The sequence below is a fragment of the Neovison vison genome, chromosome 4 (assembly GCF_020171115.1).
Source record: "Neovison vison isolate M4711 chromosome 4, ASM_NN_V1, whole genome shotgun sequence".
NCBI lineage: Eukaryota > Metazoa > Chordata > Mammalia > Carnivora > Mustelidae > Neogale > Neogale vison.
Window position 1 is genome coordinate 145678735 of NC_058094.1, and position 288358 is coordinate 145967092.

Below are 288358 nucleotides of genomic sequence, written 5' to 3' on the forward strand. Positions count from 1 at the left end.
ATTGAAGGGACTATCTTTTCCTCATTGCATACTTTTGCCTCCTTTGTCAAAGATTGACCATATAATTGTGTATTTATTTCTGGTCTTTCTATCTGTTTATTTTTGTGCTAGTACCATACTGTTCTGATTACTGCAGCTTTGTAAAATAATTTGAAATCTGGAATTCTGATACATCCAGTTTTGTTTTTCTTTTTCAAGACTGCTTTGGCTATTCAGCGTCTACTTTGGTTCAATACAAATTTTAGGATTGTTTATTCTATGAAAAAAATATTTTTAGGATTGCTTGTTCTGTGAAAAATGCTGTTGGTCCTTATCTCTTAAGTGAAATTAGTCACTGTCTTCTTGTATCCCACAAATTTGAAGTAAGGATAAACTCAAGGTAAAGAATATGAGTAATTTTGAAAAGTTTAAAATGGGCTACACAAGGTATTGTTATAAGGTTTTCTGTATTAGACAAATGCTTTTAATAATTCTCCCCCTTTAAGGTTGATTTTGAAAGAGTTTTTAAATAAGGTAGTATTACTTAGCTGTAGAATGGTTCCTAGAACCATAGAAGTGGACAGCAGAGGAATCAGCTGAGTAGGAAATTTTCAGACCTGAGCCAAGGAACTTAAGATGGCTTAACAGGGTAATTTTTAACTAAATCTAGAGATTTCTGGCAGCTGCAGAAAAACTGGCTTCTGATCCTAAGTGTTTCAAGCACACAACTGGAGAGATCTATAAAAGAGACAACTGCTTTCTAAAGGAATAAAACCTACTTGGGGAAGACCAAGGGTAAGGAGAAAGATACCCTATTATGTTCCCTAGAAACCAAGCAGGGTGTTTAGTATTTAACTGTCAAAGCTTGCTCCAAAACTCTTTTGAGAAAGATCCTCTTTTAAACAAAAACAGGAGCATATTTGTTCTTTATGAAAAGACAAATTTTATAACCATAAAAATGAAAGAAAAGGGGTAGATGTTAGAAAAGGTGAGCTAAAAGGTTACCAAGAAGCAGAATGAACATGTGGAGAAATCTTCAAGTTCTCAGGGCAAAGCACTCAAAACATCCAAAATATTACTTAGGTCTTCAGCTCTTAAGCATTTGCTATCCATGGGTGAGTATTCGAGAAACTAAAATATGGCAGCTTATCCTTTCTGTTTGGACTTGACTATGTGATTCAAATATGTACAATTCTTTTAATAGTTTTAAATACAATTTACAGCTGTTCTGCTCATGACTTTTCTGGCTGTTGTTGACTTATTTCATAAACTTTATTTTTAGTCATGAAAATAAATATTTATATAATTGCATGAGGGTGAAAAAGATTATAAAAACTGCCTCATTGCCTTACAGTTTCCTCTACTTAATAATTTAGCACACATACACTATAACCACATCAAACATACTAACATGAATATTGTCCCAACTTCTATAAATTCTGATTTCATGAAGATTGAACTAAAGGAGACTTTGAGATATTCCACAAAGTTCACTTTTTGTTTTGTAACTATAAAGTTAAAAATAGAGCTCTAAATAAAATATTAACAAAGAGATTATTATAAATCATCATGTTTGAGAAGGTTTATTAGAAAGCACTGTTTAAGAACTGATTTATCCTTATCATTAAAGACATAATCCAAAAGATAGGACTATTCAGTCTTATATAAGTTAAATGTCCCAGAAGTAGACAAGTAAGGTTTGAAAGAGAATTCAGGAAATAACTTTATACAGTACACTTGTTAAAGTGAAAATCAATCTTCATTGTGAAAAATCACTGAATGTTTCTCCTCTTCCCAATGCATTATATCTTAAATTACACCAAAAAAAAAAAAAAAAGAAAAGAAAGAAATCAGTAGCAAATGCATCACATTTTAGATTTTTTTTTTAAAGATTTTATTTAGTTATTTGACAGACAGAGATCACAAGTAGGCAGAGAGGCAGGCAGAGAGAGGAGGAAGCAGGCTCCCCGCTGAGCAGAGAGCCCGATGTGGGGCTTGATCCCAGGATCCTGGGATCATGACCTGAGCTGAAGGCAGAGGCTTTAACCCACTGAGCCACCCAGGTGCCCCCATTTTAGATGTTTTTATTCACAGCTTAAATTTATGCTGTCATAAGAGGCCCTAAGTAGCAAACATGTTACGAGAGCTGTGGTGCAAGACATTTTAAGACAACTTCTCCCCATTACCTATGCCTTTGTATAATCTCTTTCTCCTGAGTGTAAACAGAAATTATAAATATGAGGAGATAGCACTCCCATGATTATGTTACATTATACAGCAAAACAAAGATTATTCTGGGCAGGCTTGATCAAATCAAGTTAAGACCTTTAAAAACAGTTTCTCCAGCTGGCTGCAGAAGAGGTCAGACATACAAAGTACCAGAAACATCCGAATGCATCACTGCTGGCTTAAAGATGGAGAGGGCCACATGAGATGGGATGCAAATGGCCTGTACAAGCTTAGAGAGATCACTAACGGACAGCTAGAAAACAGAGACCTCAGTAGTAGTCAGAGGGAACTGGATCTTGCCAATATAAACAGACTTGAAAGTAGACTTCCCCACCCAGAGCATCTAGATGAGAACACAGCCTGGGTAATGCCGAGTCCAGCCCTGTCCACCCTGAGCATGCAGGTCTCTTGACCTACACAACTGTGAGCTAAAAGTAAGTGTGACTTTAAGACGGTAAGTTTGTGGTAATTTCATTACAGAGCAATAGGAAACAAATATAATAGCTAAATACAAATTTTGAAAAGGCTCCCACAAGACAATTCACCAGTATTCATTCCGGTTTGTTGTTTTCAGCATTTATATGAACTGTGGTGTTTGCATTTTTGTAGTCACAGATCTGCTAATCATTGCTCAAAATTATAAATACAATTCAAATCATTCTCAGTCCTGCAGTTTTAGGGACTGAAACCAGCTTTGACTTCTAAGATTTACAGTGCCTTCTGGGGCATCAGCCTTAATCCATTTTTCATGTTTGCTTGCTTGATTCATGAGCCCTGAAACACAGAATTACATAGTTACATCTTCATTGACAAGAGCAGTATTTGACTACATAGATCCTAACCACACATTTCTGAAACTGAAAAATACTTTGTAACCACAAAAGTCTTAAAAAAGAATATGAGTTGGGAGAGTTGCAAAGGGGTTACCTGGGCTTGTTCCTTCTTTTCATTCTCTCAGAACAACTGAAAGGGAAGCGACTCTTTGTTTTTGGATTTTTGTGGGTCTTTTTGAAATGCTGGCTTTAAAGAGGTTTAAGTACAACTGACAAACTCTAAGTGCTTAACATATGCAATACAATAAGGTCTGACATATGTAAAACTCTGTGAAACCATCGCTTCAATCAAAATAATGACCATCACTCCTACAAGTTGCCTCATACTCCTTTGTCATCTCTTCCTCCTGTCCCTTCCCTACCTGTCACCTCCAGTCCCCCCCAACATCCTAAACACTGATCTACTTTGTGTCACTACAGATTAGTTGCATTTTCTAAAATTTTAATGAATGGAATAAAACCATATATATGTGTGTATGTATATATATGTATATGTATGTGTGTATATATCTGTATGTGTACATACACACACACACACACACACACAACCATATACATCTATACATGTATGTATATATATATAAAGTCTAGGTGCTTTCACTCAGCATAATCATTTTGAGGTTCATTCACACTCTGGCAGGTATCAGATAGTTTCCTGACACACATGCTGATCAGTACTTTGCTGAATGCTCTCAGGCACCATGTGCAGCTCCCTCCTCTCTTGAATTCTCTCTTGGGAAATCTAGCAGTCCTGGTCTCCCCAGATACTTAGTCTCTTCCTTGTCAGGAGTCTGTTGGGCTCTGTCTGTATTACCCCTTCCTGCCCTGCACCATGGAAACTCCCTCCGGGTAATATGTTGTAGCAGGCATAGAGCTCACCTGGTTCATTTCCCATCTCTCTTCTAGTTCCATGTTTTTTTCTTTCGATCAAGGTAATTAAGGTGTTATATGTCCTCTTAAGCTCCATTGCCATTCTGGATTTAAGAGACCAGTCAAATCTGAACTGAAAAGACTTGTGAATACACTGTCTCAATTCTTCATACACATTTTCTTTGCTGACTCCAAGCACAAAAATCAGGAAACAATTCTTTTCTTTAGTATAGCTTTTTCCTTTGTTAGTACCATGTGATGTTCCTAGCTGATGAAAAGGTGCTTTGTACCATCCAGTCTTCCTGTCAAGTGCTTCTTTGAGACAAATTCTTCTTTGAGTTCTTGCCTCTCCTTTCATCTGAGACATAATCTCGTCTATCTATGTTTTAGAGTTAACTGCATCTTTCAAGTATCCAATGACTTCCTCTGGAGTTTTTCTTTCCACTTTTCTTGCTATATTTCAATGTATTGGAATTATTTATGTATTCTCTACTTTAGAATTATTACTCTGTATTATCTACTTCTCAGTAAACTAGTTAAATCTCATTCCTTTTTGGTAAATCCATGTATTAGAAATGTAAAACAAACAAACAAAAAAACCCGAAAAAACAACAACAACAAAAAAAACAAACCACACACACACACACACACACACACCCCAAAACCCCCCAAAATAAAAAAACCATCCCAAGCCCAAATGGTGTCACTTAGGCCAAGCTCCCAAACAGGTGTGTAATACAAAATCTAATTGCAGTTTCAAACTCCCCCAGAAATGTAGTCTTAGCTGGTCGATCAGGAATTTTTCAGTCAGTGCCAATGAGTTTGCCACAAGGGTCCTCTCCATCCCTCCATCCCAGAGGAAGACGAGGTCATTTGAATTATAAGACCACTTTGCTTTTTCAACCTAGAAAGGGCCTAGCATGGAACAATCTTTTTCTTTCGCTAATAACTTTCTTACCCCCATTCTCCTCTGGAAAAACCTTCCATTTTGTACAACTCCTTGGTGTGCCTCTCTACTCACTAGGTGAGGTGCTGCCCAATTCATAAATTGCTTAATAAAGCCACTTAGATTTTCAAATTTACCTAGCTGAATTTTGTTATTTCATGGGAGCTTCTTTTTTTCTTCCAACTCTTCATTATTAAGGGGTTCAGCTTTGTCAATTTAAATGTCCTTTTTGTGCCTGTGCTGCATTTGGTAGGTCACAATTTCGAGGTACCTGCACCCAAGAGTCTTTCTATAACACAGAATTTTTTCCCTAGTAATTCAAATAAATGTAGAGGAAAGAACTGGAAATCCTAAGTGTTGGTTGCTCTAACTTTATTATTACTATTATTATTTTTTAAAAATGTTTATTTATTTGAGAGAGAGAGAGCGCGTACAAGTAGGCAGATCAGCAGGCAAAGGGAGAAGGAGAAGCAGGCTCTCTGCTGAGCAGGGAGTCTGATGGGAGGCTTGATACCAACCCTGAAATCATGACCTGGGCTGAAGGCAGCCGCTTAACTGACTGAGCCACCCAGGCACCCCACCTTTATTATTTTTTCACACCATCTGGCATCAATAGCAAAGTATAAATAACAGTAAGGCTTTCCCAACTATCTAAGATTTTTTTTCTTTAATATTCATTGCGTCCGCAGTCATGCTTTTCTTGCTTATGGAAAGAGAAACCAATCTACTCATTTCCTTTTGGAGCGTTAGAGGCTACTATAAGGGTGGAAGACCTTCCCCTGCCCTAGGGTTCTTCTAGCTGGAATTAGAACCAAACTCATATGAGACAGATTTACAGGAAAATATCAAATTTAATAGGTGTACACGAGGAATCCACAGACATGAAATCCCAAAGACAATGAGGCAATATGAAGTTTATATAAGCTAAGGAGAGGGATCGGCCTGATACAAAGGGGAGAAGACCATTAGCAGGAAAGTGAAAAGAGATGTTTTGAGAAACAAAAGTTGCCCCATTATGCAGATAAGTTTCTTAGGTAAAGGGGAGTCTCTGTTAATAGCTCTCTTGCTGGCTCAGACTCTCCTTTCCAATGTAAATTTATGCAGCTGAGGAGGAGGCAGACAGCTTTACCTGCATTTTGCTAGGTTTTGATTACTTTTGACTTGAAATAATCTTGATCCCAAAGTAGTCCATCTTAGGACAGCCTGCCCTTGGCCCTTATATTGCACATAATGCTACTGCTACTAACAAAATGAACACACAGCAATTTTAGCCTAAAAACAATACTCAAAAAGAAAGACAGTTTAAACAATTCCATTTAGGTTGCTTGAAAATAGCTTTCCCTATTTTGCCTATAAGTAATTTACCCAAAGATCTTCATACTTTGGTTGGCCTGAATCTGTGGAGACTCTACTTCTAATTCGTAAAGTTTATAAATTCCCTCCTACAAAAATCTTGCAACACATATTGGAACTTGCAGTTGCAGAAAACAACAAAACAAATTAAGTAAATTTAATTCCCTTTGCCAAGGATAATGTTTTATTTGGCAAAAATGGGAAATGACTACCTTATCTCTATATAGTTTGGCTTCCATTAAGTGGGAGGAAAAGTTTGTTTTCAGGACATGGTTTTGGGTGTCTTTAAAATTAATTAATTAATTAATTTAAGAGACCCATGCACGAGCAGTATGGGTAGAGGAAGAGGGAGAGAGAGAATCTGAAGCAGACCCTGTGCTGAGCACAGAGCCTGATGTGGGGCTCAATCTTAGGACCCTGAGATCATAACCTGAACTGAAACCAAGAGCTGGACACTTAATTGACGGTGCCACCCAGGTACCCCTCAGAACACATTTCTAAACTCCAGTGTTTGCTCTCTAAGTCTACCCTGTCCAAATCCAACCATATAAATATATGAATTTCCAAGTTCTTTTATTTATTTTCCCCCAAATACCTAGTTGAGAAGCATTAATCATTATTTAACCCCAAATATACCTGATCTAATCAGCACTAGCTGTGCACAAAGATTAAGTAATACTTTGCAAAATTAAATTCTCTGGTTTAAAAATAGGCTTAAAAAGCTTCTTGGCAAAGGTGAGCTTCTCCTTTCTCCTCCCTTGTTCTGAAACTCCACCTCCCTCTCCCAACCCTTATAACAGACTTTATTTAAACATTTGGTTCAGAAGATAATTTCCGTGCTGCCTTATTAGCAGCATATTTAACTTCAATGTTCACGGTTGGAGGATTCCCTCTTTTACACTTTTATACACTACTGACCACCCACTATTGGGAAGCACCATGCTAACGTAGTTTATATCTTTACACTCAAAAGATGTATAAAGACATGCTAATATCCTCAAAAAGTTTACCAAATGGCTAGGAAAGTAAAGCAGACACCTATGAAACATGAAATTTTATTATTTTAATGCATACTTTTCACAAATAAAACCTCTAGCCACACACAATTCTATAACCAAATGTTTTAATGTTGTCAACATTCAATAACTGTTTACAGTCTCCCCTTGACAAAAATGTAACTCCAGGCATCTTAACAAGTCATTACCGATAAGAAAATATTTTTGAGCTAGTTTTAATGGTTCCCATCATTTATATTTTCTCTCAATTACCTGGACTAATAACAAAGTCAACAGTACTCTAGGTTTTGAGCAAGTAGCCAATCCGTTTTGCCCAAGAAATTCTCAGAAAGACTGTTCCTCAAATCTTTTGTTTAATCCTATCCACTGTATTTTTCAGTTCAGACATTGCAGTTTCCATTTCTAGAAATCCAATTTTGATCTTTTTTACATCTTTCATGTCTTCATCTTTAGTTAACTTTATGCTATATTTGAACAGGTAGAATACAGTTATAATAACTCTCTTATTTTCCTTCTCTGCTAATTCAGACATCTGTATCTGTTCTAGATGGATTTCAACTGATATTCCCTTTATTATGGGTTATATTTTCTTGCCTTTTTGCATGTTTGATCATCTTTGAATGCCAGATATTGTAAATCTTGAGCTTGGTTCAGGGATGCAGTTACGTTACTTGGAAACAGTTTAAGCCTTTTATCTCTTGCTTTAGTGATTTGTTAGGCAGTTCTAGAAGAATGTTCAGTCTAGGGACAACTGTTTCTAACAACTAAGTGTTCTACCCAATGCCCTGTAAGTTGTGTTTTTTTCCAGTCTCGCAGTGTTCTTGCACTGGTGCAAACACCAAGGTTCTTTTTCCTCTGGTACTTTGTCCTATGAACTCTCACCGTCTTGGTCTGGACTCTCATCATGGTCTCCTCAACTCTGGGAGTCTGCTGGGTTCCACAGTGGTTCCCTCTCCCTGTGTACCACAACTTGGAGACTCTCGAGGGACTAGGCAGGGGCTCATTTTGTTTATTTCCCATCCCTCAGTGATCACTTTCTCTCCTTACCTGATATATAATGTCTTAGAAACTGTTTCCTCGTGCTATTTTTCTGTTTACAAAATTTTGTTGTTGTTGTTGTTTTAGATAAAAGGGTAAATCAGTCCACTGATTTGTATTTTTTACCAGTTTTATTCCATTTCTTGACTGGAAACTTCTATTGTTTCTTTCTCCCTCTCCCCATTGTCTTCCTCTCTCTCATTCCCTCTATTACACTAACTTCTTTTTTTGAAATAATAAAGACTCATAACAAGTTGCAAAAATAGTTCACAGAGGTCCTGGGCACCCATTAACCCAGTTCTCCCAATGGTCTCATAAACATAATGTATTACCAAAACCAAGTAATTGGTTGGCAAAGTACAATTAATCAGACTACAGACCTTACTCAGATTTCATCATTTTTTGCATACACTTTTTGTGTTTACTGTTATGACATTTTACCACATGTATAGATTTATGACATCATTATAATCAAGATATAGAACTGTTCTATCACCACAAAGCAAGTTTCCTTTGTGACGTCTCTTTATAGTCTTATCCTCTGTCTCCTTCCCTAACCTTCAGAAGCTACTTGTCTAGTCTCAATTTCTATAATACTGTCACTCTAAAAATGTCATATAAATGGAATCATACAGTGTATGACATTTTGAGACTGGCTTTTTTCACTCAGCATGCTGCCCTTTAGTTCCATCTAAGTTATATAAGATATTTATCAATAGATCATTCTTTTTTTTTTATGATTTTATTTATTTATTTATTTGACAGAGAGCGAGAAAGTGAACACAAGCAGGGGGAGCAGCAGGCAGAGGGAAAGGGAAAAGTAGGCTCCTCACAGAGCAGAAGGTGGGTGTGGGGCCAAATCCCAGGACCCTGGGATCATGACCTGACCTGAAGGCAGATGCTTAACTGACTGAGCCACCCAGGTACACTTGTATCATTCCTTTTTATTGTTGAATAGTATTCCATTATATAGACATACTACAGTCTGTGTAACCATTTACTAACAGAAGGGTATTCTCAACATTTTTTGCTTTGGGTATTACAAATAAAGCTATAAATATTTGTGTACAGGGGGAGGAGTCAAGATGGCGGAGAAGTAGCAGGCTGAGACTACTTCAGCTAGCAGGAGATCAGCTAGAGAGCTTATCTAAAGATTGCAAACACCTGCAAATCCAACAGCAGATCGAAGAGAAGAAGAACAGCAATTCTAGAAACAGAAAAACAACCACTTTCTGAAAGGTAGGACTGGCGGAGAAGTGAATCCAAAGTGACAGGAAGATAGACCCCGGGGGGAGGGGCCGGCTCCCGGCAAGCGGCGGAGCAACGGAGCACAAAATCAGGACTTTTAAAAGTCTGTTCTGCTGAGGGACATCACTCCAGAGGCTAAACCGGGGCGAAGCCCACGCGGGGTCAACGTGGCCTTAGGTCCCGCAGGGTCACAGAAGGATCGGGGGTGTCTGAGTGTCGCAGAGTTTGCGGGTATTGGAACGGGAAAGCCGGCTGCGGACACAGAGCCGACAGTAAGCTCGCAGCCTGGTGTTGCCTTGAACCGGTCGCAGGCTTGGTGAGCTCGGAGCGCGGCCGGAGGTCAGGCAGTCAGGAGTTACTGGGCGCTGTTTTCTGAGGGCGCACTTAGGAGTTGGGCCCCGGGCTCTCGGCTCCTCCAGGCCAGAGACCAGGAGGCTGCCATTTGTATTCCCGTCCTCCGGAACTCTACGGAAAGCACTCAGGGAACAAAAGCTCCTGAAAGCAAAGCCGAGCGGATTACTCAGCCCGGCCCCTGGTAAGGGCGGTGGAATTCCACCTGGGGCAAAGACACTTTAGAACCACTACACCAGGCCCCTCCCCCAGAAGATCAACAAAAAATCAAGCCAAGACCAAGTTCACCTACCAAGGAGTGCGATTTCAATACCAAGGAGAGCAGCAGAATTCCAGAGGAGGACAAAGCAAAGCACGGAACTCATGGCTTTCTCCCTGTGACTTCTTAGTCTTGCAGTTAAAGTAATTTTTTTCTTTTTCATTTTTTTTTCTTCTTTTGCTAAAATTTTTTTTTAACTTTTAACCTTTTCCTTTTTAACGTTTTTTAACTAGTTTATCTAATATAAATATTTTTCTTTTTTATACTTTTCTTTATTCGCTCTCTTTTTTTAATTCTTTTTTTTTTTTCTTCCTTTTTGAACCTCTTTTTATCCCCTTTCTCCCCCCTCACGATTTGGGATCTCTTCTGATTTGGTTAAAGCATAATTTCCAGGGGTTGTTGCCACCCTTTTAGTATTTTACTTGCTCCTTCATATACTCTCATCTGGACAAAATGACAAGGTGGAAAATTCACCACAAAAAAAAAGAACAAGAGGCAGTACCAAAGGCTAGGGACCTAATCAATACAGACATTGGTAATATGTCAGATCTAGAGTTCAAAATGACAATTCTCAAGGTTCTAGCCGGGCTCGAAAAAGGCATGGAAGATATTAGAGAAACCCTCTCGGGAGATATCCCTATCTGGAGAAATAAAAGAACTAAAATCTAACCAAGTTGAAATCAAAAAAGCTATTAATGAGGTGCAATCAAAAATGGAGGCTCTCACTGCTAGGATAAATGAGGCAGAAGAAAGAATTAGCGATATAGAAGACCAAATGACAGAGAATAAAGAAGCTGAGTAAAAGAGGGACAAACAGCTACTGGACCACGAGGGAAGAATTCGAGAGATAAGTGACACCATAAGACGAAACAACATTAGAATAATTGGGATTCCAGAAGAAGAAGAAAGAGAGAGGGGAGCAGAAGGTATACCGGAGAGAATTATTGGGGAGAATTTCCCTAATATGGCAAAGGGAACGAGCATCAAAATTCAGGAGGTTCAGAGAACGCCCCTCAAAATCAATAAGAATAGGCCCACACCCTGTCATCTAATAGTAAAATTTACAAGCCTTAGTGACAAAGAGAAAATCCTGAAAGCAGCCCGGGAAAAGAAGTCTGTAACATACAATGGTAAAATATTAGATTGGCAGCTGACTTATCCACAGAGACCTGGCAGGCCAGAAAGAGCTGGCATGATATTTTCAGAGCACTAAATGAGAAAAACATGCAGCCAAGAATACTATTCCAGCTAGGCTATCATTGAAAATAGAAGGAGAGATTAAAAGCTTCTAGGACAAACAAAAACTGAAAGAATTTGCAAACACCAAACCAGCTCTACGGGAAATATTGAAAGGGGTCCTCTAAGCAAAGAGAGAACCTATGAGTGGTAGATCAGAAAGGAACAGAGACAATATACAGTAACAGTCACCTTACAGGCAATACAATGGCACTAAATTCATATCTCTCAATAGTTACCCTGAATGTTAATGGGCTAAATGTCCCAATCAAAAGACACAGGGTATCAGAATGGATAAAAAAACAAAACCCATCTATATGTTGCCTCCAAGAAACTCATTTTAAGCCTGAAGACACCTCCAGATTTAAAGTGAGGGGGTGGAAAAGAATTTACCATGCTACTGGACATCAGAAGAAAGCAGGAGTGGCAATCCTTATATCAGATCAATTAGATTTTAAGCCAAAGACTATAATAAGAGATGAGGAAGGACACTATATCATACTCAAAGGGTCTGTCCAACAAGAAGATCTAACAATTTTAAATGTCTATGCCCCCAACGTGGGAGCAGCCAACTATATAAACCAATTAATAACAAAATCAAAGAAACACATCAACAATAATACAATAATAGTAGGGGACTTTAACACTCCCCTCACTGAAATGGACAGATCCTCTAAGCAAAAGATCAACAAGGAAATAAAGGCCTTAAACGACACACTGGACCAGATGGACATCACAGATATATTCAGAACATTTCATCCCAAAGCAACAGAATATACATTCTTCTCTAGTGCACATGGAACATTCTCCAGAATAGATCACATCCTCGGTCCTAAATCAGGACTCAACCGGTATCAAAAGATTGGGATCATTGCCTGCATATTTTCAGACCACAATGCTCTGAAGCTAGAACTCAACTACAAGAGGAAGTTTGGAAAGAACACAAATACATGGAGACTAAACAGCATCCTTCTAAAGAATGAATGGGTCAACCAGGAAATTAAAGAAGAATTGAAAAAAATCATGGAAACAAATGATAATGAAAACACAACGGTTCAAAATCTGTGGACACAACAAAAGCAGTCCTGAGAGGAAAATATATAGCCGTACAAGCCTTTCTCAAGAAACAAGAAAGGTCTAAGGTTCATAACCTAACCCTACACCTAAAGAAGCTGGAGAAAGAACAAGAAAGAAACCCTAAGCCCAGCAGGAGAAGAGAAATCATAAAGATCAGAGCAGAAATCAATGAAATAGAAACCAAAAAAACAATAGAACAAATCAACCAAACTAGGAGCTGGTTCTTTGAAAGAATTAGTAAAATTGATAAACCCCTGGCCAGACTTATCAAAAAGAAAAGAGAAAGGACCCAAATAAATAAAATCATGAATGAAAGCGGAAAGATCACACCTAACACCAAAGAAATACAAACCATTATAAGAACATACTATGAGCAACTCTACGCCAACGAATTTGACAATCTGGAAGAAATGGATGCATTCCTAGAAACATATAAACTACCACAACTGAACCTGGAAGAAATAGAAAGCATGAACAGACCCATAACCAGTAAGGAGATTGAAACAGTCATTAAAAATCTCCAAACAAACAAAAGCCCAGGGCCAGACGGCTTCCCGGGGGAATTCTACCAAACATTTAAAGAAGAACTAATTCCTATTCTCCTGAAACTGTTCCAAAAAATAGAAATGGAAGGAAAACTCCCAAACTCATTTTATGAGGCCAGCATCACCTTGATCCCAAAACCAGACAAGGATCCCATCAAAAAAGAGAACTATAGACCAATATCCTTGATGAACACAGATGCGAAAATTCTCACCAAAATACTAGCCAATAGGATTCAACAGTACATTAAAAGGATTATTCACCACGACCAAGTGGGATTTATTCCAGGGCTGCAAGGTTGGTTCAACATCCGCAAATCAGTCAACGTGATACAACACATCAATAAAAGAAAGAACAAGAACCATATGATACTCTCAATAGATGCTGAAAAAGCATTTGACAAAGTACAGCATCCCTTCCTGATCAAAACTCTTCAAAGTGTAGGGATAGAGGGCGCATACCTCAATATCATCAAAGTCATCTATGAAAAACCCACCGGAAATATCATTCTCAATGGAGAAAAACTGAAAGCTTTTCCGCTAAGGTCAGGAACACGGCAGGGATGTCCATTATCACCACTGCTATTCAACATAGTACTAGAAGTCCTATCCTCAGCAATCAGACAACAAAAGGAAATTAAAGGCAACCAAATCGGCCAAGAAGAAGTCAAACTATCACTCTCTGCAGATGATATGATACTATATGTGGAAAACCCAAAAGACTCCACTCCAAAACTGCTAGAACTTGTACAGGAATTCAGTAAAGTGTCAGGATATAAAATCAATGCACAGAAATCAGTTGCATTTCTCTACACCAACAACAAGACAGAAGAAAGAGAAATTAAGGAGTCAATCCCATTTACAATTGCACCCAAAACCATAAGATACCTAGGAATAAACCTAACCAAAGAGGCTAAGAATCTATACTCAGAAAACTATAAAGTACTCATGAAAGAAATTGAGGAAGACACAAAGAAATGGAAAAATGTTCCATGCTCCTGGATTGGAAGAATAAATATTGTGAAAATGTCTATGCTACCTAAAGCAATCTACACATTTAATGCAATTCCTATTAAAGTACCATCCATCTTTTTCAAAGAAATGGTACAAATAATCCTAAAATTTATATGGAATCAGAAAAGACCTCGAATCGCCAAAGGGTTATTGAAAAAGAAAGCCAAAGTTGGTGGCATCACAATTCCGGACTTCAAGCTCTATTACAAAGCTGTCATCATCAAGACAGCATGGTATTGGCACAAAAACAGACACATAGATCAATGGAACAGAATAGAGAGCCCAGAAATAGACCCTCAACTCTATGGTCAACTAATCTTCGACAAAGCAGGAAAGAATGTCCAATGGAAAAAAGACAACCTCTTCAATAAATGGTGCTGGGAAAATTGGACAGCCACATGCAGAAAAATGAAATTGGACCATTTCCTTATACCACACACAAAAATAGACTCAAAATGGATGAAGGACCTCAATGTGAGAAAGGAATCCATCAAAATCCTTGAGGAGAACACAGGCAGCAACCTCTTCGACCTCAGCCGCAGCAACATCTTCCTAGGAACATCGCCAAAGGCAAGGGAAACAAGGGCAAAAATGAACTATTGGGATTTCATCAAGATCAAAAGCTTTTGCACAGCAAAGGAAACAGTTAACAAAATCAAAAGACAACTGACAGAATGGGAGAAGATATTTGCAAACGACATATCAGATAAAGGACTAGTGTCCAAAATCTATAAAGAACTTAGCAAACTCAACACCCAAAGGACAAACAATCCAATCAAGAAATGGGCAGAGGACATGAACAGACATTTCTGCAAAGAAGACATCCAGATGGCCAACAGACACATGAAAAAGTGCTCCATATCACTCGGCATCAGGGAAATACAAATCAAAACCACAATGAGATATCACCTCACACCAGTCAGAATGGCTAAAATGAACAAGTCAGGAAATGACAGATGCTGGCGAGGATGCGGAGAAAGGGGAACCCTCCTACACTGTTGGTGGGAATGCAAGCTGGTGCAACCACTCTGGAAAACAGCATGGAGGTTCCTCAAAATGTTGAAAATAGAACTGCCCTATGACCCAGCAATTGCACTACTGGGTATTTACCCTAAAGATACAAACGTAGTGATTCGAAGGGGCACGTGCACCCGAATGTTTATAGCAGCAATGTCCACAATAGCCAAACTATGGAAAGAACCTAGATGTCCATCAACAGATGAATGGATCAAGAAGATGTGGTATATATACACAATGGAATACTATACAGCCATCAAAAGAAATGAAATCTTGCCATTTGCGACAACATGGATGGAACCAGAGCGTATCATGCTTAGTGAAATAAATCAAGCAGAGAAAGACAACTATCATATGATCTCCCTGATATGAGGAAGTGGTGATGCAACATGGGGGCTTAAGTGGGTAGGAGAAGAATAAATGAAACAAGATGGGATTGGGAGGGAGACAAACCATAAATGACTCTTAATCTCACAAAACAAACTGAGGGTTGCTGGAGGGAGGGGGGTTGGGAGAAGGGGGGTGGGGTTATGGGCATTGGGGAGGGTATGTGCTTTGGTGAGTGCTGTGAAGTGTGTAAACCTGGCGATTCACAGACCTGTACCCCTGGGGATAAAAATATATGTTTATAAAAAATAAAAAAAATTATTTAAAAAAATATTTGTGTACAGGTTTTTATGTGAAACTTTAAGTTTCATTTGTCCAAGACAAATGTCTAGGAGTGTAATTGTTGGGTCATATGGTAGTTTTAAGTTTATTTTTTCAAAAAACTGCTAGACTGAATTTTAGAGTAGGTATATCATTTTACATTCCTAACAGCAATGTAGGAGAAATCCAATCTTTCCACATATTTGCCAGCATTTGGTATTATCAGTATTTTTTATTTTACCCACTCTAATAGGTAGTATATCATTCTGATTTTAATTTGCACTTCACTAATGGCTAGTGATGCTGAACATTTTGTGTTTTTATTTGCCACAGTATATATATTCTATGGTTGCACTGTTTTTTAAATCTTATATAATCACAATTTTATGGGCATAATCATTTTTTCCTCATTCCTGGAGAGAGATCATTCAGGATAAGATTTGGCTATGGTTCGGTATTTCTTAAATGACTACAATAAATACAAAAACAAAAACAAACAAAATTCCCAGGCATTACAAACAGAATTCATATGCTCTAAGATTAGGGCCTGCACTTTAATCTCTAGTCTAGATGGTAAAAAATTATAGCCCCAGGCTGAATCTGGCCTGAGGCCTGCTTTTATGGCCTAAGAGCTAAGAATAACTTTTACATTTTTAAAGGGTTATTAAAAAAACATATATTTTTTTTATATGTAGCCTGCAACGTCTAACATATTTACCGTCTAGCCTTACAGGTAACGTTTGCAGATGAAAAGAAACAAAACCTGGTCTTTTTGGTAAACATTAACAAAGTTGATGTCTAATTATCTATGACATTCTCAGTATCTTACACTTTAAAAAATGATGGGGAAACAAAAACACATTAAAAGCACAAACAATCTGAAGACAGTTTTTCCACATTAGCTCCCTGTCAAAGTATTTTTAAACAGACAGCCATAAGCCTATAGCACTCTTCATTCTCTTACTGAATTTCTTCCATGTCATCTTAAAGCACATTTACGTAACTGACAAATCCATGCGCTATAAGCTTGGAGAAAACTCAAGTGTGCTCACTTCAGTGTGCTCTAGAAAAAGAATTATTTCTATGAGTCATATCAAAAAACTAGGTATTTTTCCCCCTTTGGAGGGAAAACACCATCACTAGATTTTAAAAGTGGCATTCTGGAGGCTTAGTACCATTTCATCCTCTTTTCCAACCCATGCACCAGTTTTCCATTGTAAAATCACAATACCCTTAACTGTATAACTCTCTGGCTTAAAAGCACAGAACTCTCTTTTGACTTGGTTGTCTAATTCCAAATGAATTCATTTTTTTATATGCTTTACATTTCCAGTCTGACTAAAATAAAGAGAACACAGTAGTATCACCTCCTCTACTAAGCAGACAAGGGCAAACATCATTTGGCTGGTGACATGCTTCATCTCTAATACTCTCTACCATCTAAACTGGGGGCTTTAAGACAAAAGGATTTTGTACCGCATGCAGTTTTGGGCTCACAGAATGTCTTGATATACACAGTGAGGTTTCATATCTAAGTTGATAAACCAAGACTAAAACCTAACAGAGAAGTCAATTTCTTCTAAGAAATATGTTACCTAAACACTCACCACTCATTAAATTTGCCATAAATGGGTAGAGCACAAAACTTGGAATCAAGGATCTTATAAGGATTAAAAAATGCACCCCAAAGGATATACACTGTGCACAGCTTTTAAAGTACATAAATGTTTCAGCCTGAGAGTCCTGGGCTTTCTTTTGACCTCCGAATAGCATAATACTTATAAATCACTTTAAGAATTGTACAAGGTACAGTTATTAGTGACAGCAAAAACGAGGGAAACCATGAAGCAGGAAATCAAATAAAATTACAGGGCTGACACATCAAACCCTGTGGGAAGCCTGAGCCCTAGGGACTAATTTTTATGGGCCTGGTTTCTTGCAGAATCATGCAAAAGTCATGCTACAGATATAATCCAGACTTTTTAGCAGTGAGGGTATTTCTGTTCCTATGCCTCATAGGCTCTGTAAGGAAGGCCCAGATGAGCTGAGCTCAGCTGCCTATAATAACAACTCACACATAAAGCTGCTCATTATTTCCAAAATTGGGTTTCATGTTGGAAATCTCCACAGAAAAAGCAATTTGCCCTGATTTTCTTGAAAAAGGCCTCTCAAATTATTCCATCCAGGGGCGCCTGGGTGGCTCAGTAGGTTAGGCCTCTGCCTTCGGCTCAGGTCATGGTCTCGAGGTCCTGGGATCCCGCCCTGCATCGGGCTCTCCTCAGCGGGGAGCATGCTTCCCCCTCTCTCTCTTTGCCTGCCTCTCTGCCTACTTGTGATCTCTGTCAAATAAACTTTGAAAAAAATTTTTCCATCCATTTGATAAATAAGGTCTGTGGTCTTCTGGGCACCAAACAGTTTTAGAATTAAAATGAAATATGAAAGCTTCTATAAGCTCAGTCACTTGTTCACACAGCTCTCTCCAAAGGAATGCTCTGTTTTTATCTGAGATCCCTCTGCACAATTACTCTAATAGATTTAAACTAATAATGAGAGACAATCTATAGATACAACTGGGGCTAATACAGTGGTACTCTACAAAAAAATTCTGATGATTAGTTCCTAGATTCTTACACTGTGGGCAGGAAATAAACTTCATTCTGCAATTTGGGCCTTCCTGGTTTAGGAAGGAAGGAGGGACTAGAAAACAAATACTTTGAGAAGCCTCATAATAACCAATAAAGTAAGCATCTATCTTTCTCACAGCATCCAATTACCTATTTCCTCAACCAAAATTTATTGAAGGCTTATATGTTTGCTTGTTGATTTTAAGATAGCTTGCAGCGGAGTCCAGGCCACTGACCTCTTTCTCCTGACTTACTGCAGTAACATGCTAATTAGATTTTCCTTTACTCACCATTGTCCCTTACCATCTTTCTCCACTCAAAATTTAGTGCACATTTGTAATGCACCGATTTGGTTGTATAAACCCAGATGAAACCCTTTTGGTGTCTTTGCAATGCACTTAGTATAAAATCCAAATCAGTTTTATATGATCTGACCCCTCCCAAAGTTTCCAGCCTTCCTTTATGCCACTTTCCCTACTCTCTGTACTCCAGCTATGCTGCACTTCTCTCACTTATTCAAACTCACAATGCTAGTCTAATTTAGATGTGTCATGTGCTTTCACTCCACTGTATACATACATTTAATACATTCATTCCACTTTACTATGTTCACTGATTTGTCTTGCCTTACTAGGATGTAACCTTCTCAGAGGATACCTTTCATTCCTAGTTTCTAGCAGTGTTTGGCTCAATAATCAATACAAGTTTGTTGAGTGATTGACCAAATAAAGGAAAATAGAGAAGACAGAAGCAGGGGCAATGCAAAGGAAAGATGATGTTTGTTTTTAAATAGATTATGCTTGAGGTGGTACTGGCTGTGTGGAATAAGAATGGGTAAGAAAAAAAGAGATCAGGTCTGCAGGTACTGACTTTATCCAGTGACAGGACTAGTAAGTATTCTTAAAGGATTTAATAAGGTTTTTTTTTCTTAATGGCTGAAATGTTGAAAATAGGGCTTTAAAAGGAATTAAAACTAAATGTAAATTTCAGGAAGGCACAAGATTCTACGAGTAACAAGAAAAAAATGACAAAGTAACTTAAATTTCTAATTCAAAAATTCTTAATATACACAAAATGATTTGATTATGCTATCATTCAGAACATTATTAAACAAATTTATATTATTGCTTTAGATTATGGGGACCAAAAAAGGTAACTCTATTGCCTCCTTACTAAAATCAAGAGATAAGATCACAAGAAGTTGATTCTTACTACATTTAATACAGTTACATTTTCATCAAATTTTCACTATGTCACTAAGAGTCTACCTATCAGCCACTGAGTTACATTTGAGGGTGGGTATGTGTATAGGTCTTATTTTTGCTACTTGTTATGCTTTTTGTTAAGATTCTATGATTTTTAACAAGTTTTTAGACTTTTATGACACACAAAATGAATAAAGGCATACCTTGCTTTATTGCACTTTGCTCTCTCGTGCTTTGTAGACACTGCATTTTTCACAAACTGAAGATCTGTGGCAACCCTGCAGTGGCTCACTTTGTGTCTGTGTGTCCCATTTTGGTAATTCTCACCATATTTTAAACTTTTTTATTATTATTACATGTATTATGATGATCTGTGATCAGTGGTCTTTGATTTTACTAAAGTGACTGATTTGAAGCACCATAAATGGCACTAATACAAGATGGCAAACTTAATTGAAAAATGTGGTCAGTCCCCCATCTCTCTCTCTCTCTCTCTACTTAGACCTCCCTATTTCCTGAGACACAACAATATTGTGCAACAATATTAGGCCAATTAATAATCCTACAATAATAATCCTACAATAGTCTCCAAGTATTTAAGTAAAAATAAGAGTCACATACCTCTTACTTTAAATCAAAAGCTAAAAATGATTAAGCTTAGTGAGGAAGCCTTGTCCAAAGCCAAGATAGGCAGAAAGCTAGGTGTCCTGTGCCAAAATGTTAGCTAAGTTGTGAATGCAAAAGAAAAGTTCTTGAGGAAAAATTGAAAGTATGACCAGTGAACACACAAATGGTAAGAAAGTGAAACAGCCTTATTACTGATATGGATGGAGAAAGTTTTAACAGTCTGTATAGAAGATCCAACCAACCACAACACTCCTGTAACCCAAAGCCTAATCCAGAGCAAAGCCCTAACACACTTCAAATCTATGAACACTGAAGTGAGAAAGCTGAATGAAAAAGGTTTGATGCTAGCAGAGGCTGGTTCATGACGTTTAAGGAAAGAAGCGGTCTCCATAAAATAAGAGTGCAGGGTGAGGCACAAGGGGCTAATGTAGAAGCTGCAGCAAATTATCCAGAAGATCTATGTAAGATCATTAATGAAGTGATACAGTAAACAACCAATTTTCAATGTATACAATCGCCTTATATTGGAGGGAAATGCCACCTAGGAATTTCCTAGCTAGAGAGGAGAAGTCCACGCCTGGCTTCAAAACTTCAAAGGACAGGCTGACTCTCCTGAGAGAGGTTAATCCAGCTGGTAACTTTAAGTTGAAGCCAATGCTGATTTACCACTCTGGAAATCCTAGGGCTCTTAAAAATTATGCTAAACCTACTCTGACTGGGCTCAATCAATGGAACAGCAAAACCTGGATGATAGCTCATCTGTTTACAACATGGTTTACTAAATATTTTAAGCCCACTGTTGAGACCTATTGTTCAAAAAAAAGATTCCTTTCAAAATATGACTGCTCATTGATAATGCAGCGGTCACCCAAGAGCTCTGATGAGATGTACAATGAGATTAACGTTCTCGTGCCTGCTAACACAACATCCATCCTGCAGTGTATGGATCAAGGAGTCATTTCAACTTTCTAGTCTTATTATTTAAGAAATACATTTCATAAAGCTATAGCTGCAATAGAAAGTGATTTCTCTGATGCATCTGGGCAAAATAAATTAAAAACCTTCTGAAAAGGATTAATTACCCTAGCTGCCATTAAGGACATTCATGATTCATGGGGAAGAGTTAAAGTATCAATATTAGCAGGAGTTTGGAAGAAGCTGATTCATGAATGACTTTGAAGGGTTCAAGACTTTAGTGGGGGAAGTAAATGCAAATGTAGTAGAAAGAGGAAAAGAAACAGAAGCAGAAGTAGAGTCCGAAGCTGTGACTGAACTGCTGCAATCTCAAGAGATAAAATTTTAATCGATGAAGAGCTGCTTTTTATGGACAAATAAAGTGGTTTCTCAAGACAGAATCCATTCCTGGCGAAGATGTTATAAAGACTGTGGGAATGGCAACAAAGAATTTAGAATATTACACAAACTTACTGATAAAGCAGCAGCAGAATTTGAGAGGATTGATGCCTGTATTTGAAAATGAAACTGATCTATGAAGACACTTCATTGGCACCACCACTACCACCACACACTTTTTCAATGTCCTTCTCAATGCCATTCTGGTAAGATCTGAAGGAAAACTTCACCAGCCATTAATTCCCCCCACCTTTTTTTTTTTTTTTGTATTGTGTACATGTATTTAGTATGTATATGTATACAATAAATAAAAGTAGTATCAGCCAACAGTGCAGCCAGAGGTAATCAGAAAAAATGTGCAAAAGCCGTATTTCTGGGACTGAGAATTTGTTGTCTTAAAAAAGCAAGTTTATAATGTGCATAATACCAAACCAAAATTGTGTTTATTCCAATCACACAAAGTTAACTCTGAGTCTTGTTATACATGTATATTTAGATGATATTTAAGGCCAAGAGTTAGAAAGCAGCTATACCACGAAAAAAAAATTGTCTTAAAAATTTTTTAATTATAGTAAAAAATGCATAAAACGTACCATCTCAATCATTTTTAAGTTATAGTTCAGTAGTGTTAAGTATACTCACATCACTGTACAACAGATCTCCAGAACTTTTTCATCTTGCAAAACTAAAGTGCTATATATGTTCTTTGAATAGCTTCCCATTCTCCCCTTCCCCTGCTTTCTGTTTCTATAAATTTGACTACTTTAGATATCACATATAAGAGGAATCATACAGTATTTGTCTTTTTGTGACTGGTTTATTTCACTTAGCATGATGTCCTGAAGATTCATCCATGTTTCATCATGTGACAAGATTTCCTTCCTTTTTAAGGCCAAGTAATATTCCACTTTATGTATATACCACATTTCACTTACCCATTCATCTATCAATAGACATTTGGGTTGCTTTTACCTTTTTGCTACTGTGAGTAATGCTGCTGTGAACATGGATGTGCAAACATCTCCCGGAGATAGAAAATTTTTTAAACTGATTTTATCCAATGTCATCTAGGGAGTGTTTCAAACTAAATGCCTGCATTGTGCTACTTACTGATATGCAGCTGGAAGAAAAGTGTCAAACACCAAAATGTGACAATGGAAAGGAATAAAAGAGTAAAACTGCAGTAAAGCATACCATATTTCTACCTATGTATGGATGATGACTATTCATCTCACATAGTAAAATGTGTTATCCTTACCAGTAATTATTATAGCATCGTCTTTATGAACTTCAGTCATTTCTTGAACATGGACTTCTGAGTTCACATCAACCTCCCTTCCTGATAACTGTAAATGAGCTTGAAGAGAAGATGCGACCTTGACAAGAATAGAGCCTATAATAAATTTTAAAAAGTTTATTAATGCAAGAAAATGAAAAGTACCAGGGGCTATTTGAAATATGACTGAAAGAGTAGCAATGCTCCTGGAACACTGTCTTTAACTCCTTAGCACACTTTATTTACCCAGCAGTGCAGGGCGCCTGAATGGCTCAGTCAGTTAAGCATCTGCCTTCAGCTCAGGTCATGATACTGGGGTCCTGGGATTGAGCCCCATATCAGATTCCCTGCTCAGGTGGGAATCTGCTTCTTCCCTCTCCCTCTGACCCTACCCCCGATTGTGCTTGCTTTCAGTCTTTAATGAAACAAACAAACAAACAAACAAAAAAACCCAACAAATTTAAAAGAATATAAACAGCAGTGCCTTTTCCTTACTAACAAGGCATTCACATTAACTTCTGCCAAGGGCATGAGAATATTATGAACTTGTTCGGCAAATAGCCCTAGTCAGCTTATCCAGTATCAGAAAAATGAGTAGTAAACTTTGTAGACAATGTTCACCATTAATTGAGCATTTACTGAGAGCAAGACAGCTGAGATGATCCCTTAATCTACATATCAACTTTATGAGGTATTATCAGAACTCCAATTTTAAAATTTTGCTCAAGTAATCACTAGCACTAGTGTTGGAATCGAGCTTCACTTCAGTGATAAGAGCCCATGCTCTTAACCACTGGTATTTCACACACTGCTCCCTCATCATATTATAGGAGTTGTGATTTCCCTCATCACTGTGACAAAACTAGAATCCTACTAAGCTCTTGTGCTTTCAGTTGTACCTTGTATGTGTGCTGGGGAAGGAGGGGTGGTGGTGGAAAAGAACGGTAATAAAAAAAGGGAACATTTGAATTTCAACTAATGTTTCTTTTCAATGGAATAGTCTTTTAGGTGACTGAGACCAGACATTCAAGTTTATTTCCACTACAATCTTGTAGAAATTTAAGCTTTTAAAGGAGGAAATAAGAAAAAGTACTCCATTAGCAAATAAATAATTTTCTAAAACAACTACATAGGTTGCAGGGCAAACTCACCAACACACTCCTGTTTCACTCTGCTTCTCATATATCAAATCAAGTAAGAGGCTCTGGCATAGAGCATTAAGCCCACTTCCTCTGCAGACAAAGGTGGTCAGGACGACTTTCATTGTGAATGTTGTAAAGATTCCTTTTAAAATGGACTTATGTATGGGTCATTGTTTGTCTCTTAGTTTGGTTAACATCAGCCTAAATTTCTCTAATTTCTTATCTTCTCCATCTTTCTACCTGGAGCCAGAAGTCTGGGGTAAAACTGATAAACTCTCGTAATTAACCCCCAAAAAGGTGGGGTGGGAAACAAAGTGTATCATTGCAACTGCGTTATTTTATTTATAAAACAAACTGCTTTTCAGATTTTAAATGTAAACTACTGACAGGAGAGAGTCCCTATAACAACAGGTTTGAGGGACTAAGGGGGAAAAAAAAACCTAGAAAAATTCAGAATGAATAGAAGATGCATGCTTTTCTACCAAACATACTTTTAAAAGTAGAAAAAAATAGATTATTAAAACTTTTCTGTAGCACTTTTTACCTCTAAATACATCAAATGTGGTAATTTTATGAATACTTTTTTCTGTTATTAAATGAAAAAGAGATGTTAAATCTATGAGAGCTTTAAAATGTTAAGCATTGTAACTACTTCTTCCCTCATCTCTCTCTACATTCTTGAAAAACAAGTCATCACTATCAAAACTCCATTATTATCTGTGAAAGAAGAATTCCCATGATTTGAAAACTTTCCCAAATGTCCCATCTTTATCTTTTTTAGAAAGGAGAGCTCTTACTACATTTTCAACCTCTTTCACTTCATAAACTATTTTGACGGTTACTGACACCAATACCATTTTTTTAAAATTAAAACGTGAACTAATACTAACCATACCATTTACTGAAGGCATACTATATTAAGATCATTGGTTTCATCACAGACAAATTTTAAAAGGAACAGTCAGTACTCAGATGCAGGTCTTACTTTTAAGCCTAAACACAGCCTTTTTGAAAGAATTAATAAGGTTAACTCATAAGAAGAGAGAAAACAAGCATGCAACATTCTTTTTCACATGGCAAAATAGAGAACATCTAAGAGACGCAAGTGGTTGGCTCCCAAACCCTACAGCAAGACAGGGGCAGAGCTGGAAAGGATTCTAGATGTCTTTACAACCGTTAAGCAACAGAATACTGAACAATTTTCCATTACTCTTTAAAAAAGTTACTATTCCTAAGTATAGTTAGAATTAAAAGACCTGAAGTAAGATAGAAATTTTTGTTTTCAGTTATCTTTAAGCTTCATGCCAGCCCAAATAGGAAAAACCACAAAATTATAAACTTAATCAACTCTTGCAGCATCACATCCTATTTCAATAGATTACTAGAACAAGATCCCAAATAATGCTCAAAAATATTTTAAGTTGATGAAGATTAACAATGATTTTTGTCTTATTTTACTTTTTTGTCCATCCATACAAAACAGGAAATAACTTTCATGTAAGAGCTACTTATTGAAAAGTTTGTACTCTGTTACTAGTTATAGTAAATTAGTAATGGTTTACATTTTTTCTGTTAGGGCCTTCATAATAAGAGAATATATGATTTTTATGGCACTTACAAAATACCCTGAATGGCATTACTGAAGCTCTTAGGAATTCAGTGAGAACACAATATTATCCTATTTTAAAAGAAAAAAATGCAATCTTGAGAAATCAAATCACATCTGTGTGTCAGCAAAAAAACTTCTGTTTAAGGCCTCTGTGTTTGTAGTTTCATTTTGACACTGACAAGAGAGCCGTTGGACAAAAAAGTATTAAACCAACATAACCAACAAATTGCCAACAGCAGGTTTCTGTAAGGAAGTATTCCTTGTTATACATACATAGTCCTGTTCTGGCCAATATGCAGATCTAGATTTTATTTAAAACTTTTTAAAAAATAGCTACATTTCTTAGCTTTCTGCACCCAGGTCACTTCAGCCCCTAACGCCAAGCTACTCCAAGTATCCAAGCCACTTGCCACCATGTACACACAGACAAATATTTAGTCTTCATATGACTAAAAAGTGTATTAGTTTTTTTTTTTTAAGATTTTATTTATTTATCAAAGAGAGAGAGGGAGAGAGAGCGAGCACAGGCAGACAGAATAGCAGGCAGAGGCAGAGGTTCTGAGAAGCAGGTTCCCCGCCGAGCAAGGAGCCCGATGTGGGACTCGATCCCAGGACGCTGGGATCATGACCTGAGCGGAAGGCAGTCACTTAACCAACTGAGCCACCCAGGCGTCCCAAAAGTGTATTAGTTTTAATGAAATACTTGAATTATTAGAATAAATTATTTGTAACAGAAATAAATTTTAGAAGAAATACGTCATAATAAGACTTAATACTTTAAGAGATTAAGTCAACAATGACTTTAGAGGACCTTCCTGATGACACCTTTTTTCAGGATCATACATACATTGCAAAGAATTACTCTAGTGTGATGGCTCAAGAAGATCTGATTACAGGATGGTAGAAAGCCTCCAAAAGAATGTACGGGAGCATTTTCCCTCCAAAGAATATTCTATTTCAGACATAAAACCAAACTGAAAAGCCCAAACAGTAACACTAAATAATTCCACAGTAACAGTCAATATTTTCTAACATTTTTGTTTGAACTACAAAGGGAACAATAGTCTTTATGGCCATCTGTTCCAAAAGTTTCAAAAATCATTGGTCTAGAGGGCCAGTATTCCAGTCAGTCTTTATTATTCTTTTCTTTTTCTCTTTTTAAAGAATTTATTTTTAAGCAATCTCTACACCCAATGTGGGGCTCAAATTCACAACCCCAAGATCAAGAGTTGCATGTTCCACCAACTGAGCCTGCCAGGTGCCGTTCTGGTCAGTCTTTGTTTCATTTTATTTTTTAAAAGATTTTATTTATTCATTTGAGAAAGAGAGAATGTGGTGGTGATGGGACAGAGAGTAACAGAGAAACAGATACACCACTGAGCAAGGAGCCTAATGCAGGGCTCTGTCCCCCAGGATCATGACCTGAGCTGAAGGCCAGTTACTTAACCGGCTGAGCCTACCACCATTAGTCTTTAAATCAAGTTTTATCAGAAGAAAATTTTCTTGAACTCATGATGTAAGTATAGATAAAACAACCTGACCATCTCTTTCCTGGATGTTATTACATAAACCTTCCGTAGACCATACATCAAAACATTCCACTTGGCTAACCTTCATGGGATTTCAACTCCACTTTCCCTAGTTGGCTGACATAAACATCTATTGCACCCTGATGAGTTGAGGCCTGTAGACATCCAGAGGATGAATCTAGGAAAAAAAGAAAAACTGTAAGTATAATCATTCTTATTGTAGTAACTGGAATGATAAACTTGAAATAAAGGACTCTACTTCGGCAGTAGGATAAGGCACTAAGAGTCTTGCAAGGCTTTGTATTTTCCCCATGGTTATGCCATCTTTCACTTTAAAAAGAAAACAGAATCAGTAATCTACACCTAGATAACAAAAAATCCCTATATCTATAGTCACCTACATAACTTATTGATAAACATGCTACTATGCAACCTAATATATAGGAAGGACAGTACACAAGCTGTGGATCCTTCAGAGCCAAGATTATTAAGTACCATTGATATAATTAGTTTATTATCAACTTTCAATATTTACGAAAGAATTTTCTCTCATGTACAGATACACAGAAGTAGTAACAAAGTTAACAAAAATCAGAACTTCTTATATTTTTTCCTTTCAGCAAATCTGCTAGTCCTAAAAAATTCTGCTAATAATGAAAACTTACTCTAGATAAGATTTTGTTGCATTTCTTAAACAGAAATGGAGAAAAGGGAGTCACTTAAAGAGTGAGTAAAGCTTGTTTCTTTTCAAATTTCTGGAATTGAACATATATCTTTCAGTCAAGAGAAGAAAACCATAATTAAAGTGGTGTTGATTTGAAACTCAAGTATTGTTGTCACTGACCCCAGTTTTCAAAAAGTCAGCATTTCAAGTTCAAGGGAAAGCTGACCAAGTTAGAGACAAAGAAGTAAGAGAATGATGTTGAAGAGTCAGCACTAAGTAGCTCCTTCTTCCTCAACCATGACAAGTGAACCTTTGATCTAATATTCTGTCTGACTGCCCTGGGAAGACCAAAGTGTATTTTTTTTAGAAAGGCCTCTTAAAAAGCATATTTTATCAAGAATTTTACTACTTCAAAGTGGAAACAAATCAGGGAGTGTGGTGAAAATATTGCCAAAAATTATATTAAACTTTTAGTAAAATGTGAAGAAAAAAAAAAACATCTGTATACTATACATTTTTCTTCAAATTTTTACATGACCCTAAACAAAGCTACTTGGGAATAAACTGGTTAAAATCTGACCCCATGATAATTCATAATAATTATCTGTAATCTATACTGAAAAATGGCCTTTATTGGACCCACTTTCTTTAAATCCTAAGTTCAAAAGTTAACACTGATGGTGGGAAATTAAGCCATTTCTGATAAATGACACAGAATAGTTGGGCAAAGAATATCTTTCTCCTCAGTTACCAACAGTAACTCCTTTTAAATAACTTCTTAATGCATCCTAAAAGAAGTCAAGTAAAAATATATTATGATTAAAAAATGTGGACTACACAATGTGTGTATTATCCCAGGTTGAACAAAGTAAAATATCTGAAACATTAGTTTGCTTTCTTACTTTCTCTAGGGGGAAAAAAACACAAGATGTTCATGAGGCTAATAAACAGTACTTTTTCATTTCTCCCTCCAAACCCATGGGAAATAACAGCTAAATCATTTTATCACAAGCCACTGAGTAATTACATCCTCATGTTATCGGTCTTGAGCTCTGATAATGGCCAATGCCTTAGAGATAGTCCAAAAAAAAAAAAAAAATCAAAACTCAAGATGTTTTCAAAAGAGAAAGCAAAAGTGATATTGGAAAAGCTATGCAGCAAAACAAACAATAATTTTCTTTTGTTTTGTGTAATACAAATGATTGGAAGAAAGAATTAATTATCAAGAGTCAAACTAAGACTTTCTCTACAAAGTTTCATTTTTTGGAAATTCACCTAATGGAGAAATTCTATAGCTCTCAGAAGAAGCCTTAAGGGAAATATGCATTTGACGGTGAGTAAGAAGTAAACAGAAATTATTAGTGCAGTTAGTGTTTGAAATAAGTGGGCTCTCACCGAAAGCTAGCTATCATCACAATTTTGGACAAGGATCTGGTTGGTCTCATAGAGACCACTGAGTTTTCCTGGAAAATTACACATACAAAACTGATGTTAACTACTGGTTAATCACTACATACAACCAAAAAATCCAACTACATACAACCAAAAAACCCAGATATTTACAATATACATTTAACTAATAGCAGAGAAAAACAACTAGTTGAAAGGCTAAAATTCCAAACTTTCAGATAAAGGAAAAATTCTTTTCAATCAGTCAAGCAAGTTCAGAAAGTTCTTCTGAATATTTACCATTTTACTTCAAGTTTCAACATATACATACTAAGGAACAGCAACACAACAGATATTTCTTCATTTCTGCAACTTGATTCCTACATTTCCAAACCTACACTAATTGCCAAGAACAAGGAACAAATTTCACATACAGGATGTAAAGGATTTGCAAAGGCAGAACTGTAAGGTCATTTTAAGTAAGGATTTTTAGGTATCTTGCCTTGGTATTCTGTATTAGAGAGGAGGCATTAGGAGGCTGGGCTTACGAGGGGCACACAAGGCAATCACCCCACCTCCTGCTCCAAACGTGAAGATATTCTTTTTTTTAAAGATAAAATTACCAGTACATGGCTTCTGGCAGTGCCTTCCAAAAGAGACAACATAGGATAGAGAAAGTAAAGCTAGGTGAGCAACTCTATTAGCACTCCAATCCTACTATTACCTATTACCAAGCTTTGCTTTCTATTGTTGACTCATTATAATTTTTTTTTTTAAGATTTTAAAATTTATTTATTTGACAGATCACAAGCAGGCAGAGAGGCAGGCAGAGAGAGAGAGGAGGAAGCAGGCTCCCTGCTGAGCAGACAGCCAGATGTGGGGCTCGATCCCACCCTGAAATCATGACCTGAGCTGAAGGCAGAGGCTTTAACCCTCTGAGCCACCCAGGTGTCCCTCATTTTACTTTATTTTTAAAGATTTATTTATTTATTGGGGAGGGAGAGAGAGAGCGCGCATGCTGGCAGAGGTAGAGAATCTTCAAGCACTGAGGGCAGAGTCCAACAGAGGCCTCTATCGCATGACCCAGGAGATCATGACCTAAACTAAAACCCAGAGTCAGATGCCCAACTGAGCCACACAGGTGCTCCAGTTAACTCATTTTAAATGGATGATCTGGTATTCCAGAAAAACATTATTTTTTAAAATATGAGTCCAAGGAAAATCATGGTTTTGATATACACAATCAAACATTTTATAGCACTACAACTTCTGAGAGAGCTTAGTGTTATGGAAATTAGGAAGAAAAGGGTTTAGGGAAATAAAGTATAATGTGTATACAAAATCTGAATTACTGATGAGATTACTTAAGAACCTGACCAATTATATTATCTATACTCCTTTTACCTGAATTATAAATACTGTTCTTCATAAAAGAATCATGGGAAAAATACATCTGTTTTCCTGAAATAAGAGAGAATAATATCTAAATCATCTCAAGTCTCCTAATATTCTAAACTTGATAATAACTTTTTCTCAACACCCCTTCCAATATTTTAAAGCCTCTGCTATTCTAATACATTTCCCTCTCAAGTTCCTACAAATCACTTATTTCTTTTTAACTAATTTGCTTTTACTAATCTCAATTCCTCAAAAATCCAGTAGACTTTAACTAGGTTATCATGATTTGTAGAGTAGCCTTCAACTTTCTCCAGCAAACCTTTTATGAAAAACACAAGTCAACCACTTAAGAAACTTCAAATAAACATTACACTTGTCACCTTTGGGATTAAGGCATCATATTCAAAATTTCAGCAGACTCATGACAACAATGGTTTTTAAACTCTATAGCAGGGATGGCAAACTACAGCCCTCCTCCTTTTTCTCCTGTTTTTTTTTTTTTTTTTTTTTAAGATTTTATTTATTTATCAGAGAGAGAGGGGGGGGGGGAGAGAGCGAGCACAGGCAGACAGAATGGCAGGCAGAGGCAGAGGGAGAAGCAGGCTCCCTGCCGAGCAAGGAGCCCAATGAGGGACTCGATCCCAGGATGCTGGGATCATGACCTGAGCCAAAGGCAGCTGCTTAACTAACTGAGCCACCCAGGTGTCCCTCTCCTGTTTTTATTAATGAAGTTTTATTGGAACATAGACACATCCATTTGTGTGTATACTGTCAATGTGCTTTGTGTTAAAATGAGAGAGTCACATAGTACAGACAGACTGTGTGGCCTACAGGGCCAAAAATATTTAATATCTGGCCCTTTACAAAGTATGCAGACTCTTAGAGGAAATAAGCTATTTATTTTTTAAGTAAAATTTAAGTCTATGTAAGACAAAGAGATTTACCAATGTACTGAAATCAGTTCTTTTCCTAAGGCCTCACTTACTTAGTCTCCGACTCTCCCCAAGTTCTCTTTCTTTACCTTGAAAATGACAGGCTCATTCCATTTTCAGGGCTTATACTGGCTTTTCCTCTATCTGGAAAGCTCTGCCTCCAGAATTTTATGAGCCTCTTTCCCATTATTCTGGCTTTAGTTCAAATGTCCCTTCTTCAGACCCTCCCTGATTGCTAAATGCTGTAGCTTTCTTTTCCCCACTCTTTATCCCATTACCCTCTCTTATTTATTCATTGTATGATCTCAAGTTATCTTTGGTTATTTATTGTCTTTCTTCTCAGGCCAAATGTGAGCATAGAGACTATGTCTTGTTGACCATAATATTCTCTAGTACCTTAAAGAGTTCCTGGTATAAAGCAGGTAATCAATAAAATAGATGTTGACTAGTTACTGCAATACTCAAGATTGTCTTCAAACATTAACACAATGTTAAAATAATAGATACATAATTTATATCTTTCTTCCAAAGTCCACACTATGACAGATCAAAATATGATAACTTAACAGATAAATACGTTTTCTCTTATTTTAAGATTCTTCCAAAATAAACCCCCAAATTTATCAACCACATTTACAAAATAAGAATTCAACCTTGAAGTATCTTTACATATTTGTGGATTTTTAAGAACCTAAAACTACAGACACAACTTATGTTTTGCTAAAGAAAATTATGAAGGGTCTATAACTACTGCTATTATTGTGGTCAATCATATTTCTTTTCTTTTTTTTTTTAAGATTTGTTTATTCATTTGAAAGAGAGAGCCAGAAAGAGCACACATATATGCAAGTGAGGGGAGAGGCAGAGGGAAAAGTGTCTCCAAGCAGATTCCCTGCCAACCAGAGTCCCCAATTCAGGGCTCTATTTCAGGACCCCAAGGATCACCACCCACACCAAAACCAAGAGTCAGATGTTCAATCAACTGAGCCACCCAGGCACCCCTATACTTCTTCACACTGGAGTCAGGTAATTTTCTTTGTGTGGAAAGAGATTTATCTAAGAAAAATAAAACATTTTGTCTGAAAATCCGTCTAGCATGTAATAGTGGGAAGAAGAAAAAGTTCATACGGAAAATTAAAAAGAATTTATAATGTTAATCATTTATACAGAATTTGAAACCATCTTCAAATATGTACATTACTTCTCATTTCATACTTGGTTATTACAATTCTTTTCCAGTATGGATAAATAACCATTTATTTCCAATTTTTGAGAGAATGGTTTTCCATTTATGTTCCCATATTTCCATTCAAGAATAACACTAGCATTATATCATATTATAAGTATTCCTCAGATTCCTATCTGCCTAATGGGCCTTCTAGTTGGTAGTTCAATTCCCTATGCCTCCCAATTTGCAACATTCTCCTCCTTTTCCTCCCTTGCCTTATTGCTGCAAACTCTGCCCATGTCTCGCATTTTCCTTTTTCAGCTAGTTCAGCAACCCCCCCATATACTTTTTGTTCACACTAGAAATTTCCCTTACCATCTCTAGATGTGTCCTCTGATGAAATGGCCTGAAGAGTCAACAATAAATCTTGATTTCTGACCAGAAACAGCTAAATCCTTCTGTCATGTATTAGTTAAAATGATTTATAACTATCACTTAAGAAGCCATCATTTTCAACTTAATCACTCACTGAACACTAAAGTTTCAATCTCTTGAAAATTCTTAAAAAGATATGTACTTTAAGCCAGAAAATTCAAGAGTGATAGTGGAAATGACCATTAAAGATGTTCACTCTTTCAATCAGTACAAAGGAAAGATAAATGTAAAATGTCAAAAAGGACAAAACCCAGAGGCCCTGGGCATTCGTACTGGCCATACGCCACAGATTCCCCACAAAGGTCTTAGTTTCCCATCCCTACACTCAACCCTCTAAGGTCTAAAAACAACCAGCACTCTTGAGGGTGCACCTTTGCCTAAGAGGTAAGCAGGTGCTACTTGGGACAGAGAAAATCTCTATCTAAACTATCTGGAAATCTAGGGGCGCCTGGGTGGCTCAGTGGTTTAAAGCCTCTGCCTTCGGCTCAGGTCATGATCTCGGGGTCCTGGGATTGAGTTCCACATCAGGCTCTCTGCTCGGTGGGGAGCCTGCTTCCCCCTCTCTCTCTGTCTGCCTCTCTGCCTACTTGTGATCTCTGTCTGTCAAATAAATAAGTAAATAAATAAACAAACAAACAAACTATCTGGGAATCTGAACTTTTTCTTCCACAGGCACAGCATTACATGTAGTCATGAGGTCTAAGGTGCCATTAGCCATTATTAGTCCTGGCTTAGGATTAGAACAACAATAAAAATGACTATCATTTATTGAATTTTTACCATATATCAGACACTGTGCTAAAATATTTTATATATTTGATCTCACTTCTTACAGTAACCCTATATGATAGCTACTTAACTATTATTTCTATTTCTTTCAGATACAGAAATTGAAGCACAGAGAAATCAGGTAATTAGCCCATGTATAGAAAGTGGTGAAATCAGAATTCTAACTTTATTCTTACTGATACCAAATCTATAATTATACATTATTTATAAGATGATGAGTCAATGAATTTCCAGAAATAATTTGGGTCTGCCTATATTTGAATTGTATATCAGGATCCTATCAGGTTCATCAGTTAAACCCCAGATTTTATTTACCCTAATAAACTATCACAAATATAGCTATTTTTTATTTTTTTATTTTATTTTTTTTTAAGATTTTTATTTATTTATTTGACAGACAGATCACAAGTAGGCAGAGAGGCAGGCAGAAAGAGAGGAGGAAGCAGGCTCCCCACTGAGCAGAGAGCCTGATGCGGGACTCGATCCCAGGACCCTGGGATCATGACTTGAGACGAAGGCAGAGGCTTTAACACACTGAGCCACCCAGGTATCCCACAAATATAGCTATTTTTTAAAAGAGCAAAATTTACCAACCAGCAGGTTAGTACATACCTATTGTGATATTACCCATCTTGCTTTGTAATGTTATATTACCTGTAAAAGAAAAAAAAAAGATAATTTTATATATTAGGTATAATCTAGAAAGAAACTAATATAGTATTCTAAAACATGGTAGGACATCCATAATATTATTTAATAAGATTGTTATTGTTGTAGGCAAATTTTCTCGGTATTAAAAATCTAGTAAGAGATTTAGCTGCAACTCTGAAATAACTAGCTTTAGTCATCTATACAAACTCTCTTCCTCTATTCCACCTTAAGCTTCTTTAGCATAACTACAAAACAAACCACCATACTTTTTGGGAAACACACACAAAAAAATAATGATACTTCTATAAACCATAAATAAAAAGTTACTTTAATGTACTCACTATGTATTTTCAAGATAAACTTCACTATATTTACCAGATCACTCAAAACCAAGTTTTGATGGGACGCCTGGGTGGCGCAGTTGGTTGGACGACTGCCTCCGGCTCAGGGCGTGATCCTGGAGTCCCGGGATCGAGTCCCACATCAGGCTCCCAGTTCCATGGGGAGTCTGCTTCGCTCTCTGACCTTCTCCTCGCTCATGCTCTCTCACTGTCTCTCTCTCTCAAATAAATAAATAAAATCTTTAAAAAAAAAAAAAAAAACCAAGTTTTGAGCCAACTAACACTAAAATAACGTAGGGAAAAAAAATTACTACTGTTATTTTTCAGGTCACTCTGCTATGTCTATTAAAGTAGTTTCTATGCCAAGAGTTACAGAGTTTGGGGCAGGAATAATGAACACACTGATCTATGACTAGCAAAGAAAAAGGCTTCACAGGTTCTTGTCTTTTGATGAAAATATATTTGCCAAGGCAACCATTCTTCTCAGCCCCCTTTCCTCTAATACCAAAATTAGTAAGATTTTTCTTCATATGTGTGTTTGTAGAATTACTCCCAGACCCACACTACTTATGTTTACTGCACTGAAAATATAAGCAACATTACTCTTCTACCATCGTTCCAAAACTACATTAAAAAGTAAAGGAATAGGGACGCCTGGGTGGCTCAGTTGGTTAAGCAGCTGCCTTCGGCTCAGGTCATGATCCCAGCGTCCTGGGATCGAGTCCCACATCGGGCTCCTTGCTCGGCAGGGAGCCTGCTTCTCCCTCTGCCTCTGCCTGCCATTCTGTCTGCCTGTGCTCGCTCTCCCTCTCTCTCTCTGATAAATAAATAAATAAAATCTTTAAAAAAAAAAAAGTAAAGGAATAGCGCTTTTTTTTTTTTTAAAGATTTTATTTATTTATTTGAGAGAGAGAGACAGTGAGAGAGAGCATGAGCGAGGAGAAGGTCAGAGAGCGAAGCAGACTCCCCATGGAGCTGGGAGCCTGATGTGGGACTCGATCCCAGGACTCCAGGATCACGCCCTGAGCCGAAGGCAGTCGTCCAACCAACTGAGCCACCCAGGCGTCCCAGGAATAGCGCTTTTTATCTCAGAAATAATCTAGGGTAAATGGACTCATTTACTTTATTTCTTGCATCCTGTAAATACTGCCATGTATCAGGACCTGAGAAAAAGCAAACAAAACACTTGATTCATTTGTCCAATAGTCAGACATACTTTGATTGCAAAAATCTCTCTAAAAGTGTTATATTTCATCATACTTCATGTGAGGATATGAACAAGGGGTACATTTGTGTAGGAATAAAACTTGCTTTGTATGGAGAAATTAAGCTCCTAAAATTATTTTTCAGGTCTCCAGAAGTACAAGGTTGTAAAGATTCTTTTAAATGTGTTATGTACATATTATTTCATTGGTTTTAGACACTCTCTTCAAATTTTCAAATCCAGGAAATGCAGATTCACAACCACATGTGATTAGTGGCCAAAGATCACACAGCTTCTAAGATGGCTTTCAGTGATCCCTGCCTCTTGGTATTCATGCCCTTGTATAATCTCCTCCACTCATGGATAGGCTGTACCTAATAATTCGCTTTTAACACAGAGAATAAGGTGAAAGTAATGGGAAGTTGCTTCCAAGATTAGGTTATAAAAAAATCTGGGGGGCGCCTGGGTGACTCAGTGGGTTAAAGCCCTTGCCTTCAGCTCAGGTTGTGGTCTCAGGGTCCTGGGATCGAGCCCCACATCAGGCTCTCTGCTCAGCAGGGAGCCTGCTTCCTTCCCCCTCTCTCTGCCTGCCTCTCTGCCTACTTGTGATCTGTCTGTCAAGAAATTAATTAATTAATTAAAAGATCTGGTTTCGGGGCACCTGTGTGGCTCAGTGATTTAAAGCCTCTGCCTTCAGCTCAGGTCATGATCTCAGGGTCCTGGGATCAAGCCCCACATCAGGCTCTCTGCTCAGTGGGGAGCCTGCTTCCCTTCCTCTCTCTCTGCCTGCCTCTCTGCCTACTTGTGATCTCTGTCAAATAAATAAAATCTTTAAAATAAAAAAAAAGATCTGGTTTCTTTCTTGCTAGCCCTCTTCTGCTCTGAGGAAGGCAGCTAGCCATGTTGTCAAGTGCCCTATGAAAGAAGCCCACTATGGAGGAACTAAAAAAGGCCTGCCGCCAAAAGGTTCTGATCTGAATTCTGCCAACAATCACATGAATGAGCTAGGAAGCAGACTTTCCTTTGGTGGAACCTTCAAATGGACCCCCATAACCTTGGGTGATACATTCATAACAACCTCATAAGAGGTCTTAAGGCAGAAGATCCAGTTAAGCCACACCAAGATTCCTGATGCATTCAAAGTATGAGTCAATAAATGTTTGTTGCTTTTAGGTGCTAAGCTCTGAGATAATTTGTTATACAGTAAGAGGTAACTAGTATACATGTTGAAAGGTGAAAGTGGGGTGCTGCCATAATAAATACTTAAAAATGTAGGTATAGCTTTGGAACTTGGCAGTGGGCAGAGGTTGGAAAGATTTTGAGGAACATGGTAAATAAAAAAAGCCTAGATTGCCTTGAACAGACTGTTAGCAGAAAGCTGGACTTTGAGTATTCTTCCTACAAAGGCTCAAAAGGAAGTGAGGAAAATGTTTTTGGAAATTAGAGAAAGGAGAATTCTTGTTAAGCAGTTCGAGAAACTTAACACCATTATCTTCAGTAATGTGGAAACTAGGATTAATGAACAGAGTGATTTAACTAAGATACCCAAGCTAGGTTAAAGTGTTATAAGTGCTACTTTTTCTTTTTTTTGGCCACTTACTATAAAATGCAAGGGAAGAAAGATAAACTAATCTAAAGAAAGGAGTATTAATCAAACAAACAAAAACAGGACACATATGGTTTTGAAAATTCTCAGCCTCTCAAGAAGGCAAAAGATGTTAAAGTTAGAAATAGCTTTCCAACAAAGTTTGAATCCAGGGCACTGGCAAGTACACAGTCTAAAAACAAAGCTGAGGGGTGACAGCAAAACCTCCTCCTAAGACACCAGAAAGATCAAGAGTGGTACTTCACAGTACTAATCAATTATACAAAAAGTCCTTTACAGAGATTAGAGGTGTATTATAAAGATCTCAATCAAACAACAGACACCCTAGAAAGCTTGAGTACATTTTACCTCAGTATCTCTGCAGAAGTGCATTTTTTTTTTTTTAAGATTTGTATTTGACAGAGAGAGAGGGATCACAAGTAGGCAGAAAGGCAGGCAGAGATAAAGAGGGAAGCAGGTTCCCCGCTGAGCAGAGAGCCCAATGTGGGGCTCAATCCCAGGACCCTGGGATCATGACCTGAGCTGAAGACAGAGGCTTTAACCCACTGAGCCACCCAGGCACCCCAGAAGTGCACTTTTGAAAGAGATTCTTAGATGTGGCTTTTATTTTATGGAATAAACCCCACATGATTCAGAGGAGGCTGACAAAATTTTTGAGAGAATAACAACAGCAAACTCACTGCTAAACTGAACTGAAAGGAAGAGTGACAATAGAAAGTAAAAAGAGACCACTGGATCTCCAAAATTCTACTGTCAGGAAGCAGACTGAGAAAACCACTCAGATTCAAACATGTGATGTATTTCATGAAAAAGGAAGGATGACTCAAAGGGAGGAACAAAAGCTCAGAGGGCAAAGCCTGAAACCCTACAGAATTATTTCCAGGTCTTCTATGATATATATATAAATATATCTAATGTTTGCCCACCCAAATTTCAAAATCACTAGGTACCAGTGATGCCTTTTTGCCTTTCATTTTCCCAATTTTGAACAGGAAAATCTATAGCAATTATCCTATACCTGTCCCATCAGTGTGTGTTGGGTGTGTAGGCAGTGTGCATGGGGGTGGAAAGGGCAAGGGAACTTGTCTCTTTAGGTCACAGGTCTTCAGATTCAGAGAAACTGTTCTTGAGGAGTTACACTTAAGCAGCTATACTTGAGGGGCCTCATACACCTTGATCTGATTTTGATAAAGAGATTCTGGACTCTGATGTGGTACATAATTAGATGAGACTTTTATGAAATGTGGAAGGAAGGGAGTGTATTCTGCATGTGGGAGGGACATGAATCATTTGGGGGGTGGGCAGAGTACAGCCTGGCCATCCAAAGTCTTATAGGATATCTGGGGAGATACACACATGGAAAGCTAAAAATTAGTATTTATAAATAATTGTAAGTGAAACTCATAAGCGAACAATATGTATTAGGTCCCATAGCCATTCAGCAGAGACTAAACTGACCTGATATAGACAAGGAGAATAGTCATAGTGGAGATATCACCAGAGTTGAGATTTGAAACATGAATAAAATTTAAATACATTGAAGGGAAAGGATTTTCTGCAAAAAAGAATTATATAAACAAAGGTAAACAGGCAGACCTATACATGCTATGTTCAAATCATTCAAATCAGTTAAGCTGAAACCATTAGGCAAGTCTGTGAGGATGGGGATCATGTCTTTCTTATTTAGCATTATATCCTGAAAGCACAGTACAGTATCCAGTTCAGAGTCAACAGTATTATATTTTAAATGATTTTTTTACTGATTTGATTTTTAAATATTCACATTTAGTTAGGAAACACAAGTGAAGAGAAACCTGTAGAAGAACCATGAGGTACTAGTCTATTGACTTTATTCTAAATTGAGTCAGTGAAAAATTTTAACATGGATAACAAGAAAACCATGTTTTAGATAGATTAACCTAGTGTAAGACAGTGAAGACTTCCACTCAGAATTCTCTTTGTTGCTTCCACCTCCTGAACACTTAAAAAATGATTTTTGTGATGTTTTAACTATTAATAAAGAATTATGACAGTTAGTCAGTCACTTAGCTAGTGAGTCCCGTCACCCACTCAGCAAGGCAAAAGCTTTATTACCTATACTAATTACCTATATTAGTATTAGCTATACTAATTATTACCTATACTATATTACCTATACTAGTCTCAAAGAATAAGTTATGGTTCTTATATCCATGGACAGAAGCTTCAGATCTATTAAAGAAAAAGGACTAGTTCATATTATAACATCACCTAGAGTTTCAGACTACATCTCTCTTGAATGTTGAGAATTCTATATAGTAAAAGCATAGTGGAACAAGAAAAACTATGAAAATAAGGAACATTGGGGTGCCTGGAGGGCTCAGTCGGTTAAGCGGCTGCCTTTGGCTCAGGCATGATCTCAGGGTCTGGGATCAAGCCCCATGTCAGGCTCCCTGCTCAGTGGAGAGCCTGCTTCTCCCTCTCCCTCTGCCTGCTGCTCTGTCTTCTTGTGCTCTCTCTCAATCTTTCTGTCAAACAAATAAATAAAATCTTTAGAAAAGAAAATAAGGAACACCCATAAATATAAAGAATGTTTCAAAATGTTTTTATCAATGCGAAAGAACTTTTTTTGTATTTATTTTTTTTTAATTTTTTTAATGCTAAAGAACTTTTAAAGCAATAAACAAAACATGTATTTTCAACACAAATCAAAATATTTAGAAAACTCTACCCTAAATAGAAATATTCCAAAGTCGTTAGAGTATACAAAATGGACCTCTTACTTCAAATACTTTGTGGAATAAGGCAAAATATTTAAAAGGACTTAATTCAACCAGAGGGGCATTACTAGCACAGTCTTCTACATTTTGGTTCTACCTATTTCATCTCCAATCACGAAAAATAATAAGCAAATCAACTATTTGAGAGGAGTAGATCTTTGTAAAAGCCTTTTCTGCAATAAAGTGGACACCATACGGTCTGGAATAACTATGTGTGCTAACTCCCAAGGTAAGCAACTTCTCTACAAACTCCAATGTTATTTAAAAAAAAATTTTTTTTTTAATTTATTTGACAGAGAGAGACCCAGTGAGAGAGGGAACACAAGCAGGGGGAGAGGGAGAGGGAGAGGGAGAAGCAGGCTTCTCACTGAGCAGGGAGCCCAATGAGGGGCTAAATCCCAGGGCCCTGGGATCATGACCTGAGCCAAAGGCAGACACTTAACCAAATGAGCCATCCAGGCACCCCCAAACTCCCATGTTTGAGAAAATATACTGTTTTTCTTAGCTAGTAATTCTTCATTCTAGTATGGTCAGAAGAAAAAATAAGCCATCAATTACTGATGAACATTAGTTTATTTTTCTTCACTAAAAGAAATGTGATTATGGTTTTAAAAGTACTGTAAAAATCCAAACAGAGCAAATATCCTTAAAGGTTAAATTCTTTTTGTATTTGGCGAGGGGGAGGCACTTGTTATCTCTAAGCCACAGTGCTAAATGCTAATATAGAGATGAATTAAACATGATCCTTGTTCTTGAGTTTATAATTAGGCAAGAATGTACAGGTCAATGGAAGGCCAGAGATGAGGAGAAGATGCTTTAGCTGAATATCAAAAAATTACTAAAAGTCAATGAGGTAAAGAAAGGTTAAGGACAGCGTTTTAAGAAAATTATCAACAGAATGATCAGTATAGTCAAAGGCTATGATCAAGGACTTGAAAGTATAAAACAGGTAAGAATATACATGGAAAAGTAAGAGATTATGTAATTCCAGAAGGCAAACCTTAGGGTCCAAAGAGGGAGATGGAAAGGCAGGTCATTCATGCATTTGGAAAGGTTTACGTAAGAGAATGCCATGTTCAATGTGTATTTCTCATAAAACTATCATAGGATATAGTAAGGAGGATGGATCTGAAGAAAGCAAGACTAGAAGCAATGTTATTGCCAGAGTTGAAGAAGCAAGAGATGACAAGAATCTAAAATAGAATAGTAGAAATTAGAAAGAAAAAGATGGGATAGATTGAAGAAATATTTAGGTGATAAAACCTACTTAAACTTGGTGATTAATTAGATGAGTGGAAGTGAGAGAGAAGAATCTAGGTTTATTTCAAGATTTCTAGCTTGGGGAGTTTCTGGCAATATCAGAACTGCAAATGTAAATAAAGGAGGAGGAACACATTAGGGATGAGGTTTGGGGGAGAGGGCAAAAGTAAGAGGAAAAAAGCTAGAAATGTTGAGTTTGAGATGCCTATAAAGATCCCATTAGTTATACCTATCAAGCAGATGGATGTATAAGTCAGAAGTCAGGGCTAGAGATACAAATTTGAATTATCAGAATTTAGAATACTGCTAAATTCTCAATCTCAGCCTCTTAGAGTTTGATAACATCATTTAAAATGCTAAGGTGGCTAAGGACACCTGGGTGGAGCAATTGGTTGGGCATCCAACTCTTGCTTTCGTCTTAGGTGGTGATCTCAGGGTTGTGAGATCAACCCTACCTCAGGCTCTGTGCCCACTGGGGAATCTGCCTGAGACTCTCTTTCCCTCTCCCTCTGCTCCTTGCCCCCTACCCTGTGTGCACACATGTGCTCTCTCTCTCCTGATTAAACAAATATAAAATAAAATAAAATATTCTGGCTAAAAATATATGGCAGAATCAGCTTAGTTTTTGAAATTTTTCCTATCAACCTATGATCTCTCTTCCTCTGGTGGAAGCTTAGAAGTCACACAATGAAGATGGCAGCATCACCTTTACGGAGAGAGCTAAGTCCGTCTAAGGAGCTGAGTCCAAATATTGCATTATTGCATGTCTAAATCCTGAAAAAAAAATTTATGCTGTCTGTATCACAAAGTAAGCAGTAATTCCTTTCTAGTTATTTACATAAAAAAGTTTTAAGTGTCCAGAGTCAACATTATCATATGTCAAAATGATGATCAAACTGAAACTTTACATCAGACTTAACAATATACCTTAGAATTAGAACAAAGCATTTTCATGAACTTCATGAAAAGTTCCATTTAATCTAATAAAAGCTTTTCTTTTGAAATTTTTACATTATTTTTGACTTTTGCACAAATTCACCAGTGACTACACGTCATTTCTTAAAGCAAAATGGGACATTATTTATAAAATTCTGATATCAAAGTCATCAACTGTGCTTATACAGCTAATGGAACTTTTATTTCTGAGAGTTTCTAAAATTCAAAGTAGTTAAGCACAGAGAAAATGAGAGAACTAACACTCAGCAATTTATTTATCAATGTATAATCCTGACCTTAAAATAAGACCCTAAGTTACATGGGGAATCTAAATATTTAAAGTATACTTTTATTAATAAAGCACTTATTCCAAATAATAACATAAGTTAAATATAAAATGCTAAAACAATGATCATAAGTATGCCTATATATTAAAAACTCATTAATTGTTTACATTATGTTATAGGAGTTCCACCAAGGTGGCAGAGGAGTGGGGGACTCCTTTTCAACTGGTCCCCTGAATTTAGCTAGAAATCTACCAAGCCACTCTGAGCACCCATGAAATCAGCCCGAGATATAAGATTATACATGTCTAGATCTGTATGGGGACAGAGAATCAACAGTCCATAGGTGCACCTGCTTTCAACCCACCCACCCACCGACACCAAAACCCCCAAACTCATATACTCAGTAAATCTAACAAAAAAGACAGGTATTGCCATCACATTTATGGTTAAAAAGAAAACAGCTTTTTACAACATCTGTATGTTAGGTTAAAAAAAAATCTACTTGGAAAAAAAAATCAGCTTAAGCCTTGCTTAAGGAAAAGGAAGCCAAACTAAATAAATCCTGGACTGGGAGGTCTTAGAATACATATATTTCCCAAATGTGTTTTCTCTAAGTCAAATATTTATAGGTAGTGACACATATCCTCATAAAACAAGTTTCAAGATTCCCAAGCCAGCTTGTTTAAATACAGCCAAAATATAATTTACGTTAGATGACCATCACCATTTAGAACAAAAGAATTCACTGCAATATATATTCAGAGTTCCAGCTTGGGATGATCCCTGGAAGACATCTCTCCCTACTGAAATTCTTATAGCTAGAACATAGGGACTTCCCTTCATTAGCCATGACTCTGATCTTCTCACCTACAAGACTGTAGGGCTAGAACACTACCTGTTTGTCTGTACCCATCCCACCTCCAAACTCCAGTAGCATGTTCATACAATGACAAGGACATCATCAAGGATGGAAATAGGAGTGGTTACGGTTGAGGCAAGAAACTTAGGCTTGTCTGAAGGGTTATTGAAAAGTAGGCAGTCACTGGCATGACTAAGAAATGAGGAGGGTTTCTTTCTTATCTGACCTCTCTTTTACAAACTTACTACCACTGAAAAATCCAAGTGGAGTGTGGGCCAAGGTCCATATGGAGAAAGCAGGGTTGAATAAGAAGGAAAATTTTCAACAGTGGCAACAGGATCAAATTTTCCCTTCCCTTACTTCTTCTCATTGCTGTACCAGTGTTACAGATAATGAAGACCACGAGTTCTTTAAGGATAGGGATCATCTCCTGCCCAACTATGTATCCTCGGTGTCCGAAAATCTGGCACACAGTCAATATATGTGTTGAATGAATCAATAAATGTAACTGCAGTGAATGCTGTGATTCATCACCTAGAATTCCTCATACCTGAGGGCTTATTTTCCTAGCTGAAGGGAGTACTACTGGCAGACAGCCCTCAGCTGTCAGCCCTCTTAGGGAATTGCTTCAGCTAAAAAGAGTCATTTTGGCCCAAGACCATACCCCTTCCTGGGGCACCTTACATCTAATGGTTGGGGATATAAAGGTCCAGTTTTCCTCACCTCGACTTGAGACAATTCTGAGGATGATCCCAGCTTTAGAGCTCTCCCCTTGGAATCACTGAGGCTGCATTACAGTCCAACTTCTCCAGGGGAAATTGGGCTTCCTTCCTTTGCATGGCTGTGGTTCCAAGACACCTCCCTTAGCAAATGTGCTGCACTCTAATTTCCATTTTAGAGTCTGCTTTCAAGAAACCCAACCTGAGACTACAGCCCAAAGAGGATCCAGGTCTGACCCAAATTTAAACCGCCCAAGGAAAGGTATCTGACTTCATATTAAAGGTCAGTAAATACAAAAGGCTTTACAAAGGCTAAGGAATGAATTCTTCTGTCCCTAGCAATTTATTTACATTTCAGCACTTTAAGTAAACAAAATCAAAAGACCTAGAGTTTTTTGAGGATTACCTCAAAAAGGTACATCTATTTACTATCACGTAAGCTATTAACAGCAAACTGTATCAAATTCAATTCTTACCTAACTTAAAAGAAAGCAACAGAAGTTAAACATTAATAGACTTAGTATAAATATGGTATAAAACACTGCAAAGAATAGTGCTGTTCTTATCATAGGTGTTAATTAACATCTGACTTGGTAAGGAATTGCCTTTCTACATAAAAATTACTCAATATATTAAGTACAGTACTTTTCACCATCATTAACAGAAACGCAATGCTAGATAAAAGTCATTATTAAAATATGAAGAGTTACAAATTACCAGAACTATTCAAGACATAGCTGAGCAATACATAAATAAAAAATAACAAAAGGAAATGCATTAAAAATCAGAATTACTATTATCTTTAAGTTTAACAGCATAATATTTAATTTCTTGCCAAAGTAAAATTAAATAGCTACGAGTCACTTTACGTTTTTTTAAAAAGATGATTAGTCTGCCATTAATTATCTAGAGGGCGAGCTTCCTAATGGCAGATCCTTCTTCGAAAACAGAAATGAGAGTTACGTCTTAAAATTTATGTTATATGGAAAACCAAGACAAGTGACAGAATGGAAGACGATATTCACAAATGACATAGCAGATAAAGGGCTAGTATCCAAAAATCTGTAAAGAACTTATCAAACTCAACATCCAAAGAACAAATAATCCAATCAAGAAATAGGCAGAAGACATGAACAGACATTTCTGCAAAGATGACACCCAGATGGCCAACAGACACATGAAAAGTGCTCCACATCACTTGGCATCAGGGAAATACAAATCAAAATCACAATGAGATACCACCTCACACCAGTCAGAATGGCTAAAATTAACAAGTCAGGAAATGACAGATGTTGGTGAGGATGCAGAGAAAGGGAACCCTCCGACACTGTTGGTGGGAATGTAAGGTGGTATAGCCACTCTGGAAAAGAACATGGAGGTTCCTCAAAAAGTTGAAAATAGAACTACCCTATGACCCAGCTATCACACTACTGGGTATTTACCGTAAAGATACAAATGTAGTGATCCAAAGGGGCACGTGCACCCGAATGTTTATAGCAGCAATGTCCACAACAGCCAAACTATGAAAAGAACCTAGATGTCCCTCAACAGATGAATGGATAAAGAAGATGTGGTATATATACACAATGGAATACTATGCAGCCATCAAAAGAAATGAAATCTTGCTATTTCCAGCGACGTGGATGGAACTAGAGGGTATTATGCTGAGCAAAATAAGTCAGAGAAAGACAATTATCATACGATCTCTCTGATTTGAGGAATTTGAGAGGCAGGGCGGGGGGACTGTAAGAGGTAGGGAAGGAAGAAATGAAACAAGATGGGATTGGGAGGGAGACAAACCATAAGAGACTCATAATTTCACAAAACAAACAGGGTTGCTGGTGGTTAGGGGGGTAGGGTTAGGGTGGTTGGGTTATGGACATTGGGGAGGGCATGTGCTATGGTAAATGCTGTGAAATGTGTAGGCCTGATGATTCACAGACCTGTACCCCTGAGGCAAATAATACATTATATGTTAATAAAAATAATTTTTAAAAATTTATGTTATATGGAGTGCAGATGTTTTAAGCTTCTCTTATCTTACCATGAATACTTCCTAATGTAATATCTCCAGCAACAGAAGATAGAAATGATGATTCTGTATAAAGATACTTGGCTTCCAGCAAACCATGTTCAGTAGATATATTAACAGTACTTCCTTGCAGTTTATCTATGGTCACAGTCTATTAAGAGAAAAACTCAAAATCAGTTCATTATAAAAGAAAGACTGGTAAAAAGCCAAAATGATACCTACAGATTTAGTGCGCAAATTATATAAAAAGTTACTATCCAGTATGCAATCACTTAACTGATTATAATTCACAGGCTCTAATTATAATACTGTGAGCCAACAGTGTATTCTCTGTGGAATGTGGAATGGACCCATTAAATTCAATTATTTAGAGCTTCTTTAATTTCTCTTAATAATGTCTTATATTTTCTATATAGAGTTCTTCAGCTTTTGTTACATTTATTCCTATTTGGTATTTTCTAAACGCTATTATAAAAGAACTCTTTTTTTAAACTTCATTTTGTCTTAACTGGCGTTAGTATTTGTTCTTAAATCCAAGAACTTTAGTAAACTCACTAATTTTAATAATTTACCTGAATTTAAGAAAGTTTTTCTACATGTATAACTTGTATTGCCTACAAGTGACAGTTTCATTATTGCCTTTCCAATCCTTATATTAATACTGTTTTTCCTGCTCTGTCCTGCTTAACTATTTGGCTCAGGCCTCCAATTCAACAGTGAACAAAAGCAATGAGATAGTAAGCAACCTAATCTTATTCCTATTCTCAGAGGGAAAACTTAAAATATAGCATCATCATTGAGTAAGATGTTTGCTAGAGATATCCTTTAGATCCTTAATATCATATCCTTTCTATTTCAAATATATTTTGTTGTTGCTACTGAAATTATAAATGGGTTTTAATTTTAGCACATATTTTATCTTTTTTTTTTTTGCCTATCATGATTTTCTCTTGTCATCAGTTACTGTAGTGAATACACTGTTATTGCTACAATTTTTCCACTTTAAATCTAATAACAGGGTGCCTGGATGGCTCAGTGGGTTAAACCTCTGCCTTCGGCTCAGGTCATGATCTCAGGGTCCTGCGATTGAGTCCCGCATCAGGCTCTCTGCTTGGCAGGGAGACTGCTTCCTCCTCTCTCTTTCTGCCTGTCTCTCTGCCTACTTGTGATCTCTCTCTGTCAAATAAATAAAATCTTAAAAAAAAAAAAAATCTTATAACAAAATTGGTTTCTATTGAACAAAATGAAAAGAATTTTGTATTTGTCCCTAAGCTTCCCTAACAATGAATTTAGGATGAATTTGTTTCAAATATTGAGCACAATGTAAAATGAAGATACCTAGTTAAGGATTCCAAATTATCTCTATCAAATTTTAAACATGTTTTATAAGCATCGAGTGAGTGTTAATATAAAACAGTTGACAAAAAAATCCAATCACCAGGAAGGCATGCTACAGTTTTGCCCAGGATAAAGAAAGATCATTGCCCACCTTTAAAGAAAGATCATTGTTTTTCAAAACATCATCAGTACACCAGTATCATTCATTCCTACCTAATATGTGCTTCAGAAACTGTTAAAAATTCAAAATACTATTTAATAAGAACTGAGTTTCAAGAATACTAAAATTTAGAAGTATAAAAAAGAGAAAAAAAAGCACTCAGAGGTTCCACTGGGAAGCAAGTTAGAATGACTTGCCCCCTGGATTTGAAGTATGTAACTTTAGTTTTAAACTTTTATTAAGCACTTAATATATACCTAGATGCTTCTTATCTACAGTTTCTTTTAAGCTGATTATGGATTCATAGGAATTTTTACTTTAAATTTAGTTTCAATAAATCAGTCAAAAAAAGGATATTTTACCTACATTCATTCAGATTTGTGAGAATGCAAATGTTCTGCATTGCCTGGGTTACAGTACAGATGTAAAATTCCTGAAAAAATTTGTCCTTTACCTACAAAGGTTTGTCATGAAAAGTTGCTTTATGCATGGTTTCAAACTCACCAAGCATTTTCATTAAGCAGACAACAGCTCTAGCTTTTTATAGATAATGAGGCCGGTTTTGGGGATAAAAAAAAAAGATATTGAAAGAGTATTTGAAAGTTAATTAAACTGGCAAAAGGGCACTTTTGATTAGATTCTTCCCACAACCAAATAAAGCCTTTAAGAGGCTTCTTATGAATATCTGGAAATGGTCAAGGGTTTACTTTGTTCTTTAAACACTAAATATTTTACCTTGTAAAAAATTAGAAAATATCCTCCCCTGCTGCACCAAAGCAAATGGAAGCAAGTGAAGGTACAACACCTTCCCCACTACAATAATATAGGTATTTTAGCCAATCACTCCATAAAACTAATTTCAAAGAAATTAAAAATTCACTGAGGACCACACATAATGTATTGTATCAGATACTAACATAACAATTAAAGCTAGGACACCATAGTTTATGGCAAAATGCTGAGGCTCTTGCTTACAGTTATTAATGCTAATGGAGCAAATAGTCATAAACAGACTCTTTGGATTAAACTGTCTGGCTTGCTTATTAATAGAAATAACTACTAAAAGATCAAAAAGTAGATCCAAAAATTAATACCTTCTTTTTTTTTTTTTAAATATTCTATTTATTTATTTGACAGAGAGAAATCACAAGTAGACGGAGAGGCAGGCAGAGAGAGAGAGAGGGAAGCAGGCTCCCTGCCGAGCAGAGAGCCTTATCGGGACTCAATCCCAGGACCCTGAGATCATGACCTGAGCCGAAGGCAGCAGCTTAACCCACTGAGCCACCCAGGCTCCCCAAATTAATACCTTCTTGACAGAGATATTACTATAAATTAATTTTCTTTTCTACACAAGGAAAATTTTTTGTAAGTTTAGTTATTATAAGTCAACATTATATATAATGAAAATCACACTTTAAGGAAGCACTGTAGCTTTGTAACCCAAACTAAAAGAGGTCAACTGAAACTATGTCACCAATTCATCCGACCATAAGAGTAAATTAATTTCTATCTTCTCTGTACCAAACTTAAGATACTAAAATTAATGATACTATCTAAAACAGCTGCTCCATTTAAAATGACACATTAAAAATGCTGTTAAATGTTTATAATACTCATTTGATTCTCATAATCTTGTTAAGTAGGAAAAGCAAAATCATCTCTATTTTACAAATAACAGAATGAGTCTCAGTAAAGTTAACTGGCAGATCTAGGACTAGTCAAGTTTGCTTTCCCATGTTTCATTTACCTTTATCATCATCATAATAAACACTGGATTAGAGTTAACTAAGTGCCAGACTTTAGGTACTTAATCTGTATTAAGTGATTTAATCCTCACAACTCTCTGAGTTAAGTCCATTACTATTATTCCATTTTCCAGAAAACTAAGACACATAGAGGTTAAGTAACTTGTCTGAAGTTAAAAAGCTTAAGTGAGGGGTGCCTGGGTAGCTCATTTGGTTAAGCAACTGCCTTTGCCTTGGGCTCAGGTCATGATCCCAGAGTCCTGGGGTGGAGCCCAGCAATGGGCTCCCTGCTCAGTAGGGAGTCTGCTTCTCCCTCTCTTCCCAGTGTATACTCTCTCTCACCATCTCTGTCAGTCTCTCTCTCTCCCTCTCTCAAAGGAATAATAAATAAAATCTTTTTTAAAAAAAAGATTAAAATAATAAATAAAGGAATATATTTAGGAATTTGTTAAATTTATAAAGGAATTTATTAAATAAAGGAATAAAATACTTAAGTAGCTAAGACCTGTATTTGAACCCAGGTAATGTGATTCTCAATTCTGTGCTCTTAACCAAGTCACTATGCCACCTATCAATTATCTATAGCACACCTCTGTGAAAGTTGTATATTAAGAGTTAACATATATCATAAGCATTTATTTTATACAAAGCCCCACAAACTTAGAAATAAATTTTAAATATTAACATTACATATAATACAAATAGAAATAAATATCTAGACTAATTCTTTAATACAACAAAACTAAATTAGGCAAGAAACAAAACAGTATAATAGAAAGGAAGAATAAATGAATATTCAATAAACCATGTAAGTTGGAACAAATAAATAATTTAATGAGTGGAAACAGCAGCCAAAATGTTCAAAATAGCAAATAATTAAGAGATGATTTAAATTTTCCTTTGAAATGTTTGTAACGTGGATCATTTCAATTAACATAAGCCATCATTTAAAGGACAGACCTTGAAGGAACTACAAAGTTGTCCAATTTCCCTTTTGCACTTCTAAGCCCACAATAAGCAGAGGGGTAAAACTAAATGCCATCTCAAAAGAGCTGCCACATAGGCCAGGCAGTATCTTTCAATACTTTCCTAGCCTAATACTTTATAAAGGATAAATTTAAATGTTTGGGCTTAAAAATCTCCCAAGGTGATAGAAAATAAAAGTGACAATAGTAGAAACAATTACTGTTATAATCTACCTTGTTTAATTATGCCAACAATAATCTACCTACAAGATATACTTATAACTCATCCTCACCAATTACCTGAGGATAAAGCTTAGTAAAGAATTTAAATTTATAATGAAAGATTTTGCAAATTGCACAAGTGTAAAATAAAAGATGAACTAGCTCTTTCTCAAAGATTTAAACATTATTCATAATGATAACAAATTGTAACAATTTATACTTCAAAATTATTAACTATATTCTTAATACTATGCTAAATCACAGAGAGCAACAAAAGTTAATTAAAAAAAACAAACTATCTCATAGCAACCAAAATCCCTATGGATAATAAAAGCTTTTGGAGAGTAGTGATGCTATCCAATAGTGCCACCTTGTGGAAAATACTGAAGAGAGTTGAGTTTTGAAATTCAACCTTCCAACTGGCTAAAAGGTAAAGTAAACAGGTCTTAGAAAAATGCTCAAATAAATCTAACACATAAAAAAATTTAATCCTAACCACGGCAGTAATACCTAATGATCAATTTTAATCCATGATCATAAACATCCCTTCTGAACTGAACTAAAATTTAATATTTAAAGATGTTATCAATTCCAAATAAATCATTACCTGTCAAAAGTATTATATCACAAACTAAAATTTAAGTTGGATAATATTTAACCACTTCAAATTCGAATTTACTAATGAACTAAGGTGCATTAAAAAGGAGAGAATGTTACGCTACGAATTTTACAGAAACTACCTATAAGCTGTGTGAGCCACCTTGAAGCAAAATTATAACTGCTAACAAAAAAGTTTCAATCTTACACTTTTATCTGACACATGAATATCTGTATTTCCATAAACTGTTCCCAGGCAGATTACTTTGCCTCCTTTTGTCTGAACATGTAATTTCTGACTCTGAAAGACAAATACAAAAATAAAGAGAAAAAGAATAAATTTGATTTAGACTTAAAAAAACCCAGCATTTTATACATTTTTAAAAAAAAAATAATAATAAAGCAGCAAAAGAATCCATCGCTTCTTGGCCTTTTGGCTAAGATCAAGTGTAGAAATGCACTATTTGGAATAATAACATCAACTGGTGGTAGGGGCACCTGGGTGGCTCAGATGGCTAAGCATCTGCCTTCAGGTCAGGTCATGATCTCCAGGTCCTGGGATGGAGCCCCACGTCTGGCTCCCAGCTCAGTGGGGAGTCTGCTTTTCCCTCTCCTTCTGCCTCTCCTCCTGCATGTGCTTTCTCTGTCTCTTTCAAATGAATAAATAAAATCTTAAAAAAAAAAAAAAGAACATCAACTGGGAAAGAATATCAACTGCTGTTAAAGGATTAAATAGTCATCTGTACTCATTATAGGAAAAAGAAGAGATACTTGGGTGTTCCAGGAGCTTCACTGAAGACGGGCTTGGGAATATAAGATCACTCTGACTAGCTAACTAAACAAAAATGTTGCGGAAGATGACAATAATTACTATTACTGTTCATCATTATTAATAATTATCATTGTTTTTTGTTTTTAAGGATTTTATTTATTTGACAGAGAGGGATCACAAGTAGGCAGAGAGGAGGAAACAGGCTCCCTGCAGAGCAAAGAGCCCATCGTAGGACCCTGGGATCATGACCTGAGCCAAAGGCAGAGGCTTTAATCCAGAGCCACCCAGGTGCCCCAATTATCACTGTTAATAACAATAATAGTTACCATTACTTGGCATTTTCTTTGACCAAATATAGTGTTCACTACTTTACATGACCGAATCTTCACAACAACTCAGAAAGAGGTGTCATATTTTTCCAATTTACAGAGGAAGAAATTCAAGAATCAGAAAGGTTATATAACTTTAACAGGTGAGAGAAAACAACAAAATATAAACTAACAGAATCAAGGTCTGTATGATTTCAAAACCCACATCTATGGTTGGAGTCTTCTGCAGGATATATTCATACTTAACGGTAACAGCACACTGATTATTAAACTTTCTAGCATATCACACCCCAGAAAATGGAACTCTGGATAAAAATGTCTCAAGCACAAATAAAACAGCAGTCACTGTTAGCCTCCTCTGTCAAAAAAAAATTTATAAAGTATGTGTGGAGTGGTGAGGGATCATGGGAATAGGGGGAGAGGATTTGATTTCACACTTGGTAACTGTTGAAAAAACTACCATAAGTCTACAAAAATCTGCACCCCCCCCCCAAGTAACAGCAATGTATCTGGGCCCAGCTTCTGTTACCACTAAGTGGTTGCTAAGTTCTTGCCAACAGAGTGTTAAATGGAAATGCTCTGTGCAATTTCAAGGCTGTTGCTTTTAAGAAGAGTTAGTGTGCCTTCTTTGTGCTCTGCCCCTTCTACCAGATGAGTGCAGATTACAGTAAGATTACATGTAAGAGATGACAAAGCCAGAAGATGGAAAGAACCTAGAATCATAGAAGAGCCACGTACACACTTGTAACCACATACACACGTGGTTATAGAGAGCCACGTACACACTTTCTTACCACAAGTAAGAAATAAACTATAGTTGTACATGAGCCACTTTGTTTAATCTATTTTGTAGAGTAGATTGGTTTACTTTAACCACTACATACGTCTTCAGTTCTGCCATAATCATAAAAAAAAGAAAAGGTAAATAGCAAAGAAAGAAAAATACCAAAAGCACACTAACCAACATCATGATCAGCAATAGCACAGAAGTGTCTAAACCGTAGGGAAAAATTAAATTCAAAACAACCATATACCCTTTGGTTGCTTTACTCAAGGGAAAAAATAGAAAAAACTTAGGCAAAAAAGCTCAGGAATGAACTTCAAAAAATTTAGTGAAAAGGACAAAATGAATCATTATTAAAAAGTTTATCTATCACCCGGGTGGCTGAGTTGTTAAGTGTCTGCCTTCAGCTAAGCTCATGATCCCAGGGTCCTGGGATCGAGCCCCACTTCGGGCTCCCTGCTCAGCAAGAAGCCTGCTTCTCCCTCTCCCACACCCCCTTTTTGTGTCCCCTTTATCATTGTGTCTCTCCCTGTCAAGTAAATAAATAAAATCTTAAAAAAAAAAAAGTTTATCTATATTACAGTGGTAGACTACTTTATGCCCAGAGACAGGAGTCTGAAGTCAAACTGCGTTTTATATGTAGTATTCATCAAGCAGACAAGTAATTGATAAATTTTTGAAAAGAGTACCTCCAAAACAAACATTACTTCAAATCGAGCTTACATAAATTTCAAACTTACATGAGTTCCTATGACACTTCAGAAATTGTAAACAAAATTCATGTATGTGTGAATTTTTTCCCAAGGAGATAGTCATCATTTTCAAAGAGGGCTAAGGCTCAAAGATATTAAAAGCTAGTGTTATAATTTAAAACTAATCTAATTCCAAAAAATTAGATTATAAAGTTTTAAAAACTGTATAAAACAAAATAATATCAGAACCGAATGAATATAAACTACTGTATTGCATTTTTAAAAACTGCAAATGTGTGGCCTTCCACGAGTTATGTATGTTGCCTAAAATATTTATTTACTTATTCTCTAAGAGTGCACAATAAATGTAGTATTGCCATGTATTTTACTCAACAGTAAAGAAAGGTAGAGAGGCCATCCAAAAAGAGAAAAAAGAAATCTTGCCATTTGCAATGACATGGGTGGAACGAGAGGGTATTATGCTGAGCGAAACAAGTCAATCAGAGAAAGACAACTATTATATGATCTCATTGATATGCAGAATTTAAGAAAACAAAACAGAGGATCAGAAAGGAAGAGAGGAAAAAACAAAAGATGAAACCAGAGAGGGAGACAAACTATTAGAAGACTCTTAATCATAGGAAACAAACTGAGGGTTGCTGGAGGTGAGGGGAGTGGAGAGATGGGGTAACTGGATAATGGACATTAAGGAGGTTATGTGATGTAATGAGTGTCTGGGTATTATAAAAGACTGATGAATCACAGGCTTGTACCTCTGAAACCAATAATACATATGCTAATTGAATTAAAATTTTTAAAAAATTATCCATGAAAAAATGAAATATATATATGTTTTACATATGAATAAGTACATACATAAACGATTATAAAAATATATAAACAGAGGCTGTGTTTCCAGATGTTTTCAGGTCTTTTAAGCAACATAGCCTCATGGGTTTAGCACATGAGTTCTAGACAGACTTAGGTTCAAGTCTTGGCTCTGTCATTCATTAACTAGTAACCTCAGCAAGAAACATCTCCTGGCCTCAGCTTCCTCATCTGTCAAATAAGGAAGCGCATAGCTCCCAGGGCTGCTCTGCTAATTAAACGGAATGATAAATGCAAATCTCTTAGCAAGGTCTCCGGTGTGCAGTAAATAAAGCCACTTGTGAGTGTTTGGGGAAAAAAAAAAAAGGTGGAAGAAGCATGAACTTGGATTTTAGAAAAGACACAAGTTCAAACCTCAGCTTCATTTATTAGCTATGTGAACCTAAATGAGCTCCTCAATCTCTTGGTGCTTGAGTTTCATTCTTGATTAAAGATAGAGATAATTCAAAGATTAAATGAAGGCTTAGCTAAGTTTCCTGGTACAAAAAAGACCCAATAAACAACAGCTATTATTATTGCTATAAATATTTTATCAAACAGATCAAATATATATATGCCCTCAAAATGAGTGGAAGAGAAATCTATATTAACTGACATCATTAATTCAAGATCATATTATACATTTAAAAATTAAACACAATCTTTCAACAAGTGCTCCCATTTATGAATATCTTAAGAACAATTTTCTAGCTCCTTGGTATACCATTAGGATCCACTGGACCCAATATTAGCTCCTTTTTTTTTTTAAAAGATTTATTTATTTATTTATTTGACAGAGAGAGATCACAAGTAGGCAGAGAGGCAGGCAGAGAGAGAGGAGGAAGCAGGCTCCCTGCCGAGCAGAGAGCCCGATGCAGGACTCGATCCCAGGACCCTGAGATCATGACCTGAGCCGAAGGCAGCGGCTTAACCCACTGAGCCACCCAGGCGCCCCCAATATTAGCTCTTAAATGTTTTTAAAACTATTCTATTTGTAAGGGCTGATATTTCATGATTTTTATTTTCTTAGAGTGCTTCCATAGAACATATAGAAAATTTACTCTTTTAAAAAATAAAACACATTCTATCTTAAAATTACTATATCCATCTACTGGACTCATAAATCTAAAATACGTTATGGGCTCTTAGTGTTCTTATTTTTCACATCTTATAATATTCCGCTATTTCACGATCCTAGGAATTATTTCATCATTATTCATCAATTATTGTCAACCATGCTTTTAAAAAAAAATAATAAGACAACAGAAAAATTGAAGGACTTGCCTAGAATGGTAGTTCTCAACTAAAGGTGATTTTGCCCCCCAGAGAACATTTGGCAATGTTCATATTTTCCATTATCATAACCAAGCAGTTTCCTACTTGAATTTAGTAGGTAGGGGCCAGCAATGCCACTAAACATCCTAGAGGGCATAGGTCAGGCTCTGACAACAAAGAATTACCTGGTCTAAAATACCAATAGTGCCAAAGTTGAGAAGCCATTTTTTCTTTTATGCCATAATGGCAGAAGGAAGAAAAGTGACCAAAAAAGATCTCTCAGAATCATCACATGAATCAAAAGATAAAAGCAAAGAGATCAACTGTAGGATAGTAGCTTCTGATTTTTTTGATTTTTTTAAAATCTGCACTCTTTAATTGCGATTATTTTGAATACATTTATATTTGAACTGTGCCCACAGAACTATCAATTTTTTAATGGTAACATATTTTTTATTAAGTTTTCAATTTTAATTCCACAATAACATACAATGTATTACTTTCAGGTATAGTGTAGTGATTCAACAATTCTCTGCATTACTCAGTGCTCATTATGGTAAATGTACTCTAATCTCCATCACCTATTCCACCCCCTCCCTTCCCTACCTATTTCCCAACTGGTAACCATCAGTTTGTTCTCTTTAGTTAACTGTTTGTTTCTTGATTTCTCTTTGTTTCCATTTGTTGTTTGTTTTGTTTCTTAAATTCCACATATGAGTAAAATCATATAGCATTTGTCTTTCTCTGACTTATTTTGCTTAGCATAACACCCTCTAGTCTAGGTCCATTCATGTTTTCACAAATGGCAGGATCTCATTCTTTTTTATGTCTGAGTAATATCCCAGTTTGTGTGTTTATACACACACCACATCTTAATTATCCATGCATCTGTGGATGGACACTTGGGTTACTTCCATAGCTTGGCTATTATAAACAATGCTGCAATAAACACAGTGGTCCATACATCTTTCTGAATTAGTGTTTTTGCTTTCTTTGGTTAAATATCTAGTAAAGCAGTTACTGGATCATATGGTATTTCTATTCTTCATTTTCTGAGAAATGTCCATACTGTTTTCCATAGTGGTTGCACCAATTTACACTCCCAAGTGCACAAAGGTTTTCTTTTTTCCACATCCTCACCTACATGTACTATTTCTTGTCTTTTTGATACTAGCCATTCTGACTAGTGTGAAGTGATATCTAATTATGGTTTTGATTTGCATTTCCCTGATAATTAGTGATGTTGAGCAACTGTTCATGTACCTGTTGGCTATCTGTATGTTTTCTTTGGAAAAGTGTCTATTCAGGTCCTCTGCCCATTTTTCCATTGGATTTTTTGGGTTTTAGGTGTTGAGTTGTGTAAGTTCTTTTTTTTTTTTTTAAGATTTTGTTTATGTATTTGACAGAGAGAGAGAGAGATCACAAGTAGGCAGAGACGCAGGCAGAGAGAGAAGAAGGGAAGCAGGCTCCCCGCTGAGCAGAGCCCAATGTGGGGCTCAATCCCAGGACCCTGAGACCATGACCTGAGCCGAAGGCAGAGGCTTTAACCCACTGAGCCACCCAGGCATCCTAATATATATAAATACATAAGTTCTTTATATATTTTGGGTATTAACCCCTTAGCAAGAATATCATTCACAAATATCTTCTCCCATTCACTAAAACAGTACATGGATGAGAAGCAACTTCCAGTTCTGGACAAACCCAAGTTCCCTGTACCTGATCATATCAACATGAGTGAGCTCATTAAGATGATTAGAAAGTGCTTACAGCTCAACACTAATCAAGCCTTCTTCCTGTTAGTGAACAAACACAGTATGGAGAGTGTGTCCATGCTGATTTCTGAAGTGTATCAAAGTAAGAAGGATAAAAATGGATTCCTGTATATAGTATGTGCCTCTCAGGAGACATTGGGAATGAAATTGTGTGTTAAGACTAAAAAACGCCATCTATTCAAAAGTGTTTTAACCCTTACCAAAAAAGAAAAAAAGGGATGTTATCAACTGAGACTGATCAGTTCATTCAATCACAGATTATTACAACAGTAGTGTTCCTGCCTATGAATTTTAGAAAGTTGTTTTTGTACTGCAAGCAGAAAAGCTGAGCTCCAAATGAGCACATTCAACTTTGGAAAATATCACTTAACCTAGGCTGTTTTATTTTTAAATTTAGAAGTTTAAAAATAATATACTTTGCATTCTAAAAAAAAAAAGAGAGAGAGAGAGTTTAAGTCATGGTTTCCTTTGCTGTACAAAACCCTTTTTATTTTGGTGTAGTCCCAATAGTTTTTTGTTTTGCTTTTGCTTTTGTTTCCTTTGTCTGAGGAAACATATCCATAAATATATTGCTAATGCGATGTCCAAGAGATTACTTCTTATGTTTTCTTCTAAGAGTTTATGGTTTCACATTTAGGTCTTTAATCCATTTTGAGTTTATTTTTGTGTATGATGCAAGAAAGTTGTCCAGTTTTATTCTCTTACAAGTAACTGTCCAATCTTCCTAGCACACCTTATTGACAAAACTCTCTTTTCTCCATTGTACATTATTGCCTCCTTTGTCATAGACTGACCATACATGGTCAATGAATGATGTGGGTTTATTTCTGAGTTCTCTATTCTGTCCCATTGATCTATGTATCTATTTTTGTGCCAGTTTTGTGCCTGTTTTGCTTACTATAGCTCTGTAGTGTATCTTGAAATCTGGGACAGTGATACCTCCAGCTTTGTGCTTTCTCAAGATTACTTTGGCTATTCAAGGTCTTCTGTGGTTCCATACAAATTTTAGGATTATTTGTTTTGGTTCTGTGAAAAATGCTATTGGCACTTTGATAGAGATAGCACTGAATCTGTGGAGTGCTTTGAGTAGCAAGGATATTTTAACAATATTAATTCTTCCAATCCCAAATATATCTTTCCATTTGTTTATATCACCTAGCTTCTAATTTTGATTGTGAAACTGAAAATATAAGATACTGAGTTTTCAGAAGGCGATATTCTAGATGAGTTTTCTGAAGGTTAAGCATTAATGAGTGAACAATATATCCTAAAGTAAAAAAGGAACTATGAATATTCTTATCCAGTTAGTCATTCAACATGAAGACTTCATTGTGTATCTTTTATAAGAACCTGAACCATCTCATTTTGCTAAAAGAACATAGAATAGTATTCTTTAATCTTTTGTGATATTTGTGCAATTACATTTATTTGAAATAGTTTACATATGAACAGATACTAAAGGCAAGTATGCAAATAAAAGTGACCAAAACAAAACAAATGATGTAAAACTTTTTAAATGCATCAAATTAATCATTCTAATAAGTGTTTATGAATCTAAAAATCGTGACCTTCGGCTCAGGTCACTATCCTGGGGTCCTAGGACAGAGTCCTACATCAGGTTCCCTGCTCAGTGGGGAGCATGGTTCTCCCTCTCCCACTATTTCCCCTCTCCCTCTGCCTGCCACTCTGCCTGCTTATGCTTTCTCTGTCGAGTAAATAAAATCATTAAAAAAAAACCCACTAAAATTTCTTTAATAAGATCTTAGAATACCAAGAATGTATTATTAGTTTCACTGTACACTTTGAAATCTAAAGGAAACATATAAATGAGGAAAACCTTCAAAGTTGCTACAACCTCTTTACTTTCAAAACAGAACTGATTTCAAGGCAAATTTTTTGCGAGAAATGTCTGAGAGATAAATAAATAATACTCAATATTCTCAACACATGATATTCAGAATAGTGTTAGTTTAACACTGCAGCTCAAAGTTTAAGGTTTTTTAAAAACAATAATATTGAAATACAATTAGAAAAATGTTTATACCTTAACAGACTGTAAGATGCCAGTCCCCTGCTCAGTTTCAATTTTGCAATTATCACACTCAATATTTTGGACTTTTACACAGCCAGGCCCTGATGACTTGATATCCAAATCTAGAAATGAAAAAAAAAAAAAAGTTAGTACTATGGCTAATGAGCTCCAAAGCATTTTAGCGCCCTCTAAGAAATCCAGCTCCTCAGTTATGTTCATAAAATTACTGAACCCTGGAGAGAGCATGGTTGTCAGCACCTAACGTGTCTATAGCAACAGGAAAATGTAGTGCCCTTTTCTGCTAACTTTTAGAAATAAAACAGTTATTTCTATTGACCTATATCATCTAAAGAAAGAAAGTGATGTAGGAGAAAAGTAAAAGAGGGCAGATACTCCAATTAATACACATTCCCGGGAAAGACAGGAAACACACACATACACACACACACACACACACACAGCTTAAATAAAACTACAGCTAGTTAACAAGTCATTATGGTAAACTGAATAAGCCAGTTAGCCTCTTCTCTCTTATATTCACAAATATTTATAGATTTGTTCCCAAACCTCATATAAATTAAAAGCATATCATAGGAATAGTACAGATCTGTGTTTGTTGCCCCCCACAAAAAACACTGGGGCTTAACACAATTTAATCATTATGGCATAAAAATAAATTTCTGCAATTCTGTATATGGCAGTCTCTATAAAATCTTTTAAAACAGCAATATTTTGTTTGTAATAATCTAAAAATATATAAACCAATAATTTTACCCCAGATGGAAGCAAATGTAAGTAACCAATTTTTACTAAGTTGAGTAGTGTTATAACATAGCCTTCATGTAAGGCAGCGCTCATAGTATGTAGAGAAGGACATCAATGTCCTTTACCCACACACCCCCAACAGGTAGAAAAGCCCATTTAGTGGCAGTAACCCTACTCTTACTCACAGAAACAGGTATAAACAAACTGGAAGAACAAGTACATAAGAAGAAAATTGAATTATGTTGATTTGAGAAGCCCGTGAAATAGACACCTAGAAATGGTAAACTGAAAATGGGATTCTGGCTCTACAAATAATGAGGTTTGAGGTGACCAGCACAGAGAGTTCCACTTTTGTCTGTGTTCCCATAAAATTTCGCTTACTCTATTTCAATACTCAATCCCTTTTTTACTATGATAATATATTGACAAATCTTCCTCCCCACCCCAGATTGTCATATTTTGAGGTCAGGGTCTTTTATTCATCTAGGCTAGTTTAAAGAAGTTGAGAAGCAGTAAACCATCATGGTTGAGCAGACTCCAGTCAGTTCACATTTCAGCTCCACCACTTTATATCTGAGAGAGAACATAGTTTTTTAATATACTCCCATTAGAATATGTTTCATGAAGGCATGGATTTTTCACCCACAATAAATACTTCATGAACCCTGCTGTATCTCAGTTTCCTTATATGAAACAGTGCCAATAACTGTATCTACTTTATGGTACGATTTTAAGGATTAGAAAAGATTATCTTGGAGGTATTGGCTGCTGTGATGATCATTAGTATCATCCTTCTGTCCCAGGAAGGAGAGCCTGGGGACACTTTACTAAAAATGCTGTGTACACATTGGCTTGCATTTGATAAATATTATGGACCCCAAATACCTAGAACACTGCAGGCATTGTCAAACGGTCCACCGTGCGGTTTTACTATGTGATTGTGTTTGTATTTTTTTCAAGACTGCTACTCATGGATAATTTACGATGGAGATATATCAGTAGGAAGCCAGATGCCTACGTGAGACCCAACACTTGGTCCAGGTTAGATATGGAACATCCTACAGACAGAGCTGATTTGGAACAGACCCCAGGCTGTGTATACACAAGGGGAAATGTGAATGGATTATCAAGAAAGTTCAATCCTGAAATACAAACCACTTTGCTATTGACAAAGTGCGGTGAAATAGAGAAATAGGAACCACGTGCCAAAGGAGAACATAAGGGTTCCACAAATAATAGTTGATTTAGATTATTCCAAACGATGTTTTCATTGGATTTATAAAATTCCTATCTTTGGGAACCTGATGTCTACCTTTCACTAGGAAGCTCAAAGTAGAACAGAAAAGGAGGCAGGTTCCGAGGGGGGCAACTATATTAGGTTACAAAGATCCAAGGGGACCCATTAAAAGTGCACATCTACTTAATTTCAGAAGTTCGCCGTCTGTGCCCTGGGACCCAAACCCTTTTTCACTTCACTTCACTTGCCAAACTTCAGGGGCGCGTTCACCTCCACGGACGCCTGAGGGTCGATGGTGTCAGACACGATGGCTACCTCCTTCAGCGCCTCGTTGTACTTCACCAGCAGGCCGGCCAGGTCCCGCGCCCCGCCCTCCGCTGCTCTCACCGCAACCAACACGCGGTCGCCGTCCGGGTAGGTAAGGGGGTCCAGGGGCCTCACGGCCAAATGGCACGGAAGCCGCGCCCGCAGCCGACCGAACGGGCTCACCAGCAGCGCCCACTCCTTCAAAGTGTGGCATGCGAGGCCTGGCGGGGAAACCGCGGGCTCCGACCCGGGCTGGCGCTCGCCCCCACCAGAGCTGTACCGCCGGGCCGGGCCAGCCTGACAAGCCCAGCGCCCCGCAACTCTGCGGGCCCCAACTCGGAGCTGGCTGATCCAGAAGCAGCCAAATCCCCAGCTCGAGCCGGGGGCAAACATGGCGCACCCCTCTTGCGCTCCCTCAAATCACCTCAGCCGTAGGCCAGTCTCGCCACGGCCAGTCTACTTGACCACTGACCCGGCTCAAGTCAAAAGGGAGACATCTGCAAAGATTTGCTGAAGCAAAACTGTTCACTTTCTTTGGCAATTTAAACCTCAGCCGCACACGCCTCCCCAGCAGGTTGGAATTTCAAAGCTGTAAACTACCCACTCTTGACCCGCACTCCTTGCCCGCGCCCTCCTCTTTCGCAAAGGCGCATGGGATACGTAGTTCTAAAGGGGACGAGAGGACATGGGGCTCCAGGAAGCTTGGAAACTACATATCCCAAGAGGCAATGCGCAGGGTATGGGAGTAAGAGCAGGTGTTACCCGAACTCAGAAGGTGCGCGCTCTTGCCTGAAGCCCATTAGCCATTGGAGGAACTGGAGGGGAGAGGGTGGAATCTATTTGGGAATCCAACGGGCCAATGGAAAGCGCGGAAGGAGCAATGTGGGCAGGACTGCATGGTTTCCTTGGATACCGAGGACGCGACTTCTTTGGAGGGGGTGGAGCTTCGGAGTGAGACCTTGGAGGTCCTAATCTACCAAGAAAAATAGGAACTTAAATAAGGATCAGGACCAAGTCAAGGGGTAAGAAACTGCGCTTTTAAAAGGTGAGAACTAGGGGCGCCTGGTTGGCTCAGTTGGTTAAGCGTCTGCCTTCCACTCAGGTCATAATCCAAGGATCCTGGGATTGAGTCCTACCTCCGATTCCCTCCTCAAACGGGAATCTCTTTCTCCAGCTGCTCCTTCCCATGCGCGTGCTCTCTCTCAGAATAAATAAAATCTTTAAAAAAAAGGGGAGGGGGGTGAGAACTAGATGCAAACTACAGTGGGAGATTAGATCCAAACTTCACTAAAATAGTGCAGGGTACCCTTATATGGAAAATCCCTCAGCAGGAAAATAAAGAGCCAGATTGGCGGGGTTTTTATTAAATTCTTTTTAATAAAGGCAGAAGGAGAAGCAGTGGGACTCGATTGCAGGATGCTGGGATCTTGACCAGAGCCCAAGACCAACGCTTAAGGGACTGAGCCAGCCAGGCGCCCCAGGCTGGTGTTTTTTGGTGGATCCCTCTTTGATACCAAGTATAGGAATAGCATTAGAGTCCTCCCTCCTTCCTGATCCTAAGAAATCCTAAGCCAGTCGTTGGACAGGGTTTTAACTGCTTTCCCTTAAAATGAGATCAGTATTACTTTCCTTATTTTGCCTCAAAGAGTTTTTGCAAGGATCAGATCAGCTCTTTCTCTCTTTCTCTCTCTCTCTCTCATATAAATCTTGAAAAAAAAAAAAAAAAACAACACCTGAAGCTCCTGGCAAAAATGCAATAATTGGATTTACTGGGAGGTAGTGATAGAGAGATGGACTCGTGGGCCCAAGTCACAGAGTTTTCCACTAGCCATTATCTTTTTTATAAAATTCAGTGTTTTCATAAGCTATCCTTTCCTCTTTTCTGTCCTCCTAGTTCTTTCTCCCTCCTTATTCTCCTTCCTGGTTAGTGAAGTCTTATGATAAGTGCTAGCTTTTAGGTCCACCAAATTCCCACTGAATACTAGCTCTGTCCTTGACTTTGTGTTTCATTTGGTCATAATTATTCAGACTGATCTTCAAAGTGTCTTTTTAATGAAAACCCATGGGGATAACTTTGAAAATTTTTGAAAAAGACATTTGTTTAAGCAAATTGAGAATGCACTCACATTTGTTGTACACATGCCAAATATTTTTAGATTAAATAGGAATAAATACCTAGAAGATTATTTTGTTTCTGTGGTGAGATTTCCTTTTCTGAGACAAACCAGAATTGAATTGGCAAGTGAGCCATAATTGTCTCTGTGGCAAAATCTTTGTTTGATTATTTTCAAACAAAACTAAAGAAAATTGACTGAAATGCTACTTTTCTGATTACATTAATTGAAACTGGAGAAAATGATATAAGATTAATATAGGATATTAAAAAGTTGTTGATACTTTAAAAATTCTTTTTTATTGATATATTACTTTTGTATCAAATCTGTCCACATGTCAATGATGACTAATAAAAATACTGCCTTCCATCTGTGTGACATTATAGTTTTCAAAGCATGTTCACATGTGTCATCTTGTAGCATCCTCATAAAACACTCAGTTTAGAAGAGCAAGTATTATTATCCTGACATTATAGATGAGGAAACAAATTCAGAAAGATTAAAATTAAACAATTAGAGAGTCTGGCCCTCTTACCACTCTACTAAAAGGTCCTCTATCCTTCTGACTCCTTTGAAGAAAAGTAATTATTCATCAAATGAATGAAGAATCATAAATAACTTTTCATTCCTATGTTGTTCTTTTTTTTTTCAGCTGAAGTTGTAAAAATACCTTATAAGTAAACTCTTAAGGGGGAAAAGTTTATAGTAACTGACATACCCACCAGCAGTATATGTTCATGATGTATACATAGACATGCTGCTGGTGGGCGCGTAAGTTGTTAAAAACTTTCCAGAGTTCATTTCAGCAGTATGCATAAATCACTTGAAAAATATGTGTATCCATGACTTGGAAATTGTACTTTTGGGGATTTAATGTAAGCATAAAATTAGGGACATTCAAAAAAAACTTACATTCAAGGAATTTTGTCCTATAGAGTTATTTATGATACTAAAATAATGAAGTAACTTAAATGTCCAAAAATAGTAGGGTGTTGTGTAAATCAGTATACATCTGGAATATTCTGCAGCAATTCAAAAATTATATTTTGAAGACTACTCAGTGATGTGGGAGCACTTCTATAATATAATTGTAAAGGAAAATCATCCAGTTCTTATTCTGTGTGTTTCTCCTTTACTCTCACACTACTACCACACTCATAACACTTCTTCTGACACTTTTGGCTACCACGTGTCTGAGGGGTTTTCCCGTAACAAGTAGTTTTCCAAGAAACCAGCAGGGTGTTCTACAGTTTGACTCTATTCTAACACTACGTACCTGCAAATAGTGTCAGATCCCACAGGGTAAGAACTCAGTTCTACAAGACTGCTCTTACCCACTTGAGATGCTAATTATGAGTAGTGGGTCCTTAGGTTACCCACAACTTCTGTCTCGTTTGCCTACAAATCAGAGGTTCCCACAACTGCCTTCACAGTTTTGATGAACTTGCCAGAATGGTTCTCAGAACTCAGGAAAACATGTTTACCAGTTTATTAAAAGATTTGATGAAAATGAATGTCGATAGATAGATAGATAGATAGATAGATATCACCAAATGAAGAAAGAGATAGGGTGAGGTCTGGCAGGGTTCTGAGAACAGGACCTTCTGTCTCCCCGGAGTTGGGGTGTGTCTCTCTCCTTGTGTGGATGTGTTTGCCTAAATGGAAGCTCTACAAACCCCATACTATCGGGATTTTCATGGAGGCTTCATCATGTAGATATGATGGATCCTTAATTCCATTTTTAGCCCTTCTTTCTTCTTAGGAGACTGGTGCAGAGCTGAAAACTCCAACCTTCTTATCATGGTTCGTACTCTCCAGTGACCAACCCTCATCCAAGAGCCATCCAAGAGCCACCCAAAGTCATCTCACTAGAACAAAAGACATTTCTATCATCCCCAGAAATTACAAGGGTTTCAGGAGCCCTGTGCCAGGAGCCAAGGAGAATCATCATATATTTTTTCCTATTATCTCATGGTAATATTAAGTGAAAAGAGTAGAATGCCAATTGTATGTTTAGTATGATCCCAATTGTATAATAATGATAATAATTTTATTTTTTTAAAGGTTTTATTTATTTGAGAGGGAGAGAGAGAGGGAATGAGAGAGAGAGCATGAGAGGAGAGAGGTCAGCAGGAGAAGCAGACTCCCTTGCTGAGCGGGGAGCCTGACTCCAGGATCATGACCCAAGCCGAAGGCAGTCGCTCAGCCAACTGAGCCACCCAGGTGCCCCAACAATAATAATTTAAAATTTTTATTTTATTTTATTATTTTTTAATAATTTTTAATTTTTTATTAACATATAATGTATTATTAGCCCCAGGGGTACAGGTCTGTGATTTGCCAGGTTTACACACTTCACAGCACTCACCATAGCACATACCCTCCCCAATGTCCATAACCCCACCACCCTCTCCTAACCCCCTCCCCACCCCCCACAACCCTCAGTTTGTTTTGTAAGATGGAGATTCTGTTATGGTTTGTCTCCCCACAATCCCATCTTGTTTCATAAAATAAAATTGTGTGGGTCTTTTTGTGGTTTTTTTTTTTTTACAATAGGATCTCATTTTATTTTATTTTTTTTCCAATTTATTTATTTTCAGAAAAACAGTATTCATTATTTTTTCACCACACCCAGTGCTCCATGCAAGCCGTGCCCTCTATAATACGAATCACCTGGTACCCCAACCTCCCACCCCCGCCGCCACTTCAAACCCCTCAGATTGTTTTTCAGAGTCCATAGTCTCTCATGGTTCACCTCCCCTTCCAGTTTACCCAAAAGCACATACCCTCCCCAATGTCCATAACCCTACCGCCCTTCTCCCAACGCCCCTCCCCCCAGCAACCCACAGTTTGTTTCGTGAGATTAAGAGTCACTTATGGTTTGTCTCCCTCTCTATCCCATCTTGTTTCATGGATTCTTCTCCTACCCACTTAAGCCCCCATGTTGCATCACCACTCCCTCATATCAGGGAGATCATATAATAAAATTGTGTTTTAAAAAATATATCCCATGGAAACAATTTCAACTTGGTAACAATGGTAATCTCCAAGTAGTAAAATAATGAATTATTTCATTTTTTGTGTGTTTGCAATAATAAACATATATTACATTTATAATTTAAAAGTTTTAAAAGCACTTCTTAAAATACATTGTTTCCTAAAACTAACTCAAATAATGAAATAGTTGAAGGATTTCTTACTATGTAAATGTAAATGCTGATGAAGAGTTTACTTTATTTAATAATTGATATTCAATAAATGGACAGCAGAGGGCATGAGTCAGTTTTCAGAAAAATGTAACTTAAATAGAATTCTGGGATTCAGCTTAGCCAAGGGAAGCCAAAGGAACTTGCCAACTTTCTCAATTATAAACTTTTACAGCGAATATATCTTATGACTTTCATTCTTGTGAAATCTTAATAAACTCAATCTAATAACTGACAGTACTAAGAAATATTTAATGAATATGTAGGTAGCTTCCCTTGAAATCATCACTGACATATGGACAGATTTGGTTATTTGTTTCTATGCCCTATGATGTGCAGGAAAGTGTCTGTGATTTAATGCAGTCAAACTTTCCCATTCTAAGCACCTTGAGAAATTGCCTACGTTAGACATATTCTTGAGTACTTTGTATGTTAAAGCAATATGTAAGTGTGTTTATGTATGTATCTGAGATAACTTAAACAGAGCAACCAGAGTTTACTCATAATACAAAAAATTTAAAAGCTAATTTTAGACAAGAGTTCTTGTATGTGCTAATGCTTAATTCCATTTTTACAAGGTAGAAATTTTGTTTTCAACCATTCAAAAGGAGTAGCATTGAATAGAAATTCCACTTACATTTTATGTATTTTGACGCTATGCTGTTAGTTATGTATAGGTTCGAGATTAATAGTTTCCTGAGAAATTTCATTTTGTCATTAAATAATAACCTTCTTTATCTCAAGTATTGCTGTCTTGTTATGTTCTTTTTTAAATTAATTAATTAATTAATTTTTAATAAACATATAATGTATTTTGATCCCCAGGGGTACATATCTGTGAATCGCCAGGTTTACACATTTCATGGCACTCATCATAGCACATACCCTCCCCAATGTCCATATACCCACCACCCTCTCCCATCCCCCCTCCCCCAGCAACCCTCAGTCTGTTTTTTGAGATTGAGTCTTTAATGGTTTGTCTCCCTCCCAATCCCATCTTCTTTCATTTTTTCTTTTTCTACCCCCCACACCCCCCACATTGCATCTCCACTTCCTCATATCAGGGAGAGCGTATGAAAGTTGTCTTTCTCCGATTGACTTTTTCCGCTAAGCATAATACCCTCTAGTTCCATCCACGTCATCACAAATGGCAAGATTTCATTTCTTTTGATGGCTACATAGTATTCCATTGTGTATATATACCACCTCTTCTTTATCCATTCATCTGTTGTTGATGGACATCTAGGTTCTTTCCATAGTTTGGCTAATGTGGACATTGCTGTTATAAACATGCCCCTTTGGAGCACCACGTTTGTATCTTTAGGATATATACCCAGTAGTGCAATTGCTGGGTCCTAGGGTAGCTCTGTTTTCAGTTTTTTGAGGAAGCTCCACACAGTTTTCCAGAGTGACTGCACCAGCTTGCATTCCCACCAAAAGCGGAGGAGGGTTCCCCTCTCTCTGCATCCTCTCCACCATCTGTCATTTCTTGACTTGTTAATTTTAGCCATTCTGACTGGTGTGAGGTGGTATCTCACTGTGGTTTTGATTTCTATTTCCCTGATGTCGAGTGATGTGGAGCATTTTTTCACGTGTCTGTTGGCCATCTGGATGTCTTCTTTGCAGAAATGTCTGCTCATGTCCTCTGCCCATTTCTTGATTGGATTATTTGTTCTTTGGGTGTTGAGTTTGATAAGCTCTTTATAGATTTTGGATACTAACCCTTTATCTGATATGTCGTTTGCAAATATCTTCTCCCATTCTCTCAGTTGTCTTTTGGTTTTGCTAACTGTTTCCTTTGCTCTGGAAAGGCTTTTGATCTTGATGAAGTCCCAATAGTTCATTTTTGTCCTTGCTTCCCTTGCCTTTGGCAATGTTCCTGGGAAGAAATTGTTGCTGCTGAGGTCAAAGAGGTTGCTGCCTGTGTTCTCCTGAAGGATTTTGATGGATTCCTTTCTCACATTGAGGTCCTTCATCCATTTTGAGTCTATTGCGTGTATGGTGTAAGGAAATAGTCCAATTTCATTTTTCTGCATGTGGCTGTCCAATTTTCCCAGCACCATTTGTTGAAGAGGCTGTCTTTTTTCCATTGGACATTCCTTCCTGCTTTGTCAAAAATTAGTTGACCATAGAGTTGAGGGTCTATTTCTGGGCTCTCTACTCTGTTCCATTGATCTATGTGTCTGTTTTTGAGCCAATACCATGCTGTCTTGATGATGACAGCTTTGTAATAGAGCTTGAAGTCTGGAATTGTGATGCCACTAACTTTGGCTTTCTTTTTCAATATTCCTTTGGCTATTCAGGGTCTTTTCTGGTTCCATATAACTTTTAAGATTGTTTGTTCTATTTCTTTGAAAAACATGGATGGGATTTTGATAGGGATTGCATTAAATGTGTAGATTGCTTTAGGTAGAATAGACATTTTCACAATATTTGTTCTTCCAAACCATGAGCATGGACCATTTTTCCATTTCTCTGTGTCTTCCTTAATTTCTTTCATGAGTACTTTATAGTTTTCTGAGTATAGATTCTTAGCCTCTTTGCTTAGGTTTATTCCTATGTATCTTATGGTTTTGGGTGCAATTGTAATGGGATTGACTCCTTAATTTCTCTTTCTTCTTGATCTTGTTGTTAGTGTAAAGAAATACACTTGTATCTTGTTGTTAGTGTAAAGAAATACAGCTGACTTCTGTGCATTGACTTTATATCCTGACACTTTACTGAATTCCTGTACAAGTTCTACCAGTTTTGGAGTGGAGCCTTTTGGGTTTTCCACATATAGTATCATATCATCTGCAAAGAGTGTTAGTTTGACTTCTTCTTTGCCGATTTGGATGCCTTTAATTTCTTTTTGTTGTCTGATTGCTGAGGATAGGACTTCTAGTACTATGTTGAACAGCAGTGGTGATAATGGACATCCCTGCCATATTCCTGACCTTAGCAGAAAAGCTTTCAGTTTTTCTCCATTGAGAATGATATTTGCAGTGGGTTTTTCATAAATGGCTTTGATAATATTGAGGTATGTGCCCTCTATCCCCAGACTTTGAAGAGTTTTATTCAGGAAGGGATGCTGCACTTTGTCAAATGCTTTTTCAGCATCTATTGAGAGTATCATATGGTTCTTATTCTTAATTTTATTAATGTATTGTATCACATTGATTGATTTGCAGATGTTGAACCAACCTTGCAGCCCTGGGATAAATCCCACTTGGTCGTGGTGAATAATCTTTTTAATGTACTATTGGATCCTATTGGCTCATATTTTGGTGAGAATTTTTGCATCTGTGTTTATCAAGGATATGGGTCTGTAATTCTCTTTTTTGATGGGATCCTTGTCTGGTTTGGGGATCAAGGTGATGCTGGCCTCATAAAATGAGTTTGGAAGTTTTCCTTCCATTTCTATTTTTTTGGAACAGTTTCAGGAGAATAGGAATTAGTTCTTCTTTAAATGTTTGGTAGAATACCCCTGGGAAGCCGTCTGGCCCTGGGCTTTTGTTTGTTTGGAGATTTTTGATGACTGTTTCAATCTCCTTACTGGTTATGGGTCTGTTCAGGTTTTCTATTTCTTCCTGATTCAGTTGTGGTAGTTTATATGTCTCTAAAAATGTATCCATTTCTTCCAGATTGTATAATTTGTTGGTGTAGAGTTACTCATAGTATGTTCTTATAATTGTTTGTATTTCTTTTGGTGTTGGTTGTGATCTGTCCCCTTTCATTCATGATTTTATTTATTTGGGTCCTTTCTCTTTTCTTTTTGATAAGTCTGGCCAGGGGTTTGTCAATCTTATTAATTCTTTCAAAGAACCAGCTCCTAGTTTCATTGATTTGTTCTATTGTTTTTTTAGTTTCTGTTTCATTGATTTCTGCTCTGATCTTTAAGATTTCTCTTCTCCTGGTGGGTTTAGGCTTTCTTTGTTGTTCTTTCTCCAGCTCCTTTAGGTGTAGGGTTAGGTTGTGTATTTGAGACCTTTCTTGTTTCTTGAGAAAGGTTTGAACTGCTATATATTTTCCTCTCAGGACTGCCTTTGTTGTGTCCCACAGATTTTGAACCATGGTGTTTTCATTATCATTTTTTTCCATGAATTTTTTCAATTCTTCTTTAATTTTCTGGTTGCATTCTTTAGAAGAATGCTGTTTAGTCTCCATGTATTTGGGTTCTTTCCAAATTTCCTCTTGTGATTGAGTTCTAGCTTCAGAGCATTGTGGTCTGAAAATATGCAGGGAATGATCCCAATCTTTTGATACCAGTTGAGTCCTGATTTAGGACCCAGGATGTGGTCTATTCTGGAGAATGTTCCATGTGCACTAGAGAAGAATGTATATTCTGTTGCTTTGGGATGGAATTTCTGAATATATCTGTGATGTCCATCTGGTCCAGTGTGTCATTTAAGGCCTTTATTTCCTTGTTGATCTTTTGCTTAGATGATCTGTCCATTTTAGTGAGGAGAGTGTTAAAGTCCCCTAATATTATTGTATTATTGTCGATATATTTCTTTGATTTTGTTATTAATTGGTTTATATAGTTGACTGCTCCCACGTTAGGGGCATAGATATTTAAAATTGTTAGGTCTTCTTGTTGGAGATGATATAGTGTCCTTCCTCATCTCTTATTAGAGTCTTTGGCTTAAAATATAATTTATCTGATATAAGGATTGCCACCCCAGCTTTCTTTTGATATCCATTAGCATGGTAAATTGTTTTCCACCCCCTCACTTTAAATCTAGAGGTTCTTCGGATCTTAAATGAGTTTCTTGTAGGCAGTATATTGATGGGTTTTGTTTTTTTATCCATTCTGATATCCTGTGTCTTTTGATTGGGGCATTTAGCCCATTAACATTCAGGGTAACTATTGAGAGATATGAATTCAATGCCATTGTATTGCTTGTAAGGTGACTGTTACTGTATATTGTCTCTGTTTCTTTCTGATCTACTACTTTTAGGCTCTCTCTTTGCTTAGAGGACCCCTTTCAATATTTCCTTTAGAGCTGGTTTGGTGTTTGCAAATTCTTTCAGTTTTTGTTTGTCCTGAAAGCTTTTAATCTCTCCTTCTATTTTCAATGATAGCCTAGCTGGATATAGTATTCTTGGCTGCATGTTTTTCTCGTTTAGTGCTCTGAATATATCATGCCAGTTCTTTCTGGCTTACCGGGTCTCTGTGGATAGGTCTGCTGCCAATCTAATATTTTTACCCTTGTATGTTACAGACTTCTTTTCCCAGGCGGCTTTCAGGATTTTCTCTTTGTTGCTAAGACTTGTAAATTTTACTATCAGGTGATGAGGTGTGGACCTATTTTTATTGATTTTGAGGGGCGTTCTTAGCAGCTCCTGGATTTTGATGTTTGTCCCCTTTGCCATATTAGGGAAATTCTCTACAATAACACTCTCCAATATACCTTCTCCTCCCCTCTCTCTTTCTTCTTCTTCTTCTGGAATCCCAATTATTCTAATGTTGTGTCATCTTATGGTGTCACTTATCTCTAGAATTCTCTCCTCATGGTCCAGTATTTGTTTGTCTCTCTTTTGCTCAGCTTCTTTATTCTCTGTCATTTGGTCTTCTATGTCACTAATTATTTCTTCTGCCTCATTTATCCTAGCAGTAAGAGCTTCCATTTTTGATTGCACCTCATTAATAGCTTTTTTTATTTCAACTTGGTTAGATTTTAGTTCTTTTATTTCTCCAGAAAGGGCTTTTATCTCTCTGGAGAGTGTTTCTCTAATATCTTCTATGCCTTTTTCAAGCCCGGCTAGAACCTTGAGAATCGTCATTTTGAACTCTAGATCTGTCATATTACCAATTACCAATGTCTGTATTGATTAGGTCTCCAGCCTTCGGTACTGCCTCTTGCTCTTTTTTTTTTGTGGTGAGTTTTTCCGCCTTGTCATTTTGTCCAGATAAGATTTGCTTTCTCCTCTTCTGGAATTCCACTGTTTTTCTTGGTGAGTGAAGTTGGTCTTGGCTGGGTTTCTTGTTGATCTTCTGGGGGAGGGGCCTGTTGTAGTGATTCTCAAGTATCTTTGCCCCAGGCGGAATTGCACTGCCCTTACCAGGGGCCGGGCTGAGTAATTCGTTCAGGTATGCTTTTGGGAGCTGTTGTTCCCTGAGGGCTTTCGGTAGAGTTCTGGAGGATGGGAATGAAAATGGCGGCCTCCCAATCTCTGGCCCGGAGGAGCCAAGAGCTCGGGGTCCCGCTCCTCAGTGTGCCCTCAGAGAAAAGTGCCCAACTGTCCCTGTCTCCCTGGCCTCTGGCTGCGCTTGGGGGAAAGCGCTCAATCGCTCGCACTTGGAGAAAAGTGCCCGGTCACTTCTGTCTCCGTGGCCTCTGGCCGCGCTCCGAGCTCATCCAGCCTGCAGACCTGTTTAAGGTAAGCCAGAGTTGAGAGCTCACTCCTTGGTTTTGTTGCTGTTGCCGGCTTCCCCCTCTAATACCTGTGAGCTCTGTGACACTCAGATACCCCCAGACCTTCTGTGACCCGCAGGTCCTGGGGTTATGCTGCCCCCACGTGCGCTTCCCCCCAGTTTAGCCTCTGGAGCGATGTCCCCCCATGGAGCAGACTTTTAAAAGTCCTGATTTGGGGGGCACCAGGGTGGCTCAGTGGGTTAAGCTTCTGCCTTCAGCTCAGGTCATGATCTCAGGGTCCTGGGATCAAGCCCCTCGTTGGGCTCTCTGCCCAGCGGGGAGCCTACTTCCTCCTCTCTCTTCCTACCTCTCTGCCTGCTTATGATCTCTGTCTGTCAAATAAATAAATAAAATCTTTGAAAAAAAAAAAAAGTCCTGATTTTGTGCTCCATTGCTCCGCCACTTGCAGGGAGCCGGCCCCTACCCCCCGCAGTCTATCTTCCAGTCACTTTGGATTCACTTCTCTGCAGGTCCTACCTTTCAGAAAGCGATCGGTTTTCTGTTTCTAGAATTGTTGCTCTTCTTCTCTTCGATTTCCTGTTGGATTTGTAGGTGTTTGCAATGGTTAGATAAGCTATTTAGCTGATCTCCTGCTACCTGATGTTGTCTCAGCCTGCTACTTCTCCGCCATCTTGACTTGCACCCCCCTTATTATGTATTTTTATCTAATAATATTTTCACCCCTTTACTTCAAGCCTGTGACACTGTATTTGGGACTTGTGTCTTATAAACAGAACACAGCAAGATATTTTAAAACCAATTTGAGAATCTTTCTCAACAGGTAAACTAATCCACTTTACAATTTTTATAATTACTTTTACATTTATATGCATTCTTGACAGCTTATTTTGTGTTTTCTATTAATCTTGCCTTTTTGCTTTTTGGGGGAGGGGTCCTCTCTGTTAATTTAGTCTGTATATTTTTCTTTATTCACCTTTTCCTCCATATAATTTGGAAGGCTATTTCTTTTCTTCTAATCATTATCCTTGGGTTTTTGGCATACTCTCTTGACTTAGCAGAAGCCTAATCAATCAGTATCTTCCTCCTTCTCTTGAACAGTGAAATTCTTTAACATCAGTCTTCTCCCTTCTGTCTTCCATGTCATTTATTCCCTTGTATATTTTGGTTTAGTAGTTGTTATTATTATTATTATCATTTTAGAGTGAGCGAGCCTGAGTTGGGGACAGGGGCAGAGGGAGAGAGAGAGAATCATAAGCAGGCTCCATGCTCAGCACAGAGCCTGGCACAAGGTTTGATCTCACAACCCTGAAATCATGACCTGAGCCAAAATCAAGAGTCAGTCACTTAACTGTCTAAGCCAGGCTTGCTCCCCTATTATTGTTTTTTGTATTTTGTGCTCATTTAGATTTAGCAACATTTAAGAATTTATTTGCTCACCTCTTTCCTTCTAAATTTGGTTTTGTTTTTACTGAAGTGTATCTTTATATATATATATATTTAATGAGTCTTTGAGTTATTTCTTCAGATTTTGTCTCTAAATGTCTTTATTTTGCCCTTACTCTTAAATAACTAGTTGACAGTTACTGTCTCTCAGCACTTTGAAGTGGTACAGTTTTTGCTAATGAGAAGTCTAAGTCTTCTGTCTGTCTAATTTAGTGCCTTTGTAGAGAAACTGCCTTTTCTCTCTGGTTGCTTTTAGAATTTTTTTCTTTGTTTTGATAGCCTACAGTTTTCATACTTTGTGTAAATTCTGTTCTTTTTGTTGCTTTGCTTTGTTTTATAGTTACTGAGGTATAATTTACACACAGTAAAATCCACCCTTTTGGGGTGAACATTTCTATCAATTTTGGCAGATGTATACAGTGATGTAGCCACATGACAATCAAGATGTAGTATTTTTCCATCACTGTCAAAAGTTCCCTCATACTACTTTGTAGTCACTCCTTCTCCCCCAGCATCCAGCCCCTGGCAAATACTTGATCTGTTAGCTGTCCCAATACTTTTGCCTTTTCCAGGAACTTCTAAAACAGAATCATATACTACATAGACTTTTGACTTAATATAATGTATTTGAGATTCATCCACACTATTGTATGTATCAATAGTTTATTCATTTTTATTTCTTTTTTTTAATTCATTTTTATTTCTGAGTCATATTCCATTCTATGAATGTACCACAATCTGTTTATACATCCCTTAAGTTGATATTTGTGTTGTTTCCAGTTTGGAGTGAATATTAATAAAACCAATGTAAACATTTGTGTACAGTTTTTGAATAGATACACATCCTCCTTCCCCCTGCATAAATACATATGAATGAATGGCTGGGTCATTTGGTAAATGTATGTTTAACTTTATAATAAGTAAGTTGTTGTCCAAAGGAGCTATACAACTTTGCATTCTCACTAGCAGTATGTGAGAGTTCAGTTACTCCACGTCTTCACCAACACTTGGTGTCACGTTCTAAAAATCACTCTAATAACTGTGGTTGTATCTCATTGGGACTTTTAAATTGGATTTCCCCAATTACTAATGAAGTAAGCATATTTTCTTTTTTTTTTTAAGATTTTATTTATTTATTTGACAGACAGAGATCACAAGTAGGCAGAGAGGCAGACAGAGAGAGAGGGGGAAAGCAGGCTCCCTGCTGAGCAGAGAGCCCAATGCGGGGCTTGATCCCAGGACCCTGGGATCATGACCTAAGCCAAAGGCAGAGGCTTTAACCCACTGAGCCACACAGGTGCCCCTGAATAAGCATATTTTCATATTCTTATTTGCCATTTGTATATCTTAGGTTAAGTATATGTTCAAATCTTTTGCCCACTTTTTAAATCAGTCTATTTGATTTCCTATTATTAAGCTATGAGATTTCTTTTATATATATATATATTTTTAAAGATTTTTATTTATTTATTTGACAGACAGAGATTACAAGTAGGCAGAGGAGATAGGCAGAGAGAGAGGAGGAAGCAGGCTCCCCATCGAGCAGAGAGCCTGATGTGGGGCTCGATCCCAGGACCCTGGGGCCATGACCTGAGCCAAAGGCAGAGGCTTTAACCCACTGAGCCACTCATGCACCCCTAAGCTATGAGATTTCTTAATATATTGTCCATACTAGTCTTGTGACAGATAAATTATTTGCATGTATTTTCTTCCCATCTGTGATTTTTGTTTTCAGTTTCCCAATACTGTCTTCCAAAGAGCAGAACTCTTAGATTTTGAAAAGTCCAATTTATCTATTTTTCTCTTTTATGATTTGTGGTTTTGTGTCCAATCTAAAAACAAACAAACAAAAACAAACAAACAAAAACAAAAAACCTTTCTCCAAACCAAGGTTGTGAATAGTGAATATTTTCTTCTGAACACTTTTTACTTTTAGATTTTACATTTAGTCATATACCTCATTTCAAGTTACTTTTTGTAAATGATAGAGGGTATGGTTTGAGGTGCATCTTTTTACATAAGAATGTCCAGTTGTCCAGTATCATTTGCTGAAAAATATGATCATCTTAATGGATTAAAAAAAGTTTAGCAAAATTCAGTACACTTCCTGTTAGAAACTTCCAACAAACTTGGAATAGAAGGACACTTCCTCCACCTGGTACAGGCAGCTATGGAAACTTACCTTCATACCATATTTAACTATGAAAGACTGAATGCTTTCCCTGTTAAGATGTGCTACAAAGGAGCACCTGGGTGGCTCAGTTGGTTAAGTGGCTGGCTTCAGCTCAGGTCATGATCCCAGGGTCCTGGGATTGAGTTCCACATCTCTGCTGAGCAGATAGCCTGCTTATCCCTCTTCCTCTCCCTGCTGCTCTGTCTGCTTGTGCTCTCTATCTCTCTGTCAAATAAATAAATAAATGATCTTTAAAAAAAAAAAAAAAAAAGAAAGAAAGAAAAGGATGTGGAACAAAGGGAGAATGTTCACTCACCACTTTTGTTCTGCATTGTACTAGAGGTCCTATATAGTATAATAAGGCAATAAAAAGAAATAAAAGGAATCTACATTGGAAAGGAAGAAGTAAAATTGTGTTTATTTGCAGATAGCATGATCATGTGAATAGAAAATTCTAAGGAATATTGTGCAAAGCTACTGAATTAATAAAAATGTTTCACAAGGCTACAAAATACAAGGTCAGTGACAAAAACCAATTTTATTTCTTTTCTTTTGAAGATTTTATTTGTTTGTTAGAGATGGTGCACAGGCACAAGAGAGAGCACGAGCAGAGGAGAGGAGCAGAGGGAGAGAGAGAGGCAGACTCCTCACAGAGCAGGGAGCCCAATGCAGGGCTCAATCCCAGGACCCTGAGATCACAACCTGAAGGCAGATGCTTAACCAACTGAGTCACCCAAGCACCCCACCAATTTTATTTCTAAGGACTAACAATGACATTTGGAAATCAAAATTGAAAAATAATATCATTTACAATAACATACAAAATGTGACATACTTAGGGATAAAGTTAACAAAACATATACAAGACATATCTTCTGAAAACCATAAGACATTGCTATGAAAAACTGAAGATGACCTAAATAACTGGGGAGAAAAACAAAAATTCAAGAAAAATAAGACTCAACATTAAGATGGCATATTGCCCCACACTGATGTATTGATTTGTTGCTCAGTCAAAATTGCAGCAGGCTTTTTTAAAGATAGAAATTGACAAGTTCCTTCTAAAATATGTATGGAAATAAAAATACATAGTATAGCCAAAACAATTTTGAGAAAAAACTAAGTTTGAGGATTTATACTACGTCATTTTAATACTAACTGCAGAGCTTTGATAATACAATATTGTATTGGTATTAGAATAGAAATAAATCAATGGAACAGCATAGAGAACATAGAAATAGACCTACACATATTTAGTTAATTGATATTTGGAAAAGGTACTATGATAATTCAATGGGAAGAGGATATTTTCCTAACAAATGGTGCTGAACCACTAGATATCCATCTATCCCTCACCTCCCCAAAGAAGATCAATCCTACTTCACACCATACACAAAAACTTGACAGAGATAAAAGATGCAAGTAGAAGAGCTAAAACTCTTAAAGTTCTAGAAGAAAATATAGGGGGAAAATCTTGTGACCTTGAGTTTGGCAAAGATTTCTTAAGGTACAAAATGTGAACCATAAAAGTGAAAAAATGATACATTGAATTCCCTCAAAATTAAAAAAATTTGCTCTTCAAAAAGACAATCCTAAGAAAATGAAAAGATTGGGAGAGACTGAGAGAAAATATCTACAAAACATATTAATAAAAAAATTGTATCCCAAAGACACAAAGAATGCTTACAATATTAGTAGGTAGCAAAAGAACCTGATTTTTTTACTGGGCAAAAAATAGTAAGTAGACACTATCATCTAAGAAGATATGTAAATGGCAGATAAGCCCATAAAAGACATTCCACATTAAGTAGTCTTATGGAAATGGAAATTAAAACCACAAATTAAAAATCAAAATTAGATGCCACTACACATCCAGCAGAATGGATAAAAATACTGACATTATCAAGTGTGAAAGGACATGGATCAATGGGAACCTTGGTGTCCACTTTTTCCTGGTGTGAATATAAAATCACAGAGCCACTTTGGAAGACAATCGGACAGTTTTATATTGAGTTAAACATATACTTACCATATGACCCAGTAATCCCATTCATAGATATTTACCCAGGAAAAATGAAAACATACATTCACATGAAGACTTATACTCAAATGTTTATAGCAAAGTCAAATGTCTATCAGCTGGTGAATTGGCAAATAAATTGTGGTGCATCTGTACATTGTGATATCACTCGGCAATAAAAGGAATGAAATATTGATGCCCACAGCAATGTAGGTGAACCTCAAAAACCTTCTGTTAAATTATAGAAGCCAGAAAAATCCATGATTCTATTTACATAAAATACTGGAAAAAGTAAGACTAGTTGTGACTAGGTGCCTGGGATGGCAGGCGTGGGGATAGGACAGGGCACGGATCATAAAGGCACACAGTGGAAGCTTTTAGAGCTCATGGCGTCATAAGCACGGTAGGAAGGTGCACACATGAGTTATGTCTTTCCACAATGTCAGCTTTAGTCAATCACAAAGCAAGGTTAAATCACAATGATAAAGCAGACTCAGGATTCCAAACTCCATGACATCTCCCCATGTGATTAAACGTGGCTTCTTACATGGCACACAGAGCAGGATAGAAGACAAGCCATATAACAAACAAGATAACAGAAAGGAGTGGGAAGTGAACGAACCAAATGTGAACTCAGTTTGTGGGTACGCCACTGAGATAAGGCCTGCGTCTGGTCCGGGTCAGCTCTCTGCATTCACTGCTTCTCATGATCAGCAGGGAAGGCTCTCGGTTCTGTTTGGAGAACAGAATTGGGCAAAACCATCGGTGGCAGTTGCCTTTTTTAAGTGGTCAGATGCAGAAGGGTCAGGTCTGAGGAGTCTGACAGTTTGTTGCCAAAATCCTTCCCTTTTTAAAGGGATTTAATCGGTTTTGGATTTCTGCAGACCTCCTCTGGTTCTGCTGGTTATCAGTTCTGGGGTGTCGTCAGCTGACATTGGTCCTGGCAATATCTCCTATCTGCAATGTCTCCTAGCTGCAGTACCTTAACTGCTTGCGTCATTGCTTGACGCAGGTTCCTGCTTGACATGAGAGACTCCATTTTGCTCTCTACAAAATAAGAATGTTTGTGGCAGCGATTACCCAACTGTCAATATGTGTAAAAACTCATATTGTACTCTTAAAATTATGAGTTTTATTGCACATAAATTATATCTCCATAAAGCTGACTCAAAGAAACCCACGTAAGTCTACTTTTTCTCTCTTCCTCTTAGGCAGGAGCCCCAAGTTCAGTGTTACTAGATAGCATTGTGGCTTCAGGATGGTTGCCAGTGGCTGCTGTCTGACCATGCTGACTCACCTTGAGATATGCATCCACCTGGGTCTCACACTTGGTTCTCCTGGGCGGTATCTTTGAGAATTCTGCCTCTTTCTCTGGTTCTCAGTGGCATGCACCGCAAAGCTTTCCGAAGCCGTGTCTTTCATCACAATGTCAAGGGTGCTTGGGATGTAGTGCTCTCGGCTAGCCTTCAGTACATCTCCTTGGCCACTGTGTGGACTGTCTTGGGCCTTCTCCACCTACTGCTTTAGCACGAGCAGGTGTAGGATCAGTAATCGTATGCAGCCTTGTCACATCCTCAGCCTCTCACCTGAGAGAAGGGGCACATGATCTCTCCGATGTTCTCAAATGTCCGAGTTCCACTATTTCGCTTCCTGAGCCTTGTCCCGGGCAGACTAGAGGCCTCAGGGGCCTACGCCAACTCTTCTTGCTCCCCAGTTCAGAGAGGGTTTTTGTTGTTGTTGTTGTTGTTGTTGTTTATTTTTACTTCTAACTTCCTCCACCAATGTAAAGGAGGAAAATTGGTTTGGTAAATATTTTTCTAAAGCTATAATGAATGTAAGAAGCTTTGCTTTTAGAGGAAGGAAAGAAATTGAGTAAGGGATGCTGCCCAAGGGGAGGAAGCCTGAAGGGGAGATCTGCCAAGGGCCAGGGGAAGCCTGAGAACAGGAAGTACTTATGCAATGAAAAGTGGAGACTGTGAAATTTCTAGACATAGGCAAGGGAACTTTGCCCTCTTATTGTCTAAATCTGGCCCTGCCCTGACTAAGAGTTGACATGTTCTTTTAAGGACCCAAATACTTCGCAAATACAAAGATTTCACCGTACCCAATATCCTACATCATCTTTCTTTCCCTAGATGAAAACATCTCATACTGGTATTTCAAGGTTAGGCTTACCAGGATGCTCACACAAGAGCCCAAGGATGTATTCTAGGACAAATTCATGCTAGAAGAGCCCCAACCTATAGATTCCTAAACCATCTGATCCAGTCCCAGGCAGACATCTGTTTATTTGATCCCTGTCAAAATTATTTAAGGCTTTCACATGAAAGCAAAAAAAAAAAAAAAAAAAAAAAAAAAAACCACACACACACACACAACAAAAACAAAAAAACCCAGACAGTGGTGGGAGGGAGCTAACATTTATTGAGGACTACATGCTGGGTCTGGGCTGAGATTTTTTTCCATTTAATCTTCCCAACAACTCTTAAATCATCTTGTAGTTGAAGAAATAGCCACTTAGAGGTTACATATCTTGCCCAAGGTCACACAGGAAGGGGAAGAAGGAGATTCAAGCCTGAGTTGATGAACTTCAAAGTATTCATTTTCCCTTACCCCATGCTGTCATGCTGTAGACTAAGTTAAAGCCACTACTCCTAGTCTTAGATGAAATGACAAGAGGAAGAGGAGGAGGACAAACACCATGATGACGAAGAAGGGAGGAGCCAGGGCTGTTACATTTGGGGAGCAGCGACGATAGCCCATACTACACTAAATCTTTCCTAAGGAAACAGACCCATCTAAACTCACAATTCCTATTGAATAGCGTGTGGGGAAGAGGAAAGGGGTAAATCAAAGAGCAGGTTTGCAAAGCAATGACCTAATCAGACAGGACATATAGACTAGTTTTGTAATGCTATGAATGTGCTATCAGGTATGCTTTTTAAAAATTTAAGCAAAGGTGACAGAAGAATTTGAAAAACATGTGTGTTTTTGTAACAAAAGTAAGGAATGGAGTGCAGGAATAACACTGCAGTGTGAAGATTCTAGATTGCATGTAAACATGTACAATATCTGATTCACAGACCTTCTGGAAGACTATCAGCTTTAGACCTACTTGAGCATTCCAAACCTCCCACAGGATTTGGAACTGTTTCTGCTCACTACCGAATTATTTGGTAACTACTAAGGGAACTGATAGGGCCTCTCAGCCATCCTTTGAGATTCTAAAGCCTGACTGGACTTGCAGAATGACTGTAAATTATTGTGGATATGAGACCAGTGCTTCTTGCCACACTCTGTGTAAGGGAAAGATTTCCTCTGGTTTGTAACTATAGCAACCAGTTCTGTAGCCCATTGTTTTGCACAGCTCCCATCTTGCCACTTCATGGACCGCCTAATAATCACTGTTCTACCGGAACTGTCTTTAATTGACTTACATTGTATTGACCTTCTCCTTGCTAACGGGGGTCTTAGCTTTACACCTTTGCAGTGACAGAATCAAATTCATTTAGCCTGCTGTATCCTTGATCCTGCTTTCCATTATTGGAGGCTAGAGCAAAGGGCTTTACCAAGGCCATGGCAAGAATCCTATACAGTATAAAAGTGTAAGGGATTTGGAGCCAGTGGACATGAGTTTGAATAAATACTGACACTTATTGCTGATCACTTATTGTGATCGTGGGCACATCACTTACATTCTCCAGCCTTCAATTTCCTTTTCTGTAAAATGGAGATAATTATAGTTATGAACATGGTTGTTATAAGAAGAGTGAAATATTATGAAGGAAAGCTTCATTTCAGCTGTGAAGGGCTATATAAATGTCCTTACTAAGTGCAGAGGTGCACGACCACTAGGCAGGAGTGCCCACCTGCTGATGAGGACACCCAGGAGCTTTATGCTAGAGACAAGAATCATGTCTATTTCTATGACAGCCTTCCACATGGATGGTCTTCCCATCACGACCCTATATGTTATACCCATTCACAAATGAGTAATATGAAGCTCATTTCGGCTATGTGGGTTTCTGAGAAAAAGAAAAAATAATAGGTTTTATTTTTATTTATTTATTCATTTGACAGACAGAGATCACAAGTAGACAGAGAGAGGGTGAAGCAGGCTCCCTGCCAAGTAGAGAGCCCAATGCTAGGGGTCTTCTTGGTCTAACCCAATGCTTGGGCTCGATCCCAGGACCCCAAGATCATGACCTGAGCCGAAGGCAGGGGCCTAACCCACTGAGCCATCCAGGCACCCCAGAAAAAATAATAAGTTTTAAAGAGAAGGTGAATAACTTTTCTCGGGTCTGTGTCTGGGGTTGGAGGGTAGCATGCAAAGGGAAGCAAAAAGGACAAAGAAATGAGTTGGGAGAAGGCCTAGAGCTCTCTCAGCTTTCTGCCCTCCCTAGGAGGGAGCATATCCTGTGACAGTCTTTGGTTCTCTGGGATCGTGGGCAGTGAACAGGCTCCTCATTGGTTACACATGCATATAATATAAGACTTAACTAATACTGTGAACATTTACTTTAAGGCTAGAAATGCACTTGGAGCTTCCTCTCAAGAATTTTTTTTTTATGTCTGTGTATATGTGTCTGAATATAGGTGTGTTTTTAACCCACATTGTTACTTTAACACTTCAGTTATGAGGGAAATTTTAGCTATACATACTGAACTGCAATGGTTTTACTTCTTCTCTACCAGACTGGAATTTTTTTTGCAGGGTTTTTTGTTTTGTTTTGTTTTGTTTCGTTTGAGGGAGAGAGGTTTTTTTTCTTTTTTCTTTTTTCTTTTTTTTAAGAACAGGAAGAAGTTGTGGTTTGATTTGTTAGGTTTGTTTCGAATGACAAAGCTTTTTCACCCTCCTTCTTAAAAACAGGACCTGAAGTCTGTATCTTTAAAAAAATGTTTCAAGTCTAACCATGTCTTTGTATAATAATAATGGGTATTATGTAATTGTACAGGGAAAAAAAAGCTCTACTCATGAACAAGTGCAGTGATTGTTGCATTTAGGATTCCCAAGCTGGTAGTATCTGGTGATGTTGTTGTTGGATTAAGTGGATCTGAGGTAACTGTAGACTGCATCTGGGATCCGCTGCCTAATATTCTGAGCCTGTGATGTGTAGACCAGAGGTCTTTCAGAAAGGGCCTTTGATGCTGACTTTTAATCTTATCTCTAAAAGAGAACATGTATATAATCACAGAGATACACTAACAGGACTGAGAGGCACTTGTCATATAACTTTAAATATACCATAGTTTTTGAAACCTCATTTTGACATTTCCCTTTTCTTTTTTTTAAAGATTTTAATTTATTTGTCAGAGAGAGAACACAAGCAGGGGGAGAGGCAGAGAGAGAAGCAGACTCCCCGCTGAGTAGGGAGCCCGACGCAGGGCTCCATCCTAGGACCCTGAGCCAAAGACAGACGTTTCACTGACTGAGCCACCCAAGCACCCCCATTTTGACATTTCTATGTTTTTAAATAAGTATAGGAAACTGAAACAAACAAAATAGTTGTCCCAGACATCTCCCTTCCTCCAGCAGGGCCAGTTCTGAGTTCCTGTAGAAAGAGTCCCGTAACTTACCCACAGCAATGGGCCACCGGGGGACGGAGCCTGTGGTCATGTTTCTGGGGCAGATAGACGAGCTAACTTATGAAAAAGAATGGTGTGGGACCGTATCATTTTTGACTTTAAATGATACCCTGCCACTCCAAAATGAGCAAAACTTGTGCTAGTTCAGCGGCAAGTAATATCGAAAGCGTGGTTTCCTGCTACATCTTTCTTGAAGCAAGCGTCGCCCTTTAATCTTCAAAAAGTCACCATCATTTGTGTATGCTGACCCATTCTCTGGTGCATGGACTATTTGGTTTTTGGATTTGCTCCTTATAACTGTCCAGAAAATTTTCCTTAAGAGTTCAAAATCAAAACACAAAATGATGATCACTTCTTTGGCTTTTGAGAAGAGGAAGTAGTGGTTTGTCTTACAACACAAGGCATACCCTGCGATGTTTATTGCTTCATTATTCTTTGTGACACTTCCTATTTTGGCTTTATCTTTTAACCCCAAAACAAAGTGTGAATAAGAGAGAAGCTCAGTGTTCTTGTGGAATAGGACTCAAGCTTTTAATTAACCTCCCTTTTTCCTTCACTAGCCCTTTGGTTTTCTGTGTGAATGCTCTGTACATGTCCTCTCCCTTCTAGAAAGCCTCATTAAACCGTGTGTCTCTTCTTGGGACTCCTACAGCATAGCATGGACGGCCTTGGCTCAGGTCCTCAGCATCTAACCTTCCAATTGGGCTACTTAACAGTTGCTGTGAGGATTGTGTGTACTGGAAATGTGCCATACGAGGTAACCCTGTTTCCATGGTCCACGATTTCACAGCACCTGTTTCAGTTATATTCATTTTTACATTTTATCTCTATGCTTCTCTGATTAATTTCTGTCTTGCTCACCAGTCTGTGAGTGCCCCTGGGGCCAGACACCTGGTCTGGTTTTGCTCACCAGTGAATCTATCTCCTGCCCACAGCTGAGGGTGCTGACTCACAACCACTAAATTGTCTCCTTGCCTTCCAATTCACACCCTTTCCAAAACATTCCTCTCATTATCACCAACACCTTTACAAGCTCAGATAACACTTTAATGCAAAAAAAAAAAAAAAAAAAAGTAATGGTTTCCAATTCCTATAGATTAAAAATCTAAATTCCAGGCTACAACCTGCTTTTTTTTTTCCAATTTATTTATTTTCTGAAAAACATTATTCATTATTTTTTCACCACACCCAGTGCTCCATGCAAGCCGTGCCCTCTATAATACCCACCACCTGGTACCCCAACCTCCCACCCCCCCACACTTCAGACCCCTCAGATTGTTTTTCAGAGTCCATAGTCTCTCATGGTTCACCTCCCCTTCCAATTTACCCAAATTCCCTTCTCCTCTCTAACGCCCCTTGTCCTCCATGTTATTTGTTATGCTACACAAATAAGTGAAACCATATGATAATTGACTCTCTCTGCTTGACTTATTTCACTCAGCATAATCTCTTCCAGTCCCGTCCATGTTGCTACAAAAGTTGGGTATTCATCCTTTCTGATGGAGGCATAATACTCCATAGTGTATATGGACCACATCTTCCTTATCCATTCATCCGTACAACCTGCTTTTACAGGCTTATCTCAATGTTGGTAGAATAACATTGCTTTTTATTTAGGTTTATTTTACTTTACCTTGTATGATATAGACCTCGTTATTCCCTGCCTTGATTTCTCTTTATATTGTAAATTGCTTGCCTCTTTGTAAATTATTGCTCCTCATAAAAGAACTCAGTAAATATTTGCTTAATTGACTTAGTATTACGGAGATACACATTTCTAGAATTACTATACTTGATAGGTCTGTTGGTATTCCTACACCAGGAATTTAGATGTTTTATAAATATTCTCTTGTTTATATCATGTAGACTGAGAATATATTTTATTCTATTTTTATATTTATAGCTGCCAATCATATTGCCTGCAGCATGGTGATATTGATATAATCCTACATTAACGAATTTGAATATTTGTTTAATGAACTTGAATATTTGTTTAATCTGTTAAACTTTGCTATCTCCTTCAGCCCTTTCCAACCTGTTATTTAATTAGATTAATTAGTGTTTTAGGCTTAAATTCACATGAGACTTTCACATTTGTTTCTATTGCATTTTCTTTCTTTCCTACTCACTCTTCCTTTCTTTTCTAAAGGTCAAAGTTTGTCTGATAATTTCTATCAGAACTCAGTTACAGTGTCTTTTTGTTGCTTCCCTGTGTATAATGTTTTACCTGATTGAAACTATTTGGAATGTTTTCAAGAAACTAGAGACTGAAAAACTTGAGCGGACCGCGGAATCTGTAGAAATCAGCACAGTGCCCTGTTTTTTTTTTTTTTGTTACCTAGGGAAGCTCTGCCACATTTTAAGTGCAGTGCTTTGAGAAGATGGCCTGAAATTAAGTCTTGAATGTTAATGCCATCTCCATTCTAAAACTCCCAAGATCCTTTAAAACATATTTTAAAATAAATATGCAGACTGTACTTGGCAAAACTGTGATAGTAAAAAACTGGCAACATTCCATATGTTTATAATTTGGGGGTTGTTTGACTGACTTGTGGTCCATTCACACTAAGGAGGGCCATACAGGTGTGCAGTAGCATGAAGGTAATCTCTGTACAGTATTCTGGAATTCCTAGGGGTATGTTATTAAGTCTACATGCATGGGTTTTCTTCCAAATTATATGGAGAGTGGAGGGGTAAGTGGAAGGGTTCAGACAAAACAAACTGTCCATGAATTGTAATTTATTGGAGCTGGTGGATGGATACTTGAAGATTCATTATGCCAATCTGTTATTTTTGCTCATATTCAAAATATTTCTTAAAGCAAAAGCTGACATTAACAGTTATGGTGTAATGTTCTGAGGGAAAAATTTTTCTGAGATAGTCATTAACAGGTTTTCATCCATGAAATGGTTGAACCAACATATTGTATCTCATAAACATCAACAAATCTAGATATGTAATCAAACCTTCATAGCTCCTTGAAGATTTAAACGACAACTGTGATTAATTGCCAAAATTGAATTGTTGTGATGCTTTAACAACAACAGGTTCTTTTAACACTGCTTTATGGCACTGAAAACAATATGTGGGTATTAAAGGAGTGGGAGTCCAAGTGATATCAATGGCTATTAATATCATATGTAGAAAGACAACCAAATGAAGCCAAAGCAAAACAAAACAGACAACCAGACATTTAGTGCCTCCTGAGGGAAGTACATGCTACCACCTGTGAAGTATTTTTGCAGCAAGAAGAGGAAAATAAGTGCATGTGTAATTTATGTCTGTGGCAGAGAATTAGACATAGTAGAATTGAAGCTAAAATCCACAGGGGTGATCCCATTTAATTTGTGCCTATTCTTTATGAAACAGAAAAATTACTGTGACCCCCATTTCAGAGAGGAGGAAAGGAAACTGAATGAATAAATGGCATGCCTATGGCCACTTGACGAATAAATTTAGGAGCCAGAGCCTACCATGCCTTCCAGATTCATATTACAGAACATGTTTTCCCTATTAAAAGAATGGGGATCCCATCATCAAGGAGCAGCTAATCTGATAAGATAGACATGAGAGATGAGAGATATTTAACAGAAAATCCGGACCTTTAATTTATGACAGTTTGATGTATGTTCTCTGGCAAGGAAAAAGAGCAAGTTTACTCTTCTGTTAAGTGCAGATTCACATGGGTCAGAGATCAAAAGAGCAAAAGATTAGATTGGCTTTTTTTTTTTTTTTTTTTAAATGCAATTGAGTCTCCTTACCAGCTCTCTGAGAAGCAATGACCCAATGCCACCAAAATGGGCTGGGAGAGACCTTGCAGGCCAAGACAGGTCCTTTTAAATTTTTTTTTTTTCTATTTTATTTATTTGAGAGAGAGAGACAGTGAGAGAGAGCATGAGCGAGGAGAAGGTCGGAGAGCGAAGCAGACTCCTCATGGAGCTGGGAGCCTGATGTGGGACTCGATCCCCGGACTCCAGGATCACGCCCCGAGCCGGAGGCAGTCGTCCAACCAACTGCGCCACCCAGGCGTCCCAAGACAGGTCCTTTTAGACCAAGACAGGTCCCCTTGAATATGTGAGCAAATCAATGCGCAGTAAATCAATGGCCGCCTCCATGACTTGCGCAGTCATGCAAGGACCCGTCCTCCCAAAGGCTTGAGCATGGTTTAATGCTCTGGGGTCACCATCTTGATATCCTTAATTTTATTCTTGAGCTGATGTTTTGTAAATGAAGCCCGAAAGCCCGACAGGACAATTAAGCACGCACACGGGCAGCAGATACATAGCTGAGGGCCGAGGCAGGACCTGCAAGCGTAGGCTTGCGCTGCGGCTCCAGCAGGAATACAGCCATCGAGCAATTAAGCTTTTGGGCAGGTGCACAGGTACAAGGTGCATGCCTGAGGCAGTGTCAGCCACCGCATGGTGTTGGTTTTTAATTTCCCCAAAATAATTTGAATTAACTTTGTGTTATATTGTAAGGGTGAATGTTATTTTTTTTCCCACCCAATCAATGAGTAGTAATCGAGTGCTAACTATAATGCTCAGTAAACGCAATTAGGTTTCTGCTCTCATGGAGCTTACATTCTAGTTATATCATTATTTTCCAATTAATGCAACAATAGCTTTTTTAAAATTAGAGTTATTGATTTGAGTATAGCAATGGAGACTATCTTTATAACCGAGCAGCCTTCATAATAATTTATCTGCAGCTAAGTGTCTGACCTATAATTTCATTGGAGAGTAGCTTACTCCAGTTGATTTTTGCTTGCTTTTATTATTTTCCACTAATTTGATATTATAGGTGACACCATCCCTAAGCAGCTGAATCTGGAATGATTTTATTTTAGAATTGTGAAAAATGGAAGACAGTGCCACAGACACAGAACAAGAAGAGGAAGAGGAGACAGAGGAAAAGGATCAAGAGGACCCCATTTATGCTGTAGCACCCACAATTAATATCCAAGATGAGCGGTGTGTTGATTTATCTACAACTCCAGCCTTCATTTGTCTGCAAGAGGTATGTTTCCCTTCACGTATTACTATTCTAAGACCTGAGTCATTATCAGCTTAAAAATCAGGTGAAGCTAATATTATCAAGATGACTTATCACATGTAACCTGTAGGCAATACACACAGTTTGAAGCACTTTAAAATAAAATAGTCCCCACCCTCTCTTCTGAAGTCTTATCATAGAATCCAGAACATAGTAGTTCTGACACTTTTATAGCATAATAAATATTTGCATATATGCAGTCATTTAAGTACATTCTATAGGTTGGTAAATGAAATAAAAAAGCAAATTTCTTTCATTATTGACTATACTACATTTACATCCATAAAGTGAAGATAAAAGATCTTAACATACAATTGTAGAACAATCAACACGTACCTAACAAAATGTAGCTAGAGCAGTAGAACATCGAAATACACTGCCTCCTATTAGCAGAGAAGCAAAAAAAAAAGAAAAGAAAAAAAAGAAATACGATTTTTCTCTTTATCTATATTTATATATTTAAAACCATGAATCCACATCTCTAGTCTTAATACTTTTAAGTAAGCAGGTTTCTCTGTTTCTGCTAAAATCCATTATACATCAAAATTTTTGCAGTAGAGTTTCTACTTTTATTTTTTTATTTATTTTTTTAAAGCTTTAATTTAATTATTTGACAGAGAGAGAGAGATCACAAGTAGGCAGGGAGGCAGGCAGAGAGAGAGGGGGAAGCAGGCTCCCTGCTGAGCAGAGAGCCTGATTCAGGGCTCCATCCCAGGACCCTGAGATCATGACCTGAGCTGAAGGCAGAGGCTTAACTCACTGAGCCACCCAAGTGCCCCAAGTTTCTACTTTTATACCACTACCCTTAACAATTGTATCAAATAAAAATAAGGCTAAACTAGAATTCATTTCTAGTAAATGTGATGCTAATAATAAAAATTACAGTCAAGGTTTTTAAGGCACAGATAAAGAAGCCTGAAAGGCTTGTTTGTAAAGTCAAAGGAGAACTTAGGACGACTTTTCCTTTTCTACGAAACAATTTATTAAATATCTCAAGAATCTCTCAGTATACATGTATGCAGAAATTGTAGTTATTAATCATTTGGGTATGACCAGCACCTGAGAAGGTGGATACTTTAGATTATAGCGTCAAAGAACTGTCTTATCTACCCTTTGGAGTAGTGTAAAATTACATCAGTAATGAAATCAGTAATTTCACTCCACGACAGCTGTCCCTTAAGCCAACAAAACCTTGCCGAATGATTATTGGTGTCAACTTTATTTCCATAGAAAACACCATTGAAATTAATCCACTTGGCATCTATAGCTTTATTTGCTAATTCTTTCAACATTCCTCTTAGATTTATGAGTCCAAACAAAACTTTTGACCTACTTTATATAAGCTTCCCTCCTTTGGTTATCTAAACAGAAGCTGTATTTGCAGAGTCGTAAGAGCTCAGATGGCAACTGAAAGCAAGCAGTCAGAAATCCACTTCCAAAGGTCTAGTGCCTGGCATCACAGGGAAAGAACCAGAAGCTGCTTACACCATGTATTGTTATTAATGCTGGTCACACAATTGGCCCACACCACCAAAGCATGGAGGGCATGGTCTCATTTAACACTGCCTGTGGAATATGTTCAGTATGGCATTCATGGCACTATGTGATCTGGGCCCAAACCACGTGTACAGTCTAATAATTCACTTAGCCTCTCATGATCTTCTGTTTATGGGGCACTCCTTCACAGGGACTTTACCCCACTCAGATGCCGAGGAAACTGGCACATATTCGCAAAGCACGATGCAAGGTTATGGCTGTCCAGAAATACTCCTAGTTACCCTGCACCTTGAAAGACTGTGCTACTCACACTAAAAGAAATCAAATCAAATATCTGTATAGGTCATACTTTGAAACCCCTGCATCTGTTCTCACCTTTTAGAGGCCAGCTCCATTCCCGTGTCCTTGGAAACATTTAGCCAGTGTTTCCTGTAACTTCTCAACTGTTCGAGCATTTGTAGGCCATACCTGTCATGTGTTACTACGTTATGAACAGATACTTATTGAATATCTTCTTTTCCTATAATATTTTGCATGGAAAATTCAGAATTCTGCACTGACAGATTGTGTTAATCAATAAAGGGAAGAGGGAGGTTGGGGTACCAGGTGGTGGGTATTATAGAGGGCACAGCTTGCATGGAGCACTGGGTGTGGTGAAAAAATAATGAATACTGTTTTTCTGAAAATAAATAAATTGGGAAAAAAAAAAGGGGGGAAGAATTATTGTATTAATCAATAAGACCTAACAGGGTAGGATCTACACTGTGTTAATTCACACTTTGGGATGAATGTTCCAAGTGGTGCTTGGGAACTAAACCACGTGGTTCCCAGCAGTGGACTGTGTGGGTTAATGCGGGACGTCTGCTCCCCAACTCTACCATCGCTGCCTACCTGTGAAGCCTGATGCTCCATAGGTTTTTCTTGTCTTACTGAAAATTTGCTCTATTTTATTTTTATTTAAAAATTTTTTGCTAACAAAAAAAAATTTTTTTGTTACATAACATATATACAGTGATCCTCACAAATGATCAATGTGTAGTTTGGTGAATGTTCACCTATTCCTATAACCAACCCATTCAGAACCAAATTCATCATTCTCCTCCCAATCCCAATTCTCCTTCTGTGTTCTCTTTGTCAGTTTGAGAGTTAAATATCTCTTCGCAATATCTCTCAAATTTATCCGTACTCCATTTCTGCCATATTCCCACGTAGACCACAATATGTCTCCTCGAGACTCTTCCTAGTCATTGCTCCCACCAAAGCGAACCAGAATTCTGATTTATCATTACACATCAGTTTTTGCTTCTTCTGAGATATCACATAGATGGAATCATGCAGTATGCGTTTCTTTGTGTCTGGTTTCTTTGCTCACCATTATGTCTTTGGAATTCATCATAGCACAGTGTGTGGCAGTAGTTCATTCTTTATTACTGTTCTATAGTGTTCTTATACGTAAATAGGCCCTAATTTGCTTGTCCATTCTATTCTGTTTAGAGATTGGGGCTGTTTCCTCCTTTGGATGATTGTAAAGTTCCATGGTCATTCCTGTACATGACTTATACTTATGGATTCGTTTATTTGGGGTGTATAACTAGGAGTGGGGTTACTGTCTCATAGTCTTGGTTTACATACACCTTTAGTAGATAACTTCAGATAGTTTTCCAAAAAGATTATGTACCAACATACACTCTGAGGGACCATTTATAACTCTTGTTGTCCAATTCAGTGGCAAGGATTATGTGTTGTGTTATTTGTATCCAGTACAGCACCTGGCTCAACACTTTGCACAGAGACAAGCAGTAAATATGTAGCATGAGAAAAGAATTTTTTTCAACAAAGAGTTTGTGTGTCTCTCTGTTTAAAGCATCATATGAGATGCTGTTGAACATAACACAAGTTATAAATGTCATGATATTCTTCAACTTAGGATTTCTATTTCTGTCTGATCATGGTTATGTAAAGTACCACTGCTTTGTAAGTAGGACTTCCGGTGTCAAGTGTCGGTGTGTCAGGTGTCAAAGTTTTCCAAGACTTGGAAGCCATAAAGCCATTCTTGTCTTAAGAAGGTCCAAAATCCAAATATGCAATTATCTTGCCTAAGCCTTTTGGCTTTTCATTTTTCACCAAGAATGTTCCTTCTTTTCGTTTCCTGAAAATAATTCTTGTGTCAATCAGAGTTAAGTCTTTGACCTGTGAAGAGCGAAGGTAGCACAGGAGCATTTGGGAGGCACGAGGAGGCAATGTGAACGTTGGAGGGAAACACTAAAGACGCAGAAGTGTGCATCAATATAGAATGTGAAATTCTGTAAAAGTACAGTGTGGGGGGGTTCAAGTCATGTGGGTAAGGAGATGAAGATGGACTAGGCTTGCCGATGCATGACCTTTTCACTGAAACAGGTTATGTATAAAACTATGAACTGTTGGACTTCTTACAAAATGTATAATAAATATATTTGTGTCCAAGTGTTATGGCGTGTCAGATTTGGAAGCCACTGAGATATCAAGAGGTTTTTGAAGAGCCTTGGGAAACTTTAAGTCTCAATCCATTTCACAGATATTAATTCAGTGCCCATTATGTGCAAGCTCTGTGCTAGGAGATGTTTATTATGGTTATCATTAAAATCACTAAAATCTAATTTATCCCTTCAGCTCCTTCTTTGTTTTGAGTGCCTCTTGTATGTGGCAAAGCACCAGACACAATAGGCATCCATAGGCCTAAAGCATATAAAAGGTCACTATTCTCTAAAAGCTTAATTTGGGGAAAAGAAACTTGAAATAATAAATACCAACAAAAGGCAACATTTAATTGTGAACCCCTCAGAGCTGTCAAAATTGAATGCAAGGAATAACCACTGTAGGAGTGAGATGATCTGGAAAAAGCTTTTTGGAGGAGGAGGACATGAAAGGGGACATTTCAGCCAAATTCACAGTGTCCACTATGAACCTACTTTTCTGTCCTTAAGCTTTCCCGACACCCATACACGCATGTACTGAGAATATCTTTACCAAATGACCCGAGGGTACCTCAAGCTACACACACTCAGAACTCAATTCATTCTTCTCCCTCTAAATCTTTTGTCCTATATTCTATTAGTTGGTTTTCTTAAATACCTACTGAATTTGTCTATTTTCCATTCCTGCCATATCACCAATTAGAATGCCATTTTGGTGATCAAGGTAAGATAAAATGAGAGACTGAACCAAGGTAGTGGCAATAGGTAAAGGGACAGAATACACACAGGTGAGATATTAAGGAAGTAGAAAATGCTGGACATAGTGTCTGGATGGACAGAGGGAGGAGGGGAGTGAGGAAGAGGAAAGAGTCTGAACTGATGCTTAGATTTCTGATTCAGGAAAGTAGCTGGATTATGGTATTCTAAGTGACAGGGAATTCAGAAGAGGCAACAGTCCTTGGGCTGGATATATAGACATAAAAATTTCTTAATAGATTGCTTTCTGAAAGGTTTGCCGATTGCTTTTTATGTATATTTAACAGCACTTCTGCCACTATGTTTATAAAAAGTTGTTGCCATCATTTACTTAAGTCCCTACTTTTACTGGGATAGTCACATGTTCAAAAGATACCTTCTTATTCTTTATACCTTTCATTTTCCTAAGGTTGGTAACAGATTAAATAACTTTAGGAATTTTTAATAAAAATTTCTGATTGTTACTGAAAATTTTAGTGATTTTCTGATACTACTAAAGCTTCCTTCATTTTCTAGGTGTGCCCTCTTATAGGAACTGAGGAGTGTCTTGGGTTAATCTGTAACGAAATTTAAAATGTTGTTCAAGAGTGAAAATGACTTTTATTTCTTTCATACATGAATTAATCAAGTAACTGTTTACAATGGTGAAAATATAAGATCCTCACCCTCAAGGAGCTGACAGTCAATGTAATTTCAAGTGTGTAATTTAATTCCCATAGTGATTCCATAAGGAATAGGAATTTAAAGATATTATTTTATCTTAAAGTTCTGAAAGGTTGAGACGTGCCCTGAGCTGAGCAGCTGGACAAGTACAGAGCCAACCAAGGAATCCTGTCTCCTACCTTAGCGCAAATTTCATCTGACTTTCTTCACTGGGCATTTATACATTTAAACACTACTATTTTAGGATTTTACAAATTGACTTTTTAAGTAAACTGTATATTAAAAGAAAAAAATACAGGTAAATATTTAATGTTCTATTTAAATATTTCCCCTTAGCTTCCCTATCCTTTTCTTATTTATCACACTTCATTAATAGCTGTATGTGGAGGATAAGCATTAAAAAAAAAACTACTCAATCTCTTTTTAAAATCTCTACAAGTCTTGCTATTGTTGGCCTGTTTTCACTTGTTCTTTAGACATCCAGGCAGCCTGGCAAGAGTAATTTTTCAAGATTTTTTTTGGCTGTCAAGAAACTTTAAACAGACTGATAACTTAATAAACAATACAGAGGGGTTCAATGTTTTCCATAAAATTTTTTGGTCTGGGGTGGGTTTTTTGTTTTTTTTTTAATCTCTGACAGTAAGGTGGAAATTTAAAAATCTTTCCAGTATGGAAAAAGACTTTAGAACATGCTTGGAATGCACTTAAACATTTGTGGTTTTGACATGGCTAATAATCTATTTACAAAGATTAAAGTTTTATATTAGGATTATAAAACTACAGGCCACATTCCACTTTGCAAAGTAGATTAACACCCCTAAATTCAATTAGTAAAACCATGCACCGCAGAAGAGTCTGGGGAAGAGAAAAGAAAGTTTCACGTTAGGATATCTTTATACTTGGCACTGTTGAAATGAAAAAACATGAAGGTTGATTCTGGCTAGGAAATCCAGGGTGTTGTCAGAAAAACTCTGCTATCTGAACATGTGATCAGTGGCAAGTGGGAGTCAGAAAATACTTGAAAATCAAGGACAGAGAAGAATTAATGGTTCCTCTGCCTCCTCTCTGAGATTATCTTCCTTTACTGATTCTAAAATCTACTGCGCATGGAGGGCATACCAGACTCGGGCCGGAGAATCAGAGGCAAATGCCACAAAGACCCTACCCTCCAAAAGCTCATCTGTCCCTTCCTCTGTGTGGCTAATTGTCCTTAATTTCCCTTTCTCTTTTTTGATGCTTTTACAGACATAATGCGGACCTAGTTTGTTTATGTGTGCGCGTGCCTGTGTTTATTTTTCATTACATATTGAATAACATTTTAATTACCTCTGTATTTTTCGTTGATTCTTTAGCTAAATTGTTACAGCAAGTTGGTTAAATATTAAAAATAATAATCTGAAGGGACTTCTGGGTGGCTCAGCCGGTTAAGTCTCTGCCTCTTAATCGCCTCTTAATCTCAGTTCAGGTCTTGATCTCTGGGTTATGGTTCAAGCCCCATGCTGGAGCCTACTTTAAAAAGAAAAAAATCTAAATGCAGATGTTTTTTTTTTTTTTAATTGTCACTGTGAACAGATGTTACTTTTTAAAATAAGGATTAGGAAGAAATACTTAATCATATTATTTTTTCCTTTGAGAAAGTTCTTGAGAGAGAAAGTAAGCTGACTTTTGAAAGCTTGTAGTGCACCGTAGAGAACATGCATTTTGTGAAACTGTAGCTTCAGTAACCCAAGAACTATTTGAATATACATTTGCCCTTGAACAACACGGGGGTTAGGGGTGCCAGTCCCCCTGCACAGTTGAAAATCCACATATAACTTTTGACTCCTCCCCAGAACTTAACTACTAGAAGTCTACTCTTGGCCACAGTAATAACATAAATAGTAGATGAACGTATATTTTGCATGTTATATATATTGTACACGGCATTCTTATAATAAAGTCAGCTAGAGAAAAAGAATGTTATTAAGGAAATCATAAGAAAGAAAAAAATACATTTACAGTACTGTACTATGTTTCAATATTGAAAAAAAACCCATGTATAAGTGGATCCATGCAGTTTAAACTGGTGTTGTTCGATCCATGTTGCAGGATGACAGGATTTCTGTCTGTTTTAAAACTGAATAATAATATTCCATTGTATGTATATACCATATTTTGTTTATCCATTCATCTGTCTGTGGACACTTGGGTGATTTCCACTTGTTAGCTGTTATAAATAATGTTGCTATGAACAAGGTATACATATATCTCTTTAAGACCCACCCTTTCAGGGGCGCCTGGGTGGCTCAGTCATTAAGCATCTGCCTTCAGCATGGGTCATGATCCCAGGGTCCTGGGATGGAGCCCCTAATCGGGCTCCTTGCTCAGCAGGAAGCCTGCTTCTCCTTCTCCCCCTCCCCCTGCTTATGTTCCCTCTCTTGCTCTGTGTCGAATAAATAAATAAAACTAAAAAAAAAAAAAAAAGATCCAAACTCTCAATTCTTTTAAGTATATACCCTCGAGTAGAATTGCCAGATCGTGAATTTGTATATTCTGAAATTTCACTGTTATTGCTAAAGTGCTCTCCATAGTGGCTGTAATAATTTATGCTCCCAGGAACAAGAAATGAATGTGACTTTGCTCATACTAACACTGTGCACTATCTAACTTTTTGAACTTTGTCACTCTGATGAAAGGAAAATGTTATCTCATCATAGTTCTCATTTACATTTCTCTTAAAATGCACAGAGTGGAGCTTCTTTTCATATGTTTAAGACTGTTCTAAAAATATAGTGTGTTAATAGAACATATCATGTATAGGAAGGCAAACAGATCAGGACGCAGCTGCCATTGAAAAATAGTTTATCACTCACAGTTCCTAAGGAAAGGGGACATGCCATGCCATGATGGCAACACGGGTAAGCACTGGGAACCGTCAGGAATAGTCAGGGAGGAACTGGGCAAGAGTCTTTATTGTGATTTTCTTGCGAAGGAATGGGTGAAGCAGGGTAGGCAGACTTGGGATTGGTTAGCAGGAATAAGTTCAGTGAGCTCTGGGGCATAGGGGCTGTCCCTAGTGATTTGGTACTTGGTTCTGGGGTGATTCGGGTAAGTGTATAGTGGCCTGAATGTGAGAGCCTAATGAGAGAGTTTAGAGTGTGGACTCTGGATCGGTTGGTTTGCATTTGAAAAGTGTACCTCCAGGAGGAGCACTCCTTTCAAAGTGGGGGAGGAGGACGTGAGGGAGGCAGGAGGCCATGGCAAGGTGACTCAGGCATATTATCAGGTTGTCTGGAAAGAGCTGTATCTGGTCAGCATAGGCACATGGAGCAGATGTTAAAGCAACAACTCTATAGAAGCGAGAAGCATATTTGATACAAAGACTTCTCTTTTTGTGAATTCTGTTCACATCTTTTTTTTTTCCATTTTTCTATTGTGTAGTTTTTTCTTATAGATTCACAGAAACCCTTTATACATTTAGAAAGGAGGCCTTTGTGTATAATATGCATTGCAAAAATGTCTCTGTTGGATTTCTTTAGTTTGCTGAAGGTGGCCTTTCTTGATGTGGAAATTTGTTTTTTATTGTACTTTGCTTTTACAGCTTTAGATTCTGTGTCATACCTTAAGAAGACCTTTGTTACTCTGAGGTCATAAATGTGTGTCCTGTATTTTCTCCCAGTACATCGATAGTTTGAGTCATCATACTATAACCTTTGTTACATCCGTGTTTATGTTGCAGTAAGGGCAAACAGAAAGGAGAAGTCAGCAGCAAGCTTAGAACCTAATGCCAAGTCCAATATCTCCCCAGTCCATGCATACCCGACAGAGGCGAACAGGTACACCAGGGTACCTCCAAGATCTAAAATAAGGAGGTGCAAGAATTACCTGACATCAAGCCTCAGATGAAGAGGAGAGAGGCTTTGCTGTCTGAAAAGACGACATCTAAGAATGGACAGGCTCAAAATATCTCAAATTCTAATGGCTTGGAAAGAAAATCTCTGACCAGCCAGGGGTTGGGGGCATGGTTCAAGGGAAATGGGTCTTAGTTCTAGCTCCACGTGTACTAGCCATGCAACCTTGAGCAAGTCATTCGCATTCTCTGAATCCCATTTCATATTAAGAGTACACTTCTCGCTCAACATCACTCGGTATCAGGGAAATACAAATCAAAACCACAATAAGATACCCCCTCACACCAGTCAGAATGGCTAAAATTAACCAGTCAGGAAAGGACAGATGTTGGCGAGGATGCGGAGAAAGGGGAACCCTCTTACATCGTTGGTGGGAATGCAAGCTGGTGCAACCACTCTGGAAAAACAGCATGGAGGTTCCTCAAAATGTTGAAAATAGAACTACCCTACGACCCAGCAATCGCACTACTGGATTTTTATGCTAAAGATAGGTACAAATATAGTGATCCGAAGGGTCACGTGAACCCGAATGTTTATAGCAGCAATGTCCACAATAGCCAAACTATAGAAAGAACCTAGATGTCCATCCACAGATGAACGGATTAAGTAGATGTGGTATATATACACAATGGAATACTAAACAGCCATAAAAAATGAAATCTTGCCATTTGCAACGACGTGGATGGAACTAGACAGTATTATGCTTAGCAGAATAAGTCAATAAGAGAAAGACAATTATCATATGATCTCTCTGATATGAAGAATTTGAGAGACAGGGTGAAGGTTTGGGGGGTAGGGAAGAAAAAATGAAACAGATGGGATCAGGAGGGAGACAAACCATAAGAGACTCTTAAGCTCAGGAAACAAACAAACTGAGGGCTGCTGGGGGTGGGGGGTAGGGATAGGGTGGCTGGGTGATGAACACTGGGGAGGGTATGTGCTATGGTGAGTGCTGTGAAATGTGTAAGACAAATGATTCACAAACCTGCACCCCTGGGGCAAATAATACATTATATGTTAATTAAAAAAACAAAGAGTACACTTGTCAGCTTATTATCCTTCAGGGGTACCTCAGTATCTACCATGCTGGTTTTCACTCTGTTTTTAAACTTTTCCAGCAGGAGTCTTACTCAGAAGCACAGTAGGTAAAACAGCTTTGGATGTGGTGGGCGCAGTGGGGAAGGATGAAGAGGGGAAGGTCGCTTTCACCCCCAGCACCATGGAGGAAACCCATGTCTGTACAGATAGTTTGTGAACAGAGTAAAACTGAGCTCACTCCCACCTTAAAATCCATCCCTGCGCAGCCAAAGGAAACACAGATCTGCCTCCAGAAAGCCTTGGAAAGCAATTTGATTATACTGAAGGTTCCTTCAGGAACAGAGGAGGGGGTTCTACAGCACATCATGCAACAAAACTTCCTAAAATTCCTTGTCACAGCAGATGCCTCTCCCACATACCTCTTAGCCCTCTTTAAAAACTCCTCCAGAAACTGTTTTTCTGCCCCCCTTGTTTGTTTGTTTGTTTGTTTGTTTGTTTTTCTCTGTATCTTTATCATCTTCTCCTTGACATCTTGGCCATTTCATTATTTTGTAAAATGGTCTTCAGAGCTCCTTCCACTTTTCCTTCCAACCCAGTATCCCACCATCACTTCACAGACCCAGACACAGAACTGAGCAGTCAGTAGGTGACGGGGGAAATAGTAGATACTTAGATTTGAATTTTTCCTTCCCTTAGATTTTCTGGCCTAAGATGGTCCCCTCTTTGACTTTACAGACAAATCCCTTTACAGTCTGCAGCATTCCTCTCATCTTTTTGCTTCTGACCCTGGCCACAGAACCCATGCTCTGGCCAGATTAGACACATTATTGTTTTCCAAACTAGCTCCTGATTTTTCAACCCACGGATGCCTTTGCTCCTCCCATACCCAGCCCGGAAGCGCGCTCCTTTACATTTCTGTGCTTCAATATTCTGCCCATCTTGCAAGGACTGCTCAGATCCCGCCTTTTTCTTGAAGCATCCCACTTCCTGAAAAAGTGAGATCACTGTTGCTGCTGTGTATTCCCTGCTTGTACCTTATGCCACTTACTCTTCTCTGTCCTGTTTTTTAAACTATAGTAGCTTTAGGAACTTTGGGAGCAGGAAGCCTATGGTATTCATCTTGATATTCTCTGAAAACTCTCTATTAGCTTACCAGCCTGTGCGCAGCCATGCCATTTTCAAAAGAACACATGTGCATAGTAATTAGTAAAGCCTTCCACCAAAAAAAAAAAAAAAAAAAAAAAAAAAAATCACACTACTGAACCACCATTGTAAAGTGAACTTAAAATGGAGAAATTTGGGATGCCTGGGTGGCTCAGTTGGTTAAGCAGCTGCCTTCGGCTCAGGTCATGATCCCAGTGTCCTGGGATCGATCCCACATCGGGCACCTTGCTCGGCAGGGAGCCTGCTTCTCCCTCTGCCTCTGCCTGCCATTCTGTCTGCCTGTGCTCGCTCTCTCTCCCTCTCTCTGATAAATAAAATCTTAAAAAAAAAAAAAAACCAAAAAAACAAAAAATGGAGAAATTTCTTCTGAGTTTCTGAACGCATTTAACAACATCAAGTCCACCTGAAACCTCAGAGATTTTAAACGTCTAATGTTAGAAATATCATACCAAGTTAGAATAGTCATGCATCTATTCTAGTTTTATTTTTGCTGGCTGAGCCACCCCCCACCAAGGAATATGCAATCGGGAGGAAAATGATTTTCAAGTACTTTTTTGAAGACAAAACCTCTACTTCAAGTGAAACTTAAGGTGGATCCCCAGTATATAAAATGGAAGCACAACTGTTCTAGGTGAACAGTGTTTCATGCATCACACATTCTCCTGGTTTCTTCCTACCCAGCCTCCTTTGGCATTCATAAATACGTCTGCAGAACCTTAGGGACACAGTTTGAGAAGCTCTACTCTAGTAGTTCAGCATGTGAAACCCCAACTCTGTGTTCGTCATACAAGCATCAGTCTTCCTGTCCATCTTGCATAGCTACCCATGGTATCAGAGCCTCGCTAGATTTGTAATCGTTGACTTGATCGATAAAGACAACATTTTTACGTGAATATAAGACAGAAATAAGAAGTCTCCATCACATTTGTTTGTGAGGGATGTTTACATTTTTAAATCATTATTTCATATAATAAATAAAAATAAACTTTGGCATTTACATGAGAAATCTTTTGGCTTCCTCAAAGAGATGGAAAAACATTCCATGCTCCTGGATTGGAAGAATAAACATTGTGAAAGTTGTCTATGCTGCCCAGAGCAATCTACACTTTCATTGCAATCCCAATCAAAATACCATTGACATCTTTCACAGAGCTGGAATAAGCAATACTAAAATTTGTATGGAACCAGAAAAGACCTGAATTGCCAGGGGATTGTTGAAAAAGAAAACCAAAGCTGAGGTCATCACAATGCCTTACTTCAAGCTATATTGTAAAGCTGTGATCATCAAGACAGTATGGTTCTGGCACAAAAACAGACACATAGATCAATGGAACAGAACAGAGAGCCTAGAAATAGACCCTCAACTCTATGGTCAACTAATCTTCGAGAAACCAGGAAAGAATATCCAATGGAAAAAAAGACAAGTCTCTTCAATAAATGATGCTAGGAAAATTGGACAGCCACATGTGGAAGAATGAAACTGGACCACTCTCTTACACCACACACAAAGATAAATTCAAAATGGATGAAAGAACTAAGTGTGAGACAGGAATCTATTAAAATCCTAGAGGAGAACACAGTTAGGTATAATCCTTCGACATCGGCACAGCTACCTCTTTCAAGACATGTCTCTAAAGGCAAGGGAAAGAAGCAAAAATGAACTTTTGGGACATCATCAAGATAAATGGCTGCCAAAGAACTTACAAAGTGCTTTGTGCTTAAGCAGAATGTTTTCATCAGTGAATTCTGCCATGTAACCATGGAAGTAAAATAGTTTTTGGAGAGCATAAGAATACTTGTTTGGCCTTTTCTGTCAGAGCTGTTATAAATTCTGACTTAGCTGCAGGAAGAAAATAATTTTTAACAACTAGGTTAAGTAGGGACATTAACACACTTGAAAATGTATTAATTTTTAAAATATCTCCTGTCAGTAGAATGTTATGTAATTGGTAAAATTAAAAAAAAAAAATGCCTCACCTAGTTGAGATTTAATTGGAATCAGTTTCCACTTTAAAAATTCACACAGAAAGCCAGAGCAGGGGTGACACTGTGATTTACTTTTTTTTTTTTAAGATTTTATTTATTTATTTGAGACAGAGAGAGAGCAAGAGTGGGGTTAGGTGCAGAGGGAGAGAGAGAAGCAGTCTCCTGGCTGAGCAGGGAGCCCAATGTAGGGCTCTATCCCAGGACCCGGGATCATGACCTGAGCTGAAGGCAGAGGCTTAACTAACTGAGCCACCCAGGCATCCCTGAGATTTACTTCTGTGTGTACTTGACCTTGGAATCATCAGAGGTAATTTGTCATGGAAAATTAGCCTGTTTTATAAGAAATATACCAAGAAAGCCAGGAAAGCTGAAAATGGGTAATGGTCCACATATAATAAACAGTTTGCAGGGAGCAAAGGTTGGTTGGTTTGTTTGTTTTTCAGGGAAGACTTAATGAGTGCAAAACATTACCTCCCTATTGCAGAATTAATCATAGCAGAGAGAACATTGGAAATGCCCCAAGGAAAATGTCCAGCACATGATTGGCACTCAGCAAGTGACAGCTGCTTATCATTATTAGTATTCAGAAGCAAGAATCTCTAAACAAAAATTAAAACGGCTTACTTAATTAACTAAAAAATGTGATACTATCATTGCTGAATGGCAAATAAATGTAAACAAGTAGTTTTGTGGACCGTTCTTTGATAAGCATTCACAACATAAATACAAGCTATTTGCTTCCCACAGAAAATGAGAAAACCAATTTCCAGACAAAAACCGAACAAGTTTTCAGATTCTGAGTCATCCTAGATGAGGTGAAACTTCGTATAAAGCCTTTTGTAATTGAAAAGCAATTCATCTTAAATAGAATCATCCTTAATTACTTGGGAAAGCCTTGAATGCTAGAGATTAAGCTCAAATTTTGAGAGTTGATATAGTTATTATTTGGAAAAAATCATATCCAAAATACTTTGATAAACATAGAGCGTCATGCTACACATATAGTAAGCAAATGATATATTTTTCTATTGAAATAGAAAACATAACATTATATATTTATATATTTATATTATATTTATATAAATATATTATATTATATAAATATAAATATTTATATTTATATTGAAATATAAACATAACATCAGTTATCTTAAGAGGCTAAGACAAAAAGGCATTTATTTATAAATATGGTTTTTTTGGGGGGAATTTCGAAAGAAGAGTTTATTTCCTTAGAGGTCTCGTGTAGGTTTCCTTCTGAAAATGACTAATAAAATAATACAGAACTTTTTGAGATACCTTGTGTTGTCTACAAAGATGCTGAATGTGAATTTGCTAGATCATGTTTTTAATTTTGGTTTACCCCTGGGACTTTAGGTGAGCAAAAGTGCAGAGGCAGAATTAAATATGGACATGGGGACAGTAGGCTGCTGACCTGACAGAGAAGTTGTCAAGGAATAGAAGGAGCAAAGTGGAAGGAGCCACGCTAGGGGGTTCTGGAGGAGAAGAGAGGCAGCAAAGAAGGGACATTTCAAGGAATAACGACAACATTAATAGCATTGAATTTGTTATAGGGGATTTAAAGAAAACTATCTGAAATTCTTTTATGGCAATCTATTTTAAATAGCATCATTCAAAATAAGCTAGCTATTGGCCCCATGGTGATTTTGTTGTATTGACTTTTGACTCTATGAGCTGCATATCTATTTTATTGAATGGACATATCTCCTTGTGTATTATAGCATGTGTTACAAATAACATACATAAACCTGCTTGTGTATCATACATGTATGTCTGTGTGTTTATGTGTGTGTATACACCACAGGGGGGCCCTACCCATCTACAGATGACTACATTTCCACTTAGACTCTACATTAAGTGGAAATTGCCAGTCAGATTCACTTATAGATATTCTAGTGTGTTTTCTAGCTATTTTCACTTTGAAAGCTACTAGATATACAAGATTTCTATTATTGCTAACTGGGATAACTTTTGGAAAAAATAAATTTTAATATCACTGTGTCTAAAAATAAAGAGTAAAACCAGCCTCTGGTTAACTTAAGGTTTATAATCATAGCAAACTAGTACCCTAACGGTTTAAAATCACTATAACCTGATTACTCAAACTTGGGCATTACACTGTTAACAAAGAACATTTTTAGGTCTGTGACCTAGTTCATATTTCTTCTGCTATATATATACACATACACGTAAACACATCAAATCCAGGGTGCCTGGGGGGCTCAGTCAGTTAAGCATCTGACTCTTGATTTTGGCTCAGGTTGTGATCTCTGGGTTGTGAGATCCAGCCCCATGTTGGGCTCCACACTGGGCATAGAGCCTGCTTAAGATTCTCTCTCTGCCTCTGCCTTTGCCTCTCCCCGGCTCACACGCACTCTCTCTCTCTCATAAATAAATGAATCTCTAAAACAACAACAACACACAGTATTCTACATGATAACACACAGTGCTGCCTCCCAGAAGATGCAGTATCTGAGGCTTCCACAGATCATTGCCTCCTCCCTTCGCCGTGAAGTGACTGCCTAAGTCGCGAGCAGTGATTTCTGGAATACCGTGTCTAGACTACCATAACTGCTTTTAAGACATCTAGTAACTCCTCAAAATAGTGGTGCTGACAGAAGCAGGGAAAAGCCCATCTAAATGTAGAATAATCTAGAGAAAGCTGCTGCAGCGGGAATAGATCTCTACCCTCCCCGTAGGGCAGCAGCTGTGTGACCTCTGAAACAACCGTTACAGGGTGGGCGGGTGAGCGCCACCATGCTGGTTTCTCCTTATCTCCAGCTGGTCTTCCCTGGAAGTCTTTGCTCCGGGTCCTCTTAATTACTAGTGATCCCATCTAGGCCCATGCACGGATTACCGTCTACATTCTAGTATTTCTGAAGATAGAGATGTATTGGTTTCCTTATTTATTTATTTATTTATTTTTGGTTTCCTTTTTTAAAAAAAATTTATTTATTCATTTAAGAAACGGAGAGGGAGGGAGCATGAATAAGCGACTGTGGCAGAAAGAGAAGCAGGTTCCCTGATGAGCAGGGAGCTGGATAGGGGGCTGGATCCCAGAACCCCAGGATCATGACCTGAGCCATAGGCAGATGCTTAACCAACTGAGTCACCCAGATGTCCCTAGAAATGTATTCTGGTGTATTATCAGTATCTGAACTTAGAATGTTCAGAACTGCTGACCACCATCCCTTACCCAACCCCCGCTACACTTTCCGGACAGACTACCCCCGCAGCCTTCTCCACCGCAATTAACAGCAGCTCCATCCCTCAGAGTTGGTCAGGTCAAAATCCTGTCCTTGTGATACCTCTGCTCTTTTCGCCGTCTCCCTGATCTTTGATTGGCAAATTTGGTCAGCTTTATTTTAAGGACCCACTTCATTGCAAGCACTGTGGTGCACATCTCTCTCCAAGATCATTGCAAACACTGCCAGACTAGTGTTCATGGTTCCATCATGTCTCCACTCAACAAGAGTGATCCTTTTAAGATCCCAACAGCCAAAGGGATTGTCTTCCTTTGCCTAGATATCCTCTAGCTATCTGCCTGACTCATTCTCTCCTATCTTTAAGATTCTGTTCAAATGTCACCTCCTCAGGGAGGTCTCCCCAGACTGCCTATGTAAAATAACATCCTTCCTGTTATACTCCTTATCTCCTTTGCTCTGTTGAATTTTTTATGGCATTTCTTATATATTGTTTATTTATTCATTTCTTCTGATAAGATATAATCTCCCTGAGTATAGGGTTTTTGATAACTAATATATCTCTGGCTTTCTTGAAGACTGTCTGGCACATGGTATACACTCAGTGAATACTTTTTGAATGAATTACACCTGAATCCACTCTAACATTTCTATCTCCTTAAGTCCTTTAATTCCAAGGCATTTCTGGCTTCTTCATTTTAGTTAGCATGAAGCTGCTGTTGAAACTAGGTTTGCGTTAACTGATCAAAAACTATTAGAACCAAACATATCTGCTCAAGCTAGCCCATTGAAACCAGAAATTCTGGTAAATATACCCATATCAATAGATTCAGTCACATCTGAAAGTCTGTTTTTTCTCCTTTCGTCACGCAATCTCAAAATCTGTCCTCACATGTTTTCCTTTCCTACTGATAAAAACTAGCAAATTTCTGTATAAGCTTCTCCTCCAATTTGACTTCACAATTGACATGAGAGCATGCCCTGGTTACAGGTGTGGAGAGGCCAAGGAGTGGGATAAAGGAGCCTAAAGGGACAATTAACATCTCTCCCTCAGAAAAGAAGGCAACACCATCTTCCAGCAAGAAGAGACTTCTCACTGTGGGGGAGGGGCCACTTTAAAGAGCAAACGAGGCTCAGGAACATGTGGGAATTCGGGGGACTAAGTTCTCCAAAGTAAGCCCAATTTTCCTCATTTCTAGTCTCACTTCCAACTCTTCCCAGTCAATAAACAAAAGAAACCTGGCACAGATATGATTCAGTAGACATCGCATTTTGACAAGACCCAGAGTGAAATCAGTTTGGACCCAGCCACCTCTGCCCTGTTACCTTGGAATTGAAGGTAGTTTGCAAAAGGGTCTTTAGTCTAATTGTGATTTTTTTTTTTAACTAAAGCATTCATGGATTCTGTTTGATTAAAATTAATTTTAAAATTACAGTATGGTATAACAAGTATGAAAAAAACCTTTTTATCTTTAGGAACACAGATAGACCAATTGCTGTCTGTTCTGGTATTGCCTTACCCTTCTGCATGATTGTGTCCACAGGCATGTTCCCAGAACCCCTTCTAAAGGCCTGCTGGTGTATGTACCCAATCCACCATATATCCTCTCTTGCCATATCCCCCCCCCCCCCCCCCCCCCGGCTTCAACCACTTCTCACCTGTATTTGCCCACATTCACCATCTCCCAAATCCTCCCATTTGACAGTATCTGCTCCTTCCCCTGTTACAACTCCAGCTTCTTCAGGCTACAGTTCTTTATCTGCAGTAACACACTCATGAATGTGTTGAGTAACAACACTGTCTCAAATTGGCTCTACATCCTAGCCAAACAGATTGGTATCAAGGTAGAACCCTTGTTGAATAATGTTATACATATAAAAGGAATATATAGGATGGTATAGGACCCAAGAAGAGAGTTAACAACCCCCTGCTAATGTTATCAAAACAGACTGCCGCAAATAGATAACTATTTTGGAAGATGAAGATAAACACACGCCCGGGTGCACACACACGTTCTAGGTGTTTCCTGTATATTATCTCATTTAATCCTCTCAGTAACTGTATCAGGCAGATTCTCCGCCCCCCCCCACCCCCCTGCCCCAGGCAGATTCTACTGTTTTCCCTTTTAAAACTGAAAGAACCAAGAGACAGTCTTTGCTTGTGATCACGCAGCTTACAAAGGGTGGAGCTGAAATTCAAATCTAGCAAGTCCAGCTCCGGAGTCCCTGCTCTTAATCAGAAGCGGCAGGACAAAACTCAGCTGGGGTTGAGCATGGCATTCTATCTAGACCAAGGGAACAGTATATCCCAAATAGCAAAAAACGGGGCGCCTGGGTGGCTCAGTGGGTTAAGCCGCTGCCTTCGGCTCAGGTCATGATCTCAGGGTCCTGGGATCGAGTCCCGCATCGGGCTCTCTGCTCGGCAGGGAGCCTGCTTCCCTCTCTCTCTCTCTGCCTGCCTCTCTGTCTACTTGTGATTTCTCTCTGTCAAATTAATAAATAAAATCTTTAAAAAAAAAAACGCATAGAACATGGGGAATGGTTGAGAACAGCAAGGCATTCAGTGTGGCAGGAGTATACATAGTGGCAGACAGGACAGTGAAAGGGGAGGCAGAGACCAACCCACCAAGGGGCTTATTTGCTGAATTTTTATACAATAGGAAATGAGGGGTTGCTGGAATAATATGATCAGAATTGTATTTCTGAATAGTCCCTCTGACAGTGAAATATGGAGGGTGTTTTGCAACAGATTGAAACCGGGGGCATGGGTCACCGTTTGCATTATCCAAAGGAGTTGATAAGGGCTGAGCCAGTGCAGCAACACTGTATGATGGAAAAAGATGGAGCTGAATGCTACAAAAGGAAACTGAAACTTTCTTATTTCCAATGTGTCAACAGTATTCTGGAGGGAAATAAGAGAATGGTGTTCCTGTATTTGCCTGTTTTCCTGTTAATGAAAGAACACTCGTTAAAATCTTTATAGAGTCAAAGGTAAAGTCTAATTAGGTAAACACTATGTAACTTTTCAGACAAGAGTAAATATATATATATATTATTTTACAAACAGTAATATTTAATGTTTCCACATTGCAAAAATAAACAATTGTGAAGATTAAAACTTTTATTTTACAGAATTGTTAAAGACATAAGCCTATTTATACATTTAAAAAAAGAATTATAAACAAAAGCTTATTATGATGACATTACCCATCACTCTTACTTTTAAAATCTTTCCTTGAGTAGCCATTCAAAAATAAGGACTGGAAAATTTTGTTTCTAGGATATCTTTCATACTTTGTATACTTAAGCTCTTTTTTTTACTGGACAGATGTGTCATCTGTTCATTTGAAGCATTACTGCTTATAAGAAAAATTTAATTTTTCTTCTCAGCAATGAGTGAATTAGTTTCACTTGGAATTTCTAAGGACTAATTTTAGTCAACATTTTCAAAGAATGATAAAGCTTAGAAATAAAGTCTTAAGATAAATATTAGCGTTTAAAATGGAACAAAGACTCTGAAATATTTGTTAATAATCAATCCACGTTTATGAACATTTACATATATTAGTGAATAGTTAAGGCAAAAGACTCTCAGATATAATCTATTTTCATCAACATGTTAAAGATGATCAAAGTATAATATATATTCTATAAAAGACATGAAATGAAAAAAAAAATGATTCCAAAAAGGAATTTCTATGTCACAAGACTTTTTATTAGGAAAATACCATAAAAGTTAATGGAAAATAAAATTTGATCCTTTGAAATAAGGTGGAAAGATAAGAGGACAAGCTTTTGAGTATTTACATGGATTAATGAATTATTTGTCAAATCTCCTGAAATGATACCCTGTTCCCATTAAGTTGATGGACACTCACTGTATGAGCTACTTTTCTTTAGAAATGTTATTTCGTGAAGAGTCCATTTTTTTTTCTTTTTTTCATTGTGAGAAATAGAAGTTTTAGAGGATAGGATCTGGCCTCATGAGTCAGTTTTTGATCACATAAATTTACTTAAACCTACACATATTAATAATTACATATAGTAAATGAAAATCTTCTTATCTGAAATAAATACATTATATAATATAAAAATCTGTGTAATCTTTTTTAAAAGAGAGAAATGAAGAGTAAATCAGTTACATTTATTAAACTATTGAGTAGATATGAGGTCTTTGAAGTCTACAATGATATTTTACATTTTGGTCTCATAATTCTATCTGCATTTATCTTGCTTTAACATTTTAATAGTGTTCATAATAACCTAATTTTTATCATCTATACCTGAAAACTTTGTATCTCATACATATATTTTTTAAAAGAATATCATGTTTCTCTTTGGTTAGAATTTTCTGTAAAGGGCAATATTTGAAAAAGTTAATTTGTTACCTAAAGCAACTATCCTCATTAATCATTTTCAAAGGAGTAAAGTTGCGTCTTTGTACGTTTATTTTGAAAACTTGGTTATGGCAGTAGAAACAAACTAGTAATTAAAGATAAAATATATTTCTATGATTCATATACATTATTTTATTCAAATTTTATTCTAGAGTATTTTTTCAATGTTCAACAGAATTCTACTGTTCTCTCTGAAATGATCGCTTTTTATGGTGATGAAATTTAACACACTACTTTTGTAGTTAAAAATGATACCTACACTCCAGAATTGGTGAATTATAAAAGTTTTAGATATTTTAGTTTGGTTAAAAAAATAAACACTTGTATTTAAATTTCTAAAAAAAATAAGCAATACACCAGAGTTGGGATTAAAATACCTAATATTTGAAGTACTATATATTTCAAAATTTATATGTCCCATAAAACTTAGCTTTAATGAAGTGAATCACTTAATGAAATTATTGCTTTGGATATGAATGCTTTGGCCTTCAGAATATTCTAGTCTATAAATACATGCCTTATTCCCCACCCATACCTATCCTTCCAAAGAAAGCCTACCAGTAGTCACACACAGTAGTGAACAATCTTAAATTAAAAACCATTGTGCATACAGAGCAAAGGAAGCTAATTTTTATATTAAAGCAGTTTTCACCATGCAACACCTAAAGCGTTATTAACTGTGAATTAATTACCTTTAAAACAGGGTCTTTATGGTTGAATTTTCTGAATGCTTTTAGGAGTGACATCATGCTAACACTTTTAAAAGATTTTAAATGACAAATATTTTACATTTCACAAATAATACCTGGACAGGTTTTACATATATATATATATATGTATATATATATATATCAAAGTAAATGTCATAAATTGAGAAAGTTTATCTCAGAATATGGATTAGGGTATTCAGAGACAAAGAAATACCCAATAACTGAGGACAGCCTAAAAAGAGTGATCAACCTTTAAATGCCTCTAAGTCATAATAAAAATTCAGATTACTTGTGTAAGAATTCAGCCTGCTAAATAAACAATGATTTCATAATTATAGTGAGTAATACAAGTAAATAGAAAACTTTTCAACTATAGAGATTAAGAAAAATCATAAATCTACTTGTGTAATTCTCAATAATCCCACTTGCTTTTGCAAGTATTCATGTGGATAACAGTGTAACAGCAACAAAGAACTCCTTTAAAATGTATGTTTTTTTAGCTTTATTTCAAATGCTGTGTAGCATAAGAACCCACTGCTTAGAGATAAATTTTTAGTCATAGAAAAGGAGTATGAAATACATTCCAAAGTGCTGAAAGAATTAATTGCCCTATTAAGTAATGAATACTGAGAGAAATGAGCATTAGTGATTTATGGTTTAAAGTGCTTGGGTCTAATCATCATTTTGGCCTCTTTGAAGGAGGACTTGTAACCACCAGGCTGTGCCTCACTTATCCCAGGCCAGGTGCCCCAGAAAATCCCATTGCGGACACCTCTGTATTTTTGGTGATAATATTTGCCATTTAAGTTTGCAGAAAGACATGCATCAAACCACCAGCCTGAACTGTAATAGAGCCCACAGTTCCCCGAGGGATATCGATCATTGTCCCTATCTGGGGTAGTGAAGAACTTCATATCATGGTTGTAATGTTTACTGAAATGTAAGGCATCTCCAGCTGTGCCATTATAGTTACCAATGTGTAAACGGTATCTGAGAAACTCATTGGCCACGTAAAACTGATCATATAAGGCATAGAGCTTGACGCCATTAAAGTCTTCGAGATCTATTCTTAGAATCATATCCTTACTCTTGGTCAAAAGATGAATTTTATCGTTCCCCAGCCAAAATTCTCTTCGGAGATTGCCAAAACCTACTTTGTAGTCTCGCCACATTCTGGTGAAGTTGGTGCTTCCGTCGAGACGGGCCTGCAGCACAGTCCAGCCTCCCCCCATGGTCTCCATGTCACAGAAAACTTCAAAGCTACTGTTTTTCGGATCCGGTGTAACTCTGTAGATCTCACTGCTTCTCTTGCCTATTGTGTGGTAGTCAGAGCAATCTTTATATATTAGGTGTTGAACTGAAGGGGGAAGAAGAGAAAGGCATTGGACTCTGTTAATAAAAACTATGCATCTTAAAAATTCTTTATATTTACAAAAGCAGTTTGATAATTCAATCGAAGGTGTTAGTGTAACCTTGCTCTACAAAACTTACTTGAACCTGTTTAGCAAATGTTTATTAAGGCCTCAGAATAAGAACTTGGTGTTATAAAACCAGTCAAGGCTCTCCAGCATGACTCTTGGTTGGTAATCGTAGTGCTAATGTTCACAATGTACAACAAGATCCTCATCAATAAAGTAGTTTTAGTAATGTAGCTAATATTTAGTGAGTGCTATGTATGTGTTCTAGGCATTCTGCCAAAGCCTTAACATTTTCACATTTACTCTGCACATTGACCTTATGATGTAGGTATTATTTCCAATCTGTCGGTGAGGACATTTAGGCTCAAAGAGAGTCAGTGGCTCGCCCAAGTTCACAGAAGCATTAAGTGGCAGAACCAGGACGCATCCTGAGATCTGGCTGGCTGTGAGGCTTGTTCTTGTAATTACTGCATTCCTTGGTCCTAAAGGTCAGATGCTTCCAACTCCCCTGAACTGCATTCCACATATACAGAAAAAGCACAAGTTTCTATTTCCTTTCACCTAAAGAGGCCAATACCTTCCTCTGTCATAAAGTTTTAGAGGACATATGTTCCAAATGATGTGTTAAAATTCTAACATATAGAATGGATCATAAATTCCCATTTGTTTTACTCACTTGACAACTAAATAAAGAAGATCAAGTAAAAAAAATTTTTTTTAAATAATATACCAGTATTCTTAACCTAAATTTATTACTTGGGAAGTGTTTAGCCAGTGTTTCATATGTTTGGTTTCTAGAAAGAAACAATAGGTGGTTATGTCCAGGGAAAGTATAATAATTGGTTACCATGGATCTGTAGGAATCAAATACAGATATTTACTCTCAAGTATTTCTTAGAAAGATCTGGGCCAGATAAGGCAAATTTAATATGAACTACTCAGAGGCACAAAAAAATCTACTCATGTGTGTTTAGAACTCAAAGTATTCCAATACTTCCCCCAAACTTTTAGTACAGAAATAGATGGCTGAATCTTGTACCTGTTATTACAAGTAGCCATGCAGCATGGAATCTAATGTGTGCCCAGACATGGCACTAAGAAGTGAGCCTCTGCCTTGCAGTGCAGGATACATTCAGATACAGGCTCCCAGAAGCATTAGCAACAGTGGTCCTTGAAAGCCCTGCCTACCTTCAGATCCCTGGCAGATTCCCTAGGGTTGGAGCACACACGAGGTGCTTGTTCCAAATGAATGTTATCTCTGTGCCAGGCACCATATCCCTTCAACTTAACACTCATGGTAAGTGGAGGTTCAATGCAGGAATGCCTTTCCAAAGTGTAGCAAGACCATTAGCAACAGGTCCCAGGAGTTCAGGTAGAAAGCCAGAATTTAGAGGAACCAGTGCTACAGCTAGAAGTTTGTGGGCATAGTAGTAGTAAAGCAGTTAAGAAGTAGAAGTTAAGGGTGCCTGGGTGGCTCAGTGGGTTAAGCTGCTGCCTTCGGCTCAGGTCATGATCTCAGGGTCCTGGGATAGAGTCCTGCATCGGGCTCTCTGCTCAGCAGGGGGCCTGCTTCCCTTCCTCTCTCTCGCTGCCTGCCTCTCTGCCTACTTGTGATCTCTGTCTGTCAAATAAATAAATAAATAAAATCTTTAAAAAAAAAAAAAGTAGTAGTTAAGTCTGTGGTCTTCTGGCATGCCAAAACTCTCCCCTTAAAATGTTTTGGGGCCACTTGAAGCAAAAAGTTCTGCACACACATGAAGCCATATAGCTGCTTTTATTCTATCTATTTTCACTAGATATTTGGGATTATGAACTGCAGATAGCGTAAAATCTTTCAAAGATTTCTTGTGGCCACATGAAAAGGAGTAGTCAGCGAACCACAGGAAACTGATTTCCAACGAACAAAGCATAACTGGAAATATTGCACTATCTCCATTGTTTTCAAACATGTCAGTGAAGAGAGAAGTTAAATGCACCGAAACATTAAGAAATAATGTCTCTTTTCTTCAGTTTGTGTATAGCTCTGGCATTAGCAAATAAGCTCCTTGAAATTGGAAGTGCTTTCACAGGATACAGAACTAATTATGATTTTTGTAATTTAGTCTTAGATCGTTTCTGTGGTCACATTTGCGAAGATATTAGTTTTTCCTGTACTAGCTTGATGAATAAAAGGCTTACTTTATTTCATCTGTCATGTATTCAACTTATTTGCTCAGGTTAATGTTTACAGATACTGTGTAGCTATATAATATTCCTGAACAAGTGATAAGAAGACATTGTACCTACCTGGACGTGACTGTATTTCTTCTTGAATGGGACACTTGGATGAACACTTGCCGTCCAAACTGTTGACTACTGAAGTTAGATTTGCCACTTTGCTATCAACATAACTTTCTATATTGTTCATATTTACAAGATTGAGCTTCTCCAGGCGACCCTGAAGCAGGTCGATCTCCTCCTTTGCATTCTTGAGATCAGAGGACAGCTTGTTCACCTCACTCTCTAATTCTTGAACTCTGTTGTCATCAGCTTCTCCCAGGGATCCTGGGCTAGGTGACAGCAGTCCATTTCTGCCAGGGGCCCGGCTGTCGTCAGCCTGCAGTTTGCAGTCCTGGCACGATTTCTTCAGGGTATTTACCATTTCCTTGAGGTTCTGGACTTCCTTGAACACCTCCTCGATCCTACTGAACTGCCTGGGGAGCTGAATCGTCAAAGGGGGCAGGCTCACCTGGTAGGGGCATTCGCCGCCCTCCTCGCATTTCCCGCTGCTTTCTAGTCTCACTGGGCAGGCATCCCTGATCCTTTCATCTTTAATTTCCTCCGTTTCATTGTTTCCTGCAACCAACAAGCTGAAAGCGGCAAGGACAGCCGAGCTCAGCCAGCACCAGCTGGCGGGCTTCATGTTTGCAGGCGGCGCTTACCCCAGCAGGGATGCACGGTTTTAAGAGCCACTGCTGCTGCCTGCCTGAGTCAGGCGTTCTGTGTTCTCAGAAAAGGGTGGGAGCGCTTGCATCACCAGTTTCAGAAACAGAGGAAGAGGAGCCTGTACTCTTCACACGCAGCTTGCCAAGACCTGTTACTGATTCTCAGAATAACATGCATCAGAATTACTGGATTTGATTGGATGCCTATACCCCTCACGTTTCACTTTTATCATTTAGTTTCTAAAGCACAAGAAAAAAAAATCTTGGATTTCACAGTAATTATCCTAAAAATAAATTGTATTTAATGCCACTGGGAACAACTAGCTTTTAAAGAGAAAAATGAATGTACTAGTTATCCAGCGGAAGAACAGAAAGTTTACAAAAATGGAAATGGCCTTTCTTTTTTCCTTTTTAGAAGGGGATCATGGAGGATTCTGTATATTTTTCATGTTAAACTTTCAGGTGAAAGAAACCTTAAGCACTTGAAATTTTTTAGAAATATGCCAAGAAGCACAGTTTTCTGACTCATGCCATGCATTTTTGCTTCATTTCTTTGAAAAAGGAAAGCAAACTGGTAGAAGAGAAAGGGGTTCACTTCCATTCTCTGGCCCTAGCACAGTGTAGAGGAAACATCTGACAAAAACACATGTAAAAGTACAGCATTGCCTTTCATCAAAACCAGCAGCCTTCTCCTTCATCTTCACCATTTTTGTGATTGTAAAGTCACATTCTGCAGTTGCCCATGAGTTAATCTTTGAACTTTTCCTGGCTCTGTTCTGATTCTCCTCCTGTCCCCAACATCTGTGCCTTCCCCTCCCAATGGCAACCCTGTGTCCGCGTTCTCTGCCGTCCACGATGGGTCCCTCTGCCACTAGCTCTGTCACGGCCTTGCCCAAACACACATCAGTGCTCTTGCCTTTTCAAATTTTCTTGATTTAAACTTTGTTTTTGCAGTTTTCTACCTTTTCTCCTCAGAAGCTGAGGGGCAGGAAGGGGGAACAGCTTCAGTTGGAGAAACCACCTACTTTTAATTTGTTTTGCATCTTGACATCTCATAAGGTTTCTTATCTTAAAAAGGAATTTTTGGCTTTAAAAATGATTCCAAAATAATTGATATTGATAAAAATTCTAATTCTTTATTGTATTACTTAAGGTACCCTATAATCTATCTCCTACTTATTTCTTTAACTTGATGTCCTGTGACATTTTTCTATACCCCCTTCATTCCAGCCAGGTACACTCTTCACTCTAATTCTCCATGTTCTCTAAATCTGGCAGGCTTGCTTTACACTTTGGCAATTGTATTTACTCCGAAGACCTGGATTCCATCCCTGGCTCTACCTCTTATTGGAGGGATAGATCATTGCCTTTACTGAGCCTGGGTTCCTATAGTTGTGAAGGGGGTATCTGGCTGTTTTTCCCTCAAACGAGAATGATAATTACGAAAACTTTGAGCGAAGTGTGTACCAAATATGGTGTTACAAGTAGCATTCCTTCCCAACAAATTTGTCAAACATGTTCTGCACACTTTATGCCTCATTTTCCTCCATCTTCTTCCAACTTTTTTTATTTATATATTTTTAAAAAAAGATTTTATTTATTTGACAGACAGATCACAAGTAGACAGAGAAGCAGGCAGAGAGAGAGGAGGAAGCAGGCTCCCCGCTGAGCAGAGAGCCCAATGCGGGGGCTCAATCTCAGGACCCTGGGATCATGACCTGAGCTGAAGGCAGAGGCTTTAACCCACTGAGCCACCCAGGCGCCCCCCAACTTTTTTAAAAAATGAAGTTTCTTATTCTTCATTCCATTCAATGCAGTCAAACCAATTTAGACAAAATCTTTTAACTTTCTGACTAAAAATATCTAATTAATCTCTTAATTTTGTTTTCTCTCCTCATGTGCTTTTAAGCTGTGACACTCTCTCGTTGTAAAGGGAGAAGTAGGTGAATGGATAGATTATTTTAAAAGAAAGAGAATGATGGATAGTATAGATAATACATAAAAATATTTCATAAAGTAGAAAGATAAAGGAATAATATTTAGTTTAAGTACATTACTAAACACCCTTAACTGGCTAGGGTACAATCTATATATTTACCCAATTAATTATTTATTAAGGACCTTCTATATATATTCAGCACTGTGCTAGATCATATATAAAATGCATGCCCTGGCCTCATTCATTTATTCATTCGTTCATCCCCCATCCCTCCATCCCTCCATCCCTCCAGCCACCATATATTAACTGAGCAACCTTGACATGCGAGACACTCTTCAGGCACTTAGTTTACACTAGTGAACAAATCAAACTAAAATCCCTTTTTTCCTTCTTAGGCAGGGCTGTTGAGGACCTTGTATTTTCTTCCCGTTGGACTTTGAAGTAAATCATAAGCACTTTATAAAGTTTCCGAATCTAACAAAAGTTCAGCTCTCTGACTCTTGCCATGGGCTCTGTTTCATCTCTGAATCAGGCTTTTGCTTTCCAAGCCCCACTGCCGATTCTTGGGCTCTGCAGCCCCACCTAGCCACGGGCCACGGCATGGCTCCACTGAAAAAGCTTAGATGTGCTGTGGGAACTGGCTCCTGTCCACTGAGGACCCATAAACAATTCCTGAGATAAAGGCGGAGAACTGCTTTGTTAGTTATCAGTGACACTGTTGGATGATTGTCCGGGTTCTTAATTTAAAAAAAAAAAATCACTAGTCACTTACTGCAGACAGACACTAAGTGACTACATGAAAGAGGTTCAACCTGACTAATAAGTTTATAACCCCTGGGGCCAGAGAGGGTGTGCTACAAGTAAGTATTCAAGAAGCTTTCACCAATACTAGGTCACTACCTCCTCCCATCTCTACAGTTACCATGAGCACTTGTAGGTGAGCAGAGAAGGGGCTCAAAGCTTTAAATACTTGCCTGTTTTACAGTTTTTGAGAGATAGAGTTGGAATTTTAACCTGGATCTGACTCCAAAGTTCATGTCTTTTCTCCCATGCCACACTGCCACATAGGGGGAAAGTAATATGGGAGAGGTGTATTGGTACTAGGTTGTGGGGGAGCCTGGTGCTTAACCACTGCTTAGATCAATGGGGAGTCACTGAAGGTTTTTGACCAAGGGAATAATATAACCCATTAAGCACTTTCGAGAAATTAATCTATCAATAAAATAATTGATTTAATACTTGATGTAGTGGAAAGGGAAGGATTAGGCAAGAGAACAGTTTAGAGGCCATTTAAATAGTCCAAGTTCTTGTTTCCCAAATTGTGTTTCCTGGAACATGAGTAACTAGATGCTGATGAATACTTTCAGGACAAACGGATCTGAGAAATACCTAAATAGCTAAAGTGTGTTATGGCTGGCCAAGAGGAAAGTGATGTATGCTGCATTTTTCAAATGTTAGTTAACAATAGGAACCTCCCCTTCACCAACCCCAGGGCCATTTTTAGGAAGGGGTCTTCAACTAGAAACCAATAGGAAATGGGAGTTCTACATGAGAGGTATTAGTGTGACAGCAGGAAGGGTGGTAAAGGGGTTGCAGACATCATTACCAAGGAGTTATAGATAGATCACTGGTCAGAAATGGAGGCAAATGGAGAATTATGAAATATGACCCTGGTTGAAGTTAAGTAATGTGGCAATGAGAATAGGGAGTGAGCAGTAGGTTGGAGAGAGTGTGGGAGTACCAGTTCTGTTCTGAATACATTGACAAGCCGTTAAATAGAAATGTCTACCAAACAGTTGGACATCTTGATATTAAATCATCCCAGAATACACGTGGAAATCAACTTGAAACCACAGGAACCCAGAGGATGGTCAAAGAAATAAGACAAGAACCAGAAGAGTATATTGTTGCAAAGACTAGGAGAGAAGGTTTCAAGCAGAATGCTCCCAGATAATCAAAAATTTGAAGAGCTGACTTTTTGTCCTCAGCACCTGTGGAATTGCCATCATCTACCTTTACCTTTTGCCTCCTCCCTTTTGCTGGAAAGTCTTTCTGTATTTTCTCATGCCCCATCTACCCTGACTTGAGTATCAACCTCTGATTCTACATGTCAGCGTCAGAATCTTCCCTTCGTCCCCACATCTGCCTTCAACTCAGAACTGACACATTATGCACTTTTACAGATTTGTTTTTCAGATCTAAACAAATTATTTAGCACCAACAAATAATGGAATTTCTATAAGCCACATATGAAAATTAATTGCATCAGTCTAAATTCAGAATGTATTCAGACTTCTTTATTGTTTTCTTATTCAAAGTATATTTAAGGGAGGATCTGCCTTTACCATATTTGGGTCAGATTTCAAAAGTAAATTTCCATTTCCTCTGCAGGTTTTTTTTTTAAAAAAGGAAACACTTAATGTATCTATTTGTACCAAAGGAAGTTACTATGACAATCATTATTTATAGCACTGAGATATTTTCACAGATATTATATATATTAACATATTTCAGTTTCTGATTTATTAAATTCAAGAGCATTTGATTATACCTTAGGGAATATGTCCTTTTAGGATAATAAAGAACTTAAAACATTCACTTTTTAAACTACTTGATTTGAAATGTCAACAGTAAATAATGTTTATTTTAATATTCCTTAGGGTCTTAGTCCTAGTTCATTATAAATTTCACAGAAAGAACCTTAAACAATACCCTGATTTCAGCAACCCATAGAGAGATCAAGAATTTCCTGATTTTATTTAAAACTAGAATAATAGTTGATAGTTTCTTTGGTCTGTCTTGCAAGTACCTCACTAGCATAAATGCAGACTAGAAATCCCTCCAGTATGGACCTACTATCAAAGATCCATTATGTGAATCCTTAAGGGTTCTGGTTCTAGAGAAGTAGAGGAGAGAAACAACCAAGTGTCTGCTCTTTACGAGACTACAGAAACAGAATATATAGTTATTTCATGTGCTAATGGCCCAGATCTTCAGTGGGGTACTCAGGGCTCCTCAGCTAAAATTTTATGAAATTAGAATATCCCATGAGAGTCTTGAGATGTCCATAAGTCATTATCTATCAAGAGAATCTCTTTTTACCAGGTACCCCACACCAAGCCAGGGATCATGATGGATCCAAGAGATCCATGGGGCATGACATCTAATTTTGCTATCATCTGATTTCCAGAGACTTAGAATACTTCATATAACCAATGTTGGAGAAACAAAATGTATTTTTTATTTCTTTATCAAAAATTGATCTTCTTTCTTTTTTTATTCCTGAAACAAAATAATAAAAACATAGTAAAGAAATCATGAAAATCATATCATGTCTTTCTTTTTTTGTTTCAGATCATGACTTTCTGCACATTCTCTTTGTCTCTCATTGAGAGGTTTCTGGTAGTTATTTCCTATAAAATCACTGCAAACCCTGAATTAGCAAATACTGAACTGTTGCTTCCAAGGGACATAGTGGGTTAGGTATCTGTGAGCCTCTGGTCATAGTATTTTTGTCAACTGATCAATACATGATCTTGTTTTAAAAGTGTTTCTGTTTTAAAACATCTCATTTTATATTGTTGACTCATTTACATAGAACTTATGAACAACAGAACTATAATTCATGGCGAAAGGGATCTTATCTAACACAAGTATTGTCTCCATAAGGTGCGTCACAACTTTCTTGTACTTAGGAACACTAGGCAGCCCTTTAATACTAATCTCAGAGACCCCTTTCAACAGTGAAATCACCAACAAAAAGCACAAAACTGTGGAAAATGTGGCCCTTAGACCACAGAAAGGATACTTGTTTACGGTATGAGAACTGAAGCAAAAAAAGCGGTGTCGCCTTTGAGCTCAGCTGTGCGTTGGACAACTCAAAATGTCACCATTCTAGGGATGTCTACAAATGATCCCCAAAGTATTATCTTTGAGTATTATCTTGAGGTTACAAACAAATTTTAATGAGTAGGTGAATTTGTGAACACATAATCCATGAATAGTGAGGACTGAATGTATGTTGTTACAAAATCATAGCTTTAAATTCTTGGAAATGTCTGTTCATTCTAAGCTGAGATGGTTAATTTGGTTCTACCAGCTTCAGCACTTGCATTCCTTGGGGGTATTGGTTTATTTGCCATTTTAAAATTTTATATATATATACAAATGTATATGATATATAACATATTATGTGGATATACATTATAAGCTATATAATGTATCCTTTATGTCATATATGTTAAAATGTCTATAAATGTAAGTTAACATACAATTTAGCAAAAGATTTATTTTAATATTTTAATTCATTCATCAGAATAGTGTGCATCTTAAAGAATTAAATTATTATGGAAAAGTGAAAATATTAAACTAATTCCATGCTAACTGGATAATTTCATGCTGAATTCATGTCTTTTAAATCTATCTTTACTCTGAGACTCGTTTTTAAAAGACTCGAGTTTGTTTTATGAAATACAAATGACAGCATGTGAACTCTCTATAAAGGTAAACTTAAAGGTGATACCCACTGTGCTGGTAAGTAAAGAAAATTTATGAAATGGGTTAAATGTTGTAAAGAGTAAACGCTGCAATTCACTGCTAGGTCTTCCAAGTTCTTAAGAAATCTTTTTAAGCATGTACAGTGTGGCATTCTGAGGGACCGCAGTTATCTTACTTAGTTTGTTTCTTTTCTGTTTCTCATTTGATAATATCTATGATTTGAGTCATTTCCTGTTCTTTTCAGTGAAAAATCTCTCAGGGTAGAGGAAACTACTTCATGATCATTATCAATAGATGTAAACCTGTCCGCTCCTTATTTTGTTTATTTTTAAGTATCCACTATTTATCAAAGCTCTCCTCTGCTTGTATATTTAATACAAAGTTATTTTGATTATGTTTGCATGTGTCAATGATTTGGCATGTCTTTTGACAACTGATACAAAGTTTAGTTGCAGCCATTGTTGCTGCACAAAAAGAAGAGGAGACATACAGCAGTTTTGTCAGTCACATGTAAATATAAATTTAAACTAAATCTTCCTTCATAACTAGGATCATCTCAAAAATAACATGATGTGAAAACAGTGAAAAGACCCTTAGGATGGTAGTCTTGGAACTCATGTGCTTACTGAGGAAACGTCCACTTTCTTGCCACTTAAGTCAGCTTTAATTTCCCTATCTGTAATATGAGAGAGTCAAGTTAGCGATCGCTAAGTCTCCTTTCGGCTGTAATGGTTTATGATTCTGAATGTTATTCATTAAAAGCCATATGAGAGCACAGCCAAGCCTCAAAATGTAAAACAAAAACAAAAACAAAAACAAAAACAAAAACAAAAAAAACACCCCAAAAAACAAAAAACAGACTATCCTTTAATTAAATCACTAATTCCAATGGAAAACTATAAAGATCTACTTTGTTTTAGCTATTCATCCAGTCAATGAGTACTTATTTTGCATTTATTGAATGGTGCTCTGTACTGGCTTGGGGATATCAAGGGTGAAAAAACAGACAATTTACTCACTTGGTGGAGCTTTAAGTTGTAGTGGAACCTGTTCCAAGCCAGAACCAGCCCTGGGCAGATGCAGCACGTCTGGCCTAGGGCCACACCAGGACTTTCCTATACCCCTCATTTCCTTCCCACTATGTCATGGCATTGGCCTCTTCTTTTGCTATTCCTGAAATGGTCACTTTTCAAGTCATTTTTTCCAAATTAGACCAAAAGGATGTATAGTGTCTGTAAATAATCGTGCTACTTGAAATATATGCTATCTGGGTGGAGAAGAGAACTTGCTCTTTCTCTCCTTTCTGAGGTTTATTTCTTTGGTTCTTAACCCATCTCCCTGATGACCACCACTCTAAGATCTTCATTTACAAAGCAGAAAAAGTGTTTGGAATAAAAGGGATTTTAAAAAGAAAACCTAATCCCGTACAACGGCCTATGTAACTTCCCTAGTCCTCAAAGTTAAGGAGTGTAGGTTTCATCAATTCAGTAAATTCTAAATTCTGCAGAATACACAGAATAGAGACATAGCTGTAGTACTGAAAATATAAAAACACAAGAGTAAATACATTAAAACTTTCTTCTTTTTACATTTGCTCCTTTCCTATTTTTCCCCTCCTTTTTATATTTTCGCTTCTGTAGTGCAAGTGGCAGTCAGGAGGGAGAAGCAGTAAATAGAGTGGGGGGATTTTACTTTTCTCCTTTCTAAGGCAGGCACCAGAAGGGGACCTTGCCTTGACTTGGAGAATCTAGGCCATGTTTAACTTGCATTTCTTCACCGCTCCACAAATAGCTAACATCTGCTGCTTATTATGTGCCCATCTTCTATAATTTTTCCCTCTCATTCCCACCCAAACATAGAAGATTGAAATATAGTGGAATGAAGTGGAGCCCTGTGAGATAGAGGTGGTGGGGTAAAGACAACAGACAAAGAAACAAAGAAAAAGGACTAGAGGGGGAAAAAGAGAGCAAAATTGAATCATGGTAGGAGCTATACCATAATCCTTTTTTAAATGATGGTAATAAATCCATATGTAAATCCAATTTTTTTTTTTTTTTGTAAATCCAATTTTATAGGATTTTTTTTTTCCTGGAATGGATACTGAAAGAACAAAGTTATAGGATAAGATTGGAATCAGAGCATCAGGACATGGAAAATAAATGCCTTCTCCATCATTTTGAGAGTGGCCTTAGTTGTGTCTCTAGTCATCAGATTATATTATCATATCGCCCTTCAGCAAAGTTAAATAAACTTTTAGGACATACAAGTTCCAAACAGCTTAACTTTAAACAGTGTGAATTTTTAGCCAGCATATCCGACTTTCAAATGTTTAAAGTAGTTTTGTTGTGGAAACATTCACTTTCCTAACAACTTAATTCCTTCTAATTCCTTGAGTTTTCAAAACCAGTACTACAGCAAATAGCAAAATAACATTGTCAGGTGGAAGGTGAATATACTAAACATGTATTCCAGTCATTAATACAAAATATTCAGAATAAATAGGACTTAGAGTTTACTAAAGGAACTTTAATGTTAAATAGGTATTGCAAGATTTTCACAGTGCCACAAAACCTCAGGAAATGATGTTTCATGTGATCAAGACCAATCCGTTCATTTTACAGATGAGTGAACAGATCTAGGAAAAGCTAAATGATCTGTCCAGCTCTGACCAAGGCTGCTCAGGTCATCCAATTTCCAGACTAGCTTTTCTAACTAATTCTGGATTGACTTGTATAGTACTCTTAATTTGTTGCTAGACTATAGAAAAGTGCCACCAAAATATAATTTACCCATACTAAAACTTTCCTAATATAATGCTTCTGAGGTTTTAGAAAGCAACACAGTTCCTTTAGGTATTTCAAGATAAGTGGGAGTTCCCAAATGTACTGTATTCACATGCCTTGTTGTACAAGAAAACGATTCAGTTATCTCCAATAAATACTAACCTGTATCCATAATTTTCTTCCCATTTGTCTTTCTATGATTGTTTGTGTTGCCTGGCTTAGAGTTTAAATTTTTAAAAGAATTATTTTTTTTTAAAGATTTTATTTATTTATTTGAGAGAGAGAGAGAGCATGAGAGTAGAGAGGTCAGCAGGAGAAGCAGACTCCAGGATCCTGGGACTCCAGGATCATGACCTGAGCTGAAGGCAGTCACCTAACCAACTGAGCCACCCAGGCACCCTAAAAGAATTATTTTTTTAAAAGACATCTTATGGCCTGCCTGGGTGAAAATTTGGATTGTAATACTTATTTATAGGGTGATTGTGAGGGTTAAATGAGGTATAATATACACAAAACATAACACATAGCAATCTCTCAATAGATGAATAAATAAATGTGTTGTTTTTTTTTAAGATTTTATTTATTTGTCAGAGAGAGAGAGGGAGAGAGAGCAAGCACAGGTAGACAGAATGGCAGGCAGAGGCAGAGGGAGAAGCAGGCTCCCCGCCAAGCAAGGAGCCCAATGTGGGACTCAATCCCAGGACGCTGGGATCATGACCTGAGCCGAAGGCAGCTGCTTAACCAACTGAGCCACCCAGGCGTCCCTGAATAAATAAATGTTAAGCATTACTTTCAATAAGAAATAAAAGAAGAGTGACTAATTTGTACTCTGTGTGTTCATTCATTTGGTAAATATTTATTGAATAAATTCATTTCAGGAATGGCTCATTTATTAGTAAATATTTATTGAAAGACTGCTATTTGCTAAACAGTCGCACGTACTGTTTCTTTCACTTAAGTCTTTGTGAGCTCCACATGGGGCAGACCTTGGGCTTTAGTGATGGGAATGCGTACATTAAAGGAACTTCCAGTCTTGCAACTTACTGCAAGTTATAATTTATGCTGCTACTTTTTTAAAAAGATTTTATTTATTAATTTATTGAGAGAAATCGTGCAAGCAGGGGGAAGGGCAGAGGGAGAGAGAGAATCTCGAGCAGACTTCCTGTTGAGCGTGGAACCCAACTTGGGGATGGATCCCATGACCCTGAGATCATGATCTGAGCTGAAACCAAGAGTCAGATGCCCAACTGACTGAGCCACCCAGGTTCCCCGAATTTTGCTATTTCTAAATAAATTATTTTCGTCCCTTTAACTCCTCTCTTGGAATGCCTAGTGTGCTGGTGTCTGACTTGCCTGGAAATAATTCTCTCATTTGACTACATTACTGGATGCTCACTTTCTATTTCACCCAAACCTCTACTGAAAAGTTAACTACTGGAGTAAGTTGTTAAGAATTTATCTGCACTCCACTTACAAATTACAGGGCTTTGTTTTGTTTGGTTTGGCTTGGTTTTGTCAAATCTCATAAAGCACAGAACCAAAGGGATAGTTAACTACAAGGATAATGTTTGTAGTTTTTTTTTTTTAAGTCCTTTGTGTTAACAGAATGTTTCCTGTTTTTCAGTCCCAACAAAATTTAGCTGACAATTTTTCATAGTGTCTTCATAATCTTTTTAGCTTATTTTTTTGTTCCATGGTGTTTTATTGAAATGAAAATTCATTTCAGCCTCCAAATGATAAAATATTTAAGTTTAAATAATTTTTAAATATGTCAATTAGTCAAAAAACTATCAGATTCGTGTTTATTTGATAAATTTATCAGGAGACAAAATGGAAAAAGAAAGTCTCAAATTTTAAACTGTTTAGTTCTTTTTTTAAAAAATTCTATTTATTTGGGAGAGGGAGGGAGCATGCGCATGAGCAGGGGGAGGAGCAGAGACAGAAACAGACTTCCTATTAAGCAGGGAGCCTGATGTGGGTGCTTGATCCCTAGACTCTGAAATCATAACCTAGTCGAAGGTAGATGCTTAACCAACTGAGACACCCAGGCGCCCTTATGGGTCAAGTTCTTAAACTCAGATGATGCAGTCATACACCCTTGTGCTCTGGGAGGTACACAGATAGGCAAAAGAGACATATACAATCCCAAGGAATATGATACTCCAAAATGTTTGCGCAAGAGTTTTATAAATGGGGGCGCCTGGGTGGCTCAGTGGGTTAAAGCCTCTGCCTTCAGCTCAGGTCGTGATCTCAGGGTCCTGGGAACGAGCCCCGCATCGGGCTCTCTACTCAGCGGGGAGCCTGCTTCCTCCTCTCTCTCTCTGCCTGCCTCTCTGCCTGCTTGTGATCTCTGTCTGTCAAATAAATAAATAAAATCTTTTAAAAAAAAAAAGTTTTATAAATGGAAACAGCCAAGGTGTTAGGACATGAGCCATACATGGAATGGGTGAGGCAGACTGTGCTCCTTTTAAAAAGGTCAGCCTCTTTAAGTATCTCTGAAAGTCAGCCTCTGCTAAATGCCAGTTAATTGTTGTAATGTTGGAGTATGAATCCAGTATCATCAAATCTAGTAATTTTTAAAGAGAAGCTGAAAATTCCATTTTTATGTAAAATCTACCAATTTTTAAATGTGGCCAGGTAATTTTCTAATTTTGTTTTTAAATAGTGCGTAGTAAAACCATCTGCAGAATGTATTTATATTATTGGCTACTAGTTTGCAGTTGTGAACTATGCTCTTATGACATGGACTAAGGTCTATCTCACACGTGTTTAAAGATTAGGTAGGGTCTTATCCTCTTTTACTGAAACAGAAATCTATAGTAATGAAAAAAGAAAGAAAGAGGAAGAAAGGAAGGAAGGGAGAATGAAAGGAGAAATCTATAGAAATGGTTGCATATCCTTAAATTGTTACAAACTATCAGGAATAACTGGAAATGTGGTATTTCTATGAAATAAGGCTATTTGTGTTTGCCAGAGGGACATTAAAATATTTTGTAATAGTTGACTTAGTGAACTAGAAACAGCTGTGTTTGGTGAAATATTTGCTACAATCTTTATTTTTTTAACTTTTTTTTTTCATTTCTTTTTACTTTGCTTGGTATCAAAGTTGGTATTAAGTGAAGAAAGTTAGAATTATACTTGTGGTATTACCTGGTTTTCTTTCCTTTTTTCAAAACTAAGACAAGCTAACAAAATACATCTCCAAATATCATCGAAGCCAGATTTCTTGGGAAACTGTGTTAATTTCTGAATATTCCACCCTTTTCTGAAGAAATTCCAAGATAATTTGTTTTATAATTGCCATGGGTAATAGCTTTCCATCTGTTACCATTCAACTGCAGTATTTCAAGAAATTTATAAGGTGACTTAATGGTTCATATTAGTAGATACACTAAGAAGATGCTTAGGATCTAACCTTAAGTTTAAATGTAACACTTAATGACACTCATTTGGTTATAAAAAATTCTATTATCTTGCCCTTTAAAGAGTTCTTCTTAGGATTCAAATATTCTAATATTGAGTTTTCTGCTTTAATTATGGATTTAAATCTCTCTGGTACTTAAGTTAAGCCCATCAACCTACTGAATGTATTAGTATTAGCTACAGGCTGAGTAATGCATCCTTAGAGATAGATCACATTGAGTTGCAGACTTCCCCTGGATGGCAAGGGGCCAGAAGAAAATGTCTGAACAAATTTTCTATTCAAAAGCACCTAATATCTCATTCCCAACTGTAGAGACAATGAATATTCCACATGTAGTCAATCAATCCATAAATTTCCCATAATCAATATCAAGTTTATGTCCTCTTACCTACATGCACACATGCACACACACACAAACACCCCCCAGGCTGCTGGTGTCCCTCCTAGACTGACCTCTTTATTTTCTTTTGGTGATGTCCTTGGTGATCATTAGGCCCAATTCACACGTGTATGTGAGAGGGAAAGCTGTATGTTGAAATTTCCTTTTGTGAGATATTCAGTCCTTCATGTCACACCCCCACCATGCTAGAGACTTTTCGGTTCTTCAGACACGTGCTGAGCACCTGCCAGGTGCCATGTACTATGCTAGGTTCTTGTGGCACTAAAGTGATCCCTGCCTCCAGAGAGCTTTTTGTCTGGTAGATAGACATGTGAGCAAGACTTCAACCCTGAAAAGGTGTATACTTTGAGGAAGGTATGAGATATAGTGACCTCATTTATTAAATACTTGTTTGTACTTTAGTATCAGCCTATTCTAGATGGCCAGGATACATCAAATGAACAAGAGGGTCAAAGATATTCTGCCCTAATTTAAACATTGATAGAACACATAAAAATGCAGGGTGATGAGGGCTGTCCTCTATTTTCATGGTTAATAATTTTAGTGAACAACATTGAATGGCTTCTGTACTCTAGCCATAAACAATCTAAAAATGCAATTGTGAAAACAATTCCATTTATAATGGAATCAAAAAAGATAAAATACTTGGAATAAATTTAACAAAAATGAAATGGCTGGTCCAAATATGCTGCCAGGATTTAAAGCCCCCTTACCAGTGAACTAACAAGAGTAGAACTTACGAGAGACTCACTTTAGACCAAAAGACACCTGCATATTGAAAGTGGGAGGTGTGGGGGTAGAGAGACATTTATAACACAAATGTATGTCAAAAGAAAGCTGAAGTAGTAATACTTATTTCAGACAAACTAGATTTTTTTTGTTCTCGTATTGTCTTTATCCTGCTTTGATATCAGGGTAATACTGGCCTCACAGAATGATTTTGAATGAGTTCCCTCTGTTCCCCTGTTTGTAACATTTTGATTAAGATAATTATTTTTTTTAAATGTTTGGTAGAATTCACCAGTGAAACCTTGTGGTCTTGGGCTTTTCTGTGCTGAGAGATTTTGATTGCTACTAACTCAACTTTCATCCTTGTTACTGGTCTAAGAAGATGTTCTATTTCTTGGATTCAAGCAAGATTCATAATTCAATCTTGATAACTTGTGTGTTTTAGAAATTACTTGGTTTTTTTTTTCCTAAGTTATCTGATTTGTTGGTATAGAATTGTTTATAGTCATCTGTTATCACACTGTGTGTTTCTATGGTATCTGTTGTTCTGTTTTCTCTTCATCTCTCCCTTTGGTTTTTGAGTCTTCTTTCTTTCCTAGTTAATATAGTTAAAATATTGCCAATTTTGTTTATTATTTTGGAAAAAATGGTCATTACTTTTGATGTTTTGTTACTGTTTATTCTGGTCTCTATTTATTTCTGAGTTTTCTTTGTTATTTCCTTCCTCTACTAAATTTCAGCTAAGTTTCTCCTTTTTCTGGTTCCTTATGGTATGATGTTGTTTATTTGAACTCTTTTTAATATAAATGTTTATAGAATAAATTTTACTCTAATATCTGTTTTTGCTGCATTCTATATTTTTAGAATATTGTGTTTTCTTTCTCTTTTGTTTTTTTTTTTTAAGATTTTATTTATTTTTTTGACAGAGAGAGATCACAAGTAGGCAGAGAGGCAGGCAGAGAGAGGGTGGGAAGCAGGCTCGCTGCCAAGCAGAGAGCCTGATGTGGGGCTCGATCCGAGGACCCTGAGATCATGACCTGAGCCAAAGGCAGGCTTAACCCTCTGAGCCACCCAGGTGCCCCTCTCTTTTGTTTTGAGACAAAAACACAGACCTATTTTGATTTGCTGTTCGATTTCTTATTTGACCCATTGCTTGTGCAATGTGTGTATGTTGTTTAATACTCACATATTAAATATTTCATATGACTTTCCATCTTTGTTTCATTAAAGATTACTAAACTAATCTTTAGTTTTGTACCATTGTGGTTGGAAAATATGTTTCGTATGATTTCAGTCTTCTTAAATTTTATGTCTCTTTTTATGTGATTTAACCAGGGGATTCTTCTACGTGTACTTGAGGAAAATGTGTAATTCTATTTTTCTTGGATGAAATGTTTTATATGTATATCTTTTAGAACCATATATTCTGAAGTATGGATCAAGTAAAAAATGTTCTTGGGAAAAAAAAAAAAAAAGCAAAAAGCAAGAGTGGAGCTCAAACATCCCCATATTCTGCTCCCAAGTTTCCATTTTATGGTATCAATGGGGAAATTCAAGCTGCAACTTTGGGTTTTTGTTCTTTTTTAAAGAACACTTCTGCAATCAGCAGTGAAAGACTTTATTGTCCCCCACAATCTGCCTGCCAGAAGGGGAAGTGGAGGGCGCTGCTGTGAATACTGGCAAGAGCCCTGTGGGCAGAAGCATCTTCAAAACATGAAGGTGGACTCCAGAAGTCCCAAGTTTCTTTGTTGTGGAGAGAAGTTATATCCCTTCCCTATCACCTCCTGGCCCAGAGCTGGGGGTCCCTGGCTGGCAGCCAGCTGGGAGGGGCAGTGCTGTGGACACACCAGAGGAGGCCTGATGGTGGGCACCCATACCTGCTCTGCAGCAGAGAGATCAGCTGGGTCCAGGGAGCCAGCCCCGGGAGGACAGGGTCAGGGCAGGGCTTTGGTCTGTGAACTATGAAGTGAGATGAACGATGGTCAGCTGTGGATGTGACCTTCACACATTTACAATCCTTACGTGAGAAATGCCCTGGCCCTTAAGGACCCGGCTTTTCAGAGTTCTCACTGTCTAAACCCACTCAAGATCATTAAAGGTGCACTCAAGGTGGGGCTCTGCATGTGAAAGACCGAAAGCTGATTGGTCAGAGTCCACTGGCAACACAATGCTTTCTGGGGCCCATGCCACCCCTGCCCCTGATCCCTACTCTTCTGGCTCCTATTTTGTGATGTTAGTCATTCGCTAGTTTTAACCTGGCTGTTTCCTGACTATGATTCTGTTCTGACCCTTATGTGACTGCCCCTCATGTCTTTAGCCCTGTTAAGTTCTTTGCTATTTGTCATTTGTTCACCCTCTGAAGCTCTTGAAGAAGCATGTGAATTTCATCTGGCTCATTTCCTGCCTCCCAGGCTTATCGCTGCTCCAACCTGCTACCATTCCTCCTCGTGATCTTTGGAAGGAAAGGGGCAAAATTTTAAATGAGGGACAAATGATTGATAAAGTTCCAAGCAACTGCAGCTTCAGTGGGACAAATCTGAATGTTTTAAAGGAATGCTACCCTCTAGCATGTACATGCTGAGGCATGCTTTTTTTTTTTTTATTTGGCGCACATCTTATCTTAAAATTAGTATAACTTAAATTTGAAGTCTTACATAGCTAAGCAATCACATTACTCATCCACAATGTCCACTGCACTTGATACCTTAACTCTTGGGAGGTCCTGTTTGTCCCTTGGAGCCTCTCCCTTGAATTCCTGGGGTGGGCCACCAGAGGAGGGATAAGACAGCTGTGGGGGAACAGTCCCAGACCTCTCTGCTCAACCTATGTGCCTTGCCAACCACACAGAAGGGAGAAGAGAAGCTGTGGGTGAGGGAGCTGGTTTTGTATGTCACATTCTCTGCTCTTTTGAGTCTATCTTCAGGCCAAGTTATCTTGCCCTAATTCCTCTTTTATACCCACCTTCTCTGACAAGTGAATGAACAAGAGTTTTTACAACTGTATCATTTGTTTTAAGATAAGCTTAGATCAGGAACAGGTTATCAAACGTTATGGAGCCCTTACGAGATACCAAGCCCCGTGCTGAGGCTCAAAGATGAGTAAGGTAGCCGTAGCAACTTCTTCCTAGGAACATCGCCAAAGACAAGGGAAGCAAGGGCAATAATGAACTATTAGGATTTCATCAAGATCAAAAGCTTTTGCACAGCAAAGGAAACAGTTAACAAAACCAAAAGACAACTGACAGAATGGGAGAAGATATTTGCAAATGACATATCAGATAAAGGGCTAGTATCCAAATTCTATAAAGAACTTAGCAAACTCAACACCCAAAGAATAATCCAATCAAGAAATGGACAGAAGACATGAACAGACATTTCTGCAAAGAAGACATCCAGATGGCCAACAGATACGTGAAAAATGCTCCGTATCACTCTGCATCAGGGAAATACATACCAAAACCACAATGAGATATCACCTCACACCAGTCAGAATGGCTAAAATGAACAAGTCAGGAAATGACAGATGCTGGCGAGGATGCAGAGAAAGGGGAACCCTTCTACACTGTTGGTGGGAATGCAAGCTGGTGCAACCACTCTGGAAAACAGCAAGGAGGTTCCTCAAAAAGTTGAAAATTGAACTACTCTATGACCCAGCAATTGTTCTACTGGGTATTTACCCTAAAGATACAAACATAGTGATCCAAAGGGGCACGTGCACCTGAATGTTTATAGCAGCAATGTCCACAATAGCCAAACTATGGAAAGAACCTAGATGTCCATCAACAGATGAATGGATAAAGAAGAAGTGGTATATATACACAATGGAATACTATGCAGCCATCAAAATAAATGAAATCTTGCCATTTGCGATGACGTGGATGGAACTAGAGGGTATCATGCTTAGTGAAATAAGTTAACCAGAGAAAGACAACTATCATATGATCTCCCTGATATGAGGAAGTAGAGATGCAATGTGGGGGGTTTGAGGGGTAGGAAAAGAATAAATGAAACAAGATGGATGGGTGGGGGAGACAAAACATAAGAGACTCTTAATCTCACAAAACAAACTGAGGGTTGCTGGGGGGAGCGGGGAGGGAGAGGGTGGTGTGGTTATGGACATTGGAGAGGGTATGTGCTATGGTGAGTGCTGTGAAGGGTGTAAACCTGGTGACTCACGGACCTGTACCCCTGGGGCTAATAATACACTATATGTTTATAAAAAAATAAAAAATTTTGGGGGCGCCTGGGTGGCTCAGTGGGTTAAAACCTCTGCCTTCGGCTCAGGTCATGGTCCCAGAGTCCTGGGATCGAGCCCCGCATTGGGCTCTCTGCTCAGCGGGGAGCCTGCTTCCTCCTCTCTCTCTCTGCCTGCTTGTTATCTCTGCCTGTCAAATAAATAAATAAAATCTTTTAAAAATAAATAAATAAATAAATAAATAATAAAAAATTTTTTAAAAAAGGAAAAAAAAAGATGAGTAAGGTACTGTTTCCATCACCAAAAAATACACAACCTAGAGGGAGAAACATGTTAAAACGTATTTTGATAGTAGTGTACAATGTGTACTGTAATAGATGCATCTAAAAATAGAGAAAAATAAGTGATCCTGCCTGGAGGTATCAGGTGATGACCACTGAGATGTTTTAAAGGGCGAATAAGAGTTCTCTGAGCAGACAAGAGAAAAATAAATTGAAGATCAGGGAAGACGTGGTAGGGTTGGGAACTGTCTCATTCTCTACTGCTCTCCTAACCAATTACCACAAATTTGGTGGCTTAAACAGCAAAAATTTATGATCTTATAATTCTGTAGGTTGGAAGTTCAACAGGGTTCTCACTGAGCTAAAATCAAGGTGTAGACAGGACTGCATTCTTTCTGGAGGCTCTACCAGAGTATCTGGTTCTTTTCCTTTTCCAGCTTCTAGAGGCTACAGACATTCCTTGTCCCATGACCCTCTTCCTCTAGTAGGCCAAGTCCTTCTCACACTTGCAATCTTTCCTCCTCCTTCTATTTCATCTCTCTAACTTGGCGAGGAAAGGTCTTCTGCTTTAAGTACTCCTATGATTGGGCCAGTCAGGTAATCCACAATGATCTCTGCATCTCAGGGTCCACACTCTTAATCACATCAGCAAAGTTCCTTCTGCCATGTAAAGTAACATATCACTAGGTATGTCACAGGGGATTAAGATGTGACACCTTTGGGGTCAAAGGGAAGAGCATCATTCTGCCCAGCACAGGTGGTGACATAGAACTGAAATGGTTATAGGAGGTTTAGAAAGGGAGGAGACCAGTTTGGAGAGGGTGGTAGCTGCCAGATAATGAAAGCCCATGTTAAGGGACCTAGAGTTATTCCTGAAGATGATGGGATCCTTTGAAGGGCTTAAACAAGGTGAAAATTGTGTTTTGCTGGCAGCACAGAGGGGCATATTCAAAGGAGACAAGACTTGAAGTTGGGGTAAGTGGTTAGTTATCTCTTGCATATGCTCCATAAAGAATTACATATTTTGTTTATTAAAGGATAAAATGCCACATGAGAAGTTTCTGTCTAAAAAAATGATCACAATACCTGAACACTGATACTGTATTAAATAAACAATTTCATGTATTCCAGATGTTGGACAAAAATGTTTATTACTCTCTAACCCTAACTCCCATAGTCTTACAAGTTCGTGGACCAAAAAAAGTTCTAGCTATTCCAACAGCCTGCAGAACTGAAAAAGTTGTTTTCTTACAAAGCTGTTAGGGGGTATCTTAGAATCTGGGAGTGAATAAGAGGCCCTGGGGAAAATAAATAATATAAAAAGGGAAAAGATAAGGACCAAATCCTAGATGGCACCAGCTTTTAAAGGGAGGACCAGAGAAGAAAACAGAAAAGTAAGAGAGACGACTGTGAGACTATGTATTACAGGACCTGGAAGAGGAGAGAGTACCAGGAATGATGAACTATAAATAGGTCAGTAGTAATAAATGTTATAAACTTATCAAGTAACCTAAGGACAGAGAAATGTCATTTGAATATAATAATTAAGAGATCACTGGGACTCCATTTCCAACTAAGATGAAGTAACAGGACCCAGATACATCCTCCTACCTTAAACAACTAAAATCAAATGAGATGAAACAGTGGTTTTCAGACTTTGGACAACAGACTGCACAGGACAGTAATCTCTTGGGGTATATGGTGAATGGAGATCTATAATTGTGCCATCGTACAGCTCAGAGTTTCCAAGGGATAGCATAGGGAGGGGAACCCAAACAGACCCAGGTGGTCTTGCTGATTTGTGATGATTCAGGGAGGCCAAGTTGGCAAAAACAGATAGGTGAGGAGAGGGAAGAGTGTCAGCGGGCAGAAGCTCCAGAGATCTGCAGAGGAATCCTGATCCGTGCATGCTTGTTAGGATACTGCTGCGGCTAGAGACAGGACTCCCAGAGAGGAAGGGGTGGAACCACACCTGAAGCTCACACAGAGCTAATAGTTCACGTTGCCACCAATCAGAATACAAAGACCTCCTAATGTGTGGGCACTGAGTACAAAGGTATTGACTCAGTAGTGCTGCCAAATTAGCCCTAGACAAAAGATCATTCTGGACTTCCTTAACAAAGATCACAAGTAAAGCCTTGGAAGGATCAAACTGTTTCCAAGTAACTTAACTATGACTCACAATGTCCCAAAATATTTAAAGGAATATTTTAAAAAATCCATCTCCCAATAGCATAAAATTGGCAATGTCTGGCATGCAAAGAAGCAGGAAAATATGACCTATAATGAAAACAATCAAACAATAAAGTGGAACAGAAATAGAATTAATAGACAAGGACATCAGAACAGATACAGAGATTTTGAATATTGGAAAAAAAAGGTGGAAGGAAGCATAAACATAATGAGAAAAGAGAAAGCTGTAAAAAGGTTCAAATCAAACTTCCAAAGATGAAGATCCAGTATTTGAGATAAAAAATCCACTGGATGGGGTTAATAGCAGATTAAACACTAAAAGAAAAAGAGATTAGTGGATTTTTAAGATGTAACAATAGATACTATTCAAAATGAAACAAAGAAAAAGGAGTGTAAAATACAAATCAAGACAACAGCAGTGATCTGTGGACATCAAGTGGCCAAACATATGAATAATTAGTTGCAGAAGGAGAGGAGGGGGGACAGAAAAAATATTTGAAAAACCAACATTTGAAATTTTTCTAAATGTGATGAAAACTATGAACTCACAGATCCAACACTGTGGATCTGTGATCTCAGGCAGATCTCAGGCAGAAGCAAACCATATCCAGATAAATCATACACAAAGTACTGGAAGACAGGGGTTAAGAGAAAAATCTCAAAATCAGCCAGAGAAATGAGAAAGTCATCTGTGAATTAATCAGTTTGGTCAAGTGCTAACAGACCAATGACTATGAGCTGGTGAGGGACTGGAAGGTAAGAGAGTGGAGATACAGAGCTGAGCTGACTTCTTTGAGAAAAGCTGAAATGAGAGTGAAGGAGACAGAGATAGGAGCATAGCACCCAATGTGGATTTTGTTTGTTTGTTTTTTTAAATGAGAAAGACTTGAGCAAATTTGTAGATTGAGGATAATGTCAATGATGATAATAATAAAATACCTGCCATTAATTAAGCTCTTATTTGTGTACTTGACACTATACCAAAACCTTACGTATAAATTACTCATTTAGTTTTCACTACAGACTTATGAAGTTTGGTTGACTTTTGTCTTTTACAGCTGATGAAACTGAGGGACAGATTGATTAAATATGACTCCAAGTTACAAAGTGAATTAGTAGTAGAGCTGGTCAAAACAAAGGAAAAAGAGACAAACGAAAATACAGACTCAAATATAGAAAACTGGTGGTTACCAGAAGGGAGGTGGGTGGGGAGACAGGGGAAATAGGTGAAGGGGATTAAGAGTACACTTATCATGATAAGCAGTGAGTAATGTATAGGATTGTTGAGTCACTCTACTGTACACCTGAGACTAATGTAACATTGTACACTAATTACACTGGAATTTGAAAAAAAAAAGTGGTAGGGCTGGAATACAAATCGAAGTCCACTTGTGATGTACTTGACTACAATATTAGGCTGAGCCAATTAAGATGGAGAAATAGAGATTGTAAAGGAAAGAAAGGTATAGCCGATGCTTTAACATCTAGGACAAGCTAGGAGAGAATATATTTGAAAACACAGGTGGATAGGTTTGCCCTAACCAAGAGGAAAGGAGGACTTCATTTTTGAGATTTGGGAAAAGAAGTTAAGTGTAGGTGTGACTGCAGATAAATGGGTCCGTTGACGTAGAGGATGAGTTCAGGTAATTTAATTTTGTTTGGTGAAAAGTCAAACAACAGTGAGTGACAAAGCATTGTTAAGAGCTCAGTTGCATTTGAAAACTGTTTCAAATGGCCATCTTGTTTATTTCTAGCAGAGAAAGGGAGAGTGTGTGTAGGAGACAAGGATGGCAAGGTTTATGCTTTCGAGTTTTGGCCCCCAAAGGCAGCCATTTATCAGGATAAGACCAAACCAGTAGGTAGTGTCACAGAGGCAACAAGAATCAAATAGGTTAATAACCATGGTCACTGTGGTTCCCTGCGCACACCCACACAAACACCTAATTGTTTCCTCATGCTGACCCCCTTCCACATTAAGTTCACTTGGTGAAAGTTCTTACTTCCTTGGAATGTCCTAGAATTTCCATGTTTGAAATTTTTTCCATATCATTACACGTTGCCCATGAATCATGAACCCTTGTTAAACTTTCAGCTCTAGAGTAAATGTTTCCTTCCAGTCTCAGTTACCACCAAGGCAATTCAGTAACACAATTATCTATTGTGAAATCATATTTATGAACTTCATGACATTACTTCTAACCTTTCCTTATGTATACTCTTTGACAATTTCAGTTGAGTCTTACACTCTATGCCTTAGATCCTGCATTTTTAAAACATGACAAACTTGGTTTCTGTGCCCATTTGTATCATGCAGTGTGAAAACAACCATTTTTTCCATGTTCATGCTGATAAGTGAAGCATTTCATCCTCTAGAATTGAGCCTGAAATTCCCAACCAGAGGTAGACTCACTTATGGAGACATTTTACAGTTTCACAGAAGAGTCACTGTTAGATCTATATTATATCCAGATTATGAATTTTATTTTTAAGAAGGCTAGAATCCATTCTTCACAGTTTGATCTTTTTCTTTTCTTTTTAAAAAAGATTTTATTTATTTATTTGACTGAGAGAGCACACAAGGAGCAGGAGCAGCAGGCAGAAGGAGAGGGAAAAGCAGGCTTCCCGCTGAGCAGGGAGCCCAATGCAGGGCTCAGTCCCGGGACCCTTGGATCATGACGTGAGCTGAAGGCAGACACTTAACTTACTGAACGACCCAAGCGCCCCCTGATCTTTTAAAAACAGACTTGTTTTTAGAAGAGTAGACCAAATAAAAGATAGCTTATCAATCTTCTTTCTAAACATCACTGACTTAAATTTTTTCAATTTATGTAGAAACTACAAAGGTATACCAGATGTTTTGCCCCATCAGCTTTCTTCACTGATTTGTAGGCATCAAAGGCAGTTTGGCTACTGGGGTGACAGAAACAATAAATAGGAAAGGAAGTCTCTCCTGCCTTCCTGCTTTTTCTGTAGTCATAAAACCTGCCAACATGTACCCATGGCCCACCTGCCATTGGGTTGCAAATAACTGGTATTTTAGAAAAGATTCAACTTAGTACTGAGTTTTCATTAAGACTGAACTAGAATCTGGTTGTATCTGCCAGTAGGATCTGAACTCAGCCCTCTCCAGTTTGAAATTCTGCTCTGAATCCCTACTGTTTACAGCAATAATTTTCAAGCATATTTTAATAGCCTTTTATTATGAAAAGCAATACATGGTTTGGAGAAAATTAGAAAATACAGATAGGCAAACATAAAAATATAAAAATCATACATTCTTTTGACCCAAAGAACATAACTTTATCATCTTAGTTCTTAGCCTTCTAGATCAATACCTTATCAATATTCACTATTTGATGAATTGCCATCATATTCTCCTTTAATTCTTTAAATATGGTTTCTTTTCATTATTTGGACATATTTATAATAGCTTCTTTGAAGTCTTCATTAATTCCAACATCTGCACCCCTCCCAAAAGAGTTTTTGCCCTTTTTCCCCCTATTTCTTTGAAGGACTCATAATTGTTTTGTTGATAACTAGTCATTTTACATAATACATTGTTAACAACTCTGGTTTCTGATTCTCCCAAGGCTTCTTGTTGTTGCTGTTGGGTTTGTGTTACTGCTGTTCATTTATTTGTTTAGTGACTTGGCTGGACTAATCTGTGAAGTGTGTCTCCCCCACAGTGTGCAGCCTCTGATGTCTCTGTGTAGATATTTTCTTCTTGCTTTTATTTTGAACTTTGCCCCCACCCACCTGGAGAGGTCTTTAGCAATAAATAGGAAGGTGGGGCAGATCAGCTCTTCACTGGCTGCTAAGGCTGCCCAGAATAGCTCTTCCACACATAGGGCTGGGGTAATGGGTACAGTTCCTGGTTCAAATGCCACGGTTGGCTACTGTTCTTACTGAGTTTTGGATTTTGTTAAATAGATACATCTCAATATTTTACCTGTCCTTAGGCAAACCAAGAAACAGACTTAACTACAGAGAACAAAGTGATGGTTGCTGGAGGGGAGGGGGGCAGTGGGATGGGCGAAGTGGGTGATGGGTATAAGGACGGCACTGGTTATGATGAGCACTGGGTGTTGTATGTAAGTGATGAACCACTAAATTCTACTCCCGAAACCAATATTACACTGTATATTAACTAGCTAGAATTTAAATAAAAAATTGGGGAGGAGAGCATTGATACTTTAACAATTATTGTATTCATAGCATCAAGCAAAGTGCCTGATACAAAATAGGTGTTCAATGAATATTTATTTAATTACAGTAAATAATATGCTAATTCACCTATCCCTTCCTATTTCTTCTGCTTTATTTTTAATTTTTAATTTTAATTTTTATTGTAACATATTGACATATAAGAGTGTATAAATTCAAGGTATACAGCATGTTAATTTGATGTATTTATATGTTGTATTTGGTTGCCCTTGTGATAAATAACATCTCTGTCACATCATATAATTATCATTTCTTTTTAGTGGTTGGAAGAATTAAGATCTAGTCTCTTAGCAAGATGATGATCATCATACAATGTTGTTGTTTGCATTCATTATACTTGTATTAGATCTCAAAGACTTATTTATTACTCATGACAAGTTCGAACCCTAAACAACATCTGTCCTGTGTAGTTCAGTTGAGAAGAGCATCAGACTTTTTATCTGAAGGTCCCGTGTTCAAGTCTCTGTTTCGGGATTAAATTTAGCTTTGTATGGGTGATTTAATAGTGAGCACAGCTATCTTCCACTTTAAATTTACTTTCTCTTTCATTTATACTCATGCAGCAGCCACAGTCAGTAGACAGAGATAGGGAGAAGACTAACTCAGGCCAAGGAGGCCAGAAGGAGGACACTTGCTGGCAGAAGTAATATTTGAATTGAGTCTTGAAGTAGAAGTAGTGCTTGGCTTTGCTAAAAAACTCATTCTTTCTCCTACATCATCCGGATGTCCTCAAAGCATTGGAAACTCACCATATTCAAAACGGTAGTTATCATCACCTCTCTTCATGCCCCTTCCCATCCCCACATATTTATGGTCTCTCAGATGACAGCATCGAAACTCTCTTTGTCAACCTCATCCTCCAAGTCCAGTTGTTTGTAAAGTGCTGGGCAGTCAGCGTTCTTCTCATATTACTCTTAGTCTTTCATTCACTTTTCTCTTTCAAATCCAAATGAGATTTTCAATCTTAACTCTCACAATTGTCCAGTCAATGTGGAAGTGCTTGGTGAATGGGAAAACGCAATGCAAATGTTAGTGGGTATGACTCTAATTAACACTAATTCTCTTGGTGATCCGATCTATTCCCGCGGATTAAAATACCATCTCTTACCCTGAGAAGTTCCAAACTTATATTTCTAACTCTGACCTTTCTCTTGAGATTCAGACCAAATATCCCACTGTCTACCTGGATATCTAAACAGCATTTCAAATTTATCACCTCCAAGACGGGTTCTTAATTCCTCCCCTTGTCCAATCTACTCCTTTCACATAGCCTTCCCCATCTCAGTTGATGGCAACTGCATTTACACAGTTGCTCTGGCCGAAATCCTTGAACTCTTCCTTGACCTAAGGTTGTGTTAGTTACTTTTGATGGTTGAGTCAATGTTTCTTTGAGGGAGAAAATTCATCAAGCTCTTCAAATGACCATTCTGGAAGTTCCAACCCTGGAAGTGGTCTATAATTTATAATCTTACTCATCTGCTTTCACTTAAAATATAGAGAAAATAATGGCATACTACCAAATATGGTTATTTACTAACAATAAAACTACTGAGTGGAGAGTGAGTGTTCTGTACTTTCTTTTACGTCTATCTTCTCAAACAGTGAGTTCCTGGGGGGAGGACCTAGGTCACATTTGCTTCTGCTTCCATTATGCAGGGCAGTAGGTGAGAGGTAATGTAATTTCAGCACGAAAACAAAATTATAAGTACATTATGTGTTTTTAAACATAAGAGTCCATAATTACCTTATCCAATAGTTTACCTAGAGCAGTTAACTTGTTGCCTAATTATGAGGCTGGTACCCACATGGTCTTCATATTACATGCACACACATTTACACCCTTACATTTTCATAATTTTTTCCCAGTAATTTTTCTCCTTTAAGAGGGCCCATATGCAAAGCTTTTTTTGTTGCTGTTTAACATATTAGGCCTTAAAGGTGCAGTGCTAATGGCTTACACTGATTTTAGGAACTAGTGAAAATGTTTGCAATCTGAAGTAAATTACATATTAACTAAAAATGCAGAAAGAAAACTGAAGAAACAAAATTAATGTGTTTTATGAAATATTTATAAAATATACCATGAGGTCAGCCTACCAATAGCAATTCAGCGCTTAAGAAATTACATGTGAATTATATGTAAGGTGACATATTAATACATTTCAAAATATTTGATATAGGAAGTAAAACCTCCTCAAAGGGCTTAAAAATCTTCTTTACCCAGTGGGGAGGCTCCTCAAAAAGTTAAAAATAGAACTACCCCAAGATCCAGCAATTGCACTACTAGGTATTTACCCAAAGAATACAAAATTGCTAAAGGGATACATGCATCTGATGCTTATAGCAGCACTATCAACAACAGCCCAATTATCGAAGGAGCCCAAATGTCTACCCACTAGTGAATGGATAAAGATGCGGTGGGTATATACAATGGAATATTCCCCAACCATAAAAAAGAATGAAATCTTGCCATTTGCCATAACATGAATGGAACTAGAGAGTATTATGCTAAGCGAAAAAAGCTGGTCAGAGAAAGACATATACAATATAATTTCCCTGGTATGTGGAATTTAAGAAACAAAACAAATGATCATGGAGGGTAGGGTGGGAAGAGAGAGAACAGCCAAGAAATAGCATTTTCAGTACAGAGAACAACTGATGGTCACCAGAGGGGAGATGGGTGAAATAGGTGACAGGGGTTAAGGAAGGCAGGGGGCACTTGGTGTGATGAGTGCTGGGTGTTGTTTGTGTTGAATCCCTAAATTGTACACCTGAAATTAATATTACATTGTATATTAACTGACCAGAATGCAAATAACTAAAAAAGAGAAATCTTGTTTACCGTACATCACCCATATATAGAAAATCAGGGTTGTGAGGATGGGGCCCCATATCTGGTAAGTTCCTTGCAGAAGACCTCAAACACTTTCACGAAAGAGAGAAGGTTCCACAGTGCATATTATAATGCTTTTTCTACCCTGATTTGGGTAGAGAGACATGAAAACCCACTGTGAAGACACCAACCTTCCCATCTCATCAGTTTGCTTGCACGGCACGTGCTTGCCGAGTAGTTGCACTGTCCTGGGTCTCTACTGGCTGAGGACACCGTGAAGAACTGGTGACTCAGGCACTTTCCTCGCGGTGCTTATACAGGTGGTTGAGTCACGTAAATATATTTATTACTACAGATGTAATATGTTATATGTTATGAAGTACAGCATTCTTTTGGGGTCAGTGGTATGTGTGGGTGTCTATCTTAATTTAGAAATCAGAAAAGGCCTGACTCTGGATTGATATTGAAACTGAGGTTTGGGGGCACCTGGGTGGCTCAGCCAGTTAAGCATCTGCCTTCAGCTCAGGTTACGATCCCAGGGTCCAGGCTTCAAGCCACATGGGCCTCTCTGCTCAGGGAGGAGCCTGCTTCTCCCTCCCTCTGCCTGCCATTCTACCTACTTGTGCGTGCGCTCCCTCTATAAAATAAATAAATAAGATCTTAAAAGGAAACTGAGTTATGAAGAAATAATTGGAGTCCGAGAAAAGTGAGGAATGGCCAACATGGAGGCCCAGGGCAAGGACAGAGATTCATGCATTTATGGAACTAAAAGGAAACCAGTGTGGCTGGAGCATTAAAAGCTTGAGGAGTGGGTTTTGAAAGGAGACTGGGAGGTAGCAGGGTCATACAGGACCTCAGGGGTCATCTCCAGGGTCTTGAATTCTGTTTCACTTGAGTCTTGAAAATTCAGCATAGCAAAACCTTGTTTGATTTTTCAAAAAATCTCCCTGGAATGTAGACAGATGGGGGCCTGAGTGGACGCAGGGATGGGGAGGGGGACAGTGGGAAGTTTTGTAGTAGTCTAGTTGAGATGGGATGGGACTTGGATGAGTGGGGCCAGGGAAAGAAGATGAAAACAGAGAGACTCAAGAAATATTTTGGAGGTAAGAACAACGAACATGGCATTGATAAACACAAATCTCTTCTTTAGTTCCATTTTTTCATACTATGTCAGTAGCAGTTCACTTAAAGTCAAACCTAACACAAATGCTCATCTCATTATAGTAAAATGTCAGCATTTCATGTTGTACTCTGATGTCTATTACTATTTATCCTATTAACTATTTATCCTATACTATGAACTCAGAGGACAAATCAAACGTTCTTTTACCAGAAATGAAAAAGGAAAAGATAATATCACTTTATGTACCAAATAAACTTGCGTGCTTCTTTGGTTGTAGAGGCAGAGAGACTGTGGGACAGGTGAACAATCATGGATTTTTGGAGCTGGACCATTTGGGTTTACATTCTGATACTTCCTTTAACCAGCTTTTTAACTTTGAAACAAATCACTTAACTTTCTCAACTTTAGTTTAAAATGGACATAATCCCTACTTCACAAAACCTTTCTGACAAAGAAATACTTGATGTACAATAGTTGCCCGTAATAGTTGCTTGGTAATTATTAGTTCTCTCAACTTACAGCAGCCATTCTAGTCATCTATACTATTCAGGCTGCTTGCTAAATCTAGAAGTATGTTTTTTAGAATTGGAAGAATTTAGCTCAATTCCTTCCCTCAATTTACGGATGAAGATATCATAGTCTAGAGAGGTAAGAGTCTTGATCAGGAACAAAGAGATTACAAGAGGCAGAATAGAACCATTTTCTCCAAACACCCAGCATCTTTGCAATGCACCATATTGCCTGGTATGTTTCTTCTCTAATGTTGGATGGAAAGATTTTATAAGATATCCCTGTATCCATTTTGTCTCTGCTTTAAGCATAAGAAGGGTGATGGCTAACAGTGATCTTGTATTCTCTTTGCTAGTTACACAGTATGGGAAAACTTCCTGGAACCAGAATGGCAGAGTTAAAAGCCAAGTACACCTTGCTGCATGACACCGTGGTAAGGTAGGTTATGCATTCATGTGGAGACATCTTTTACCATATTTGTATTTCTCTCTCTCTGTGTGTGTGTGTGTGTGTGTGTGTGTTTATGTGTGTGTGTGTGATGGGATCTATCTTATTTTTTATTCACCCAAAAGCAGGCCTCAAGGCCAAGGTTTGAGTTCAACTGGTTTGAGAAGTGATACCGGAAATTTTCAGGGGAGGATGGGGAAGTGAAATGGGGAAGGGAGGAATCTATCCAGGAGTGTGCTTCTCTGTAGGTTTGCCCTGGGGCTGACTGTCTCACTGAGGACTCTAAGGGTGTGGAACACACCTCTGAACTCTCCCAACAAAGGGTGAGGAAACTGGGCTATTTGCCCATTGTTTTTCCATCCCTTGTTGATTAACGATTGTTCCTAGGGAGGTGATCTCCTGGCACTTCTAGCAATGCCCCCTGAGAAGCCAAGCAAGTTCCTGTGGCCAGAGAAAGCTCTCAGGCAGAGGAACACAGGGGCTGTCAGTGTGTATGGTAACTGTCCACCAAAGCTACAGATGACCCCCAGAGTGGGCTAGGTGGGGAGTGGGATTTGGTGTGACACGGACATTATCTGCTACAGGACACTCTTGTAGGATTCTCTCTCCCCATCTCTCTCTACCACTCAGAGGTATAGGTTCGAGCACAACCTCAGCTTACATCTGCTGAGACACTGGTCTTCTTACCCCTTCCACCTACCCTAGTCTACTCCCCTTAGCCTCATCACAGTAAGCAGCAGGTGAGAATAGGCTTCCCCAGGATAATTCCACAAAGTTTTCTAAGCACCTGCTATGAACCACTGGGAATCAGGGAGAAGGAGAATGAAGAAAGAAGGGAAATGCAGTTCTGCTGCTACTTCTTACTATTCCCAGCCTCCTTCTTCATTTTCCCCACAACCTCCTGCCTCATAACCTTGTATGATGTCTTCACTCAAAGCCAGAGAGAGACAGCAATGAATAGAAACTCCATCCTGCCATTCCCCATCCATCCGCTCCCCCATCTTCAAACATTAGCCCTACTTCATTCTGTGCCCAGAGTCCATTTGGCTACTTTGAGGATGGGAGCCTGGGGGAAGAGTGAAGCACCAGGAGAGCAAGGCTACATTCCTACAAGCTCTTCATTCTCACTCCGCCACCTACTTACTCAGCTCCACCCGCGTTCCTGACAACCATCCAGCTCTGGCTCCTCCTCCTCTTCCTCAGTGCCAGCCTCCAGCTAACTCCTCACCCCCATCCCTCATGGAGACTCCATTTCCCACAACTGGCGCTGACTGCCAGTGTGTACACATAGTTCTCAAGACTCAGGAACTTGGAAGATTTAGATGGAAAGGCTGGGGTAAGCTTTTTCAACATAAATGGGGGAAAGGGACCCATGCAGTTCTCAGGGCATGCTTTGTGGCGTGCTGATTTGGCTTCCTCCTTCCCTGGCCCACAGTTCAGTTCCCTAGGCCCCAGTGACGGACAACAGTGTAGGACCAAGGCTATGTCGTTGTTTCTTCCTACTTCCAGGTTGTGTTGCAAAACCCTTACTTCCCTTCTGCTACCCACATCTTACCTCCTCTTGACCCTTTAGTTCCCTCTCTTGTCATTACGAACACCCACCACCCTCTCCCACTCCTATGTGCTGGGTGAGAGCGGCATGAGGACACACTCTCCACTCTTGCTGCTGAGGTTTTAGCACTGCAGGCACAGACTGCAAATGCTGAACTGAAACCCACTGAGTTTTTCATTGGAACCACGTTATAGAAGTTAAGTTCTCTTCTGCTGACACTGTGTTTCAAATCCACGTGGGTAAATTAGCATTTGTGTTCTGGTTAGAACCCTAGCCACCTTGTCCACTTTTTTTCTGGGGGAGATCAGACACTGTGGCACAAGTCAATGCTTCACGACTCCACAGGTGAAGATCAGATTAAGGTGACCAAGCAACTTTAGACTGACATGCAAGGAAATGGAATGGTTAAGAAATAACTCCAGCTTTCATTAATAGAAATTATCCATGTTATCACGGTCGCCACTATTGCTATTTGGGATCTAACATAGTGTCTGGAACATATTATGTCCCAGGAAATGTTTCACTAGATGTTATTGAACAAATGACATGTTAAAGCCAGAGGAAATGGGTGGAGCAGGTGACTTCAGTCAAGACAGCCTTGATCAAGTCATTGGGCATCTCTGCACGTGAGGAGACCCCTGAAGGTTTCTCTTGGTGAGGAAGCTTGGTAGGGCATGCACCAAAGAGCAGTGCTGGCTTTAACACAAGAAATGGCGCCAGTCCTGCTTCCATAGAGGAGAGATAGCTAGTATGAGGCAGCTGGGTTTCTGAGAAAGATGAATCAAGTCTGCTGATGAGGCTGCAGCTGCCTCCAGCTTGCAGCAGAGGTTGGGGGAGTTTTAGAAGATTCCACCAAGTCTAGTTTCTGTGTCCATTCAGATCTGCTTCTTGCCAGATACTGAACCTTTTTTCCTTGACAGAGGCAAGAGCTCCCAGATAGGGAATCGCCCTCAACTGTGATATTCAAGTCCAGCTCTAGCCAGACACTGAAGATAGGATCAGAACTCTGTAAGGTAGTTGAGGTCCACAATTTTAAAGGAGAATTTTTCTTCCTGGTTTCCTAGTAAAGTGTCATTAGAAAACTTTGATCTTTCTTAGTTCACTAAGGAGGAAAAAATTTTCTTACAGTTGGATCAGGAGAACTCAGGAATTAGAGAAAGCCAGCATTGCTGGGCCAGTTGAAGGGAGGACCCATTCTAGTTCCTATCATCAACACACCTGCCAGTCTGGGGAGTCATGATTACTCCTAAAAGTCAAGTACAAATACCGCATTCCCATCCAACACAGTGCTCTGTCTCTCCCACCGTCTTGATCTAGACACTAGGGGTAGTACTTGTCACCTGGTGCTTTAGGCGCCTATTCCATCCATTCCCCTTGTGAGACTATGAGCTCTACTCACCTCCAGTACCCAGTACAGTACTTGGCACAAAAATGTCACTGAATTGAACTGAACCTGGGAATGAAAGGAACCGGGAGTAGTGTGGACATGTTCCTTCCTCTCCCTGCTAGGCCCCCAGGCGAGCTACTATGGGTGTTAAAAGTACCTCCTTCTCATCATTTGAATCTCTGTTTCATGGAACCCAGCACGCAAGAGTCAGAGGTCCAACTTCTAGAGGATGCCAAACGCTTCACGGAGCAAATACGACAGCAGCAGTTTCACCTGCAGCAAGCCGATGATTTTCCTGAGGCGTTCACCACCGAGGTCTCTAAAATGCGAGAACAACTTCTCAAGTATCAAAACGAATATAATGCGGTGAAAGAAAGAGAGTTCCACAATCAGTACAGATTAAACAGGTAGGTGCACACTTCTCTCATCAAACACACTGAAGACAGAGTAGAGCCAAGCTCTTTCCATATAAACGAAGTCAGAAAAATGAGACTGAATTCGGAAGGAATTTTAGGCACAGTGAGTGGGAGATGGCAACGTTCAGATGATTAAAGCCTAGCTCTCTCCTTGGTTTCCTAGAACGGGCCATTCCTGAACAAGAAGGTTACCCAACTTCTAGAAAAAAGCCCAGGTGACAGGGAGAAGCCCTCAGGAGGAGATCCTTGCTTTGTTTTCCCTATGTCAGGAAAGCCATAAACTGTAGCCAAAGAACACATGGCAGAGAATAAGGACTGGTCACACGCTCTCACCCTCTCTCGCCCTGACAGTGGCTCCATGCCCTTTCAGCAGTGCTAGACCATGTGGCTGCATGGTGGGTGCCTACAAGCATCTGTAGGCAAATCCCTGTGAGCCGAGGGTCACATGTGGCTCCCTCTGTCTTTCTAACATAGCAACATGGGCCACATACTCAACCTTATTCTCCTAAACTATTCCTCAGGATCAAGAAAGAAAGTAATAATAGCCTTCTGGAAGACACAATTAATTACTCATCCGGATTTAGAGGAAGTCATTCAGTGAAGTGAAGTAGATATGTATTGCTAGAAGGCAAATGTTCCTTCCAAAATCTCCAACATTCCTCCTGCAGAGAAGTGAGTCAGTGGAAGACTTTGTTCAGCAAACCACACCCTCTAGATCAAGTTTCAGAATAACTACAATCCAAGTTTTGTGCTCTGGTGTGCTGGGTGCTGGGTCCTGAAGAGAAAGCCAAATTATCACTCCTGGAATTTGTTACCTTTTGAGGTGGCAGAACTTTCTCTGAGTATTTTAAGAGTGGGTAGAAATTTCCGACGGAGTGAATATAATTCACTCCTGTTGAGAGCTGAGCAAATGACTTGAGTGACTTTCTGAGGACTCTGTAAGTCCTTAGTTTTGAATCCTCTCGTTGGGGTCTGTGTTTTCAGCGGGGGATGAAGAAGGCTAGCTGACTCAGGAGAATTATATTCGGGGCAAAAAAAAAATCTGAGTTCTTTTCTGTCTTTCAATCTAAACTTGTTTCAGGCTCACAGTGAGATCTATAAAAAGAAACCCTAGCTATTTGTGTGCTCTGTAAGCACTCTTTCAGTTGAGAAAATAATGAAATTAAAACAATTGGTGGTTGTTCATTAGTATTGAAAATATGAATGCTTGACATTTCCACGAAAGGGTAAGAGGAACATAAGTCAGTTGATATTTAAATTGTTTAAGATTTCCAAGTGTTCCTGCCAAGGAAAAAACCCCAGCAACATCCAGAACCCTTGACTTTTAGGTATAGACAGGCAAATTGTTCACTGAGTTACTTGGGATGGGGAGGGGACCATCACAGTGACCTACAGTCAACAAGAACATTCAGGACACACATTTGCAGAAATGTTTGGTGTGTATTGTTTTTGGATTTGTAACACATAATACTCTAGCTTGAGCAGACTCCCTCACAGTCTCAAATATTAGCAGCTCAAGAATGAACAAACTTAGTTTCATAGAAACAATGGTAATTCCAAAAGGAGTATCACCAGGAAAGAATTATAGGCTATATTTCATTGGCTTTAATATATTTTATATTAATGATACAGAAACAAATTCACTCAATACTCCCTCCCCAGGAAAAAAGTAGATATTTCCATCCCCACCTAAAAATAAAGAAACTAAGCCAGTGAGAGAAAGCCATTCATCCAAATACACAGATGATACTTTTCAGATCAGCACAACAAACTCATTTTATTCAGGGTCTTAATAATAAAAGCCCTAATTAGCACCCCTCCATCCCCAGTATCTTTAGGAACCTCTGAATCATTGGCAACTATGAAAAGTAATATATTTTTCAAATGCTCTAGAGAAAAAAATTTTACTCTATAATTTGGTTGATTTTCTCATGTTTCCACACAATATAACTCTTTAATAAATACAGATGGTGATATAATTACAGGGTCAGTTAATAATTAAATGTCACCAGAGTTTTTCTGGTTTTGAGATTAATACTCACTGACCTCTTGAATATGCAGTTTAGGAAAGACTATATAACCTTCTTAAGTAAGTTAAATATTATAAATAAATAATGGAGTAATTAAATAAATACTGTTGAAAACTTATTTTTGAAACAAATCAGAAGTTGCTATCTTTCTAACCACAGTCTCTGAAAAGATTTTCCAATACTCTATTCAGCCTTTTCCTTGCCTTTGCTTTGTTACCTTTTGGGGCTTCTCGGCTTTCTAGTAATTCCTCAGATCTGGACACCAAATAAATTGTGTCTCTCATGCTAAATCTGAGGCATTCTGACAAGTCTCAGCCATGGTCAATGATCGCTGTCTGTCATGGGTAGGGACGTGGAGACTGGGGACACCTGTGCTGCCCATGAACACAACTGTCCTGTGATGTTGGCCATGGTGACTCTTTATGCTTCCTAGCTGGTTCCCACCGTCCCTGTGCTGTCATCCAGGTCTGGGTGGCTGTTTTCCATTCTTAGTCTAGTAGTAACAGCAAAGTTGGAACCAAGAAACAAACATCCGGCAAGAAAGGAACAGGGAGTATTTTGGCGATGCATCTGCAATTCCAGAATGTTAGCTATGACGGAGGGGCATCTAGGTCATCAGGATTAGTAGGAAGGAAAAACCCACAGCTGGAACAGATTTCACTCTCTAAGCACTTTTTTTTTTTTTTTTTAAATCTTCCCTGCTTTCCCCGTGGAAACCAAGAACAGAATGAGCTTAGGACAGGTTTTGCAGGGTATTGTCTTCATAACTCAAAGAGGATCCCCTGACAAACTTGTTTAAAATGTAGCTCCAACCCTAAAACTAGTGACTCCAATTTCTGTCCAAGCCTCCCCACCCCGGACAAACTCCCTCTGTGATTCTGAGACATGTCGAAGTTTAACAGCTGTTGGCCCCAGAAGTGGTTCTCAGTCCTGGCTGCGTGTTTGAGTCACCTGAATCTTCTGTCAGTGACCACCAGCCCATGCTTCAGCACCTCCTGACGGGAGGCCAAAGCTGCCCATCGCAGCCCTTTCTGGCTTTGGACTGGCTGACTCTTAGATGTTTATTGCCTGTGCTGGTTCAAAACTTTACCTCCTACGATTTCTACCCATTCAGGCTGGAAGATGCCTCCTGCCCATGACAACATCCAGGGCTTCTCCTATTGTCTCTTCACTCATGAGTCCTTAAAATCAAAACCCTTTGATGACATGGTTTCAGTCAGGACTCTCTTGTTGCAGAAAAGAAAGGAGTATGGAGGAGCTTTGACCCTGCAGCAACCCTGAGTCTACAGGAAAGTTAGAAGTGTCAGGCAGATTTAAATTTTAATGTCAATTTAAAAGGTTAAGATTTAATATATATCAATAGGCACAAAAGTGGTTTTCCTTTATTTCAGTAATGCCATGCAAAAAGGAGATTCTAAAAGGAGAAAAAAAAAAAAAGAGAGAAAGAATGCATGAGGATATTTACTACATTTTTTAAGTGAAAAACTGAAAGCATTCTAAATTCTAAAAAAATAATGGATATTTAAATAATAATGTATGCCAGAGGCTGGCAGCTTGATATTGAGTCAGAGCTAGGTTTCCAGGCTTGAATGTCAGTTCAGCCTTGACTGTGTGACTTTGGAAAAGGTGCTTTAACTCCTGTTTCTTCATTTGTACAATGAAGAAAACAATACCTACTTGGTAAGTTCGGAAGTTTAGAAATGATGCGTGTAAATGACCTGATCCAGAGTTACTGAAAGACAGGTTATATTTAGGATTATTTTATTATGCAACATCTACCCACTAGGAAACTTTGAAACTATTAAGTTATTAATTATGAAGTCTGAAGATATTTTTAATTGGGAAGATATTTTTAATTACATGTTTGGTAAAAATGGATTTAATCATCTGTAAACATTTTGTAAATATTATTAAAAGATACAAGAAAAGTGGGGCGCCTGGGTGGCTCAGTGGGTTAAGCCGCTGCCTTCGGCTCAAGTCATGATCTCAGGGTCCTGGGATCGAGTCCCGCATTGGGCTCTCTGCTCAGCAGGGAGCCTGCTTCCTCCTCTCTCTCTGCCTGCCTCTCTGCCTACTTGTAATCTCTGTCAAATAAATGAATAAAATCTTTAAAAAAAAAAAAGATACAAGAAAAGTAAAAATGGTCAACTGTGGTGAATAGGATGGGATTATGAATGATACATTTCTCTATTAAATAGGAAAATATGCATCCTTTTAAGGAAAAAAATCAGCTTTTCTTAATAAAAAACACATGATAGAAATATAACTAGTTTAAAATGTCCTAAAGAATTAGTCATCTTATGTTTGTTTAAAGAAAAGACCTTTTTGTACTTATTTACAAGTAAAAGTTGTAGAGTCTTCTATTGTGGGAGAGTTTCACGTCATCATTTTTGGAACTCAGGGGCATTAAGGCGGCCTTTATAACCAAAACATGGCAGCACTCTACCACCCCCTGGTGGCAGGCTGGGTGAGGTGTATGATCACTCGGTTGGAAGTGGAGTACCGTCAATTTGTACGCAAGCTCTAAAAGTAAAGGCATATGTATTCAAAACTCTGACCGTTCCACATCAGCCTGTGGCCCAGACAGCTGACCTATATTAAATTCCATTGGCACATACTTATGACGCTAACCTTAGTTTATATGATTGCATATAATAAAAATTCCTTAAAAAAAACCACCTGGTGCGCATGCGTCTTTAGCTCCAAGGGCCCAGACCTGTTGGCTAGTGAGAGCTCCTTATTTGATGGAATCAGAGGAAGGCACTGCAGTAATCCAGACAGGCACTGGTTCATTGCAAATAGTATAAAAGCAGGCCCAGGGCCAGCCTGGGAAGGGGTCAGAGTTCAGGGAGAAGGTGCTGGGGCAAGTAGCTGTGATATGGTGAGTTAACTGTTCTAATGGATGGGTGTACACGGTGTTGTGAGAGGACCGGGTGGGTGGGGGGATGCCCCTAACCAGGAGTCACTGAAGCCATCATAGAGAATGGACGCCATGTGACCTGGCAAACAAACATGGAAAGCACACTCTATAAAAAAGCAGAAGGTTATTACTGCAGAAATAGCTTACTCTTTTGTACATTGTCAAACTTGTTGGGGTTTGTTTGTTTGTTTTTTACAGCTTAACAGAAGAAAAGAACCTCATAATAAAGGAATTTGAGAAGATTCCTAAGCCAGGAGTGAGTCTTAGATGGTCTACAGTTTGTTAAATACAACTGGTTTCAAACATCCCTTTTGATAAATAATGTTTATCACAACAATCGTGCGCTGAGACATTTGAAAGATCCAAGAGTCTTAAGTATGGATAATACTAAAAGGAATAACTTCTGGAATGCACACAGTGACGCCTACCACACACTTAGCTATCTGACCTCTAATTCAGGCTGTGTTTAGTTGGACAGTATCTGCTTTGTTTTTAGGGGGAAAAAAGGATTCTGTGGTTGGCACATAAAAACATTATTTTTTGCATAACTGTTACTCTCAGAGCTTCCTGAACATCTCGAGCTTATTATAAGAAATTTTCATGAAGGAAATGTTTCGCTTATCTATTCCTACATAACAAATTGCCCCAGAACTTAGTGGCTTAAAGCAGCCAACATTTCTTTTTCTTCCTTTCCCCACCCCCAACAGTTCTGAGTTCTGGTTTGAGCTGGTTCATTTGGGGCTGGGTAGTCTAGGACGGCTCCACTCACATGCCGGCCAGTTGGCAGGTTAGCTGGTCTATGATGACATGTCACCAGTTAGTCACATAATGATGGGAGAGTTTCTGGCCTCAAGAAAAAGACAAACAGCCTCAAGTAATGGCAAATCCCAACACACAAGACTTCAAGCATCTGCTTTTGGAATATTTCATTGGCCAGAGCAAGTCACACAGCCAAGGGGTAGAGAAACAGGCTCTACCTTGTAATGAGAAGAATGACAAATACCCACAGGAAAAGGAATTTGAGTCCTTTTGTCATGCTCTATCACACAAAGTAAAAAGAAATGTCATTACACTTTGCACTGTTGCCCTCTTCTGAACAGTTGTATTTCCAAAGTGTGCTATTGGTATTTTAATTCTAAGGCACAAAAACCTGTTCAGCATAGAGTAAAATACTACTTTTTATTGGTGTGTTTGTGTGTATGTATATATTATATATATATAATAAATATATACACATATTATACATATATACACATATATTATGTATATACATACATAATATATTATATATATAATAGTGTATAATATATATTTTATGCTATTATAAAGTACACCTATCATTTACCACACAGATTTTATGGGGACGAGCATTTTGAATTTTAGCCAGATCACAGGATCACTAATTTAACCCTCTCCCAGCAGCAGTAGAGGAGGGAGAGATGCAGAAAGCCCAGAGCAAGTTTAAGGATCCATTTACTCAGTCATTAATAATGTGTAGATTTTCTGAGTGTAGGACTTCTCTCCCATAAGTCAAACAATCCCCAAGGGAACAAAGATGTGTTATGAGTCTGGGGTGGAGGGTCTTTGGGGAGAATGGGTTAGAGAAGTAATACCAATAAGAAAGTGGGGGATTAAGAAGCACAAAGGGTTGGGTTTTCTATATATGAACTCCATAGTCTTTAATTCTTACGTGGGACTCAGGTTAACCATAAGCCTGATAGTCAAAGATTATTTGCACCTGATGTCAAATCACAAGGTTACTAGAAAATAGGCTGGAAATTTTCACTAATGTTTTTTGGGTATGAAATAAAAATCACCTCAAAGAGGACACATTTAAAATGCAGGATAGACAGGAGCACTAGTTAAAAAAACACACACATACAATTCTGACTCTCATGTTAAATGTTTAATACATGACATACAACAGTCATGCCTTTATTGAAGATGTCAGAAATCATTATTGTATGTAACCTTATAAAAATCATTCATGGAGCTCAAAACAGATATAATCAAAATGGTGCATAAAATTATTTTTCATTTGATTTTTGGGTAGACAAATACTTGCTCAGGCTCTATATAACCAATTTTGATGACTTTTAAAGGAAATGGAGAAGAAGATGAGACTATTGAGAGAAAGCACTGAGGAATTACGTAAGGAAATAATGCAGAAGAAACTGGAGATCAAAAATTTACGGGAAGATTTGGCATCTAAGCAAAAGCAGTTACTAAAGGAGCAGAAGGAACTAGAAGAACTATTGGAATATCAGGTCAACCTAAAGGTATGCTACTTACAGTTCATAAATGCTTAAACATTGTGCCTGCATGGATGTCAAGACGCACGGTTATCAAGACTAAGCACGCAGGTTTGACAAAGAGGGACAGCATCATACCAACTGGAACGTTCAGTGTTGTGACTGAACGTTCACCCGGGCTCTAGGAATTCACAGAAGACCTGAGAGTGTTTGGTAGTCCTTCCCTAATGTGGAGCTCTTGACCCAGGGAAAAGATCTCTAAGGGTGCCTGGGTGGCTCAATGGGTTAAGCCTGTGCCTTCCACTCAGGTCATGATCTCAGGGTCCTGGGATCGAGCCCCGCATTGGGCTCTCTGCTCAGTGGAGAGAGCAGAGAGTGGGGCTCTCTGCTCCCTCCCTCTCTCTCTGCCTGCCTCTCTCTACTTGGGATCTCTCTCTCTCTGTCAAATAAATAAATAAAATTTTTTAAAAAATCTCTCTAGACCTCACCAAGCATTTTGGCATTAGAATTGAATATGATTTCACTCATATGTGGAACATAGGAATGGCAGAGAGGGAGGGAGGGAAAGCTGAATGGGAAGAAATCAGAGAGGGAGACAAACCATAAGAGACTCTGGACTCCAGGAAACAAACTAAGGGTTACAGAGGGGGTGGGGGTGGGAGGGCAGGGTAGCCAGGTGGTGGGTATTGAGGGCACGTGTTGTGATGAGCACTGGGAATTACATGCAACTAATGAATTATTGAACACTACCTCAAAAACTTATAATGTGCTATATGTTAGCTAACTGAACATTAAAAAAAAAAAGTCACAAACAATCACTTCTTTGAAGAGCAACCAGATGTATATTTGTATAACTTTATTCTTGTCTATTTGATTCCACTCTATTCCCTTCTCCCCATGAAAGTGATGAAGACTTTGTTTATGCATTTATGTTTTAGGAGATCATTAAAATTCATTTTACTTTGAAATATATATAACTCTCAAAAAATGATTTAAATAACCTAGAGTTATTTTTAAAACAACAACAGCTGAGACCCATGGCTTAAAGGACAATTATGATTACTTTAACCTCTGTTTCCTTAAGGGTCTTAGAGCAGTCAAACAAGGCAGAACCAGCTGCTCCCTGCAGCTCAGCACCTGAGCAGAGACGGACCCCTCACTTGCATGAACCTCTTCCAAAGCCCTGTGCCTATTTAGCGTTTGTACTTTTTACTTTTTCTTAAAGAACCCCCCCCAACAAATCCTAAGAGTCTCAGCCTTAATATAACTTAAGGACTGAGCAAGATCCCGGGGAGAAATACACTACATGACCATGAAGTGTACAACTTCCACGCATATGTGCTACCCCAGGCCCTGAAGTCAATGCGATCCTCAGGCAGGAAGGGCTGTTCCAGAACCCTGCTGTGTACATGATGTGCTTGAGGCTAAAACTCAACCTTCTGTGAAGCCACAGAGCCTAGTAGAAAGTGGTTCTAGACAATGTTACCTTCTGATCTCGGCCTTACTGCTTATTAGCTGTGCGACTTTGGCAACATTATTTGAATTCCCACCCCACGAGTCTTAGGGCTCCCTAGGAGCAGAGCTTCTAGTACTCAGACAAGTATTCATGGAGCGAGGGCACCAAGGAGAATCTGATAGAAGAGGGAGGAAAGTAGCACAGAGCTGGGAAGGAGCTTTGCCAAAATGTGTTTTCAGGAGAACTCTAGTCTCAACCTAATCCCAGGAGGAACTCTAGACCACGAATGCCACCCAGAGGTAGAGGGGATGAGCTGTGTTACATCACCACATCCATTAGTCATTGGTCACAGAGAGCTGCCTTCTTCCCTCTACTCCTTATGAGACTGCTCTTCTTAACCAGGGCAATCCTACAGAAAGGAGAACAAGCATGGGCTCTTAGCAGCCAAACCCTGGAACCATGAAGATGGGCGGAACTTACATTCTGCTACCTCTTTTTTTTTTTAAGTTTGTTTTTTTTGTTTTGTTTTGTTTTGTTTTAATTTACTTGAGAGAGAGAGAGAAAGAGCACAAGAGCACAAGAGGGTGAGGGGCAGAGGGACAGGAAGAAGCAGGCTCCCCACTGAGCAGGGAGCCCTATGCAGGGCTTTATCTCAAGACCCTGGGATCACGACCAGAGCCAAAGGCAAATACTTAACTTACTGAGCCACCCAGGCATCCCCAGCTACTTCCTCTTTAAACTGCTAACCACAACTATCTTATATAAGGTCACTGTGAGTATTAAATGAAATAATTAAAGCACCCTGGACAGTGCAGGACAGACAGCAGGAATTCTGTACATTGCAATTCTTTTCTTTCTGTTTAATTTTCTTGTCTTAAATACTTCTGGTCTAAGACTACATAATTTAACATGGTTCCATTTTTTTGCTAGGATGAAGTGGTTCACCATCAAGCTGTTCCTGTACAAATTGGAAAAGAGATAGAAAAAACAACACGCAAAAAAGTGTATGATTTAATATTATTTTTAGGCCCTCCCAGCCCACTCTCCCCCAAGTTAGTGTGCATGCTAAGAGTATTACTCATTGGCGAGAGTTTTTTTTTTTTTAAAGATTTTATTTATTTATTTGACAGAGAGAAATCACATGTAGGCAGAGAGGCAGGCAGAGAGAGAGGGGGAAAGCAGGCTCCCTGCTGAGCAGAGAGCCCGATGCGGGACTCGATCCCAGGACTCTGAGATCATGACCTGAGCCGAAGGCAGCGGCTTAACCCACTGAGCCACCCAGGCGCCCAAGAGTATTACTCATTGAACACATCAAATTATGATTATAACCTTTGAAATATCTGCATTTGGCCCTGTCTAGGTTGTGTTTATCAAGTTCTTTAGAAGAAAGTAATGCAGCATATTACTATCATTCATAACACTTGGGTCTTAATTTGGGGACAGTATTCTTTTCCCAACTTATAAATCGAATCTGCATGGAGAACTCCAACTGACTTTAACAGAGCTATGCAAAAGATAAGTTATTTGAACTGTGTTGGATTTCATGCTCTGGAAGTGTGTGAGCCAGCCAGAAGACTAAAGCCCAGATGACAGCAACACTTTCCTTTGCCAACTATTCACTTGGGGAAACACCCCTGAACATTCACAGTAGATTTGGAGGCAGAAATCATGGAGGGAATTCTCAAGGTTTAGAGGAACCCAAAATGATATAGATAAGTGAAGATATGAAAATTCTGGAGAAACAGTATGATTGCTCTGGTGAGGAGGAAAAAAAAGCAGGCATTAGTAACAGTTCAAAAAACCATACCACCACCAAAGCTGAAAGATTCAGGGAGGCTGGTCAGGATGAGGTAGATCCAAGGAGATGCTGCAGTGGGGATCTGGGGAGAAAGGGAAGAGAGGGACAAATCACTCATTGGCACTCAGCGGAGATACCCACCAGCCCGTGATCTTCACCCCACCTCTGAATTCATCACTGGCTCTTCTGTTGCCTTTTCAGGAAGTAAAATAGGTAAAGACAGCATGGGCTCACATGTGTGTGCATGGGCATATACACATTTACCTATATATCTGTACATGTATGTATGTATCCCCCACAGAGAAATGGAAAAGAAAAAAATCGTCTTGGAATATGAACTCAAAGAGCTAAATGACTCACTAAAGAAAGTTGAAACCAAAATTAACTCTATAATGGAAGAGAAGGAGGATGTAATAAAGGAAGTTGAGAGCAAACGAGCCTTACTTGAAATCAGAGAACGAGAATATAACCAGTTGGTCAAGCTCCTGGAATTAACCAGAGAAAATGAAGCAACTTCACTAACTGAAAGGTTAGTAATATTTCTGTGTATCTGTCACCCAAACTTGTCTTCAGCTTATATCTGAGGATTCAACACATAATCTCAAACAGACTTATGTTGATTCAGTTAAACATTTTATAAATTTTTAAATAGATTTTTACCATTAATAAAAAATATTAATAAACTATTTCCAAATATTTTTCTCACCCTTTACTCATCATTTTCCTCAATTTCTGATGACTGAACCCTAAGGACACTGTGTGTTTTTTGGTAAGTTTTTGAAATGTGCCTCTGAAAAGTGTATCATTGGAGGATGCTATAGTTGAGGGATTTTTCCTAAAGATGAGTGGTATTTCTGAGGTGACCATGACTTTCTCCTAGTGGAAATAACTTCCTGGTGCAGTTTCCTGGGAAGGTGTTAATCCTTATTTTTAAATAAAATTTCAGCCTCTGAGCCTCTGTATCTGCTGAGCTGCTATTCCATTTGTGTTTTTTATAAGACTGTGGGACTCTGAGATTCACTGAATCTTGGAACACTGAAAAAAAAAAAATAAAATGTTCAAATGCTCCCAACATATTATAAATAACTTTTCTTTGCAAGGGTGATAGAAAACATAGTGCTCATTATGGGCTTAACTATCCTCTCATTAAGAAGGTCATTAACATTAGGATTTTGTAAATTGAACATTCATTAAAGATGTATTTTAATGTGAAAAAAAAAAAGACTGTGGGACTCTAAATGACACCAAACAAAGTTGCTTTTGGCATTATTTAAAATCTCATTCTTGTATGAGGATAGTTTCTGTATGAATATGCTGAGCGTGCAGTCTTGAAAAACATGAAAGGCAGTTGATGACAAATCGCTTTCATTTTCTCTCTTTACCTGGAACAGAGGGATCTTGGATCTCAATTTACGAAACTGTCTCATTGACAAGCAGAACTACCATGATGAGCTTTCTCGTAAGCAGAGAGAAAAAGAACGAGATTTTCGAAATTTAAAAAAGACGGAGCTGCTCTTGAAAGTGTCCTGGGATGCCCTCACTCAAACTCAGGCACTACATCAAAGACTTCTATTAGAGGTGGGTGCTCTACACCGCTTTTTGACTTTTCAGGATCAGTGCTACCTTTTTGAAGTCAAAATATTTTAAGAAGTTGTTTTTGCTATCAATAAAGAAAAGGAAATCAGAGAATGCGAATTTTAAAATGCATCAAGCCCATCATAGAGGCTCTGTCTTGCAATGTTTTTCAATCTCTTTTTGCTAACCCAAGGTTAGAGACATGACTTGTTTGGATCAGGCATCAGCCTGGCCAGGGGAAGCAGTCAGGCCATCGGTTCTGGACAAGCTCCAGGGTTCACTACAGAGTCGGACCAAGTGGACTACTGTCTTGCTTGACCAATTCAAAGAATCATATCCAGAATGATGTCATTTGTAGACTGTAACAGACAGGGACTAGATCAAATTAGGTAAATATAGATGGTTAGTTAGCCTACACCTGCAACAAGCCAAGGGCCACTAGAACCCAGGCTACCTGGCTAATTCCGTGCAGTATCAGGGATGTACTCCAGTCAGAGGATGCTCAAGATAGCTCTTCCCTTCTGTCCACTACCTTTCTGGTCCTCTCTCTCCCCACTCAGGTGGTACTCCCTGTGCTAACTGACCAACCACTGCTGGAAGGCAGTAAATCCTTGAAAAGACTGCATCCTTTGGTGGAAAAGAGATCAGTCTCTGAGATGAAGCCACTGGGTGTATAAAAACCATACTCATTCTCTTCGGTACTGTCATGCTCTGTGACCTTATGGAGGCTCATGATCTCAGAAACTTAAACACAAGTTTCCAACTGTGGTAGACGCTTCCAATCCTAACCTATGCTTAGTTCTCTCCTTCCAGGCATGTAGGAAACGTCTACTGTCTTGCATCTTTGCTGATGAGCAAAGTTACATGACTAGTTCTGGCCAGTGGATTGTGGACACAGTGACAGGTCTTCTCATTGCCAGTGTGAGACCTCTAGCTCTTTCTCCTCTCCTAATGCAGTTGTGGAAGTACCTGAGGATACGGAAGTGCTACCAAATGAAAGCAGCCCAAATGCTCCGCCAGTAGTGGTCTTGGACCATTGCCTTGACTGGCCACAGAGAATTAAGCCTTCATGGTTGGAGCTATGATAGCTGGGGATTGTTTGTTTCTGTAGCATAACCCAGCTTCTCAGACACCAATCTTCAGCAAGGTGTGGACAAAAGTGGTTAGGGTTAGGAGTGTAACAAATGGCTAGGTCTTGGCCCTGTGGTCAGATGGCACTCACAAATCTGTTTTGTTTTGTTTTGTTTTCAATCTCAGTGGGGCAAAATGTGCTTTTTACACTTTTGCAAAACAAACAGAACAGTTATGTTCTCATATACCTCTAGTATTTTTATTACAGTTCCAGCAGGTAGATTAATTCTGGCATCACTGTGAAATCTCTTTAACTTTTGAAATGCTTTTTGCTTTAAAAGCTTACTTTGTCTGCTATTAGGATGATATAAGTTATACTAGCTTTTTTGGGTTAGATTTTTCACGGTATTTCCTTTTCCATCCATTTACTTTCACCCTTTCTGTGTCCCTACTTAGATGTCTTTTATATGCAGCACATACTTTTTAATATCTGGTCTGAAAATTTCTACCTTTTACTTCTTGTATTTAGTCCAAAAACATTTAATGTGGTTATGGATCTTCTTGGGGTTTTGTCCACTCTATTACTATTGCTTTCCCTTTGTCCCATCACTTTTATGTTCCATTTTCCCCTCCTATATTTCCTTCTTTGGGATGAATTAAACAGATGAATTGTCCTATTTCTATTTCCAGTTGTTCTATTTGCCCCATTTTAGGTTTGCTTTAGTTAGTTTTGCATTCTCTTTCCATTCTTCAGCCTAAAGTTGACAACATTCATCTTTGACTTTGATTGGAGTCCGTATAGATTAATAATTTACTGCTTCCCAGACATTGCTAGAACCTTTGAAGACTTTAACTCTATTTACCTTTGCAACTCTTATGCCTTCAAACATATTTTTTAATCCAACTTTTCAAGCTATTTTTGTTAGGAGTACTGGTTTACTGTAAGCTATGCCATCTTAGCGCATTACAATAGTTAAATTGGAATTTTGGGCAAAGACAGCTCTGGGGCTATCTTCTTATATTGAAGAGTGGGAAACTGCAAAGTCGTTTGGGAGCTGTTTCTGATGAGAGGCGTGCCCCTATATGTTGACCTGGCTGGACATAAATACATAAGGAATGGCCTTAACCCAATGGGAGACTGTAGGAGAATGTTCATAAGTTGTTCAGATTTTAATAAATAGTAGCTATTTATATTAGGGCACTTCACAAAATAGCACCCCTTGAACAGAAAACTAACAGCAATGGAAACATATTAAAGTCCTCTTCCTTTATTGGTTTCGTGAAAAATCTGTTTTTGCCCCAGTGCAGTTTGTTTCAGTGAGAGACTATCTTCCTCTGTGACCCTGTGGCTTATAATTAGCCCAGCCACAGTCCTATGCTGGCTGGCAGTACTTGAAAATAGTCACTCCCAGCATGAGCGAACATTTCAGCCTTGCATGTGGTCCAAAAAGGAAAGAGATAAAAGGTAAGCATGAAGGCCTCCGACTACTTTTCAGACTTCATTTCCCCCTAGAGACAGTTGTTTGATTCTCCCGTGGCTTTTGACTGTAGAGACTCCAGAAATTCAAGCCACAAACCTCATGAAAGTTTGAAATATTTTAGGAAAGTATCAAAGCCTTAAAGAAACTGAAGTTCTTTTGATATCAAGTAATTGGGATGTTTACTGTGACAGAATCATGTCTAACTTCTTAACTTTTATGGAAGTGACTAATGTTTGTTCATGCATTGAAACTGTCTGGAAGAACAGACACTAGGCTATTAACAGTATCTCCTGGGGAGTAGTATTTGAAGTAAAGTTAAGGGGAAGATGTTTAATTTCTTTCTTTACACACTTTTTTTTTGTTTGTTTGTTTGGTTACAATAAACACATTTTTTTCCTAAGTATGAAAAGCGAATCTGTAAAAACCCAAACAAAGAACTAAAATAAATAAGCATACAAAACCTGCTGATAGATGTAATTTGGGGCTGAAATGTAATGATAAATATCTCAAGTCACCCCAGTATTAGAACATTAACTAGAACATAACTAGACTCAATTTGGCCAGAAGTAACAGAAATTCAATTACTATGGCTTAACTAGGGGATTGTTCTATTCATATAATAAAAAGTCCAGAAGTAGGCCCAGGATCCTCTTAGCTCTTTTTTCTGTCATCCTTAACAAGTATATTTTGTTTCGAAGGTCACAAGACCTTCCATCTTTAGGATAAGATCAAACAAAAGTGGGGAATGGAGAGAATAAAATGCATATGGTAGATGACTCGGTTGACTCTGACTTTTTTTTAAGATTTTATTTATTTGATAGAAAGAGAGACAGCAAGAGAGGGAACACAAGGAGGAGTGGAAGAGGGAGAAACAGGCTTCCTGCTTAGCAGTGAGCCCAATGAAGGGCTCGATCCCAGGACCCTGGGATCGTGACCTGAGCAGACACTTAACAGCTGAGCCACCCAGGTGCCCTGACTCTGTCTTTTTAACAGGAAAACAGTCACTGCCCGAGGAGTCTTATCCAGCAGACTTCCATTTACATTTCACTGGCCTGTCATGGCTCATCTGGTCACTCCCAGCTAGAAAAGAGTCTAAAGAATCCTGGATACATTGTAGCCATGAGCAAAACTGGGTTTTGTTTGTTTGTTTGTTTGTTTGTTTTAAGTAAAGTCAGAGAAGAGTGTGAGTATTGGCTAGGCAATCAGCAGGCTTGGCTACCAATGGCCCACCTTGTTACTTCTTCTACAAACCAAGCATTCTTAGTTCCTGTCTGAAACTTGAGGACTGGGTTTATGGAGGACTAAGAAAGGTATCAGAGAAGTAGCTAGCCAGAATTCAGAAATAAATAAAATATATTGCATTATTGTTTGTAATTCAAAACACTGAGACCTGAAATGAGGAAAATTTGTTAGGAGCCTTTCATTGACATGTAGCTAGTTGAGTGTGCTGTCATCATATCTTCTGTAAAACCTTGTAAGCTTCCCTGGTCCCAGTTAGCATGCCTATATGGATTTGCCTACACTTGGGAGCAAAGCATTTGGAGTAGCCCATCCTGGCCACCTGTGGCAGAGAAGTAGCCAGGAACTAGGACGCTCCTTAGACTTGCTCTGGAACAATTAACTTCACTTCCCAGAAGAAGAAATCATACTCTCTCTTGCTGTCCTCTTAACTCCTCCATAAAATCTTTCCTGATTATTCAAGTCTACTTTGAGCTGTCCCTTCTCTCACCTGGCTCTAGCATTTACCTGCTGATCAAAACCACAAATTCTGTATATTGTTACACTGACTGCACAAGACTGTCTCATCTTCCTAATCCACTGTGTACTTCTCAACAGCTAGGTCTCCGCGGTAGGAGGGAAACCGGATATCTTGGGCATCCGAGGGTAGAGAAGGCATTACTGAAGATGCCCAGACTCCTGGATGTTGGGACATATTTTAGCTACTTTAAAAGAGCAACACAAATCTCAGAAAGAGTCTGTTAGGTGACCTTTACATCACTAAACAGTATGATCTTTCCCTCTTGAGACAAATTTCAGCCAATATTCCACCTTGGTGTTGTTACAGGAGGAAATAAACCATATCAGGTTTATTTGTTTTAACAAACAAATAACAAACAAACAAAGATCCAACTCTAAACTCACTCTAAGTCAACTATGCTGTCAGCACCCCAAGATAACCCTCCCTGTATTTGGATGGTGTTCGTACAGAAGCTGTCACATGTCTGCCTCTCTGCTCTCTTCTCCATCATGAAGACTCTGACAAGCTCATTCCTATTAAGGCAACAGAGACTAGTAGAATGAAACATTACTTTCTCCTGGAGTACTTTAGCAGAGGACAAAAGCACAAGCTAGTACAATAGAAATGCGATGGTGGAATTTCAGGTATCGAACAGTTAAGAGACTTGCCTTTCGGGTAAGAATTTTCCAGCTACTCATCGAACTGCTACATAAGAGTAGCCAAGTATTCTTACTAACCATGTTAATGAGTTAGTAACTCATTAACTCATGTTAATAAATCCTATTTTTTAATCTATTGGATTTCATGAAGGAATTCACATTTTATAAGTGTAATAAATATCACTTGAACACGCATGTTTCCAAACATGCACGAGTTAGAAGAGCAGTAACACACAGTGTTAGGATCACAGATTCTGAATCTAACCACTTGAGTTTGCACCTGTCATTGAGACAATTTGCTTAAATAAATGTCTTTGTTCCTCCTTCTCCTCTTCTGTGTAACTGGAGATTATAACATTATCTATCTCATAGGGTTATTGTGAAGATTAAATATGATCATACACATAAGCACTTAGAACCTTCCCTGTCAATGCTCTATAATTGTTAGCTGCTATTATTAGTAAGATTTATTTTATTTCCAAATGAAGGAGAAATATAATAATTGCAATTGGTGAATTATAGATTTTTGACAGGTTTTTATATTTTAGTTTACCATGATTTCATAAAGAACATTCAGCATAAAAGGCAGTTCATATAAGATTAAGAGTCATAATTTGCCCACCATTTGCAAAAGGCACATAGCGGGGTTGACTACATGACATTGAAGATTTCATTCTTGTGTAAGTGCCAGTTTTAAATTTTTATTTCCAGATGGAAGCTATCCCTAAAGATGATTCTATATTATCCGAAAGAAGGAGAGAGCTCCACAAGGAAGTTGAAATGGCTAAGAGGAATCTGGCCCAACAGGTCAATGTCAACTCTTATTTAAGCTTTTATCTAAGAATGATTAATAAAAAATTGTGTTTTTAACTGTGTTCCACAAAACCTCAATAGGAGAGTATGATGCTACTTAATGTGGGTCTGTTTCTTCATCTCAGAGCCCATTCAAACCCCATATTAATTTGGGGAAAAAAGGATGTGTTTAAACCAGCAAAAATTATACAAATTCATGAGATTTTAAAATAAAAGGGCTAATGATTATATAATCATTTTAAAATAAGTAATAAATGCTTTATTTCACCAATGTCTAATTCTAAATTTTCAAATTTTGTTTATTCAAGTCACTGTCAAAAACATGCTTTTATGTCTCTTTTTTTCTTAAAGTTACTTGAAAATACAGTCTGATGATTAAGAAAAACTTCTATCCCATTAAACACATTATCATATTTGCACATTCTCTTATAAGGTAGAATACTTGGAGCTAAGGCAGTAAAGTTACTTTGTTTTACATCCTAGTAAAATAAATTCTACATAGGAAATAAAAATTGTTAAGATACTGGCCCTAGTGTGTTTCTTCAAATGAATAAGTTTTAATATGTTGTGTTTTTCGAAAGAAAATCCTGTCAGAAGCTGAGTCCAAGATAGTGGAACAACAACTTGCAGAAGAAAACAAGCTTTTAAAGGAGCAAGAAAACATGCGAGAGCTTGTCTTCAACCTTGTCCGTATGACTCAAATCAAAATTGATGAGAAGGAGCAAAAATCCAAGGATTTCCTGAAAGCTCAGGTAACTGCATTTTTGTAACTATCCATTAATTACTATAAGAGTTCAGGAGATCCTCAGTTTTCCACAGTGTCTTTTAGAAACCTTGCTTCCCCAAACAAGACTCAATCATATACTGAAAAAATAGTTTTCAGGTTCAATTAACAATAGTCAGCAATCTAGGTTCAATTAACAATAGTCAGCAATCTAGAGGAAAAATGACCCAGGTCAATGACAATGAGCAGAGGATTCAAGCACAGGACAACTTCAGTAAGAATAAGGTAGGTATCTCCTGGGAACAGGGCTGACAGTTGTACAGGCTGCAGATCTCTCGGATTCTCCCACTAACTCATGTGCCACTATGGTTTGTCCAAGAACCAGTCAAGAGCAACAGCATTAACCACCCTCTCTCCCTAGTTCATCAAGCTGGCATTGTTTAAACCACTGCTAGGATGCCTTTAGTTACTCCTCCATCCATGATTTTACTGGGCTCCCAACAAAGTACCAGAGTTGACCCAGGGCAACGTTCTAAACTGAAAGAACAATGAAACTAATGGCAAAAACGACCCTGTGGTCATGCTAGCTAAAACCCCAACAGTAAAATAATTTTATTCCATGAAAGGATTATATTCAGAGGTTTCCTGTTAAAAATGAACATGATATGACATATTATTAAAAAAGAATACCAGGGGCGCCTGGGTGGCTCAGTGGGTTAAGCCGCTGCCTTCGGCTCAGGTCATGATCTCGGGGTCCTGGGATCGAGTCCCATATTGGGCTCTCTGCTCAGCAGGGAGCCTGCTTCCTCCTCTCTCTGCTTGCCTCTCTGCCTACTTGTGATCTCTCTCTGTCAAATAAATAAATAAATAAAATCTTTAAAAAAAAAAAAAAAAGAATACCAGGATTGACCATGTGACCCAGATGTTGGCTGTTTCTTTTTTTTTTTTTTTAAGATTTTATTTGTGTTGTGGGGGAGGGAGAGGGAGAGGAGGAGCAGAGGGAGAGAGACAAGCAGACAACACTGAACACAGAACCCGATATGGGGCTCGATCCTACAACCCTGAGATCATGATCTGAGCCGAAATCGGAAGTCGGTCAATTCATCAACAGAGCCACCCAGGTGCCCCAGATGTTGGCTATTTCTGAGGGCAAACTTTGTTCTGAGCAAGCATTTGCATGGAGTAGTATTTCTTCTCAGGAAAGTACCTTAAAATCCTGGCTTCAGTCTCTCACAAAATACCACAAAGCGTTGCATCTGTAACATCTGTCAAAACTAACTACAAATCCTCTTCCCTCAGCTACCCCTCCACACACTCCTCACTTACCCAGCCCATCTGTTCTGTCCACACTCACTCTTAGGCTGTCCCAAAAGTCCCCCAAATTTTCCTCAAATCCAACCTGTACAGGCTGTTTTCTTTTTCTTTTCTCTCATTCTTTCTTGTCCTTAATTCAGTTCAGCCAGCCAGTCAATTTTCAGATCTCTCCCTTAATTTTCTTCCTCAACTGGCCAACTCAGCTGGCTAAGATAGCACAGGAATGAGACAGGACACAGCTGCGAGTATTCATACGTTGATCGCAATGGGCTTTTTTTTTTTTTTAATTTCACACCTAGCTTTCGTATTTCAGCAAAAATATACCAACATTGTTAAGGAGATCAAAGCAAAGGATCTGGAAATCAGAATACACAAGAAGAAAAAACATGAAATTCATCGGAGGTAAGAGAATTACGTGATGATTTATCTTGTTACAGGTCGGGGGAAAATGAGTCTTATGTCATAAGTTTCAAAAACACTTGTGTTTTCACAGACTCAAAGAGTTTGCTAAACTGTATGACACTATCCGAAATGAAAGAAACAAATTTGTTAACTTACTTCACAAAGCTCACCAGAAAGTAAATGAAATAAAAGAAAGGCATAAAATGTCATTAAATGAACTGGAAATTTTAAGAAATAGTGCAGTTACTCAAGAAAGGTAAGTGTAATACTACCGTCTTTTCCAAAGTTCCTCTTCTGATTCACTGAACTCTAAAATACCCTGGGAATTATAAAGTAGAAACTGATGGTCTTACAAAGCTAGATGAGCCCTTGCTCAAAGATGCTTTACAAATGACAATCTAAGCATCTGAATGTGATTCCGCATGCTTCTACTGTTTGACAGCTATATTTTTAAGTGAATAAAAACTATGTTTACATACTATTTATTTTTTTTACCAAGTTAGAAAAGCACAAGTTTGTTAATTTGCCTTTTTTTTTTTAATTTATTTGACAGAGAGAGATCACAAGCAGGCAGAGAGGCAGGCAGAGAGAGAGGAAGGGAAGCAGGCTCCCCGCTGAGCAGAGAGCCCGATGCGGGGCTCGATCCCAGGACCCTGGGATCATGACCTGAGCCGAAGGCAGCGGCTTAACCCACTGAGCCACGCAGGCACCCCTGTTAATTTGCCTTTAAAGTTAGAAGACAATCAAATGTTTACTAACCAGCATCCCCTGGTTATAGATTTGAAGCATCTAATGTGCTTGTAGGAGGCAGTGTAGTGGTGGTTACAAGAGCTTTCTAGACTCCGATCCCCGCCCTGCAGCACTAGCTGCATGACCTTGAGCAAGCTACCTTACTTTTCTGGGATCACTTTTCTTACGCATAAAAATAGTCCTTATTTGAGGCACTTGGGTGGCTCAGTCGGTTAAACGTCAGAGTTTAGCCCAGCTTATATTCTCGGGGTTCTGGGATTGAGCCCTAAATGGGGCTCGATGTTCCATGTCTGGTGGGGAATCTGCTTGTTCCTCTCCCTCTGCCCCTTCCCCTGCTTGTGCTCTCGCTCTCACTTTTAAAGAAATAAAGTATTTTTTAAAAAATAGTCCTTATTTTATAGGACTTTTTATGAGATGAATTAATCCATAAAAACATACTCAGAAACATCTGGCAAATTATTATTTATTAAATTTATTATTTACCATGTGGAAAGATGCTGGACTCTTTCACTTATACATAGTCCCTGATCTACGGAAGGTAGTTCATACAACCTGAACTTTTTCTGGTGGCCATTATTGCCCAGTTTCCTTTTTTTAAAAATTATGTTCAGTTAGCCAACATATAATACATTATTAATTTTTGATGTAGTTAGTGTTCAACAATTCATTAGTTGCGTAAAACACCCAGTGCTCATCACAACACATGCCCAGTTTCCTTTTATAAAGCTATACAAAATGGGTTCTTGTGTGTGAGGCAGCGGATGGACAGGGATGGGGGAAGGGATTGGTATGAGTAGGAAAACCTAATTTCCTAATCAGATTCTCATCCTACATGAAATTAAAAGATCATTTATAAAGGCCACGCATTCATTCACCATTTATTGTGATGCTGTATTAAGCCAGTCCAATGGCTGTTACCAGATATTACCATCTATGCCCTCAAAAGACGGCAGCAGCCTCATGGGGACGACAGAGCAATAAATGAATTACTATGGTCTCTCGATTTGACAGAGTGGGGCAGCAAAGCCTTGGGGCACAAAAGGAAAGATGTCCTAAACCAGGGGAGTGGGGAATCCTGAGACCTGGGAAGATCACAGTACAGAGCATTATATGACAAATACCAGTATTACTGCAGCAGTCCCCCTTACCTGTGAGGGATACTTTCCAAGACCCCCAGTGGATGCTTGAAACTGCAGACAGTACTGAACCCTGTATATTCTAGTTTTTTTTCCCCTATACTTACATACCTACGATAAAGTTTAATTTATAAATTAAGCACAGTCAGACATTAACAATACTAATAAAATAGAACGATTACAGCAACATACGGTTGACCCTAGAACAATGCAGGGGTTATGGGTGCCAATCCCTGCACAGTACTTAACTACTACTAACCTGTGGTTAACCAGACCCTTACCAATCACGTAAACAGTCGATTAATCCATATTTTACGTTATCATATTGTATACTGTATTCTTACAATAAGGTAAGCTAGAGAAAAGAAAACATTAAGAAAATCATAAAGAAAATAACATTTATAGCACTGTGCTGTATTTATAAAAATAAAATAAAATAAAATCACGTTTAAGTGGACCCAGGCAGTTCAAAAGTGTAGTGTTGGGGGGTCCGCCATACTGTAATCAAAGTTATGTAAATGTGGGCTCTGTCCCTCTCCCTCAGTATATTTTATTGTATTGTACTCACCCTTCTTGTGATGACGTGAGGTGACAAAATGCCTACGCAGCCGGCTGAGGTGAGGTGAAGGACGCAAGCGCGTTTGTGACTTAGCGTTAGGCGGCTGCTGACGTTCCGAAGAGCCGGAAGGAGGAGCACTGGCTTCCGGTGGACGGATGCCTGCGCGTTCCTCAGGCTGCAGAATGGTGGATAAGGGGACTACTGTCCTACTATTGTCGTTTCAAGGGACATACTAAAGCGGGAGCTGCTTGGATAGTTTCAGAAGTCTTCGTTATTTTTACACTAACTGAAGAAAATGATATTCTTACCCATTTCCCCATTTTTAAAGGAAGCTACAAAATTGCATGCTGAAACATGCCAACAATGTTACTATCCGAGAAAGCATGCAAAACGATGTGTGCAAAATTGTAGCAAAACTTCAGGAAATGAAGGAGAAGAAGGAAATCCAGTTAAACAACATTGACAGACTTGCCAATATGATCACAATGATTGAAGAGGAGATGGTGCAGCTGCGTAAGAGATACGAGAAAGCTGTTCAGCATCGAAATGAAAGGTAAAAACCAGGAATCTAACGTGAGAAACAAAACACCCAGAGATCCGATTTAGAAATGTTGCCCCTTCTCGAGGCTTGACAGTGGGTCTCGAGGAGCATTTGACATTCAGGTTTCATTAGCCTTCTGCAGGGGCGTGTTTGGGGTGGGGGGCAGTGAACTGTGTGTTTGCCTAAAAATAAGAAACTCTTCTTTTAAGAGAATAGGGTTTCAGTTGTTGCTCTTTTAAATATGAAAGTTCTTTCCCAGGCTTCCATTCAGATTGCCTCCGTTATCATCAAGTTGTTTCAGTATAATTGACATAAATAAGTCTTTGGATCTTGCATCCCCTTTTGTGACAGATTTGGTCTTAGTATGATATTTATTAAGCAATTCTCCCAGCTCATTTTCTCAGCAAATAGGACCTCTCAGAAGAGCATTATTTCTTCCAGGCTACAATTATGTCATTAATCAATTAGTGCTGTAGCAGTCTTCCGAAGCTGCTTGTGCCCAGGAAATCTGGAATGTGAAATTGTAGGGTCCTGTAGTAATTACCTCTGGTATTAGATCTATTTCTTCACTGTGGTTTTGATTGTGGGCTGTTTCATCCAAAGCTGTGTGTGAAGCTTTGGACCCTGAAAGGACAAAAAAGATGGTAAAGCATGGCTCTTAGCTTCTGTTGTAAAGAGAAATGAGGGGATCGTGAGAAGAGCCAATAAACGGCAAATGAGATGAAATGTAGAGTTAAGGGTGAACAAATGCAACTGTGTATGCACATGTTTTAGGGGAGGAGAGAGAGAAAGAGATAAAAAGCAATTAAAGATGAACTCTGGGATAATGGGTATGCAGAGTGTGGGAAGAACTTCAGGGTGTGAAGAACAGTACTTCCTCAAGGTGTTGGCAGGTGTTTTCTCTGGGATAAAAAGAAAAAAAAAAAAAAGTCCTCTTATTTGGCTCCCGGCACAAAACAAATAATTTATGCAGTGTGTTCCCAGGCCCTGGTCAGACCTGTAAGGGCTAGAATTGGAAAATTCTTACTTCGTTTCTTTCCCACATTTTCCTTACATGGAGGGGTCTTTCCCCTGGCATGATTACAAAGGACAGAACTTTGCCTCTTTATGGGGAAATTTGCTTCAAAAATATTCAACTTTAAAAGAACCTAATGGGCCTGGCAATTTACATAGAATCACTGCAGAGACTCATTCCCTGGCCCCCTGCCTGGGGACTTCTGGCCAGACCTCGGTTGGCAAGTCTGCCCCAAAAGAAGGGCCTGCAGAAAATCAGATTATGGGATCACTTTGCTCATGCCTGGGGAATGATATTTTTTCCCACCCTAGTAAAACCTTTGAGACTTGCAGAGATAACTGTGACCAGCCAACTGCATGATCAACTCAGAATCAAGATGCCAACCAGCCCTCCCTGTTCTATTCCCAGGAAAATGGAAAGCGTGGAGTTTAACTAAAAAGCCGACAGTAAATTTCTATTATCTTCTGGAATTATGTAATGTTGATATGTATTTTGTTCCCAGATCCAGAGAGAATCCCCGTGACTAGTAAAAAAAAGTGGTCTCAACACCCTCTTAGCCTTTGCCTCTCCTTTTGGCCATAGTGGTGTTCAGCTGATAGAACGGGAAGAGGAAGTGTGCATCTTTTATGAAAAAATAAATATCCAAGAGAAGATGAAGCTAAATGGAGAAATTGAAATACATGTCCTGGAAGAAAAAATCCGGTTCCTGAAACTGAAGATTGCTGAGAAACAGAGAGAGATTCACGTGACCCAGAAATTACTGCCAACCAAGAGGGCCCTCGATGCCGACTTAGCAGTGCTCCAAATTCAGGTGGGGAAAACGTTCATCAGATGCTTCCTGGGACCATTTGCTTTATTTCCCCCCCCCTCCTTTATTGGTTTGAAGATCATATTAAGTTCTTACAAATAAATTAAGCCATGCCCCTCATGGTATCTGTACAAACTCTCGAGTTAGATGTCCTCTTTAAAAAGACCACTGCTAAAAAAAATAAAAAATAAAAATAAAAATGCCACTGCTCTGGGGCATCTGGGTGACTCAGTCAGTTGAATGTTGGACTCTTGATTTCAGCTCAGGTCATGTTCAAGGTTGTGAGCTCGAGCCCCATGTGGAGCTCCACATTCAGTGGAAAGTCTGCTTGAGATTCTCTCTCTCCCTCTGCCCCTCCATACCCCCTCCCTCTCTCTAATAAATAAATACGTAATAAAAAAAAATCCACTGCTCCAGGGTGGAATTTATGCCTCACTCATCCAGGCTACAGATTTTTTTTTCCCCCCAGGAAGCATTTTCTTCCTTCCTTGTAATTCAGACCCTCCCACATCTCAACTCTACCTTCCTCATAGCTCAAAATTTAGGGAATCCAGGCTTTCAGTGCCATAGGCATAACTATGCTTCTGATGCTTGCTTGAACGATCTTGGAGACCATCTTGCTCTCTCATTTTTGGATCTCCTGCCCTCTGAAGCCGAGATTGTTGTTTGTTGATTGACAGTTGCATATAATTAGACTCCTTGTTAATCCCTGTAGTTTCCCTGTCATTTAATAGCCTGGTCTCTGACATGGTCTTTTTATTTATTTATTTATTTTAAAAAGATTTGTATTTTTTTATTTGACAGAGAGAGAGACGGCGAGAGAAAGAACACAAACAGGGGGAGCTGCAGAGAGAGAGGGAGAAGCAGGCTTCCTGCTGATCAGGGAGCCTAATGCATGACTTGATCCCTGGACCCTGAGATCATGACCTGAGCTGAAGGCAGATGCTCAATGACTGAGCCACCCATGCACCCTGAAATGGTCTTTTTTTTTTAAAGATTTTATTTATTTATTTGACAGACAGAGATCACAAGTAGGCAGAGAGGCAGGCAGCGAGAGAGAGGAAGGGAAGCAGGCTCCCTGCTGAGCAGAGAGCCCGATGCGGGGTTCGATCCCAGGACCCTGAGATCATGACCTGAGCTGAAGGCAGAGGCTTAACCCACTGAGTCACCCAGGCATCCCCCAACACAGTCTTTTTAAAAACCAAGCAATTTAAACATGAATAAATAAATACGTAGTATATGCTTAAATAATGAATATAAAGCTGCCTTCTTCACATGAAATAATTGGGTTTTTTTTTTAATGAAAATAGAAGAAAAAAACTAAAAAATTTGTGGCTTACACTTTTCCCCACTGCCTCAATGTAGCAGGAACAAATTTTAACCTATCATGTTTTCTAAAATGTCAGGTTTGTTTTCAGGTTTTTTTGGATGATGAAATTAAAATATGTTTGGTTAATAGAGTTGTGAAGAAACACAAAAATTTGTAAAAAAAAAAAAATTCTATTCCCAAGATATAATCACTATTAAAATTATCAAAAATCTGGAAGCAATCCGTCCAGTCTTTTTCAAGGTTTATAAATCAGTGGTTTTCATTAGCTCATTTGGCAGTTTTGGGTCCTGTTTTGTTTTGTTGTTGTTTTCTTTTAATCATATCATGGGGATTCACATGACTTTGAGGAACAGGATGATGGGTCCACCGTATATTTTAGGCCATTTGAACATGTGAATGCTGTATCAGTGATAGGATCATTCATTGTGCACAAATGTGCCAAGGTTCTGATTCCAGTGTTTGTTTTTTTAGCCTTAAGTTCTCCTATTCACTTCCTCCCTAAGTGTAGCCGGTGTAGATGGATGGGCTGGAACACCCCAAGGCATCCCTCAGGCCTCCAAGGTGTCCCCCGCAGGATTCCAGTGGCTCTGACTCCTGCGACTAGTGAGCCGCTTATTTGAGGGATCCCCTCATCAGCACACACACCGCCTGGCTCACTTCTGTGCTGGGTCGGTGCAGAATTCAGAACTTGCTCCTTCCTTGGCCTACCTACACAAAACCATTCCAGCAAGGCCTTGGTCTGTGAACCTGTGAAGGTTTGGGGCAACAGCGTGAAGGTGTACATTACAGAAATGTGAGGAACTGCAAATTCAGTTATCAGACATCCATGCCTTGCAAAGATCTGCAGGACCACCCGTCACTGGTACCATCCCCAGGTGCGTTAGCCCATGCAGCACCCTCACCCAGCTCTATTCCCCTGACCTGTCTTTCCACTTCTCAACCCCTTCTCTCCACAGCCTCACCTCCTAAGACTGCCCCCAAGCACTCCACACTTGTCATGATTTTACAGAATAATTTGTCTCCTTCCAGCTCCTTCCCAAAACACAGCCTCAGGGCCATCTTTGCCCATACCAAACTATCAAGATGCCCAGCAGAACAAAAGGACTTTAAATTCAGTAAGATCCACAACAGAAGAATTCTCTGTCTACTGTGTAAGCCTTGTTAATCACAAATCAGTACTTCCACACAGTGGATAAAATTCATTGTTCTTAAAATATATGTACTTGGCATTTCATTATATGGAACCAGTTATCTGATGTGAAATATAAATTCAGTTGACCCAAGAGGAAAATATATTTAAACTTTTATGCCTGATAGGAGCCTTTTCCATTCTGACTGCCTATCAATTGAGACATGTGGGTTATGTGTTATCATCAATTACCTGTCCTGCCAGAGTTAATTCTAAGCTTAAGAATGTTGAATAGAAAGTTTCCCATTAGTCTTCAAAGTCCACAATTATTTGTCTACTCAGCACAAATTACATGGGCCCTTTGAAGGACATGATGTAAAATTTTGAGCCTTAGGCAAATCATTTTTGTACCCTGCCTTGCCCTGTGGATCCCTGTCATATCCTGTTATTTGTCACAGCTGCAGTGTTTTGTGATTGGTTTTTGTTTTTGTTTTTTCAAAGTCTTCCCATTTTTTGCATCATTTCCAGAATTCCCTTAAGGTTTGTATTTTTTCAATTGTTTGAAACAGTTTTTAATTGTCTAACAGTCTAATCCAACGATTATCATGAGTCATATTTTCCCGGTGCTTATAATAATAGCTCCTTTTTAAGGATCTTGGAAGTCACGTGAACTATTTTAGGACACAACACTATTTGTATTAAAAAAAGTAAACATGGGGATTAAGGAGGGGACTTGTGATGAGCAGTGGTGTTGTATGTAAGTGTGAGTCACCAAATTCTACACCTGAAACCAATATTGTATGTGTTAGCCAACCATAATTTAAATAAAAACTTTAAAAAAAGAAAAAATAAACAGTTTTTCCTCAGAGACCCATGGGGAAATAAGAGCAATCAAGGTACTAATTTGATAAGCAAGCACTGTATTTTTGTTCCTTATTTAGTTTCCTAGTTAAGAAACAGAAACATTAAACACTGTTAATAATAAATGGAATAATTATGTATTTATGCCTGTTTATATATAATATATATGTACTTTAACTCCATATTAAGGACAATTAAGCAATGTTGAGAGGGAGAAAAAGGAAAAAAATAAATTATTTATGTTACTATTTTAAATTCTTTTTGTGAGGAGAAGGCAAATACATGAATTAAAGATTAAATTTTACCCGTATCACTCTGGGACATGTTGTGAAGTATTGAGATGTGTGCTCTCAGTTAATGAGTCACCCCATTGGACTGGGCCTTACCTTCCCATTTGACAGTTAAGGCAACTAAGGTTTAGAGAAGATAAGTGATTTGCTTAAGATTCTACAGGTTTTCAGTAGAAAAGTTGAAAATGATGAATCTTGGGGGAGCCTGGGTGGCTCAGTTGGTTAAGCGTCTGCCCTCGGCTCAGGTCATGATCTCAGGGTCCTGGGATGGAGTCCCGCATTGGGCCCCCTGCTCAGCGGGGAGCTTGCTTCTCCCTCTCCCTCTGCTGCTCATCCTGCTTGTGCTCTCTCACACTCTCTGTCAAATAAACAAACAAAGTCTTAAAAAAGAGAAAGAAAAAGAAAATGATGACTCTTGGTTTTCACAGTGTTCTACATCTCTCCCCATAAAATGAAACTAAGTGTGACTGCCTGTCCTACTTGGGAGCTGCCTTATTTCTTCATCTACTTCAAAGTCTCATTAAATCAACAAGTATCGTTGAAATATGAAACATTATATTAGGCAGTTAGAAAAAAAGGTAAAAAATAGTTCAGGTGGGCGCCTGGGTGGCTCGGTGGGTTAAGCCGCTGCCTTCGGCTCAGGTCGTGATCTCAGGGTCCTGGGATCGAGTCCCGCATCGGGCTCTCTGCTCGGCAGGGAGTCTGCTTCCTCCTCTCTCTCTCTGCCTGCCTCTCTGCCTAGTTGTGATCTCTCTCTGTCAAATAAATAAATAGAATCTTTAAAAAAAAAATAGTTCAGGCTATTTCCTCACAGGCCTATACACTGTATTGACCTAATAATTAAGAACTTTATTCTTTGGGAAGCCATTAAACCTATTGCCAACAAAGGGTTATAAGTTGGAGTCTCGTATGTTGTCTGCCTTGTACATTGTCTACTTTGGCTTCTATAACAACCTAAAATGAAGAGGTCAGTTCTGTATAGTTTGAGCTGTGCAACCACACAGCATCCCATAGGTATGACACAAAGGACTAGTTGTCATCAGCTCTTTCTTTGATGACTCAGAACTCACTGCCTTGCTTCAGAGAACAGTTACAGGGCATCACCTTCACGGTACCATGGGTGAGCAGACTTACTGTTCAACCCAGGTCCCGGCTGATGGGATTTTAAAGGAGTTCTCTTCCACCTTTGCCTGCATGGATCCTTCCAAAAGACTTTGAAGACCCTGGGCTATATAGTTTTAAAATTTACTGAGCAATACAGTTAGTTTTGAAGTTAACGTTTCCTTCTTTGTTTAACAGTTTTCTCAGTGTACAGACAGAATAAAAGACCTGGAGAAAAAATTCATAAATCCTGAGGATGAGAGCAGAATCCGCTTCATTCCAGGGAAAGATATGACCCAAGAAGAAATGATCAAAAAATTAGATGCAGTAAGCATTCTTTCTTATAATAGTGTCTACTAGCCCTTTGTTGATCAGTGTCCCAGTGGTCTGTGGTACTGTTTCATCTGATGCTGACAGATTTATCCCCCATCCCTCGCTCTTCTAGCCACTAATACAGTCCTTTCATCGTAATCCAGTAACAAAAGCTAAGCTTGTTTCTAATGCTTGCCAGAAAGAAAGAAAACCTGAGTGGTTTCAAGATGCCCACTTTTGTCTCATAGCCCAAAGGAACAATTTTGGCATCTTTAGTGCATTAATTTGTCTTCCCGATGGGGACGTATCAGAGGAATGGCAACATGGAAACTGGGTGGAGCTGAGAGGGCCACCCTCTGCCATGGAGAGGAAGCCTTCCCAGGGCTGTCTGGAGGGGGTTGGAGCGAGGAAGGTCTTGACCTAGCCCAGCGCTAAAGACTTTCCTAGAACCACCTTGCAATTGTGTAAAAGCAATGTGTCTTCATTTAGGGGAAAAATAGTACTCTAATTAAGAAAGATTTTTGACATGCATGACTTTTTTGTCCTTTTATTGAATTTGTTTTCAACTCTAGCTGGAACTACAGCTGGCCAAGAAGGAGGAGAAGTTACTGGAAAAGGACTTCATCTATGAACAGGTGTCCCGGCTCACTGACAGGCTCTGCAGCAAAACTCAGGCCTACAAGCAGGACACGCTGCTCTTAGCCAAGAAGGTCTGCCTGAGACCCTTGTCCCTTCTGCCTACAGGCCTTTCATTTCCCACAGACTGCCGTTATTTATCCAGAGCAGCACTGGAGAGATACATAAAGATGTAGAATTGAAGATGTAAAGATGAATCTTAGAAAATTATCCAAAGTAGTTTTCAGTCTTGTTCCTTGAATGAATATTCACTTTATACTGGGCAAACTTAAGCTTTTCTTTTCTTTTTTTTAAAGATTTTATTTATTGGGGTGCCTGGGTGGCTTAGTGGGTTAAAGTCTTTGCCTTCGGCTCAGGTCATGATCTCAGGGTCCTGGGATCGAGCCCCACATCCAGCTCTCTGCTCAGCGGGGAGCCTGCTTCCTCCTCTCTCTCTGCCTTTCTTGCTGCCTACTTGTGATCTCTGTCTGTCAAATAAATAAAATCTTTTCTTAAAAAAAGATTTTATTTATTTACTTGACAGAGAGAGAGACAGCGAGAAAGGAAATACAAGCAGAGAGAGTGGGAGAGGGAGAAGCAGGCTCCCTGCTGAGCAGGGAGCCCAATGCAGGGCTCAATCCCAGGACCCTGGGATCATGACTCAAACCGAAGGCAGATGCTTAATGACTGAGCCACCCAGGTGCCCCAAACTTAAGCTTTTCTTTCTTTCTCTCTTTCCTTTTTTTTTCTTTTTTTGAAGATTTTATTTGTTTATTTGACAGACAGAGATCACAAGTAGGCAGAGAGGCAGGCAGAGAGAGAGAGAGGAGGAAGCAGGCTCCCCAATGAGCAGAGAACCCGAAGCGGGACTCAATCCCAGAATCCTGAGATCATGACCTGAGCCAAAGGCAGAGGCTTTAACCCACTGAGCCACCCAGGCACCCAAACTTAAGCTTTTCAGTGACAGTTTACAAGTTTCACTTAACAGGATACCTATTCAAAATAAGTTACTACTCTTGTATTTCATGTGCCAAGTTAAAGCGTTTCTAGTTCCTTGTGCTTAGAGGGCCTCACTTATCCAGCCGTCCACATGAAAACACCCCCAATCCAGAACTCAGCCAGGACCCAGGAACAGACAGGGACTATTACAAGAGAACAGCAATCACATGACACCCATGCCTAGTAGTCGTAATTTCATACATTTAAAATATGACAACTGCTGGAATCAAAGCTACCTGGTCAGGCTAGGCCTGCTCGAGCGGCCCTGGAAGGGGCAGCTGGCAGGCAGGAGGTTGGTGATTGAGGGGAGGAAGGGCCTCACACCACGGGGCAGTGAGAGGACCACCCCCCAACCCCAGCTCACCTGGCCTTCTGGCCCCCAGGAGCCTCCTGCTGTGGCAGCAGAGGGATTTGAGTCAGAGGGATTTGAACCTGCTGTGTGCTCCCCTTGTGAGCACATGAGGCTGTGAGCACAGAAGCAAAGAGGAAGGGATGCATGGTCCACACCTAGTGTCGGGAGACAGGTAAAAAAGTAGACCATGGTAACACCCACACCCATGATGGTGGGCTCCTGGTGGCAGCGACCGTTCCTCATTCTTTTTCTTCTTCTTTTTTTTAAGATTTTATTTATTTGAGAAAAAGAGAGAAAGTGTGTGTGTGTGTGCGCGCGCGTGCACGCACATGCACAGGGGGAGAGGTGGAGGGAAGGTGAGAGAATCTCAAGCAGACCCCCTGCTGAGTGCAGAGCCCCACTCTGGGCTTGATCACGTGACTCTGAGATCATGACCTGAGCCAAAACCAGAAGTCTGACACTTACCAAACTGAGCCACTCAGGAGCCCCTCGCTCCTCATTCTCCTTAATTTCCCCAGTGCCTAGTGTGCACTAAACTCAAGAAAAGTGTTTATCATACGAGTGAACATTCAGTTCCATCCTGGAAACAGTTCTGGCACACTAAAGAAACAGAAAATCACTGTAAATCTCAGGTCTCCTTTGCTGTCTTTATTAGGCTTTTACAGGACTGCTCTGAGGACTTCCGCCAGCCAGCTGGTCCCTCAGTCCCGGGGCTTGTGTGCAATTCACAACTTTACTTCAGAAAATAAGAAATGTTAAGACTTCTGTAGTCTCATGAACTTTGCCTGAATTAGCATTGTTTCTTTAAATGTTGCCTCCCTTCCTTTTGCAAATGAATTTCCCTTTCTTTAGGGTAAGTCTGTTTTCAGGGAGGGCTGGCTTGTGGAAGCTGTTGGCAGTCTGTCCGGAAGTCAACTGTAATGCTAGAGAAATGCACATGGTGGTGATTGCCGCCTGGGTGGGTTCATTCCTGGGAGTCAGCCTCGTCTTTATCTCCCCCGTCCCACCTGCCTTTCCCCACCTTTGTGGCTCTCTCCCTGGCTTTTTTTTCCCCCCTCCCCATTTAAAACTTTGTAGTAGGCAGAACTAGAAGGTAGAATGGTTCAGATTCCAGGTCTGTGATTTACCAATACAAGTGAATGACCTTGAGGAGGATGCATGAACCATCTTAAAAATAAGTTTACTGATCTATCTGTGAAATCGGTGTGATATCAGTTTAAGTTGTAAGCATTCAGTAGTTGAGAAGTGGCCTAATTCCTTATGGGAGCTCAACAAGAATGCATATCTCAAGTGTCTCACCTTTCCTAGGGAGCTTAGGGCTCCTCTTACAGGTCTCCCAAGTGAAGAGAAAATGGGAAGTCCCAGGGTGCCTGGGTGGAAAAGTTGGTTACGCATCTAACTCTTGATTTTTGGCTCAGGTCATGATCTCAGGGTTGTGAGATTGAGCCCCATTTCCATGCTGGGCACTGAGACTGTTTAAGATACTCTCCCTCTCCCCACCACCTCTCCTTCTAAATAAAAGGGGTAGGGGGAAATCCCAATGGAAGACAGAGCAGCTCAGAAGCCCAGAGTAACACCATCCTTCTTTGGAGAAGAAAAGGAGGTTGGCTAGTTACACCCACATACACACAACATTCAAGTGTGCCAAAACTGATGAATTAGTGCAATTTAAGATAACGACTCACCATTGAAGCTTTTAGTTTCCTAAAGATTACTGCAGTGTAGGACAGTTTTTAAAATGTATTTTCCTTATTCCTTTAAAGAGACAATGTATATATAATAATCAGTCATTAAATTTTCAGAGAAAGATAAATCACTGGCAGCAACATTTCTCTACACAAATGTACAGATAGACCAGTATATGCTCTACTAGGAGAAGAAAGTGTTTCAAGATCAGGTGTAGTTTTTGGAAACTCATATTCATATGTCAGTGTACCCTGGTTCAAAGGCCTGGAGGATTAAAATAGAATAATTTCCTTCACTCAACATTGTTTTAATTGTGCTTGGTGTCTATGTTCCACTTAGTCCTATCTTTCAATTCTTTGATGATAACTAGCTGATGTGAAATCGTAAACATACACACGGAACAAGAACCATTTCCTTTCAAATTACTGGCCAGATTTTCCCCAGGTTCAGCTTATGTTTGTTTATGACCAAATAATGCTACTTCCCAAGAATTATGATCAATAATGCAACCACAATGAGATATGATATTTTCCATTAAAAATAATTTCAGATGCAGGACCACTGCTGATTATCTTCTGTAAGTAACAAGTAATTTTTAGATATAGTTTTGGTCCTACCAGATTTTTTCCTGCTAGATGAGTGACATATTAAAAACATGGCAAAATTAGGCCAGAAACTTAGACATCAAGAATACCCTGTCCCCTTCTCCTTAACACCTCTTAAAAATAAAAGGACTGTTTCCCTCAGTGCTATGCACTTGGAGCTCTATTAACCAGATGAACAGATCTGTTTCTTCTCTATCCTATCCTTATTCACACAGCCAAGGTATTGGCCTCGATCTCCGAGATCTCTAATTATTTTTCTGTGCATACCCCCTTAAACTCTCCTTCCTTCAGGGAAGGTTGCCCCCCACCATCCTAGACAGCCCTCAGCCCGCCATTTTCTTAACTCTTCATGGAAGGTATGTAGTCTAAGCCTTGGGCACTTTTCATTCTAGATGAATGGCTACCGGAAAAAGATCAAAGATGCTACGGAACAAATGATGGCTCTAGTTGCTGAGCTGTCCATGAAACAAGCTCTGGCCATTGAACTCCAAAAGGAAGTCAGAGAGAAAGAAGACTTCATCTTCTCTTGCAATTCCAGGATAGAAAAGGGTCTGCCACTCAATAAAGATATTGAGAGAGAATGGTTGAAGGTACTTCGAGATGAAGAAATGTATGCCTTGGCCATCGCTGAAAAATCTCGGGTAAGCTTTGCTTCTTGTCGCATTGGTAATGCGACAAATGAAATCCCATTTTCAGGGATTTCAGTCCTCCCGAAATAGAAGAAAAATTCCCACTCTACCACACACCTAGTTCTGACAATCATTAGAAAGGAGTTTTGCTTAAGACAGGATGTAGACAAAACCATAGTCCGGAGTGCCATAATACTCTCCAGAAAGCCCTCATTGAGCACCAAGGCCCACCCCACAGTCTTACGACATGCCCTCTGTGGCATTCAGCCATTGGCAGGATGGTGGCTCAGCTGGCTCCGGTTTTATCCATACATCTTTAGTCTCTGTCCTTGTACCCCTACTCAGACCATACCTTATTCTCCCATATCTAGCTATCAGGGGCCCCCACAGCACACTGCAAGGCCTTCAGCATCTTCCGGGTGCCAGAGCCTTCTGCAGACTCTGCCCCTTGGTCTGTGTCATAGGCCTCAAGATCACATCTTTCTTCTCCTGCCACTGGCCTCAGTCTAGGTCTATCAGTGACTGTGCCTGCATGATGGGTGCCAAGTCTTGCCTACTCGTATGACCTTTTAATATTTTTACAATGGAATTGGGCATCTTTCTAAGAAGACTACATCCTGGAGACCTACAACTCAGAGACTACCAAGTAGATAACCCGCAAAGGATCATTATTCACTCCCTAACCCAGGAACACATGCCTTCCAAATACGTACTAGGAGTATCTGAAAATAGGGTCAGATTTGTAATCCCCACAGTGCCCAAGACTGTTTTTTAGGGCATTCAGATTTTACCTGTGGTGTCCCAGCTGTCATTTATCTGTCTCCATTATTTAGAATTCTTAATACTGTAAGAACTTCCTCTATTCTCCAGAAGCACAGGCAGAATCCTGAGCACCTTGAGGTTTGAAGCAAACTGCTGACCACATCTCTCCTCTGGTTCTACTTTACTTCTTAGTTCCTCCTTTGTAACATTTGCTCACCAATGAGTACTCCAGCGTTTTTCAAAAACATGGAAATAATGAGTGCTCAATGAAAGATACTGAAGCTGGAATACAGGGAATTTAAGACCCACTAACCAGTTTATGAATGCTAAACCCCAGGAACAGAATGATGCTTGAGCCACATGGGTCATTCCCAGGAGACGAGTGTGTATGTGTGTGTGCATGTGTGTGTGTGTGTGTGTGTTTAGTGACTCCACCCTCATACCCTCCTATCCCTTTGGGAAAATATCAACCAGCACAGCCTAAGGCTGCTTAGACCCAGCTGTGTCTGCTGGACCCTAAGTATGAAGTGACTTCAGTATAATTTTCAGGAGACTAAAAAGGAAAAATCATTCTTTGCAGGAGTTCCTGGTAACAGATAACCGCCAGCTGCCCAATGGTGTTTACACAACTGCAGAGCCACGTCCAAATGCCTACATCCCAGAGGCAGAGGCCACTCTTCCTTTGCCCAAACCATATGGCGCCTTGGCTCCTTTCAAGCCCAGTGAACCGGGGGCCAATATGAGGCACATAAGGAAACCTGTTACAAAGCCAATTGAAATCTGAGCATGTGAACCAATTTGGGCTTCTAAAGGAGACACTTTAATCAGGCTTCCTCATATGCACAGCTGGAAAGTATCAGTATAGCAGCTCTAAATTACAAATACAGTGTCCACAATCGACCAACAACGGAAAACAACATGGCTTCCTTTCACACTCATCAGCAACTACATTTTACATGATGTTACATAGAATTTTCCTACAGTTATGCCCAAGCATATTTCTGTATTTTTTTCTTCTTTTCCCTTTATATACTATCTTTCAGAAATATGTAGTTAAAAAAAGAAAAATAAATTTTCAATGCAGTACAGAAATTGGCAGTGTGGTCTTTGTTTATTAAAGAAGAAAAATGCACATACTGTTCAATATATTCACTTGAAAAAGAAAGATAGAATGATTGTTTGAAAAGTAAAATATCCCAAGTATCACAGAGGATATAATTTACTTTGTTAAATAGTTGCATTTGAAGTTCATGTTGGTAAATGTAAATCAAGTAAAAAGCAGTAAGGAAGCTTGTCCTTCTTAAAGTAATATGGTCATTCTTTTTACAAGTAGAGAGTCCTTTTGCCGCAAAAATAGTTATATTCCAATTTATCTTATAAATCTAGATTTTTTTACAATGTCATATACAAATAAACCTGTGATTAAGTTCTGCTCCATATTTTTAAAAATTTCAGTGAAAACATTTATAGCTTTGCATATAGCAGAGTTGGAAAATGAGACCAGTTCCACTTACTTTGTTACTCTGATTTTATTGCATTTTACCTATGTATATTTTCCTAATTCTGTTTTTATATTTTCTCATGTATGAAAATACCCAAGTGGATTTGAAAACTGATTTTACCTCATTAATATGTTCAAGCCATATTTCATCTTGGGGTCAGGTATGGATTTTGTGTCACAATTCTGGAAGTGAGAAATACCACATTCCTTCTTCTTTTTTTTTTTTTTTCTAAATGAAACAAAATCTATTTCAAGCCCCCATCCTGCCAGAATGGAGGGAAATTGAATCTCATCCTCAGCCTCCAAGTCAGTCCTGAATCTAAGCTGGTTGTTTTATAAAGTTATTAAAAAGCAAAGTGCCCGTGATAAATAACAGTGTGATTAACACAAGGAAACACTGCATACTTTAACACAGCTCCCGGGTTGCAGGGAGCCAAAAAATAGACCTATAGGAATGATGTAAGAATGGAAATATAATTTTTTAACAGAAAGGGATGAATGTTTAAGTATTACAGCCTGTACTACTGGTGCACACAGAAGGGGCCACCGTGTGCCGGCACGGTGGGGAGTCACAGACTGATGGACCGGTTTATCTGGCCCTTAAACATATATAAGATTTCAGTAAGTGGGGAGGGACTTCCAGGTGGGGGAAATAGCCTGAGCCAGGCTCAGAAGTAAGAAGATAAAGGCTGTTCAAGGCCCAGCGAACTGCCCGGGCTGTTGGGGGAACCATGTCAGGGTGGGATTTAGGAAGCCCTGCATGGGGAGGAGTTTGGGTCTTATCCTGTAAACAAATGGCCGTGAGCAGAAGAACGACAGGACCAGTTTCAATATAAGTTGGACAACAGGGACTTCAGAAAGACAGCGCAACCACACAAGTATGAAAGGGTAGGGGGTGAAAAATAATGATCTTCTAAAGAGAAGAGAGTCTAACATGCTGACAGGGCTCTGATATTTTGAGACTCTGTGACGACTACATATCTGACCAAAAAGGGAAATTCTGTAGGAGAGGGCAATTTTGGGGACACAAGTATGTTTTTTGGAAGAGAGGTTGAATGACTGTACTACCTCGTGATATTCAGAATCATGGTAATTCCGCAAGTTCCCCGTGAGAAACTGTGAAGAGAGAAAAGCAAAGGGCACGGGCTGAGTCAGGCAAGCGACCACCATTATGGGTCAGAATGAAGCACTATAAAAGAGAGGGGGAAGAAAAAAGAAAAGGGGGAGAACTAGTTAGGTGTCCTTGGGGGCCTCAGAGACAGAACATGCTTGTGGGCTCATGATTCCTGGCTGGAATAAAAGGGCTATGTTCAAAAAATGAGAGTCAGGCCAAAACCTTCAGTGTTTTTTGTTTTTTTTTTAATGTCAAGATATTACTAAATCAAACTTTTATAAATACAAAAAAACTTTAACATATTACAGCACAGTTCCATCACAAAGACAAATCCTACTCTTCGGGCCGTTATGTACACACTGCTGTATGGGACAAATTACCCATTACTGGACATAGCCAGTTTTGACCCAGTCCAAGTCCCCAGTTCCCAGTTCAGTTCTTTGAAAAGTATCCTCTTTCCAAATACAGTCCTTCCGTAACGAATTTTTCTGTTTCTCATGTGTTATCTTCAGTGACGCATCTAGTTTTGTTCTTCTAAGCACTGTCCCCTACATTTTTTAAAGCATATTTTATTTCAGAGTGCAAAAGTGAGTACAAAGTCGCTTTGGGCCTATGAAGTCATTAGGAAGATAAGCCACTAGGAAGATAAGCCGGAAGTCAGCCCTGAGGACATGTCATGCTTCTCAGACCGTTCTGTCACCCCTGTCCACTTGATGGCTTATCTGCTTTTGAAAGCCAGGGTGAGGTTTAGTAGTTTAGTTCTGCCTGAATGAGTACCAGACTGAAATTCAGATGGCTTAACAATGTATTCTGATTTGGGTTACCAATTGTAAATATTGGTAAAGGACTCTTGACGGAAGTCAAGCTAATGAGCAAGACTGAAACATCGGAAGCAGATACAACTGCATGTTCTTTTTTATAAGCCTAAGAGCATCGTGGTGTGTTTTAGAGCTGCTTCCTCCACAAATTTTGCATCCACATTGTCATGTCCTTCAAAAGCTAACAGAGCTGGAAAAGTAAGGGGAAAAGAGTTACTATGTAGCCATGGAACTTCTAGAATCACATGTGCCTGCGGCTCATTAAAATCGTAATTATTTTATATTTTAGTAAAACACATTACTCTGAAAATGTGTTCTTAAAATTCATTCTACCTCAGGCCCCAAGAAAGATCATTCGCACCAACCGAATGGGTTTTGAAACCTGTTAAACCCTTTTAAAAGCAAATTCTTTTGGCAATTTACTCTGGGAATGAAATTGTATGCTACTAATTAAAACCAGCTGCAGCAGGACTACTTAGAAGCAAGGGGTAGTCCAGAAAGAAAGGGGTCCACACAAGTGAATTGGGACAGCCATGTCAAGAGAAAAAGCAGGAAAGCCCGAGGGCAGGTGAGTGATGTTACCTCGATTGGAAGATTCTATATCTGCCAGTATTTCTATGAAGTAGTTCAGGGGCAGGAACTCCACACTGCCTGGCGATTTGTCAATCATAGAACTCCGGGGCTACAAGGAAAACCACGTCTGCTATTAGCTGATTTCCCAAAACAAGCACGAACTTTAAAAAGAGGGCAAAGAACTACAGTTGCTGTCTCTGCAGACACACTGAAACGGGCCGATAGGATCCAACAACACTTAGTGGGGCCATGCTCGCTCGCACACTCACCTGTTTCTTATAGTTCAGCAGCAGTACCCTCACGTGGTTCCGGGAAATGATGTTAGAACTCATAGGATGATCCCAAAGGCGACAGATCTTCTGACCAATAAGCTATTAGGCAAATCGAAAAATATGTAGCATGGGATTTTTAGGGCATTGAAACTACTCTGTGTGATACCGTAAATGATGGACCCATTGTATTATATGTCTGTCCAGATGCACAGAATGAACAACACTGAAAGTGAACCCTGTTGTTAACTATGGACTTAGGGTGATGGTGATGCGTCAGTGCAAGTCCATCAGTGGGAACACAGGGACCGCGGTGGTGGGGGATGTTGGTCATAGGGGATGCTCTGCACGTGTGGAGGCAGTGGGCTGGACGGGGACTCTCTGGACCTTGCATTTAATTATCCTGTGAACTTAAAACTACTCTAAAGAAATTAAGTCAATAACAACAATAAAAGAATGCAAAAATATACAAGTACATGTACTTGTACTGTACAAGTACAAGTACCTTATAGCTACCTATAATTTAAGAAGGATTACTTCCAAGTAGCTGGTTAGTCTACAGGAGAGGCCCTTTATGGTTAATGACCCTTGAAGAAAGCCCTCTCCTATGAGGTGTGCCTCTGAATTTTAAATAAATACTCCCTTAAATTCAACCCCGAAGAGAGTCATTTATTCACTGATGTTGCCAAATTCTTTTGAAATGGAGTTCATCTGCCACTCTTCAAAATAGGGTACCTGCAAACTCTAAGTGAGGTCTTGACAGGAAGGGGCATGTTCTCGCCAATGTTTACGCAGAAAATTTTAATTCCCTAAGAGTTTGAGGCAAAAAAAGGAACGAAAGAAAAAATCAAATGTAGAGATCAAACTAAATTTCAGAGACTTTCCCCAGAGAGACCTAGCCATGGAAAATGTGCTTTGTTTTCTATCCTTGCCTTTGCTTCACTAAGCTGTGAGGAGGAGAGGGTGTTACAAAGGAAAACGATTAAGTCCCGAAGGCAGCAGACATCCCTTCGTGGGAGGATTGTACCAGAGATACAAGTGTTCAAGGTATGTAAATAGAGCAGAGAGCTGGCCCTGGGCTCGCAGGGTCACGAAGTTTGCAGAGTCTGAGGCTCTGAAGACCTTGCTGTGGAATTTCATATTTTCACAGTATTTCTGACTCTGAGAGCTAATATCCCCCGTTAAAAAACAAGGAGTGCCTGGCTAACCCTTTCTCTCATGTTTCTCGTTCTTCCTTCAACCTAGGAATGTTTTCCTGCTGTGGTAGAAATGGCAGTGAGAGGAAATGCAGTTCCAGAACCTTCTGACCTCACCTGTATTTAAATTTCTTATCAGTTTAAATGCCAAAAGCACATGTTTCCCCTCTCCCTCCCCTCAGACTCACAGATATAAATATTAGTGTGGTTTCCTAAGAGGCTAAATGTTTCAGGCAGGCTGTGCCAGGCAGTACAAAGCCAGAGGAACAAGCACTTAGTCGGTGCGGCAGGGGTGGAGAAGGATGGGATTTCTTGGAAAGGACTGAAGAGTGAAGCAGTTCAATTGACTTTAGCCCAAAACAAATGAATGCTCCCTTTGCAGGAAGAAACTGAAGGAGGTTCATACCAAGGCTTATGGAGAGAATAAAACATAATTCAGGATTACCGGGGGAAGCCGCACAATGATGCTGAATTTTAGTTTTTCATTTTTCTCTGAATTGTCCAGATCTACAAAAAAGTTAGATTGGCAAATAAAGCAAATCTCCATTTTAATCATCTGAGCAAGCTAATAATACTTCAGTGGTTCATTCTGATAACACACACATCCCCACCCTGGATTTTCAAGCCAATTCTAACAATATCTTGAAAATTTTGGTTTGGGTCTCTCAGTACAAGGGCTGTCTCTTAATGAAGCAGTTCCTACTTGGCATGGAGCATGTTCTGTAACAAGCTGCTGCTCACAAAACAATTTTACTAGCTAAAAACAGAAGACACCTCGGGAAACAGCAAATACTTGAACATTTATTAGCAAAACTCATCTCCAAAACACCACAATGAAGAATTTCAGCAAGGGATTACACTAGAGACCTTCAAGTTCAGGTTCGTAAGACCACTGCCTCTCTCCATTTCCCTTGCACTTCAGTCTAAGTCTGAGATGACAGAGTTAATCAGCGGAAAGTAAGCCATTTCATGACATTTTCTTGAGAAGGCTTCAGAGTCTCCTATCCTTAAGTGCCCTCGTGTACGGAGAAGGAATGTAATAGCCGTGTGGGGCTTGAGAAGCCCTTTGGGGCCTCTTGAAGGCCTAAGGCGCTTTAAATTAGCCCAAAGTCTGGTTACGGGAAATGAACTGTATTCAGCAGGACAAGCTGCCTCATTTGCAGATGGCAAAAGGCAAATGAGGATCCCCTTGTTTCAATATTAAGGATTTCAAGATTTAATGCCGAGCATGAAACCGAGCACAGATGGCCCTGCACGCAGCAGGGCCCTGTGTGACCAATGGGTGGCACACCACGGAGCCAGCCCTAGTGGGGCTCAGAGTGGGGTGGGCTCTGTGGTGAACTCGGAGCCTCTTACCTTTCATGAGCCTCGTGACAGCTGTTTCAGTGAGAAGCAACACCCCATTATCAAAGTAATGCAGCAGGTTATGCAAGGGGAGGCAGTGGACGCCAAGCATCGTATGCAGAGTGTGGAAACCTACACGAGAGATCGGGAGGGTAAACAGGGTCAGTCAGCACCTCCAGCCTTCTAGAGGGAGAGAACTCAATGACGTTAAGAAAGCCCTTAACCCAGTGCCTTGGCACCTAGAGTCTAACACATGCTGCTTGGAGACAGGTCCAAGTCCCCTGCTTCGTGTTATCATGACTAAGGATTGTGCTGAGTAGATATGAGTTCCCAGCAAGCATGTGTGTCCCTTCTTAGGCAAAAGGACAAAAAGAGTCCAAGACCTGGGTGAGGAAAAACCATTTTACAGCTTAATAGGCTTGCAGTTCTGCAGTAAGATGGCAAAAGAGAACAATTAACAGAAGAGCTTCAAACTCCAGGTGCCCAGGCTAAAAGGCTGACACATGGGGACCACCTTGTTGACACAGAAATTTTAAACCAGTAGGGGACAGTCTGTATGCCCAACCCCTGTGTATGCCCTGAAGAAGGGCTTTTGAGGTCTGCTTGAACTTAATAAAAAAAAAAAAAATTAATAGTATGGTCAGAGAGCAAATCTATAGGAATTCAACAGAGAAGAAGGCAATGCCCCTAAACCCAAGTCTCATGGGGAGGGCTACTCAAATGCTCAGAAATGGAGTGTTCTGAACACAGTATTAATAATAAGCAATAAAAATGACATCCATGGGAGAAGAAGATGCCAGTCCAGGAGAGAATCAGAAAAGCCACCTTGGAAAAGAGAGCACACATGAGGGGAGCTTGGAAGGGTAAATGCAATTCCTGGGCATGGAGATGAGGCCAGAGAATATACAAAGAAGAGACAGTAGGAAGAGTCACCTGCATGAGCAGACCTGGACCAGAGTCCTGCTGTGTTGCTTACTAACTACAGGTAAGTAGCCTTTGTGAGACTCCATTTCTTCATCCCTGGAATGGAGCCACTAGTACACATTTCCCACATGGCTACCTGGAGAACTAGCACAAGGTCTATGAAGAGCCTGGCGTGTGAGAGAACAACAATGACCAGTAACAAACCCATCCTGAGGACTTCCATCTATGCACCGGCCAACTCGATCCTTATTCAACACCAAGAGGTGGGAACCACTCGATTCCCATTTTATCACGGGGGAAACCAGGATTCACAGGAGCTAAGAAAGTTGTCCAGGATCGTATCATTAGTAAGTTGCTATATCTGAGTGCAGGTTATGGGACTTTAGGCAACACTCTTACCCATGACAATTTCCTGCCCCAAGAACTGGTAGCTGCATTGATGCAGCAAGATGAACAGAGGCTGAAAGCTGTGAAAGTATGGGGCATGTTCAGAAAGTACTGAAAGACCCAGCTGAGATGGAATCAAGTGTATGAGAGGAATGGTAGGCGGTAAGGTTGGAAATTATTTAACAAAGCCCTTCCAGACACTCAACAAGGAGCTGGGTATACAATAATGAAAAAAACAGATCCCAAAGCTGCTCCTATCCACCTTCCAGTTTGATGGAAAGACAATCAAATAAATCACAGAAATACACAGTATTAAAAATGTGACCCATTTGGCCTGGCTGGGTGGCTCAGTCAGCTAAGCATCTGACTCCTGGTTTTGGCTCAGGTCATGATCTCAGGTTCGTGGGATCGAGCCCCATCTTAGGTTCCAGGCTCACAGGGAAGTCTGTTTGAGATTCTCTCTCTCTCTCTCTCTCTCAACCCCTCCCCCAGTTCATGTACACATGCACACCCTCTCTCCCTCTGTCTCTCAAAATAAATAAAATCTTTTTTTAAAAATGGCCAGTTCTATGAAGGCAAAAGCATAGAGTGCTCTGAGCATACATGACAGGGATTGAATGCTGAACGACAGCAAGGAATTTATTTAGTAGACTTTGGGGAGGGACACTGAAGGTTTCTAAGCAGGACGGAAAAAGGATTTGAGTTTTACTCTCAGAATATTAAAATGGCAACAGACAAGGAATGGACTGGGTACCAGTACCAGTACCAACAGTTTGCTACGGGCGGTACGTGAGATTACGTGCTGGGAGGTCAGTGTGTGAACCTGCACCAGAGGTAACAAGGGCACAGACGGTGAAGGAGGAAGGAAGGGCTCAGAAACACGTGGCAAGGGGCACCTGGGTGGCTCAGTGGGTTAAGCCGCTGCCTTTGGCTCAGGTCATGATCTCAGGGTCCTGGGATCGAGTCCCGCATCCGGCTCTCTGCTCAGCAGGGAGCCTGCTTCCTCCTCTCTCTCTGCCTGCCTCTCTTCCTACTTGTGATCTCTGTCAAATAAATAAATAAAATCTTTTAAAAAAAAGAAGCACGTGGCAACACGTCCACACTCAGGAACAGATGGGGCGTGGGTAGGGAAAACAAAGGATCACAGCCTAATCTTAGGAGCTGACATGACTAAGAAGCGATGCCCAAAGAACAGGAACTTGAATTCAGAGCAGTCATGGAGTGTTCTCTCCCTGAGCACATGAATCATGATCAGTGAGGGACTGAGTCCTAAGTCCTGGTCACATCAAGGGTCAGATAAAGTGCAGACTCTGCCCACAAGCAGATGTTAAGGGGCTGACAAAATGACTCTGCTGGCTTCCCTGAATCGGAAAAACAAAAAATGGATTTTACTCACTCATCAACAACATGAGATTTTTCAAATGGATTTGGACTTTCTTCCCAAGATTAAAAAAAGTTATGAAATTCGTTCTGAAGAAGTTTATTGAAGGTTCCTATAGGTTTCCTGGACTCGAAATTCCTCCTTCAGCCTGCTTCCATGTCCTGAAGATCCCTGATGACCCTTCCTCCTCGTTCCCTGGGGCACAGCCCCACATCTAACAGTCCACTCTTAGCTTCCTCTGCGTGTCAGCTCTGGGCAACAGAGCAAACTGGCTAAAAGTAGGCATCAGTTCCAAAACAGACCTTTTCCAGCCAAATCTAGTCCTCATCCTCCAGAGCCGCTGGCCTCCAAGAGCCAGTGAGGGAAACACAGGTCCCATTTAAACTACAAATGCTCCATCTCTGAACCATGACTCCCTGTCAAAGTCCTCCATCCCTTTATTCTTTAACCAATTGGGTTATAAATTTCCAACACTTGGAACTCAGTTTTCACTAGCCCAGCAGGATTGGAAAGCAAGCACACATACGCAAGTACACAAAAGAAGACCCTGTATTTACCCACACATGTGCACACCCATGTGACCCAGGGTCACTCTCCATGTCACATGAGGGAAACCAACATTTAAGAGAAAAGGAGAGAGATACTTGACTCATGGAAACAAACCATTAAGTCTATTCATAATAATTCTCAATCACTATGGATAACATTTTTCCACGTTTTCCCTCCCTAGATGGAAATGTGATGCTCCCTAGAAAGTAAAGTTTTATGGTCTCCCGGGTATAAAATTGCCCCCAGTAAGTCACTTCATTTATTTACAAATTTGGCTTGAGCATCCATGGTGAACAAATCTGAAGTGTCAGTCTAATCCTCTACCAACTCTTTTGTGTTAATGACAAATACTTAATGGTTGAAGCCAGAAAGTCTTAATATAGTTTTCATGAACTCCTTTACTCTTCCTAGAGCCAACTTGAATTTCCTATTCTATTGGGATAATTAAAAGTCATCAATTCTCCTCGTGAATGGTCACTGTCAGAATCTGATAAAATCCAAAGAAACTCCTTGAAACTCCACTACCAGTGTATCTTATAAGATAAGGTATTTGGACAGAGAAAGCATGCAGGGCTCCAAACTGAGTCGGACGTATCACAAATGCAGACAAGTAGAGATGAGCTATGGGATTTCTGGGCCCAGAAATAGTCAATGTTTCGGCATCAACTATTTCAAATGGAATATAAAATTCAAGAGGCACCACAGAACAGTCGTTAAAAGCACAGATTTTGGAGCCAGACTTCTGGATTTGAATACTGCTTCTGTTACTTAATCACCATGTGACTTTTAGGCAAGTTATGTAACTTTCTGTGCCTCAGTTTCACCATCTATAAAATGGGAATAATATTAAGTGGAACCCACATGAAAGTGCCTTTTTTGTTGTTGTTCAAAAACTGGTTGGATATTGACAATTTAATGTGGTTCAATTTAAGCTCCTATCATTTAGGACTGTTAGGAAAATTGAATGTGTTTATTTATGTAAAGTACTTATTGCTACAAAATGGGAACCATCTACCTATTGACTTAAAACCAATGAGTAAAGGAATGAATTACTGATATATGATGTAATAGCTGCATATGAATAAATAAATTAAACTGGCTGATAAACATTATATAGACACAGCTATCATAAAGCTTAACACTCACCAGAACATATATGTAATGAACACATGGCAGATAGGAGCTTATTTCTTTCTTATAATGAATACATGTTCCCAATAAACTTCTGTTAATTTTTGTAACTGCTCTAATTTCTAGCATGGCACATGGAATGTAATAAAAAAAATCAACAAATGGTTGTTTATTGAAAGAACAAATGACTGATCAAATGCATGACCACATACACACGTGCCAAGGGTGTTTTGAGGCCTGACTTGGTCCTGTTTCAAAATCTCAAGGGCGATTTTTAGCTTCCAAGCATTTTCTGACACCCAGCCAGACCCACTTCCTTCTGAGTGTTAACTTTCTCAATCAGATAAACTAAGCCTGCAGACACCAGAGAAAGATCTTTCATCAGCTCTGCTGATTCAAAGTATCCTAGTGAGTACGTGGGGACCAGCTCCGGTTCCCTCAAGTCAGTGACGAGCCACAGTAGAATTTACTGTGGGGGAGATCTGGTCTGCAGAGACCAACATCAGGCCCTTCTCTCACAGTGACCCCAGACACACAAGTTCTCAGAAACAGAAGGTCTCATCCTTAAATGCGTAAGGTGCCAAAGTCTGGTGACCACGGAAGAAGAAAGAACAAATGTATTACAACAAAGGACAAAAGAGCCAAGACTTACCAGGAGGCAGAGGTAAAAACAAAGTCCTAGTAGCTTCCAGAATCCTGGTCATGAGGTGAAAGACTGTAAATTCAGCAGCACTGGCCTGCCTGCTGCTGGGTAAAACAAAAGAGCTGCCATGAGCCGAGGGCTTCATCCCTAAATTTCCACTGGTCTGAGCAGTGGCTCTGAGTACCACAGAGAGACAGACTTCCTGCTAACTCTGAACGACTAGGCCCTGTTGAAAGCCTCATGCCTAGAATCTAACCAGACAGCAGGCACATAAACAATCAGTTGCTTTAACTCCAATTCCCCTTCCTGGAGATCCTGAGCTCACACACCCCTAGGTCCTCATCAACCATATCCCTGGGAAAGAGGGTGGGTGAAGCCACAGGGCCATTCCTTTAAATGCTGAGTGCAGGGCACCTGGGTGGCTCAGTGGGTTGAGCCGCTGCCTTCGGCTCAAGTCATGATCTCAGGGTCCTGGGATGGAGTCCCGCATCGGGCTCTCTGCTCAGCAGGGAGCCTGCTTCCCTCTCTCTCTCTCTGCCTGCCTCTCTGCCTACTTGTGATTTCTCTCTGTCAAATAAGTAAATAAAATCTTTAAATGCTGAGTGCAGAACCAAGACAGACAGGGTCAGGGCTGCTGGCAAGTGCTTTCAATTGTTAGGTTCCAAAAAAGCTTTGCCAAAACAGGCAGCAATTAGAGTTGGCTTTACACACCTTGATCAGAGAGAGGGGGAAATACGCACCAGTAGAGAAGCTGGGGGTGAAGATGGTGTTTCCTCCAGCTGGTTTCCAGGATTTGGCAAATGAGATCCAGCTGGAAGATAAAGACAGTCTCTTACCCTTTCCCCATACCCTCTCCCTCGGGGGTCTCCACAGGGAGCCCTCCGCAGGCCTGACAGGCATGTTCAGGGCAGCTGGCGTTTAGCCTGGGCCGGGACACAGAACCAGCCTTTCTTCAGTCAGTGCTGAGGCACTGGAATCCAAAATGGAAAGAGTGAAAATGTGCACCAGATTCTAACAGAGCCCCTTCTGTCTACGCAGGCCGTGCCCCTGCTGAGCTTTCCCAGCCCTGGTAACAGGCCCTCTGCCCTCCGTGAAGGTCAAGCACAACTGGATTTACTCTAGGCCTGTTACATGACAAAGGCCAACAGCTGACAGTGAGAAGAAAGGAGACACAGAGCAGGACAGAGGTTCTGAGCGATGACCGTGGAGGATGACAGACCTCAAGTCGAGGTCAGACCTTTGACTAGTCTGTCAGCAACAGAGCAGTCTCCAAGGGGGCTGTTGCCTGCCCTGAACCCCATGCCTTGCCTGTGGAGGCTAAGGACAGGGCACCAATCAGAAAGGATCTCCAAATGGGCACAGATAAAAACAGTATACTCTCAATGACACAGATTCTCAGTGTCTCTTCGGGTGAAGTCGGGTAAGATGACTTGGAAGCAATGCAGTCTGGGTCTGCAGCAACTTCCTCCATTCGTTTCAGAAAGCCCCACCGGCCACCCTGCTAAGGGGACTGCAAGACACGGCTGTTTGCTGCTGGGAAGGAGCAGGCAGGTTTGGCTGCAGTCCATGACTGTCAGAAAGTGAGGAGTACTGAGTTTTCTAAGGCTACATCTCTTCTGCTTCTGGTCCTACTGGTTCCAGCGGTTGTTAACACAGACTGTTAAAACTTCTATGTGATTAGGTACACAGAAGGATGTTGCTTGAACATAAATCCTTAATACTATGGAAGGTGAAATTTAAGGTCAACAGAAAGATGATAGGTAGACATGTTAAATAGTTTGGCTATCAAAGGACAAAGAAGCAAGTTAATTCCACCATGGGGAAGAGCAAAGCCACATTCATAAAGTGAATTCATAAATTCCTCGATTCCTGTTTGAAGCGAGTGTAAAAAACCACTTTCATAACCAAGTCCTCCTTGGTTTTTTTTTGTTGTTGTTGTTCTTTTTTCCCTTTTCTCAATCTACAGCATACCAAATATACCAGTGTGAGGACAGAAAATCTGCAAAAGTCTAATCTGAAAAATACCCTGAACCACAAACTGGGAGCTACATACTGGGAGACTGGGGGCGGCAGGGAAGAGAAAAAGCAAAACCAACCAGTTTTGAAACGTAGTCCAGAACCATCTGTTCAGTTTTCTTCTTTTCTATACCCTGTAGGTGTCTCAAAAGATGGTCTTTTAGCTCAGACACCATCTGAAAACAGGACATGGATTAGATAAGTCACAACCTACCCACTCACACATGCTACTGGTTGAAACTAGATCCAATCATTAACACTCTTTACCAACACGAAAAATCCTGGACCAGAAGATCCCACTGGCGGAAATGCACAACCCACAGTGTTACTTTAATGGGCATAAATCAGGGACATGACGAGTCACCAGAGCCTAGCGAGCAGCCAAGAGTCAGATTCCCAGCTGTGATGAGAATTCTCCGAAGAAGCTGAGGGAAGCCACTAACTTAGATGTCAAGGGCTCCAGGATCTACCAAAGGGTTGAAGTCTACTGGTCCCAGACCTGGAGAACTTACAGGAACAACTGCAATCATGGAGTGACTGTGTTGATGCGGGGTGGGGGTGGGGGGCTGCAGGGTGCTGGGGAGGTGTAGGGGGGAGTGGCATGCTTTGGGGCATTTGGAAGGACAGGGGCAGGAGTAAAAATGAAATGCATCAGGTACCTCCCTCTAGACTTTCAGCACAGCCCCTGACATGCAAAAGTAATGAAATTATTGATTCTATCACCTCTAAACGGACTTGTGTATCTACTCTATTCTCATCTTTCTTGGAGCTCACCAATCAGTGCAGTGGAGCATCCAGCACTCCCGGCCTTTTGCTTTCATGTCTCCTCCTCCTTTTTTTCCCTCTCTTTTGCCTAAATGTTCTTCTCAGCTGGAGGTCCTCCTCATTAAAGATCTTTGCACCAATAAACACCACGAGAATTGTACAATTAACACCATACCTGCACATATCTACTATGTTAGCAGATTTACATATCTGCTATATGTATACATACATATATGAGACCCTGAGCAAAACTTAGCCCATGGCATTCTGGGCCATTTGTTAATTAACTAGGCTTAAAATTTTTAAATTTTTAAAAAAGATTATTGCATGCTTTTTTGTGCTTTTCCATTTTTCCATGACAACCATAAAAATGAAAGTTTAAATCACCCATAATCCTATCATCTGTGTTAACATTTTGGATTTTTTATTTTCCTTTTCTCCAGTGTGCACACGCATGCCAATGTTTTCTAATTTGCCCTTTATTTCATGTAATAGTTTATGTCGTTGAATATTCTTTACCATGCTGGTTGTAATGGCTGCACGGTATTCAATTTTATGAAACAACTAGAATTGAACTATTTATTCTCCTCTTAAACATATGGGATACTTCTTATACTATTGTGAATACCACTAAAAAAAATCCCTTATACATGATTTGTTTGCCGTATCCCCAATTATTTTCTTAAGCCAACTTCCTAGAAATGGAACTTGTTGGGTCATGTACTGAACATTTGAGACACTTCGCAGTGGATATGCTAATGGGTATACTGGTTTCCAGCTGCATTGTATAAGGCTGCCCAATTCCCCATATGCTGAACTTTGCTAGTGCAATTTTTAAACTTTGACAATTGGATAGGCAAACACACACACACATTAATTTTTTTATATTAGATTCCTTAATCTATCTGGTATTTCTGCTGGTTTATGGTATAAGGGGTTGCTATTTGGGATAGGAGGACTCTAATTATCTTTTCCAGATAGGCAGCCATTGATAGACTAAAAAGTATTTCTTTCCAGTGATTTTTAAATGCTTAATTTTATCCTACACTAAAGATACAAATTTAAACTAGAGTCTCCTGTCTATTTTGTACAAGCACCATATTGTTTCAATTATTGTAGATCAATAACACACTTAGCTATCTGGTAGTGTCAGTTCTAGTCCTTTTTGTCAAGTGAGTTACCTGGTCAACTGTCAGAGTTTTGGGTTATAATTTTATTAAACCTAGATGCTAAGGATTTGGAAATGGAATAATGTTTTTCACTAACTTTTCTAACTGGTTAATCCTAATAAAAAAGAAAATGTATTTAGAATCACCAGCTTATTAACTTGTTCCTTAGTATTTTCCATTTCCCCTGGTGATTATCTTGCTTCTTGCATTAGACAATCATAGCATCTTCTTTTACTTTTGTTTCTTATTGCACTGTATGGAATTTCCAGAACAATGAAAATTTTTAGTGAAAATAGCAAGAATCCGTAATTTCTTTCTTTGTTTTTTGAGAGAGAGAGAGAGAAAGAGCCTGGATGGGGCAGGAGTGGGGGAGAGGGAGAAAGAGAATATTAAGTAGGCTCCATGCGCAGCACAGAGCTTGACAGGGAGCTTGAACCCATGACCCGGAGATCATGACCCAAGCCGAAATCAAGAGTTGGACATTCAACTAACTATGCCACCCAGGCATCCCGCTTCTTTCTGATATTAATAGGAATGACTCCAACATTTGATTTAAAATATGTCAGCTATCAGTATTAGGATATTTTTTGTCTTATTGATTTGGTGTATTCCAGAAGTGGAATTTTACTTTTATCAATTTCTAGCGCCTATAGAGATGATCATTTTTTCCCCTCTTTGATATGATGAACTACATTAATACATTGGCTAATGATAAGCCTTCTTTAAAAAAAAAAAAAAAGGCCACTTGGCCATGTTGTATTTTTCAAATGGACCACTGGAAAATATTTTAATTGAGCTTATGGTATCTATGTTCATAACTGAAAGTAAAAGTCATTGTTAGATTTTGGTTTTAGGGTTATGCTAGCCTTTTAAGGTGATTGAAAATTTTCCCATCTTTTTTTCAAAAATAATTTACATAGGGTGGGTATGATCTGATCCTTATAAGTTTGAAAGAACTAACTCATTAAATAATTTGGTGCCTTTTTGGAAGATTATCTCTTTCTTTTTTTTTTTTTTTTTTTTTTTTTTTTTTTAAGAGAGAGAGTGAGTGCATGTATGTGGGAGTCAGAGGAGGGAGGGGGAGAAACACTCTTAAGCAGGCTTTGTGCTCAGTGTGGAGCCCAACATGGGGCTTAACCTCAGGACACTGAGAACGTGACCTGAACCCAAATCAAGAGTTGGACACTTAACTGACTGAGCCACTCAGATGCACCTGGAGATAATCTCTGACAATTTTTTTCAAATTATTTTAGGGTTATTGTGTTGTCTAGGATTTTTATTTCTTCTTGGGTCAAGTTTGGTATTTCTATTTATCAAGAAAACTTTAACTAGAATTTTCAACTCTGTAAATATGCATTTACACATGTTTTTCTCACACTTGAAACCTTCCATAGTTAAGGTAATAGATTATCCCATTCCTAAGCCTGCATAGGATTAAAGATATTTTATTAGACTTTTCAGATGTCTCTTTAATCAGTTTTAAAAAAATAGATTTTGGATTTATTTACTAATTCGGCTCTTCCATTCATTTATTTTGCTTTCTCTGTCTTTGGTCTTTCTAGTAGTAGGAGTTCCTGAGAAAGGATACTTTATTCTGTTGTATTTTAAACCCCAAATACAAATGCCACGGAGACATTGTTCTTTCCTTGTTTTAAACACTCAGTGCTGTACATTTCCTTATGATGTTTTGTAATTCTATATTTTGGGCAGTGACTGATTTATATATGTCTTCCCCACTACACTAAATTTTATTTTTTTAAAGATTATTTATTTATTTATTTGACAGAGAGAAATCACAAGTAGATGGAGAGGCAGGCAGAGAGAGAGAGAGAGGGAAGCAGGCTCCCTGCTGAGCAGAGAGCCCGATGGGGGACTCGATCTCAGGACCCTGAGATCATGACCTGAGCCGAAGGCAGTGGCTTAACACACTGAGCCACCCAGGCGCCCCTACACTAAATTCTAAAAGAGCAGAAATCGTATCTGTGTTGTCTACCACTGAGCACACAGGGCCTACAGCGGCTGGTAACAGCTAATGGGTTAAAAGAATGAGTGAAAAATAAGGTCAGCCCAAGAAGCACAATCTAGTCCTTTCCCTTTTCTTGGATCCTGTGGTTTCTCAGCACCTGAATGGCCCACAGAAAACTTACCAGCCCCATCAGTAGCCTCTGGTGGTTGTCTTCCTCCTGGAAGAGGGGTGTTAATCTTGGCTCTGAAATTAAACAAAATAATAGTCAAGAAGGGTGGTTTTTGGGAAATGGGCTAGAAGAAGAGAAATCAGGGTTTCCCTTCTCTGAGTTATTGGGAACACAGATCATTTTGCTGATAGGATGAAATTTTTCATGAAATGCGCAATCTATTCCTGCAAGCTGAACTTGTCCCCCAGGTGATACACAGACAGCTCTACTCCAAAAGACTAGGAAAGAAAGAAAGAAAACAAGGAACACATTGCCCGACACCAAGAGGCTCTGGCTTTGACTTCAACATGAAAACTCTCCACTGTCTAAAGACCTCTGCTTCACTGCAGTGAGAGACGCTTGGGCCCTTTCTTAAAGCCAAGGGGGCCGTAAACTCAGAGACACAGACTTGGTAGAAAGGATCTCATGACTGCTTTCCTCGTGACCCACTATGGTTTAGTGACTGTGGGAGTCATTGAACTGAGGGGACCTGTCAATTACTGAAGCAAATAATACGAATTGACACAAGTGATCTGACTAAAAGAGTAACCAGCTTAAGATGGAGAAGTGACACAGAAGGTTCAACGGGATGGCATTTCCTCCGCTGTGATTTGCACTATACCAGCAGCCTGGAGGGGCAGACAACACAGTCTTGTGGCAAGATGTGCCTAACACTCCTCTAACTGCACCTTCGTGCCCTGCTCCTCCTCTCCTGGGGCAACTGAGACACGCACCTGTCAAGAGAGCAGAACTGCCCCAGTCAATGGGCTGATGACGCTGTGTGGGACAGCACAGGGACCTCTCGTCCCCTCGGGATAAATCTGACCTGGAGCCCAAAAGAACTTTTTGTTTCAGATGAAGCAATTCAAAACTTGATGCCAGCAGCCCTGAGTTTCATCCAGACTGTCCTGTTTCTTTTAGTGATGACATTCTTCCTAGGACACTAGGGCAAGCCAAGCACGTGAGAGGAAGAGACAAGTTCCCAAAGTGCTCGCAGAGAGAGTGGTTATGGGATGTAAACAGGCGGGAGGTACAGGAGTAGGAGCTCTAACAAGGGCAGAGGAGTGAGAGGAACCACAAAAACCTTGACAACCGGCCACATTTCCCGCATGGCAAAATTCCTGGCCTGAACCAGGCACCTTCACGCCCCCATCGCTGGGCAGGACTCCTGCCCGCTGCTTCTGCCTGGTGCTAGCGGGAGAACCCCTGGCTTTGGGCATGAATGGCCTGGTAACACAGGCAGAGGCTGGTTCCCTTTGGGATGCTCCCTAAGCAAAGGCCCTGTCATCCTGGGCTGGATCACAAGTTCACTGTCACGGTTCACATGACCTGTGTGCACAGCTGCAGGATGTCCCACAATGCATTGTATAAAATTGTTTCCATTAGGGTCACCCAGCACACACCTAAACATCCAAGCCTATAAAACATAAGTGGGATAAGTGGAATAAGTGGCATAAGTGAAAAATAATAACTTTTTAAATGGAGGCTGGACTTTAGGAGGCATGAAAGTGTTCCAGAGACAAAACCACAAAAAAGCTTGTACCTGGATACGTTTAGCATTCTCTTCCCTCAGTTTTACCTGGTAGGGTGTTTAATCAAGACTAACCTCAGCTGTCACCCCTGGAAAGACTTTTCTGAGCTCGCTCTGTTCCCCAACCATCCCCACTCCTGAGCCAATGCTTCCCCACCCGCCCCCACCACTGTGGTTCTAGAACACCCATCTCCTGACTTGTCAGCATTTCTTCCTCACACTTCAATGACAAAGCAGCCCTCAGGTATCTCGTGCACCAAGTGCTGTACGAGATGCTATAAACATTATCCCATTTACTCTTGTTTTTCCTCTCACCTTGTCCTGAAAAGGTTAATGCAGGAAGCGAACACATGGCTTGCCCAAGAGCACACTGTTAGCATGTGGCTGGCCTGGAACTGAAGCCAAGTTCTGTCTGGCTCCAGGCCTATGCTCTTCCCCTATAACCACACAGCTTACCCAGAGACTCCTCTCTTTGGACTCCTATGACCTAGCCCAGGGAATGCCCAAATGTTATCCAAAATCAAAGATCCCTGTGTGACCAGACAGCTGAAAAGCCGGAAGGAAAGCAGCCCTAAGCCAGAGGAACTCCCGAAGCGCATTGTGTGGGTACAGCCACAGGGCATGGTAATTAGATCAAGGCTCTGAAGGAAAATAATGAAAACCAGACACCAACACTCAGGGACTCTTCCAGCAAAAGCACATTCAGCAGCTGTCCCGAAAGGTCCTGGTGCCAAGACAGACACTTGGGTGGTCACTCTAACAGAAAGATATTAAAGGGGTGCTGCCTTCATTACACTACTGAGCGTGATTTTCTTGCCAACCCACACCGGTAGGAAAGACAGGGTTACAAACCAAACACTGACAGAAATCAAATCAAAGAGGACTTTATTACACGTCTCTTCTTACCCAAATTCCTCGCTTCTAGGTTAGAAATCACCCTACAAAGAAATTAGCCAACGTTATTCACATAGGAAGATTAAAAAAAAAAAAGCTACAATACCCCACAAAGATATCTTCCATAAAACCACCGCAGAAACTGTTCTCAGGCAGCTGAAAACCTCAAACACTTTAATCAACTTGGCAAAAGCCACATTAGGCGATTATAAAATCTCAAAACCCTTTAGTGCAAACAATGACAATAATTTAGAACAATTGCAGCTCTCGGTTATTGGAAATAATGGGAACAGAAAATAGAACAGGGTTGGAATGGGCCTATTCCTGTAACACTCCAAGATGACTCATCTATCCAGAAAATGGGCTTTCAAAATAAGAGCCCGCTCAGCAGCCCACTCACACTTTTTAAATGAACCTACTGCCTCTATCCCCCTAAAGTGCTCACTTAGTAAGGGCCTTCTCTACTACTTGTTGTTTATAATTATCTATCTTCAGGATGCCAGTCTATAAGCTTTAATATACAATTTTATTATACAATTTAACATACAATTTTCCCACTAGAAACTCCAGCACCAAACTCAAGAATAGGACCCAGGTGGCTGCATTTATTAAGCTGACAGCATCGTTTTGTTAAGGACACTCAACAAAAGGAAGCTCCTTCCACAAAAGGTCTCCAAAAAAGTACTTGCAAAAGATACACATCTTCTAGGTACACTAATCCCTAATTTTACTTACTTCATTGCATTTTCACGAATATTCCTCATGTACACCATGGACCTTCTTCTTCCGGTTTTCTAGAAGGGAGAACATGTCAGAGGTGCAGAAGGTCGAAGTTTCGTGGGTGCCATTTTTCACAACAAGGACATAGTGCAACATAGCGAAAGAGCTTCGGAAAAAAAGAAATATACTTTCCAAGCAATCAAAATACCTATGTTCTTAAAAATGAGTTCAAAAAGCACCTTATTCTGAAATTATTATAGATGGGTTGGAAGTTGTAAATCAACTAGACAGTGTTGTGTTATATACAATGACAGTGCAACCACACATGATTCTAGAGAGATCTTATGTACGCTTCAGCCAGTCTCCCCCCATTTTATATCTGATATAAAGGACTATAGTACAGTATCAAAATCAGGAGGCAGATATTGCTAGAATGAGTGTATAGTCCTATGTCACTTCACCACGGATGCAGATTCACGTGCCGTAATCAAGACACAGAACAGTTCCATCCCCCACAGATCTCCCTTGTGCTGCCCGTTTAGCAATCAGTCCCAGCCACTTTTCTTTTCTTTTTTTTAATCAGTTTTTTTTTAAGATTTTATTTATTTATTTGACAGACAGAGATCACAAGGAGGCAGAGAGGCAGGCAGAGAGAGAGGAGGAAGCAGGCTCCCCACTGAGCAGAGAGCCCGATGCGGGGCTCGATCCCAGGACCCTGGGATCATGACCTGAGCCGAAGGCAGAAGCTTTAAACCACTGAGCCACCCAGGCGCCCCCGCCCCCCCAGCCACTTTTCTTTCAACTAAACCTAACCCTCAGCAACCATAAATTTTTGGAACACCTGGTTTTTTTTTTAATCAATTTTAAACTATACAAGTAATGCAAGAACACAGGTAAGACCAAGCTATTAATCTCACTTCCATGATGAACATGCCGCATGTGTCCCTTAACCTCTGCGCACTTGATTTTCCTCCTCAAGAGAAGACAGATCAGAAAAGCACCATGGTCTTCTTGCAACAATGCAAAAGGGCCTGGCTCTTGGGGAGAGTGTAGCAAATTCAAGCCAGCCTTGGGACTAAAGGGCATCCCCTCATCAAATGCTATACTTTTGCTTCTCGTTTTATTCTCCTGCATCCACACAAACCTCTTCTGAGATCAGGCTGTGCCATTCTTTCCGGACAATGCTGTTGTCATACAGCAGGCGTGGCTTGGAGTACTTCACGTATTCTAGGTTGGAGTTCAGTTTTTCCCAGTAGCCCTTAAAGCTGTGCACCTGCAGGAGACAAAAAGTACTGGTGAGCTTGAGAAGCAGGGCCTGGGCCCCGACCAACCAGCAAGGACCACCTGAGTCTTGCGGAAAGCTGGGCTTGCCTTACTTCCTCAGCTCTTAAAGGGCAGTGTTTCTGACTGAATTCTTCCCACGAAAGATGGCATTCTCCTCCTGCAGAAATTCTAAGATTTTATTTATTTACCAGAGAGAGAGATCACAGGTAGCCAGAGAGGCCGGCAGAGAGAGAGGGGGAAGCAGGCTCCCCACTGAGCAGAGAGCCAGATGCAGGGCTCAATCCCAGGACCCTGAGATCATGACCTGAGCTTTAACCCACTGAGCCACCCAGGCGCCCCCTCCTGCAGGACTTCTAAAAATAGTAAGACTTAAAGTGTCTTGCTTTCCCCATTTCCTTTTCTGCCCCTTTTACAGAGAGCCACTGCCCCGTCCCCAAACCAGTATGAGTCACCTGGGTTCAGGCTAAGTTGGGAAGCCTGTATTAAACCCCGTGTTGTATTAAACACATCAGATCATTTCCTCTCCAGACACCCACTTTGCTGACTTAGGTTGTGTTAACAATGATGTATTCAGAGAATGTTCATAAGACGTATAGCACAGGGAAGAGGCTTACTTTCCTACTAAGCTTATCTACTTCCAAAAGAGGTCTTTCAAAACCTCGGCGTCAGAAAGGTGGGGTGAACTAGTTTCACATTTGGCCGTCAAATACTCCAAAACAGAATTTGCTGGCAACCTATTTAGGTCTTTGACATATTTCTATAATTGAAGTAATAATGTATCCATTATATTCATTTTTAAATATAATGCAATATTAACACATTTTTAATATTGAAGGATGTATTGATACAAAATGTTTTTTAATTTTTTAAGATTTATTTATTTAAGACAAAGAATGCATGAGTGGGCAGAGGGACAGAGGGAAGAGAGAGAGAGAGAACCTCGAGCAGACTCCCCACTGAGCGTGAAGCCCGATAAGGAGCCTCATCCCAAGACCCTGAGATCCTTACCTGAGCTGAAACCAAGAGCCAGAAGTTTAACCAATGAGCCACCCAGGTGACCCTGTTTTTAAATTTTTATATTTTAAATTTAAGTACAATGAACATACAATGCTAGATTACTTTCAGGAGTACAATATCATGATTCAAGAATTCTATACACTACTCAGTGCTCACTGCAGTAAGTGTAGTCACCATCTGTCACCAAATATTATTGTAATCTTACTGACTAGATTCCCTCTGCCGTACTGTTCCTCTCTAAGACTTATTTTATAACTAGGGTTTGTACCTCTTTATCCCTTTTATCTATTTCACCTATCTCCCCCACCCCCATCACCCTCTGGCCACCACTAGTTAGGCCTCTGTAATTAAGAGTCTGGTTTTATGTCTTTTAAAATCTATGTTTAACTTTTACATGTAAGTGAAATCATATGATATTTGCCTTTCTCTGACTTATTTCACTTAGCATTATACCTATAGGTCTATCCATGTTGCTGCAAATGGCAAGATCTTATTCCTTTTTTACGAGTAATATTCCACTGCATACATATACCAATTCTCTATCCATTCCTCTATGGATGGACATTTGGGCTGCTTCCATATCTTGGCTATTGTAAATAATGCTGCAATAAACATAGGGTGCATGTATCTTTTCAAATTAGCATTTTCATTTTGAGTAAATACCCAGTAGTAGCATTATTGGATCATATGGTAATTCTAGTTTTAATTTTTTGAGGAACCTCCATACTGTTTTCTACAGTGGTTGCACCAGTTTGCATTCTCACCAACAGAGCATGAAGGCTCCTTTTTCTCTACATCCTCACCAACACTTATTATTTCTTACTTTTTGATTCTAGCCACTCTGAACAGGCTAGTTGATCAAAAATCAACTTTTTGATTCTAGCCACTCTGAACAGGAGTGAGGTGAAATCTCATTGTGGTTTTGATTTGCATTTCCCTCATGATTAGTAATGTTAAGCATCTTGTAGGCCATCTGTATGTCTTCTTCAGAGAAATGTCTGCTCAGGTCCTCTGCCCATTTTTTAATTGGATTATTTGTTTATTGGGTATTGAATTATATAAGTTATTTGTATATTTTGGATATTAACCTCTTAGTGGATATATTATTTGCAAATAACTTCTCTCATTCAGTGGGTTGCCATTTCATTTTGTTGATGGTTTCCTCTGCTGTGCAAAAGCTTATTTTGATGTAGTCCCAGTAGTTTATTTTTGCTTTGATTTCCCTTGCCTAAGAAGACATTATCTAGAAAAACGTTTCTATGGCTGATATCAAAGGATATACTAACACACACTATTTCCTTAAATCAATGAAGATAGATTTATGATACACTTTCTTGCCAAAATACATGTGTTTGTAAAAGATTTGACTAGGACCAAAATGCAATGTGTAGCCAGAAAACAAAGTGAGCTAATGCTTAGTGTGGTAACAGCCTTGGCTGAGAATTTTAGTAAAATACGCCTCAAACAAGAAAAATGCCCTTATATTAAATAATAGCACACTAGCCACACTCTTACTGAAAGGGCAGTCACTACTGGTTCAAAATGAATTTTGGAGTATTGGTAAATTACATAATAATATTTACTTGGTGTTTTAGAAGCCTGAGAGGCCCATCCAGCCAACATCCCTTCTCAGAGAGACAAGAAAAACTACATCCAAGGGCACCCAGATGGCTCAGTTGTTTAAGTGACTGCCTTCAGCTCAGGTCATGATCCTGGAGTCCTAGGATCGAGTCCCACATCGGGCTCCCAGCTTCACGGGGAGTCTGCTTCTCCCTCTGACCTTCTCCTCGTTCATGCTCTCTCTCACTGTCTCTCTCTCAAATAAATAAATAAAATGTTAAAAAATAATAATAAAGAAAAAAAAGAAAGAAAGAAAAACTACGTCCAAGAAAAGGTCATTTCTAGGGGAAACTGGCACCCTGGTGTCAAATCACACTCCCAGATAAACCCACCTCACTCACCTTTTCTTCCCCTTTCAACTTATTTACAATCAATGTGCTTATATCTACCCTTTGGTCTTCCTTCTATTGAAAAAAATAATAATGAAAGCAAATTCTGCCAACATTTGGCTGTAGTTAGTCCCTGACAGGAAGTCACTGCAGCTTGCTTGCATTCTACTCCTGGGTTCCAACACACTAGCCCCACAACTAACTGGTAGTGTAGTGACACCTAGTGGTTGGTCAAGATACTAAGCTCTGCCCACTCTGGCGGCAGCAGCCCCACCCTGCGGTCCCAGCGATGTCGGAGGAACACCGAAGCCTTCCCCACCGTCTAAGGGGCTCCTCCCCTCACAATCACACACTGTAGCTCCTAAAAAAAGATCTCTCCCAAGGATCCCAAGATCCTTCTCCTTCCACCATTAAAATAATCCCTTTTCTTAGCTGAAAACAAACAGTTAAAGCAAGTCCATGGATGGGCCACAAAGGGGCTTAGGAATCCAATGACAGCACGCAGAATGGAGGGAGTTGTGGGAGCACATCTCTGGGGACAAGGCCTACAGCTTGCCCCAGATGGTCAAACGGATCCATAACCTACAATAGTTCAAAACCCCTGAGTTAGAAGGCAAAGGAATGGAATTTTAAAAATAAACAAGCAAAACCCACTTAGATTTAAATTGGAAACACTGTTCAGCAAAGACCCGGAAATACTTTACTATAAACCTGTAGGTCTTTCAAGAAGGTCACGGGACTGAATGTTACAACATAGATGAAAGTAATTAGTGGCATATGTCACCACATGGTATCTATGAGGTAAGTGATATAATTATTTTTAAGGTTTTATTTACTTATTTGACACAGAGAGAGAGAGCACAAGCAGGAGGAGCAGTAGGCAGACGGAGAAGCAGGCTCCCCACTGAGCAAGAAGCCGGATGAGGGGCTTGATCCCAGGACCATGGGATCATGACCTGAGCCAAAGGCAGATGCTTAACTGACTGAGCCACCCAGGCAGCCCAATAAGTGATAGGATTTTTTAAGTTATGAAAATATCAGAGATCACTGTATATTGGAAGGTCTATTTGGAAGCCTGAGTAATAGATAAGACCCAGAGTTTGAAAATGGATTTGAGTAAGTGAAAGACAAGGAGAGGACGTTCCAGAGGGGATACTCTGGGGAGTGAGCAAGGACTGAGAGACAAGAATGTGCATTCTAGGTTTAGATCAGAGGCAGAGCATTAGAGAAAACAACCAACAGCATTTCATTCTCTGTGGTGAAGACCTCTGTCTCTAGCCTGTGACTCCTGACTTCAGCAAACACGGGGCTGGCACCCCCCCAGATACTAAACTACAGCGGGGTGCGACCTGAGCTTCCTGAGTTTTCGAAGTTCGTGGGGCACCCCCAGTGCTCAGCCAGGGCAGAGAACACTGCTTGAGCCCGCCCAGGTCATCTCCTGTGTCTTCCTTGCCTTCGTGCCTCTGGCTTACAGGCTGATGAAGAACCAGCTGCCTGAGAACGAGTGACTGTGTTGTTGATTAATAGGAGGTGGGGTTAAAGAGGAGGTTAGAGCCAATCCAGGATGGATGGCACATGTCAAGGTAACACCTTGACTGCTCATTCACCCAGAGAATTAAAGCAGCTCCGAGATCGAATTGTAGATGCTTGAACATAGAATGGGGGGAAGAGGGAGCGGAAGCATCAGAATCACATCCGAACAGTCCACCTGGGAGCACAGAAAAACACTCCTGCATCGTCAGTTAGTACTTACGGAACGCGTGAACTGAACACTGGGCTCATCGGGGACAACGGCATCAACATAAAGTAAGAGCCCAAGAAGCACACTGCAGGCTACTTCAGGAGAGCACATAAGCCTTAAAATATTTTATAAGAAAATACTCATGAATGTAGCTACTTCTGGGAGACGCTGGTGTAAGAAGCCATCAGACTCTCAAGGGAGCCCCAGAAGTGTTTTCCTGCACAAGGAGGAGTTTTAACGCTTGATTTTGAAAGAAGGGAAATTATCCCAAGTCTCTTCTTGAACAATTGGGTTGCCTGACTGGCTCAGTCGGAAGAGCATATGACTCTTGATGTCGGGGTAGTGAGTTCAAGCACCAGGTTTCAAGATTTAAGTAATCTTAAAAAAAATCTCATTTTGCCTCTTAGGAGGACAGGAAATAATTACCGAATGAAACCCATCAAAACTATTAATTGAACAGAAGGACCAGAGGGTTATATATTAAGGGATTGTTCCCCACCTTTGATTTCAGTTGCTAGTTGATTTTAGGCGATAAAAATATCTGCCTTTCGGGGCACCTGGGTGGCTCAGTGGGTTGAGCCGCTGCCTTCGGTTCAGGTCATGATCCCAGGCCCTGGGATTGAGTCCCGCATCGCGCTCTCTGCTGAGCGGGGAGCTTGCTTTTCCCCCTCTCTCTGCCTGCTTCTCTGCCTACTTGTGATCTCTCTCTGTCAAATAAATAAATAAAATCTTTAAAAAAAAAATCTGCCTTTCATTTCTGAAAAGCCCTCTGGCCTTGGTCCTACATCTGATTAACCCTCATCTTCTGAAATGAGAAAAGCTTTACTCTCGACACTAGGACTCAACTAACAGAACTAAAAGCGTCAATCCAGTTTGGGTGTTCAGTGGATTCCATCTCAACATGAATTTCTGTTTGCAGCCCAGAGAATCACAGTGACCCCCTACCTCTCACACAGACAGAATAAAATACAGCCACCTGTGTGTCCATGAAACTAGCAAAGCACCATTTACTAAGCCCAAACGCTCTGAGCAGACCGTCAGATCCATACAGAGGACCAGTGACTAGAACCCAAAGGTGACCACATGTGGCAAGTGCCAGTTCTCCTATTCATAAATTAATACCTCTTTCTTCCCCATATCTAGAAAAATACAATCTTTCTTCTTTGCCCAGCTGGGTAGTTCTCTTACGCATTTAAAAAAAAAAAAAAGATTTTATTTAAGAGAGAGAGAGCCTGCACAAGCAGGGGGAGGTGCAGAGGGAGAAGCAGGCTCCCTGCTGAGCAGGAACCCGGATGGGGGACTTGATCCCAGGACCCCAGGATCATGACCTGATCTGAAGTCAGGCACTTAAGTGACGGAGCCACCCCGGAGCCCCTCTCTTAGCCATTTTTAATGGGCTGAATTTTAATGTAACCACTAAAAATGGTTCTAAACTGTCCATCTCATAACCAGCATATGCCCTAAGAAAGCCAACAGGAAGATGTTTCTCTCCTTTCAACCTTAAGCATTAAACAGTGTAACTCTGGGACGCCTGGGTGGCTCAGTTGGTTAAGCAGCTGCCTTCGGCTCAGGTCATGATCCCAGCGTTCTGGGATCGAGTCCCACATCGGGCTCCTTGCTTGGCGGGGAGCCTGCTTCTCCCTCTGCCTCTGCCTGCCACTCTGTCTGCCTGTGCTTGCTCTCGCTTCTCTATGACAAATAAATAAATCTTTTTTTAAAAAAATAAATAAATAAACAGTGTAACCCCAACCAAACCTGTGAAGAACAGCAGCACAGGCTAGTGGCCGGGTCTGTCCCTTAATTTCATCATTTGAGATATTAACTGAAGGAACCTCCATCTCTGTAGATATGACAGGAATGACTATACCAGCCTGGTGCTCTGTTTCTAAGAAATAATATTTCTTTGTACCATCATAAAATTATGTTTGACGATATTAACTGAACTTGCCATAACTCACTGTCTCAGAAAATACATTGTAGAGGAAAAATTCTTGTTTTTCTACTACAACAATCTACTCCCAGAAGACTGCATTTCTGGCCACCAAATGTGGAAGTTCCCCCAACACCATACACATCAACCAATTCTCCACCACCAGCTGGGTCTGCTACAATTTGACTCAATTGGGACACTACCTACTTGGAGACAGCATTAGATCCCATAAGCTGCCTCTAAATTGGAGGTTCCCAAGACCTCCTCCTTGGGTTTGACAGTTCACTGGACTAGCTCACAGAACTCAAGAAAAGAGTTCACGTATTATACATTGGCTTATTGTAAAAGGATACAATGGAGGAAACTGCCAGATGGAAGAGATGGATAGAACCAGGCATGTGGGAAAGGGCTCAGAGTTTCCATTGGCTCCTGAGGGACACCGCCCTCCCACACCTTAGCATCTCAGAAGCTCTCCAGACCCCTTCAGTAAGAGTTCTTTATGGAGGCTCCATGACTTAGGCAAGATTGATTAAATCACTGACCACTAGTGACTGAACTCAAATCCTGGCCAGTCTCTCTTACCTCTGGGCTGTGGGGGAGGTGGGGGTCAGTGCTGGAAGTTCCAACCTTCTAATCACCGGTTTGGTTCTTTAGGCAACCAGCCCCCAGTCTTAGGTGCTTTCCAAAAAATCACCTTATTAACATAACTCGGGTGTAGCTAGAAGGGGCTTGTTATGAATAACAAAAGACATTCTTTTCACCTTTGTGCTATTTCAGGAACTGGGAACAAACACTGAATATAACAAAAGATGTCCTGGTAGCTCTTATCACTTAGGAAATTACAAGGATTTTAGGAACTCCGTGCCAGGAGTCATGGATGAAGACCAAATGTACATTTCTAGTTATATCATAGTATCACATATATACCAACTGCACTTTGTAAAATCAGTATTTCCCACATCACCAACGGACATTTCTGGTACTACATTGTTATCAAAGCAACAATCCTTATTTTTACAAAATTGTAAGGTATTGCATTGTAATTTTGTTGACACTTGGGTTCTGTGAGAAAACTTGTATTTAAATGCCAGTAGCTGTCTGTATGTCTGTATTGGGAGGGTCAAGGAAAAAAAGTCTTTTTTATTTCACAAAGCAATTAATAACACTCCTGCTCTGCCCAATTAAAACTGTATTCTTAAAATACTTTGAAAGTGAAGAAGCGTAATTAAATGAACAAGTCTCTGGAGAAGAGCCCGGGTGCCAATGACTGTATTCCCAAGTGCTCAGGGGCACTGAGACCCCTGATAGACACTTGACTTAACATAGTGACTTCTGATAGGACGTAAGTGGGAAGGGCTCTTAAGTCTCCCTGGCCTTCCCAGTGTCTGGATCAGACAGTAATCTAAACCAATGACTAAAAGTTTTCCTTACTTTATAAAATGAAACTAAAGATGTCTGGCTTAAAAAACACATGAACATACTCCCATTTCTCCATTTGGGGCATGCTCATTCACCTTTTATCATTATATTCCAGTAAGTGATTGTTTCTATGTATCTCCTAATCTTCATCCTCATGAAGATTAGGAAATACATATTTTGTGTGTGTGTGTGTGTGTGTGTGTGTTAAATTTATTTATTTGACAGACAGAGATCACAAGTAGGCAGAGAGGCAGGCAGAGAGAGAGGAGGAAGCCGGCTCCCCGCTGAGCAGAGATTCCCAATGCGGGACTCAATCCCAGGACCCTGGGATCATGACCTGAGCTGAAAGCAGAGGCTTCAACCCACTGAGCCACCCAGGCACCCCAAATAGTATCTCTTTTCACTAGAAAATCAAGGGTAATTTTAAAGCTTTCAAGAAAATTGCCACTTCCCTAGAGAAATTCATGTTTTATGAAGGGCTAAAATCATTCCTGGGAAGGACACTCTTGATAACATTGCTTTGAAGGCAAGGACCTTGTTTCAGTATACTACTTGTTTCACTGTTTAAAATTCTTCTGGAAACCATTTTATAAAGTAAGGAAGCCACTAGTCTTTCAGGTGATTAAGTGTTAATTCAACTGGCATATGCCAAGTTACATTGCATATTCCTATACTAAACATTTGTAAAGTACTCCACAGAACTCTTTGCAGAAAGAGCAGGAAGAAGGTGCTTTTCCACCTTCACTTTGCCTTTCCCTCTCCCCACCTCTTATCAGGGCGGTCATCAACCGGGGAGGGAAGTGAGTGTGGTGAGAGTAAATAAGGATCCCTGGGGCCTCAAGGAAAGTCTGGCAGCAAACGTGCATTCATTCCAAAGGTAACTCGTGATTCAGGTCAGAGGTACTCAGAGCCAACTCCTGTAGCGGAGTAAGCAGGGAGAGAGCAGTCTTGTAACTGCGGGAGGGGAGGGAGGAGCCGAGGGTGGGGAGCCCACCCCCCAGCCCCCCACCTCCCCCCTCAAGCAGGCCCATCGCAATATAATGAAGCTGGGACTTGGGGGTAGAAGAAGTAGGTCAAAGGCAGCGGCTTCTAGCGAGGTGTATTGTGCAAAGAGGAATGGGGAAACAAATGAGAAAGATCAGAGCCAGGAGTCCTGTGTCTCCCATGCTGAGGGATAATGGGGTAGGGGTTGGGGAGCTGGACAAACCAAATCTAGTACCATCTCTTCCAGAGTTCAAGGCCCATCCCAGTAGCGTATCTTTGCCTTCCCTGACAGATTGCGACTGCGTCTGCGTGGACAAGGTCGTCAAGAGATCTACGTTCAAATGTGTGCTGTGTAACACTTCCTCCCGGCATGCAGACACACGGGGAAGCAGCACAGGAGCTCCCAAGAATGTCTGGGAATGGTTGATGGGAAACATCGGTCTGCGGGACCAGATGTCAAAGGTCATTAGGGGAAAGGAAAAAAAAAAAGTGATATGCACAGTGAATATTAGGGGAGGAAAAAACTTGAATAATAAAAAAAGCATCATTTTACACACAGATATACAGACACACAAATAGGAAAAAAAAAAAAAGGTGCAAAAATAAGTCACTTTGTTCCTCAGCGAAGTCAAATAATATTCTTAGAATAAGTCACTGGGTAAAAAATTAAGGAAATCTTCACATCAGTCTTTTATATTTACTTAATTTTTAAAATGACAATACGTGGGACACCTGGGTGGCTCAGTGTGTTAGGCCTCTACCTTCGGCTCAGGTCATGATCTCAGGGTCCTGAGATCGAGCCCTGCATTGGGCTCTCTGCTCAGCAGGGAGCCTGCTTCCCCCTCTCTGCCAACTGCTCTGCCTACTTGTGATCTCTCTCTCTCTATTCAATAAATAAATAAAGTCTTAAAAAAATAAATAAAATGAAATGATACAATGGGGATAAGGTTGTAGTAAAACTGATAAACCCATAAATTTTTTGTGAGTTAATCGCAATGTTTTTTTTTGTTTGTTTCATTTTGTTTTTGAGTATCCAATTTGGCAATAAGAATCAAAAGCTTTCAAAACTGTCACAGTCTTTCGCCCAGCAATACTCCTAGACATTTAACCTTGGAGGATAACTCAAAAGAAAAACCATCTAGATAAAAATATTCACTGCAACATTATTTTTAATTGCATTTTTTTTAAAATGGGGGCTGGAAACAAACCAAATGTCTCAAAACAGAAAAATGATTCATTAGGACACAACAACCCAGCAGATTCCTCTGGAGCCTTTAGAGGTCATAATTACGAAGCTCACACAGCAGCATGAAATCTGATGTAACTGGCAATCTTTGTTAAATATCTCTGGATGGGGGCGCCTGGGTGGTTCCGTCATTAAACATCTGCCTTCAGCTCAGGTCATGATCCCAGGGTCCTGGGATTGAGCCCGGAGTCCAGCTCCCTGCTCAGTGGCAGGAAGCCTGCTTCTTCCTCTCCCACTCCCCCTGCTTATGTTCCCTCTCTCCCTGTGTCTCTCCCTGTCAAATAAATAAATAAATTCTTTAAAAAAAAATCTCTCTGGATGGCCGTCACTACTATGCATTCCTATGACAAAGGCTAGAGGAAATGGGGATAAAACTAGCAGTTGATTCCTATTTTTAGTATATGTGCTGCCGAAGTGAGCACTAGCAGTTGATTCCTTAGGAACTGTAGAGAATTGTGGGTGACACTACTTTCTCCTTAAAATTCTCTTCACTGGGCTCCAGGTGGCTCAGTTTGGTTAAGCTCCTGCCTTTGGCTCAGGGCATGATCCCAGAGTCCTGGGATTGAGCCCCACACGGCTCCCCCTGCTCTGCGAGGTCTCTCTCCCTCTGCCTGCCACTTTCCCTGCTTGTGCTCTCTCTCACTCTCTGCCAAATAAATAAAACCTCTAAAAAATAAATAAATAAAACTCTCTTCACTGGTTTCACACATTATGGGTTTGGTAGGACTCATGATAAAAGCAGAAACAATACCAGGAAAGGAGGGAGGCTCTTAATAAGAACATTTTCAGCTATTCGTCAAACCTTTCTTTCCCCTTCCTCTTTCTCCCTTTGGGGGGCTTCACAGTGGTCCCGGCTGTGGCCCAGAACCATCACCTTTCCGTCTCCCTGAAGGACCCTTCTTAGGACCGAAACCCAGAACCAGCAAACCTGCCCCAGTCGGCCCTCTCCCAGTCCCAGTGCATCACCGGGACCTCAGACCTCACGACTTTCTGCTTTCCCCAGGCTGCCCAGGCCTGGCCTGCCCTCCGTGGATCCAAAAGAATTAAATGTAAATAAGAGAGCGGCTGCACAGCGAGCTGTCTGCTGCCAAGTGCTGAGATTTCCCACTACACATCACGCTATAATTAACAGGAGGCGATGCCAGAAACAACAAAGGAGCTTCAAGGAAACAGCTAAAATACTCTCCAGTTTTTAACTACATACACATTCTTTTCTACTCACCCACCCCACCCCGTTCTCCCTATTGTGCTCAGAAGCCCTTCTAAAACCACCAGATTACACAAAGACACTAATAGCTACCCCTTAGTGGCAGGAAGGAGGTGTGCAGAAGCTTCACAGAGACCGCATTCGGAGCCAGCAGAGGTCACTTTTAAGAAACAGAAAAGTTGTTCTTAGAACCAGAAGGAAATTAGATAATCTCAGCCCAGGTTACTTAATGGGTTTAAGGCTATGCGTGTGTGTATGTGTATGTGTGTGTGTTTGTGCATGCATGTACTGAGGGTTCTCTAAGCACGCGTAAGAACTCCAGTGTGGACTGGTTGGAGGTGCCGTGGAAAAGATGAGTCCTGTGTGGTTTAGGTTGACCCCATAACTCTCTGTCTTCAGAAAACTTCCCTCTCCAAAGAGTATTCCTAAGAATTGCCATAATAATATCCTCACAGACGACTCAACCCCTTAGGAAGGATTCTTCTCAAGAACGAATCCTACCCCTTGCCCCCATCCTCCCGCTGAAGGTCTACAAGTCCTTTAGGAACCACCCTAGTGCTTGACACAGAGAGCTGGAGCTCCCGTTGAGTGTGGAGGCCAGCAAGGAACCAGGCACGGTGTGCTGTTGTCTCTCCCTGGAAGGACTTACCTTCATGAAAGGCAATGGGATCTCTTCCGTCACAAGGGTTATTCCAGGAATTTCCTACGGTGGAAAAACACACACACAAATGTGTATCAACCACCACAAGCCTGAGCCTTCAGGAAGTATTTTCTGCACAGACAGAAGCTGAGGGCAGCTCCCAGTTTGCTAACCTCTACTTTAAATAAACCTTATAGTTTATAAATAGCAGTGAACCAGCCCATCTCTTGCCTTGAGAAGGGAACTATTCTTTCAAGTCATGATTACAATAGAGGGCCAATCTCTGAAGGAAAGGAGAAGACTATTAGGAATACAGAGCAACTAGTATATTATTTACACATTTCCATTTAAGAACAAATGAGGCAAATTACACATGCATTATCAAGCGTAATAATAAGGGAGACATGTTCCTTCTCTGTTTATTCCTCCTTCCTCCCACTTCTTCTCTTTTGCTTAAATGTATTATATTATAGTTGACCCCTGCCTCCATAGAAGGAACCAAGATTAGTGGGGTTCTTTTTTGACTTTAATGGAAAATTTTCCTTCGCCTCATTCTCTACCATAATTTCAGAAATAAAAGATTCCCATAAAGAGCGGATGCAGCGGTGGGACGCCTGGATGGCTCAGTTGGTTAAGCAGCTGCCTTTAGCTCAGGCCATGATCCCAGCATCCTGGGATCGAGTCTCACATCGGATTCCTGGCTCGGCAGGGAGCCTGCTTCTCCCTCTGCCTCTGCCTCCCTTTCTGTCTGCCTGTGCTCGCTCTCTCTCTGACAAATAAACAAATAAAATCTTAAAAAAAAAAAAGAGAGAGTTGATGCAGTGGTATCACCATGGCAAATACGAAAGGTGTAAAATCTGTATCAGGAAATCCAAATTATAACACTGTGAGCATCAAAACAAAAATTTCAATAGAAATATAAACTTCCAAAATGGCCCCTCATTCATTCATTTTGGAAGTGTGTTTCTATATTAACTGTGTAGATAAGCCTCTCAACCAGTGAATTCATCCTTTATTTTCTAAAAAAAAAAAAAAAAAGGTAGACGATATATGACAAAATAACTTTGAAAGTGTTCTGTAGAAATAAAATCTCGTGTTTGTTTAGAACTCAAATGTACTAGATTTTTACTGACACACAATATTCCTGTGGAAAGGGGCACCACAGAAATGCAGAAATAAATGTCCAGAATATTCAAGCAACTGAGTTGTCCCCTATGACCACTGAAAGCCTGTGTTAAGAATGTATTTTGTGTTTCACTCACCACTACTTGGTAAGTGAAGATACTTCAAAAAAGCATTAAAATTTCACTATAGCTTTAGGTTATAAACAACATCTTAAAATAAGAATAACAAGGCTAATTGTTTGCAAAGCATAATTCAGGTTATTTATATGTAAGAGCACCATATGTTCTAGTATCTTAAAAAATTCAATTCAATTATTTACAGAAATTATCTGTCTCCATACAGAAGTATGATATTACTTTTTTTATCCTAGCAAGGATTTATTAAAGGATAGAAACAAGAGGATTCGTAGATTAGGAAAAGAAAAGGCAAATGGTGGACATCATTGCTAAAGAAAAGCAAGGACTCAGAATTTCAGGATTAGTAGAGACCTTTAAAGGTAACCAAAACCCTGAAGTTTAGAGCAAAATGGTAAACCCTAAAAGCAGCTCAGTAGATGGTGATTAGGACTGTGGGTTTTTTTGATTATTCTCTCACAGGACTTCCTGACCTCACTCTGTAGGTCTACAATAGCTCCTCGGCCCCATGGTCATGAGAAACGCAAAAGTAAGAAGCTGCCTCCCAAAAGAGCCCCTCGAATGGTATCCAGCTAACACATGCTCCATCTTTAAACACAACCCTGGGAACTACAGGGGATCCCGGTCTCCTCCTCCCAGACACGGAAATGGAGGATGACAGGGCTGGGTGGTGAGGGAAGAAAACAGAGAGGTGCATTTCCTGACTCCCCGTGGTTTAACCTGCAGACTTCCTGCCCCATCATCATAGACGCTGTGTGTATGTTCACAAGAGTTCTCAAAGCAAACAGTGAGGGCTTGGAGAACGGACAGATGAGCTGTCTTTCCCTTGTTACTAGACAGCAAGGCAAGAGCATTTAACAACCCTTAACAGTCAAAGACAGAAGGACCTTTAGGATAACTACTGCTGTGTATACCAAACATTTAGAAATTAATCACACATACCTGACTCTATTTAGATAGTCTAAATACAAAACAGGCAAGTGTCACGATACATCCCAGTACTTATTTTCCTATGTCTGTGTTACCTAAATTCCATTTATTTTTCTAAATGCCTTTTTGATACGAACCTCTGCCTTGGAACTAAGCATGTTGTTCTAACACCTAAGTATGAAAGAAGAAATCTTTTCCAGGGAAAGCCTGAAACCTTTTTCAGGGTTTTTGCTTTTTGATCCAACAAACCTCAGTTTACTGCACCATGTTCTAGAGAAAACAAACAAAATTTTTGCTCAGCACTTCCTAATTGAAAAACTGGGAAGAAGGGCCAAGGGGAAGAAAAGGTCAAAGGGAGTGAATTTGCTTAAGATCACTAAATTTTGCTGATCTTGAGGCTTTACAGTTATTACAAATTTTCCTTATGAGTCCGGGAAAAGGGTTAAATCTCCTTAGGAAACAGAACAGCTTACAATAATAGCAATGGCCCAATCATTCGCGTTTATAAAAACCTGAGAAATATTTTAGTCTACTCTTGTTGCTAAAAAAAAAAATGTAAAACACCGTTTGAAGATGATAGAGCATTCATTCTGCTTAGTAGTAGGAAGAGTAACACATATCCTGTACCTACTCCTTTAATTCTCCTGTTTTATGTCACTACCTTTGGCTAACAGCAAGGATTCATAATTATTCTTCTGCCAGGAGACTCCAACTCAGATCCTTATCAGTCAAAAATAGACAAATGAAATCACAGCCATGGGTACTGTGACAGGGATGTCCTACAACTGACCCACAACTGGGTCAGTTTTAATTTTAATTTTAATCACACAAAGAATACAAAGTGTTACTTACTGTATCCCAAGCGAACACTGAGGAATATGGCAAAAGTTTATCCATGTTACTTGTCTCTGGATATATGCTCCAATATGAAGAAGCTGAGTAGATTTTTGAAAGAAGAAAAAAGAAAGAAAAGAAAGAAAGACATGATTCAATAAGAAGAATAAGGCAGTAGACACTGTTAATTCACCAAAGCAAGCAAATCCCCAAAAAGTTTTTACTGCCTTATCCTTATCTTCAAAAGGCTAACCGTTAGGGTCTACCTTTATAAAATGTTCAGGTTCTGTTCTTTACTATGAGAATAATTTAAAAAAAAAATTATTTGGCACTTCTATCTACCCCCAAATGACATTATACTACTTTACACAGAAATGGCCAACACAAAACTGAACTAAGAAAGTTTTTACATCTTACTGGGAGGAAAAAATCACTAGTAAGTTTAGAGAATCAAGATCCTATCATATCTTATCAGTCTCTGAACTGTCGTAGCTTCTCACAAGACCACGAAAGAATGAAATTTAATCAGCTGCTGACTGAAACAGAGTTTAAAAAAAAAAAAAAAGTGCTTCTAACCAACATTTTGACAGATTGAGACATTATCAATTTGTTGCTTTCCCTCCAGCAAAAGGGTCAAGGATTCAACTTAATACGCACCATCAGCAAGACCTACCAATTATAAATTCCTGAATGAGGTCAAATGAATGGCAGGCAGAGACATTCTCAGAAATCCACTGAATAAGCTTTAAAAAATAAGAAGACAATTCTGTTGTTATGTATATCTGCACCCTGCCCCCACCACAGAAGAATTACAAAATGTATGTGACTCTTTTTAAAACACTGTATCTATTTTGAAACTGTCAAAGAATACACTCACTTCCCTTCAAGGCGTGTAATGCAAGACTGTGGTTTAAGGAGTCTTATAAATCTTATAGTCTATTTTACATATATTAAAATAGTCTCTTTTACATATATTTTTAAAATAAATATCCCTGGCTGAAATCTAAATAAGCCTTCTTCGACCCCACGTCTGCTTTTGCTAGAGTGGGTCATGTTACAGCAAAGTACCAGTGTGAAGAGCTGGGGGATAGAGGAGAAAACTAAACCCAATCACACCTCAGAGCTCAAAGGCAGCAGACCTGGGTTTGAATCCAGCTCAGGCATCCGTGTGAACACTGGCACACCACTTAACCTTGGTGAGCATCACTACGGTCCTCCCAAGCATAGGTTGTAAGGACACCTCTTTCAGTGTCCACGACCATCCTCACCTGCTGGCGGACTGAAACTCCTTGTTCCCAGCCTTAGAACTGAAGTATACCATGAGGCTTGCCTAGCCACAGAGCACTCTCACATGTCTGCTCCTACCAATAAATAAGTGGTTGTTTGTTTTTTAAGCTTTGTGTATTTGTGAGAGAGAGAGAAAGAGTGTGTGTGTGTGTGTGTGTGTGTGAGAGAGAGAGAGAGAGAGAGAGAGCACACCCACAAGCAGGGGAGAGCAGCAGCAGAGGGAGACACAGTCTCCCTGCTGAGCAAGGAGCCCGATATGGGACTTGATCCCAGAACCCTGGGATCGTGACCTGAGCCATAGGCAGATGCTTAACCGACTGAGCCACCCAGGCATCCCAAGAAACAGTTGTTTTCATTTCTAAACCTATTCATGCTGGTTATACTTTCCTTCACAATTAGGTAATTTTATAAAATATTACCATAGATGAATGAAATATGGACTCAAAAAGAGTGTTGTTTGGTCAGTAAAAGTTGAACACTTTGGAAAGACTCAAAGGTATATCTAAAACACTCACTTAAAAAAAAATCTAAGTGTGAGACAACTGTAAAGGATTAGAAAAAATTGCCCAATAGATACAGATTGTTTTTGAGAAGATATTTAAAATATGGCTCTCCTTGGGTTAACGAAAAGAAGACAGTAAGGTTAAGGAACAAAAGGAAGAAGAAAAGTCAAAGACAGCACATTACTAGTGGTTTTATGTAAGAAAAATGATTCTGAACTCCAACCAGCTAATCTACAAAGAAAGGGTCTTAAACTACATTGAAAGATAGGTGAATAAATGCACTTTTTGTTGTTCTAGGTTAAAATAAGATAAAGTATCTTTTCTTCAATTACCCAACCACCCATTGGTCCCAATCAAGTCTAACAGAGGGCTATCTCCAACTTCACAGGACAACTGTAAACTTAAATGACAAAATGTGTAAAAGTGCTTCATAAATTCAATTGTGAAATATAAATAATCTTTATTAAAATGTAATAAATATATGACACCAGATTTTATTTCTTTTAATGCTATACACCAAATAGAGACCAGGAGAAAAAGTAGGTATTTGAGAAGCTACTTCCTATTTATGGAGCACTTTCTTGGAATGTTAATGATATAGCAAACGTGTAGGCACAGTATTGAAAAGAGAGAAGTCAACAGACATGCTCACAGTCTGAGGTCTGGTCGGGGTCCATATAAAGAAGCACGAGAAGAGAATATGTTCAAATCAGAACGGAGACCATAAACGTCAACTAATTATTACCAAATGAAAATGGCATCTGTTCATTTCAACCACAAACATAGACGGCTGGCGTTGTCTATTTGCCAATCTTTTTAACTTGAAGCTACATAACCACCTTGGCTTCCAGGAACTGGGGGTCTCGGCCACAGGAGAGGACACAGTGCAACACGGCCATCTTCTCACAGTCTAGCTGAGTGTTCCATAGGAACTGTAATAAATAGGACTGGTTGAGGACTGCCCTATAGAGCTTTCCAGAATACCAATCCAGTACCAGGGACCCTGAGAGTGACTGTAAAGGGCTATGAGGTAGCATGTCAACCACTTCATTGTTTCCTGGCAAAAAAAAAAAAAGAGAGATCAGGAAATAAAAGAAACCCTTTTCACCCAAACATAAACATTGTCAAGAGAAACCCAAACGGACCACATTCATGAGGGGAAAACCACAGCCATACCTGTCAGAAATAAACTGTGGCAGATCAGGTCCGGATGTTGAATGTTAAGTAAATGAAAGAAATGACCAGGTAAGTAAACAGCCACGTAATAGTCTGTAGAAGAGAAAGATAAAAAGTTATCTGCATGTGGCAAGAGTTGCACAAAGATAAAGCCCAGAACTTGACAGTATCCCTATTGGTCTTTGAACCTCTTAAAACACAAAAGTTTTGATCAGTGTGAACTGTTCGATATCAGCACATTTCATCTTCCCGCCAGATCTTCCTTGTTCCTATCTGTGGCTAGTTGTCTTCATACAGTTGGCAACGGTTATCTTAACTGATATCTGTGATTTTGAGTCCAAGTGAATTGTGGCTTTATATGAACCTAAATGACCTCTAAAAGCAAATTAGAAAAAAAAAATACCAAGCAATATAAATTATTCCTTTATCTGATAGTCTGGGAATAGCTTATGATGGGAATTTCCCTCCTCATTTCTGCCGGCTGGGAGACCCTCCAAAATTTTGTTTCCTATGTTTGCCAACTCATCGTCATCATCACTATCGTCTTCGTCATTTTGTTTAGAGAACCCTTAAATTGATGTTCATCAAAACAATCTCTGCAGGCATTCTAACACTTGGTGAAGTACTGATACATTTCCTTGCACAGAGAGCTGCCGAGAAGTCACACCTTCACAGTCCCTGCGTTCGATAATTTTGTACGAAGAACACTGGTCCACAGATGGAGACAAGGTATAAAAATAGGTTTCTGGAGAATGGGAAGGTGGAAGTAGCCCTTGCCAGTAATTTTTCACACGAGAGCAGTGAATGTCCTACAGATGACATATTTAGATTGTAAGCGAGGCAGCTGGATTCTTTTTTCCTAAGAAGCCAAGAAATACATGTTAATTATTTGCATAGAAGGCATTCAGGGGAAAGGAAAGGAAAGAGGATGTAAAACTCAAAGCCGTTGACTTAAGTAAGTGTCCTCTTGGTCACTGGGGATCAAGTGATGTTAACGAGCGTAGCACAAATGGTTGCAATAATATTCTTGTTATGGCAACATTAAGTAGAAACACACAAATAATGCTATAGTAGAGTACGGTAGGAAAGGGTTAGGCATCAAACGACCTAAATTAATTCCTAGCCTAGCATTTAACCAGTTAATTAGGGGGGTAACTACGTCCAGTGAGAGGAGGCATTTGGAAGGCAATGAGGGTTGTTTGGAGTTGTCACAATCACTGGAGTGGAAGGGGGAGTCCTCCTGCCATTTGGTGAAGGTCCTTAAATCCGTCAATGTGCAGGACACTCTCACACAAGAAGTACTGTCTCAATGAAAATGCCAACAGGGCCCACAGTAGGTCAAATGATGACCCCCTAAGATGTTCACGTGCTAATCCCAGAGCCTGTGACTGTGTCACCTGAAGAGACAGAAGGCACCTTGCAGGTGAGATCAAGGATCCTCGAGATGCAGAGGGTATCCTGGAAAATCCAAGTGGACCCAAGGTAACCATCAATATGTTTACAGGAGAGAGGCAGAAGGAGCCTGGACTACAGAGGAGAAGATCACTCGAGGATGAAAGAGAGATGGGAGTGATGGGGTCGCAAGCCAAGAAATGCCAGCCTCGAGATGCTGGGGTTGTCCGAGGATTAATTCCTCCCCAGAATCTCCAGAAGGAACCATTTCTACCCACACCTTGACTTTAGCCCCTCAAAACTCATTTCCTGAATTCTGACCTCCAGAACCAAAAGACAGCATTGATGTTGTTTTAATCCCTAAATTTGTGATCATTTGTTATGGCAGCAATAAGAAAACAACACAGTGTCCCTGATAAGAGACACTAAAAGGAGACTGGGCACAGACCTCAGCCTTTCTGAGCTCAGTTTCATTATCTGGAAAATGAGGATAACATCACCTAGCAGAATTGTTGTAAGGATCAAGATAATGGAAATAACATACTTAGCATATAATACTCATTTTTAAAATATAAATAAATATTTTAAAATATAAATAAAAATAGCTTTTTATTTATAAAATGTATCCTTATATAGAGGTGTCTGGGTTCATGGAAAACTTTATTCTTTAATATCTTATCAACATTAAAACTCTATTCTTCAATATTTTAATTAAAATATTCAAAATAAGTCCCTTTAATAGGGTGATAATTCAGAACCGTTATATGTAATTAATAGGAAAAAAAGGCATCACTCAAAAGCAATACTGTTGTCATAAAAATTACCTCTGGAGTAGTTTTAAGCTTGGGCATAATTCTGTGCCAAGAAGACTAAATGTGTATAAGAGGGAAAGACAACTTATGTAAGAGCCTATTTTTACAAAACTCTAGGATTTCTGCCGGCTCCACAGTCTGAAGACCATAGATTAAATCATGCCTGCCCTTTTCTAGAGTTATTCTCAGGGGAGAAAAAAAGAAGGCTACCTTTGACCTGACAAAATGCTAAGTTTTTTTTTTAGTGGAAAGTTTCCTACATCACTCTTGAAATGGGATGTTGATGCAGCATTCTCTGATAAGAATCAAGTCTCAGACCCAGGAAACCTTATATTTATCTCTCTTACCACAGGAAGCAGTAGACTCGGGCCTCTCTAAGGCAATTTCCCACAGGTTCAAAGCTCATGTTAACATTTACCACATACTGGCCCACTCCACATGCACTATCTCACCTCATCTACAGTATTGTTCAAAAGAAAAATCTTTTTTTTATCAACTTTGTCATTTTTGTTCTCATTTCGCCCAGCTCCCTCACATTATACCTTCCTAAGCTTTTGTCATGATAGCAGGAAGACTAGGGAACAGGAATAGGAGAACATATTAAAGAATCATAAGCTGTAAACCTGAAGCTTTTCTTTTTTGAATATTGTGCCGTGTCCCAAAGGTAGGCAAGTAATAGTTCTGTTAGTTAGTCTTCTGCTAACCTGTTTGTGCCCCTCATCCCAACTGACATGGAAAAGCAACTTTTGGTAGGTTGGTACAATAAACCCTTTCTTGATTTTCTTCATGATAGACTCCATTAATATGTTCAAACCTAACACTCAAGATCCCTTACCATATTTACTCAATGAAAATCAAAACTTTTAAGCTGATTTGTTAGTCCTTTATAGGACTTGGAAGCTCTTAGCAATTAACAACAGGGAATGGACAATTTCTCAAAGATCTTTGTCCTCTCTAGAATCAAGGGACAACATGATGTATTTTTTTCTCATAGGCTTTTAGGGAACATCCCATTCACTGTCATTATTTTTTTAAGATTTATTTATTTATTTGCGAGAGAGAGAGAGAGCGAGCATGAGCCGGGGGTGGGGGGGAGACGGGGAGAGGGACACAGGGCTCCATCCCAGGACCCTGAGATCATGACCTGAGCCAAAGGTAGACAACTAACTGACCGAGCCTCCCAGGTGTCCATCATCATTTTTATACTAACAAATGACTTTTTTGGATTACTACTAAAACACATAGGAAAACTCACAGCCTAGATTCTTTAAAGAGGGAGATGCATCCCCTCCCCAAAGGCTGATCTGAATGGGGGACACAAATATGTCCATTAGGATTGGCCTAGAAAAAGATATAGGTCAGGAAAAAAATATGAGAATATTAACTAACTTAATCCAGTTGACCCTTGAACAACAGAGAAGTTAGAGGTGCCAAGGTTTCCAGAGAAACCCTTCCCCTCCTAGGCCTCTGAAACATCAGTGGCTGTCATCCCAATCCAAGTCCTAAAGGGGCGGGAGAAAATGGAGTGCACAGATAAGAAAATGAGATATAAAAGGTTGTATCACATGTACTAGAAAGGAGGGTCAGAGCAGAGACGCATCTCTCTCTCACTCACCTAGGTTGAGAAAAGTGAGGTCCTTAGTCACATGTGAGTCTACACTCCCTAGAGCAGCAGTGAAGGTCTTGCTGTGCCCTTTGGAGAGAGAACAGGAAGCCAAGGAAAGAATGGTAAGAAACAAAGAACCAGAATTCCACTCAAGGCTATTACTCTATGTAATAGTCCACATTTAGGAGCTGTGAAACTGACGAAGCAAGGGTCTTTGACTTCTAGATTTCATGGTTCTCCACCACTCCCCAAAGACCACACAGAAGGTAGACCACAGTGCAATCAGGATCCAGTAGTCGTTCTGGGCTTATCATATAATATTAGACCTTCTAAGGTGGGTTGTGCTGGGACAGAAGGATCTGAAGGCATCTATCACAGGATTCAAAAGGTGGAGGAGACCAGGTGGCTCACTGTCCCCCACAGTTTACTGCACGTTCTTGCTATCATCAAGACCCCCTGAGACTTCTCTCAGTCACTTAGTAGACTATCAACTAAACTCAGGGTATTGGGCTTCATGTTCCACTGTTCTCTTTGTCAGAATCAGTAACCCTTAATAAAACTTCCAGAGAAGTTTTATTTATGGTTTTAACCATTATATTAATTATTAGAAAAATGTATGAAAACTTCCCACAAAAGAAAAAATCCAACTTATGCTATTAAAGCCTGTCTACTGAAGTTACTTTTAGTTTCTTCATTATTGAGGTATTAAACTTTTCTTACCCACATTTCTAACTTCTGAAAGTAATGTTAGGCATTCCTGTAGAATAAACTCTGGTGTGGTCTGGCATAGTTTTGTTTGTTTGTTTGTTTTGTAATTAAAAAGTTTTAAAATATAATTTCACCCACTGTACGTACTATATAAATTCTAATTTTAAGGGACTAAACAAGCAAAATAAATGTGCCTTACCATGGTTCAGACTAAAACTTTTAAAGGGTACACTGGCCATCTAGAGAACTAGAACTAGAACTAGAAAAGCTTGGGCATTTATTCCTCCCCTGAGGCTGACTGCTGACAAACTAGTTTGCAGGGCCGCAGAACTGTGAATCAAAATAAAGGTATCTTAGGTCTAAGACCTGTTGAGATCTGAGATGATGGATACTTTTAACTAGAGCTCTCCGTAACCTTATAGGTTAAATAAATTGATGTTTTCCAACTAGTAATAAAAAAGCAAATAAACATACTTTGGACAAATATGTCCATAAGGATTGGTCTACCTATAAGCCTAGAAAAATACATAGGTCAGGAAAAAAATACAAAACATTAGCTAAGTCAATACAATTGACCCTTGAACGACACTGAGGTTAGGGGTGCCAACCCCTGAGCAGTCAAAAATCCATGTATAAGTTTTGGGGGAGTCAAAAGTTAACTACTAATAGCCTACTGCTAACCAGAAGCCTTTCTGATATCATAAACAGTCCATTAACAGATATTTCATATGTTATATGTATTGTATACTGTATTCTCACATTAAAAAAAGAATTAAAAAGAAAAAAGAGAGAAAATGTTATTAAGAAAAATCATAAGGAAGAGAAAGTACATTCACAGTACTATACTGTATTTTTTTCAGAAAAAAAAAATCCTGAATGTAAGTGGATCCACGCAACTCAAATCCATGTGGTTCAAGGGTGAACTGTATTCACCATTAGTGAATTTCTTCAGGAAACATGTATTATATAGGTTTAGAATGTACTGATAAAATTTATTACAAGGGAGTAAGACTTTAAAATTTATCTAACTTGCTACTATTTGGAAAAAGTGATTACATAAAAATAAAAAATTAAGAATAAATAACATGTACCTTTATGAAAGTAAAACACTGTATACGTGATTTTCCCCCAAGAGTCAAACTTCGGACTGTAACATACACACAAAGTCCCTAGAAGGAAGAAGGTATTATTTAGTGGAGCTGAAAAGAATCAGAGACAAAAATTTTTCTAAGCCACTTAACCTTTCTTCTCTTCCTTTAGATGTTCTGACTCAATCTACCTCATAGATTTTTCCCAAATTCTAGAAACGGTTTATTAACAAGTTGCTGAGAAATTTCAGTTCAACAATTATTCAGCACACACTGTGTGTGTAATGTAATTTAAAAATTTTGTAATAAGTAATGTACTGTGGTGAGCTACTGAAGGAAAGGATAGGAAAATGAATAGAGATCTATTCCTGTATATGAAATCATGGGAGTCTAGAGAAGGTTACAAAGGAGATTGTTCTCATATACTTCTATTGCCCCACTCTCTTATTTAGCTTGCCTTCCAGCTATTACTAATGTAGATCCCAGCTTACCAAAATGCGTCTCCTCTTTACAGACACTTCCTAGTCTTTTTTTTTTTTTTCCCAATCTGGAATTGGAAGGCAAACTGAGGCAGTAGGAGCAAGTGTGTGTTGGCCCATACCCACCCATATTTGGGTCACTGAGAGCCTTGGCCCAAGTGCAAAGGAGAGAACTCCTGGCACAGCTATCTTTCCAGATGAGCTCTGACCACCTTCTCTTAGCCCAGGGCTCCAGAACACTCTCAGCCTTCACGCGCTCTAGAACATGGGTGGGATATATCCATCATCTCTAGCAGCTGTTACCAGACACATAGACTAGATGTGCTCATCAAAGACCTACCATGGAGGGCATTATGCTGAAACTGATACTTCCAGTGCTAACATTTATGTTATTACCTGAAGTGGGAGATTTCCAGGGTGGAAAGGAAATTGACCAGAGTCTAGAAAGCTGGGTTCTAGTCCCAGTGCTAAAATTAAGTAGCTGTGTAAATTCAATCATTACTCTACTTCAGTGAATAGCAACATTTCCTCTGTTATACTTCACAAGGTCCTTTATCAAAGAATCACGGTGGTAAAAGAAAAAAAAAAAGCCAATTTTCTCTAAGAAAGCTATTTAGCGACATTAATGAATGTTCTGTTACAATGTTTATCATTTGTGACCATTTTTAATAACATTTAAAACCACATCATATTGTTAGAAGTACATTTTATTCCAATATCTTAGTTGCAAAATAACCAAAAAAGAAAAATTTTATCAGGTACAAATAGTAACAATTCTGCTAGATGTAAAATTACTGTTATGGTTACTGAGTACACAATAATAACTTCTCTTTAAAATTACAGCAGACTCACTAAGAATCAAAGTAACACTATACTAAAGCATAAACAAAAATAGTAATTATAAGTTTAAAAAGTTCCATGTACCACTTTGACTACTTTCATAAACATACTACCAGCGAAAAACTACTGCTTTATCCTGTTCTTTTATGTTTTATGATTACAAGGAGAAAGAATATTTAGCAAACATAGTTAAAACTTTAGCTGCTCTGGTAATAATAAAATAAAAAATTTTAAAGTCACCGTATTTTCCTTTCCATATTAGCACAGCTTTTAAAATGATAATCAATTCTGTCAAGGGAAGATTAAGAAGAACATTCTCAAATAACAGAGGAGGGAACTGGTACAACCTCTCTGAAATAAAGTTTTGCAGAGACTTAAATATATTCATACCTGTCAACCCAAATTCTTCTTGTAGGAATCTATCCTGAGGCATGAACATGAAATCTCAACAATATAAAGAAGATTATATCCCCTATTCTAGCAAATTCCTCCATGCTCCAACCTTTAGAGACTGGAGGGCATCAGTCTTCTTGTTTTGAAGAAAGTTAAAGTGCTGTGTAGAATAAATGTATCCAATTACACACACCAAGAGCCATCTTTAGGTCTCATAAGCAAATATTTCCAAATGAGGTTGTGGTTTAATTCCCTTTCCCAAGCCCAACGTAGGGAAAAAAATAAAGACACAGCAAGGTGACATGGGATGGGCACAGATTCTACAAAGCTTCTCCCATCCATAGTGTTTTCCTTGATAATGGGAATGTTTTATATCTGTGCTGTCCAAATTGGTAGCCACCAGCCACAGGTGACTACTGAGCACTTAGAATGTAGCTACTGTGACTGAGAAACTTCTGTTTAACTTTAATTAATGTGAAGGGCCCCATGTAGCTAGTGGTTACCATACTGGACAACCCAGCAATGGACCACTGGTTCTCAACCTTGAGAGTACATTAAACTCACCTGGAACTCACAGATTCTCAAGCTTCCCATTAGATCAACTGAACCAGAATCTCTGAAGGTAAGACCCAGGCCAGGCATCAGTATATTTTTTTTTTTAAGGGGGAGAGGGCACTCTGGGAGGAGCAGAAGGAGAGAGAAGTCCAACCAGGCTCCATGCCCTGTGCAGAGCCTGACACTGGACTCTATCTCATGACCCTGACATCATGACCTGAGCTGAAATCAGGAGTCAGATGCTCAACTGACCGAGCCACCCAGCACCCCAGGCATCAATATTTTTAAAATGTGTCTAAGCCAGGGTACCTGTCTTGTTCAGTTGGTGGAGTGTGTGACTCCTGATTTCAGGGTCATGAGTTCAAGCCCCATGTTGGGTGTAGAGATTACTTAAATAAGTAAATAAGCTTAAAAAAATAAATAAAATGTAGCTGGGGCAACATAATTAAATTCTTTAAATCTCAGTTTCCTCAGCTGTAAATAAAGAAAATATAGAACCTACTTCATATAGTTCCAACATAAGAATTAAATGAGATAGTATGTATAAAGCTGTGCCAAAGAAGTTATATCTGGCTATAGAGGTTAGCTGTGATTATTCTTCTTCCATAATGATTTAGCAGCTATTTACAAGTAGAGGGAAGTCACAGTTTGAAAAAACAAAGCATGCTCTTAATGGTGTATCCAAAAAGAGATGTTTAATAAATATTCATCAATGATGAAGAAAAAATCTTAAAGTTGGCTAGGCTTTGGGAAACTATTTGGACAATGAAAGCTATTACAGACAAAGTTTTCCAAGGGAAATTATCTCATTGTAAAAGGCTCTATAAAATGCTAAAACACAGGACTAATTCTGGGAACTTGTGGAGGGTAACTCTTGCGATTATATGAACAGGAAAGAGAATGTACACTTTTCATCCCTGACCACCTCCCAGTAGATGGTGCCCAAGAAAGAATGACAGCCACTGGCTTAATTGTAGCTGCACAGTTGACTATTAAATGGGACAGGAATAAGAATATTTTCTTTCCTTGGGCACCTGGGTGGCTCAGACAGTTAAGCATCTGCCTTTGGCGCAGGTCATGATCCCAGCATCCTGGGATCAAATCCTGCATCAGGCTCCCTGCTTAGTGGGGACTCTGCTTCTACTTCCACTCCTCTGCATGCTTGTGCTATCTCTCACTTTTCTCAAATAAATAAATAAAATCTTTTAAAAAAAAAAAAAAGAGTATTTTCTTCCCTTCACTGCTTTAGGGAATCTCTGACTTACCCTCCTGCTAGGAATTATTTTTAAAAAATCTACATGAGATCGGGGTGCCTGGGTGGCTCAGTGGGTTAAGCCTCTGCCTTAAGCTCAGGCCATGATCTCAGGGGTCCTGGAATCAAGCCCCGCATCGGGCTTTCTGCTCAGCAGGGAGCCTGCTTCTCCGTCTCTCTGCCTGCTTCTCTGCCTACTTGTGATCTCTCTCTCTGTCAAATAAAATCTTCAAAAAAAAAAAAAAAGAATCTGAATGAGCTCAATCTTTATACAGAAGCAGCCCTTTTGTCCACCATAGCCTATCATCAGAAACCCCTTATCCATTTAACCTCTCCATACTTGGAAGGTAGGGAATTTCTTGACTTAGGACAGAAAAATTCAGGACAAAGATGCTTTCAAGAAGGTAACAAGTAATACTGAAAGGGCAAAGTAGCTCCCAACAACCAACATGGGACAAATGAACATCAAACACCATGACGGCATCATCACGGACACAACGTTGCATCTGTTTAAGACCCCAAGTCTGCCAGCATTCATTTCACAAACCCTGTTCTCTGGTCTCCACACCCGTGGGAAAGGAGGCTGTCTAGTGTTCAGGGAGCCGTGTGGGGATGAGACTCTTTGCTGCCTTCTCCATTCCTACTTCACCAAAGTAGGTTTTTGTTTGTTTTACCACAAAGGTGAAAAAAAAATCATCTTTAAAAAGTCATTTGGGAAATACATGAGCTGGTGGCTTATCAATTAAAAACCCAAAGGTTGCTTCTCGGGCTGGCTGCATCCTAAATCGAGAAGCATCCCATTTGGAACAGGCTTATTTCTATTTCAGAGCTGACTGTGAAGAGCAAGGCTCCTGTTCGACTTTCCTAGCCATCGCTGAGAAAGGGAAGAACAGATTCACCCACCGCTCCTGCCGATAAACCTAATATCTGATGTCACAGATCACCCGTTTATAAGTTATAGCTGCTGCTGTTTGTGAGAAATTCCTATGGGAATAAAATGAAAAGGAATTACAGCTTCAAAGAAGGAAAGCCTAAAATGATTGTTTGTAGTCAGCAGATTTAAAGTGAAGTCCTAAAGAAGAACCGACCCTCGTCCCCCCACGTGAGTTCTGGACCCCACTACCTCCCACTGGCTCAGCAAATGCACTGGACCCGTTCTTCCTGTCTGCCGTGTACTGTCGTCTTCTCTCTGGCCTCATGAGCCTTCAAACATACTGGAGTCTCTACTATCTTCAAAAATAATATTCCCTAATTCTTTCTTCCCCTTCCAGCTGCTGCCTCTCTCATGTCTATACCTGTTGTGATTTTTTTTTACCTCCCACATGACATTTGACCCAGGACCACCAAAATTCCACCTCAGGCACCCAAACAAAGTGCTCACGTTAACCTCTGTGCTCCCAGACCCTGGATCTCCGGCTTTCACTACCTACTAATGCTTAGCCACCTTCCCCTTGGTCAAACTCCCTCTGCCTTTGGCTGCTACAGCAAAGCGCTTGGTTTTCCCCTTCTCTCCAGACACTCTTCTTTTCTTCTTCTTAGGATATTCAACCTCACCTTTACGTATTTGCTTCTCAAATCTTATTCCTTAGCTTCTTCCCTTTTGATCCTATATCCTCCCAAGGCTTCAAATGCCCACTACAGTCTTAAAAAACTGCCACATTTGTTCATGCCCCGCCCTGACGACCTCTCTTCCGAATCCCAGATCTCTAGGTTGACATGTCCAAAACAACCCTCACCATCTCCCTTTCAAGGCCCCACCCAAACCACTACACGTCAGAAAATGGCCCTCTTTTCACCCACTTGCTTATGCCAGAAACCTGAGAACCATTCCTTTCCAGCTGACAGGCAGTCTTCTCAGTTCTATCTCCAAACGCATCTCAAACCCGTCTAGTCATCACCTCTGCCCCTCATCCTAGTTCAACTGTCCTCCACCCAAACGTAGGACTACAAACTCAACCTAACTGCTCATTGCCCACTTTTCCTCTTGCCTCCTCCAATCCATTCTTCACAGGGCAGCCAGTGACCTTTCAAAAATACATATCTAATCACATCACTGCCTGCTGAAAACACTTCCATGAAGCAGCATCAAGGAATGCCGCATGAGAAGTTGTTGGGGAATGGGGCACTCCCGCGGTGCCAAATACTTCACAGATCACTTATGCAAGGATTAAAATGGACCTTTTTAAGGGAGAGCGACTGTGGTTACCATGTAACTGAATGACCAAACTTGGCATCCCAAATAGTAGGACATCCTGATATTATGTGCCTCCTGATCTGGTGTAAGTAAATTTCACAATATCACCCACAAAGTATTCTTGTGAAAAAATTTTAACCTATGTGTAATGGTGCCTTTCAGTCTAACTACTTATTTTCAGAGAATGTGAAGGACAGAGGAAGGAGTTAAATACTTCCACAAGGAAACAAAGAGACAAATCCAGAATGTAGGACATTTCACAAATGTAACAAAATATCAATGTTGTGAAAGAAAAACAAAGGGGGTAGAACATAGGGGGAGGGAAGTGATCTACATTAAAACAGATGACAAAGACATAATAACCAGAAATAATACATGAGTCCTCATGGCATCCTGACTTTAAAAGTTATACACATGCACACATTTATTCATTTGTATGCATACATACGTATATAACATATATGCATATATGTACACATATAGAAATATATACATATATAGGACTTTTAAAAATAATTATGGAAATTTGAATATTAAATAATTATTATTAGTGTGATTAATTTTTCTCAGTGATAATGGAATGGAGGTTATGTAAAGGAGTATCCTTGACCTAAGGAGATACAGGCCAAATTATTTAGTGGTAAAGTGTCAGGATGTCTGCACCTTACTTTTGAATGGTTTAGTCAAAAGGGAGAATATGGGACCCATGCATGGGGATAATGATCAAATAAATATTGTAAATGACACAAATTAAGTAAAATGTACATGAATGTTCATTCTGTTCTTGAACTTTCCTGTAGTGCTTGAACATACTAAAAAATTTTTAAAAAGCCTTTAATGATCTTAGAACTCTGAGAATAAAATACAAAATCTTTCACAGTCTTCAAGGCCCTATATCACTTGGCTCAAACCTACTCTTCAGCTCTCCCCCACGGGCCTCTCCTCTTGCTCACTCTACTCAGTTCCATGGTTCTTAGTTCACATATACTCTCCAAGTCTCAAATGAAATATCACTTCCTTCCCTAAATTCACAAAACTGGTTTATGGAGGGACTTCATGCCTAAGAGAAACTGGAAAAAATGGAATGGATTATGGAGTGAGGTGGAAAAGGGGACAATTTTCAGGACTAAGACAGAATGCGGCACAATGTCCTGGAGGGTAAGACCAACAGGAATTTAGACGAGCTGAACTAGAACGTATGATTACATACTCTCATAACTTCCTAATTCCTATAATTTATCACAATTCTATTGAAGTACTATGTCTGTACTTATATAATGTCTAAATTCCAAACAGTAACTTCTGTACCAATAAAAGTTAGGTCCGTTTTGCTCATCACTGTTATCTCCAATACCCAGCACACATTAAGTCTCCATAAACACTGGCCTTGTGGATACCACATGATTTGACTTCAAAGGAATACAGTTTTATCCCAAGTGGTACTTAACTCAGTGGTAACTGTCCACTCGAGCTCGAGTATTTAAAAAGGCTATTAGATTTTGTTATTAGAGTTGACTGTTTAGACAATTACAGTACACTAATAACTGTATGTCAAGCTTTGGTTGTTAGCTCAGTAAGTTATAGAATGATTCTTAGAGAAGCTAGGTACATAGCTTTAGAACCCAAATTTATCAGTAAGCCTGACACAGAAAACATCCCTATAATAGGATGCCATTTGCTAAAAGACAGAGCAGGTGAAAATGTGGATCAATTCCATATGAATCTATCCCCCTTTTAAAAAAACCAGAAATAATTACTAGAACAATAACCCTGCTGACTGTTGACTGTGGCTTCTTTAATACAAACAGCGAATGTATAAAACGGTAGTGGAGAAGATAATTTGGTATATAAATGTCCATCTGATCACATATGTAATATCGTATATTTTAAGTATATTTTCAGGATCCTTATGGCTAAACAATGACTACATTTTTCACAGAATTCAGTATAACTGAATAAATTGATAAATACAATCTTGAGCCTACCTGTATGGTTGGTAAAAACGCACAGGGTCAGGTGTTTGGATAAGTTCTTTTGGTCTTGAAGATCATCACATCCAAAGTTTACAAGTCTAAGAACATAAAGGATAAGAAACTGAATGCATTTAAAAATTAGTTCCCTCTTTCACTTAAGGCAGTGAGCACTGCGCCATATATTGTATGCTTGAAACTAATATAACATTGTGTGTCAACCACACTTTAATAAGAATTTTTTAAGTAAAAATAAATAAAAATTAAAGTTCCTTCATAAAGGGTAGTAACCACTATAACATACCCACAGAAGTAAAGACTTGTGCCTGAGAAATTTAAGTTGATGTCTTATTTTTTTGTATAAGTAAAACAGTAACTAAAACAGTATAAAAACCGTAACAAAAAATATGTAAATGGCATGGCCCTGGCAACAGAGAGAAAAAAAGAAAAACAGAAGTTGAAAGTACTAGAACTTTTTTCTAAAAGAGAGAACCGCATATACGGTTTCAAAACAAGTGTAACCAAGTGTTCATATATGAAGAAATAAAGCTACTGAAACACAGAACAGTTTAGGGTTATCATGATTCTAATTCAAGAGGACTTTCATGTCTTCTGTGAACTAGTGGGCTTGTGTCTATTTTTTCAAAAATGTTCATGTTTTCACTCAATGTAAACTAGTCTGGGGGAAGAAAAGCTCACCTTTGTAAAGGTGTAAAAAGAAAAACAGAAAAATGGTAACACAACAGACAGAGCTGAGCCACACATCTATTGATTGCAACCTGCTCTCCGATGGCAACGAGAGAAGGGGTCTGATGTTTGTTCAAATCCTTTCTTTGAATCACAGGAAGAGCACTTTGACGGATCAAAAGAAATGGAAACATCCTACAGGAATAAACGGCTACAAAAATCAATATGATTGACTTTACATCAAAAACTCTGTGTTTGTGCTTGATAAAGTTGTTTATATTGCCTATAGAGAACAGAAATATCAAAGGTCTCACACACAAACACACACACACAGAATATTGAATTGTCCTTATATCTGCATACCATACATTAGGTATAAATATAGTCATTCTGCCCAGAGTGTCTATAAAAATTAGCAGTAATCAATGAGTAACTTACTTAAATCCCGAGTCACTTAATGTTATATCCAAGGGTGCTTCGAACTGTCAAAAAATCATGAGAAAACAAACCAAAAAATGACATTAATTTAGCAATAATAGCTCTAAAATCCAGAGCCAGTCTGACAATGCTGTGCTTGCCTACTGATGAAAAGCCTTTTTAACCATCATTATCTTTTTTTTTTTTTAAAGATTATTTATTTATTTATTTGAGAGAGAGACAGTGAGAGAGAGCATGAGCAAGGGAGAAGGTCAGAGAGAGAAGCAGACTCCCCATGGAGCTGGGAGCCCGATGTGGGACTCGATCACGGTCCTGGGATCATGACCTGAGCCGAAGGCAGTTGTCCAACCAACTGAGCCACCCAGGCGTCCCTTAACCATCATTATCTTAAGATGTTATCCCCCAAATTCACAGCACAGGGAGTCCGTTGGGAATATTCTAGAGTTTACACACAATCAGAGGCTTGGTGTATATTTATTTCTTAAAGGGCTAATACTTGACAAACTTTGCCTCAGATTTGAATATCATAAATGGGTTATATAATATGCCAATCGGAAGGGGTAGACTTTTTACAAGACACAGATGACCATGCATGGAGGGAAGGACTGGATGACTTTAGGAGAAGAATGAATGAGTTTTAAAAAAAAAAAAAGGGGGCAGGAAGAATAAATGAAATTCTTGTAATGCTATGATATCAATCTATATAGGACACCAGTACTAATCCTAGTGAAGAATAACATGCTCTTCATCACAGGTAAAGATATTTAGGATTCCTCCCCACAAGACCAGCATTCCAAATGGCTTTGCCAGGAGTGATGGTAGATTTTTACTAATTAGTCAATATACTCTCATTGATGTTTTACCCTTCTCTCAACTCCACCATCCTCACAAGTCTTTTTGGGTTGAGTGACTTGTATCCACTTAAAGCTATCTACTATAGACCATACCATTACCTTCTACACATCCTCACTCATACGCTTGTGTCTTTAGTAAGAGGTATTCGATTAGCAGAAATTTCCTGTGTGCTCTTCGAATCATCTGTGTTTACTGTATTTGCCCCTAATGCAAGTGACTAACACAACAAGAATGCTAACATGCTATTTCTGATAACAGCTCTCTTTAAAAGGAGGCCATGTGTCCTAAAATTTTCTATTGCCCATCATTCTCTTGGACTTACCATTAAGTTAAACTTCCCATCAGCAGAAAACTGGATGCATTTTAAGACACTCCTTGATATCTAAAAGAGAAAAGAGAGTAAATGACAAATTACAAAAAAAGAAGAAAATCAACAAAGGGCACCTGACTGGCTCAGAGGGTAGAGTGTACAACTCAGTCTTGGGGTTTTGAGTTTGAACCTCACTTGGATTTACAGATGACTTAAAAAAAATAAAAATTTAAAAAAAAAAGATCAACAGGGGAGCCTGGGTGGCACAGTCAGTTGGTGTCTGACTCTTCGTTTTGGCTCAGGTCAAGATCTTGGGGTTGTGGGATAGATCCCCTTGTTGGGCTCTGTGTTCAGTGCAGAGTCTGCTAGAGATGCTCTCTCTCCCTCTCTCTCTCCGTGCCCCCTTGCTGATGTACATGCATGCGCAGGCTCTCTCTCTAAATAAACAAATAAAATCTTTTTTTTTTTAAGATTTTATTTATTTGACAGAGAGAATGAGTGAGCACAAGCGGCAGGGGGCAGGGAGCAGCAGAAGAAGCAGGCTCCTTGCTGAGAATAGAGCTTGATGTAGGACTAGATCCCAGGACCCTGGGATCTTGGCTTGAGCCAAAGGCAGACGCTTAAGCAACTGAGCTACCCACGTGCCCAAATAAAACCTTTAAAAAACAATAAAGGGGCACCTGGGTGGCTCAGTGGGTTAAGCCTCTGCCCCCAGCTCAGGTCATGATCTCAGGGTCCTGGGATCGAGCCCCACATCAGGCTCTCTGCTCAGCAGGGAGCCTGCTTCCTCCTCTCTCTCTGCCTGCCTGTCTGCCTACTTGTGATCTCTGTCTGTCAAATAAATAAATAAAATATTTTAAATTAAAAAATAAAAATAAAAATAAAAGATCAACAACATTAGTAAAAGAGAAAAGGAAGCAACCAAGAGGTAAATAGTAATGAAAATATTTCATATTTTTAGTAAACTTTCATTAACTGTCCCCATCAATGAAAATGCAGAGATTAATAAATTATAATAATGAGAATGTCCAAATTAGGTTGTTCCAGGAAAAAGGAGGCCAGTGAACTAGTTTTTACCTTCAGGTCAACGTAGTATAATCTCTGCTCTGACATATCCCATTGAGCCCAAACAAAATCCTCAGCTACCCTCTCTCTTGGGAGATGGCCAGAGTCTTTAAGTACCTGAAGAGGCAACGAGATTTTAGAGATAATCAACTATTTTAAAGGAGAATCTTTCTGGATTTAGTATTTTACATATTTTATCTTTATAATACAGGTAAATATTCCCACAGTTTAATTTTTGCATTCTCCTACCCCCAACGCATACACACGGAAAGTCTTTCCAGAAAAGACTAAAGGCATGATTTAATTACTAGCTCTTTCCACACACTGTATAACAAACTATATTATTCTTGTCCCTAGTTAGCTAGACAGGCTGAGGCTGTTGAAGGCAAAGACACACCTACCACAAATCAACACCGGGGCCAACAGAAGATTCAAAGCTTCCCATTCGGTACATAGCCTGCTCAGGTATCTGTAGACAAAGGGGCCTTACCACCAAAGATAGCAGCTGTGATGCCAAGGAAAGAACTCAGGCCTGGGGGTGGGGAGCACTCCCCCCCCCGATCGGCCGTAAGCTATGCGTGTGTCTTTGGTCATGCTTCCTACCTTTATGTCTTCTGCAGTGAGTATGGTGATACCACCCTCCTTCAAGACCCAACTTAGGCATGGCCTCCTGTACAAAGCCCTCCTTCACCTCCTCCGAAGGCAAAGCTCCTCGCCTCTGTATTCTTATGGTACTCTGGCATACTTCTATTACAGTTACAGTGAACTAATGCTGTAAGTCTACCCCGATGAGTATGCACTCTCCTACAACACCTTTATATTCTCAACTTCTGTTCTCAATAAGATTCTAAACTTTGGGCAATTCATCTTGTTTCCACTCTTCTGAAATGTGTTCAATTAGAACAGATCTGGGGAGCCCCCGATAAAGGTATATATATACTGACAAGAACATGATCATCAGAGTGTGGTCACCCAGATGCACATCTCAGTTTTGTCCCTCTCTAGAGTTCCCTCATCTCTGGGGAACTTGCTTGCTCTGTAAACATGGGGATAATTATCCCACTGCCTATCTGCCACACAATGTTGTTACGAATGCATGGAACCACACACTGCCTTGAGAAGCTGTCATCTGGGACGCCTGGGTGGCTCAGTTGGTTAAGAAGCTGTCATCTAAGCCCTTAAGGATATAGACAGTGGGGGACCCTGGGGGCTTGGTCAATTAGGCATCTGACTTTTGGTTTCAGTTCAGGTTGTGATCTCAGGGTCCTGGGATCAATTCCCATGCCTGCTCTGTGCTCAGTAGGGTGTCTGCTTGAGACTTTGTCTCCCTCTGCTCCTTCCCCATATATGAGTGTGCTCTTTCTTTCAAATAAATAAATAAATCTTTAAAAAAAAAAAAAGAAGAAGAAGAACAAGAACAAGAAGGAGGGCAGCGATGCTTCAGAGGAGGGCAGGCAAGGATGATGGTGTGCTGTGGCCACGCCGCGTTGGTCGCTGACAGGTGTCCCCGGGCCTCACTCTACCATAGCTTCACAGCTCCCAGCCCTTCTTCTAAGCAGCCAGCCCTCTGTCTGTCCCCATTCCTGGTCTTATTTATTTCACTGACCCCGGATTGTTTATGTGACTCTCTCCTCTAAATTCGCATTGCTGGCTTTGGGTTTCTGCCTGGGTTCGCCTTCCTCTCTAGCCTTTTTTCTGACCCCGGGCCAAGCCAGGCATCTGCAGCCTGCCACAATGCCCCTGGTGGCCCAGGGTTCCAGTGACACACTTTCTAGTCATTTTCCAGCCAGGCCTCTTCATTTGAGGCTTTTAATGAGAGATATATAATGAATAAATACCATTTTCCATTTCGTGTTCTTCATGTAACTTTAAAATTAAAATCTTCAGAGAAGGATTATTTTGATACAAGCTATTTAAATATTGAAGGAAGAAATTTTTAATATCAATAATATATTATGATCTTTCATAGTCAAGAAAAAAGACAACCCAATAGAAAAATAGACGAGGATATAACTAAGCAATTTTCAGAAAAACAAATTCACACAGCCAGTGATAGTAATGGAAATACCAACTAAAATAATAATGTTATCAACTTAACCCTCAACAAATTGGAAATATTTTTTAAAAAGGGAAAATGCACCTATGACTGGTATGGATAGAGGGAAGGGGTACTCTTACCCATTGCTTGTACAACTGTGAATTGTTACAAGGTTTTTTGGAAAGCAAGCTGGCAAAATCTGTTGAAATATGTTAAATGCATGTATCTGTCAACCCAACTATCCATCCCTGAGGATTTAGCCCGAAGAAATATGTGTACCAAATACGTAAAGCTATAAAAAAATTTTTTTGAGATGATCTGTAACACAAACAGATGAATAATAACAACAAAAAAGTGTCAATCAAGTGAGTGTCCACCCACAGGAGAATGACTGAAACTGTGTATATCCATACCAGGGACTATTACGTACTTCTAAAAAGAATGAATTGACCTATTCTGGTTGACTTGTAGATAATGCCACAAAGTTGAATGACGAAGGGATGAAGGATAAACCCCTGGGTGTGTCAGGGGTGGGGATGGCAAATACACAGGTTCAGAGAAGTGCATGAAAGGAAACATAATAGGTTACAGACAAAAGTTAGAGGTGAAAAGGCAAGGGAGAAGTAGAATACAAGCAATAAAAAAAAGGAAAGACAATTGAACTATAAAACTATATATACCTCCTCTTTTACACAAATATATGTGTGTGTGTATATATATATATAAACATATAGTTATGATCCCATTTATTCTATGTATGTCTAAAAATTAGGGGGAAAAGTGTTCTATCTCCATTTAAAAACCTATAGGAATAACCCTGATATATTAAGTCAAAAGTAAAAACCAAAATGGCCAATTAACATACATATTATGATTCTATTTTGGTAAAAACAACTGAATCTGTGCATGTGCACCCAACTGTGTGTACATGTGCACGAGCAAGGTAAAGGTGTAGAAAGAGTCCCACAAGTCTGTCTTGAGTTATCTCAGGAGACTGAGGTTGGAGAGTGAGGTCAAGATAAAGGAGATAATTAACTCCTTCCTACGTCTTGTATTACTCCACATGTTACAACAGCAAGTCTATAATGTGAAAGACATGAAATAAAGAAAGTAGTCTGCGTCTATAACAATACTCTATCTTTAACAGTCTCGAAATGCCACTCTGTGGGGAAAAAACTTCGAAGTAAAAGAGATTTCAAATATTTACCACTCTATTTCCATCTTCTTTGATGACTTGAATATGAAATTTTTCAGTATCTTTAAAAAGAGAAACAAGAGAAAGACAGTTGAACCTTTATGAAAATCATGAGCACTTTTTTACCCCTAACAGCGGTGAACCTTGATTTATAAAGATAAAACAGATTAATCAGCCGGTTGGAAAAACAGTGTCATTACACACGGCAGTTTCATGATACAAGTGCAAAACAAAACCCACCTTTCTCCAGACTCCCTCTACCGTCTATCGCTAACCCAGCATTTACTCTGCTCTTCAGTATCAATAATACATAAAGCATTTTGCCCTTCCCCTCCCCTGGGTTCCCCCAAATGTTGGCCTTCCCTGCACCATCAGTCTTATTTGTAGCTAACACTGGTTCCTCTGGCCCGGTTTATCTCTAAGCACTTCCCAAATGGTCTCATTCTCTCAATAAGCAATCTAGATTTGGCCATACTTAATCTTCCGCCAATTCTAGTTACAAAAAGGTGGGATAGATAATTGGTCGTGAGCATAGACACTGAATATAACCTAAGCCTCTCAGGCCTGTTCTTCCCATTACAAATCAGCAGTCCCATTTTGTATCATGAAAGACGGCTTACTAGATAAGAGCCACCAGTGGATTTTGTCCCTTCTCTGCCACCTTTCCCACCCAAAATTGTAAATAAACTTCATTAAAGGACATGTTATTCTTATATGCCTGCACCTGAATTTGACCAAGTATGTGTCCTCTAATTCTATCATCAGATTCTTCTGGCTTCTAATACCTTCCCCTTTCTCAATCTGAGATAACAGACATCCTAAAGAAGGCAAAAATGACCCCCATAACTGTCCTACACTCTACCGTGTGACAAACGTGGAAATCCATGTATGTAGGAGGCCATCATTCCCAGGACGGGGAAACAGAGCAGAGCCAAGGGAACAAGTGGAGGCAGAAAGAAAAGCCCTCCCATAGGAGTGCTAGGTCTTAAATGGACATCAAAGGTCAGTTGGACCTTTAGGACTGGGCAGTGTACATCTAGAAGATTCAGTCAAGTTCCATACTTGACTAAGAGATGTGCCCTTCATGTTCATATATACTGGTAAAAGATACACTTACATTTCTCTTCTGAAATCAGTAACAGATGGTTCTCTGCAAGAGGGCGACTTTCCACATGTGGGTAGAGAAACTGTAAAAAGGAAATGAATCAAAGTCGTAATCAGCAACTACCTTGCTTATACAAATATTTCAAAAGTTTCTGATCACTGCACTACTACTTACCACAGAAGGTGCTGGGAACAATAGAATAGTTGAGGCAAATCACACACACACACACACACACACACGCATATTACAGACAGAGCCAAAGAAGAAAAAGAAACACTTTCAGGAGCTCAGTTTCTAGGGGGAAATTGACGGCAAGTCCGCCATAATTCATTTCCACAAGGTTAAAGTAGAAGCTATTTCTAGAGATGAGGCTCCCTATTTTGGAATACGTGATTCTGAAGCCAATCAGAAACAATATAAGCAACAGCTGTACAGAAAGTTCTTTTCCACGTGCACCAAAAAAAGTGATCAATACGTCTGTTTTGCAACTAAGCGTCATATTTAATTTGACAACCCAGTAAACACAAGCTCTCCGACAACTTCCAAAGTAGTCCCCCATCCAAGAGACAAAGCACAACGTAACATGGGACTTTCCAAGAAAGAACAGTGAGTCACAGCGTGGTCTGCGGTGGCGGATTTACAAGCCTCAAATAATAGAATGACTGCCCCGGGAAGAAAAGGCTTGATCCACCCCATTCCTCCCTGTCTGTGCCCTCCCATATGTGCCAGCCCACAGGACAAAGCAGCCAGCCAGAAACACGGACCCGACCCTACAAGCCGTGATAATGAGGGAAAAGGGTCCTAGGATGACTCCAGTGACTTAATTCTTTCGTCATCAAAAGGGTAACTAGAAATGAGCAGTTTCGTTTTGTAACCTTAAAGACAGCTTACAAGATAGGATCCACCAGTGGATTTTGGTTTTTCCCTCCAACCCTCAAAGCACAATGAAAGAATATAACCCTTTTAGGTCCCTACTTTATAGTCAGCAGCCTCTCTAAAGACTAGGAAAAATTTTGACAAAAGATATTCCCTGGTGCCCTAACTTTTCGTGCTGACGAAATGGAAATACAACTGGTAAATTTTTCAAATTGTCCGTTGTCAAGTTTCCTTTTTAGAATTGAGAAACAAAACATTAACTATACACCATTTCTCCACAGCAAAAACTTCAAAATTATACAATAGATAGCAATGCAGAACTCAGCTATGAAAATAATGTAGAAATGGGGTGCCTGGGTGGCTCAATGGGTTAAAGCCTCTGCCTTCAGCTCAGGTCATGATCCCAGGGTCATGGATCGAGCCTCCTCTCTCTCTGCCTCTTGTGATCTCTGTCTGTTAAATAAATAAAATCTTAAAAAAAAAAAAAAGAAAGAAAACAATGTAGAACCTATTATGCCTTGATTTTGTGAAACTGTACATATCAGACAGGAAACTGTGTACTGGGGTCGGGGAGCAAAGCTGAGTGACACCATACAGATAATGAAAGAGCAAACACTCAGTGCCTCATGACAAGGAGACAGTCCTACGGAAGACAATTCAGCTTCCCTTGGGACCACAGAGGTGGCCAAGGCATGCTTGCTTAGGACTGTGACCTGGAGAAAGGTGCTGACAAGTTCTAAACTTTTGTCTGGTCTTTGCGTGGCCATCAGTAAGAACATGATTTTAAAAGATCCATTTAGGTGGTGGAGGTTTTCCTTCTATGACGAAGCAGCCCTAGAGTCTGGAAGTAAGACTACAGACAGACAGGCTTCAGAAAAAAAAAGAAAAGAAAAAGAAATCCAAAGTTTTGTTTGGATTTTGCAGTGTCAGTAGGAATCTGTATAGATTACATCATATTAGGGGAATATTTATCTTCGCCACTATGGAACTAGACTCTGATGATTAATTCCAGTTGGTAGATATGTACTATAGATGGGTATCTGGAACTATCTGGAAGATGCAGGGCTTGCTGGTAGGCAATTCTCAGAAGCAACCATATTGGGACCCAAGCCCCACCCACTCCTGTCCTGCTGAAGTTTCTCTCTGAAGAAGGTCGAGGCTGTACATACAGGCTTGGGGACGCACTACCGGATATCACCATGAATGTTTTGGTAAGGAAAGGGAGAGAGGTTGCAGGGCAAAGCCAAACTCAGTGGACAATGAATGGCATTTCTGTAAAGGGGAGAGGGAGGGGGCAAGGGGGTTAGAGGTTTGCCCTGGATGGAGGTTTGAGGAATTTTTCTCCCCTCAGAGGGAGAGGCATGAGGAGCAGGGAGAAGGGCTAGGAACAGAGATGGGTCCACAAAACAAGGACAGGGTTTTAAGATTTTATTTATTTATTTATTTGTCAGAGAGAGAGACAGCAAGAAGAGGAACACAAGCAGGGAGAGTGGGAGAGGGAGAAGCAGGCTCTCTGCTGAGCAGGGAGCCTGATGGGGGGCTTGGTCACTGGACCTTGGTCTCATGACCTGAGCCAAAGGCAGACGCACAATGACTGAGCCACCCAGGCACCCCAACAAGGACAGGTTTTACTTCATTTGGACGGGGACTTTCCCTTTGGCCTAAGGAAGCAGTCACATGTCATGTACTATTAATTTTTTCCTTTAAATTGAGATAAAATTTGCATAGCAGAAAAATCACCTTTTTAACTGTTTTAAAAGATACAATTCAGTAATTGTTAATACATTTGCACTGCTGTGCGACCATATACCTATAAAATCTCTTGTCCTTCCAGGGCTCTGATTCCCTTTAGCTGCCTCCACCGTTCAATAACATCTCCATTGCCAGACACAGCCATGGATGGAGATGCTAAGGAAACCAAAAGAACAAGCCAGAAAAGGGATATGATCTGTCCCAAAGTCACCCCAGTACTGATGACAGTCTCAACACAGCAGCTTCCTGGGGGAGGGGGAAGGTGGCCCAGGAGCTCGGCGCCAGGCCCTGTCTGCAAGCAGGCCCTAGCTGCTGGTTAAGACGCGAGGGGGCAGATGGGAGAGAAGCCCCCTCCTGACCCACTGCAAGAGGGAGACCCAGAGGCTCGAGGCGGGGAGGAGGTAGGAGAGACGAGAAGCAGATGGTTCAGGTTACACGGGGAAGTCACACTCCAGCCCTGCACAGTTTACAGAGTGCCACCAACACCACCGTGAGTGGAATACCGAACGGCCGCTCCCACGGGAAATGCAAGGATATGTGCCAACCAAGTAATACATAACCTTGTTTCATGTGTGCTCTGTTTTAAAGAGCTTTTATTTAATAGACATTGTTGATCCATTAGCATTGAACTCATGGGGAACAGCGCGGTAATCTCATGCCTGAACGCAGCATATCTAACCCACATATTTTCTCTATAAACAACAGCTCAGCCTTCTTGTGCTCAGGCACCCGACATAGCTCTTGGGCGCTCTTCGTGGGGAACAGTTTCAATAGTGAAATCACCAGCGAAAAGCCCCCAAATGTGAAAATCATGGCACTAAAGAGATCATGAAAACGACACCCATTTACAGGGAGAGAGGCGAGCCGAGAAGCCGAGCGTCACCTTGGTCGGCCTCAGCCGGGTGACAAATTTTTCACCGCTGCGCGCATGTGTGCAGTTGAGCATAAAAGTGCTGTGAGTACTGACTTTGGTGTTACAAATAGACTGTGGTAAATAGTACAACTCACAGGTTCAGAGCGTGCGAGTAATGAACGAACTATGTCTGGTCCACCTGCCCCAGACACATGGTGCTTCTGGGTCCTTCCACGGAGTTGATAAAGTCGGGGATTAAGCCATTTATTCCTATTTACTCTGAACTACAGGAGTACATTACAGAAACCATTTTTTAAACTTACCTTCGATGTGTGTTGAGAGTCAGCATTTTACCAAGTCAACACGTTACATGACTCTCACACAAACCATGATAAAACAGAGTCAGAGGAGTCAGGTTGAGTGTGATATCCACGTTTGCAAAAGGTGAGCGGATAATTCCAGCCAGACCCTTCTACCAGATTGCTTTGAGGATTAAATGTGATAATTGCTGTGAAGACACTCGGTAAGCACCATTGCCTCCAGGTTTCACACCTTTTGATTAGCGAGATGAATGATAGCCACGTGCTCTGTGCTTACCTGCACCCAAATGTAGCTATCCACGGCTTTTAGAACCTTCACGTTGTTTACAGGGTGGATTTCAACCAACAAAGTTAAACACTTTGATCCTAGAAAGAAAAAGAAGCTTTTCGTAACGGAAGATCAGAATGTCGTTTGTCATCTTCTCCACTGCAATCGGAACTTTGAAAGTGTAAATACGTTACCTATTGTGCTAGCTCTTCCAACGGGAAAAGTAATTTTCTTAAAATTTACTTTGACAATTCTTAAAACCCACAACAGATGAAGAAAACCTCATGGAGGAGAAACTGATATACATAGAGAGAGGACCAAGCCCCTGCCCATTCCTCAGCCACCTAGCACAGCCTCACAGGCCCTCTGGGCTTCTAAGTCTCAGCAAACACAACTCCATTCACCATCACTCCCCATTCTGCAGCACAAGGGCAAATATCGCTTGTGGGTGAAAACGTAAAGATATTTCTAATGCATGACCATGCCCCAGTTGGCAGCTGAAGAGGACAGGGGCCTGGCTTCCCTCTGGGATGGTGGTGGAGCTTAGCTGATATAGACCCACTTAGTTCCTCAGTGTCACACTGCAGTGAATGTCATAAAAGATAACAATGAGAAGGGAAGTCCTTGGACACAGACTGGAACAGGATTCACCACAGATATCCACATATAGGCCAACAGTCCCCCTTCCCCAAGATGAAACCTCAGACAAGGAGTTGCCTGAGAGCTGAGTTCTTACAAAGACTAATATTCTCAGGGGCTTTCTCAAGGTTTTGAATAAAAATGTACAATTTCAGGACAGCACAGCAGCCTGGAATTGAGTCAATGCCGATTTTCACTATTTAAGAAACTAACCTGACAGCAAATAAAGGCAAAGAATTGAAAACAATTCCTGTGAAGTGGTCTTAGGATGGCAAGCACTGGATAGCTTTGTAAACATGCCTTTTAAAGATGATTGAAAAATCAAGACAGTGAGTTACTATGTGGGATCCCAAATATACAAGGACAGAACAAGTGAAAATCAAATATTGCTTGGTCAGTGGTACTTAGAGCTTAGGATAAAATTCCCAGTGACAGGATCAGATGCCAGGTCAAAAGTGCTATACTTCTAGTAACTGGGACAGAGGTAAAGGTGAGGAGCGTTGGTAATCTACTTGATAACTCAAAAAAGAAAAAAAAAAAGTCTCTAGGAATAAGAAAGACATTGGTGTCAGAGTGCCTGGGTGGCTTGGTGGGTCGAGCATCTGACTCTTGATTTCGGCTCAGGTCAGGGTCTCGGGGTTGTGAGACTGAGCCCTACATCGGGCTCCATGCTCAGTAGGGAGTCTGCTTGAGATTCTTTCCACCACCTTCTCCCTCCCCCTCTGCTGCTTTCCCCACTAACATGTGCTTGTTCTCTCTCCCTCTAATAAATAAATAAAATATTTTTTTAAAAAAAGATATTAGTGTCAAAGATGCTTGAGAAGAAAAACAGAAATGCTTTGTGAAATGTGAGAATGAGAAAAAAAGCAATTTTCCTTATTATGGTATTTTACATTGTGCAAATAATTAAATTAATAATTCCAGTTACTATATTAAGTGGTACAAGCTGACATTTGGCTATTTAATGTCTTCCCCTAAAAGTTTATATATCCCAATTTGGAAAAAAAATTTTTTACAGGACAGGCAGGGGAACCTCCTCGGAGGAGGAGTAAAAGAATTTAGACTTTTTGCTAGTGAACTTGATAACCAGCCATCAACTAAATTCACCTGACTTTAAAATGGAAGGATTTTCAAGAACAGAAACCATCTTCCTACACTGATTTTTCCCTTTTTTGGGGGGGGCAGCCCAGACACCTAACTAATAAGCATAATGATAAAAGTAATCATGCAAACAGGAATTTCTCTCAGTAACATACCATGGGCTTCCATGGTGTTATATGACGTATTCTGGATTAGGACTCTAGAGACATCTGTTCCAGTTTACACTCTGCTGCTAACCTAACAGACACTTTTCAGAAAGGACAAAGTATTCCTAGGCTTCCGAGCCCTGTTACTAAAAAAGACAAAAACTAGAGAATTGGATCTACCGATCTACAACCACTGTCAGTCATGAAAGTCCATGATTCCAAGAAGTACCTAAAGTCTTAGGAAGTTTGAGAATCCAGATGTCAGCGGAGCCTGGGAGGGCATCACCATAGGGTATGGCAGATCCAGACAGGCTGTGGATATCACAAAAAGTAGAGACAGCAGGAGTAAAAGTGACAATTTGGAAGGATCTTGAGGGCAAGTCACTAAGAGTGAAATCAGAGAAGGACAAATACCGTATCATTTCTCTAATGCGTGGGCTCCTAGAAAAAGGAAAGAAATCCCCAAGCTCATAGATACAGAAAACAAACTGGCAGTTACAGGAGGTGAGGGTGGAGAATGGAAGAAACAAGTACACTGTTTTGTTTTTTTAGTTTAAATAAATTGAACAAAAATTTAAAAAAAAAAATAAAAGCCTAAGGATGGGCATGGCATGGGGAGGGTAGAGGGTGGGCAAAAGAATCTGGTCTGATGCCAGTGAAGACACATGATGCCAAGGTTGGAAGAGTCTAGCAGGGTCTGGATCGGAAGCAGCTTTGGTTCCTGGAGCTCCTGAACCAAACCACAGTTCCATGGATCATCCGCTGCTCTTGACTATAATGGCGCAGGGGGCCTCGGGAGTCTCAGGGCAGTGGGGCCCAGCACATGTGGCTACCCCCATAGCTGCCCGGCAGGCCAGCACTGTGCTTGAGGCAAATGCGATTCCATGAGGGGTGAAGGGGGCAGCTAGGTCCTGTTCTTCTTCCTTTATCTTTTTTTCTTTTAAGTAAGCTCTATGCCCAACATGGGGCTTGAACTCACAACCCTGAGATCAGAAGCTGCATGTTCTACTGACTGAGCCAGCCAGGCGCCTCCTCTTTTACTACTTCCTAAACTAAACATTAATCTGCCACAGCCACAGCCAAGAAGAGAAGCACTATGGATAAAAACTGTGTTGCCAAGTTTGTGGACCAAAGGACCCTATCTTGTTTATGTGGAAGATGTTACAGTTTGTCTCAGTTGCAAGGGAAAAATCTCATTATAAGCAACAGAGAGTTAAACATTAGCTCCAGGCAAACTACACTTTATAATCGAATGGCTTTTCGGGTCATTCATGGGCAGATAAAATAAGGCTTTCCAAAATATTTGTTCAAAGAACAAAACATCATAACAAAGTCTACAGTGCTTTCTGGTCACATCATTTCTGAACTCTTAAATGAACAAAGGCCTTGTAGGGTCTCTACGGTCTGCCTATACTTCAGCCCTGTTTTCCTCTGGCTTCAGATCCTACCACTCTGCCCTTTTTTTTGTTCAGCCTCATTGACCTCCTCGCTATCCTTATCAGCAAGTCCACCAAGTACACTCTGGCCCCAGGACCTTTGTGCTGATGTTGTCTGTGTCAGAAGTGTGCCTTCCCCGCGCTTGCTCCCTCCCTTCATTCAGATCTGTTTAAAGGCTCCCCTAACAGCGCTTCCTAGGATCATCCCTCAAATAAACTAACTGCATTCAGATGCTTGCCTCAGCTCTACTTGGAGGGCAAACCCAAACTAAGACGAGAGGGCTATGCTGTGAGGGAGCAGGGAGCGTGAAATAGGAAGGAGAACCCTCCAGCAAGCAGGACCTTATCAAATTCGTGACCACCTCTGGACTTGAGCTGCCTGGAGGACACCTCAGAATTATCCACTGCCAGGACAGAAAGGGGAGTATTTATCCTTCCGCTCGCCTTGCCCCCTCATTGGTCACGGCTTGTCCTATGGGGAATCCTTCCCAGCCACTCTTTCAGGCTGCACACGCACAGAGAGTGAATATTTTCCCACCGGCTCTGGGCAAAAAGCAAGAAGCAGGCCGAGCAGCCGAGTTAAGGTGCTGTCTGTCAAATTCAGTCTGGGCAGCGCAGGTTCTTACTGCAGCAGCTGGCCAGGTGAACTTGTCAGGTGAACTGACAAGACAGAAAGCATCAGGAAGCCAATACAATACACCTAACGACATTCCTTCTAGTATGTTGAAAGATGTGATCAGATAATCTCACTGGAGGGGCATCAAACTTTAAAGACTGAGTAAACAGACCTGAACTGGATTTTTTTTTTTTTAAGATTTATTGATTTTAGAGAGAAAGAGAGAGCTGAGGAGAGGGGCAGAGGGAGAGGGAGAGTACCTCAAACAGACTTCTCATTGGGCACGGAGCCCGACATGGGGCTCATGATCCCGAGATCATAACCTAAGCCAAAACCAAGAGTCAGACGCTTAAATGACTGAGCCACCCAGGAGCCCCCTGAATAGGATTTAATTTAATAAAACTTACAAAGAAGTTCATCTGAAAGTATATTTTATTTTTTTTAAAAAAGATGTTATTTATTTGCAAGAGAAAGAGAGCATGAGTGAGGGGAGGGGCTCAGGGAGAGGGAAAAGCAGACTCCGCACTGAGCAGCAAGCCTGATTTGGGCTCAATCCCAGAACCCTGGGACCATGAGATGAGCCGAAAGCAGATGCTTAGTTGACTGATACAGGCATCCCTGAAAGTACCTTTTATAACTACATAATTGTCACTGTTCTGCATGACAATCAGGCATAGCGGGTAAACATCATGTAAAGAATATAGGTTCCACTGGGTTTGCCAGCAGAATAAAGGTTTCCTGAGGCTAAAAGAAATAAGGGCCAAAAAGGCCTGAGCAGAATTTCTTAAAAATATTTGAGCCAACATTTAAAAATGAAAGTTTTACACAGAAGTTCATACTTCCCTTGGTAAACTGAAAAGCTGGTCCCCTGGGGTTACAGCCCTCCTCTGAAGATGGGACCAAGCTCCACGGTGTACCGCCACCCACCCCTTAGTCCCCAGAGCTCACCGTGAGGGCACCCGCTACTCTCTCGTATGCAGAGTGCCTCACCCACTGCAGGCACTCACTTGTTGAGCTCTGGACAGATGGATGGCACAAAATGTTAAAAAGGAGGGAATATCACATAGATAATAAACTACAGAGTGGGTCCTGGCAAATGAGAATTTTTATTTAGAATTGATGGTCTATTCACAGTGTATTAGGTATGGGTTAACGGCGCATCAGATTTAAAAAAAAAAAAAATGATATTCTTGAAGGGATATGAACCCCTTCCCAGCCCTTTTTACACCACCTTCTGACCACAGGGTTCTAGTATGTTCTCAGTGTTTATTTGTCTGCAGGTGCTAACTGCCTTTTTAATACCTCTACTATTCACTGTCACATTATATTCTGTATTCTCTTGTTTACTTGAGAAAAAAATTGCAGAACATTTTCATGCTTGACATGACCTTTGCCTTTTTATTCTGAGATAAAGCTATTTGTAAAGTTGCTTGTAATTTGACTTAGTAGTGAATAAATCTTCATCTTTCAACAGGCACTAAAAAAATAGAATGTCATACCTGGTTGAAGCTCGTTCTTTCTTCCTTCTTTAGTAAAATGAACTAAACTTGCCGCTAGTGGAAAAAGAAAAAACAAAAAACAAAAAACCATCCATTAGCAAATGATCCACGCAATGGCTGGTTAAAATCTACCACTTTATACCTGAAGTAAGTGAGTGCTCAAAGGATCTGTCAGTGGATGATTAAGGTAATGCAGAAAGCATTCTTTTTTTTATAAGTGGACTACACAGATTTTTTAGTTCAAAATTAACCTCCCAAGAGCATCTTTTCCCAGGAAATCATTGTCATAGAATAGTCAAATATTGCAAAAGTCCAAACTCAACAAATGTAGTTTCGTTCTTGACATGTAGCAATAAAAGAGTTCAACTTACCAAGCAAAGTTCTCTCACTGTTGACAGAGCAACTGACAACGTGCAAGTCTTTCTCAAATGTATAGAGATGCTGTGAAAACAAAATGATTTTTTTAATTTGGGAGTTTTGTATTAAAGAACAATTTTAGAATTCAAATTCCCAGTTATCATGGTGGTCTCATGGTGGCCAGACATTTCAGTAAAGAACCATCAATTAACCAGTTTATCCATACTGAGAAGTTCCAGATTATTTTTTAAGAGAGAAGTTTGCAACTGTAGGCCATAGGAGGCCCTGGAGCTTAACCTTGAAGCAACTTGGCCTAGAGGTTAAAAGCCTAGGCCTTGGAGCCAGGCTGGACGTAGGATCAATTTCTAGTTGTGCTACTTGCCGGCTGTGTAACTAAGGATAAGATGCTGTTGTTCTTCTTTTTTTTCTTTTTTAAGATTTTATTTATTTTTTTTTGAGAAAGAGAGACCACAAGCAAGTGGAGGGGCAGAGGGAGAGGGAGACGCGGACTCCCCACTGAGCAGGGAGTCTAACAAGGGCTCCATCCCAGGACCCTAGGATCACGACCTCAGCCAAAGGTAGACGCTTAACCAACTGGGCCACCCAGGCACCCCTGGACAAGTTATCCAATCTTTCTAATCAGTAAAATAAAAATCACAATACCTATTTCATGAAATCCTTAGAAGGATCAACTGAGATAATCCATACAAAGCACTTATACAATGCCTGTCACCTGTAATAAGCCCTCAGAAGTCAGTTATTATAATTATTGAGAAAATAAAGTTTTAATCAAGTTACCTAACTATGATAACATTTAACTATGTCTAAGACTATCACAAGTGCATCTACTGTAAGACTCTGATATTCAGAGCCTTGGCAAAGTAATCTTCTATTTTTACTTTTTTAAAAATTTTCTTGCTGTTTGAAATGTTGCAAGATTCCATTTCCTTATTAAATATTAAAGAAAATGAAAATGGTCATGCAGGAGGATATGATATGCAAATTGAGGAAATGAAGACAATTGCAGTTATATTAGGCAAACTCCCTTACAATACCGTCAGAGGGTAAGAAAAGATCAAGAGTCTTAGACCTGGGGCGCCTGGGTGGCTCAGTGGGTTAAGCCTCTGCCTTCAGCTCAGGTCATGATCTCAGGGTCCTGGGATCGAGCCCCGCATGGTCTCTCTGCTCAGCAGTGAGCCTGCTTCCTCCTCTCTCTGCCTGCCTCTCTGCCTACTTGTGATCTCTCTCTCTCTCTGTCAAATAAATAAATAAAATCTTAAAAAAAAAGAGTCTTAGACCTCAGTAGAGACCAGGCTACGAAAAACAATATGCAGCAGGAGTATTAGGAAGGTAATAATACTTTCAGATTTACAAAAGCACTGAGAACACACTAGAATCCTATGGCTAGAAGCTGATGAAAAATGTTGTCACGAAATGCTTGATTAGAAAAAGTGAACTTTGAGTGAATAAGGAGGCACTCAATTCATGTGAGACACATTTTGGTTTCCCTTGACTCTTACTCTGAGAGATTCTAATCTGCAAGTAAGAAGAATCATGAATGTATACACTTAACTTTTAGTGTTTTACTCTTTTAATTATAAAATAACAAAACAGAGTCTCAGTGTTTAAAACATGCCAATACCACCAAATAAAAAAATCAAAGCTCTTTGCTATGCTCCTCCATATGAACTCCCTTCCAAAAGGAAACATGCTTGTAATTGACTCTGTAGCCTTCCAGATCTTTTTAATATATATTTATGTTTTCTCACAAGTTTTTAAAAACATAAATGAAATGTATTATTCTGGCAATTTGTTTTGTTTTGTTTTCACATAACAGTATGTTTTGGAGAAACTTCTATGCCAGTATGTGTTTACAGACTTCTTACTCCCTTACTGTAAGTTGTTTGTACATAGGCACAAAATGAATCCTTCACATTTGCACCAAGAATTAGATAAGACCTGTCTCATCAACCAATGTTCTATGTGTGTGGGGAAAAATTAAGGAAAGGAAGCTGGGTTCTATACCTGGATCTTTAAGAAGAAAGAGAAGTGAAATTTAAAGAGAAACAGAACTCAGAGCCAGAGGTTATTATGAGACCCTAAACTTCTGGGAGCATGCAAATCTCAGGAAGTTACTGGACTTCCTACATTCCTACAGAATACTGGATAACCGATTTGAGCCAATTTTGCTTAAATCTCCAAAGACTAAGAAACTTCTGATGATGTTTTGGTCCAGAAGTCGCTGCACTTCATTTACTTATTTATTTTTAAAGATAATGGCACCAAGAGATGGTAAAAGAGAGAAAGAAGGCAAAGAAATAAAAACTAAATTTTTGAAAATGAAATGAGAATCTTTAAAAGGAAAAGGAGGCAGGAAGAAGAAAAAACTCTAAAAGCAATAACTAATGAATAATCTATGATTTACAGTGATTTTTTACCTCATTTTGTCTGGTTCGGCAGTCATACAATCCAAAGAAGACATTTCCCTTATCATCCTTTAAAAAATTAACCAGATATTTATTATATATCATTGTTAAGGAAGTTAGGATGTTACTCTTAAACCTGCAATAATCCAATCAATATTAGCAATAAGCACTCTAAAGGTAGCATGTCAGAAAGGGACTAAACATTTTTCAGCTAGTTATATGAGCCCAAAGAGTGAAATGGATTCAGAGCATACAGCTCTGTGAATCTAGGGGACACTGTCTAGGAGGTAATAGAGTATGGCAAAGGAGCGAATGTTTTTGTACTTCCATTTATTTCTTCAAGGCAATATATAGGATAGAGATTGGGAGTGGCTAAAACAAGTCCACGATATTCCTGTAAATAAAACTTTTTGAATCATACCATTTTTTAAATGCAGCACACTTGTAGAAGACAGTTTAAACTACTTTTTTAAAAAGATTTTATTTATGTAAGTAATCTCTACACCCAACATGGGGCTCAAACTCACAACCCCAAGATCAAGAGTCTCATGCGCCACTGACTGAGCCAGCCAGATGCCCCAACTTAAAATAACAATTGAGCAAATAAATTAGTTAATAAATAAATATAGTAGTACATCTGTGCAAAGCAAGCTGGCTACTGACATTATTCTTTCATGATTCCCTACCACGGTAAAGTTACCGGTAAACTTACATTTTCATTCCTCAGAACACTTAATATTGAAAACACTTTAAGCAATAATGCCTCAAAAGTCTGAGCATTCTTATGTCTAAACAGATGATGTTGAGTAATCCTATTTAATATTTTCTCAAAGATAAAATCTTACATATTAATTAGGTTTAGATGTCTTTTACTTGGCATTTTTTCTCCTGCAAAATGGAACTGTCCATTTACTCAAAAAAATCTGAGCACCGAATCTGAGTGTCAGACATTGTGCACAATTTTTATTTAAAAAAAAACAAACACAAGATATTCCATTAAAACTGAATTCTAATCACCTTATTTAATTTCACAAAATAAAAAAGTCACATTAAAGATCAAATGCCAACAATCTTATTCATTACCCCTCAGTAAGATATAGCATGAAATTCTATTTTAAAAAGAACATAAATGGTTAAAATAGCAAATTCTACATTACATATATCTTACCACAACTAAAAAAAGAGAATATAGACATACCTTGCAGGTATAAATAATATTTCCATTTCTTTCAACATTTAGTATACGTAAGCTCTCATAATTATTTTCCAAAACACCTAAAATGATAAGAGAATAACAGCAAGTTAATATTTAACAGGGAATTTTTTTTTTTTTTTTAAGAGAGTGAGCATACGCATGAGCAGGGAGGAGGGGCAGAGGGTGAGGGATAGAAAGAATCTCAAGCAGGCACCACAGCCAGCATGGAGCCCAACCCAGGGCTCAGCCTCATGAACCTGAGGTCATGACCTGAGCCAAAATCAAAAGTCAGATGCTCAATTGACTGAGCCACTCAGGGCCCCCAACAGGGACTATTTAAAAAAACGTATCTAACAAGTAAAAGCCAAGTAAAAAAGAACACATACTGATGATTCCATTATACAGAGTTCTAAAATAGGCAAACTAATCTATTGTGTAAGAGGTCAGAATAGTTGTGACCTTTAGGGAAGAGGAGTAGACTAGTGATTGGGAGGTACGTGTAGGGAGGCCTTCCAAGGAGCTGCTAATGCTGCATGTGTTGTATACTGATACATTTGGCAACAACTAAATGAGCCATACACTCTTACCCTACATACTTTGCTGTGTATATCTTACACTTCAATAAAGTATCTATTAGTTTTTGCCATATGTATTTTGAAGCTATGTTGTTAGAGGCGTTAGAACTGAGAACTGTTATTGCTTCCTGGTGGATTAACCTATCAGGAACTCAGGAGAACTGCCTGGTGTCCCAGCAGTCGATTAAAGCAACAAGGTGAAAAAGAAAGTAACAGTCAAGCCTGTTATCCCTCGGCTGTGACAGTATAAGCAAGAGTCCATATCAGAGAAAAAACAAACTTCCCAGTTCACTTCTCCCCATGGAAGGACATGCTAGTGGGGGGTCAGGTAGATTGGGCGGAGAGGTGGGGAAACTCTCACTGCTGAACAAACGCCCTAAACAAAAGACTCCCACAGTGTTGCGGCCTCTGTGGCTCAGGGCAGGGAGAGGAAGAAGAGCTAAGAGTGGAAAAGTACTGAGTGAAAGTGGAGAAAAAGATATCTTCAAGGTTCCCCTCCTTTTCCTACGGAGGTAGTATCAACAGAGGTACCTGAGGAGGGTCTCTACTGATGGCTCCTGATATGAGGCCTCTGAAGGAAGGTTCCTGGGCTGAGGATACAGCTCTGGATATGAAGACGTCCAGCCAGGGGTCCTGAGTCTTAACTATAACTCCCTTCAGGAACTGCAGCTTACTGGCTAGGCACCAAGTCTGGTTTGGGGAGGGCAGCTTCCCCCGCAGGAGGCCTGCCACATAAAGCTTTTGCAGTTGCTTAGGGTTGCACATTAAAAAATCACACATACTTTTTAACCGGAAGCTGGATGAGTTAACCTTTTTATTTACTATGAATTTCCTTTAATATTTTTGATTTTACATTTACTTTGCTATCAGTATAGCAACATCAGCTTTCTTTGGGTTAGCATTCACATAATTTTTTTCTATCCTTTTATTATTACTCTTCCTGTGTCCTTATACCTAAGACATGTGGTCTTACAAGCAATATCCTTTAGAGTAGGTAGGTAGTCCACTTACATTTTTTTTTTAAGATTTTATTTATTTATTTGACAGACAGAGATTACAAGTAGGCAGAGAGGCAGGCAGAGAGAGGAGGAAGCAGGCTCCCCGCTGAGCAGAGAGCCCAATGTGGGGCTCGATCCCACATGACCTGAGCCGAAGGCAGAGGCTTTAACCCACTGAGCCACCCAGGCACCCAGTCCACTTACATTTAATCACCGATATTTGGAGTTTGGATCAATCACATTACGATTTCTTTTTTATGTGACTCAATTGTTTTAGTCTTTCCTTGCCTCTTCTGGATGAATAAAAAATCTACTATTTCATTCTCCTACTTATTATCAGTTATATATTCTTTTCTAGTCTTTCATTAGTCACCCCAAAGATTACAATACAAATCCTTGACTTGCTACATTTTCATATTATGTGATGCCAAGAAATGTGAAGGAACTGAAACTCTCATACACTATTAACAGGAATGTAAATTGGAAAACTCATAGCTACTGAAGCTGAACATATATGCAGTGGAAATATACATGTATTTCAGCAAATGACACATGTAACTTCTGTAGCACTCTGATTCATTGTAGCCTGACCTGGAAATCCAAAATATTCATCAAGTAAAAAGAATGAATAAATTGTGGGATATCAAACAATGGACTATTGTACAACAATCATAATAAATAACTCGCTATAACATACAATATATATAATAGCCAAAAAAGCCCAGTTAGTTACCCCCTCCTAAGAAAGGTATACACTACATGATTTAATTTATGTGAAATGAATCTATGATGCTAGATGAATGATTGCTGGAAAAGAACATGAAGGGGAACTTTGCGGTTCTATTAATGTTCTCTTTCCCACTCTGAGTGCTAGTTACATGGGTGTGTTTCACTTTGTGAAAATCAACCAAGCTGTGCATTTATGATTTGTGTACTTTTCTGTATGAAAGCCATACTTTAACTCAAAGAGAAAAAGATTCTTTACACAAAACATTTAACTTGAAAGTTAATTGACCATCATGTTTCAGCTAAAATTTTAGTATATTCCTCTCAATTCTATAATTCAAGGATTTAAACATTAGTAGATACAGCTTTGGTAATTATCAATTAGACAGAAATACATTTCCCCAGTTTCCTCAAAATCGAATTGCTTAAACTTGAGTCATTTTCCCTACACAGGAATAGTGTTTTAGATGTTAAAATATTATGTTAGGGGAGCCCGGGTGCCTCAGTCATGTGTCTACCTTTGGCTCATTGATGATCCCAGTGTCCTGGGATCGAGCCCCTCAATGGGCTCCCTGCACAGCGAGAAGCCTACTTCTCCCTTTCCCATGCCCCCTGCTTGTGTTCCCTCTCTTGCTGTCTCTCTTTTCATTAAATAATAAAATCTTTTTAAAAAATAAAAAAATATTATATTAATTATGACAAATTTCAATATTCAGACAAAACATAAGCAAAGTATTCTACAACTCAGGGCAAATTTCAGTTTGTATTCTTGAATAAAAAAGAACAGAACAGCGGTTGCCTGGGTGGCTCAGTCAGCTGAGCAAATGACTCTTGATTTCAACTCAGGTCATGATCTCAGGGTGGTAAGATCGAGCCCAGCATTAGGCTCCATGTTGCATGGAACCTGCTTAAGATGTTCTCTTTCCCTCTTCTGCTGCCCCTCCCTCCCAAAAAAAAAAGAAAAAAAGGAAAAAACAGGATAAAAAACAAGGATAATTGGTGACCTAGACCCTTGCACTGGAGTTGGGGGTGGGAAACATTTGAAAAGACAAAGAGCAGATTTTACAGAAAGTTAAAGAATCATCCTGACATCTTCCCCACCCCTCCCAGGAAGAAGCTGCCTGGGTCTTCCAGGAGTCGGGCAAAGGGAGTGGGGAAGTGCTGTTTTTGGTGTTTTGTTTTGTTTTGTTTTTTAATACAAAATACACTTTTTTTTAAAGATTTTATTTATTTGACAGAGAGAGATCACAAGTAGGCAGAGAGGCAGGCAGAGAGAGAGAGAGGAGGAAGCAGGCTCCCCACTGAGCAGAGAGCCTGATGTGGGGCTCAATCCCAGGACCCTGAGATCATGACCTGAGCCGAAGGCAGAGGCTTTAACCCACTGAGCCACCTAGGCCCCCAAAATACACTTTTTAAATACACTTTAACATACTTTAATACACGTATACACTTTTCAGTGTTTATTGAGCTGTCAGACACACTTTCCACTAATGAAAAAATAAGGATAATCACCTAGTCTCTTCGGAGAACAGTATGATTCAATAGCTTATTGCTAAATAGCACTTAACAATTTACAGATTTCTTTCTATCTCACCCATACCGTGTCAGGAATTATAGGTCCACTGTACTAAGAGAACAATTGAGTTCCAGTGAGGTTCAGATACTTGTTCAATATCATATCAAGAACGTGGCACAGACTAATCTCAAGCCTAGGAAAAAACGTGAGCAGAATGAACTAAGTTTTCTGTATCATGCTTACAATGGGACAAGGGATAATTACTGAAAAACCGTCTAAGGCAGATTTTGTAGACATCCAAAGAGAATTTCAGGGAGTTACTTTTCATCCTGCACATGACTCAAAACTTCTGGAATGCAACGTGTCAATATTTTGAGGGTTATTTTTTTCTTTCAAGATTATAAGGATGCTGGTAGAGACCTCTCAAGAGTATACTTAAAAGGTTTCAGCTAAGATAAGAAACTCCTTTACAAGAAATCTTGCCAAGAAAATTCAATTTACTTGCACAAGCACTATTTTCAAAACACTAAACAATTAAGAGAAAAAAAATCCCGAAGTACAGTTTATAACAAATGATATATGCTTGTTCCATTAAACCAGTGGTTCTCAACTCTGGCTTTAGGTTAGAATGATTCGGGGAGCTTTTAAAAGTACACAGATGGGGACACCTGGGTGGCTCAGTTGGTTGGGCGACTGCCTTCGGCTCAGGTCATGATCCCAGCATCCTGGGATTGAGTCCTTGCTCGGCAGGGAGCCTGCTTCTCCCTCTGCCTCTGCCTGCCATTCTGTCTGCCTGTGCTCACTCTCTCTCCCTCTCTCTCTCTAACAAATAAATAAATAAAATCTTTAAAAAAAAAAAAAGTACACAGATGTCCAAGACCTACCCCAAATAACCTGATTTTACTAGGCTGGGTGGGGAGCCCAGTCTCTAAGGTGTGTGAGTGTCTTTTTTTTTTTTTTAAATTCTCCCCGTAATTGTAATGTGTAGCCAGGGTTGAGAACCACTGAACTACATATTCGTACAATCTGTTAAACAATATCCATTAGACAGCATAACTAGGACCAGGTTATAATGTAACCATGACAAAGTTGAAATAAATAATAAAATCCACCGGCGTGGATCTGTTAGGTAGTAATAAGTGTAGTCTTAAAATAATCCTGTAATGAAGTACTTGGTTCTCATCTCAAGAACATTTGAATTAGACAAATTTGGCAATGTTGGAAATCCAGAGACCAGTGTCTCACCACACGCTATTAACCCATCAGTCCTTCCTCCCCGGATTAGTTGCTCATGGTTTAGACACACCCTTCTGAAAGGAGTATTCAATAACCTCTTTGCTTATTCATTCTGACTCTTCTCCTAGTAGTTCATTGCTGGAAAGTCCAGAGGAGGAAGTTTAACAATTCAAATGAGGAAATGTGGTTTAATTTTACAGTTCAGTGTCCTCAGAGCTCATGAAGAAAAAATGTAGATACTTGCATAAGTAAACCTATTAGAGAAAAGGAGAGTACCTCAATACTAAAGGTGCTGGCAAGTCATAGTTCATGTCAAATTAAAGCTGAAAAAAAAAAATTAAAACTGGTTGGTCAGATAATCTTGTCCATTTCAAGCTCTTTGCTAAACACAAGTGATTTCACTTTATAGGAAGATGTTAGCCACATGTGTAAATTTTGTTCCCAACATCTTTGAGACAAAAATCAGATAAAAGTGTTTGTCTTCGAGTGACCATACTAGGAAGAGGCGGGGGGAGTCATCGCAGAGCCTGATACAAAAATTTGAATTGATTCCTATTATATAGATCAGGAGGTGCTAAAATGTGATTCTACTTATGACAAGTCTATTATGCAAATAATTCACATAAATCCTTGGCTCAACATGACCAGATATTATAATTCCTAAACTTATAAACATCATTATGTGATTTATACCCATATTCTGAATAAAATGAAAAAAAGCAAGGATGGGGTGATTAGTTAAGCAACAAAAAGGCATGAGAATTAGAAAAGGAGACTAGGAAGGTAGGGGAAAGTAAAGTAGAGAATATTAACGATAAAGACAATCTGTCAAAACCAGAACTCTGGCCCCCAAAACCTGTCTGTGGAGTGGTGGGATGGGGTATACAGGAGGCAATAAGGAAATATTATTCTTAAATCAGTCACCTGGTAAAATATATCACTTCTCTGGTAAAGACGAATGATTACAGTATCTGAAAGATGAATCAATCTGGTGTATCACAGGTCCAAGAGTAATCAGAGCAGACAAGAAAATACAGGCAAGAAAACCTACATTCTTTCTGGTCTTAAACACATATGACATTTAAACCTTAGAAAATTTGCATACTGCAGACTCTTTCTTAGTTTCTTGATATTGATACATGGCAGTAGAGAATTAAGCACTGGCTAAAAAATCAATACATAAAATCCATTGTATTGCTATATAGCAGTAACAGCTAGAACATGTAATTTTTTAAGTATACCATTTATAGAAGCAACATAATATCACAACAATCTAAAGATAAGTCTAGCAAACAGTGTTCAGGACTTTCATGAAGAAAATTCTAAGACTTAGAGTGATAAAGAGAAAAAAGAGAGTCATAAAGAGGATCTAGCTAAAAGTAAATCATACTTGGTTCACAGTTGTAAGATTTAATATTGTAAAGATGTCAATTCTCCCAAAGCTGATGGACAGATTCAATGCAACTCAAAATTCCAACAGACGTTTTGGCGAAATCTGATAGGCAGAATCCAAATACATATTTGAGGATGAAAGAGCATTGGATAGATGAGATAGTCCTGGGGACTGCTAAGGTGAGGAGGCTTACTCCATCAGTTCTAAGACTTATCATAAAGACAGTTATTAAAATGTCTTCATCTTAAGTTGACAAAAGGAACAAAATTAAGAACCCAGGAAAGGGGACCCACACATATGTGGAAACTTGATATGCGACAGAAGTGGCTTTGCTGTCAATGAGAAGAAGTAGGTCTGTTTGGTTACTGATAGAGAGCTATTAATATAGAAACCCAATAGAATTTACAAAAGGAATTTTAACACATGTACGCTTATACATAACAATGAAGCAAAACCATTTACCCACCACCATGCTTAAAAACGGAACACTATGAAGACTCTTGAAGGCTCTTGTGGCCCCGTCTGATTCCTACCTCATATCACATACAGAAACAAACACCAGATGGATTAAAAAACAAAATGGAAAGACCAAAACTTTTAGAAGTTAATTTAAAAATGTTTTCATGACTCCTAAATAGGAGAGGATTTCTTTAAAATATCCAAAAAAGCACAAACCAGAAAGGAAAAGACTCATAAATTAGACTACATTAAAATTAAACACCCTCCTTTATCAAAGGCACCCCCACTATAAACTGGGGGGGAAAAAAAGGTGAGAGGAAATATTTGCAACACATACGATGAACAAAGGATTAGAATCCAGAACAAAGAAACCTTAAAAGTCAATATGAAAAAAAAAGAAAAAACCACAATAGAAAAATGGACAGGATGAACAGACATCTCATAAAAGGGGAAACTTAAAAGGTTGATAAATATAGAAAGATGCTAAACCTCAGACCACAGTGAAATAATATTTAGACTCTCCAGTTCAACAAAAAAATTAAAGATCTGGAAATATCAAGAGCTTGTGAGGATACAGAGTACAAAAACTTTTCTATACCACGAACGGGATTGTCAGTAAGTACGAATGCCTTGGAAAACAATTTGGTAGTGCTCAGGAAAAGTGAACACGTGCACAGCCTATGACTCAGCAACTCTAGTCAGACAACCATCCTGTAGAAACTTGGGCATGTATGCCCTTTAAGAAAGTGAGCAAAACCGGGACACTTGGGTGGCTCAGTTGGTTAGGCCGCTGCCTTCGGCTCAGGTCATGATCCCAGGACCCTGGGATTGAGTCTTGCATCGGGCTCCTTGCTCAGTGGGAAGCCTGTTCTCTCTCTGCCTCTGCCTGCCACTCTGCCTGCTTGTGTGTGCTCACTCTCTCTCTCTGACAAATAAATAAATAAAATCTTAAAAAAAAGAAAAGAAAGTGAAAAAACCACCAACTGTAATAGCAACCCCCAGAAACTCCCCAAATGTCACTACCAGAAAAAGAAAAGCAAAGTTAGGAAGCACCCTGAGATGGGGAGTATCCAGGATATTTACCAGGGAAGGTTCAGTGAAGTGGGATTAACACTTGGAGGAGGAAAGGGAAGGAAGAAGGACCACGAAGGAGGAAAAGCTGAGCTACAGCAATGTCGGGTAACTTTGGGAGAGAGGCTCTTACACTAAAATGGATTGTCAAAATTGTCCTGTGTTGAGTCAAAATGGCCAGGCCTTCATACCCCACCTCAGTCCCTAATTAAATGTGGGCCACGCGCAAAATGTCCTGACTCTGGATGAGAAAGTCCTCCATAGATGGCAATCCCTGAAGGAGCCGACATCTGAAGCTTATCTCCCTCACAGCACTTGGGACAAGCTCTTCCTTGAAAGGAAGATCTAGGGGTGCCTGGGTGGCTCAGTCGTTAGGCATCTGCCTTCGGCGCAGGTCACGATCCCAGTGTCCTGGGATCGAGCCCCATATCTGGCTCCCTGCTCTGAAGAAAGCCTGCTGCTCCCTCTCCCACTTCCCCTGCTTGTGTTCCTTCTCTCACTGTCTCAATCTCTCTCTCTCTCTCTCTGTCAAATAAATAAAATCTTTAAAAAAGAAAAAAAAAAGAAAGAAAGAAAGAAAGAAAGAAAAGATCTAAGCATGTCCACCACCATGTGTGATGTATATCCACACTTTGGAATATGATACATCAGTGATGGTAAGTGACCTATAGCAGTCAATGTGGATACTGAAAAGAGAAAAAGCAAAAAAGAATGCATATAGTGTTCTTCCATTTAAAGTTCACAAACAAGCAAAATGAAATGATATTTTGCATAGGGGGCTATACATACAGGTTAAAACTACAAAGAAGATAAAAATGCAAATGGTTGTTACCACTAGGAGAGGATAGAGAATTAGGATCAGATCCGGAAACACAAGAGCCTTCAAAAGTCTTGATAATCGCTCTTTTTTTTAAATAGATTTATTTGAGAGTGAGAGAGTATGTATGCACAAGTGGAGAGAGGGGCAGAGGGAAAGAGTTCAATGAGACTCTGCACTGAGTATGAAGCCCAACGGGAGGCTTGGTATCGGGACCCTGAGATCATGACTTGAGCTAAAATCAAGAGTCAGACACTCAACCGACTGAGCCACCCAGGTGCCCCTGATATTGTTCTATTTTTTAAAGTGAGTGTGTGGTTTTGTTTTTTGTTATTTATAGGGTACATGTGTTAAAATATTCTTTGGCATAATCGTTTTAGTCTTTAAAAGAAATACTTTTTCCACTTATTTCAAGAGAGATTATTTTCTAAAAGTTCAACCCAGAACCAGGAGTATTATGTAGTAACCAAATCAGGTCTCCTTACTCTTTAACCCCTAGTTGACTAAAATACTATCCCACAGGCACTGAATATCCATGGCTAACTTAGCCTCACTCCCTGGTCATTTTGCTAGGAATATGTCATACTTAGTGAGTATTACTTGGCACCAATAAGAAATCTCCAGTTGTATTTGTTGATGTAAAAATATTACAGCTTCAAATTGAGATAGCATGTGTGCAGAGAGACATTACAATGGTATAATTACTTATAATTTACATTTGAAAAGCTGAGACTTTGAAAGGAAAATAATTTGTCAAATGTGTGGAGTAATAGCCATGCTAGAAATAAAATAGAATCCCAGATTCCCCTGCCAGTGCTCCAAATTAGAGAAGAGGGATTAACTGGGTTTTTTTGGGCTACCTCCCACTGGTGATCATCGGGAGTTAACAATTCTCTTAGCATACAGAGCTAATGATCTTGCCAAGGAGTTCTGCAAGGGCAAAATACTACCAGTATTAGAAAAAGCTGGTATTTCTAGTAGGTTTACCTTTTGAGGACCTAAGTTCACCTGTGGTTTAGTGGAATGTCAATATAAATTTATGTCTCTTCACAAAAAGGCACAGGGAAGCGAAGGGCTAGCTGGTTCACACACAGCCTTTTCAATCACAACACACATCTCGGAAACATAAGACTGTGGCATTTCATACTTCACCAGCTTTTCATTTGCAGACACCTGCCATTTAGCTCTATGGTGTGAAAACTCAGGGAAAGGACTACTCTGTGGTGGAAAGGAGGCGTGGAGCTGCCTATTGTATTTTAAAAAGTTAAACCTTCAAGACCTCTTCAGGAGACTTCGATTTTTTCCCCCCAAAAAAGCAAAATTTTACTAATAATGACACCTCAGCAAACTCAAGCCTTGAGCTATACAAAAGGGACTCCTTATTTGGAACTAATAACCAAAACGCCAAGACAAGGTACCCTACACATAATTCGGCTAAAGCCACAGGATAGTGTGAAGGTATAAGGTAGGGAGAGAAAACTCTCATCACAGTTAAGGGGGATGAAACTGTAGATATGAGGATAAGCCTTCTAAAAACACCCTCCAGCAGTCTACAGTGTTTAAGGAAAAACACACTGAAGTAGATAGCTCCTATGTACAAGGCAGGATCCAGGGTATGACAGCTTTGAAGCTAAATTTAAACCTTGAGGATGAATCATTATTTACAGCAAACTTCTTAAAAAGAAAAAAAAAATGTGAGAAATCACAGAGTTCCCCTTCTTTAAAGTTTTGATTGATCAGTGCTGGAAAGTCTCAAAAGTCACTTTTGCCTTCCTCACCAAAACCAAAACAAAGGATTTTTGAAACGGATGAAAAGCAACGCCTCAACTGTGAAGGAAGTATTCTCATGGACCCTGAGGAAGCTGGACAGCAAACCTGACCATGGCTGTGTCACACCCCTCTTTGCTAGCTGGCTCAGGTGCTGTTATGCTCTGGGTTAGTGGCGATGGGCTTGGTGCCTCTTTGGGAAACAGCAAGCTCCAGTTCACTGCTCACAGCCTGAAAGCAGACCCCTGCCCTCTGGCACTCACATCTGAAATGGCATGTCTCCTAAATCATGGACAGTGTTCACACAGAAGCATCTCACAAAAGTGAAGACAGACTGCACAACTGTTAGGTATTTTTATGGTGGTTTTTTTCGTGGCCATCACTCATCTTTTCTCCTAACGCAACAACTTTCAGGAGCCCCCAATCTTGGCAGAGCCCTTACAGGGCTGGCGAACCCTCCCCGGCAGCTGAGATGTGAATGAAGCATAGAGAAAACCCTGTCCTACTCTTTGCAGCCTTGGGCCAGAGGAAGGCGGTCTTGGCAGCTGCTCCTCCACGCCCTGCCCTGACGAGATGATGCTGAGGTACCACTAGTGTCCCCGGCCTTTCTGTTAAAGGTGGCTGGCTGGGCAACAAGTGAGCCAGAAGCTGGAGGACTCGCTAGAAGAAGCAGCGCAGTACAGCCCCGACCATGCCCCGGGCCGCCCCTGACCTTCACCCAGTGGCCGGGGTGAGGGAGGCAAAGCCGGGACTCCAAACAGGGAAGAAGCTCACCCCTTCCGCACCAACCTTCACAGGCTGGCAGGGGCCAGCCCCCGAAGCGACCCCCTGAAGCGACCCCCGGCTCCGGTCAATGCCCCCGACCTCGGCCCCGCCCGGGAGCCCCCGAGCTGAGAACGACTCAGACTCCATCCCCTCGCCGGCTGCCACCTGCCCCCACCCCGACCGGACGCGCGCCTCCAGCACCTGGGCCGCCGCCTCGGGCCCCGGCGGCCGCCGATGCAGCCCGCTGCGACCGCAGCCACGGGAGCACGTCCTTCCGCAGGTCGAAGTCGGAGACCAGACGGAGAGCCATCGCCCGGACGCGGCCACCCGGCGGCTCGGGCCCCGCGCCGCGGGCATTCCCGGCCCTCCGCGCGCCACCTCGCCCTGCTCCCCCGGCGCCCGCCCCTCCTTCCTCTCCCCCGCCTCCCCGCGCCGGCCGCTTTCGGTTCTGCTGCGGCCCGGCCCGGGGGAGCCCGGAGCGCCGCCTCCTCCAGGCCTGCTGCGAGCTGGGCACGCCGGGCTGGGGAGGGGGAAGGCGGCGGCGGCGCAGAGCCCAGGACTCGAACCTTCCACGGGCGTCCTTCCGGCGGAGGGCAGTGGAAGGAAATGCTGTTCAGGGTCCGTGGAGATGTCGCTAAACCAATGGTTTCTAAGCTATGCTGCACGTTAGATGTGGGCGCTAGGCTTACTTTTCTTCTTCTTTTTTAAATCTTCGGTTGTTTCCTCTGTGCAGCAAAGTTGGAAACCACTTGACAAGACAGAGGTATTTTAGCTAGTTCATCTGAGAAGGTTCTAGTTCATCGCAGGGGCAGAAGCCTGCAGCATCTTGGGCTATTGGACCCAGCTTCAGGGAGATGATATTTAATTAGCAGTATTTAGGTAGCAGCAGGGAGCAAGCATGTGAAGTCGGTTCTATTTTGAGAGATAGGGAGACATTGGAAAGGGTTAACAATCTTGGCACAAACAGGTCCTCTGCCTGTTCAAGAGGTTCCCTTTTTACGAAGGAAATTGTTTAGGATTTTAGGAACTGACTTTTACGAAGCTGAATTGTTTAGGATTCCTGCTGTGTCTAGTCTTTTAAAAGTGTTCTCATTCTTCCACTTTGGGCACTTCTCATCCCCACCCCTTCAGATAAATCCAGTGTTTTCTTAATTTCGCCGCTCAGCTTTCTTTCCACTCCCATGCATGTACCTTCAGTAAGTTTAATGATTGTTGTTCCAGATTCAATCCATCCTGAACATCAACTCCAGGTTATTACTCCCCCACAAGAAAAAGCTATCCTCCTGTCCCTATGCAGAAGACCAGCTGACTGCCCTAGTAAAGTGCCTACACTTTAACTGACCTTTACCCCCTTTGTACCTAGAACTTCAGCTCCAGACTGAGCTAACTTCCAGAAACCCTCTGATTCCACCCTCCTTAAAAAAAAAAAAAAAAAAAAAAGACCAGGTCCTTCCAATCTGAATTCACAAAGCCTTCCCACACCTTCAGCTCACTGCAAACTTCCCAACCCTGAACTCCTAGAGAGATACTGCCAGTATGTTTCATCTGATAGTTATATACTATCTGGAGACATGAATATTAAATCCGAGTCTTGGCATATCCCTTTGTCCCCTTGCCTCCTACCAAGGACACCTGAAAAGTGCTCAAGTTCTTGAAGAATGAGTCAATACAGTAATAGACTAAAGGAAGCCTTTTCACCTGTTCCTCAAAGTTAGGATCTGAAAAGCTGCCTGCGTTGCAATCATCTGGGAAGTTGTTTTTCAACGCAGACTCCTAGGCTCCAGTCTAGACCTGGGCAAGGCCTGGAAACGAACATTTTAGCCAGAGTGTCACATGTTTCTTAGGCTTACTAGGGTTTGCAAGGTAAAAGAAACTACTGATCTTGCCTTGGAGACATGTTTCTCCAATTGAGATAGTAGATGATTTCAGGTAGAACTCCATTACTCACCACCCTTTACAGAGGAAAATCCTCCCACCTGTAAAGTGCATGAATATTTAGACATGTTTCATGAGGCTACTAATATTGCTGGTGCACAAAAAGGAGGAAGTCATGGGGAGTTACTACAACAAATGTTTCACATCAAATGAGGCTTGTTGAGGCTCCCCCACCCCACAGTTAACCTCTATTTTTGCCAAGCAAGACTGATACAATCCTCATATATAGTCCTCATGAAGCCGTGATTATATAAAAATTCTCTCAAAGTTAAGTAAAAAGGAATGTAAAGAACATAATGACCCAGATAGCAGAAAGAGGAGGCCCAAACCATGAAGGCAGTATGTGAATGGCTGAGCTTTGGAGATCATTCGCTAAGGAAAAGACTGGTGAATGGTGACGTACTGGCTTAAAATTTGTGAAGGATTATAGAAGAAGAGTGCTGGTAGATTATCCTTGAATTCTAGAGAAGACAGGACTGGAGACAGTCATAGCTTCTTTATTTAAAAAGCTCCATCCAAAAGATGGAGGTGTTAACTTGATTGTGAAGATGGTTTCACAATGTTTATCAAATCACATTGTACATGTTAAATATATATAATTTCACTTGCCATTTATATGTCAATGTTATATATATATATAAAATTTCACTTGCCATTTACTTGTCAATAAAGCTGGAAACAAGAAAAGAAAACTGCCTCACAGACTCATTAAGCACTGGAACTGGCTTTGGGTAGAGAAGAAATTTTTCTGCTTCTTGGGGATTTTGTGGTTTTTATTTTTAAAGATTTTATTTATTTTTTATTTATTTGGTCAGAGGGAGAGTTTGAGAGAGAGAGATCACAAGCAAGGGGGTAGGGATCGAGGGAGAAGCAGGTTCCCCGCTGAGCAGAGAGCCTGATGTGGGGCTCGATCCCAGGACCCTGAGCTCACAACCTGAGCCAAAGGCAGGTGCTTAACTGACCGAGCTACCCAGAAGCCCTTCTTGGGAATTTTAGAAATAAACCATCATCTTCCTTAAAATTGGAGCACAGCACATAATTGGAGACTCAAAGATCTTATAATCAAGGCCTTTATTTGTAGAATGGTACTGATGCTCAAAAAGGTGAAATGAGTGTCTGGTCTAAAGCAGAAAGTTAAGCACAAAGTTGGGCTCTGAACAAGTCTGGTGGTTGTGTTAATTATGTCCACTGAACTGAATGAGAGTAATCTTACCTTACGGTCTGAGCATTTCTAGTTTCCTAAACACCATACCCTGACTTGGGTAGGATTCTGGGACCCTTGTGAGAAATCGTAGAGCTTAGATCATATAGATCATATGGTCTCCTCATGCTAGCTTAGGCTCTTTGTAATTTTATCTTGAGTTTCAGAGTAGAAGGAAATGAAAATAAGTGGAAGTGTGGGTTGTGAATCACTTACAAATGAAAATAGTTTCTTGACGAGAGATGTTAAAATGAAAAGTTCTACTCCACTCTCCCAACCAAGACCAGAGGTTGCTAAGTAACTTGGCATTGAAGAAATTAGAAAATGGTCTATTTAACAAATTGAACCCAAAAGTCTAAAACTGCAAAGGACTAAAGATATGTGTTTGAAATCTGTATTCAGTGGAATAGCAAACGTGCTAAAAGAAGGGTTCCTTTTTTGTTGTTTTGTTTTAAAGATTTTATTTACTTAGCCTGAGAGAAAAACAGTGGGAGGCAGAGGGAGAAACAGGTAAAGGGAGAAGCAGATTCCCTGCTGAGCAAGGAGCCCAATGTGGGACTTGATCCCAGGACTCTAGGATCATGATCTGAGCCGAAGAAGGAAGACCCTTAACCAACTGAGCCACCCAGGCATCCCTAAAAGAATGTTTTCATTAATAAACTCGTATGTGTTGAAATTAAGTAAAAGTATATCAACTAAAAACCAAATCTTGCATAAGGCTAATCCTTTGTGAGCACAGCTGAGAATTTTTTCATGAAAGTTAATAGAAGTTACCAGAATACCCATTAGAATCTAAATGGAAGTAAGTTTCCTCTGCATGTCACAAGAAATAATCAATGAAGTTTTGCAGCTAAGATGCTGTAGCACTTGCAATAAGGTGACCTCATATGTAGATATTCAGAAGGCTGCCTCCCTATTTAATTTTTTTTTAAGATTTTATTTATTTATTTGAGAGAGAGTGAGTGGGAGGGAGCGGGAGAGAAAATCTGAAGCGGACTCTGCACTGAGCACAGAGCCCAACGTGGGGCTCGATCCCACCACCTCAAGCTCACGACCTTGAGCTCATAACCTGAGCCAAAACCAAGAGTCAGATGCTTAATCGACCGCACCATCCAGGTCCCCCTATAGAAATTTTTTTTTTTTTAATTTTATTTATTTATTTGACAGAGCGAGAGAGCACACCAGACAGAACAGCAGAGGGAGAGGGAGAAGCAGGCTCCCTACTGTGCAGGGAGCCCGATGCGATGCGGGGTTCAATCCCAGGACCCTGAGATCATGACCTGAGCTGAAGACAGTTGCTCAACCAACTGAGCCACCCAGGCATCCCTAGAAATTTATCTTTAATAGAAATGCTTAAACATATTTAAGTAAATATTTTTTTTAATTTTATTTATTTGACAGATAGAGATCACAAGTAGGCAGAGAGGCAGGCAGAGAGAGAGAGAGAGGAGGAAGCAGGCTCCCCACAGAGCAGAGAGCCCGATGCGGGGCTCTATCCCAGGACCCCAGGATCATGACCTGAGCCAAAGGCAGAGGCTTTAACCCACTGAGCCACCCAGGTGCCCCAACATATTTAAGTAAATAAATTTTTAATGTGGTGGTTATTTGCCTCCCTCAAATCTATTTGCCCCCAGTCAGGTGGTAACATTTCCTCTGGCCAATGATTGATTTAGGAATGGGCATGTACATGGGTCAGGATTAAGTTCATCAGAGGTTAATGAAAACCCAAATTAAAAGGGAATTAAACAGGGGACGCCTGGGTGGCTCAGTGGGTTAAAACCTCTGCCTTCGGCTCAGGTCATGATTTCAGGGTCCTGGGATCAAGCCCCCCATCGGGAATCTCTGCTCCGTGGGGAGCCTGCTTCTCCAACTCTCTCTGCCTGCCTCTCTGCCTACTTGTGATCTCTGTCTGTCAAATAAATAAATAAAATCTTTTTTTAAAAAAAGCGGTATTAAACACACAAGCTTCTCCTATGTAACTGGAGGTGGGCAGTCCATTACTCGTAATGGAAGTCCCTAAAGTCATCAAGGACCCGGCTTCTTCCAGCTTTTTGTTCCACCAGCCCTTTGAGTACATCCTTATCCTCAGGATCCAAGATGACCATGAAAGCTTCAACCGTTTTGTTTGCTTTCCAGAAATGAGAATGGAAGAACAGTAGAAGAGGCTGCTTCCTCCCTTTTATGGATACTCTCCGTTCTACATAATATTTTTACTTATATTTAATTGACTAGAACTTAGTCATATGGCTGAATATAGATGCCAGGGAAGCAAGGAAATACAGTTTTTTAGCTGGCTAGCCATATGTCCAGATAAAATCAGAACAATATTACTAAAGAAAGAGAAGAGAAGGGATATTCAGAAGTAACTTGAGGTCTCTGTCATGAGCCTGAAACCTAATAATGCAAGGCATCCTGGGGCTGTAAGGAAGCCTCAGCTATGTTTCTTTCTGGGAAAGATTGATCTAGTCCTCAAAAAAGGAGACATGGGGAGGGGAGATCTTTTTCAGCTTTTACATATTTGAAGGGCTGGACATGCTTCCAGAAACTTCACCAGTCTTACCGCAGTCTGAAGATGGAATAGAGTCCACAGATGGAACTGCAGAAAACTGCAGAGAAAGGGAGCCCTGGTCTGTCATTCTTGGCACCAGCCCTACCATTAGCCTTAAAGATAAAGACTTCCTACTGTTTAACAAGATAGAGTCAGGTTTTATTTTACTTGCAGACAAGGGGCTCAATTTTAAAGGACAATCATTTCAATTTTTTGGTAGCTTCCACCAAAGAGTTCTATGATCATAACATGTTTTCATTTATTTTTAATTCATTAATTTTATTTAAAGGTTTTATTTATTTATTTGACAGAGAGAGAGAGCACAAGCAAGGGGAGCAGCAGGCAGAGGGAGAAACAGGCTCCCTGCTGAGCAAGGAGCCCAATGTGGGACTCGATCCCAGAACCCTGAGATCCTGACCTGAGCCAAAGGGAGATGTTTAACTGACTGAGCCACCCACGCATCCCAACAAGTTATTTTAACATTTATTAGGATACACTGTTCTATAGTTTTGTATTGTTCTTATTAACATAAATGAAATAACATTGAGAGGCTTGGAGGGAAAAAAGCCCAGATAAGCAAAAAGAGTTCCAGAGCCCTAATAACTTAAGAACCTCTGGATCCGATTACACTTGGAACTCATTCTATCAGCACACTATTTGATTACATGAGCCCATAGATTTCCTTTCCTATGTAAGCTAGTTTGAATACGACTTTCAGTTACTTCAGCTAACCGCACCCCAAATCAAGGATTCTCAAAATTTAATAAGCATACACATCACCGATCTTGTGGGTTTTTTTTTTTTAAGGTTTTATTTATTTGTCAAAGAGAGAGAGAGAGTACACACAAGCAGGCAGAGTGGTAGGCAGAGGCAGCGAGAGAAGCAGGCTCCCCACCGAGCAAGGAGCCCCATGCGGGACTTGATCCCAGGACCTGGCACCATGACCCGAGCCAAAGGCAGCGGCTTAACCAACTGAGCTACCCAGGCATCCCTGATCTTGTTAAACTGTAGATTCTGATTCAGCAGCCTGGGATCTACAAGGTAAGAAGCTTCCAGATGCTGCTTCCACTCTTGGTCCATGGAGGACAGACACCATGACTGCCAAGCTCTGCTAGTTATTGCAAGTATCTTCCCACCCATGTAATCCTACTTGACTTTCAGCCCCAAAGACAGCCAGGTGAGGACAGGCTGGGATGGGCTAAATCTGGAGATGCCCCAGATACCCCAGAGTCTGGAGAGAAGTCCAACATGGGGGTGAATACGGATTCCATAAGTAGGAACCAGGCCGTGAACTACCAGTTCTAGCAGCAGACCACAGAAAATCAGAAACTGAGAGGAGGGGGCATTTTAGAAAAAGGAAAAGGCTGGTAGCCCAGGACTTCTAGAAAGCAGAGACTGGCAAAACTTACTGCGCTGGCTCTTTATAGGAGAGATACAAGCACGAGGTAAGCAAGAGATGAAGCAAGGCAGTGAATCAGTCTGCATTTTTTTTTAATTTATTTATTTGACAGACAGAGATCACAAGTAGGCAGAGAGGCAGGCAGAGAGAGAGGAGGAAGCAGGCTCCCCGTTGAGCAGAGAGCCCGATGTGGGGTTCGATCCCAGGACCCTGGGATCATGACCCGAGCCGAAGGCAGAGGCTTAACCCACTGAGCCACCCAGGCACCCATCAGTCTGCATTTTAATACAATTCCTGGATGATTCACGTGCTGATTAAAGTTTGAGAAGTACTGTTCTAGCTACCATATGCTTTATTTTAATTAATTTATTATTATTATTATTATTATTATTTTGGTGGACAAGCAAGCGATATTATTGAGCGATAGCAAAGTGATAGCACAAAGCTCCCGAGGAGGGAGGGGACCTGAGAGTGTTGCCTGACCCTATGCTTTAAGAAAGAATTGTTTTCTTTCTTTTTCTGTTTCTTTGTGACAGAGTTCATGAGTTTCAAGCCTGTTTTGGCTGGCTGCAGAGTAGAAGCCTCACTCCAAGGTGCAGGAGTAAGAGTCGTCCTCCGAAATAACCCACTCTGTTCACATCACAACTAATACAATAAATGGGCATCTGAAGGCAAGACCTTCTTTACCTGAGTTCACTCTTCTCAGTGTTTTACTTAATGCGACTCCAGTAATAGTATTAGAGATCTACACATTAGGAGATGGAAAAACATGACATCTTTCCACAGAATTTTTTAAAAATATACAAGATGTTCAAGGTGGAAAATCCATATGTCCCCAAGTCACCAATTCCAAATTCTGTTATGGTAAGGATGTTTTTATAGTCATTTTTTAGAATTTTTAAATTCTGTCCTAAAAATGAAAATGAAGCACACTAACATCCTACATACTTTCTTCATCTAAGAAAGGAATCATACTTAGATTTGGTTAAAAATAGAAGATATAGTCCCATTTCTTACGAGTTACAAATGGAATTCTAAAGACTGTCTCAACTGTTAATAGTTATCTCTGAGAAATGTAACTCTGCCAAATTTTTTAAAAACCTTTAATTTTTTTATTTTGAAAATGGCATTAGTTAAAAATATATTTATATCTTCACACTGATTTTGATAATAAAATTATTGGTCAAGGGCGCCTGGATGGCTCAGTGGGTTAAGTCGCTACCTTTGGCTCAGGTCATGATCTCAGGGTCCTGGGATCAAGTCCTTCATCGGACTCTCTGCTCAGCGGAGAGCTTGCTTCTCTCTCTCTCTCTCTCTCTCTCTCTCTCTCTGCCTGCCTCTCTGTCTACTTGTGATCTCTCTCTGTCAAATAAATAAATAAAATCTTTTAAAAAAAAAATTACTGGTTAAGCTTTAAGGGACCATGTTCCTGACAATTTGTGCGCATTTTTGCCCTGTGTAGTTGTGGAGATGACTGAATGCCAAGGGACATGGTAGGTTGTTTATATGTTTTCATAGAGACCTGACACTGTGTTTGTCAGTGATGGATAGAATAGCTGTTCCAATCTGCTTACTTATTTGCAATGTTAGTATGAGAGCATGCTCCCCACAATTGTTGAAAAGAAAACTGACATAAATATTTTAAAGCAATGTCCTAAAGAACAATAGCCTTATGATTTGCAGAGGAATATAGGACTGACGTTTAACAAGATGGACTAGACAATGGTCTGAATGCATTCAAAAGAAATTATACCTGAGGTAATCATGGACTACAGAAGTATTGGGGTGAAAGAGTCAGAAAGGGTGCAAAACATTTCTGGCAGCAAGAATGCTTCACAAAGTTCTTGTTAAAGTTTACTAAGGAGTAAATATTATTAACTGGGTGGGATTACTGTATTTCAAATAGGAAGAACAATGGATATACAAAATATGAAAAAAAATCATCCACAAAATATATTATCATGTGAAAGTTGGGTTGCCATCTGCAATACAAGGATTTTGGTATTACTTGTAATGACTGGGGGAAAATTCGGTTACATTCTACAATCAGTGAGAAAGCACTCCATTGTAAGTGGCTTCTTAGATTCTTCTCTTTGTATGTAAACCGTATCTTATTAACAAAAACAATCCGCTTACTTGTGATTTATTTAAACATTAATGTTGTTCTTTCCCCCTTCCTTATTTTCCTTCCTCTTTTTGGTCTCTTATTCCCTATATCCCCTCTCCTCTGCCCCAGCCCTGTTGTTCACTTTCCCCCTTCTGTTCCCAATTACATCCTAAAATGATCAGGTGGGGCAAAGAAAGGTAAGCATCTGCACAGGTAGGGTTGAAGGCAGGGTGTTGGCCAAAATCTGGATTTCAGAGCCCCAGCAGGGGTGAAGAGGGTGTTTGTGGGGTGGGAGGAGTCACCCAGTGTGAGTACAATCATTGCATCCATCCATGTGGGTCCGAGAGGGGTAGGGGGTGTGAAATGTGGGGTATCAGATTTCAAGTGGCTTGGGAAGACATCTGCAGAAGGGCGGAATGGCAGCTGAAAGGACAGTGTGGCTACCTACACAGGAGGATTGATCAGTTAAGTAAATATATTAAGAATAATATAAATCATGTTTTTCACTGTCAGGCAAGAGTGAGGCAAGAGAAGAGGGAAAAAAGCAAAAATAAACTCTGCGGTGTTGGATTGGAATTGAAGGCACTAGCGTAAACTTATTCTTTCCCTTAGATAGGTAGACAGACAGACAGATGGACAGACATATATATTCCCTAGTTCTGTCTACTGAAAGCCTGGGAGCAGCAATACCTCTGATATCAATTAACATGCCTGGCACAAGCAAAGAACAAAATGAGCCTGAAACATCTCATAATTTTATCCAAGTATGAGGAAAACATGTCAGGACACAGGAGCCAGTGTGAAGGGGTTCTCGAAGGGCCAAGCCTGGGATCATCCGAGTATCAAAATAAACAATTACAGGGGGACGCCTGGGTGGCGCAGTTGGTTGGACGACTGCCTTCAGCTCAGGGCGTGATCCTGGAGTCCCGGGATCGAGTCCCACATCAGGCTCCCAGCTCCATGGGGAGTCTGCTTTGCTCTCTGACCTTCTCCTCGCTCGTGCTCTCTCTCACTGTCTCTCTCTCAAATAAATAAAATAAAATCTTTAAAAAAAAAAAAATAAAAAAAAAAATAAACAATTACAATGGAGGATTATGAACTGTTAAAAGATAAAGTGAGGTATATTAACATTTAACAGTTCATTTGAACAAAAATCCATTCGAAACCAGACAGCACCAAACTGGAAATGGTCAGAAGTGCTCTGCTGGGGAAAAATTTTTTAGAGAAAAGGTGAAAGCAAAGTAAGGAAATTACCGGTTGGCTACAGCTTAAAGCTTGGATGCCTGTTTGTGATTGGTGGCCCTTAAGTTTGGATTTCAAAACTTTGAGCATTTATAGGCTTAGATTCTGGTTTGCTTAGATAGGCCACTGTGACAATTAGAGCCACTTCCTTGTTTGATTAATTTAATAAACCTGTTAAATAAAACAGAAGACCATAATAATAACACACACACACACTAGATAGATATATATATATAGAGAGAGAGAGAGATGGAGAGAGAGAGAGAGACAGAATGATATGTGGAACAGGCTATCGAGATAAATTCCAAGTACTACCCCACAAATTCCTTATTAAGCCTGGCAATACAGCACCTAAAATCCAGGGATGAAAGGAAACAATATCGGTAATGGGACAAATGGAAATTACAGGATACAATCACTTCCAAAAAAAAGATAACCTTAACCTAATCATGAGGAAACATCAGAAAAACCCAACTGAAGAATATTCTACAAAAGAACTGAACTGTTATTTTGGAAAGTGTCAAGGTCATGAAAACCACTGAAAGACAAACTGTTTCAGACAGGAGACTAAAAAAAACATGACAGCTAAGTGTTCCACATGTTCATGACCTGGATACTTTTGCTGTAAAATTCATTATTGGGTCAACTGAGTAAACTTGAATGGGCCTGAAGATTAGGTGGTAGTGATGTTTCTAGGTTAATTTCCTGATTTTTATTATTGTACTGAGCTTATGCCGGAGAATGCTCCCATTTGTGGAAAATATATACTAAAGTTTTGGGGGGGGGGTCAGGGCATCAGATCGTCAATTACTCTCAAATGATTCAGAAAAAGATTATTTATATGATACTCCCACCTTTTCTGTAAGTTTATGATTGTTCCTGGATGCAAATATTTTTAAAAAACAAAAATGTTTTCAGAATGACTGGTGCTTCAGAAGCCTCATAAAGTATTTTTTTCCCCATAGAAAGAACTGTTATCTTTCTGTTAAGAGAAAACTTTAGTGACATGGGTGGGTTGGATTTAAAACACTGAATTATCAGGGGTGTGTGGGTGGCTCAGTTGGTTAAACATCTGCTTTCAGCTCAGGTCACCATCTCATGGTCCTGGGATCAAGCCCCATAGTGGGCTCCCTGCTCAGCCAGGAGTCTGCTTCTCCCTCTGCTCCTCTGTCCCTCCCATCGCTTGTGCCTGTTCTCAGTCAAATAAATAAATAAGATATTTTAAAAAATAAAATAAAACATTGAATTATCAGAAGATGTAAAGGCCTTAGATTGCATTTAAAGAAAAGTTCCTGAACTTAATAATTTTTGTTTTAAGAAGTAAATTCTCCCAAACTGACTGAAAATAAGCCATAGTCAAATAAAAGCAGAAGCATGATGGAAAACTGCATTTTTTTTTCACTTTTTTTTTTTTTTCACCTTTTAAATGACTTTTTTCCCTAATCGGAATCTTCCATTAACTGGCCTCGGGGGAAAAAAAATTATTAAGATTAAACGTTTGGGGTTTTTTTTTTTTTCCTGAGCAATCGTATGACTTTATTTCATAGGGAAACTGATTAAACAAAAAATACCTATTACAGAAAAACTTTCATTAAAAAATGTACACATTTTTAAACGGCACTTAACCATTTAAAAAGCAACATAAGAGATGTTGGTGTGTGCGGCAGATTTTTAATGTCCAACTGCCATGTGTTTTGTATGTAGATTTAATTTTTTCTTTCAGATTTCTGAACACAGTGGAAGCCATGAGAGAGAATATCTGAAGCAATTCATTAAAATCTTGGCAGCCTGGCCCTCAGCTCCCGCTTTCCCTGAAAGCTGCCTTTACTGAAGCTGAACGCTCTCCCAGTAATTCCCTCCACAGAAGACCTATTGTCACCGCCTTTGGAGGGGCAATTCCTGGAGGAAGCCCATCAGCCAATCGAGGTCTTGAATAAACCAAAACTACATAAATAAATTACCTTCTGGAAAGCGGAGGGTTGGTCCGTGCTTTTTAATGCTCCTAGGAAAATACATTCGATTAAAATGAAATATTTTGTTGTAAGACAGACCGCTCCCAAGGGGAGGATTGTGGTGTTCCTCCGGTGAGTGTCAGTTGTTGGGGGAGGGGGAAATGACGGGCTGTGCTTCAGCTGTTGCATCAAATGAACCTCTTCTCCTGGACAAGATGGTACACGGAAAATATGTTGTAGGTAATCTAAAATAAAAGGTGTTTCTCCTTGCAAAGAACTGCATTTTCTGCATTTTTCACCTGTTCGCGGTTCTGAATTTTTCCCAGCTGCTCTCCCCTGCGCTTGGCTTTGGTTGTTGGGGCCGGGAATTTCCTGGTTCCGGTGTCCAGCAGCAGCCTGTTCGCTCCCTCCAGTTTCCTCCCAGTGGCCCTATCTCTTTGGTGTCTTTGTTCTCAGCACAAAATAGTCCCTGCAAAGCATTGATCAAAGTTCTATGAATACACACTGACTCATTAGCTACTTAAAGATCTTCCTGAAGTAGCTTCTTTTCAAATTTCAGTGGTGGTTTATTTATTTTGCTGTGAATCACACTATACAAAGGGAACATGATTTAACCTGAAATATTTAAAAAATCCGTGTCATAGAAAATTCTTTTGAAAAAGATTTTTCTGTGCAAAAAAAAAAAAAAAATTGTGAACATCTGCACATTTCTCTGGGTGCATGCTAATAAATAAGACCACTTCAGAGAAATAAAAACTAGCCCAGTGCATTCAAAAGAGGATCCAAGCAGTTAATAGCTAAAATGACGGGGGATTTTTTTTTTTAAGTTTAATTGAGGATTCCATTAATGTTCCCCCTTCTGTTCATTTAATTTTTTGAACTGTATTTCTGTTAAACTCTCTTCATTCCCAAAAATCCATGATATTTATGTAATTTTAATTAAGCCTGGTCTCTGGGTCTACTGAGAGAGAGAATGGGAGACAAATCAGAACCAACAGGGAAGACCTATCTCTCTACCAGACTATCAGCAAGTTTAGTACTAACGGCAGCCTGAAGCCTGTAATGTGTCGCCTTTCTCTCCAACTTTCCAAATGTCCATCTAATCTGAGTCCACCCCTGGGAGCTGTTCCCCTTGTAGGCGTTCTCTGACAGTATCAAATTTATGCTTCCTTGTTTAAGAAAAAGCCTGATATCTACACCGGGTTGACCAAAGGCTCAAGGGAATCTCAAGAGGGTTAAGAATTTCAGGTATTAAAATAAACAAACAAAAACAAACTAGCAAAGCTAGTGATGTACTCAGTTCTTAATTAATAGTTAAGGAGCTTGAAACCTTGGGGTGCCTGTCTGGCTCAGTCCTTTGAGCACAGAACTTTCAATCCTGGGATTGTTGAGTTCAAACCCCACATTGGGCATAGAGTTTACTTAAAAGGTGGGGGGGGCATGGCACCTGGGTGGCTCAGTCAGTTAAATGTCTGCCTTGGACTGGGGTTGTGATCTCGGGGTCCTAGGATAAGGCCTGTGTGGGGCCCCCTGCTCAAAGGGGAGTCAGCTTCTCCTTCTGCCCCTCCCCCCAACTCATGTGTGAGGGTGATCTCACTCTCTCTCAAGTAAGGGAATATAATCTTTAAAAAAAAAAAGTCTGAATTCCTGTCACAGTCCTGTCATCGGGTGGTTCTGTGACCTTGTGCAAGTCACTCAAACTTTCTGGACTTGGTTTAACCTTGTTTTTAAAATAATAGAAGTTGGACTATGATCTCTGAAGTCCCTTTTAGTTATAGACAGTTCTGTGATTCTTAACCATACTAGCAATAAGATAATCCAAAAACAAAATCCACTCTCCAATCCCTGTCACCAAGTTCATTATGTCAAGAGAGGCTTAGGGGGGAAATTACAACTTTGGTAAGCAAAGAAAACACTAAAATTTTGACAAAGATATCTTAAATACTGCAGAATAAGATACACTGTACAAAGAAAGCTAGGAAGGTGGAATTGAGGATTAAAGAATATTAGGGAGTTTTTATTTTATTTGTTTATTTTTAAAGATTTTATTTATTCATTTGACAGACAGAGATCACAAGTAGGCAGAGAGGCAGGCAGAGAAAGAGGAGGAAGCAGGCTCCCTGTGGAGCAGAGAGCCTGATGCAGGCTCCATCCTAGGACCCTGGGATCATGACCTGATCTGAAGGCAGAGGCTTTAACCCACTGAGCTACCTAGGCAACCCTATTAGGGAGTTTTTAAAACATAGCAGTTTACTTCTAACTCCCAAAGGCCCCTCAAAAAGCAAACTGTAGGTTTATCCACAGACCACTGGATAAATGTCTCATAGCTCTTTGGGGGTATCTGAACCCTTCAATCTAAGATTCAATCAGTGTTGCTAATATTTGCTTTAAAATGCCTCAGTCCGGGGTGCCTCTCTGCTCAGTGGAGAACCTGCTTCCTCCTCTCTCTGCCTGCCTGTCTGCCTACTTGTGATGTCTCTGTCAAATAAATAAATAAAATCTTAAAAAAAAATAAAATGCCCAGTTAAGGTTTCTGAAGTATTAGAAAAATCCTATCTCTTTGCATATGGATTACATGGAATCCAGATAAACCAATCCTTCTGCCTTCTGTCCTTTGGTCAGTAGCCTCTCTCAATGAATGCAACTGAATAATCATCTCGCAAAAAAATTCATATTGGAATAAAGACCCAGATGTCTGGGTGGCTGAGTCCACTCAGTGTCCTCTTTCTCTTTCATGTATTTACATATTAATTTTAAGCCACAGGTGGAAATTAAAGACTGCTCTCTCCCAGTCTCTTTGATGTTGCAAAGATCAAAAGCTTCCAAAGGGAAGGCTTCTTGCAGGGAATACTGATTCCAGGCATGATCGGTCCCTAAATCTGAGTGCTGAGACTGTGGGTGGAGGACTGACATGTTCCATGCACTTCAGGAAGGTGGGACATGGTTGGGCATTCACCGGCAAGGACTAGGGTTGAATGGGTTGGACTTCCTATTGGGGGGTGGGTCACCAACTGCTGAAACTGGAGTGTACATCCAATTTAGATAGCTTGTTTAAGTGAAAGACAAGTTCTATTTCCAGGAATTGCTTTCCAAAAAAAAAAGGGGGGGGGGCAGAAGAAAGTAGGGTTGGATACTGTATATAGCTCTGGTTAGTGAAGGTGCACCTCCCCTTGGGATCAGAATCTTGCAGGTTAATGGGTGAAATGGGGACTGGCCTGGGGCATCCTCCCTCTCTAGCACACATCTCACCTTCACTGTTTCAGCTCTCCCAAAATTCATGGGAGAGCATGCTAGCCACAGAGAGGTCAGGAGGCAAAGGGGAAAGAGTTGCAGGTCAGGGTAGTAGAGATGAGAGATGGTAACAGCAGGGACCAAATCCTTTTCCGCCCCTCTTGTCCCTTTTCCCTCCATCTTAGGTCCCTCCTCCAGCTCTGTAAGTGAATATTATGAGAGCACTAAAGAGCAGCTTTGTTTTCATGGCATACACAGTATTAACCACAGACTAGAATACCTCCCATTTGAGTATTTTATCTGGAATGACATCTGACTCCCAGAGAAAAATGATTCTCCTCCCAAAAGGCAAGTGGTGTGCTGGTGCAGGGGCACAGCCCCCCCGGAGGCAGAGGGATGAGCTCTGTGCTTCTTGTGATCAGCCACTCCCCCAGGCTGCCCACAGGACATCCAGCCCAGCCCCATCTCACCGTTACCCTTAGAAATTCCAGTTCCCAAACACACCTTTAATATGTATGGGAATCTCCTGGAGGGCTTGTTCAAACATGGATTGCTGGGCTCCAGCCCCAAAGTTTCTGATTTTAATTTCTAACAAGCTCTTAGGTGATGCTGCTGTCACTAGTCTAGGAAACCAGACTTGAGAACCACTATCCCCACACAGAGGAGGCATTTAACAAACATTTGTTGTTCATTTTCACAATGGGAGATCAGGGCTGAGGGCTGTGGAACAGAAAAAACAGGAATCACTTCAACTAGATGTGAGGGTTTTATATTTATTTGTTGTACTTTTCCTTACACTGTTTCCCACGCTGTTAATGCGATTTCAGCACTGTTAATGCAATTTTAGCAATTATCAGGAAACAGCTGTTGCTCACCTCCTTGAAAGACAATGAAAATTTAATAATAGGTAAAATGATATTTTGGAAGAAATAGTGTTTGCTATTTTTCTGTGATAGCCACGCCTCTTACATTAATGACAGTTGGCATTTTAGGGTTATGTCAATTGATTTTTTTAAAAAAATAAAAGTGTATGTGTCAGTTGACTTTTGACTTTCTTTCAAATCTTTAGGAAAACTTATCATTTAAAGGGGCACCTGGGTGGCTCAGTGGGTTAAGCCTCTGCCTTCAGCTCAGGTCATGATCTCAGGGTCCTGGGATCAAGTCCCACATCTGACTCTCTTCTCAGTGGGGAGCCTGCTTCCTCCTCTCTCTCTCTGCCTGCCTCTCTGCCTACTTGTGGTCTCTGTCTGTCAAATAAATAAATAAAATCTTTAAAAAATAAAAATAAATAAAAAGATCCAGGTGAGGGGTGCCTGGGTGGCTCAGTCAGTTAAGCGTCTGCCTTCAGCTAAGGTCATGATTTCTGGGGTTTCTAGGATCCAGCACCACCCTCTACTCTCTGTTCAGCTTTCTCTCTGCCCCT

At 39.5% G+C, this 288358-nt stretch overlaps 4 protein-coding genes across 11 annotated transcripts; 1 reads left to right on the forward strand and 3 right to left on the reverse strand.

Annotated features, from left to right (window-relative positions):
* Positions 1-1986: 1986 nt before the first annotated feature.
* FAM185A (family with sequence similarity 185 member A) lies at positions 1987-62936 on the reverse strand. Of its 2 annotated transcripts, XM_044245873.1 has the most exons (8): positions 62254-62936; positions 60016-60125; positions 51686-51778; positions 46463-46601; positions 34409-34450; positions 27104-27199; positions 22724-22858; positions 1987-2982 (listed from the first exon to the last, which is right to left on the reverse strand). In XM_044245873.1, exons 1-8 carry the CDS (start codon positions 62702-62704, stop codon positions 2870-2872), a joined length of 1179 nt encoding a protein of 392 aa, XP_044101808.1. In that variant the 5' UTR covers positions 62705-62936; the 3' UTR covers positions 1987-2869. The 2 variants fall into 2 exon arrangements, with proteins under 2 accessions (XP_044101808.1, XP_044101809.1); XM_044245874.1 differs by lacking the exon at positions 51686-51778.
* Positions 62937-63255: 319 nt separating this feature from the next.
* On the forward strand, positions 63256-186093 carry CCDC146 (coiled-coil domain containing 146). Of its 5 annotated transcripts, none has more exons than XM_044245877.1 (19): positions 63256-63333; positions 90059-90228; positions 145867-145949; positions 149095-149304; positions 154462-154519; positions 156366-156542; positions 158902-158975; positions 160071-160298; positions 161161-161347; positions 167005-167100; positions 167688-167858; positions 169458-169546; positions 169638-169802; positions 172320-172544; positions 174130-174358; positions 179265-179393; positions 179951-180088; positions 184028-184276; positions 185607-186093. In XM_044245877.1, the coding sequence occupies exons 2-19, from the start codon at positions 90070-90072 to the stop codon at positions 185808-185810; spliced, it is 2871 nt and encodes a 956-aa protein (XP_044101812.1). In that variant the 5' UTR covers positions 63256-63333; positions 90059-90069; the 3' UTR covers positions 185811-186093. The 5 variants fall into 5 exon arrangements, with proteins under 5 accessions (XP_044101812.1, XP_044101810.1, XP_044101813.1 ...); XM_044245875.1 differs by having other exon boundaries at positions 63285-63356; XM_044245876.1 differs by lacking the exon at positions 63256-63333 and adding an exon at positions 73811-73994.
* Positions 110460-116537, reverse strand: FGL2 (fibrinogen like 2). The gene is made up of 2 exons (XM_044245881.1): positions 115744-116537; positions 110460-113396 (listed from the first exon to the last, which is right to left on the reverse strand). The coding sequence occupies exons 1-2, from the start codon at positions 116357-116359 to the stop codon at positions 112690-112692; spliced, it is 1323 nt and encodes a 440-aa protein (XP_044101816.1). The 5' UTR covers positions 116360-116537; the 3' UTR covers positions 110460-112689.
* A 1776-nt stretch (positions 186094-187869) lies between the features above and the next one.
* Positions 187870-271661, reverse strand: LOC122904745 (gamma-secretase activating protein). 3 transcript variants are annotated; one of them, XM_044245883.1, is made up of 31 exons: positions 271522-271661; positions 260001-260077; positions 258815-258871; positions 256391-256460; positions 256020-256073; positions 250592-250680; positions 246526-246595; positions 245421-245470; positions 242188-242292; positions 241123-241182; positions 239946-239989; positions 238836-238921; positions 231141-231218; positions 229351-229428; positions 225532-225624; positions 225195-225412; positions 223239-223308; positions 222584-222666; positions 219552-219605; positions 207270-207398; positions 206141-206199; positions 205418-205449; positions 202954-203015; positions 198953-199048; positions 197597-197667; positions 196866-196957; positions 191854-191973; positions 190943-191004; positions 189302-189403; positions 189042-189141; positions 187870-188649 (listed from the first exon to the last, which is right to left on the reverse strand). In XM_044245883.1, exons 1-31 carry the CDS (start codon positions 271628-271630, stop codon positions 188558-188560), a joined length of 2562 nt encoding a protein of 853 aa, XP_044101818.1. In that variant the 5' UTR covers positions 271631-271661; the 3' UTR covers positions 187870-188557. The 3 variants fall into 3 exon arrangements, with proteins under 3 accessions (XP_044101818.1, XP_044101817.1, XP_044101819.1); XM_044245882.1 differs by having other exon boundaries at positions 196866-196960; XM_044245884.1 differs by lacking the exons at positions 229351-229428; positions 231141-231218 and having other exon boundaries at positions 196866-196960.
* Positions 271662-288358: the final 16697 nt, after the last annotated feature.

Excerpts from the sequence above, each read along its gene's own strand:
- CCDC146 (XM_044245877.1), top strand. The coding sequence starts at position 90,070 with ATGGAAGACAGTGCCACAGACACAGAACAAGAAGAGGAAGAGGAGACA. Across the intron at positions 149,305-154,461 it reads AATCAGTACAGATTAAACAG|CTTAACAGAAGAAAAGAACC; the intron begins GTAGGTGCACAC and ends TGTTTTTTACAG. Across the intron at positions 180,089-184,027 it reads CGCTGCTCTTAGCCAAGAAG|ATGAATGGCTACCGGAAAAA; the intron begins GTCTGCCTGAGA and ends TTTTCATTCTAG.
- FAM185A (XM_044245873.1), bottom strand. The coding sequence starts at position 62,704 with ATGTTTGCCCCCGGCTCGAGCTGGGGATTTGGCTGCTTCTGGATCAGC. Across the intron at positions 51,779-60,015 it reads GCATCTTACAGTCTGTTAAG|AGTCAGAAATTACATGTTCA; the intron begins GTATAAACATTT and ends TTTGTCTTTCAG. Across the intron at positions 22,859-27,103 it reads GGAGTTGAAATCCCATGAAG|GCTCTATTCTTGTCAAGGTC; the intron begins GTTAGCCAAGTG and ends AATTTATTATAG.
- LOC122904745 (XM_044245882.1), bottom strand. The coding sequence starts at position 271,630 with ATGGCTCTCCGTCTGGTCTCCGACTTCGACCTGCGGAAGGACGTGCTC. Across the intron at positions 229,429-231,140 it reads AGTGTTTTACTTTCATAAAG|GGCACAGCAAGACCTTCACT; the intron begins GTACATGTTATT and ends CTCTCTCCAAAG. Across the intron at positions 225,625-229,350 it reads CCTCACTTTTCTCAACCTAG|ACTATTACGTGGCTGTTTAC; the intron begins GTGAGTGAGAGA and ends TCTCTTCTACAG.
- FGL2 (XM_044245881.1), bottom strand. The coding sequence starts at position 116,359 with ATGAAGCCCGCCAGCTGGTGCTGGCTGAGCTCGGCTGTCCTTGCCGCT. Across the intron at positions 113,397-115,743 it reads AGAAATACAGTCACGTCCAG|TTCAACACCTAATATATAAA; the intron begins GTAGGTACAATG and ends TTCCCCCTTCAG.